The sequence below is a fragment of the Protomyctophum bolini genome (assembly GCF_963924005.1).
Source record: "Protomyctophum bolini genome assembly, chromosome: 9".
NCBI lineage: Eukaryota > Metazoa > Chordata > Actinopteri > Myctophiformes > Myctophidae > Protomyctophum > Protomyctophum bolini.
The window spans coordinates 29,149,644-29,438,001 of NC_137870.1; the positions used below are offsets into that span (position 1 = coordinate 29,149,644).

Below are 288,358 nucleotides of genomic sequence, written 5' to 3' on the forward strand. Positions count from 1 at the left end.
AATATACTGTACATGAACTCTTGCAAAAAGCAAACTGATACTCACGTTTGGTGCATTTCTTGGTTTTTAGTGAGAGAGTCCATCCCTTACAGCACTTATCTCCACAAACATTAGGACTGCAGGAGAGGAGAGACAGACACAGACAGACAGACTGAAACATTTTTTGCACAATAGAAATCTTTACAGACCTGAGTTCGAACTGGGCTTGGTTGAATTTAATTTAATTGTTTGTGTTTACTAGTCTACAGAATGATACACAGATCAACCGTAACTTTCCCATTAAATGTGGCACATCTAATGTGTAATGTGTTTGTGAGTATAATATACTCACATACACACAAGTGCACTTGTGTGTATTTGTTTGTGTGTATTTAATTGTAGAGTTGTTCCGATACCGATACTGGTATCGGTGGTATCAGGTACGGTCGACCCTAAACCATCGCGCCCCTCGATTTCTTCCGCCGACCGCAGTGCAGCGGTTGGGGTATTCTTTATTTTGTTTTAGGCATAGTTCTACTGGGGTTAAGGTTAGGAATAAGGCTAGGTTTAACCATTTAAGCATAATTTACTTAGGTTACTTTAGGAATACCAGGGCGTGCAGTTCCGCCAGCTGTACGCCCGGTGCGAGTTGGTAAAGGGGCGAGTTGTTTGTGCTTCCGTTTGCCGATGGTTCATGTTTCATGATAAATGCTTTTTATGTGATGTATTCCCATGCTTTTTTGTTCTTGCTTAATGTAAATCGCTCTGGATTAAGAGCGTCTGCTAAATGCCTAAATTGTAAATTGTAAATTGATGGGTTCTCTGGGAAAAAGAGTCAATTAGCACACCAATATTATGAGGCCTGTAAGCCCTGCCTCCCCCTTCCACCTGACAGCCCAATGCGACCTTCACAGCTCAGTGTGCCAGGAAGCATGTGTGTGTGTGTGTGTGTGTGTGTGTGTGTGTGTGTGTGTGTGTGTGTGTGTGTGTGTGTGTGTGTGTGTGTGTGTGTGTGCGCGCGCGTGAAAGAGAGAGGTAAACCATGTTTAAATGTGTCTACATTTCCTTCAGTCTTTTTCTCACTTGAAGCTTTGGTGCATATTGAACAAAGAAGGCTCCTCCCCTGGCCGACATTGTCACGCCCATTACACAGTAAAATTTATCCATCCGGATTTTCACAGGTCCTTTTCAGTGTTGCCATGTTTGCTTATTATAAGTGCTTTTGGGCTTGTTTTTTAAATGGCTTCTAAATATTTTCAAACTAAATCTGACAGCACTGGTCCATTTGTATCATTCAGAATTGAGAGTGCACAAATGTAACCATATGGACTCTAATGGATCCATATGGATGGATATGTCAAGCAGCTCTGATTGCTCAACTTGTTTTATCGGCTGTGCTGTTTTGACTTTTTTCTTTCTCCTGTTTGTTTGGAAAAACACTATACAAATAGAATTACATTTGGTGATGCGGTCACCAAATGTAATACATTTGTACACTCAGAGTTAAATGAACACTGAGTCTGGACTTACAGCGTGGCCATCTGTGTTTCACTGTCTATCTCCATACTTCCTTTAATCCATTCATTTTTCATTTTTGATCCACATTCAATATAGAGATATTCTTGATACATAAATGAAGATAAATGCACAGTGCCGGAGTTTATACCTGTCTTGTTGTACCACAATCTCTTACACAACCCCCCTCTCTCCCTCTCTCACACAGACATACGGTACTCTCGCTTTGTGATTTATTCATTAGTCACAGCGTGCTGACTGTATTGTGGCATCAGGAGGCCCCTATATGAACAAGCACACACGCACACATGCACGCACGCATGCATGCACAGTCTCAGCTACATAATCTGTGCATGCGTGTGCGTGTGCATGTGTGTGTGTGTGTGTGTGTGTGTGTGTGTGTGTGTGTGTGTGTGTGTGTGTGCGCGTGCGCGCATGCCGTCTAAGCATGTGTGGAGATGTGCCTGTCTAAACATTGTATTAGCTGATGGTTTAGGGTTATAGCTGTACTGCTGACCATAACCATCACCACTGAATCATAAAGTGTATATGATTTGATCATGCATGGTACACCATTATCAGACCTAAATTAATCCTTCAACTTCTTGTTTATTATGGCCAAATTCTGATAACATCCCTCAGCAGCTGATCAGAAGGAGAGGGTGTGTTCGATATCGCCTACAGAGGAAATCAAATCGGTCAAGCCTTCCAACTATTGTTTTTACAAATCTGTGCTTGTTGAACAACAAAGTGGACATGATTACTACTGTAACGAATTATGTGAGTCATCTTTGTTATTCTTTATGGAAAGCTGGCTGACTCTCTCTTTGAAGTCCCTGGATTCACTCTTGTGCAAACAGTCTCCGGTGCCAAACGCACTCAGTGCAGAAATTCTCAGCATGAAGTCTCAAGAATCCTGAGACTTCAAAATCTGACTTGTCAGAGAATTTGGGTGCATTTTACTGTTTGTTGTATAGATGCCTTAACAGACGACGTCACACTGATAAGCAACAGCATGCACGCACATAAAGGCAAATTTGAGCAAGAATCATGCAGCACTAGTTGGCTGTCCAATTAATTTTAGTTACTCTTATGTTTTTGCTACAAGAGAGAGACTTTAAGAGAGGTTTTAAGTCAAGCACTTTGATGTTGTCTGTTTAAAGCCACAGTAGTTGGCTCCAGGAGCCACATTTTGAATGTAGTAATGTTCAGCAACGTAACAGACTAAAGACAATAAATATTTTCATGGAAAACATTTGAATCAGGTGAGAATCTCTGTTCCTGAGAAGCTCACCAGCCTGGATAAGAGACTTTCAACAACCCAAAACAGTATTTAATTGTTTCGGTGAGAAGGAAAGTACTTTAGTTTATTTTTTACTAATGTCAGACATTGCAGTTGAATTTTTTTGTTGATGTGAAGCGGTGTTCGGTGCAGGGTGTTAGAAAGAAGTCGCTAACGCACTGGACCAGGGCTAGGGTCCAGTGCGTTAGCAAGACAAATGTGATTATCTGGAAAGATTAATGATCCTGTAGTGAGCATCTGTGGCGCATTGGACAGCTGAGGCTTGTTGATATGTTGAAAGTATACTGTACATGACTATATAAATTATAATGTGTCTTGTCTTCCCAGACATATCAGTAAGTGTTCATATTTGAAGTTTAACAGGCTCCATTTAAAATAATCTTAGAATTGTATGAGATTATCCTGTAGTGTGTGATGCTACCTCATTTCCAAAACGTTTCAGATTTGAAAACTCCTGCAGTCTGAGCCCAGATTAAGCTATACCTGATCAGAATTTGATTTGACGAATTGAGTAGACCTACACTCGGAAATGATGCTAATTAGAATAAGTTATTGTGCCTGTCTAAGACAAATCTCTTCTCACTTTATATTTGATCTATTATTTATTTTTTCACAACTGTCATTCTATTCTTTTTTTCTTTTTCTGGTTCTGCTTGTCAGTGAAAATAAAACAAATAAAACTTCTTGAATCTTGAATTTACAAACTACGCCTAGTCATCTTGGTTAGACCACCACAATGGTCTCTGGAGTGTCTGGAGAGCCCAGCCAAGCCATAGGCACCATCAATTAGTCTCCATTTTCCATGGTGGTGGCTGAGTACTTTACCCCTGCGCAACCTGGACGACCCTTTAGGCATGAACTTTACCAAACCATCCCCAGCAACCACATTTTTTCTGTGTTTGACAGAAGTGAGGTCGCTCATGGTGAGAGTGAGTCTTTTTTTAATCACCCATGGCAAATAAAGTCAAAGAGAGTATGTTAAATAGGAGAAGATACCCTTCATCTTAACTTCTTGAAAAGCTTTTAATTTAAGTTTGAAAACTGATCATTATATATTTAGAAAATAAAACCACTATTGTGCAGCTGTGTGGTTTCTATGAGAGACTTTCATTCAGTCAAAACGTCAACCACTTGCGCACACACACACACACACACACACACACACACACACACACACACACACACACACACACACACACACACACACACACACCGCCTACGTGATCAAGATCGCCTTGAACTTCCACAAAGAATGAATGAACCCATTTATTGATCCTTCTGCTTTGTCTGCCTCATGAATCAAGATGTACTTTCAAACTTTTTTAAAACAAAATTCGTTAAAGTACTTTTTCAACCAAAAATATAACCTCATGAGCACACAAGCTTAAACTCTCACTGAGGACATTTTACCGTTTCCAAGTGACTGAGATCACTCAAGAAAAATAAAGTTATAAATGCTCTGTCTGTCTGTGTCTTTGAATTTGTCGACTTTCAGTAGCCTATTTGAAAAAAGAAAAGGCCCTTCGTCCAATTATTTAACCACAGCCAACACACACACACACACACACACACACACACACACATTCCCTCTGTTTGTCTCTTCACACTACCGTGCAGTCTTGGGCAAACACTCCTCTCTTCCAACTCCGCATTCCCGATGTCTCCTTCATAGTTCATATCATTCTTTCTTAATCTCCTGTCCTCTCTCTCTACCCTCGCTGGCTTTAATTTTTAACCTCTCGTAGATCATCATTCCATTCCTACATCATCCTTTCTAGCTGAGCCCCAAGCAGTCAGACCGGCAAATAGACCAAACCTAGGCGATAGAGAACTGTCTGTTGGAAAGGATGATCCACTGATCTGAGAGAAGGAAATTCAACACAAACAGCCTCTCCCTCTGTTTACATGCATGCACGCACGAACAAATAATTCTCTCTCTCTCATAGATATAGGTGTGAAATGTGTCTAGTTTCTAATCTATCCATTCCAGAGATCAGTAGACCGCGACCTTGTAGGACACGTCTGTGTAGTGTGTACGTCTGTGTCCGTCTGTCTGTCTGTCTGTCTGTCTTGATATTGAATTCATCAATATCTTGATTGATATTTATTTAGCTGTTTAGACAAGATGCAGTCGAGTCAACACCACATGAACGGATTGCACGCACACACACGCACCGACGCATGCATGCATGCACGCACACACCTACACACACACACACACACACACACACATGGGCTACAACGCTTAGAATTTCACACATTCCAGAGGAGACTATACAAGCACACCTGACAGTTTCATGAATGCTGTTGTACTAAAGACGAAGGCTTCGGGGTCAAAACCTTAACCTCAACTTACAAAAAACGAAATAAGGGTTACACAAACAGGCTAAAGCTGAGTGTCTTTACTTTAGGCATAACAATGATTAAACTATTTAAAGCGGCTATGGCATACTTCACAGATTACAAATAAACACTGGCTGGGTTCACTTCATGCAGAACCTCAACGTTATTGTCACAAGCAAGGTTTACACACCATGTAGAAACGAGTGGGTTAAATTATTTGTGCAAGCTTCCTACTGCAGAAATCTCTCTCCTTCACTTCTTCTGTCTTCTTACTCTGCCTCTCTCTCTCTCTCTCTCTGAAAAGTGAGAACTAGCAAGGAAGTGTCCTCATTCTCTGTCATCTTCTCGCGATACAGATTGGGGTGTAATTATATGCATCACGATACATGGTTGACGATACGATACATGGACGATACTGGTTCATTAATGGCGATGTGATTCAATGATTTAAAATCGATACAGTAACTATTTTGCTAAGAAGTTATATCTGTGTGAAACGTGTGGATAGTGTAGGATTTTTATTTATTATTGTGGCTATAAATAAGTAAACACACAGTGATTCTCTATGACAAATACAGGGACATTGTATTTGAACACATGGACAAACTCGCAACTTGACATGAACACAGAGAATAGGGCCTACACACATTTATCGATAGACCAAGTGTAGCAATGTTTTGTATTGAGTTGTGCTTGAAATGTGCTTTTATTCTCCAATCTGTTAATAAATACTTCAATCAATCAAACGATATTGAATGGAAAAGTATAATTGAACCCCACTTTCTGTTCTTCTTACAATTGCTAAATACAACACACAAGTTACTATAGTATCAATACAATTGATTATTTGCATTGAAAAAACTATTCGATTGCCTTTTTACATATTGATATGGTTCGATAGTTGAAATTAAAGTCGATTTTTCGTTTCAGTTTATACTGTATCGTTACACCTACAGATGATATTATAGGCTGGCTTTGCAGCATCTCCCTCTCCATCTATCTCGCATACACACACACGACACAGAGCATCTCCCTCTAGTCTCCATAAAACGTGCGTCTCTATGTGTCATACACACATACACACGCGCGCACGCACTGTCGCGACTCTCGCGCGCAAGCAACACACACACACACACACACACACACACACACACACACACACACACACACACACAGACAAACAAACGACAAGCACCCCCATCAACATCAATCAACTCACCCGTTCAGTCGAGGCATGACATTGACCGTGTGTGTTCTCACTGTTCTGTCTTGTTTTGTGAGAGCCGGTTTGACCGTGGCATGATACATCCCCGTCTCGTGGGTCCCTGCGGTCCGACCACGGAGGTACAGCTGTCTATGTTGTCCTCTGTGATGCTGTGTCGGTGGCCGCACGAAAGTCCCACCGGTTGCAGAAAACGCAACGCACGTCGCCCAAACGCAGAAGAAGACGATATTCAACCGATGAAGGAGCATATTTGTAAATGTTCCTCAGCAAAAATAAATAAATAAAAATAGGCTGATAATTTAATTAACAGCTGCTGTAGTAGTAGTAGTAGTAGTTGAGGAGGTACGTTTCAAAAAAATTAAACAATTATGCTAACTCACCGGTCAAACATTGGGACCATGTGTGAAATGTTACAAAGCTTCTTCACTCTTGACATAAGTCTCTCGACTGGACTGCAGCATAATTGCCACTTTGTTGTGGAGTTCAGTCTGCAGGTTGAAGTGATAAAGTTGGCTCGCCGCTCTAGGCTCAGGGGGAGACCATGGAGGGGACTCCCAATGGGACTGGAGCTCGGTGACGTCAGGGCCCGGCGGCCAATAGAAGACCGCGAAACTCTGTATGGAGCTGGGCATGGCTTCATTCCAAAACCTTTACACTTACACCGCACGTGAAGCCCTCGCCTCGCAGACTTCACGTGAAGTCAGTGAGTCAGCCACTCAGACTCAGTATTAAAGGGAGCGGATTGGAATTGGACCCATAGTCCCACATGCGCGCTCAGCGCTCTAGTAACTACTAGCTCCAGCATGTGACTTAGTAGACAATGGTAACTTTTGCCATAAGTAAATTTGTTTTATAGTAGGCAGAGTAATCTAGTAAGAGAGTAATGACACTCCCGTTGACTGGAATGGTATAGTTCCAGCCATAGGAGCAATGTTTGGAACTATCAGGCCTACCCGCTTAAGATCAAAGCGTGTCACCACTCTCTTACTAGATTACTCTGATAGTAGGCAGAACTATGAGTTATGTAGCCTAACATCAGCTACATTATTCAGTAAGTATGTTGTGAACTGTATACTAAACACAATGTTAGTAGGCTATTATTTACTAAACATGTTTGTTTTGTCATGTTAAGGAGGGCTTTGGAGGTTAAAACTGTTCTTTCATTATTGTGGTGTGTGGTGTGCATGTACTATGTAGGCCGATCCTGAGTAGTTTGAGGTAAGGGGCCGGGCGGGGTGGAGTGGGTCACAGATGTGGAGACTGGAGACCCTGCCCCACCAGGTGGTCCTGTATGTAGATGTAGGCTACTCAACATCCCAGACCCAGAGTACAGACCACCAGCCATGATTTAATGTCTTGATGACCTTTTCAATGTAGGCCAAAATCAGCTCCTCAGAGCATTTGGCTCATGTAAAATGCAACTCAATATTTTGTTTTATTCTTTATTTTAGCGTTGGGATATTGGCATGCTGATGGTTGTTGACCTCTGCTAACTGGTTGTTAGTACATGCCCAAAGCACTCGCCCTGGGTCACCGCCTGGTCCAGCTGCCTTTTTTGCATTGACACTGCAGCAGTGCCCTTCTGACCTCATTAGTGTCTACTCTACTGCAAGTTTCTGCTGCTAGAGTCTAGAGTAGCCCAATAAATTGATACCATAATCTACTTTCCTTTCATAGTAATGCCAAATAAATTGACTAAGACCACATTCACCACAACTGAACCCCCCCCCCCCCCCCGTGAAATGTCAGGAAGGGCTGTGTCTTGCATATATTAAATAAAGGCAAAAGGTACCATATGTGCTGCTAACACACAGTTAGCCAAATAGCTAACGTTCGACTCTGCATTATGGATCTATTTGGTGATCTACCAGAACCGACCCAAAGCGCCTGTAAGTAACACGAATGACACAATAAACATTTAATTGAACGTATAGCTATATTGCTCCAAAGTAGCCATTTATTTTAAATTGTCATTATGAATATGTTGTCAGAATTTCAAGGTGCATGCATTTTTGACGGACCTCATCACCAACGCCCCACGGGATGAACCCGCACACATAATTAACGTCACCCTGTTGTTAAATTAAATATAAATACGAACAGATACGGTACCAACGATAATCTGGTTCCGTGGTGTGTGTGCGTGTGCGTGCGTGTGCAGGTGCTGTTCCCCCAGCAGCGTCCAAGTCTGCAGAAGAAAAAGAAGACAATAATTTAAAAAGAAAAAGAGCAGATTTGGATCATGGACCATCAGAGGACAGGGGAGCGGAGGAAATCAAGAAAGTTTGTAGAGAAGGTTTTCAACAGTTCCACAACAATGTTTGTTTGTTTCCTTCCTTCATGTCAGAATCAAAACATACCGTAGTAAGACATAACATAGTAACACATAAGACCCAAAAACATTCATTGAGGAAGACTTACATAATGTATAATTGGCATTTGCCACAACAGTCCATGTGTTTCATGGATACCACCACATATCACAAGTTACAACTCACAAGCATAAATAAATAATTGCCTAAACATTGTCTTATTTACTAGGCTATATATAGCATAATATACAATAGGTCTACTGGTGATTAGTTAATTGAAAGTAAGATGTATAGTATGAAAAGAATACTAAGAGATGATACCAGATCTATCTGTTAGGCTATGGTATGCTGACACTTACTGATCTCTCTGTCTCCATCTCTCTCTCTCTCGCCCCAGGTCTTCCTGTGTTAAAAGGCTATGTTGCGTCAAGGCGAGGTGAGAGAGAAGAGATGCAGGATGCTCATGTCCTGATGCCAGACATGACCAGCTGTCTGACCACCGACCTGTCTGCTCTGCCATCCCAAGTGTAAGCTCTCATTACTACAATCGTGATTTAAAGTGATCCATAATGTTTATTAATGTAGTTAGTCAGCCACTTCTGACTCAGTAAGACTTTATATTAAGGTCGGGTCTATAGCCTACGTCATTATAACCACAATTATAATGCACTTATAAGGCATGCTGGTCATAATGCATTATAAACTCAGTGGAACAGCACATTATAACTACCAGGTAACACTTTACTTAAAGGTCAGATCTATATAATGCACTATAATTACATTTATAATGCATTCATAACGCTTCATAACAATTGTTATAAATGTTAATAATTATGCGTAACAACTTACAGCAACGACACTGTTCCACTGAGCTTATAATGCATTATGAATCACTTATCGTCATAATATAACATTGTATTAAGTTCTCATACACAGGGCTCCAGCATGTGACTTAATAGGTCGCAATATGATACTTAATTACTTAAGGTGCTACTTAAAATGTAACTAGGTCGCACCGATGCGACTTGCAGGAAGGACGAGTGGAAGGAGAGAAAAAAAAACATCCTCAAGGTTACGTGGGCTGGTTGGCTGCTCCACGGAAGCCCAGCCCATACCCAAGTATAACTGACATGGGACGTGTGGAGACTGGTGTGAAGACGTGAGTTTTGTCCCTTACCCTGCGTGAGCCGCGCGACAGTATGGGTTTAATGGTGGAAACCACTACATAAATACATGGCGCCCGATGTAGGGGCATGATAAGGTCATGTATACAAAGAAAGAAATGGTGCTATACCTCATTTGTGGTGGCGCTACCAACTGAAAAGGTAGGTGGCACCAGTGTTACCTGTGAAAAAGTTAGCCTGGAGCCAGTGGTCATACATTTACAACGCCTTATAAGCACATTATATGCATAATTGCCATTGTAATGCATTATAGACTCGACCTTTAAAGTGTTACCAAACCCTTTATTCTCAGTAAAACGGACCTGGGTTACAACTGTATTTGGACTGCTGTTTTCTATTTCTTCGCCAAAATAGCCGATCTACAAGCTCACCGTGTTGTGAGATTGTAGATTGGCTATTTTTTACTGAAACTGGAATAAACAAAAGATTACAACACAGCTGAATAGTTTTCCTTGCTGTTGTGACATTTGCTGCTTGATTAAAGCATTACATTTTCTGCCTGATAGTTACAATTAACCAAGTTAAGCAAATCCCTGATATCGTCTTGTTGGATTGTGCACAGAAACGATGACGTCCCAATTTAATAATAATATGCTTAACGTTCAAGACAAATAAGTTAGTCCTAGATAGGTTTATAATTTTGGGGATAATGTGTGAGGTTCCCTTCAGATTAAATGGAGAAATTCAGATTTGATGAAACCACCCTTTTACACCTTCAGGTCTTGCATGTCATACTTTGCTGTGTTTGATGGCCATGGAGGTGCACGGTCATCTTGTTTCGCTGCTGAACATCTGCACCACACACTGGCCAAGAAGTTCCCCAGAATCCCCACTGGTTTGTTACCTTTAAGAAATACAGCATATTGTCACTTGTTTGTCTGGGATTACTTCTTAAACAACATTATTAGACATGTTTGTTTCGGGAACCATTTTCCTAGCAGGGACAAATAATTTGTTTTACCTTGAATTTTAGGTGAGACAGAGAATCTGGACAAACTGATAAAGAAGTGTCTCCTGGATACTTTCCGACAAACAGATGAAGACTTTCTGAAAAAGGCATCTAGCCAGTAAGATCATTGCCAGTAAAACATTGTTTTCCAGAGTTTATAACAGGAGTTACACAGTAGAATCCTTGCTATTCATTTTACTCAGTGTATAAATATTTAAATTAGTATTTTACTGGCTCTAGTTAGCAAACTTTATTAGTTTACATTTAACAAGATATGCTAGGTAAAAGTGGGTGCCAGTGGCTTCCAGTCTCTCATGGCTGACTGTGTTTCCTCTTCTGATAGAAAGCCGGCGTGGAAGGATGGTACGACTGCTACCTGTCTGTTTGCTGTGGATGACATGGTGTATGTGGCCAACCTGGGGGACAGCAGGGTAGGGGCTGGCTCACTCTCACACCACTGGGAAGAGAGTAAAGACATGTCATTGATCATTCCTCTGTGAAAGCAGAATGTATAAATTATCAAGTTTCATGAATGAAATTGACTCCGTTGAACTGAAAAGATTATTAGATTCTTCCACCAAACTATAATTCATGAAAGGTAGTGATGGCTAACCGTGACGTCATGTTGTAGTTCGGTGGTCACCCCACCACCGAAAATCCAGACTATGAATGAGCCTTTAAGGCCTTCAAACTGCAGTTTTGGTGATAAGGTCACCACCGAAAACGACATCAGCTCACCGCAATACATCTGTGTGTTTTTTCTAACCACCGTTTCAGTGGTCTCCTTATCACCTAAAACTGGAGTATGTATGAATAGGCCTTAAGGCGACCGACTGGGCAGGGACCAGGGCCTCCCCCGATTCCCCTGCCCGGGAAAACAAAACAGCAGCAATATATTATATACTGTATATTCATTTTCCATACTTTTCCAGACCTGGAAAAGTATGAAATGAAATACCATACTTTCCATACTTGTGTATATTTTTATTTTTTTTGTATTACTTTTTTTGCCTCCTTAACGATTAATCATAATGAATCGATAAAGCCTAATGGTTACGGGTTAATAGCATTTCTCCAAATGGCCATCACTAAAGAAATGTGCTATATAAATACAGATGATTATTAAAGGTAGTTTAAGTGATTTTCTTTGGTTAAATTAAGTGTTAAAATGCTCTATATTGTGATAGTATTCATTGCTATAGTTTGTTCAGTAACAGGAGTCTCCATGTCTCTGCATTTTGCAGAGACAAAATGCAAATGCATTTTCAGAAACTGAAACTGAAATTGGGATACCAATTTTATACAATCAGGATGGAGTCAGGATACAGATTAAACTTTATATTTTTTTATAGAGGGACAGACAGTAGGCTGACAGGAAATGGGGGAGAGAGTGGGGGAGTGACATGCAGTAAAGGCCGTCGGGAGTCGAACCCGCGGCACACTGCCAGACTCTGACTACCGGCCAAGGTCCCTGGACCGCTGAGCCACTTTTACCGACGGACCGGGTGTTGTAGCCAAAACACTCTAAAGGCGATCGACAACAACGGGAGGTATGATTAAATCTACCGCGACTAGTGACTGGACCGTGGTGGGCCGTCTATCACATGATCTTTGTTTAGAATTGGACGGAATGATTTAGATCAAGAGTTATTAACGTTTTAAGATTTTCGGTCTCGTCGGCTATACATGGGGGGAACATCTTCGATGATGTCCTACTGTTGCGCAACATCAAATGTTGCACAACAGGCGACAAAAACTCTGTAGCAATGAAACAGAAAACTTTGTTTTAACCAAAAAATATCACTTACACTACCTTTTAATATGGCGTTGTTTAGTGTCACTCCTCAAAATGTGCACGTATGTTGGTTTCTGTGGTGATCATGGTGATTTTCATTTCCTCCTCTCCAGGCTGTGTTGTGTCGTATTGAGCTTGTAGGAGCAGAAGGAGAGAGGAGGTCAGTGACTATGGCCCTCAGACTCAGTAAGGAACACAATCCAACCATATATGAAGAACGCATGAGGATCCAGAGAGCTGGAGGAACAGTCAGGTGACATCACTGCAACTGGCCTACAAGAATAACAAATTATTTTTGCATGGTTTGACATTAGGGCTGTCAACCACAATCATTTACTGCTGGTCACTGGGAGCTGCAGTCTGCTAATGTTGGATACTGGAAGCTGCCCAGTACAACCACAGTCTGCTACTGGTGGTCAAAGGGAGCCAATACTTTGGAGTGGCTTGCTTACAGGGCCCCCACTAAATAACATGAACTAAATAATATGAATACAAAGGTAGTTTAATCTGTTTCAATTACATATGTATTTGTAAAAGTAGTGCTCAGTCAGTTAATCACAGTGAAGAATCACATGACTTGATTAATGGCTGACTACTGTCCAAAATAACCAGTGTATTGTCCATGTGTGCTGTGTAGAGATGGCAGGGTATTGGGCGTTCTTGAGGTGTCTCGTTCCATAGGAGATGGTCAGTACAAACGCTGTGGTGTAATATCAACTCCTGACATTAGAAGATGTCAACTCACGACCAACGACAGGTACTACTTTAATAACTACTATTATTGCTGCTACTGTTAACACTAACTAATGCTCACAGTGCGTCATGAGCTTGTAGATCGGGAATAAGAGATATTGTGTACTAGACAGGGAAAAAAGCAGTCCAAGTACAGTTGCAAGTCAGTCACTAAGAATAGAGTGTTTTAAGTGGTTAATGCTACTATTCCTAAGTGATAAGAATTATACTATACTGTAGTTACCTCATAAGAAATGGTAGTGGACCACCTGGCTACTTTGCATAACAGTAGGTTATGTGTCAGCTGTTGTAATAGCGTATGTAGTAGATGAGTTGTTGGTAGGCTACTTAGGAAAGGTGGGCTACTTAGAAAAACAATAGACAGCAATTAAAGGCATTTCACAGTCACACTCCATCAGATGCGCAACCCAACTGTTGGTCTAGCGAGGGCAGTGGAGTGAAAGATAAAACTTGTTTCACAATCCATAGTCAGGACAGCCTAATCTTATCAGCGTCCGTCTTTGTTTTTTCACCATCACAGGTTAATAGACTATATGCATTCTATTATCCTACCTTTCTTTCGTCAGTTCTGCACACATAAACCTAACAAAAAAAAATGAATGAAACATCAAACCAAAAGGAATATTTCATAGGCTAATGCTGAGTGTGTCTGTGCGCATCCGTGTGAACGCAGTGCACATGACGTCAAAAATAGCTTCCCCCCAGTTTAAAAAAATCTCCACTACACCACTGGGTCTCACCCCTCTCTTTCTCTCTCCTTGTCTGTAGGTTTATAATCTTGGCATGTGATGGCCTGTTTAAAGTGTTCTCTGCCGACGAGGCTGTGAAATATGTCCTCGGTGTCCTCCAGGTAGAGAGCGAGAGTGTGTGTGTGTGTGTGTGTGTGTGTGTGTGTGCGCGTGTGTGCGCGTGTCGGCACTAATCAGTCTCTCTTTTAAGGAGGAGCCTGTTGAGAAGAGGGAGGGGCTAACAGAGGAGGCAGCCAGATATGAAGCTGCTAGTCAACGTTTGGCCAGCGAGGCAGTGAGGCGGGGCTGTGCCGACAACGTCACTGTGATCCTGGTTTCTATTGGCTTCTAAACACACCACACACTCACATATTTCCAAACTGCAGACAATACGTGCCAACAGGCGCCAATAAAGCACCTAGTCCAGGCATCGCTTCTGGGTTTTTAAACAGCTGGAAGAGACGCATGGACTAGGCGTTTCTTGACACTTGAGTGTGCTTACACCCATACTGATGACTTTCCATGGACACTGACCGTCTCAGACTTCTCCACCACAAATTTACAAATAATTATTAAAAATAACTTTTAAATGACAAATCTGCAGTGCCTGCACTTATTAAACACAAAACATTCAAAAAACGAATTATTTTTGCATGGTTTGACATTAGGGCTGTCAACCACAATCATTTACTGCTGGTAACTGGGAGCTGGAGAAGTACAGTGCAGTCTGCTAATGTTGGATACTGGAAGCTGCCCAGTACAACCACAGGTTTTTAGACAGTTGGTGGATGGAAATGAAGCTCCACCCACGTCATGCGTGCGTGCGCACGTTTTTCCCCCAGAAAATTTGGCCTCATATCATACCTGTTAATGTATCCAACTTTGAAACTGATAGTTTGGTCGGTTGAGTACCGGCCAAAAATATTAGGACATAAGTCCTGGTGCAGACTCACTCAGCCAAGAGTCTTAAACAGTTTGCACTCACAAAATAAATGTGCGTTTTTTAATTTTATTTAATGCAGCAGCAGACTGACACACATTTTGGCTCCTCGGGGCTTTTTAAATTTATTTTCTTTCAAAACGCAAACATTTCTTCTGAGTTTCGACCGTATCGTAAGACAAGAAACAGGATAGGCAAGATATGCCATGCAAACAAATGCCATGCAAATAAATATTTTAAACAAAAAGATTCCTAACTTAACTATTGAAATAATGCCACCTACTGTATACTCTTATTTATCTGGATGAACAAAACAGTAGAAATATACAAAGTGTGTGTGGTGTGTGAGAGAGAGAGATAACTTGATATATTGTCAATTACTGCATGAGAGGGGAGTTGGCTGCTTTATCAGACAATTTGAGGGTCCAATGGAGTTAAGAGTTTGAAATTAAAATAGTTTGTATAGGAAGGGGGTGTGTCTGATATAATTAATATAAAATATCTAAATCTTGAATCAAGCAACTTAAAAACTGCCTGGGCTGGGGTGAAACACAAAAGCCTGGTTAGATCATGCTAAAGTGACCCCAAGTGAAATATCCATCAAATCCTTGGCTGGGGTCCCACAGGGTTCTATGCTGGATCTGCATAGTAGTTAAGTGACACAAATGTTAGGCAAATTTTGTGTGCGTTTACATAGAGGTGTAGTAGCCTATTTTGCAGTTACAAAAGAAAATAAGTGAGTGATTGAGTAAAATATTGGAATATTGGTGCGCATTGTTATGCGATAAAACCTGTAACTTCACTAGCCCTGAAAACATGACTCTCGTATTCATACGAGAGTCATGCAGTAACTGCACCCTGTTTTTTGCGATCGCTACATTTACACGACATCCGTATATATAAACATTCGGATTACAAATATAAAGTACTCACTTTTTATCCCACGGGTGTTAGTTAGTTGCTGCTCCAGCGATTAGATTTGCTGCATCCCGCGTTGTTTAATAAAAAGCATTTTTATCCGAGCTGTTATTTTGCCATTGGCTTTCAACTACGCGCCCCTAACGGTCGGGAGGAGGGTGGCACTCGGTGTGTTCGATATAGGTACGCTGACCGCCCTGCCAATACAGACTAATAGGCGAGTGCGCTCCCAGTGTGCAACTGTGGATTTCCCAAACGAACTCCGTTTGAAAAAAGTAGCCGGGGCGCTCGGATAAAAATGCTTTTTATTAAACAACGCGGGATGCAGCAGTGCTAATTTCGGCCGCAGCAACTAACTAACACCCGTGGGATAAAAAGTGAGTACTTTATATTTGCAATCCGAATGTTTATATATACGGATTTCGTGTAAATGTAGCGATCGCAAAAAACAGGGTGCAGTTACTGCATGACTACAATTTACAATTTAGGCATTTAGCAGACTCTCTTAATCCAGAGCGACTTACATTAAGCAAGAACAAAAAGCATGGGGAATACATCACATAAAAAATGTTATCATGAAACATGCGTAAGCTAAGGAAGTAACAGTGGAATATCTATAATGAAATAAGCTATACATCTATACTACTATGATATACATTATGTACTATGACGTGCTATGACTACATACAATGCACTTATGCTGTTTACATAACATGCTATAAGTCTGTATCAAATGCTATCTAAGTCTACAGAATTGCTATCTAAGGGGGTGGGGTAAGTGCTATGGGCCATGATGGAGTCTGAAAAGGTGGGTTTTCAAACTACGGCGGAAGATTGGGAGTGATGCTGCAGTTCTGACTGCAATGGGAAGTGCATTCCACAGTTTTGGAGCCAGAAGGGAGAAGAGTTTGGGACGTGTGGAGCGTTGTCCCGGCGTTTTTAGTGAGGGTACTTCCAGCTTCCCTGCGTTGGCTGATCTGAGTGAGCGGGAGGGTTTGTAGGGTTCGATCATACTTGCAAGATATGGGGGAGCCATACCTTTGGTTGCTTTGAATGCCAGCATCAGAGTTTTGTATTCTGTGCGGGCAGCGACCGGGAGCCAGTGGAGGGAGCGGAGCAGGGGGGAGACATGTGAGAATTTTGGCTGGTTGAAGACCAAGCGAGCTGCGGCATTTTGGATCATGACTGTCATGATAATCATCATGGCAGTCATGTTTTCAGGGCTATAACTTCACAAGCTAATATAGTAGGCTGGGCTGGCTGGATAAAATATTAATCAAGTTCGGAAGAAGAATACGTGGTAGTTGGCTGCATGTATTTCCAGCACAAAATAGTGAGGAAGCATGATGCAGGTGTATTCCTATGCTTCTAAAAGCACAATGAAACATTAACATATTGTAGTCTAGACAACAACAAAGACTAGAAAGTACTAGTAAAAAATAAAGACAAAATAGTTTGAAAAGAACATCAATCATCGCCCGGTTCGATTGCCAGCAGGAGATGGGGGAACAAGCAGCATACAAACTCTTTCTTTATTAGCTAAGCCCAAGTTAAGTAAAATAAAGGCTGAGACTGATATTAATTATTTTTGACACGTCAGGGGGGTGCACCGTTCCTGGAGATACTGCAATACCAGGTCGATGCGTGGAGTGGACGGAGCAAGCCCCTATTCCATCTCCCAGTTCCAAAAATCAATTTAATATATGGTCCCCGGGTAGGGGACGTATCAGATATTAAACTGATAAGAACAGATACTACACTTGATCTTAGCCAAAAGGCCGAGAAGCGATGCCCATGTGCCTCCCGAGAAAGTGAAGCCATTCTCGGCGATACCAGGCAGCGTCATGTTTCGGACACAAAAATAGAAATAGAACCACAAACAAAGTAAAATTAAAACCCTATGCAATGAAGTGCATAACGTAGACGCACGTTATTCGATCACCCGCATAATTTAAACACCGATATGATATTAGCATAGCATAGGATATTAGTCATTACTTACTTCCTGGACAAGCTGACGATGACGCATTTTGCCATGGACCAATCCAAAATGGGTAAGAGCTGTTACATTAAAACCCCGTTCAAATCGACGAGCATGCATTGTACGAGCTATAACCTTCTAAAGTTCATCAAGAATGTGTAATTAACCAAATAAGATTGTTGTTAATTGAAATGGCAAATCAAATCGGTAGGTATAAAGCGTTTCAAAATGTTTAACTAGCCACAAGTCACGGCCGTGGCTAAGAGAGTTCTGGCGCTCTCCAGTGGACAAACAAAATAACTGCGGAGCAGTAATTTGAAGTAGCCTACGCTGGATCAGGCTATTAATGCAAAACTATTTAAATGCACAAAAGCGTTAAACTATATAAAACATTGCAGTTAAAACACAGAAATAGTAGGCTATTATTTAAAAATAAATTACATACCGTATATCAAAATAGAATAAGCTACAGACAGCTTACATTCCAGGCCAGGGTTTTAAAAGAATAAATGGAATATATAAAACTATAACGCATGAGGTAATACAAAGAAATATGGATTTGTTTACCAAAAAATCATCCTGCACATGATTGGTTGGTTCAGATAACTTTGTATTTTTAGTTTGATAAATGTATGGTTGAAGAATGGTGGCTGAATATTTTCAATGTAACAATAACATGAAAACATTTTCTGAACCATGGATAAAACAGGGCATATATAATTGGGTTCACGGTTGAGTTGAAGTAACCCAGCCAGACAAACACTTCAAATAGAGCAGCAGGTGTGTTGAAACCTGTGTAGGCATCAATTATAGAATTCAAAAAGAAAGGCATCCAACAAAAGATGAACACTCCAACAACAATAGCCAGTGTTTTGGCTGCCTTGTGCTCAGACCGTCTAATCAGTCCCTTTCCACTGTTTGGATTCAAGTTGTTAATGTCATTAATCTTTCTCGCATGCTCTTTAGCCACAACAAATATTTTAGTGTACAAGCCCACCATTACAGCACAAGGCAAGATAAAAGCTATGATTGTGTCAAGGCTTCCCCAAAGGATATTAAAAAGAAGGTTACAGCTCCCAAGGCAATAGATGGATTTCAGGTAATTCTCTAAACCTATTACATTAGCACCTGAATACATGAGACCATAAGAATAGATTGCAGCTAATGCCCAGCTGGCAAATACCATAAGCCAAGCCACAGACATGGTGATGTTCCTGGAATAATGCAGAGGGTTACATATTGCCTCATGTCTATCCACAGCGATACAGATCAGGTGGAAGATAGAGACAGAAGTGAGGAAAAAGTCAAAGCTAGAGTGAAGCAGGCAAAATGTGTCTCCGTAGAACCAGCAGCCCTGAACCACTCGGATGGTGCTGAAGGGCATGACAGTGACACCCAGAAGAAGATCTGCTAAGGCCAGTGATAGAATCAAGATATTTGTGGGGCTGTGCAACTGCTTGAAATGAGCAATAGACACGATGACCACCAAGTTCCCCAAAATGGTTACTAGCATGCCCAATATAAATACCAAATATAAGACAACTTGGGCCCCCACGCTGAATTGGGCCCTGACACATGAGACATTAGAGTATGGGTAACAGAGCTGCTCCTGAGAAAGACCATCACTCATTGTAAAGGCTGACATACATACAATTTACAATTTAGGCATTTAGCATGCTCTCATCCAGAGTGAAAGTGACTTATAAAGTGCAACATCAAAGTGGCATGAACCCTAGTCAACAACGTAGGGTAAATGGTCAAATATACTGTAGGCATATAGCAAAGAGTAAGGTAACTAAATTAGCATATGAAACTAAATATACATCAACTAGCATCTGTCAAACAAATAACGTTCTTAGCATTTGCGGTCAAGCAAAAAATTGTATGTCAACAAGATGTTAACAAGTAACCAACATACAACTGCATACAAAATACAAAATACAAAATAAATAATTAAAAATGTATAGGCATTCAGCAGATGATCAGAGCAACTTACAAGTGTGAGAGCAGAGTAATGGCATGAACCCTAATAAACAAATGACAGAGTAAATGGTCACGCAAAGAAAGAGATGAGAGTCATGTGCAGAGCTAAGAAAGCTACAAAAGAAGTGTGAGAGACTTGGAGATCTCTGACTAATCATAGAAGATGGGGAGATATATACCCCCTGCATCTCTCTTCATCCACTAGGGCCTAGCTAGGCCATCCAATCACAAGTCTCACACTGACACTGTACACGTACAAACAGGCTCATCAGAGACATTTTATTTACGGTATGCTTTAGCTCTTGTGACATGTCTACTACATGTATTGTTTGTTCGTAGAACAGCCTTATAATTGCACTTGGTTGCAACAAGGTGACCATTATGAGTTGGGGGAAAAAAATATGATAATCACCATCAATAATAATCATAATAATAATTTAAATATAGCAGCATGGCAACAAGTTTCCACTCATGAGGTGATTGGAATGTTTAGGGGTTTTGGGATATATTGCTTAGAAAGTTAGAATATACTTCTTGCTGAATTCTTCTTGTAGAACATTTGTAGAAAAAATATAACAAAATAACGTTAACTTCCATGTTAAATAGGATATGTTTTCCTGAATGTAAATACAAATTATAATATGGAAATGGTCTGAAGTGATGTATGATTTGAACATCCATGAACATTTGACATTTAAGGCCTAATATTTCTACAATTGCTACAAATAGCTAAACCCGTGGCTATATTTGAGAAGTTCAATACTTTACATTATATGCAAAAAAAAGAAGATGAGACCAAGGCACCCTTGTAGAATCTCTAGAGTGCCTTTGTCTCATCTTTTTGAGCAGTGCCTCCGGGCCGGCCCCTGGGCGTGTTCCTGGGGTTCTGGATGTTCCGGGGACCCTCACACGGTAACTCTGTCATTTTTTCCAAATATAATCAAAGTAGGCCTACAGTACAGAGCACAGTACACTACAATACAGTGCACAGTAACAGTGCAGTAACAATACATGTATAGTTGCACCGCTCAGTTCACACAGGTGTGATTTTTTTGCATCAATTCTGTCACCCAGTTGTACCAAATATCACCTACCAAATATTTCTATTCTGGCCAAACAGATGTGCTCCTTCCTCTCCTCTCTCTTTTTTTCTACTTGACATTATATACTGTACTTGGCATTACCTCAGACCGTTTTCCAAAGTTTTAGGCTATTTATTTACATTTTTGGGGAAACAAATTTCCAGGGCACAAATCAAATCAATCAATTTGGTTCGTTTATCAGTTTTCTATGTTTCTTTAACTGTTCTATCACTAAACTAAAAATGTAATCTGCAGAAATACCATTTCATCATAATCATTCATTCTGAGAACACTGAAGGGTGAGTAATTTGTTCCATCTGTCCTGACTCCTTTGGTGTCTTGGAAAGTAGGCCTAATGAAGTCCCTGGTTTATAATAGTGACAAGGGAGTGAGATTGCTAATGAATTCCCAGTTCCTGGAGGTGTGAACACTGAACAGTCAGTCTTGGGCCAAAATTGGCAACCAGAATAACCTGTTCTGGGTGAAACGCCTCCCTATGCACTGGCCCTATACCCAGAACGCTAGCATAGGGGGACCATACCAAAACAACAATCTCAAACACCTTTAATTGATGTTTGTATTACATCAGGTCATTTATGACAAACAGCAAACCGATTTAATATGATCATTCAAACGTAAATGTATGAAGTTGAAAATCTAACAATAAGGTAAAGGAGGGTTTGTCTGGACTGGATAAGACGAATCTGCCAAATTACCAGCAGTAACCAATTGTCAGGCATTGGTGCAGTAGCACACTGATGAACATAGACTGACTTATTTGTGAGACACTAAACATTTTGTGAGCTTGTAGAATGTAGATTCGCTATTTACGTTTAATAAATTTGGTGGGGAAAAGGGCAGAGCTTACAGTAATGTGGTGAGTATACCCCAAATATCACATGTTATTACCATTTATTACATGGCTTGGTTGAATGCTTGATTCTGATTGGTCAATCGCTGAATTCAGCGGTGAGTTATGTCTTGATAATGACCGCTCTATAACAGACCGCTGCCTAATCAAATCCTCTGAGCACCAGGTGCGCGGCTGCACCCCACTTGATTTACTGCTGTTTCCAACATGACATCAATGTAACCACACACATATATGGGTCTTGGGTGTACAGGGTTTGATGAGGTCAGTTCAAATGTAAAAACCGCACCAGTTAATATGACTCAGAAACTGGGGTTCAACATAACTGGAGTGGGGCGGAGGAGTGAAAAGGAGACGCCTGCGGTCTCCAATGCTATAGCAGAGGAGTAGCACACCTACAGACATGATGGCTGTGGTACAGTAATGAATGAACCCCATTTCAAACGGTGCATCTTACAACACGTGTCATAGCCTACTGAAAATAGTTGATTACTTGATTCAATAACAGCCGTACCCAATTAAAGCCAACTGCATTGCAAGGTTCCCCTCAGGCTCAGAATCATCTCAATGCTGCAGTACCACAGCTGCATTTGTACTAACATGTCATAATATTAAAACCGATATCAGCAGGATAATGGGGCAAACAGGCCTGCTCAAACTCATCTCCAAAAACAGAAGAAAACATTTTAAGTAGATTACCCCCATTCCCCAAATCCTTTATGCGAAGCAGCAAACCAAACCAATTCAAATGCAGGAGAATGATTCAAGTGTGTTGACCAATGGTCTCTGTGAAAGCAGTATCTGGGTGTCGGTAGCGCTCTAGAAGCTGATTAACAAAACAATGAACTGATGTCTGATCAACCTTAAACACTGGTGTGACAGTCACACCAGTGTTTAAGGTGCAGTCACACTGTGACTGCATTTGCATCCATCCATTGGCGTTGGTGGTGAGTGGTGACTCTCTCTCTCACTCTCAATATATCCTTGGAAGAGGCAAGAGGGACTCCAGTGTTTGTGAACTCTTCATAGTTCACATTTTATACTACATTTTTAGGTTCAAACTAAGTTCATTCATGATTGGTGTGTGGTCAACAAGCACAGCTGTAACCAAAACAGGTAGGCCTACATTTGTGTTTATTTTAACCACTCATCGTATTGCAAAGTAAAGTAGTCTAGAGGTCTGACTGCACTGGAAAACCAAAGCTAGCAAACGTTTTCATGCTTTGCCGATTTGAAGATAACTTTACCATTAACTGCTGTAAATAATGTACTTTAATTATAGTTCCACATGAAGGACATTCTGCTGACCATGTTATTTTTAGGACACCAGGGGACAGCAAAGATCCCAGGTAACCACCTTCTTCTTAACCAAGCTGTGCATGCTGTAGGTACTGTATATGTGCATGTGATGTGACCCATGTTTATCATGTTATATTCAGGTTTTACTTTGACTGGTGGTTTTGCATTTGTACATACTGTGTGAGTGGTAGGCCTACATATTCTTCTCCGTCATTTTGGTACTGTGCTGAATTGTACATTTTATTGCAGTCTTTTGTGGCCGAAGAAGCGCAGAAGACAGATTGTTTACATTCCCAAACAAACTCCTATGGAACGATTCAACTTAAAGAATCTGAGCATTAGCCAGCTGTGTGAGCAGAGGTCATGCGAGATGAAGATGATTAACATGCTGAAAGAACAGCAGAAGTCTTTTGAGCCAAGGAGACATGTACCCAATCATGGTGAGTTTAGAGCAAAATTAACACACAATCTGGGAAGGACTGAGTGAGAGTCGCCCCCATGATTCCAGACTTTGCAGAGAAGAACTGCTATCCAGAAGAGCCATCGCCTGCCCTGGAGAGACGGAACTCCGAACTACCTCTGCTCTCCCTTGTTAAAGTACAGCTAATACAACAGCAATGCAAGCTCATGGGGGGGGGGGGGGGGGGGGAATGAATGATGTGATCTCAGAACCTTGGCTGTCATCTGTCCATCATTATTAGGCTGTTTACGTCATTGTTAACCTATATCGTATGATCTATAATTCTATATACTGCAGGTATAAACCACAATATATGACACAGCCTCATTAGCCTGTAGCCTATAGTTCTAACAGCTTTGGTCCATATAGTTACCTGTGGCAACCCAGAGTTTGACCAGATGGGCCATGCAAAACGTTATGGTGTACAAATGACCAGGGAAGACCAAGAGTCCTTAAAGTTGCTCAGCATTGTAAAGAAGATGTCCGAACTTGAAGCAGGTTAGTAGTGGCACTGACATCGGTCTTCTGTCAATGGTGTGTGAAAGAATATGTCCTCAATTACTGTATGTCATGCACGTTGTTTCCTGTATCCAATTTCCAGGGAAAACTGTGTTGGACTTCCCTGTGTTTGGAGTGTTGGACAACACATTCTTCACAGGGACAATTGATACGCTGCATTTTGACAAGCAGAAGAAACTGGTGCTCAGCCAAGTAAAGAGATTAAATAAAGATGTTGAGCTTTTTACTGCAGATTCTGGAGAGCATCAATTTCAGGTAACTATGTCTTTGCAATTAATGCACTCTTGTATTTTAACTAATTATTGCTGATTAAGTATACATTGCAAACAATAACAAACCATCTTTACTTATACAGACAGCTATGCATAAGCTCCTTTTTGACTGTATGGTGAGTGGAGGTGTGAAGAGAGAGCAGTTTCTTCAGCATCTCCAACTGCAGCCTCAGCAGAGTCTTGGGACAGAGATCCGTGCTCTATTACAGCCTCAGCAGAGTCTTGGGACAGAGATCCCTGGTCTATTACAGTCTTGTAGTACCTTTGGAGAACTCCTGGATCATGTACTAAGCACCATGGTCTTCTCAAAGATCAGACGGGCTGACAAGTTGCAGGTCATCTATGTTGTTGAGGCCTGCGATGGGACAATGCGTGTCCAGTTTAAGGAGACTCAGCTGAGAGCAGAGCTGGCAGGACACCTGGCCTATTGGAAGGGCCAGAGAGAAGCCCATGGTGTGGACATTGAGGATGCATGGAAATGTGATAGCTGTCGCTACAGAGATGACTGTGAGTGGAAGAACAATGACTTAGTGGAGGCAAGGATGGACGGAAGGCTGCAATTAGGCAGTCACACGGTACAACGTCTCATTTCGGGGAGTCCACCCATGATGGATTCCACAGCATATATTTGCACCATTTTTCAGTAATTGGAGAGATTTGAGGTTTTTTTCTGTGATCCCATTGGATGTGTGTTTGACTGTACCCTGTACTGATTAAGTTTCTGTTTGACTGTACCCTGTACTGATTACATTTCTGCCAATAAAGCATTCAATCAATCAATCAATCAATCAAGGACGCAAGTAATGGTCAAGAAGCATTGGCATTCTTTATGTCACATTTAATGATTTCACCATTTTCCAAATCTACACTTTTTATAGAGACCTCACATGTTATAGACCAGGGATACTCAAATAGATTTACCTGTGGGCCACATTACAAAAGGGGCCAGGGGCCAGTAGATAAAATTACGACATTAATGATACTTGATAACTTCTCTCTTTCAATTGCTTTATTTTCGCAAAATGTATCAAAGTACAATGTGCATGCACACAATATGTAAATAAATAAATGTGTTACATTTTCTTGCATAAACACAAAGAGCTGTTTCCATAACTGCACAAATTATTGCACATAACATGAGTAGCTGTTATAATAACATAATAACATAACAGTAGCTCTTTGCCTGCCTGCCTGCCTGCCTGTCTGTCTGTCTGACCATGAGTAGTTATTTGTCTGTCTGTCAATGAGTAGCTGTCTGCCTGCCTGTCTATGAGTAGCTGTCTGTCTGTCTGTCTGTCTGCCTGCCTGCCTGTCCAATTGTCCATGAGTAGCTGTCTGTCTGCCTGTCTGAGTAGCTGTCTGCCTGCCTGCCTAATTGTCCATGAGTAGCTGTCTGTCTGCCTGTCTATGAGTAGCTGTCTGTCTGCCTGCCTGCCTAATTGTCCATGAGTAGCTGTCTGTCTGCCTGTCTATGAGTAGCTGTCTGCCTTCCTGCCTGTCCAATTGTCCATGAGTAGCTGTCTGTCTGTCTATGAGTAGCTGTCTGCCTGCCTGCCCAATTGTCTATGAGTAGCTGTCTGTCTGTCTATGAGTAGCTGTCTGTCTGCCTTCCTGCCTGTCCAATTGTCCATGAGTAGCTGTCTGTCTGTCTATGAGTAGCTGTCTGCCTGTCCAATTGTCCATGAGTAGCTGTCTGCCTGCCTGTCCAATTCTCCATGAGTAGCTGTCTGTCTGCCTGTCTATGAGTAGCTGTCTGACTGCCTGCCTGTCCAATTCTCCATGAGTAGCTGTCTGTCTCTCTGCCTGTCTATGAGTAGCTGTCTGCCTGCCTGCCAGCCAGCAAGTTGGTTAACAGAAAATAAATTGTTATGGCTGAGTAAAATAAAATACAATAAACACAATTTGCCTGGAAATAGATTACCCAGCTATGACCTTTTTCATGAAAAAAAAGAGTAGTGATATGGCTGACTGAGTAAAATAAAACAATCTACCTGAAAATAGATAGCTATAAGTGAAGAGCAATTTCCGCAATTACCATTTCCGCAATTTCCATTTCCGCAATTTCCGCAATTTCCATTTCCGCAATTTCCTCAATTTCCATTTCCGCAATTTCCGCAATTTCCATTTCCACCATTTCCACCATTTCCGCAATTTCCGCAATTTCCATTTCCGCAATTTCCATTTCCACCATTTCCGCAATTACAATTTCCGCAATTTCCATTTCCATTTCCAACTATTAATGGCAGCTGGGTTTCATCATTCAAATAAAATAGAATTCTGTCCGTTTAGCTATAAAATTATGTCAGGGAATAGGGATACACAGTATATGTCTTTCATTTGCATTGCATCCCCCCCCAAGCTTTTATTTTCGTTCGAGTAATAGTACAACTCTAATAGTATTACTTATAATAATGTAATTAAAGATAACTTCATTCAGATTTATTTATTTTTATTTCATTTTCCAGATTTTCTTTTCTTCTTTTTTTTAGATTTTCATTGGTGGGCCAGTCATAATGGTCCCGCGGGCCTGATGTGGCCCGCGGGCCTGAGGTTGAGTATCACTGTTATAGACCCCCGCCCAGTGGTGGAAAAAGTACTCAAATGTTGTACTCAAGTAAAAGTACTGTAATATAGATGTACTCCGTTACAAGTCCTGTATTAAAAATGTACTCAAGTAAAAGTACAAACGTATCTGCATCAAGATGTATACTTAAAGTACTAAAATTACTCATATTGCAGAATGTCCCATTTCACAATTTCAAAATGTGTAGGCTACAAAATCTTTTGAAAATAGCCGATTTTCAAATGGTCGAAATGTATATAGGGTTGAAGTGGTTAATGTATGTTTTCTAATCAAAATTAAAATCTCCAAAGTAACTAGTAACTAAAGTTTTCAAATAATTGTAGTGGAGTAAAAGTAAACATTTTCACTCTGAGATGTAGTGGAGTAGAAGTACGAGTATTGAAAATTGGAAATAGTCAGTGCAAATACATTAAAAGTGTACTTAAGTAAATGTACTTCGTTACTTTCCACCACTGGCCCACACCCTCCCCTAATTGAGCGCAGAGTAGAATACCGGTAGATGCATCTATGTACTACTGTATACTGTAAATTGTATTCAAATTACATTGCGTCTGAGTATAAATTTCATATATATAAAAATGCATTTGACAGCAATATACTCTTGATCCAAATAGTCACTCACAACAGTTTGTTTGTCCATGACACAAAGCTTGTCAGTTACTCCTTTTTTACTTTTCCAAAATGAGCTACGGTGGATTCAAGTACTTCATTCTAACACAAAGTAATAAGAAACTACTTTATGTACACAAATATCTCAAACAGGAAAGGGGGGGGGGGGGGGGGGAGTAACCCTGCTGGTTGTGTTAATTCCTGAGAAAGCTCCCATCCATTTCCCTATCGGCAAAAGCAAATTGCCTCCATTAACTGCATCGAGTTAGCAGAGTCTTGTTTGCATGGTGATAAACTATAGCCTACAATAATGTTAATTACAATAAAACACTGTGAGAACTCATGAAATAGGATGATATTTATTTTCTTTATACAAGTTGAATTCCTGTCAAGGTTAATTTTATGTACTCGGAACTGTAATATATAAACTTCCCTAGTAGTATGGAAAATCAATCCCTTTCTCACTGAGATTTGAACGCAACCATCAGAGGCTAATGTGAATTACTTCCCCTCCCTGCTGTATCCTATCAAATATAATGCAAAGTTGACTAACAGTCAGGAAACTTGGCGGTTGCTGAGGTTCATAAATACAAAGGTCTGATAACAAAATTGTAGGTGAATAGTTTTCATTTAGATAGTGTCAGATTGGCTGGATGGTGAGGGAAAAGGACAGGGACAATATTTGATCATTTTCAATATAAAAGCCTGAATGGACATTCATGTGGTTAACAACCAATCTCCACGAGAAAACATGAACCTGTGTAGGTACACACACCAAGTTATTGAGTTCAAGAGGTAGAGACCAACATGGTGAATCCTTTTTTTATATACATATTCACACAGTAGTGTTCTGCTAATCAAAGAAATGACGAGAACAAAGTAAATACTTCTAGTTTAGGTATCACCCACAACTCTGTTGTCCACACAAGTGATACAACATACAATTAACATAACTGTTGTACATTGTGAATCATTAGTTTGCGTTTGCTGCTCTACAGAACCTACTCACAGCATTGAAATCAACAAATATTTACATTTATATGCAAGTCTTGAAAATAACAAACTTTACAACCCTAGAAATTTGCATGGCGATAAACCTTACCAGCAGTATTGAGGAAGGTTTTTTGTGTTCTGTAGATTTGCTTAAAATGTCCCCCCTTTTAATCATATATGCACACACACATATGAAACTTCGAATTGCGAGAATGCATGCCATAGAATAATCTAAAAATGGAATAGAAAATAAGTCTAAACTCTAAATATATTAAATAATTTACTTCAAATCTTTTTTGGAAGGAGTGTGGAAGTAGGGTGGGTATTCATGAAGAGAGTATGGCAGATGATGCAAAACATAGTTTGTAGAAGTAGATTGGCTATTTTCGACAAGCGACACCATCTTGCAACAGTATAAATTAGGCTTCAATTATTAAAAATCATAAATCATATACACAAGAACAGATGCTTCAATAACATGTTACTTGCTTCCTGTAATACAGTGAGGACCCCATCATTAAATGCAATCCATGAATGAACATTTGATTTGACACAATCAAGACCACATATACAAATTATATTGCTGGCATGTTTGCTATTAGTCCAAATAGGAATGGCCAGATTAGACATGCAATAACTATTTTCTTTCCGTGAGACTACAGTAAATTATGGGCTGCTTCTCATGCTATGTCAACTGACATCAGAATACCCTGATGAACTGTCTGCTCCAATTCCCAATATTTTACATTTCTAACTTCTTACATTTGTTAGTATTAAAAAGATATTCAAATCTTAATATTTTTTTAGATTCCAAAACCACTCTTAAGTGACAATATGTTCTTGAAAGAGAACACATGGTACAGTGAAAAACCACTAATAATCTGATTGAGGTGACAGTATGTTTCTCATACTGTAACTGTTTAGCAATACATCACATAACATATAAATTAACAGCAGTTCATTGGTCACATATACCTCAGCCGTATTGTTAGTAAGGAAACTCCTTCCTTTATAAATAAAGAACTATGTAGACCTATGGAAATGAGATGAACTGCATTTTGTTGTTGGGGAAAGAGGTCAAATGACTTCAAATTTTAACCACATGAACCCTAGCATCCCTATTCTAGGGCAAACACTTACCAAAAATAGCAGATCTACAAGCTCACATTTCACAACGCATCGCAAAGCATGGTAAGCTTGTAGATTGGCCATTTTGGGCAAAGAGATGTTGATGTGAAAACTGTGCAGACCTAGTATAGAGCCCAGGGGGACTCTGGTCAACTAGGTATAGGGTTTAAGTGGTTAAGACTGAAAGACACATTTATGATGTAACACTGTATGGGGAATGTCTGTTTCATTCTTAAAATGTATACCGGTAGCTTTTGACAGGCAAGTACAAAACAAAACAAAATACACAATAAAAGACTAACTTCCAGGTAGATAACTGTGCTGTGGCTAAGTGGATTCAGTGTAAAAATCTTCAAGTCTGATCAATGTTATGTTTCATTGTTCTCATTTCAAACAGAAATAAAACTAGACTATACATATATAAAATATTTCCTGCTACACCCCCCCAAACAACTTATGTTGGCGTTTTATGGGGTAGTAAATTTGCTTAAAGGTATTAAGTTAAAACTGCAATTACTGGGCCAGCAAATGATCTAAACAACAAAAGACAAAACGTTGTTGCAAACACTTGTGGGGCCTTGTGTATAAAACTTGCATAGATTTACCACTGACAATCTAATAATCTATGCAAGCATAAGGGTGTAAAACTTGCACTGCATTATACTCATAAGCGTATGCACGTTTACATGTGGCCCCTAATCCAGTGTTTCTGAACCAGTTGTTCAGGACAAAAAGTGGACTGTAAGATGTTGACAGGGACAGGGTCACAGACAAAAAACACCTTTAATAGAGAAAAAATAAATATATCATATATTGGGTCCTGACTCCTGACTTCATGGTCAACATAAAATTGTGTACTAGTGCAAAACCAGTTGAGAACCACTGCTCTAATCTTTGGCTAGAAAACATTTATTCATCATAGCAAAATTGTTGGCCTAATTTTTAAGCACGCCAAAATTGAGGCGTACTGTACGTGTAAAGATTTCAAATAAGTTGTTCCTGCACCCGAATGAATGTATTGAATTTAGTGTAGGCACGTGAAAACAAGTAAAAAAATATTCTACACATTGTTTAGCTTCGGGTTCGCATTTTAAGTTTGTATGAAGTTAAAACATGTTAGAACAGGGCGTCCTTTAAAAAAATCTATGTGTTCTGTTGAGACGAACTGGCAACTAATGTCCTCAACAAGAGTAAAAATGAAACCTAGCAGTAGAAAGGGGCTTCCCTGGCCAGGTGGCCTACCAAGGGCTATGGAAGCCATGGATTGGACCAGAGGAAGCTGCTGGGGAAAATAGTTTCTACAATATCCGTATGGAGCAACATTTGCATTAGTTCTCACTTCCCTCCCTTATGGCCATAAGTGAAATTTGGAGGTGTGCTCTAAAGAGGCCCCTCAACATGTGATTTCAATTTGGGGTTGATTGGATATTGGGTTCTTGCATTTTAATTGCCCCTCTCACACGCCCCCCCCCCATCACTCTTAAGTGAAGTTACCTTAGGTAGAGGTCCCTAAATATAGGATTCAAAATTGGGTACATTGAGCAACGTGTTAATGATTTTTGGCATTTTTGTAACAGGCCCTTCCCACAAACTTTGGAAGGCAAATATAGCCAATTGGAATGGCATAGAAAAACTCTGGTCATCATATGACCCCAGAGATAATGTGTAGCAATTTGTGTGAATTTTGGACAAAATTGAGTAGCAAAAAGTGCGTTTTGAAGAAAATGCAGAATAGCAGAATATCTGGTTAGGCGATATGGGCCGGTGCATCATGAATCCAGGCTGAACAACCTGGTTCAAGAGTTAATGAACAAAATGTAAAGCGGGCTGGTATAGCACCACCATGAGAAAAGTTGGAGTGGATGTAGTTCCTTAATCTGTGTCTGTATGCACAAAGGTTTGGTGCCGATCGTTCCATCTGTTTCCAAGATTATCCTCGAATACACAGACGGACACACAGAAACAGGGTCTGAAACATAATCTCCGGGCCCCAGCCTTGGACTTGGCTGAGCCAATAGAGTACATTGTAAAGGCTTGAATATGAAATCTAAATAGATTGTCTGAATATAAAGTAAACTTTGATTAGCGAACATTTGACTGACTATTATAGTCAACATTTATGCGGCTGGTTGAATTCAGTGTGGTCTAATCTTGTAGGGCAGTAAACATTGATTCCAATTAAAGATACCAGTCTAAAAAGACATTTTTTCTTCCGGACAACCGCATAAAAAAAATAAAACTCTTTGTTACAATAGCTATCGAATCCCTGTCCATGCCTCATAGCGTTCTCTCCTTCTAGATTTAACGATTTAAGCTCCCAGGTGGCTTATCAACCTGGAAGTGGTAATTATCGTATTTATTTACATATAAACATTCTGATTTGGTCTATAAAGCATTGCTTTTATACACTTGCATACAAAACCGTCTAATATCCAACAATCAGTGGTTTATACTTTTTCTTTTATATTTTTCATCTTCACTATGAATGTACACACACAGGTAGGACACTGTCCTACTCTCCAGTGAAATGCTACGCAGTTTTGGGGGAAAAAGGGAATAACAGAACTGTACCCATTTCCGACCTCCTTTCTGAGAGGGGGGCTGTGCACTGGATGGGCGCAAGCCCCTATGAACAGAATTAAGATTACAAAGTTATGTTCATTCAAACTTTGCGTGCAAATTAAAACAAAAAAGGAACCGTGCATGCGGTGCGAGAGAGTTGGTACACGCTCCTTTCCGGATGAGGGGTTGGAAACTAGGTTCATTCTGTCAGGTGCCTTCTTGTTCCCGGGTTCAGCAGCTTTGTCAGTTGCAGTAGCAGTGAGAAGACATTTGCAACAGTAGCTATTCCCACACCAGTGGAGATGGGGGCATTTCAGATGGCTGGGCCACTGTGGAACTATACAGAGACAAAAATATACAATGTTTATTTCAACCACTCATCGACTCGCAAACTAGGTTTTTCAATTTTCACTCATGTAAAACATTCTGAACCTTCCTTCCATCCAAATTAGAATTTCATATTAAAATACAATATGATATTTTTTCGATACAACTACAGAATAATACATCTTCAACTGTCATTTACAGCATATGAATAGAAGTACATTATGGAGAAATGGTGTTATAGTTTGTAATTCAATATCCAAATTTGTTGATTAGTTTTGTCTAGACTTTTTTGCAAAAATTATTAAGACTAGTCTGTAACCCAGGGGTATTCAACTAGATTAGGTCGTGGGCCACAACTGTAGAATGATTGTGTGTGGAGGGCCGCACGGTGTACGTGCGAAGTGTGTGATTTTTTTTGGATCACAAAGATTTATGTAGGCTAATACATTTGTGCACAGTATGAGCACAGGGTGATATATGTCTATACAAGCATATGCTATACCTTAGAATAGACCTATTGGACAGAACGAGCGTCAACGAGCAAAAAGAGATCATGTGTACCAATCTTTGTGAGATTTAGATAAAATCTGTAGGTGGAAGAGCAAAACGTTAGTTTTGAAGAAAATTCGAAATGGTGGAAAATCTTTCCTGGCCTATGTGGCATGACCCAAGGAATCCAGAGAAGAATTTAATGTAATTAACAGCGTTAAGTTTGTTAAATTGAAAAAAGGGCGTCGTTGACCTCCATAAGGTAATGGTCAATGTCCATGTGGAAATTCAGAGCCATTGGTGCAGCCAGCGAGGAGACAGACAGTGTTTCTTACAGACATTCATACAGACAGACCCTTAATTATATGTTAGATTATCCAAGATCACACCGTGCTCATTTCACACCAAAACTGCCCCCGGGCCCTTCATGGACAAAGCACTTTTAATAGAGGAACACTATGTTACTTTCTTGAACTTCATCAAAAGTGTGAAATGTTTACCTTGGCCTCTACATTCTAACTTCTCCATGAAGTCACAATCAAATAATAGATAACACAATATTCCCCTGTTAAAACACCCAGAAAGCCCGTTTTTGATCCCGTTCCACTGGTTGAGAATGACTATGCTAAAAGCAAACAGAGCATTCCTCTTACCTAATAAAGCTTTTGAAAGCAGCTGATTGTGGGTTAATACAGAGAGGTACTCTGTTCCCTTTCTGCTGCTCCAAGATGAACTGATGGATGATGTCTGTGGAGAACAGAAAAAGGCATCAGCTACATTAATGTATAGTTATGATTACATTCAGCACCATGTCTCTGGCCAAGGGTAAAGCCACCAACCTGCCACTCCCCAGCACCATGTGATCACAAGAGCTACAGTATAGACACTGTTTTACATGAACATAGCATACCAGACGTCTGCATAAATCTTAGGTGGGTCATTTATCAGCCACCCAAATCCACCCATTCAGTAGAATATACACCAGCATTATGTTATAAAGACCAGCTGCTTTGATTCTAAAGGAATAGCAGCAGCTGGTAAATGGTGCATTTATATAGCACTTTTATCCAAAGCGCTTTACATAGATTGTGCATTACATTCACCCATTCACACGCCGATGGGGTGGAGGAAACCACACAAGGCACCAACCTGTACAGTACATCAGGAGCAATTAGGGGTTCAGCATCTTGCTCAAGGACACTTCGACACTAACTCTGGGGGAGCCTGGAATCAAAGTGGGAACCTTGCAGTTCCCATCTGGCTGTTCTACCAGACAATCTACCTGTGTAGGCCACCTTTGTCGTCATGGCTCACTTGCAAATGAGATGTAACTCACAATGTGATCTCAGGGTTAAGTAGGGGACATAATCCAACTCACCCTTGACCTGCCGCACAGAGCTGAGATTCTTCTCAAAGCCATCGTCAAACTTGGGATTGGTGACAGGCTCAAAGTCGCTGGTGTAAACACGACCAGAGGAGGTTGTGAAGCAGCACTTGCACATGCAGGTGTGGTATCGCAGTCGGCCCTCATCCAGGTAAGGATGAGCCAGGGCGTCCTTTGCTGAAATCCTCTTCGACTGAAGACCAGAACAGAGATGTCAGACTTCCTAAAACAGTGATTCTCAAACATTTTCTCGTCAAGGACACTTAAATTGATATGAATAGTAATCATTGCTATGGATGGAGTGGTTGCTCAGTAGCAGGGATCTCCCTGTGACTCCAGCAGCACTAGTAAACTGAAAATGCATTTTCAGCTCAGGATACCAATTTCATAAATCAGGAGAGAGAACTCCTGCAGGAAAAACAAATGACACACACAAATGAGCAGACACATTTGAAACTGGAACACTATGAAGATCAAAGCTGACAAATTGGTACTCTCTCCCGATTGGCTGAAATTGGTAACCCACCTGAAAATGTATGTTCTGTTTGACAGCTACTGAACAAACACTCTATAGCAGTGGTTCCAGGTGATCCCCAGCTAAATGATGATACATAAATGTACAGTATATAAAGATTTAAAGTCAAAGTGAATTAACCATACTCACAGGGTCAAACACCAGCATCCTGCAGAGAAGGTGCACAGCTTCATGTGTGGCTTGGCTTGACAGAGTATACAGAACAGGAAGGGATGGCTGAAAGAATTCAACAGGTCATGATGTGATACAAGTATGCAAGCATCATCTGTTAAGAGGAATACAGTCACATTCTTTGTCCTAACTGAATGTCTTAATATGAACGGTGTTCAGAAGGAGAAAGCTTCTCTGCCTAACCAAACATCAGCGTTCTCCCTTCTAGGTAGAGATGGCCAGCATATTATGTACCTGTCAAAATACTTCCTTAATGTCAACGAAGTCCATGGTCACAACACCAGAGGGAGTACCACAAACCACGTTCAACCCCGATTCGGCTCCAACAAATGGTTAAATTAATTTGGCTCCTATGCCACTAAAATGTGGAATGCCCTACCAACAGCCATTAAGAAATGTGAATCCCTAGACTCAAAACCGCTCTTGAAACGTTATGTTTTCATTGTTTAATTAAAGACATGAGGGTTTCCATCGGACAGTGTGTCATAGGTGACACGTTTTGATGACATCATTGCAAAAACATCCGTCGCACCGGCATGATGATTTCCTGATGATTTCCTTTTTTGCATAGAAGTGTATATCTACATCTTTAAATGATTCTGATTAATTGAAAATAGAGGACCCTGATGTAAACAAGTCTTAGTGCTTTTGCTGGTGTTATCATCAGTAGCAGACTTTGTATTGACCTATACTGTCGTTGAACTTTCTGTACCCATTCTACAAACTGTTAATAACATTTCAAATCAATCAATTAGCAATGCATCATGTAGCCATCGTTTACCTGTTTATGAGGTCCCCTGAGGATGTGCGCACGTGCGCCTTCACATGCGGTCCTCATAGCTTCCAGAGAAGGAGTCCCCAAAAGGTCGGTGATCAAATCCAGCTAAGATAAATGCGTAACATTAGAATTTGTTTCATTGCATTCTCAGAATAGATAATCATTCCTAACTGGTTCGAACTTAATAGTTTCAATGTACTGCAGAATAAAAAACTAACTTTCTTAATCTAGGAAAAAACCTCTCCAGCAGAGCTTGAGATTAAATGTCAAGGACCCCCAGAATTATCTCTATTGGGCCACGGACCCCCATCTCAAAATATGTAGTTCCAGGGACCGCCAGAAGCAAATATTTTAGTTCAAAATGTTTGCTGTGAATTATATATTCAATGATTTGCACCACATTTTAATGATTTTTCAAAAATAGCAGACCTACAAGCTCGTAGCGCGCCACTCGGTGGCACGCTATGAGCTTGTAGATCTGCTATTTTCAATAGCTAAATTATAACAAAATATTTAAAACACCAAAAGGGGTTAAACCATTAGATCCTCCAACAGATCCAGGAATGATACTTTTTTTTAATTACCTTGTACAGCAGGAGCAATATCATAGCTTTGAATATAGAGTTGTGATTTTACGACCCACTGCAATGATATAATTGGCATGTAATATTTATCCACATGCGTATAATATAGTTATTACACACAAGTGACAAGAGGGCAAATAAAGTATTGCGGAATTTCAAATAATAATGTGAACATCTTCAATCTCACTGAAGCTTTTTGTCATCTTAGGAACCGACTACTGTCTATGTTACTGTCCATCTTAAGAACCTTGGAACCTGTTATATCTGTGGATGGTCTACACTACACTCTACTACAGTAAACAGTTCAATAGCTGGCAGATGATTGCAAAAACCTGTGTGGTTGTTTTGCTAGAAACCATTAATAACATTGTCAGCATACATCATATATTAATTGCATATTGTGAGTTAGGGTACACACAGGCAACAACAAAAAGCTACACCAAATGCAATTTCTTCTTTTAGAGTTCAGTATGTTTTGATTTAGATGCCCAAACCTCATCCTTATTGCAGGTATGAAAGTCCAAAAACATTATAACAGCACTCGCCGAATGGCACAAATCTAACCAGTATTGGAAATGCCTGATTGGGTATCGCAAGCGTGCAAGTTAACACTGATCTGATACCATGTAATCTCTCAAGGCAGATTCAGAGCTCTGCAGCTGAATCTGTCGGCAACTCATATTACACAGAGTTGTTATTAGGAATGAAAACAAAGGAACATCACCGGAAGAGGAGAGCTGAAGGAGAGTGAAGGGGCTGAAATCTGTTTAATTTTTTTTATAAAAATGTAATTGCCAAAATGACAAGCAGCATCAACACCTACTAGCCAGTGTCAGCACCACCTGGGGAGGCCAGCCAACTAACCATCACACAGGCCGATGTAGGTAGAGTCTTAAAGTGGGTGAACAGCTGTAATGAAGACCCGGTTTTGAATGACAAAAGACAATGGGAAGTGGTGCTAGCCCATGCGTCTGTATAGGTGGTTGTGTGTGTTCAGGTCAGTTACCTGCTGAATGGGACTTTGGGCTTGGAAGAGGATGCGTCGTCCCAGCAGCTCAGCGAAAATGCAACCCACCGACCAGATGTCAATGGCATTGGAATAGTGGCGACTCCCCATGAGGATCTCTGGGGCACGGTAGTACTGGGTCACCACCTCCTGAGTCATGTGGCGTGACTCGTCCGTCTCCTCCACCCGCGCAAGACCAAAGTCACAGATCTGGAGGACAATAGTTCACAGACTGTGACAACTGAAGGGAGCTGTTCTAGCATAGCTTTCATTCAGACTAAACTAAATCTCTTTCATTTTGCACGTTGTGAAAACAGGCATTCCTGGCATTGCATAAATGCAGAATGTTGAATAAATAGTGATGTTTCTACTGCAATCTTGATATTGGTAATTTGTGATGCAGATACCTTTTATGATCTAGTAGGTTATTTGCTTCAACGCATAAGATAGAAAAATGTTCCGTTTAGGTTTTGGCAACATTTGAAAAGAATATAATATATTGTGGAATATAGTTATATAGCTGAAGCTGTCTAGATTCTAGAATCTTAAAATTGCATTAATAATTAATATGTTGCCGTCATTTTACAATAATCACAGCTGTGCAATGTCAAAACGCACCTTCAGCACACAATTGCTGTTAACAAGGAGGTTTCCAGGTTTGATGTCTCGATGTAGAATGCCTGCTGAGTGAAGGTATTTAAGTCCTGCAGGGAACAGCAAACCATCGGCAACGAATTAAAAGAGACCAGGAATAAAAATACACACACACACACACACGCACGCACACGTGCGTGCGAAGACCCACCAGAGATACCAGTGTCTCACAATTTATGTTGACCTGGATCAACTCCTTAAAGGCATAGTTCAGCGTTTAAAATGTGGGTTTGGTATTGCATAACCCAAGGTTCTTGTCACATAGTTGTAATGTCTACAGTTTCTCAGAAATGTCCACTGGAAAAGCTTGATAGTATTTTGCAGCAATGTTAATGGAAAACAAATGTGATCAGCTGGTTAGATAGACTTGCTATCAAATACTCGGGTATCATACTCGGGTACCTCCATTTACACCTAACAAAATGAAGTTCTCTAATCTAAGCTATCATTTTCCAAATATTAAATATTAAATCACAAAGGCACAGGAGTATATTTCATTTCAATGTAGGAATAAATTAGGTAGTAAATGTTTGATGAACACCAAATAATTTCATTAATGAGAGCTACTGTACAGGGCAGGCAAACTTACCTCGGAGGATCTGATAAAGAAAGACTTTGACATGGTCAGAGCTTAGAGGCTGTGGTGATACAATGATCTTATGGAGGTCACTTTGCATCAATTCAGTCACCACATAGCTGTAAAATGGATAGTTAAGGCAACAATAAAGCAAAGGGTTTACTAAAAGAAGCTATTGAAGGGACTAAAGGGCCTGTGCCACAACTATCACTATCACATGGGCTTCATCTAACTTTTAATAGCCGCCACAATTCATGTTAAACCATGTCTTTTTGTATTGTATATTGTATATTTAAATAGTCTTGAGAAAAAAAGCTGCCATTTGTCCCAAAGTGACTGCAAAAAAAAGCAATTTGTTTCAAAAAAGCTTTATACCCTGTATACATGTATACGGTAATGATGCATTGTGACATAGCTGTTTACAAAGTGCTGTGCCCCCTCCAACTGTATATACTTTCTAGAGAATCACGGTCATACAGAAGTCACAGCACATGAACAAAGACAGATGTAATTGGGCTGCTTAATACTGGCCAAATGCAATAGTGAAGGATACATCTCTTCAAAGTAGTCAATGTGTGGAGGCTGCAGGATGTCCAGAGCAGATAATACCTGTGGACAGAGAACAAGGCCAAGTTAAACCCCTACGGAACAAGGAGTCAGTGTGTGCATGCGTTTGTGCCCATGTATTGCAGTAGGACGAAGATAAAACCATTTTACTGTTAAATCAAATCTGACCATGTGTCCCAATCCTTCACTTGTCTTAAAGGTTTATGCAGCATGTATTCTTTATTTTATATACGTTATGTACTGTATTATGTTCTTCTGTGTGAAGCGAGCCTTTACAATGAGATTTAACAAAATTGGAAAGGTTCCAAAAAACGTCCTGGGGATCTGGACAGGACAAAATACACAGGGAAATAAATGTCATGCCAAATGTTGACATATTTCTGGGTTGGAGAAGTGTTGAATTCTGATGGGTTTGCTGTGACACCATGTTTTAAAACTATGTTCAGAATCTATGTTTCATTGTCCAGCTTCCTGTTTCCATTCAACTCTAGAATATAATAATAATAGAATCGCAATTTACTCTCGTCTTCACTGTGGGAATAACCCGTCTGAAATCACATCTCTGCATCTTAGCTCAAGCTTAGCTTGAATATGTACTTTGCTCAGCCAATCAAATCATCACTATGGGGTGATCAGCCAATCCCAAGCCAATGTTTGTGTCTCAAAAATAAACAGGGAAACAAGTGCATCTGAATTAAGGAACGATTAAATGACAAAGAAGACATTTTACAGGAGAAGGAAATAATCTAGGCGTCTGTGCAGGACAATGTCAGGTGCTACTCACATTATCATGTTTGAAGAAGCAGAGCATCTTCAACTCTCTGAACACCCTCTTACAGGAAACAAGGTTTTGGAAGACATTGGGCATCTTTTTGAGGGCAACACGCTTTCCATCTCTGGGGTCTGTAACTGACCTGTGTGAGAGGAGAGATAGGAAGACAAAGTTAAGTCAGTCCTCATTAATCCAGTGGCAGTGGTGGTGTGTAAATGTCTAATACGGTACTTAAACAGGATTTTGTTTTTGCATTGTCCATGTTTTTCATAACGTGTTGCATATTAGTCATACGATGAAGTATTTGGCTTCAGTGGTTAAATGTCATGGCCTGAATGATGGCACAGGTAATGACAGACAATTAGCACAATTAATGCAAATAATCTCCACCACCGTTCACCCGGCAATTCTTTGCATGCACAACATTCGCACATTCCCACTAGGCCGAGGAAGAAATGCCACTTGAAAATGTTCACATCAGCTTCATGGTGACGCTATAACTGGCCCATTTGTGTTTTTACCTACAGTATAACTGCACCAATCTGTGTAAAACTTTGTATGCATACTCCCTAGAGGCCAAGGAAGAACCTTTGTCAGATTGTGGTGAAACTGTGTGCATGCATTCCTCTAGGCTGAGGAAGAAATGCCGTTTCCCAAAACGCTCCTATCCTGGTGGATAGGTTTCTCGTTTAGCAATAAAACATTTTCTTTTTCCTTCCATTTGTCAGTCTGTTTCTTCTATGTGAAGTGTAAACCCCCCCCCCCCCCCCCCCACACACACACACACACACTTTACTATTATTATTTTTACACTGTACAAACATGGAGTCCAAAAACAAGCTATATTCAACTAAGAATGGAACATCACAGCAACACACTTTTTTTTCCTCCCCGGTGAAAGAGACTCTTTCACTCTCACTTTCTTTTGAGATATTTGGTGTTAACATAGTCACAGAACAAAATATTCTGAGTCTTGAAAGATTAGTAAAAGTGCTGGCAGTGTGTGCAGACTGTTTTAGACTGTTTAGAGAAACTCTGGCAGTTATGGGGGAATTACCCACATTTTAACCATGAGGCTCTGCTCTGCAGCTTGTGAGGGGTTAAGGTCCCAGCAGTAGCAGCTGACCTCAACAAGGCCTGAACATGTTGGTTCTGGGACACCATAATTTACTTTTATATATTGGTCTAATAATAATTCAACCCAGCATTTGTTATGAGGTGTCCACTATAACCTAAACCAACCCCCCTTTTACTTGAATATCTCATATAAACTATCTTTGTACAGGAGGTGAGGTGATTATCAAGTACCACATAGAGGAATGGATACATGTATGGTAAAAGAATAAGAAAGTGCTGTGATAGTTAAGTTTATTTAACTTTTATCTGGTTTGGCTAGTAAAGGAGTTACTTCAGTAGCAATAATGATAATAGCAACATAAACATACTAGAAATATTTTTCGAGCATATAAAAACGAAGTGTAAACAACGTGCTTTAATAAAAATAACAATTATTTGGGCCAGTGACAAACCGATACTGTGGCCTAGATAAAGAGACAGAGACTGACAGAAGAAAGGTAGACTTAACAGTGAGGAGAGAGAGTGTGTGTGTGTGTGTGTGTGTGTGTGTGTGTGTTAAAGAAAGGCTTAGTAGGACATGGCCAGGAGGATTGCTATTTAAGCTACTCTGATCAGCAGCACATTGAGCACAGTAGTGGTGTATGAGCACTGCTGTTGCTGTCACAAGCATACAGCTTTACAGAACCATTATTACACACACATCTTTCTCTTGACATTTGTGTAATACAAATTGTGTAACTTTTAATTCTTTATATTCTTCCAAGGCACACAGAAATCTTTTTTCACGATTTTGAAAAACATTTTTAAATAGTTCAAATAGCCTATCTACAAGCTCACAATGTGTCAATGTAGATCGGCTATTTGAACTATTTGAATGTTTTTCATGGACGTTTAGGGATAAGGCACCCTTGTTCTCAGCCTTCAGATGATTATTACACGTTACTATCCGAGTCCACAGTTCGTCCAGACCATCTGAAAGTAATAAAAATAGCCAATCTACAATTGACGCGCCGCAACGTGTTATGAACTTGCCTATTGTTTTTTTTCACTAGTTTTATATTTTGTTAACGATAAGAAAGACATACAAGGTTTCCACCCGATAGTGACAAGTTGATGAACCGTGACCTCAAGGGCCCCTCAATAAGGCACAGATGTCCGCTGTCAGAGTTAGGGCTGTTATCAATTCAGACTGGTAAAAAGCCTAAACCTTTCTCACCTCCAAAACCCTGGGGCATGCTGGGTAGTCTACTGTGCTTGGCCAGATGATGGCCAAGCATATAAAGCATATATAAATGGCCAAGGATATAAAATGAGCTATATGGTGATATGAGATTGTCATATCGCCCAGCCCTAGTCAGAGTGCAGCAACATCCTGTGGAATGCATGGTGGGTGTATTTAAACACCGGAAGCCCTGGAAGATGCTAGCCAGGATATGCCAGCTTGGACAACAAATTATTTCACTTTCACAAAACATTTCCCAATGTCGGAATAAAGTAATGACTGATCAAATCAAACGTTTTAATATTCTCGCAAGGCTGATCTTTCAGCATGCTGCATGTTCAACCAACAACGAATCCCTTTATTATTTCCCCATTACATTTTTCAGGTTTTAGTCCCACCCAACCCCAAACCCATAAATCAATGCTATTGAACACACTTAAAATCTGTGTTTCGAAAAATATTGAACCAATAAAAAGTATTAAAAAGTGTTCTGACCTCTACCCGAGGTGGGGGTTGGCGATAGGGCCTTTCTGTGTGGAGTTTGCATGTTCTCCCCGTGTCCCCTAGGGTAGATACCCTCACAAAAACATGCCGTAATCCTGGTCTCTAAAACTACCTCCCCCTGGCCAGCCGGGGCGCCTGATGGAGGGGAAAGGAACTGGTCGGAAATAACGTGTCCCTTCCACGCGCTACGTCCGGCCGGGGAAATTCCCCTCTGTCAGGTGAAAAGAAGCAGCTTGGACTCCTCATGCATAGAAGGAGGCATGAGGTCAGTCCGCTGCCCCCCCAGGTTGGCAGAGGAAGTGTAGCGCCCAGGATTACATTAGATAATTGGCAAAAAAAAAGTGTTCTGACGAAACCAGCTAACTCCATTGGATCTTCAAACTGTGTGCATCCAACTCCTAACCTGACTCCGCCAGATGGGGCAGCAGAGAGTACACTGGGTTCCCCCCTCCTGCTCCCATCTGGGAACTCTCAGGCAGACTCGTCCGGCCACCAAATGGCCTGGCCAATCAGCGGCAGCTAGAGGCGGGATCAAGGCAGGACTGTGTATGCCTTTTAAAAAGTGACACCTTATGCCAAAGAAGGCTCTGCTAAAACTTGACTGTATGCTGCTGCCTGTGCCAAACAAAATAAAAATAACTTAACGGACATGGTGATCTTTGTGCCTTATTGGGACTCCAGGTGTTCACTCTTTAAATGAAATGAAAAGGGAGATATTTCCTTTCACATCAAGTAAGAGCATTCTGTCCTACTCCTCTCTGCTTCAGCCCTCCCTGCACGATCCTCAGTAAACCTTCCAAATAGGATCAGGGAAGACAACCAGATGGCAGCAGCCTAACAACCTGGGATATTCTAGGATCCCAACACGTGCACCTATGACTAATGCTGAAACAAAGGCTCATGAACAACTAATTAATCACAGTAGTAAACGACAGCCATTTCAAAGATACAAAACATCCACCCATAATGTACACAAACAAACACACGCACAAGGTACGCTTTAAAGAGATCTAGCCTAACTGTAGATCAAATAAAAGCAAAAGTAGTTGGAAACTATGTTAAGTAAAAAATAAAAATAAAATCATCTTTACTTTTAAGTTGTTTGAACTAATTGTGGAAATTGTGTAGTGTTCTCAACTTCTCTAGGCCCAATAAATCAGTTATTAATAAGGAGTTTTTCCTGAATCACAGTTACTGTAGAAAAGTAACAGAAACTTATATTGCAATGTTACACAACTTACCCTAACTCCCATTTAAACAGTTTATATGAAATGACTGGTGAATTCATATTTGTAATTTATTAATTATGTACAATTGTAGGCTAAATAAGATCTTAAGGGCTACATAAGCTAGAACAGTCTTAGACTACCGTTTGTCATTGTCATCTTTTTTTTTAATTGTAAATACAGGTTTGCACATCATTCTAGTGATATAGATGGAAGTGCTCTTTACCTCAACGCTTTTTATTCATTATTCATAGACATTATTAAGATTATATCACAGTTTAAACCAACTACAAGCCTTCTGAATCCTATTAAGGTTTGTGTCCACATCTGTGTTAAATATTAAACAGCTGATGAGAAACTATTATTGAAACAAGTGCTGCTCTCATTTCCCTGAGCATGCTGTTCTATTTGAATCATAATGTAGTCCTACAGTAGGGTCATTAATGATTTAGGCATGTCTTTTACATTTCATGTTAAGTTTGACCCATGGTAATTCTTATGGAAATATCCTGACCTGAACTCCTGTGGAAAACGTTTACATTGTTGTGAAGGGTAATCTACAAACAATTAGGCTATAAATATATTCTCACTAATATTTTAACAAATATGTTACATAAAGTGATTTAAAAATGTGGAAGGGTTTCAATGTGGTAGTTTAAAATATTCTCCCTTTTTTCACGATGGTGAAAGAATGGTGAAGAATGGTGCATTTATATAGCGCCTTTATCCAAGGCGCTTAACATAGATTGTGCATTACATGTGCATTACATTCACCCAGTCACACATTCATACACCGATGGCGGCGGAAACCATGCAAGGCACCAACCAGCATATCAGGAGCAATTAGGGGTTCAGTGCCTTGCTCAAGGACACTTCGACACTAACTCTGGGGGAGCCCAGGTTCGAACTGGCAACCTTGCAGTTTCCATCCAGCCACTCTACCCCTGAGCCGCTATATGTGTACTATTGTTTAATGTCTTCCTCTGCTTATTCTCACAAAGAGAATGCATATATATATATATATATATATATATATATATATATATATATATATATATATATATGACAAAATAAAGAAATCTGATGTTTAATATAAGTGACTTACAGTGAGAAGAGGGACTTTAGCATTTGTGTTACCAAGACACACTTCCACAGGAAACGGAACAACTGTTACGACTAGTCTACTGCAGGTGTTGAACTTTGTGTACTTTTGGTTTTGAGCTAAAAGTGACAGTGACACCACCAGCACCTTGTCACTCTCCTCGGTCTGATCCACAGGGTGCACAAGCAGAAATAATAATGTAGGCCACTTACCAGACAACCCCAAAAGCTCCATAGCCAATGGGTCTGTCAGACTCGATATCCAGCTGTGGTTGAGTTAAGTGATGAGAGTGTTGCTGCTGCTGCTGCTGTTGTTGCTGTTGATGATGATGGTGGTGATGGTGGTGGTGGCCTTTGACAGCAGCGGCTTGAAGCTGGGCAGGTGCTGCAGCTGCCGTGGGTCCGGGGGCTTGTCCGGGAGCAGGAGAAGGGAAGTAGGGTTGCTGCTGACTTGGGTTCAGCATCACCGCAGCAGCAGCCGCCGCAGCGGCGGCCGTGGAAGTGTGCTGCTGCTGAACGGGATGGACGGCAGCGGCAGAGCCAGGGTGCTGCTGCAGGTGGTGCTGGCCTGTGTGGTGGTGGTGGTGCATGTGTGGGGGTGGGAGATGTGGCAGCTGGTGGTGGTGGTGGTGAGGATGGTGGGCAGCGACCGCCGAGGAGCCACCGTTGTAAGCAGCCATCATCTTTGCTGTGTTTGTGGCAGTCGTTCCACAAAGAGCCATTCACTCAACGGGGATGAATAGAATGGACGAGGACGAGGCAGAGAGAGGATGGGGAAGTGTGCCTTTAAAGAAACCACTTCCAAAAGTGAAGATGAATGGCCAGAGGGAAACCGTTGGCCAAGATGGTTTGCAGTATCTCGATTCATCAAAATTTAAAAAGAGATGTAAAATGGATTTGCTTAAAATTAAAAAGATCAAACTTATCAGTAATTTCAAATCTTTGCCAGACACAAAACCTCTCTCATCTACCACCTTATCATTAAGCCTCCAAGGGTTTGACCCACTTCCTGCAAATTAATTTCCCAGCTTGCACACCATTAGGCTTCTGCAGCCCTGGCTGCTAACGGAAGGCATGTCGTGATCATTTAGGGGGAACACTATGCAAGTCTGACTTCGACTACATAGGCCTTACAGTGTGTGCACCTGTCAAATAATATGAAAAGCAAAACATGCAGATAGTAAACAACCCTCACCCCCCTCAACGCCACCCTATATTTCCCTCATGTTCAAAGTGGCATCTCCCTCTCCCTCCCCCCTACGACTAAAAAACAAATATTCACTTTCCCTTATCTAAACAATGTCACATGGGAAACAGTGCCTTCATCTTTCAAATTCAGACAAGTTTGCCATGAGGTCTTGTCCAGCACCGAAGCTGTGTCCGCTGTCGGTCAGCTTTATGTTGTGCTGCAAAAGGGAGATTACAGATGTTATACATAGGCCTGTATATCCTAAACAGTGGCAATGTCCCAAGAAGACCGTGGTTCCTGACCAGATAAATCAGAGGTGTAGCCTGGCCTAGGCTAAACCACCACAACGTAGCTTATGCACTCCAGGCCTCGCCATCCACTTGAAGTCAGAGTGCCAGACTGCAGCCGGCCGAGAGGACACAAATCCACATCATTTTGGACAAAACGACGAAGCCTTTGGCTTTTAATCCAACGCGAAAACAAATCCTCCTTCCAGGCAGTCAACTCATTTTCTTCTCATCGGTTCCCGCATGTCCAACGCTGGTTAGACACAGAGTCCACTTGCGCTGCCCAAGACATACATCCACAAGAACGGAATGATATATTTATTTACACAATAATTAATGTGATTGGTTTATTTATGTAGCCTACTCTCTCGCCGGATGGTGCTGCCAGGACCGCGGAAGAAGCCAGCAGGGTACCCAATCGGACAACTCGTGATGGAAGCCTGTATCTCCGAATCCTCTTTGTGTAATGCTCCGAGGACCCGACAGCTCGGACTGGCAGCCACAGGGGTCTAATTTCGGTTTAGGCCCCTAAACGTTTAGGAACTGTCGCCGTTGAGGTGACCATAAAAAACTACAGGTCGCAAATGCAACTGATTGAAGCAGTTGATCCAACATGGTGAACAAAACCCCAGCAGCTACTCCTCGACCATGGGATTACATGAAGGAGGCCATCGAACCAATCACATAGCCGCTTCAGTACAGCGTCACCTCAAATGTCGTGTGATTGGCTCTGCATAGAGCCTCTCGCGAGCAGTGCTTTGATTGGTTAGTATCAACAGTCCACTGTAGAGATTCTCTGTTATGTTATGTTGTATAAACATAATAATAGTATACAACTTAGTCTAGGCTGGCAGATGGACACCCACCACAAAACGAGTTTGATGTATGCGTTTACAAATACACAGACTATATTGTGTATTAATTCATATACTATTACAAATTAATCTAAAACTCATTAGATCAGCTAAATCATCGGTTGCCAGACAACAACCTAGCCAATCACAGCGCGGTTGTTTATCTGACCTATGCTACACTCGTGACTCAACTCAACCTATCACAAAGTTTATTAATCACGCTTATTACATGACTCAAACACATTTTCCCCCAGTTGTCATTGGACATTTAAATTCAGAAAGTATTGTGAGAGTCCATTCATGTTCATCAGGTAGCCTACGCACCATGGCTTGGCCACTACCCAAAAGAGGAATTAACTGAGGCTTTCAATCTTTTTCTTTTTTGTTATAAACAGCGAACACGTGCTGTTTTGACAAGGCTAAAACTGAATATTACATTTTCATTTGAATTATGGGTGCACTTACTGCACTATGTATGCTTCCATAATATATTATAATGTATTATGTACATTTAGTTATTACATGGGCAGACGCCGACGGTTTGAAGTCCAGACTGACTTGTACAGTCAACTGCCATGTCATTACACATACAGTATCTGTAGGGGGCACGCATAAGTACAGATCTTAGGTACAGATACGTTATCAGCATAGCAACAAAACAGAAGCAGGGCAGGCATTTCAGGGAGGCCACGAAGGCCATGGCTGTGGTTGCCCCTCAGTACGGCCTTGTGCCCCTCAAAAAATAGCATGCCCTGAGGCCACAGTGGCCTTAATGTCCCAGCTGACTGTAATACTTGCTGTACTGTAATTGTATCGATACATTGTGCTATGCCTATTTTCCTGTTTTTCAGGGGCGCTATACAGCTTGTCCCCACAAAAATGTCCACAACACAAACATTAACAATGAAGGGAAAATGTACATCATCTTTAACTTGTTTATACTAGAGTGAGTTTGGAAAAAGGTGTACCCCCTTCTTGTTTATTCAGTACACTGGGTGGGTTGTCGTAAAAAAATCTGGTGTGCTGCGCCATGGGTGTGGTGACTGAGTGCCCGCACTGACTGACCCTACTCAGAAGTTGGGGTTGTTCAGTATATGAGTGTGTCAGGTGTCTCGAGCACTCAGCTAGCATTTAGTACATCACCATCATTTACCTTGGCCCTTGTTTTTCCTTGTTAAAACGACCATTTAGAACTGGTCGTTCGTAAATAAACCACACTCGGTGCGTTGTGACGTGACCGCCCAGCACACTAAAAAAAACAATTCCTGCTGCGAATATCCGAACGCACCCTAGTCTCCATTGTACAGCATCTTGTAACATTGCTTCAAAAGGTGCTTTATAAATAATATGTACTTACTTACTTTCTCCTCTCTCTCTTTCTTGTCAATATGTAGACACTCACCAGTGTCTCTTTCTTGTCATGTAGAGTCAGACGTAAACCAATCCAGTGACTTTGATTGGTGCAGGGCTGAGCATGGATCAGATTGTAAATACTGCATCCTTAACCCATAAATTAAATTAATTATTTCAATGGACTTGTTTGATGGCCTTTCTGCCCTGGCATTTGGTCTTTGTGCCCTCAAAAAATGGACACCAAAGGCCAAGTGGTCTTGCTCCTAAAATGACTAAATTCCAGGCCTTCCCAGGAGAAAATAATCTGATGCAAGTTTATTTATTCAACAAGGTAAAAACATTGAGCTTCATACAATGTTCATCGGGTATGGATATAACCAAAAAAGCATATTCCCAAGTGAAAACAATTATCCAAATAATTAAGAACCAATGAGGAGAAAGGGTGTATGTGTGTGTGTGTGTGTGTGTGTGTGCACGCATGCATGTGCACGTGTGTGCACGTGTGTTGTTAGGATCAGTGCAGTGTCCGCATTCTCCACCATGTGTCAGGGTTCAGAACTCAAATGGCCGTTTGGACTACAGTCAGTGAGTTCATGTTGTGCACATCGGGGAAGGATGACGACGACCGAGCAGTCCAACGACCTCCAAATGGAGGTATTAAGTGAATTTGAACTTGAAGACATAGACAAGCATCCACTTTTTTGGAAGGAAATTCTGTGAGTGGTGTTGCCAGCACTGTTGCAGCAGCAGATAGCTTCTGTCTGGATGCTGAATCCAACACCAAGTTCTCAGTCTGGGTTTCATTCTTCGAGATTTAATGAGAACATTCATGATCTGCTGGAACAAGTTCTCAGTGGAATCAGCTGGAGAAAGGTTCTGCAGCTGTCTCAGGATAAACAGGGAAACTCCTTTGTCAAAGATCTGTGTTGTGTGCAGGTGAACACGTCAGAGGAAGCCTACAGGGTAATGAAAGTCGGCTAGAGGAACCAGAGTATCTCTGCCACCAGACTCAACCATATGTCCAGCAGGAGCCACAGCATCTTCACCATTTACATCCTCAGGATAGATGATGTTTCAGTGTACATTCGTCTAGTTTGGTCTCAGAAAAACAAAATGTTTGCCTTGCCGTTAAGGAATAAAGATTTATTAGATTTATTAGATTGCATAAAAGTTGAGGCCATCACCACACTATAATATGAACACAGCATTGAGATGTGTGTGGCTTTATCTACAAACTGTACACATGGAAACTTTGGGGCAAAACATTGGAGAGGGAGGCCACATCTTGTTCATGTGGAGCTAATATCCAAACAGTCTGTAGGCTTACATTAGAATTGAACACACTCACTATGGCAGGTTGCTTCAAGCAACTTGAAGCAAGTACCCCTCCCTCGATGCAGTCTACAGATGGGCCAGGGTCATCAGGTACGATACAGGTCATCAGGGTCAACCATTGAGCTAAGGATCGACTTGGAAACCATAATATCACTAGCAGGTGGAGTGGAAGACTCCGCCAACTTTGGCTCCCTGGCCAACCAAGTTGTTGTATTCAACAACAGCCTTTTCTGTCTGTAGAACTCTGATCTCCACCCCTTTCTGCTTCACAAAATCCAGGGTGGAGGAAGGCACCTGGGACAAGGGGAGGACAGCGATGGTAAGAGGTGGTGGAAGTTTGTTAAAATAACAAACACACCAATGAGGGCAGGCCTTGACAGTGATACGGAGTACAGAGATAAAATATAACGTATGAGTTATTTTTGGTGAGTTACACCATCGTGCAACAAAGTAAAGTAATAAATTAGGCATAAGTGCAAAGTCAAAACTTACAGTATAAGATAAGTAAACCAAACAAACACCTGAATTCCACAATTCTTCATGACTACCCCAATGGATACTGATAAGGGCTGGGTTCCCCAAACACATATGGTGTAAGACTTGTAGTGCTGCACATGCTCAGATGCCCTCTAGGCCGCACACAGAAGCCTGTGAACATAGACATTTCGTGCATAGATGTGCCACGCAATGGTAGGCCTCAGGTCTACCATTCTTAAATGTAATTATATATATAAATATATATATATATATATATATACACACACACACACACACACACACACACACACGCACACACAATTACATACAGTATACATAAATATATTATATTTTTAATATTTTTAAGAGTAAAGAGAGCCTACTGTCAGCTGTCCAGCAGTCCAAATATTATTAAATTAAATTTCAGAATGGTAGAACTGATGCCTACAATACCAGGCCTGAGGCTTGAGGCCTACCATTGTGTGGCACAACTATGCACGAAATGTCTATGTTCACAGACTTCTGTGTGCGGCCTAGAGGGCATCTGAACATGTGCAGCACTACAAGTCCTACACCATATGAGTTTGGGAAACCCAGGCATTTGTCATTAACCAATTTGGGGTCAATTCTTTCCGCAATGTCCCGCCCCATATTTGAATACTGGGCCCCGAATCTGGTTGGCTCGCCATCGTTTTAGCCGTGAAGTCCTTCCACAATTGAGAGGGATCAGACTTAATCTGCCTGGGACAATATGCATTGCAAAGGCAGATGAAAGCTGGTTACGCAGGGCTAGGTCGATTTGGGCATGTCAAAATATTTTCTAATTTTATTTTTTTAAATAACAGATCTACTAATGCACATGTCATGAGCTTGTAGATTAGCTATTTTCGCTGTGCAACACCATCATAAAACAAAATATAAAATAGGGTTTAAAAGTGGTTAATAAGGCTGCTGGAACCAGCACCTTAATTCTCGAATTAAGCAGCCCCCGTAACTTGTTCTATCGTACGGTCATGGAAAGCCTGGTCAGATTTGGCATCACAGTTTGGTTAGGTAATCTCTCAACTGAGGTCCAAATTGTTCAGATTGGTGCAAACCGCAGGGAAGATCATAGGGGTAAGACAACTCCCCTCTCTGCAGTCTATTTATGAGCAGGCTACATTAAAACAGGCCCAAAACATTGTCAGTGATGTTACCCATGTTTTAAATGGAGAGTTTGTACTTCTGCCCTCTGGGAGAAGGCACAAAGAACAGAAGTGGAAGTACATCAGGTTTTTTTTTTATTGTTTGTACCAGCGTCAACTAAAATGCTGAACAAGGCTCTGAAGCAGCAGTGACTGTAAGAGGTTAGAATATTCACACTATGTGTGCACTTGTGTCGCCCTCTGTTATGCATTTTGTTTGTCACTGATGTTTTGTGTGTGGCTGTAGCAGGGGTGAAAGCCCAAGACAAATTTCCCTTGTGGACAATAACGTTTACCTTGACCATGGTCCTTTAAATGTTTAAATATTCCACGTTGCTATAGGCCTACCTGTAGAGCTTCACTCATGCCTCTGCCGATGACTAATAGATGGATGCCCTTCCTCAGAACCTCCTCTAGATCAGCTGGTTGTACTCCTGGGTGATGCTGCAGCAGAAGAGTTAACATATCGAAACAACACAATGAATTAATTTACACATTGTCACCGTTCTCTAAATAAAATACATTTTATGTTACCAAATGTTCTGGCTATCACACTATTGAAATAATGGACATTCATTTTGGATCACAGCTCTCCAGAAATGTCTTGTTTCCCTGACGTCGTTTTAACAGCGGGCGAGCATCAGGCGACACATTGCCTAATCACCCGATATTGGGCGAAAAGATGAATATTTTCATCTTTTCTGCCCACTTTTCGATTATCGGCCGTTCGCCTGCTATCGGTGGTAGTCGCCGGGTCCCATAACCAAATAATGCACTTCCAGAAAATTCATCTGGCTGTCGCCTGCTGTTAAAACGTACTGTTAGATCACATGATGTTGTTCCCTGGGGAGGTGTATAAAAAAGGTTCTGCTCTTACAAATCCAACCCAAGTTGTGCAGAAAGAACACATTTGTTGTTGTTGATTTGACAAAATACATAGATTTTTCCACCTGTCTTTGTGATATATCAAAATCTAAAACAAATCTCTATAAAGCTGTATTAAATTAACAATTAGAATTTGCACAAAGATTATGTCACACTTTGCTCAGTGCGAGGTACTGTAGTATGGGCCCAAAAAGGCATTAGATTCAAGACTCAAAAATGTTCAAAATTACAAGATAGCATGGCTGAATAGGTTGGCCATCCTGGTCTACAGCCCTACATCGACTGATCCCCAGTGGCAGGTCCCCCTTCTTATATATAGGCTAGGCCCCCCCACTGGACCATACCAACCCTAATTGATTCCACAATTATAACAGCCCCATGTCCAGAGACAATACTTTAACACTTGTATAATTCACATTTAAATCATTACACATTATCCACAATTCACATAACCCACATATTTATAATCAGAGTTCTCTCTCTCTATATATATACACACAAAACACACAAAACACTGATGGCATGTCCCCTACCCAAACCCACAGTTGGTAGGTGCAGCTCCGTACAATGGAGCCACCAATCAGTAATCAAGCAAGCACCACACAATATACAGAAGTCAAAATAACAAATATCACTCTGCAACACAAATAATACCTCAAACTTTAACCCCGTGTTGAATTCAGTCTCAGTGGCAGGCTGAACACAACTGCCACAGATTATATGGACATAGAATTTAATCCAAAAAAGTGTAAAGTCAAAGGACTCGATAAAGAAGACCCAGTCTTGCCACTCACATTAGTCCCGGTCTCTCTCCAGTCCCAAGCACTGCTGCCTCCAGGCCACACCTTACAGTCCTTGTAGGTGGAGGAACATCCCTTCACCTTCATGTGACCCCAGGAGAGAGACGTGATCTCTGGTGAGGACATGGTGTACACTTACTGCTGGAAGGGAAGGATATGGAGCAGAAAAGTACATATTTTACGCTTAACAAACACTTTCATAATTTCAATGATTTTCCCATAATCTTATACAGTAGCTATACTATATTGGTCTCTCAAGACAAACGTTCAAAGGAATGGGAAATGACTGTATCCTACGTTTATTATTCTACAAGCATGGGTAACCAGAGTGAATCACTTCATAGATAAGGAATTTATTTTGACATTTGGTGCTGTAACACAAATATGTTTAACAACCCATCACACAACTGACAAGGAAATGTTCATACAGGCCTGACATTAGTGCAACATTGTGTTTTTTCATCCTCTTTGCCATGACCAAATCAGCCAAAAGTAACTTTATCAATGATAAAGCAGAGGAAATCAAAAACAATCCTCGGGAGCTCTGGAAGCTACTAAACAACCAACTAGGCTGTGGTCAGAAACTTAAAACCAGGTTTACTAACATAAACATCAAATCAAATAACACCCTCATCACTGACAAGGTTGATGTAGCCAATCACTTGAACATCTTCTTTACAAACATTGCAACAATGCTGGTTAACAAACTGCCCTCCCACTCTGGGCGTTTTGGTGTAGAGCACATCAAAGGCTTCTACAAAAACCTAGGTGTTTGTAAAGATGATTTTAAAATGACAATGGTAACAACTGAGGAGGTACTTAAGAAACTGAGTGCCCTCCAACCCCACAAGGCCACTGGCCATGACAATATTCCCTCCAAATTTCTCAGAGACTCAGCCATTTCCATAGCTCCAGTCATCACCCACATAGTTAACCTCTCCATCAAACAAGGACAGGTCCCCAGAGATTTTAAACTGGCCAAAGTAACCCCCCTGTACAAAAAAGGGAGCAAATTAGAACCCGGCAACTACCGCCCCATTTCTATTCTAAGCTCCATCTCGAAAGTGATGGAAAAAATAGTCTATGAACAGGTTGAAAAGTATCTTGCCACTAATAAATTGTTGTACGAGTTCCAATCTGGTTTCAGAACATCCCACTCCACTGACACATGCCTTCTCTATTTGAGCGACCACATCAAACACGAGGTGGATGCTGGAAAATACTGCGGCATGGTCATGCTGGACCTCCAAAAGGCTTTTGACACCGTGAACCACTCCATACTGGTTAACAAGCTTAAAGCTATTGGTTTTGATAGCACATCAGTGAGCTGGATGCAATCCTACCTGGAGGGGAGAGAACAGATGGTGGAAGTGAACGGAACACTGTCCCCCCCCCTCCCAGTGAGCTGTGGCGTCCCACAAGGAAGCATACTAGGGCCTTTACTGTTCCTAATATATGTAAACGACATGACTTCAGCTTGTGACTGCAACTTGTTCCTGTTCGCAGACGACTCAGCACTGCTGGTCTCGGACAGGAACAAACTGCAGGTTGAAAAGACCCTCAGCTCTGAACTCGGTAGAATCTGCACCTGGCTCGCTGATAACAAACTATCCTTACACCTGGGAAAAACTGAATCCATTCTCTTCGGATCAAATAGTAATCTCAAAAAGGCAGATGGCTTCTTGGTTAGAGTTGGTGATGATATTATCACACGGAAGGATCAAATTACCTACCTAGGTTCCATCCTGGAGGCCAATCTTTCCGGTGATAAGATGGCCACCAACGTAATCAAAAAAGTCAATCAAAGAACAAGATTCCTCTACAGGATCTCCTCACTGGTCGACAAAAACACCTTGAAGACCTTAACAGGAGCCCTTGTACAAGGTTTCTTTGACTATGCATCCACCTCCTGGTACCACAGCACCTCAAAGGCCCTTAAAACAAGGCTCCAGACCTCCCAAAACAAACTGGTCAGGCTCCTACTTGGCCTCACCCCCCGAACCCACCTCACCCCTGCCCACTTTGACAGGCTGGGATGGCTTAGGGTCGACGACAGAGTACAGCATCTTGCAATGGGTCTGGTCCACAAGATTAGATACACCACCAAGATACCCATGTACCTGTCTAAATACTTCCTTAATGTAAACGAAGTCCACACCCACAACACCAGAGGGAGTGCAACAAACCATGTACAACCCAGATTCGGCACAAACAAGGGACTAAATTATTTTCGCTCCTATGCGACCAAAATGTGGAACGCCCTACCAACAGTCATTAAGACATGTGAATCCCTTGGCTCCTTCAAAACTGCTCTCAAAGGGCACCTACGGATGGCTGCAATTCGAAACTGGCCTCTGTAAAAGCTGAATTTGTATCTGGATTGTACTATGTTTTTGTATGGACGTGGTGTTGGGTGCCTGCACATATGCACACATGGCATCAACGCATGGTGTTGTGTGCAGGCGCCCTACACTCTGTCTTTGTACTATGGATTGTACTATGTTTTTGTATGGACGTGGTGTTGGGTGCCTGCACATATGCACACATGGCATCAACGCATGGTGTTGTGTGCAGGCGCCCTACACTCTGTCTTTCGTTTTCTTTTCTTTTATCCCCCTGTTCCCCTCACTGTATATATACTTTTTTTTTTCCCTTTTCGCTTCCTATATGATGAATTCCTGTTCTGTTCTTTAACTACATAGAAGTGTCTATTTGTTTGTCTCTAAATGTTTTGATGAATTGAACAATGTGGACCCTGTTGTAAACAAGTGTAAGGCTTAATTGGGTCGTCCACTCACAGTTAACAGTCTTTGTATTGAGTTTGTGCTTGAAATGTACTGTAATTCTGCAAACTGTTAATAAAGATTTCAATCAATCAATCAATCTTTACTTGAATTATACTTTTTCCTTAGCTCTGCTATTTTCAGCATGCGACTCATAAAACAAAGTAGGCCTATAAAGTAGACATTACATTTACATACGTAGAAGAGCATGCATGCAGATTTACTGCAATGCCTTTGATTAAAGATGTCAGCCTTTACCTGTTACTTTTTGTTGTAGAATGATGAATTTTAACGTTTGTATTGGTGAATTTTGATTCATTGGTTGATTTTATTTGGTGACATAAAAACAGAGCACCAAAGCATAAGCACCGACATATAAGTTGAGGCATTTCTGATACTTCCGTGACTGTGGAGAGCGAAGGTCCGTTTCTCAGTGGATTTACCATCTATGAAGGTTGTAGAAAACATGGTAATACATCAAATACATAAAAATAGTCATAATGAATCATAGTCTTCTACCTGATGACGACTCACTGAATCTTCATCTTGAAAAGGACAAACTACCTTACATATATTGCCAGCTCCATTACGACCTGTTAGAGCAGGGGTTCCCAAACTTTTTTGGCCCAGGTACCCCTTGGGGAGGGGAGACATTTTTCATGTATCCACTCATCCTCGCAACACTGATAAGCATATTTACAACCTTACATTTAGATGCCATTGGAACTATTTGTATTCAAACTTTTCAATCAAAGTCACAACACATTTTCACAACATTTATTTAAGATGCTATCTTAGAATATACGTAGACCTATTTGACAGTGCAGAAACAGCCATAAGCTGGTCACAATCACTCAGCCTCTGCAGTACTCTAATTGAAAGTGAATGCATGGAGTCTGTTTCATTTCTATCCAAAAGCCCTTGAATGATAGAATATGAGTAAGGATTACTGTGATTGTGGTAAGCTCACATATCACACATGCCATAATACACTGGCAAAAAAATGTGATTTTGCAGACCTGACAATGTTGAAAAATTGACCTTTCAGAGCTGATAATTGTTTAAATCATTTATGGATTCCTCAGCCCCATAAGTAATAGAAAACAACCTCTACACATCACTGGAGGGCAGAGGCCAAACCATTGAAAAGTTAATTTGTGTCATAGCTGGTGGTACTGTAGCCATTTTGGGCTCTGCCAAATTTTGCTCACATTTTTGCGGAACGGACCTTCGCTCTCCACGGTCACGGAAGTATAAGAAATGCCCCAACTAATACAGTCATTGTATCACCGAGAATGAAAACAAAACACAATATTTATTATTTCCATTGTGGTCCAAGCTTCAACAAAAAAAACACAGCATAACAAACGGCAACACATCAGACATACAGTATATATACATAGGAAACTACAGTATACGCTAATGATGGGCAGTCAAAGCAATTTTACACATTTAACCTATAAATGTGCAGTCAACGCATTTAACCTACCGGTATTTTAAATAAAGTGATAGCCTATGTATGTACCTACACTATAGTATATAAAGTTTACATACCATTGTACTATTGTTCGATTATAACACAGTTTTTGATATATAGAAGAGGTCTCTCTCTCTAATCCTACTGTAAATCAAATTAGTCAAATCATATACAAGCATAGTATAGAATGATGATTAGCAGAAATGGAAATTATATTTTAAAATATATTTACGTGAATGGAAATGAAATGACACATAGTTAGGCAAGATGGACAATATATTGCATATCATTTAAACTGTATATGACAGGCAACACTGAAAGATCTATAATGGTACTACAGCTACAAGAGGAAGAGCTGTGCAACAGACAAATATGGAGGCATAGTTATGCTTATGGCATAAACTCTAGTACTCTAATGATCACAGTATGCACTAGCAGCCAGCACTAACAATGGCAATGATAGTAGAATTTATTTGGTGAACAGCATCAATGGTGAATTACCAGTGTAGTACTAAACTCCTGACATTCTGCATGTATGCTGGATTGGTATTGTATTTGTAGTTAAAGTCTAGCCGCAATTTGCAACCCATTGTACAAAAATCTAGAGTTGCAGTTGCAGATTGCGGCTAGTTAAAGTCATGGATCCCCTGGCAGATGTTGTAGACCTACTTATTTTCCTAAACTGTAGACGTCCTGACCTACACCCTAAAAATGTTTGTCTTAAAACATAAATTGGTCAAATAGGCCTCTGTGTGCCATTAAATCGGCAAAGAGATTTAAGCCATTCATACTGCCAAATGTTGTGTTATTCATAGCTGAATTTGGCTAGCTAGTTAGCTGGGAGATATTGTAGCTACTGAAGCTACACTGTGGCTAAACGAGATTTCTATGGAAAACTGTTTCTATTATAGGTCAACCGTCAAGCTAAAATATACGAAAAGGTAATGGGATATATGATCATGTTGTTAGTTTAATTGCCTATAGGGAGATTATGGGAGAATTAATAAAAGATATGGCCGCTTACCCCCTTGCTTAAGTTGCTGTCAACAGAGGTAAACAGAAGCCACAGTCCAAACGGAAAAGAAATCCCCGTTCATTTTCATCATAGTTTTCAGAAAGTATTTATTTAAAGACGTTAACGCCCGCGGACAAAGCCAACTCTTGTCGTGACAAATCATGACAACAAACACAATGTTTGGTCACACAAATAACAGTTAAGTTCGCATATCTTTTCAAGAAGACATTAACATTATTTTTTACAAACTAGGGGGGTGCACCGTTCCTGGAGATACTGCAATACCAAGTCGATGCGTGGAGTGGACGGAGCAATTAAGCCCCTATTCCATCTCCCAGTTCCAAAAATCAATGTAATATATGGTCCCCGGGTAGGGGACGTATCAGATATTAAACTGATAAGAACAGATACTACACTTGATCTTAGCCAAAAGGCCGAGAAGCGATGCCGATTTGCCTCTTGAGAAAGTGAAGGCACGTTCATGGTTTCTTTTGGACACAAAATAACTTATTTTTAATAAACAAATACGTCAAAAATAACGTCGACTAGTCTGTAGCTATTTTTATCTTTATCTTTATTTTATCTAAAGGCTGATTCATGGTTCTTCGTTGTACTACGGCGTCGCACAACAAGAACAATTGATCTACAAGCTCACAACGTGTCGCGTCGATCACGCGTTATGAGCTTGTAGATCGGGTGTTATCAGGGCGTTATGCTTAGGCAGGCTGGCATATCAGCGCATCCTGATGACGCGTGTTCACCGTCAACCAATACAAATGTGGCAGAACTATATTATCAAAATCTCTTTTTACATCGATGAAGATAATTTGTACTTGTACAAACATCTGATTCAAAACATAGATTTCTGATGCACTCTAGTGGACAACCAAAACAACTGCATCGTTACAGGTTCCCTGAATCTACACTTTTCTTAATGTCCTCATGCATGCAGTACAGTTTTTGAATTGAACTGTACCCATTCTACAAACTGTGAATAAAAACACCATGGATTATATTTCTTGAATTATTTCCTTTGTGGTCACAAATTGTTGTAAACAAGTTGTAACAACAGGTCAAGTAAAACAGACACATTCTTCAAAGTCCAGTCCCATAACCATTAAGGTTGAGGTTATATTCACAAAGCATACTAGTGCATTTTACTAATATATGTAAACGACATGACTTCAGCTTGTGACTGCAACTTGTTCCTGTTCGCAGACGACTCAGCACTGCTGGTCTCGGACAGGAACAAACTGCAGGTTGAAAAGACCCTCAGCTCTGAACTCGGTAGAATCTGCACCTGGCTCGCTGATAACAAACTATCCTTACACCTGGGAAAAACTGAATCCATTCTCTTCGGATCAAATAGTAATCTCAAAAAGGCAGATGGCTTCTTGGTTAGAGTTGGTGATGATATTATCACACGGAAGGATCAAATTACCTACCTAGGTTCCATCCTGGAGGCCAATCTTTCCGGTGATAAGATGGCCACCAACGTAATCAAAAAAGTCAATCAAAGAACAAGATTCCTCTACAGGATCTCCTCACTGGTCGACAAAAACACCTTGAAGACCTTAACAGGAGCCCTTGTACAAGGTTTCTTTGACTATGCATCCACCTCCTGGTACCACAGCACCTCAAAGGCCCTTAAAACAAGGCTCCAGACCTCCCAAAACAAACTGGTCAGGCTCCTACTTGGCCTCACCCCCCGAAGGGATTAGTTACTATTTACCAGACCCTATGCTACTGTGTGTGCTCTTATCATCGTACATCATGTCGATATGACGTAAATTCTCCATTCATTTCCAATAGGAATTAAAAAAAAGTTTGTGAACATACATTAAAAGCTGGATATAGCGCCCCTCAAAAAATAATGGAGCTGAGAACTTCTCCTTTGGTCCACCCATTCCTGGGAGCTGAGAGAATGGTCCAGTGAAAAAAAAAGAAAAAGCCCATTGTGGGTGTATGGGATTTTTCTCTTTCACTCTATCACTAAACGTGGGTGAAAACACCTGCCTGTAGAAAATGAACTGCGATGTGGGCAGGGAAACAAACCGGTCCTGACCCACCTCAGACATCAGCAACATTATGAAAATTACAAAAATATAATTGTCCTGGTGAATATCACCCATGTTTAGTGTTCTAGGGTTAAGAAGGTGACAAAAATAAAGACTTGAAAGGCACAGATTCAATCACCATAACATCCATGTGTCCTGTTAACGTGCTCTTGTTCGAGTCTCAAACCATCTCTGCTTGACAATAACAGCACAGTAGCAGCATTAAAAGTAGGGGTTTCAGAGAATAATCAAATATTCGACAAAACCACTAATTCAACACTGTACAAAGTCGAGTATTTCCTGATATTATTTGAATTGCAATTAGTTTAAATACTGGCAATATATCTACAGCAGATATGCAGCTGTGAACTCTGGTGTTGGGTAGTTATCCTAATCAATGAATTGTTGATTGTTAAAATAATTTCAGACTGTATGTGCCGAGGCTAAGGTCCTTCACTCAACGCCGGAGGGGCGTTAAAACAGCAGCACTCATGCATGAAAGATGAAAAGGGAGAAAATACATGACTACGTTTGCAATACAGCATTTTAATGAGAAATGCCAAGAATTGCTTGTTTTTACTAGAGAAAAAGGTGGCGATCCGAGCACTGAAAAATGTTTAAAAATAAGGAGGGTGGATAAAACTCAAGGTACTTTATTTAGAAATGTAAAAAAGCTTTTTTACATTCTAAATAATGTACCTTGATTTTTCTAACAAATGGTTTTTATCCATCCATCCACCGCATTTTTGAGTGCTCGGATCACCATCTTTTCTCTAGTATTCCAGTCCCACTGATCTTTGAAGCACCAGTCTACTCAAATTGCCAAATTTTATCCATCGAGCACCTGGTTGATTCGGTGTGTGAAATTGCTTGTTTTTACTGGATGAAAAAAATAATCCGATCACCCACATATTCGGCTATTTGAATACTTTTTGGTATTAAGTAAAATACGAAAACTCACAACTGTGTGAAGTGAGGGGCGCTCTTATCATCGTACATCATCATAATTTGTTCAGTAAATTCTCCATTCATTGTCAATGGAAATTGACAATTTGTGTAGGACAGAAATACAGATTTTCTCGTCCACATATGACGTAAATTCGCCATTCATTGTCAATGGGAATTTAATGTTTGTGTAAGACGAAAATCTACACTAATAACGGAATATAGGACAGAACAGTATTATACATGATTTCTGAAAGCCCTAATTAGAAGAGATTCACAGTTTGTCAATGAACCTCTCCAACAGGGAAATTAGTCTCTGCCTGGAATCCTGACTGTCTGCATCCAGTTCTCCTCCGGTATCATCAAGCTTTTCTTTTGGGAAGGCCTCTTTCTGGTTGATGACCTCGAGACGCTCTCTCTCCAGAAGAGCTCGGTCTCTCTCCATTAAAGCCCGGTCTCTCTCTAGAACGGCTCGGTCTCGCTCCAGAGCAGCACGGCACCTTTCTACAGCAGCCCTGTGTTTGTCCAGTGAGGCCCTCTCTCGTTCTATAGCTTCCATCTGCTGTCTGAGCAGCTCTCTCTCTCTCTTCAAGACCAACCTATCTCGGTCTAACTGCAAATGCTCTCTCTCCAGTAACTGTCTCTCTCGCTCCAGCTCCACTATCCATCTGTCCGGTTCTTCGACCTCCATCGTCATGTCTCTCTCCGTGTTCACTGGTGTCCGATCATCGAGCTGAACAGAAGGGTTCTTTTGACCGGTTCCATCATTGTCACATTCTATGGTTGCATAGAGTACAGTACCTACGTTAACTGAACTATTGGATACTTCAGTGGTGTAGCGCAAAGTAGGAGGTTTAGAGCATATATCCACAGTCTCTCCACCCTCCTGCTTTAAGGCTTGTAGTAGTTCGACTGCAGCCTCATCCTCCTGCTTAAAGGATCGTACAAGTTCCACTGCAGCTGCATCAAGTTGTACTGCAGCTGCATCAAGTTCTACTGAACCATCTGCTGTTTGTCCAGAGAGGGCCCCTTTATCTAACCCTGGGATAATCCTGCTGGATCCAACAATTCCACCTGTATTCGATTCCTGTAGCTCATCATGGGCAAATAGGGAGGGGTTGAGGACACAGGCAGAACTGACCAGGTGACCGGTCATGGCCTTGTCCATGAGATGGAACCAGCGCCATGAGTTAGCTTTGCTCTCTGTCCCGGACAGAGGGTTCTTCAGTTCCTGAAAAGAACACAGTAGAGGTTAAGATCATGTTTTATTTAGTTCCTACAGTTAATAGATACTATTATATATATTGCAAATGAAGCTTTTACAGCAGCTTTTAATCATTTTATAAGAGGTATAGGATTTATAAATGTTAATAATATAGATTGAGAATGAGATGTTACTGAATAACTTAATGTGTTTATATTATTTAGAATTTACAGAGTAATTTTCATTACAGTAACCCCTAGAATACCACCAAGACTAAACATCACAGGCCCGGGCAGCTGGGCTGCTAATCTAACCCGACAGTGTGTTGCACCACACGGGTTCGAATCCCAATCCAGACTGTCTCTCTCACCATTTCCTGTCAGTCTACTGTACACTAGAAAAAGAATCTCACAGAAATCTTACCCTGTACTTATCTTTAATATTTTCCCATTTCTTCTTCAGCTGTAAGGGTGTCACCTTCCCCTGGAGTCCCATCTCCTGTCTGATTGCGCTGAAGATTAATAGTCTGTTTAGTTTAGTGCCTTTAAGTGTCTCGGTCTCACATGATCTTTCATGTGGTTGCATAGCTCTTCTCCAATAACTTTGTCCCAAACAATTTTTGCAACTCAGGGAAACATGCCAAGAATAATGCCAATATCATACGCCTATTATTGCTTTGGACATGCTGTCCATGGAAGTGTAACTTCCATCAATGACACATTTTGTAGATACTACAGTTTAATCCATAGTAAAGTAAAGCATCATGTACAGTATCCATAGTAATACTTTAATTAATAAACAATAACATACTAGAATGTGGGCTATGTGGCATTAGTGCATACTAAATAAAGATAAAGATTGCTACGTGCACAGTGTTACATAGTAACTAGGTATTGCGTATGTAGTACACTAAAGTATAGTAGCTAGCTGTATTTACGTAGTAGTACATACTAAACTAGAACTGCACTGTCGAGTGTCTACTTGCGCAACTTAGTAACAAGTGTCATTCACATTTCACCTCCATGCACGTAGAGCAGAGTTCCGCTTCCCGGTGAAGAGGCCATTGTTGGTCGCACGCAGCTTGATCAGGAGTGTGATGTCTTTATCTGTCACTAGAAGAACAATAACATGATATCGATGTTAGTGGGGTGACTGTAGCTTTGTATTAATGAAGAATGCCGCATTAATTTCATTTGACAGAAACAGATAGCCACCCACGTTTGTAATGTGCCATCTTTATCTTTTCACCTTTCCAACCTAGAACCTAGTTAGTACCATACTCTAAGGTTAGTGCAGTACCTAAGGCTAATGGTACAACGAAAGTGGTGTCCTATTGCATTTTGTTCCATCAGGCAGCCAATCACTGCGCGTCCCCTAGCGGAACAAGGAAGTGACCTCGAGCCGGAGCCGGTCCAATGACATCGATCAGAGATTTCAGTCCATGTAGTGTCGCGCCTCGCGGGAGTGACTTTATACCGCTTTGCGAGGAATAAACGGCACCAAATGGGTTCTTCCTTTACAAGGACACGCTGTTGACACGTACGATATCGGTCCGTTGCTGCCCGATCACCGACATGTCCGGAGAGAGCAGCTGTCAGGTAGGAAACATCCCTCAATGCAAACGCCGCATTGAGCGCTGCAGACGGTGGGCGCCATGTTGGCCTGTAGATAGCGCTCATTGGCTTATCGGTGCGACTGCCCCACCCACTCTACGTTGCAAGTGGACAATATTAGACGAACTGTCAAAACGTGGGAATGGCATGAAGCTTTATTAGTGCTTTATTAAATTAACTGGCCAGTGGTCAACTTGTCGATAGAGGATCTTTGAAAATGTTTTCTATGCAAGTTTAGATCAACTTGCATGGTCCAGCCAAATGTATTTCTAGCCATTATTTAGCAGAGATTGTCATTTGCCACTGACAACTTGGATCAAGAAAGAGTCAAAATAGACTATCAAAGATGTAGTCTATGTGACCGATTCTGATATTTGCGTAGGCTATCATAGACAGTGAAAGTCAGACTTGATAAAATATAAAGTCTAATGCAGTGGACAATAGTGTGGTCGATGTTGACAACTTCACAATAGAAAATCACATCTTCCTATCACGTCTTCCTAGTCATGACGTTGCTGTCAACAACCTGATTTTCTTGAATGTGAACTGCAGGAAACGTTCGTGTCATTGTCTAGTGCTCCTCTCTCGTGAGTCTGAGGCACATAGATAATTCCGGGGAAGTGACATTTTACTTTGGCTTCACAGTGTGCAGGCAACTTTGGAAAATGAACCCACTGCACAGTAAACTTGAATATCTTAGTTGCAGTTGAATTGCCATTCATGTGGACAAGTAGGGGTTTTCATTCAATTGATTGTGAACAGAACCGGGACCACCACCCTGAATCAACCTGTTGGGTTGGGTGGGGATATGGCATAAGATTAGTGCTTTTGGTAACACCTACTATGCATTCCATGTCTATAATGCATTATAAACATCTTATAACACGTTTGGATTATAAAAGTACACTTTCCCTGGCTTCTTGAGATAACTGATAACTGCTGTCTACTACATTGATGCAACATCTTAGGTCAGTGTGTCATTGAGTAAACTTTACTCAACTAGTCTCTCAAGACAGACTGTTGTCTTGCGTCAAAGAGGGTGCTGTCATTCCTTTTGTTTTACAATTTGCCAATGAGTTCCCAGATTGATCAACTAGTGGTCATGATTACGTGTGGTCCATGTCTGTCTGTCTGTCTGTCTGTGTGTCTCTCTCTCTTTCTCTCTAGTCTCTTCTTGGCTATTAGTGGAGTCTCATGTCATTTTCTGTCTAGAACCTCGCCCTGTACATCACAATGATCTAATCCTCTTTTGTAGTTGTTAAGCTTTCAGTACTTTTCGAATTGAAGCATAATCCTCCTCAAAGGACCAGTGATAATGAGGATATTGTCTTTAATTCCTCTGGCCTCAAATACCAAGTTACTGAGTTTCTACCAAATAAAATCTTTTTCCTACATTAGGCCTACTGAATGCATGAGCAAGGACCACCTGCAAGTTCAGGTTTATCGCCTTGACAGTTATAAAGTCGACGTCTCTGGTTCCAGTGGTTAACGTTTCACTATCACTACTACCCAACATGACCTTGATTTGAGATGTGATATGTTGTTTCGTTCATCAGAAGTTCCAACATTCCCCCAGCCTCACACCAGTAAGAAAGAACCTCCCATGGTGCCCCTCCCTTATAACGGACTCAGCACACTTATCTTTTTGAGCCAGAGATTTCTTGGAGGGTGGAGCTTCTGAAGGGGGATGCATGGTTTAAAAAGACTACTGTACAATTCCCTTATCTATGAGCTATATGACCTCACCAAGACGTAGCAGTCATTCAGAGCCACTGTGACACACACAATAGCCCACACAGTGCAGACAGAGTGTGCAAGGATACGGTAGTAGACAACTATGGAAGTAGGAATGTACATTAGGGTAAGATCATTAGTGCATTATTGTTTAGCCTCATGTAAACTGGTTAAGTGGTAAAAGATAGGCCTAGATATGAATGTGCTGGATTGGAGGGTGGATGGGTCAACAAACAAGGAAACTCCTGTTATTGAAGAATTCTAAATTAATGACTTTTCTCCCCCAACAGGATGACAACGGCAAAGTTATCAGAGTCATTCGGATTGGAACACGCAAGAGTCAGGTATGGCCAATCAAATTATGTTTTTAATTAACTGTTAACCACTTGAGCCCCAGCATCAGAACATTTTCAGCAAAGATATTTGGTGTGTAGAGGGAAAAAAGGGCACACCAAAATGACCAAATACAGTTGCAACTTACTTATTTACTCAGAATAGAAGGCTTAAATGTTTAATGCTGATGATCTGAAGCACTCTTCATCCGTTTCTTTACATACAGCACAAGAGGTTGAGATAGTAGTCCTGCTGCTTCTCAGACAAATGGTGTCTGTCTAGGTCTAGTGGTTAGAGCTGATTATGGACTGGTTATCAAACATGCAATGACTATGAAAATATTAAATCAAATGTACTTAAGTTAATGTGCTACTTAAGGATAACATGAAATTACATAGTATAACAGGGAAGGATTATGTTATTTTGCTCCAGTTGGCTCGCATCCAGACAGACTCTGTTGCTGCCAAGTTGAAAGAACTGTACCCAGATGTCCAATTGGAAATAGGTGAGATGATGTGTACCAGCTTTTCTTTCTCTGGGGATATTAGGGGTACAGCACTTAATCAAACAAATCAATGTAATCGTTAATTGATAATGTAAATACAATAATAATTTATTCCTATTTAGGCATGTCATTATAGGTGTTGATACATAAAAAAGAAAATCCAAAATAGTGATTGGTAAATTACAGTAGTTACTGTTAGTTACTGTTATGCATATACATGTTAACAATTAAATCCTTTATTTCAGTTGGCATGACAACAACAGGAGATAGAATCCTTGACACAGCTTTATCGAAGGTGAGCTTTATTCATGTTACATGGTGTATCTAATTCATGTTTTATAGGTTAGATTTCTTTTTTTAAACGACGGGAGCAGGATTAGATCCCAAGGCGCTGGGATAACGCCAAGGAGCAAATGTCGTATTGCATGGGTTTTGGAGTTATTTAAAGCGGGGATCGCTCATTTCGGAAAATAAATAGGCCTAATACTGTACATTAAAGAGGTTATTCCAATCACATGTGCGTGTGTGCTCGACTGCACGTGACGTAGCGCTCCACTAATTAAAAAATCCACAGTACACTACTGGGGAAAGTAACTGACTGCTATCTACCTGGGGTGCAAGATTCTAGTCATCATAATACTGTAATGCAGAAATTCTGTTTTTGATTACAGATTGGAGAGAAGAGTTTGTTCACCAAAGAGCTGGAGAATGCTCTAGAGAAGAATGAGTAAGTGGGTTCATTATATCTTCTTCCCAAAAGGACTTTCAAACTAGGAAGGGTATGGCCTGGTCAGCCTGCAATGACATGCATAAGATCTGGTCATCCCAGCTTAGTAAGATGTTAAAAGTAAAAATATTTAGGACGACCGTTGAGCCGATTCTATGGCTCCGAGACATGGACACTTTAAAAGAAACTAGAGAAACCGTTGGACACTTACACCCGCCTTCTAATGAGAGCGCAAAATCTGTCTTGGAAGAGCCACCCATCGACTAATCTAATGTACGGCAACCGTCCCGTGTTTCTTCACTAGTCCGATCCAGAAGAACACAGTTTGCCGGCCACTGCTACAGAGCTGACAATGAGGTTCTTCTCTGGAGTCCTGCCTCAAAGTAGAACTTTGTGTATAGGTTATTTCTCTCAGTATCTTTCTCCTTGTCCGTTTAGCATCAAACAAAAGTGCACATTTCCGCCTTGATGTTGCGCTAGCTCCCGTGTCAAGTTCTTCAGAGTCTGTGACCCTTTGAACATCTCATGACCTTCTTTTGGTAGCTGACCCACTAGTTGTGACCCACACAGTACTCCTCTTTGTCCCACAGAGTGGATCTGGTTGTGCACTCTTTGAAAGACCTGCCCACCACACTTCCTCCAGGATTCACCATTGGGGCAGTGCTGAAGTAAGCCCCCCACACACACACACACACACACACACACACACACACACACACACACACACACACACACACACACACACACACAAGCATCTCTATTTAAGACAGTACAATGACATAGTATAGTAGATATATTCAGTTTGATTTTAAGGGAATGTGTACTAACTCAACACGGGGTAACTGCTCTAATGGAAATTGTATGTGTCACCTACATCACTGCTTCCAGACGAGAAAACCCCCATGATGCCGTAGTCCTACACCCACAGAATGCAGGCAAAACCCTCGACACGCTCCCCCAAAACAGGTATGGGATGAGAGAGAGACTGTATATTTTTGTAAATGTTACAACAACAGTATGGCAGCCCCCTATACTAGTAACCCCCTTCACATTCAGTACATCCTGTGATCTTTTGTGGCCAGATGTAATTTCCTGGAGTCTAGTAGGATTATAGTAAAAAAAAAAAACACAAACTATACAATTGTGTAAAAAAATTAATACATATTTAACCCCGTTCAAATGCAACCGCCCCCCCCTGTCAAAAATAGCTAAAATCGCTAAAACGAAAGAATCTGTAAGGTAAAAAACCTGTGAAGGAAGTCAGAAAAGGCCCGGAAGTAGGAAGAGTTATTTCCAAAATAACGGAAGGGGCCAATCAGAGGCGCATGCCTTCAAGATTCCGCTTGACTGCCAATGAATCACCTATATTTCTTTAATATCTATTGTGCATAGAGCCTATTGCTCAGATCAGAGTGTGGATGGCTGATGTTCCTGATATTTGTGCTAATGTGCTTGCAGTGTGATAGGTACCAGTTCATTACGACGTGCTGCTCAGTTGAAGAGAAGGTTTCCCCACTTGGACTTCAAAGATATTGTATCCTTTTTTGTGTCAATAACAAAATGAACATTTCAATACAGATGTTGACAGACAATTATTGAGGTAATACACATGACCTCGTCTAGGACGGTGGCCACAACTGTCATGGAGAGTTTTTGTTTTGCCTTAACTTGCCTCTTAAGCGTGGGAACCTGAACACCCGTCTGAAGAAACTGGATGAAAAGGAGGACTATGCTGCCATCGTCCTGGCTGCTGCTGGGCTCAAGAGGATGGGCTGGGAGGACCGGATTAGCCAGGTACCCTCTAGAAAACCCTTGTTAGACTTTACTATTGAAGTATACCTAGAAGTTCTCATATCAGTCTTGTCTCTCTAGTCCTATGTTGAGGTCTTCTTATATATTGCACAGGTGCTTCAACAAAAGTTCTAAAAATGTTTATTTTCACTGGTAGATCCTGGAACCTGAAGACTGCATGTATGCTGTGGGACAGGTGTGTATAACTGAGGACTCTGTCCCTTATACTCATCAAGCGATTATAAGGGTATTGTGTGACAGAAGCAAAGGACAATCCGCATTTGCATTGCAATATTTAATCAACATCAATTTCTATGTGTGTGTGTGTGTGTGTGTGTGTGTATTCAGGGAGCTCTGGCGATAGAGGTTCGAGCCGTAGACACAGACATCCTGGAGATGGTTTCTGTCCTCCATCACAGAGACACTGTGCTGCGCTGCATCGCAGAGAGAGCATTCTTAAGATCACTGGTAAAACAAACACACACACACCCTTTCACACCTTTCACACGTTTCACCTGTTAGAAAAGATAGTGACAATAATGAAGGCAGTCAAGGTGATTAAAGCTGCACTCTGTAACTTTCCTCTTCTACCCTGGATTTGAACCCGGTTTCCTGCGCGAGTCCAGATTCCTGCCTGCTTGCTCAGGGGATAAATGTAATCTTGACCATCAGGTCAAAATTCGTGTCAGATCCTGTCTAGTTGAGACACAATCTAAACGAAATAGAAGAGCCGAGGGACAATATACAACATTTATACAACAAATGTTGTATTAACATACTCCATACAGATTTCATTAATTAAAAAAAGTTACGTTGTGCCGCTTTAAATTTGAGCCTTTAGAGTTTAGGTTTCATATGATTGTTGTTATTGCTGAAATTATGGTATTGCCAGTCTCAAGTGGTTGAGATGGTACAGTATTTGATTTATTAGTGTGTATGTAAACAGTGTGACTCATGTTTTAGGAGGGAGGCTGCAGTGTTCCAGTTGCTGTAAACACTGAAGTTAAAGACTCACAGGTGAGTTTTAATTATATAAATAATAATAACACAGTTCAAGGATAAAGTGTGGGTTAAGAACACATCTACATTACCTGTGAACCTGTAAGGGGTGCATTTTAATTCCTAAATGTTATACAGTATGTGCCGTGTCAAATTCCTAGTACCTCCAGTTGTAATTGTACTGTGAGTGAATGCTGCAGGTGTAAGAGTGTTTTAATTCCACTGTGAATGACCGTTGCAGGTGTGATGGTGTTATTTGTGTGTGATTTGTGTAGCTTTACCTGACGGGGGCGGTATACAGCCTGGATGGTTCAGACAGCCTGAAGGACACGATGCAGACCAGTGTAATGGACTGTGATAAGGTGACTAGTGATAAGTGTAGTGTTCAATGTACTAACTAGTGTAATAGACTGTGATAAGTGTAGTGTTCAATGTACTAGTGTAATAGACTGTGATATGGCACCTGCACCCCCAACATCCGTACCCATGTTAAAAACCTTGGCATAATTATCGACAGCTCATTTTATTTTGAGCACCTCTTATCTTAGTGTCTTATTATATCCATATGTACCACCTTGATATTGATGTTCTGATTTTATTTGATTGTATTACTGTTGCTATATGTTTTTTGACTTGTACAGCACTTTGGTCGATGACAGTCGTTTTTAAATGTGGGTTTCAATGCACTAGTGTAATGGACTGTGACCAAAAAAAACACACAATTATGAAAAATAACAATGCACAATAATAATAATAATTCCAATTAAAAATCTTATCTGGTCCTACCCCTATTTTTTTAAATCATTTCTGCATAATGAGTATTAGTATTTATATTACCGTTTAAGTACATTTTTATGCCATGTACTTTTACTCAAGTACATTTTGAATTCCAGACTTTCACTTGTAATGGAGTATTTCTACATTGCACTATTGATTATTTTACTTAAGTTAAATAAAAGGGAGTACTTTCTCCAGCCCTTACTGAATGTCATGTGTCCTGTATGCTAGCCCTTACTGAATGTCATGTGTCCTGTGTGCTAGCCCTTACTGAATGTCATGTGTCCTGTGTGCTAGCCCTTACTGAATGTCATGTGTCCTATGTGTGTGCTAGCCCTTACTGAATGTCATGTGTCCTGTGTGCTAGCCCTTACTGAATGTCATGTGTCCTGTGTGCTAGCCCTTACTGAATGTCATGTGTCCTGTGTGCTAGCCCTTACTGAATGTCATGTGTCCTGTGTGCTAGCCCTTACTGAATGTCATGTGTCCTGTGTGTGTGCTAGCCCTTACTGAATGTCATGTGTCCTGTGTGCTAGCCCTTACTGAATGTCATGTGTCCTGTGTGCTAGCCCTTACTGAATGTCATGTGTCCTATGTGTGTGCTAGCCCTTACTGAATGTCATGTGTCCTGTGTGCTAGCCCTTACTGAATGTCATGTGTCCTGTGTGCTAGCCCTTACTGAATGTCATGTGTCCTGTGTGCTAGCCCTTACTGAATGTCATGTGTCCTGTGTGCTAGCCCTTACTGAATGTCATGTGTCCTGTGTGTGTGCTAGCCCTTACTGAATGTCATGTGTCCTGTGTGCTAGCCCTTACTGAATGTCATGTGTCCTGTGTGCTAGCCCTTACTGAATGTCATGTGTCCTGTGTGTGTGCTAGCCCTCGGAGGATGCAGACGAGCTGGTCCAGCACGTGGGCATCACCGCCTTAAAGGTGTCCAATCCAGCACAGGACAGCGCAGAAAGGCTGGGCATAGACCTGGCTAATCTACTGCTGAGCAAAGGAGCCAAGGAGATCCTGACCGTGGCCAGGCAGCTGAATGATGCCAGATAATGTCTGTATGAGGAGTGTGTGGGTGGGTGGGGGGCGGTATTGAAAAGGATTCCAAGTATTACATACAGAGAGTCATGTTCGGCACTTATATATATAATATTATTCATTCTTTATTATGACTTATTAGGCAGAATGGCCCGGGAGTTTGTGTGACTATCCTGTAACAGAAAATGTGCAGGTTCAGTACCTGCTGCAGCCATATATCTTATCCAAGTGTCCTTTAGCAAGGCATTCTGCCCCCAGCTTTTCCGTAACCACCGTTATTAAAGCTACAATCTGTACGTTTTTATGTACGTTTTCTCTCTCGACGGAGATGGGTCATTGCACAGCTGCCTGAACTACAATAAAGATGGCACTGTCTGCTTCAAATAACTCTATTGACATTGTCAACCATTAGCGTTGAAATCTATCAATAAAGGTAGACCACTTCCAGCCACTACAGATGTGCTATACAGATACTACAGATATTGATACTGTATGGTTACAGATTGGCTAAATAACATTGTACTCACTAATAATTTGTGGATTGTAGCATTTTTTCAACAATAATTTCAAGATTACAGTAAATTCAAGGCAATCCTGGTATACATCTTCAGGATAAAGGTGCCAACTAAACCCCCAGAGTTTCCTTGAGCATAAAAATGGAAATTCACAACCAGCTTCAATACTAGAGAAGCACTAACCGCAAACACTCTGCAAAATGCCATTGGAATTTACTGAGGTCTTTTACCAAAGATATGATTTCTGGATCCCAGTTGATTCCACTATGATGAAAATCCACTTAATTTGCTTGTACATAGATATATTATAGGCAAGTTATAAGAAAAAAGGTTCTGTGTTTGGTCCAAAAAATCAGTCCTCCAGTCATTGGGGTGGCCTCCTGTCTCTAACATCAGATTATTTTGAATTTCCTATTCCTATATATAATGTACTAGTAGCTACCTCTTACCAACAATAATTATATCCATTACATCAATTTTACTTGACTTGGCCTATAGTGCCTTTTGTACTCCCAAAATGTTCCTTGGTACACATAACAATCTTTACTGTTGATTATTGGACAGTAGAGATTGAAGCTTGGGGTATAGCAGTAGAGGCCATTTATTAAGCAATTTAACAGTTATGTGATAAACATTTACACGTTTCTTGGTGAGAACTAGATACAACCTGCATTCAAGCCATATTACTGTTTTAGACTAGCCAACAGTTTGACGTTAACCTTAATTTTCTGCAGTTGTGGTTTAGTCAACACAGTGCACATAGGTCTGGCGATGTTTATATATGTGTAGTTTTTTAATACCTCCATTTCCACTACTGAAAGTAAACTGGAGTGAACAGAATAACTTCCTAAACTGGATTCTACAATTGAATTCTTAAAAATTCAGTAGAACAGCAGTTGAACAGAAGCTTATTCAAAGTCAGTAGCTGTTTGACCTCTTTGCTGTATCTTGTTGGTATCGCTTTCGAAATGTGACATCCGTATGAAGTTAATATCTTTAATTAATCAAGTAAACACAATTGTAACTGTCATATTTTCCTTAAAGGTTGGTCATGTCTGTGTTTCTTAACTGGAATAATCTCTGCTTTCTGTGCACTCTCTATCACAGCTATTATATATGTTACTGTTCAGTTTAATGAGACAGTTTTTGTATTTCATTATAGCCTATATGTATGTTTTGGTCACCGCCAGGCTAAAGGCATGGGGAGAGAATACGGTATGTTTTTCACCCCATCCCTCCGTCCATCTGTCCTGTCTGTGTGTGTACACTGTACAGCTAATCTGCCAATCTGTGCGCACACACTCCCTGGATGCCAATTCTGAACATCTGCAAAGTTTGCAGGATTGGTCCGTTTTGAACAAAACACTGCGATTTCCATGAAATTTTGCATGCACATTCCCACTAGTCTGAGGAGGGGGCTAATGTGTAAAAACATTTTCATGTGATCAATACGGAGCTGTTTGATTTTTCATATTCCATCCTGATTGGCTAAGATTGTCATCTAATCTTTGCACAACTGGTCTATTTAGAACAAAATGCCGCAAATCATGAACTCAGCCTTTTGTTTTGCAACTTTAATTTACTTGAATATAAATTATTTTTTCTCAGTACTCAAATTGCCAACAATCAGCTAAAATGAAAAATGTTCATATGCAATCGCAAAGCATCTTGGCTTTTTTATTTTGTGAAATATGTCAAATAAAACATATTATGAAATGTCAATGCTATGTGATACTTTGTACTTTGCGTTGCCCTACTTAAAATTGTCTTTTATTCAGGAGATTGTGGTTTCACAACCGTTTGTGTTAAGGTTAAATAAGTGCATAGATAATCTTTTTTTTGTCCCTAATCCAAACAACTTGCATTATACATAAACATTGTAAAACTGCCCAGATATCATGCAATACCATTGCTGTCAGGCAGAAACCTTGAGTCCATATTTCACATTTCGTTTTCCCCCCCAAAAAATCACACCCGTGTGAAGTGAGGGGCGCTCTTATTGTACATGTATCATCCATTCATTGTCAATGGGAATTTAATCTTTGTGTAGGACAGAAATAGCCGATTTCCTCGTCTACATATGATGTAAATTCTCCATTGTCAATGGCATTTAATGTTTGTGTTAGGACAAATATCTACCTGCCACTGTGCCACATCCTCTGAACTACAGTCTCCTGAAGTAGCAAAATATTACTTTGGTCAATGGTCATTGAGGTGTGTTTAAATCAAATAACCTATGATGCAGTATTATACAAAAGCAGAAGGATTCCTTTTATTGTAATTAAAAAGGTGGATAGTATTGGTAGCATAGTTCCAAATAATACATTAAAATAACCTGCCTTAACCGATTTATGTTATTGCTGCAGTATCCACACAATACTGTAATTTGATATTGTAGCATCAATAGACTCTCTCTCTCTCTCACACACACACACACACACACACACACACACACACAAACAAACACACAATGTGGAACTATCACAGCCTTTTCTTTTACAAAATTATGGAAAAACAAAATACAAATAGGTATTCATGAAACAACCCAACCCTTCTTAAATTACAAAGAAAATGTTGCATTTGCAAGAAAACGTTATGAGGAAATGTCATTAAATTAAGTGCTGTACACATGTGGTAATAATAAATGAGAATAAATTAGGAATACTTAAACTTCTTTATATCGGTACATTGCATGGCTTCCTCCTTTGAACGTCATTAGCGGTATAGTTACATAATGGCTGTTTCCTGTCATAATGCCAACATGTCTGTGCTTGGCTTTGTCTCCACTTGTGCATTGTTGCATCCTTGTGTCAGAGGTCGTTTTGAAATCATTGACATTTTGTCTCGTAACCCAGGAAAAACAGAACAAATTAATACATATTTTAACAACAGATTTTTCCACAGTTCAATCCCTGTAGACAAAACATGGCAACCCTTATTTGAAATGTTGCATAAGCACAAGGGAACATAATACAATGGATTATGAATTACACATTCTAACCCATTAGCAACAAGCCAGACAATACCTTTCTGCTTCATAATTTTACTATGGCTATCAAAGGCCCGAGGTTGACCAAAATCAATTACAAACATTGTCATTGAGGTGGTCTCCTTTCACAGTGACCAGGGTTTGTCCTTTGGATAAAAACAAAAGCAGTTCGTAAAGGTACGGTGTTCAGTACAAACAGGGAGATAGATGAGACAACAGTTCAAAACAAGTTGTCCATCAGTAGTTTGGTGTCTCAAAATGTTTACACATTTTTGAAAGATTTTCTCTTAAAAAAAAAGAAAATTCAAATTTTTACAAAATAGCAAATCTATAAGCTTACAAGTTTGTGAAAGACACATGCTATTTCCTTTAAACAGATTGAACCATGACATAATCGAATAGTCAAATTCATCCTCCCTGTTCCTCTGGAACCCATGCTGCTGGTTTTCAGAGACACGTACGTCACACTGGGACAGTGATTGCATCCACCTGGCATGCTAGCTCTAACTAATCCCTGATTAAGACAAGACAGCTAGGACAACAGGTGAATGCACAGACTTGAAAGCCAACAGTACTTTAGGAATTGGGACCAAGGTTGGAAGTTATACCCTGCGTGAAATCAGTTAGAATCAATGCATGACACTTCTCTGTGACATTGTCAGGAAATTGATTTACTCCAATAGGCTACACTGCTGATGATACAGGCCTGTATATGGTGGTTTAATTAAACAGTGGTTCTCAATTTAAACCCATGTGGTTTTTGGGGTGTCCCCAGATGACAGTGAAGTGACAATTTAAGCTTGAAGGGCCTTTAAGAGTGAAGACCTTTTTAATACCTAGTAAGAAAAGTAAGTAAGAAAAGAAAAAGACTATTACTGCATCAAAACTTTAAAAACTGGTCAAACATTGGCCAAATTGTCATAAGAAATACGCAAAAAATTGTGAAAGTAGCCAATCTACAAGCATTGTCAAGCAATATATCTGTGGAAGCAATATTTATCTGTGGAACCGAGTCAAACTGTAATGCCTCAACTCCTACAACAACAAAGTGCTTGTCAGGGTGGGGGGTCCCCAGTTCAAATATTATAATTTTGGGGGGTCGCAGCCTGAAAAGGTTGAGAACCACTGGTTTAATATAGTGTATAAGATATTATTCAAAATATAGTAGTATGGACTCATAAAACAACAATAAGCTACATGCTTATGATAAGCAAGTGTTAAAAACAAAAACAAAACAAAAACAAACATTTTAAATAATTTAGATTTACAATTGATGGAGTTTGTATAAATATGTATTTTGCTACTAATTAGGCAGTCATGAAATCAGATGACATCACTTTTTAGTTCCAAGAGGCACTAACAATAATACTGTTACTGGTCACAGACTCACAGCACAATGCTGCAAATATGAGCTAAATACAGTCAACACCTGAGAGGCAGTGCAGAATTCCTTGCATGCGGTTAAAGGGGACAATTATTATTTTTCATGAAATAAAGTTATCAATAAATAGATATCAATTGGACAACCCCCCCCCCCCCCCACCACCCCCTTTAAAATAATATTTACAGCTACCTACTCCATTTGACCCCTTAAATAAGATATGTAGCAAACATGACCACATGTCACCGTTGGACAAGATTCAAAGCATACGTGTATGATTGTCAGTTGTGCATTTTGTGCTATTTTGTTGTTGGGACTCTTTGATATCGACCTACTTACATGGACGTACAAGTCAACATGTGGACCACGTTATTAAACATTATATTGAACATTGTTCCTAGAATTGGGAAGCTCGTGATAAGGACTTTAAAATGACAATGGATATTATTTTTCAACATCCACTACACAGAACAGAGATTCTCAAACAGTCCAAACGTTCCAACAGGGGTTGTGACTAGCCGCAATTTGCAACTCTAGATTTTTTTTACAATTGGTTGAATCTAGAGTTGCAATAACCTCCATCGACTTCCTATGCATGTTTTTTGGTTTGTGACCTCCTGGTCTTAAATTACGTTAAACTCACCAACATTGCAGCTGTAGTCCAAGCTTGAATTATCCTCTTTCGATCTGGTGTCCCTTGTTTATCATAAAAGTCCCCATAAAAAAAGTTATGAGCTACTTTCTGTCCAAAATATTCCACAACTATTATTCCGAGCCGCCATCTTGGATTTTTTCAACGTGCCATAAAACAAGACGTGAGGGGGAGCGCTTGTTTAATAGAATCTTACCTGCGCAGGTAAGACACCCAAAGAAGAGGCCGACACCCTAGGGAGGGAGGGACACTATTAAACAAGCGCTCCCCCTCACAACTCTAGATTCAACCAATTGTAAAAAAATCTAGAGTTGCAAATTGCGGCTAGGTTGTGACATGCATCTCTAATGTAAAAAAATCCTGTCAGTTTGTATTGAATTAGAACATTTCACATTTTCATTTAGCCTAAGATTTAGACTCTCGTAGATGTATTTTATTATGTGTGGTAATATGATGATGTTAAAACTGCCATGACGTTGCCCTGCTGTAGTGAGATTTAAGCCCGATTTATGCTTCAGCAACAAAGTATCATGCAGCATGTCGCTACACAAAAGTAACGTAATTTCAATGACACTGTGTCGCTGACCCATAAAACAAGCTTAATACCTGTATTAATATATCGTTGCTGTCCGGCAGAGACCAGCTAACTCCATTTTTCAGGTTTTAGATTTTCTTTTTCATACATTAGTGCTATTGAACAACCTTTATGTGTGTTGGTTAAAAAATATATAATCAATATATAATCAATGAAAAGTATTAAAATGCGCTTCTGCCAAAACCTCCTAACTCCACTTGAGCTGGATATATATATATATATATATATATATATATATATATATATATATATATATATATATATATATATAATTTTTTTAATCTTTTAATTTCCTGAAAATTGTACATTTTGGGGTTAGGTGGTTTCTGCCCGACAGCAGAGAACATACAACACAGGCTCAATCCATATCATCACTCATCATGATATCCAATATGAAGTGGATTAACTAAACTATTGTTAGTTATATGCTCATGCTCAACACTTCTGATATATGCAGAGAAAAATATATGATGAGTCCATTCACTGACTGAGGATAAGTTCAAGCAGAAAGCTATTTTAATTTGTATCAATGCTAAGCTTGGCAGCTTAGCAGTAAGTACTGTATGTGTGGTTATAAGGTGATGCACCCAGAGAGAGGCACTGCGTTCCAATCCACTAAGTACTCGTCCCCAGCCCTGGTCCCTCATACTGTATGGGAACAAATGTTACACGAGTAGCCACTTGGTGAAACGGTACAGTGAGGCGGTGCATGGGTCTGTTTCGTTGTAATGGAACACCCTCAGAGGAGGAATGTTGCCATTTTTAAAGTCACGGAAATCAAATCACAATGCATTATGGGCAATTTAGGCGCTTAAAGTTTACAGTTTTGCAGACCCGTTCCCTTGGAGGGGGTCCATGGAAACTTCACTTGAGTTATTGGCAGAATGGAACGGCACTTAAGATGATGACAGCTCAACATCAGGTTTCGAAAGGGATTCCCTCAAGAGGAAGTGGTTAGAGGAAGTGAATATATAGCAGATTGGAACGTGTGTTTGGGTGTGGGGGTGGAGGGGGGGACCGGCACCAGGCCAAACCACCAGCCACTGCAGTCTGTGGAAGTGTGTTGTGGAAGGAGAAAGGCAGAGGGGAGTTGTCATTCATCTAGCAGGGTCTCCCTCCAGTTGAAACTGTGGTTGGGTCCATGCGTAAGGGGGAGGATGGGTGGGTCCACCAGCTGCCACACCCCTGTGTCCCCCTGCTCCTCACAGCAACAGAAGCCCAGATATGGGATCTATGGATGGAAATTAAGGTTACGTAAATTGAAGATAAGAAAATCGTGTCCGTGAAGTGAGGGGCGCTCTTATCATCATACTTCATACGTCCTCACTTTTGTCTTTAATGTTTGTGTTTACACACTTTTGTCTTTAATGTTTGTGTTTACACACTTTTGTCAGTTGTCACCAACCCCACCTAAGGTATGGGCACTGATGACGTGGAGGAGAGAACACGCCCCCAGTGCCCATAGCGTCCCCGGCGGGAATCAAACCCGGAACCTTCTAGCTGTGAGGCGACAGCGGCAGCACTACCCAGAAAAAACAGTATGATTCAATTTGGAAAAAGTGATTAATCACAAATTACATGCTGTTTTTAGACATTTGAACTAGAATGAATCATTGATCTTTTCCTAGGTGGGTTGAGCAAGAAAGTATAAACCAAAATAAGCCAGTCCTATTACTAAAGGTAACCGATGCCCTGAGAGAAAAACATTGGATGTGAGGCTGTGAGCATATAATTCCACCAAGTTGGCCAATTTGTGACAAGTGGGATTTTGGTCACAAAATGTTGTCACAGAATTAAGCCACTGACAAGAGATGCAGGCAGAGTGTAGGTTCAGGAAAGACTAGAATGGTTTATTGTACAGACATATTTGAGAGGTAGAGGTTGTTAAAGTATGACCTTTCGGACAACTTGGATGAAGTCCTTAGCATTCTGTGGGCTGCGACCTTGCAGCTGCCGCGTGCACGCTTCCAGGGAGGAGGCATGGGCTACGAGCAAAACGTTGTTTCCTGTGGAACGAGCGTGCGCGCGCACACACACACACACACACACACACACACACACACACACACACACACACACACACACACACACACACACACACACACACACACACACACACACACACACACACACACACACACACACACACACACTTAATATATTATAATAACAAAACATTCCCCTTAACCTCAACTAAACCATAATCCTAATTTATATCCTACACCCTGGTGCTAAAAATAGCCTAAACCTTTGAAAGTTGAGGACAGGATTTTCCTCACTTTACTATCCACATTCTGTCACACATAGAAGGATAAGGAAACATATGAAAGAGCATTTATAAACGCACACACACACACACACACACACACACACACACACACACACACACACACACACACACACACACACACACACACACACACACACACATTTTCAGTAACAGGAGTAGTGTGTGTCTGTTTGTGTCAAAGATTGTACATACCTGTGTTTTTACAGTCAGACATGATGTCTTTGGTCACTTGGTAGCTGCGACTGATGTAGCTCTCATAGCACTCTGACACAGTGAGTTTACTGACTGGGATGAGAGGTCTATGGAGGAAACCAACAGTCATTTGCCATAGCAGTGGTTCTCAAACATTTGCATGTCAAGGTTATGTATTTATGGATATTGTCTAATACAGTGATTCACAAAGTGGGGTCCGGGGACCCCTAGGGGTCCTTGAGAGAGTTCCAGGGGGTCCCCAGCTAAATGATAATTAGGAACCAAATGGACCCTTCAGAATCACTTCTAGAACCGTAAAGATCTTCTCTTATGGGAGTCACTGGCATATCTCTTCAAATGGGGGTCCACGGGCTGATAAATGACGATTTAGGGGTCCTTGACATAAAAAAGTTTGAGTGGTCCAATAGACGACTATTGCTCAGTGGTAAAAGTATGAAGACAGTTGTTTGCTATAGGAATGTGTTGCATAGATGCTGCTCAATAGGATGCTGCTTTTTTAATATAAACTCTTTAATCCAGGAGCAACAAAAAAGTTTCTAGATGTGATTGTTTTAGAAATATTGGGTGCCCAGAATAAGATGTTGGCATGGGATCCTGACTTCCAGTCACCTGTATGTTGTGTCCACACTGAAGTGAGCTGTGACCAGATCCGTAGGAGAGATCCATGCAGGCAAAGAGTTGCCAGACACCCATTTGGTCCATTCAAAGAGGCCTGGTTCCACGCGCACCTTCATCTTTCCTTCCTGCTGCAGTCCTACAGTAGATAGGAGCACAGCAGCGCTAGATAGACTTTAAGACAACCTGTAAATCGCTGCCTAATAATAAATGCTTACGTAATCTATTTTATATTGTGGCAACCCAGGGGAGAATAGGCAAGATTCACAATAAAATAAGAGGCTCAGAGTCAGATTCAACATAAACTTAAATCGTCTTTTATTAAATTGTTAGGGAAAGGGGAAAACAGGGCAAAATGTCAGAGGCTTGGGCTTCTATTCACAGTCCTGTGGGCAGAGCAGAGAGAGAGCTAGTGACTACTTTATTCAGGTGGGGGAGAGTGCTGTATGCTCTCCCTTGTGGAGTCGGCTTGTGAGATATCCCTCATACCAGCCAGAACAGAGTGATTCCTGCTTCCTCACTCCTCCATTAGTCCAAACTGACTCAACACAGTCACCAGACAGCTTGGGTGGGCGTCGGCTATTTAAAAGCTTCTGGTGATTGCCTTACTGGCTGCAGGTGCGTCCATGTCCAGGCTCCCATTGACTGCAATACCTGTACAGGGTGATATACTCCCTCTATCACCTCCCCCAGCCTCCTTCTGTGGGGAATAGGCCTGGCTGTTTCCCCTGGTTTGCCACAATATATAGTCGCTGTCTGGCAGAAACCAGATAACCTTTTTTCATAAAATAATGCTATTGAACACCCTTCGGTCTGTGTTTGTGTTAAAAGAATATTGAACCAATGAGAAGTATTAAAAAGGGCTTCTGACAAAACCAGATAACTTCATTGGACCCTAAAACTATCTTATAAAGCAGCTGCCTCCAGGCAGAATGCCAACTTTGATGAGGCAGTATTCCTTTGTTTTAAAATTATAACGTTTTCTTCATTTCCTGTGAAAAATTAACATTTTGGACTGTTTCCTACCCAACAGCAGAGATATACTTGATGAAAAGAACGAATATATGTTTCTTTATTTGAAGATGAGCTCACCTTTGAGGATGTTCTGAGCGGTCTGAACACATCGCAATGAGGGAGAGCAATAAACAAAGTCTATTACTGTGTTACTCTCCAACAGAGCTTCACCTAGACCATACACACACACACACACACACACACACACACACACACACACACACACACACACACACACACACACACACACACACACACACACACACACACACACACACACACACACACACACACACACACACACACACACACACACACACACACACACACACACACACACACACCATAAATCATTGGTTCTCAAAGTGGGGTCCAGGGAGCCCCAGGGTTCTTTGAAGGCAAAGCTAAATTAGATGCTATGGTATCAATATCAATCAATATGAATCTTGGGATTTTGTTTTTATAATTTGGAATAATTTTGAACATATTGGGGTCCCTGGCGCAGAATAGATTGTGTATTTTCCCTGTGACTACAGGTGAACCGTGACAATTTGACCTGTCCACCATCGGGATAGACAACCAGCAGTATTATATTGGGATCACTCTTCTACATGCAGTCATGTGTTTGGTTGTGTAGACTAGAGCTAACATACCTACTAGTCGAGCCTGAGTGGAGCCAAACACAGTGATGGGAGAGTCCATGTCGTAATCTTGCCCTCCTCCCCACAGGGGCAAACTGGGAGGCATATTCAAGTTTGTACGCACGTATTTACCTGGGAAAGACAGCAGACACTCATCAAGACGCCTCCTCCTTTTACCATATTTTGTGTATGTGCAAACAACTCACAAACAACTAAACTTACTAATGTGGCAGTGGCATATATGTCTGGGGTCCGAGTACAAGAGTAGTTGTGGGACCCCATACTCATAATAATTATTTGGGGTAAAGGGGGTATGGGGAGGTTCTCACCTTTACTGTCAGAGCACAGTGACTGCCAGTGTTTACCAAACACCACGTCCATCCTCTCGCCATGCCGACAGACAAACAGCGTCCGCTTGGGCTGCCGGGAATGGCCACTGCTGATTCGCAGGACCTGGTGTCAATCAAAAGACGTTGGTAGTGGAGAGGCAGAGCGCTTCATCAGAACAAAGGGTTTCATGCAGTATTTCTTTGCCAAGTTCTCCTTTCTATTCCTGATAGAACAGACGGTCCTGTTTGAACTGTGTCACTCTGACCTGCATAGGATGGCAGATGAGACTGAGACCCGGTGTGTCCCCAGGACTCGTGTTGTCTAGGCGACGGCTGTCCAGCAGTCCGTCAAACATTCCTCTGTCCTTCCCTGCCTTGTCTGAGGGCCCACAGCTGAAGAATGAATGAGATCTGTGGGAGCAGAGTTCATGTGTTCATATGTTCACTACAGAGAAAGGGTCATCAATGTGTCCGTACACAGACAAATGTGTTTATGGCAAAGACGTTGTGTTGATCGTGGCAAATGTTAGATTTTCGCTTTTCTTATTTTGATCATGAGACCCAATTACTGAATGCCAAGTCGATCGTTCAAATGCTCCACAGTTCCTCTGGCTTGGCCGGGCACTCCAAAAACAAACAAAACCCTTTTCACGACAGCCACATTGAAATAAATAGTTGTGCAATGTCACTTTCTTCACAGGTATTACCAATGATACGGTTGGGTTCCATTCACATTAAGTCAGGGCGCTGCCGTATATTGTCTGGAAGGCTCTGCAACAGTACTACATTAAAGGGAAACGAGTGTGTTCCTTTGTGTTCCTTCGCTTGCATTAACAACAACCTCCTGGTGAAAAGGAGGTCCAACAGCTGTCAAGTCAAACAGCTGTTGACTTGACATGTGTAACAGAGGAGACACATGGTCGTCTACACCCTCCTCCTACATGACCAAACTGTAGGGACTAGCAGTGACATACTTGAGTAGCCTATTGGGGAAAATGACAATATTAAGAACGGGGGGGGGGTTGGATCAGTTGCCCTGCTGGGACAAAATGTTCATATCTTCTAATCTCGCTTTAACCACTTGAATATTGGCCAAAAATAGCAGATCTACAAGCTCACAAATGCATTGTGAGCTTGTAGATTGACAACTTTTGGCAAAGAAAATGTGGCGTCGACATAAAAAAGTAACTCAAGTCCAGTTAAGACTACAGGGGGTTTTAAGTGGTTAACTCTGTCCTCTAGCTGGTCTGCTGCTCCGCTCACCCATGGAACACCCAGGTGTCGCACTCATCTGATCGGCTGACGTAGTTCTCAGGCAGCAGGCCAGACAGTCCTGTGGCCAGGGAGGTCCCATACACCCACCCCTCACTGGCTCCACCCTGGTCCACTGGGGACGTGAAGACAAAATCCCCAGGGACCAGCTCCAACTCATCCTCATTCTGGGGGGCATAGGGGTACATCACCCTCAGGCTCTGTGAAAGGAGAGATGTTTTCTTGTGAAATATGTTTGTCTGCATAAAATGATCTTGTTGTTGCTGTGAGAATTGACATGGGGAACAGAGCACGTATCATGGAACAGTATAAAATGAGCGCCCGCTGGCCAAGTGGTCCAGGTGCATGCCACATATAGGCTTTGGCCTATATCGTTCATGACGACCTTTGCTGCATGTCTCTCCCCTTCTCTCTCTCCCTCTTTCCTGTTTCTCTTCACTTGATACTATCAATAAAAGCCTAAAACAAATCTTTAAAAAAAAAGAGTTAAGTAAATTACTGTGTAATTTTTATATCTGTTGTAGCGTATGTGCTTGGAAACAAAACTAGCCACTGTCAACACATTGACAGTGGCTAGTATATTCTCTCTTCTCTCTCATATTGTGCATCATAGTATGTCAGGGATATTAAATATTAATTGAAAAAGCACACCAGTGTGAAGTGAGGGGCGCTCTTATCATCGTACATCATCATGATTCATGACGTAACATGTCGATTTGCGCGTCCACATATGACGTAAATACTCCATTCATTGTCAATGGGAATTTAATGTTTGTGTAAGACGAAGATCTACACTAATAGCTGAATATAGGAGGGGCTAGCGCCCCTCAAAAAAGCAATCAGCATCAGTACACCAATGTTGCCAATAGAGGGCAATATGACCCCATACATAAACTGTTATTTCACTAAGAAGACAAGACACTTCCTAGACAAGTTCTATCTACTGTATCTCCTAGACTGGTGATTTACAGGTTCCTAACCTGGCATTGCCAAACTGATCACTTGGGTTCAGTCATATTTGCCAGGCTAGTCAGTGGGTTCCTACCTCGTGGTTAGCGAATCGGATGTCCCGTGAGAAGAGGACGGCCAGCCAATCACAGCCCAGCTTTACTTCAATGCCCTTGGCCAGCTTCTCCAGGGAAGACAGGTGATTGGTCGGGAAGTGATAGGCTAGGGTCACATGGAGTTGTTTCTTATGAGGCTCCACATGGACTTCTGAAAGAGACAGTGATTGTGTTTACCTGCACTGTCAGTGATGTAAATAGGTTTTCAATGTAATGAGTCCCGGGATGCAGGGATGCTCTTTTAGATGAGATTTTATGAGTTCATTGTTTTATCCCACCTCCCTGTGCAGCTCCCTCACCCATTGTTTTATCTCACCTGCTTTCCTCGCAGCTTCTGCAGCGAAGTCTGTCGCAAACTGCTTGAGAACGTCAGCCACCTGCTCCTCCACAAAGAGACCGATGAAGTTGGAGGAGGTGTAGAGCTCCAGGGGCAGTGGACTGGGGAAGCGACCTCTCCACTGGGCTACGCTGACCTGCAGAGCTTCACACAGAGCCTCCACCTTCTGGTCCGCACACTGTGGAGGAGGAAGTGATGGATGGGGGTTATCGTCACACTCAGGGACACCGGGGATTCAACTAGAGATCATTTTCCACCCATGGGTATTCCACTTCCATGTATTTTCTTTCTGTTGTTGAGATGGACAGTAAAGGGGGAGACAACTTTTAACAGGTTTTGGCTCATGGTCACTATATCTCTGGGTACATACGTATGAACCAAATTGAACCAACACACCACATGACGCACAGCAACTTAAACAATACAGCATTGTATCCGGTTATACGGTTTGTCTCAATAATTACAAAATACAAAAGAGTAGTGACTGCCCACTCTCCCAGGATTCACATTATTCACAGGACGTGCTTGGCACACAATATGGAGCAATGCCATAGTCCATTGGTTGTCATTCGATGATAATCACCAGGATGTCAGCACATTATGAATATATGACACAAGGGCAAGCTAGAGAGTGAGATAAAGAACACGTGTACTGTATGATATCTGCAACTAGGCGTCATGGAAGCCATTCCTGTATGTACTGTACCCCCACAATTGGCTGCAGGAAGGGAGCACAAATGTCGTTTGACGCGATAACCCATTCAGTCCACCACAGCTTGCCTACTTGGATGGTTCGCACGTTGATGTGCAAAGCCATAACGACTGCTCGCGTGGGCACTCGTGCACCTGGTGGCTCACTCGGGTGCACCTGACGAGCCTCAAGGGCCTGCTGTTGGCGCGCTTGCCTTGTTTTAAAGTGATTTTGTGCATGAGTGAACCAAAATGAGCTTTCCTGTCCGAGTGTCCGTATATGCTTTCCTAGGAACAACTACTTAGCGCCAGGGAACTCACCATAAAGAACTGACAGAGGGTGATGTGAGGAAAGATATTGTGGGCCTTGTTCTTGCCACAGGTCACCCGGCTCTGCTGCCAGAAGTGGGAGAGCTGGTTCTGCAGAGGTCCGCTGGGTCTCAGGTAGAGGACGTACTCCCTGGGCAACGGGTCGTCCAGGAACGGATCGTCAACGTGGGAGAACAGCCTGGGGGGTTTAGGCATTACATTTCATACACAATCTTGTCTCTATCTCTCTCCTCTTTTATTTAACCCATTCTGACCTGAGATCAGATTCTAAAAATGTCTTCTACATCCTGACAGTTTTCTGAAATTTGGGTGTCAGTTAAATATTTAAGTTGAAAGTGGGAAGTAGAGATGGGAACTGCAAAAACTCTTGAGCAATGATTACTATTGAATATAGAGCTTTAACCTTTTAACTATCAATTACACCCCCTTTAAGGTAAATGTAAACATATAATTTGCATTGATGAAGTCTGTATAAACAAGTAAGCTGCTAACTCCGAACAATAATAGGCCTAGCCTCAGACGCCCTGTCATTGCCTGAGACGGGGGGATGGGAGCACTCATTTAGTTTAACGTGATAATATATTCCGGGCAGCTCACTTTGTACTCTTTGTACTCTCTTCAGAGTTAAACACTGAGTATTTTACTGTGTAGAAGAGGCCAGTGCAATACATTACAATGACACTTGTTTGGTGCATAATATGTGTATATTACACCTTACCAGTCACACGCTGCTTGGACACTGCGGCCTCCTGTGGATACTAATGCTTTCAATCTGTAGAACACACAGAGAAGACATTTGTTATTAATCATTTGTATACATATCATTTAAAATGGAGCTATTTCATACGACTATGAATAGCAAAGAGAAGTTAGTTCACTTTTAGACTGTCAGCGAGTGCATCAGTTTGTCTCAAGTCTCACTTCTCCCTCCTAAACAAGCCAAGAAGCAGACACACAGTTTATCTCACATCTACTCTGTCAAATAAAAGAAAGCTTGCTCTGACTCAACACATTTGTTGGGGTTGTGACTCACTAGAAAGAGTTTCAAACAGTGAAGCAGCCATGACTCAGTCTCTCTAATCCGTAGATTTCATGTCCTATACCACGATTTGAACCTGTATGGGAGACTAAACTTCTACTGTCCTTCCGAGACACAGCATACATACTTGGACTGGGGAGATATTGCATTGATGACTTTCAAGCAGTACTCAGTTTCTCAATGTAAGAATGGGGAGACCACCAGCAACAACATGCAGATATATTCGTTATATTGTATTACTGTAACATACTCTACCAGACCTCAATGTTTTTGGCTGGGGACCCCCGGAAATGCTTTGGCCCCCTCCCCACCCCCAATACAAACTGACTGCAAAAATAACGTTAATATTAGAGAAAATATATCATAAACGAATACTGAAACCAGATATAATCATTAAGGAAAGTTTATGCATATGTGTACAGTACTATGTAAACTTATTTTCCAGCCATTCAGTTTTTTTTTTTAATAATTTGGGGACCCCTCAAAAATAATTTGGCGATCCCCCTAGGGGTCGCGACCCACGGGTTGAGAACCCATGCTCTAGTCTCTACCATACAGATGGGTTCGGTTCAAATAAAGTTTTATTTATTAAAATAAGTATAACGTTGCAGCCTTTAAACAGCATGTGGGTGAGTGGGTCCAAGAGAAAGCCAGAAGATGCAAGCGATACAGAAATGTATCACAGCCAATCACAGGGTTGTCTGAGTTCAAGATTCCGAATGGAACATCTTAATGACTAAATCAAATATTCTGAAATCAACAATATGGATGAAAGGTCCTTTTTGGTCAGACGTTGAAGAGGAGTAAATGGTAAAACAAACCACATTTATAGTTTATACAGACCATTTATATTCTTCTGAACACTCAAAGCACTTTACAGTATGACTCACATTCACCCACATACTGTACACAGCAACGGCGGTTGTCACTGGTTCAGTGTCTTGCTCAAGGATACTTTCACGGACGCGATGTGTCCTACCGTATTAAGACCTGAGGTAGATTCTAAAAATGCCTTCTAAATTTTTCTGAAAAACGTACGTTGCTATATCAGTGGTGCTCAAACCTTTTCATGTCAAGGACCCCCAAAATGATATGTATTTGGCTGCCGAATCCCATCTGAAAATGTTTTGCTTAAAAAAAATACATATATTCAAAAATGTGCACATATTTTCATGATTTTCAACAATAGCAGATCTACAAGCTTTTATAGCATGGCACTTCATGAGCTGGTAGATCTGCAATTTTTGAATAGCCAAGGTATAAAATAATGCATTTTAGCTAAAATTAAAAAAAACTTTTACTGTTTAACTTTAAACGGCCCACCCCCACACATATGAGCAGAGAAGATTCTGACAGATCAGCTGGTGTCTCAAACATCTGCCCACAGCAAAGCAAATCCTGGGTATGATTCCCAGTTCAGGATCTCTATTGCATGTCCTTCCTCATGGACTGACTTTCCTGTAATGTCTTCCGTATGTTTTCTAATTGAAGCACAAATTACTTTATATACTTTATTGTTTGTTTGTCATTTAAGAAAATGCTCTGATGTCAACCACTAGAGAAGCAGTCCAGATGATTACCAAACATAAGCCAACAGTCCTCAATGAACAATGAATCCTGAGTCAAAGGAAACATCAGTTTGTAATAAAGGCCTCTAGGGTGGAGTGGAGGAAGATAACACTGCGTAGGAAGAGATGGAAACCAACTCCCTGAACAAGAGCAGTAACTGAATTAAAGTATGAATAAATCACCAGGGGATTACTCTAACTTTACCATTACAGACTGAAAGATGGTACAGCATTTAGCTAAAGCTTCTTTGCTGTTTTCAAAAATTTCAAAATATACAAAAGATATATTTGTGAAAATGCATTTTCAATGATGAGACAGACAGACAGACAGACAGGCAGACATCTCAGAATCTCATTAGCAGCTGCGTGTTCAGGGGAGAAGAACCTATAATATGCCAATTCCTCCTTCGGGAAGCAGACCTCTGAGGCGTGTTGCTGCTGGAAGCTGCCTTCAGCTTGTGAAGCAGACCTCTGAGGCGTGTTGCTGCTGGAAGCTGCCTTCAGCTTGTGAAGTCAGCGTGCAGTCAAGCTGGTCTTCTACCAACTTCAACTTGATCTTGACAGCATATATTTTGATTTAGTTTCAGTCAGTCTTTTACGGAGCCCTGGAGTGGCCATGGTGAGAAACATATAATGGGAGTTGATGAAACTTGACGGCACTTGAAGCGCATGTCTGTATGTGTAGCCACTTTGTATTCGAATGTCAGAGAGAGGGAAAGAGAAAAAAAGTGAAGCAGAAGTGACAGATGGCAAAAAGAGTTTGAGTGATTCTGCCTTGAACCATTTCCTCATAGTCCCTCTCTACCCCTGGGCGGCGGTAGAGTGGGGTAGAGTGGCTGGATGGAAACCGCAAGATTGCCAGCTCGAACCCGGGCTCCCCCAGAGTCAGTGTCGAAGTGTCCTTGAGCAAGACTCTGAACCCCTAATTGCTCCAGATGTGCTGGTTGGTGCCTTGCATGGTTTCCGCCACCATTGGTGTGTGAATGGGTGAATGTACAGTAATGCACAGTCTATGTAAAGCGCCTTGGATGAAGGCGCTATATAAATGCACCATTTACCATTTTACACACACACACACACACACACACACACACACACACACACACACACACACACACACACACACACACACACACACACAAACACACACACAGAGCACAGCACCCTGCCAGCAAAGCAAATAATGGGGTTTTACCGTCCATATTTTATCACCTGGGAGACCCAGGGGCTATGACTCACCAATATCTGACTGAAACCCCATCAAACTTTCACAATCATGAGAGGATATGGAAAAGAGAAGTGGGTCATATGACAGGGTCATCAACCACAGGCAGACATGGAAACGTTGAGAATTACTTTAATCTGAAGCACACTTCTGCAATGACTATGCATATATGTTGTAGATATAATAATTAAACACAGCACCTTTTAGAACAAAGCTGGGTACTATATCAATTGAACTGAAACTATACTATGGTTAATCTAAAGTCCTGGAACAATATAGTTTATTATCCAGCAGGGACTGGTTATCCTCTTAAATTACATTTGGAATTATTAAATTGTATTATTATTTATAATAACACTTTCTAAAAAAAAATGTCTAATTGTTTTTGGTAGGCTATTTCTTTGTATTATTTACTATTATTTATGATTAATTATTAATAATTATTATTAGTATGGTTGTACTAGTTATATTATTGTGAATCTGTCTACAAATAAATCAATACATGAATACTGTAATTGTGAGGAGTCAAACCATTAGTTCTTTGAGAAATCCAAGTCACAACAAATAACTCAAAATGCAGGACCACAGATCCTGCAAATGTGAGTCACGCAATTGCATTCTAACATAGTCCACGTGGTGTCAACCACATACTGTACGTTCTTCCATAAAGTAATTGAAAGCCTGCTCAGCTTCTCTCCACATACAGAGGTATATAACTATATATATGTACATGGGGGAGGATTGGTTGCTTACAGGTTGTTGGTTGTTTATCTCTGCCTAGGGGCCGCACCGCCACTCTCTACACAAACACTTTGATAGGTTGTATCACAGACAAGACTACGTCAAGACAGAGCTAATCTCACAAAACCTCTGGACTGATCAGTGGTAAACTTGATACAGCAGATTGGCAGAATGCACACTGCCAGTAAGCCACAGAAGTACAGCTACAAGTTTTCTCCACATTATGTTTAGACTTTTTAAAATATATTGAATTTTATTATAGTAGTCAAAGTATTATGTAGCCTACTTATGCTTGCTTCTTTTACTGCACTCTTTGAGTTGCCTATAATGACAGGTACTGTACCAGTTAAAAGTGGGTGAATGACTGCTGGTCTCAGGGTTGCATACTGATCAAAATTAAAACAATGTCCACTCACGTTCAATTGTTTGTTATTATTATATATTTTGTTTGTTCTCATGAAGGTCTCCACAGAACAATATACTGTGTGGATCTGTTCATCTCAACAGCATTTTATCAAAGAGTCAGACAGGTGAGACTGAGATCGGTACAGTAGTGAAAGAGTACGGCACTCGGAAATAGTTCGGGTTTGTAATGGACAGTAATGGTGAGCAGGCGAGGCCCCCGGCCAGGCTGACCACAGAAGAGGCAGAGGCTTTTTCAGGTTTTTAATAGGTGTGTTTGGTACACACGATGTGTGTGGTTTGCTCTTGGACGCACACAGTTCCGAGGGTGGAGAGAGATGGTATTCTGGAGGGTGGTGGACAAGAAGCTGGTGTGGTGATCTAGCATGCATGAATGAATGAGTGCAGCTAGTCCTACTTGTAGCCTCCCACACCTGTGTGCAGCCAGCCAGCCACTCAGCCTTGATTGTTTGATTGGCAGTGAGTCTCCATGGGCCTTTTGACAAGTAGTCTCTCTTCAAAAGTGATTGACCTAAACATTTTATCATTTGTGTTTTGGTGTACATTTTAAATTAAAATCTACTGGGGGTCGACGAAACAAAATGTTTTGAGATGGGGGTCTGTGGCCAAATACTGTACATATTATCTTGGGGGTCCTTGACATGAGAAAGTTTTAGAATCACTGATATTATATAGCAGCATAGGGTTTTCAGAAAGCTGTTTAGAAGACATTTGTCGAATCGACCTCAATTGCAGGTCTTAATGAGTTAAAGCAAAATTGCTTTGGTGTACACCGTGGACATGAGTGCCAGTTAAGAAACAATACGTTGGAATCTTTAGGGCCGATTCATACTCCTATTGTACCGCTGTTTCGGTGCTGTAGTGGCCTAATGATTTCGGCTCGTCATAAATTTTCAGTAGCACCGAAGAGCCGACTTTAGGACGGTACCCCCCCCCCCCCGAACCTCAAATGACATCACATCGTAAGCTCTACAGAGCCGAACCGACTTTTATTCGGCTCTAATATAGGAGTATGAATCGGCCCTTATAGAGCGTCGCAGTCCCGCCCCCTACCATGGCCCAGGAAATGATTCTCCGTTCATTTTCCTCATAGACATTTCAGAAAGTATTTATTTAAAGACGTTTACGCTGCGGACAAAGCCAACTCTTGTCGTGACAAATCATGACAACAAACTTAAATAAAATTTTCGGGCCAAACAAAGAATTAGAAAGTAGAAAAAAACGGCAGGTTACAACACTTTTTTTGTTGTTTTTCTTCTTTGTAATTATTTGTTTGGTCCAAAATATTGTGTGTGCTGTCGACTCGAGTTGGGTTCGTACGACGCTTAAAAGCTCTTTAAATAAATACTTTATGAAATGCCTATGGGAAAAATGCATTGGGATTAATTTCCTGGGCCACTCGTTCTGAAAGGGGGAGGGACTGCGACGCTCTATAGTACGCATGCGGAAAAGTGCCATTGGCTTCATCTTGACAGTGCTTAGAAGTGACACGTTTTCAGATGGATAAGTACATAACCCAGCATTTGTGGGAACTAACACATTGAGACATAAAACAAACAAATTGGTACACACACACTAAAGCATTTCTATGTGAGTCAGTACAATGACACAGTTTAGTAGATATGTCCAGTGGCTGTTTTTAAGGCAACGTGCTGTAACTCACTGGTTCTCAGTACAGGGTTCCACCCAGACAAACAATCACACAATTTACAAGAGCGACTTACAAGCATGAGATTTGAATTGGCCGAGTAAGCATGAACTCTAGTCAACAAACAACATGGTAAATAGTCAGTAGTAGAGTGCAGAGAGAAGAGAACAATGTAGTTCCTAAAAGAAACTAGGATACCAGGTAAACAATGAGCCCACCGACCATCTGTCTAAACAAGCTGCTATCTAAATAACATTTTTTACAATTGTGTCCAAGAGAAAAACAAATCTAACAAAACATGAGAACAACCAAGATCTGCATAGTAAACATAGAATCTATAAAAACACACACGCAGGCAGGCAGGCACGCACGCAGGCAGGACACACACACACACACACACACACACACACACACACACACACACACACACACACACACACACACACAGACACACACAGACACACACACACACACACACACACACACACACACACACACACACACACACACACACACACACACACACACACACTCGTCATCCTCACTAAAGTGTGTCTGGTTGCCACTCCCTCAGTCCCTCTCATGACATTACTGCTGCACAGCTGTTGCTCTCCCCGTGCTCCCAGCAGACAGGGCAGTGAGTATGTGGGCTCAGCTCTGTTCCGACAGCCTGTACAGTAACAAAAGCCTTTGTGTTCATATGTCCAGGTTTATGTTGCTTACATTAACTTTTGGCAAAAATTGTGGAAATTTTAAATCATTAGTGTTAAGTGGTCCTCATGAATTTACAGTAGCACTCGTGCGCGGGTGTCGCTTGCCTAAACTAACTGATCGACAAGCTAACAACCCATTTTATTTTTAGCATGTAGATGTGTTCTTTTTGGCAAGCGACACCGTGGTACTACAGAGGATAAATAGCAGTGCCTTGCAGGAGTATATATTCCTAACATGTGTTTTGGCGTGGGAGGAAAGCCAGTGACCACAGAGAGAGAACTCATGCTGAGCCACCCTAAGTCACATAAGTAGCTCGTTCTCATTCAACTCAAAGTTATTATAGTTAACAGAAACTATCGAAATAACAATCACAACAAACTCCATTTTCAAAATCCAAAAATATTATAACCTTGATTCAACTGAAGGTGAAAAGAACAAAACAAAAATGTTTTTCCACATACAAAATGTTTCTGTGTATAGTTCACAACTTATGGAAACTGTCTGCAAACTCCAGCATGCGGACTCTGTTCATTTGCTCTAATTTTACCTGCTCCTGGACATGTTGATTGAATGTGCATGCAATTTGTTTTTCTTTAGTTTTAGTTCACAACCTGCAATAACATATTAAAAATGTATTTTCATCACTCAAACGATTTACATCTCCAATATAGGCAAATTACCACACTCTGTCTGTAGTACTGTTTCCTTTGTGGAACACAACGTACGTACACACTGTTTCTGGTCCATTTTTACAATCTTGTGTTCATTGAATGCTCATGAATTTGCAGGGTGCTCTCTGATAATCTCCCTAATAATGTCTTTATTACACCTTAAGTATATAATGCACAGTACACAGCTGTTTCTATGCTCACACACCATTTATCTGTAAATATGTTTTTTTTTTTTGTGTGGAAAAAGCAAAGAAACCCTTTGGGTGTACAGCTGTAGCCAAGCTGTAAATAAGCTAAGAGACCTTTTGTTGTACTGCTTGTCGCACGCACGCACGCACGCACACACACACACACACACACACACACACACACACACACACACACACACACACACACACACACACACACACACACACACACACACACACACACACACACACACACACAAATAGAGAAAATAGCTCAGCTACAAAAGCGCTTCAGACAAAATCTCTTAACTCCATTGGACCCTTAAACGGTTTGCTAAAACTATAGCTGTTTTAGCAGACAGGTTGAGGGTCCAGCTACCTCCACCACCTCTCCCCCTCTCATGCAAGTAATTGAAAATATATAAAGTCACAACACGTTACATTGATGACTCTGAGGCAGTATTGCCTTCAAAATATAAGGATTTCTATCTCTCCGAAATGTGTGAAAGACATTTTTAGGTATTTGTACTTTACTTATAGTATATCCAATTTTCAATACATCTCAGAGGCAAATATTGTACTTTTACAATCACAAACAAATCACTCAGCTCCATATATGGGCACAAAGGGGGGACACACGGACACACACACAGACAGACAGACAGACATGATCTGCTAGGTCTCATAGTAAGTGCTCACTGCATTCACAATCACTGCGTTCGCAACAAAACTTCACTTCAACCCTATACATTTTGGCCGTTTCGAAATAGCCGATCTACAATCTTCTACAATCTATACGATCTTTAGATCTGTTATTTTCAAAAGATTTTATACATTTGAAAACTTGAAATGACACGTTCTGCACCAAAGATGCAATGAGTAGGCCTACTTTAACTTTTGATACTTTATGTACATTTTAATGACAATACGTCTGTACTTTTACACAAGTACATTTCCAATTCCGGACTTTTACTTGTAACAGAGCATTTCTGGCAGTATTGATTACTTAAGTAAAAAATGTGAGTACTTTATCCTTTACTGCTGGTGAGAACCTCTCGCCCACGGTGGAGATGTGAAAGTGAGTCTTCCAACCATTACAAAGGTCCTGTTTGAAACAACTGACTGCTCAACACACCGGGACAGGAAGAGAAACAGACAAGGCACTAAGCACTACTCAAGCCCCCACACATACGTACACATACTACACACACACACACACGTACACACGTTTGCGCACACGCACGCATGCACGCACGCATGCACACACACACACACACACACACACACACACACACACACACACACACACACACACACACACACAGTCAAACACATGCACACAGCTATATACTGTACTTTGTACTGTATACTTATACACAGTACAGTCACAATGGATTGGAAACACATAAAATATACATTTAAAAAAATACACACTTTCACAAATATCTTACGTATATTTTGTCGACTCAAAATATTATATCGTTATAGTTTCAAACATGACATATGGGCTATAATATGTGTTTGGTGTATGGGAGGAACCAACCACTCCCTGCATTGTTGAGCAACATATGAGACAAGCTGCACCACCAACTGTTACTGGACTGACGCCTGTCCACTTCCACACAACCAGCTGGATCCTCATGCACTGTTGGCACACAACATGCACGTTCACACAACACACACACACACACACACACAACACACACACACACACACACACACACACACACACACACACACACACACACACACAGTCACACACAGGCGCGCGCGCATGAGCACACACACACCACCTACTCCCAGCCAGCTTCTTCTCATTCTCCGCGCAGACCCCTGGCTGACTTTCAGATCTGTGATTGGTTCATTGCTGAGTGAGTGGTGTATTTCTCATCTGTGATGGGTTCATTGCTGAGTGAGTGGTGTATTTCTCATCTGTGATTGGTTCATTGCTGAGTGAGTGGTGTATTTCTCATCTGGAATTGGTTCATTGCTGAGTGAGTGGTGTATTTCTCATCTGTGATTGGTTCATTGCTGAGTGAGTAGTGTATTTCTCATCTGTGATTGGTTCATTGCTGAGTGAGTGGTGTAATTCAGATCTGTGATGGGTTCATTGCTGAGTGAGTGGTGTATTTCTCATCTGTGATTGGTTCATTGCTGAGTGAGTAGTGTAATTCAGATCTGTGATTGGTTCGTTGCTGAGTGAGTGGTGTATTTCTCATCTGTGATTGGTTCATTGCTGAGTGAGTAGTGTATTTCTCATCTGTGATTGGTTCATTGCTGAGTGAGTGGTGTAATTCAGATCTGTGATTGGTTCGTTGCTGAGTGAGTGGTGAGTGAGTGGTGTATTTCTCAACAATGTTATCAATATGTGTCTCTCACCTTGTTGTTACATGCTCTGGTGAAGACTAGTATACATCAGTGATGTAAATGGGTTTTCAATGCAATGGGTCCCGGGACCCAGGGGTGGTGTTTCAGATGGACCCCAGGGACATTTTATGAGTCCTACTTCAACAACGTTGTACAGTACAGTACAGTACAGTACAGTACAGTACAGTACAGTACAGTACAGTACAGTACAGTACAGTACAGTACAGTATTGCATCCCAGGACCCCCGGAGGGTGACATGATTGCGTCCTTTCTCAATTTAGTGAGTCTAAGGATGTAGGATGCAGGCTATTTGCATCACTGATACAGTAATGTCCTACAGTATATGTCTTATAATCATTGTTGCATTTTCTTCTTGTCTACAAAATAATGTTAACATTGGCCCGGGCCGCCGGTCCTTTGCTGCGTGTCACTCCCCTTCTATCTCCTCAAATAAATATTACAAAAAATATATAAAATAATAATGCTGAAGTTGTCTGGTCACAACTAGAAATCAACAAACCGAGTCACACACTCAATTCCAAGTGCTTGTGGGGTAAAATCAGTTCAAATATGATTATTTTGGGAGGTCACAGCCTGAAATGGTTGAGAACCACTGAGTACTCCAAGTCCCTATTTCACGCACGCAATAACCCAACCGGGAATGGCGGGGTTACTGCCCGCTCTTCCAGCCTCAAGCTCCATTATCACACTTCCTGTTTACAAAGTGACACTCTCAAACACACATAAACATTAAGAGAAGCCGGCACAACAATGCAGTCAATACAAGGCAGTGGGGAGCAAATGTGACAGTTGTACATGTGTGAAAGCAGTGGCGTGCACAGATAGACACTAGTGGGTGCTAGAGCACCCCCTGCCCTTTTCCCTCTGGACAAATGTGCCCTTTTGAAAAAAGAAAAAAAAAAGTTTGTACAGTATATGTGGACCATGGTGACATTGATCAATTCTATATAAAAAGCTTCTAATATATTATTTTGGCCCAAAAATCTATAAATCTCACACTATTAAGGCAACCGGCCGGTTCCACACGCTGCACAAGGTGCCCTTTTTTTCACTAGAGTACCTGCCCCTCTAAATGTCTGTGCATGCCACTGTGTGAAAGGAGACAAGCACACACATGCACGAACACACACATAAACGCAGACACATCTAAGCTCCATCGTGTACGATGATGATGCACACACGCACAGCACGCATGCACGCACACACACACAAAAATCCAAAGATCTATGATGTCCTCTCATGGTCTGCTTCCTTCCTGTCTGCTCGGTCTAATGAGTGTTATCTCCAGTTTATAGGGTTAAACTGACACAGTTTTTTCAGTGTGGCTCCTTTGTCACATGGCATCTCTTGAGTGACCTTTCATTTCTCTCTCTACAGTGTTACATTTGTACTGACCGTACAATGTGATCAATCAATCAGTAATGATTCATACATTTGTACCGTGCAATGTGATCAATCAGTGATCAATACCGTACAATGTGATCAATCAATCAGTAATACCATGAAAATAAGAGGTGCAGCAGTTAATCAATAATGAAAAAGAATCGATCATTTAATAAAATAATGTATTAATTAAATCAATCCCTATTTTAGGTATGTCATTATGGCTAAAAGATCTTTAAAATAATTCCAACGTGAGTTTGTAGATTTCACAATATTTAAGTATAAAAATAACTAAATTATAGATGGTCTCGGATTTCCCTGATGTCATAGTAAATGCGAGCAATTAAGCCCATATATGGAGATCCCTGACCCTTAGATCTCCATATATGGATATATGTCAGAACCTGTTCTATATGTGTTCCATATGTTGATCCTTCCCCATCCATCCTTCCTCTTCGATGTCTCCCTTTTGACTTATACCTGTCCATTCAAACTCTAGACGGGCCTGCCCCAAAGTTATTAGTGCAGCCGCACCCGGCAGCCGGCGAAAACTCAACAGGCCCGGCCCTACCAGGGCCCTCATCAAACCCTGTACACTCAAGAGAATGTCCCTGCTACCACCATTACATCTCCATATGGTGAGCTGACCTGTTCTGACATTCCATATGTTGATCTGACCTCATCAAACCCTGTACACTCAATACTTTATTAGGATGCAGCATGTTAAGACAAATTAATCCAATGAATTTGTCTTAACATGCTGCATCCTAATAAAGTATTGGCACTCTGGCTATTGGCGTGTGCTTCCACTTTCTGGTTTTTTCAAGATTCCCTCTGCAGTTCTCTCCCGTGGGCCTTTGGTGGACGTTAGCATCTTTGTGCACAGATCTGACCCCCCCATGCCAAAGCGCCAGCGCTCTCCCAGCAGTCTGCCATCAACGTGGCGGATACGTGCCCATTAGGACTTGAGCAGAATGTAATGGATAGCACCACAGCTAATTCACCGAATTTGGTCGCACAACACTGTCATCATACAGTGCTCAGCTCACAACACGGCACACGCAGATACCACGTGTTGTGAGCACTGTAGATCTCTCCACGCCGTCGTATGAATTACGCATAACAGTTCATTCCGTGGTTGAGCGTCCAGTGACTGCAGCCGTCCTAGTTCTATTGACGGAACTGTGTGTTTGTTCTAAGGGCCTTTGTTGCAGTACTGAGCCAGCATTGTGTTGCCTGCAGAGCGACGGGGGGCACACACTTCCTCCTGCTGCTCAATAATAGAACTGATAATCTTTTTCCTGTTTCACTGTACATTGTTGTACAGTCTCAAAGCCTGCCAGCAGCACTGGCACAGGTACACGCACGCATGCACGCACACACTTATACGCCTCTCCAAAATCTCAGTCAGAGTACTGGGAATCACTGGCAGTGCAGATTATTTGCTTAAAACCCTATTATTAGTTGACTGGAATCCCAAGGGCTCTCTCCATACTGGGCCTGTTTTCGCTCTACATTAAATATCTTTACTGGAAATAGACAAACGATTCGCTATTTTTGGAGAATGTTCCTCCCAGAATATAGGGATGCTTCGGTGAAAACCAAGCCAGTATTTTTATGTACTAGTTACTCAATGTAAGAAAGGTCCACCAGGGGTCTGTAACTCTGAGAGTATGCAAATGCAAGCACTGAGGGCTTTACATCGCAGATGGGGGGGGGAGTACACCGCACAAACCTACATGCAGTGGTTCAATAATGGTCTTTTTCTTTTCTTTATTTTTGTTTAGGTATTAAAAAGGTCTTTAAATTGTCACTTCACTGTCATCAAAAATGGGGTCCTTTAAGTTAGAAAGGTTGACAACCACCGATTTAGTGTGGTGGGAAGATACTTTACTACTTTATATGCACCTCTGCATTGATGTTTATTTTAACTGCTGAACCATATAATATAAAATGTGCACACAGTCTGTACCGATTAAAATTTTCAGTGTTAATGTAACTTGAGAGTGTACAAATGGAACCAGATGGACCCATTTTACTGAATAATGTGTGTGCACTTTCCCATCAACCACCTCCCACAATGCCACATTGTCTTATGAAGCGTATGATATACAAAAGTGAGAGTATGTGAATACCCAGCCTTTCAAAATGTCAGTACTGGCAAATAGCATCCATACAACTTACATAACTTTACTACACTAAATAATGTAAACTTAGACCATTATTTCAATGTCACTGTATTATTTGGATAATCCATACATATCCCTGTTAAATGTTAATTTAACTCAGAAGTGTGTACAAAACTGTTGGCCCAACAATAACAACATATGAAATTTCTCTAAACAAACTTGCTTTGTTCTCAGTACACAGAGATTGTCTGGGACTCAGAGCCTCTTAGGCCCAACTTTCTTCCCATGCTCATTAGTGCTAATTGATATGTGGACAGTAGATAGTCCAGCTGGCCAAACTAACAGGATGAAAACCAGGCCCTTATTTGTTAACAGTACAAAGATACAATCAAAGAAAATAGATGAACAATGTGCACACATTCAGGCACGCACGCACACACGCAGTCATGGAATCATGCACACACGCATATGTGCATTCACACACACACACACACACACACACACACACACACACACACACACACACACACACACACACACACACACACACACACACACACACACAGCAGGGGTTAGCAACTTATTACGTAAATGTTTTGCTGTCATATTCGACCATAGTCCTAATATTGCCTATCGTATGAAACCCCTCTGGCATCCTCACATTTTGTTTTAAAATGCTAATTTTGGTCATGGGTGGTATGGTTGACTTGGTACTGTAGCATATAGGGGATGAAATGTTATTTTAAAAGACATAAAAACACATCTTGCAGGAAAAGAGACAATGAGATGACATTAATTTATGACATTAATACTGAGGATTTCACTGTGCACTGAACAGCAACCGGGGAGCAGTTAGGGGTTCAGGGTGTTGCTCAAAGACACTGAGTTGCTCGGATCGAACTGTGCAACTGGCAACCTCACAACTGTCTCTGTATTTGTATGTGTTAGGCTACCTTGTTAAGTGAAGTTTCAAATAATATTTGAAACTTTAATGGACTTAGGAACTGTATCTTATATACAGTATGTTTAGCACTACTATGTACTTGACCTCACTGTATCTTATATACAGTATGTTTAGTTAGCACTACCATGTACTTGACCTCACTGTATCTTATATACAGTATGTTTAGCACTACTATGTACTTGACCTCACTGTATCTTATATACAGTATGTTTAGCACTACTATGTACTTGACCTCACTGTATCTTATATACAGTATGTTTAGCACTACTATGTACTTGACCTCACTGTATCTTATATACAGTATGTTTAGCACTACTATGTACTTGACCTCACTGTATCTTATATACAGTATGTTTAGCACTACTATGTACTTGACCTCACTGTATCTTATATACAGTATGTTTAGCACTACTATGTACTTGACCTCACTGTATCTTATATACAGTATGTTTAGCACTACTATGTACTTGACCTCACTGTATCTTATATACAGTATGTTTAGCACTACTATGTACTTGACCTCACTGTATCTTATATACAGTATGTTTAGCACTACTATGTACTTGACCTCACTGTATCTTATATACAGTATGTTTAGCACTACTATGTACTTGACCTCACTGTATCTTATATACAGTATGTTTAGCACTACTATGTACTTGACCTCACTGTATCTTATATACAGTATGTTTAGCACTACTATGTACTTGACCTCACTGTATCTTATATACAGTATGTTTAGCACTACTATGTACTTGACCTCACTGTATCTTATATACAGTATGTTTAGCACTACTATGTACTTGACCTCACTGTATCTTATATACAGTATGTTTAGCACTACTATGTACTTGACCTCACTGTATCTTATATACAGTATGTTTAGCACTACTATGTACTTGACCTCACTGTATCTTATATACAGTATGTTTAGCACTACTATGTACTTGACCTCACTGTATCTTATATACAGTATGTTTAGCACTACTATGTACTTGACCTCACTGTATCTTATATACAGTATGTTTAGCACTACTATGTACTTGCCAAACCAGGGTCAAAACATACTGAGAACACGGCCTGTCATTACAGAACAGCAGCAGTGCTTCTAAAGCACTCCTGGCCCACTGCCTACCCTGCTGCGCCACACAGGCCTGGCAGGACAGATCGCATCATGACATTTATTTCAGAGCTACACACTCACACAAGTTCAATTATTGAGTATGTTCTTGGCTGATACTTTCTTTCTCTTTAAACTGAAAAACATATTATATATATATATTACATAACATTGAGTTGAAGAAGTAGGAACACATGAAATATGTATCAGACTGACTAGCTAATGACCATGATTTATGTTAAATATGCATATGTCATGTCTAATTATGTCATGATTCCATTGGACTAATGTCTCACAAAGAGTGCAGTGCAGTCAGCTCTACAACAGCCATCAATTAAACATTACCTCATCACATTTCAACTCATCTGAGTGACACTCTAAAGCTGGAGACAAGATGCAGACGAGAGGCTGATTCAAGATAGAGGTTTGTGTGTGAGAATGACATGCATGCGTGCGTGCGTGTGTGTGCGTGCGTGCGTGCGTGCGTGCGTGCGTGCGTGCGTGCGTGCGCGTGCACACTGGGCTTTTGTGGCCAGCCTAAACCTTGTTCTGGCAAAGGTACTGCAGGCACAGATGGCTCTACCATCAATGTATTCACACACACACACACACACACACAAACACGCACGTGCACGCACACACCCACACACACACACACACACACACACACACACACACACACACACACACACACACACACACACACTACGGTATACAGAATACAGTGTAGGGACATGAAGTTAACGCATGAATAAACATACACACGTCAATATATTAATAAATAAACATAGGCTCTGCCTCAGACACAGGGTGGTGTTGTGAATATATGAATGAATGAACTTAGGCTCAGAGGTTGTAACGTGAAAGAATGAACATCTAATGTTATTAGATAGACGCTCCACACGTCCCAAACTCTTCTCCCTTCTGGCTCCAAAACTATGGAATGCACTTCCCAATTACAATCAGAACTGCAACCTCACTCCCAATCTTCCGCCGTAGTCTGAAAACCCACCTTTTCAGACTCCATCATGGCCCGTAGCACTTCCCCTAGCCCCTTAGATAGCACTTTATGTAGATTTAGATTATATACAGATTTATAGCATAGCATGTTACGTAGATAGCAGTATAATTGCATTTGTATGTAGCCAAAGCACATTATGTATAGTAGTTTATACATGTATAGTTTCATTATATAGATATTCCACTGTTACGTTCTTAGCTGACGCATGTTTCTTGATAACTAAAGTTATGTATGTGATGTATGCCATGCTTTTTGTCATTGCTCAATGTAAATCGCTCTGGATTAAGAGCTAAATGCCTAAATTGTAATTGTAAATGCACCAAGTCTCTGTGTGTGTGTACGTCTGTAATCAAGACAAGAGGCGATCAAGAAATACATGTAATCATCCATGCTGGCACAAACATGATATTAAAGGTGCTCGTTATCAATAAAAATGAACGAGCTCCATCCCTAAACACGAAGAGACATCGTCCTTGCAGGTTATTTCTGCCACATTGTGTCTGTGTAGAACTGTTGTAATCATCTCACACATTACTGCTAAAGTCCAGTGCCGTACAGCCTGTCCTGAAGCTCAGGGGAGAACTGGATCCATGCCCAACGATCAGCCAGCCGGGCCGGGTCAATGACACACTCCTCCCATTGTACGACCAACCAACGCCTGTGTTATAAACTGCACTACGTCCAATAGAGGGCGTGCACATGCATAAAGAGAGTGGCAAATCGAGTGGCAAAGTGAGTTTGTTTAATGCAATCAGATTTCTGTTTGGATGTATGCGCTGTCAAGGCCAGAAAGTCGTTTCTGCCACCCAGACGACCCAGTAGGCTTTCGCACATAACTTCCGGTTATGATGATGATGTCGTGCACATACACTCTATACTGAGAAGAAAAAGAAGAAAAAAAAACCGAAAAAAAAACAATATATATATATATATATATATTCTTTTTTTATTATTTTCTTTTTCTATTATTTTTTGTTTTCTACACAAATGAGTCATCTCCGAGTCGCAGCTGAAGTCCAGTGAGCCTTCATCTGATAGTGATCTGATAGTGCTGTCCGTTTCCCTGCTTCCTCTCAGAGCTTCAAGTGAACGATGATATGATCACTGGCTGCATGGGAAGTGCACCAGTGACCAAGCAGCATAGCTATATCCAGCCAACCCCTCCTCTCCTATTTCACAGAAGGACACTAATGACATTTGTATATGACCTTCCTTGTTAGAGATGGACTACTCCCCTGCAAAGCCATGGCTCACGCTGACAGGGCATTGAGGAAAAACACCCAGGTACTTCACGGCTAACTGTGACTTGTTAGAGAGCCTCAAGAAGAAACGTGAATTCCAATGGGGAGGTAAAATATTAGCCAAAAGCTGTCCAGAAAGCTCAGCAGCTTCATTCTCTGCACACAAAGCTAACACCTCAAGAAAGTCTCAATAATTCATGGCAGTTACAAACTCCACAAATCCACAGCACTTCAGACTTGTCATAGCTAGGAATGGGATTAGAGATGGGAATCATCAATTCATTCATTCATTGATACGTTTTAATAACTTTATCAATCGATAAAGATACAGGGCTAGGCATGTGCGTTCCTTGGCCACGTGCGCGTACAGACAACATTACATTCACAGAAAACCACCCAATGATAGAATCACAGAGTTTTCAATTAATTACGATGAATTGTTAATTGTTAAGTTTAACTGATTAATTTCTTAACAGTGATTAAACGATTAACATCCCCAAATAGGATATACTGTACTGTATACCACCCGCTTTGAATGATATTGATGAATTGATGATTGACAGTAGGTTACATATCAAGACAATGCAATCGAGCCAGTAGACTCTGCTGGAGCCTACTGGCTGCGATTAGGAAACACGGAAGTGAAATTACTGCCACCGAAGCAAAAAAAACGTTATGTTACTTGGCCGATTAAGACTGATATGAGGAGGAGAACATTTACATTGCTTGTTATTTTTTTCATTTTTATTTAACTAAATTACTTATTATCATTGTCTAAATCTGAAATTTTCTTACAAAAATGCCTAATAAAAACAGTATTAAAAAAAAAGACTGATATGAGGTTAGGGGACTTACGTGGCCAATTAAGACTGAGGTTAGGGTTAGGGTTAGCGTTAGGGTTAGATTTAGGGTTAGTAATAGTCGTGACGCGTTTCCTAGTAGGCTGCGATTATTATGAAGGTGTCATTATTATGTCACCTTCAAACAGGTGTTATAATATATATTTGGTTTGCCCTGTAGCCCCGATATGTTCCCTCAGTCCCTATGCTCATTCTGTAGCTCTGAGATGAGGTCACGTACAACCCCCCTCCCACTGTGGTTCAGAAACGGTGCATGGTTTCCCACCAGGAACGCTTATTACCATTTTCTGCACATTGTATCTAAAAAGTGAATGTCCGCTAATGCGCTAAACTCATTTAAATTTAGGAACGGCCAAAAAAATCCAAGGCACAAGTTGAAACAAACATTAAAATCGCCTGTTTAGTCAGCCGCTTCCATGTTTTTCAAGGAAGTTGAAAAGTATTAGCGCCTCCCCTGGTTGAATGTGGAATTAGATTTTCCAACTGACCAGTTCAGTCGGCATGCACACACACAACTTCCTTGAAAATCATGGAAGCGGCTGACTAAACAAGCGATTTAAACGCTCGTTTGAACTTGTGACTTGGATTTTCTTCGTTGTTCCTAAGTTTAAATTAGTTTAGCCTGTTAGTGGACCTTCACTTTTTGGATACAATGTGCAAAAAAGGGTAAGAAGCGTTCCTGGTGGAAACCATGCGCCATTTCTGAACCGCAGTGGGGGGGGGGTTGTACGTGACCTCATCTTGGAGCTACAGAATGAGCATAGGGACTGAGGGAACGTATCGGAGCTAGGTTGCCCTGTAACCTATTCTGTTGTTCAACAGGTACTGATTCACACGTGTCATCTTGTTCTCGAAGCTTGTTGCTTGATTACAGAAAAGTACTTATCACTCACTCCTCAGTCCTCACTCCCTAATAGAGATATGTTTAATACCTCAACTAAGGTTTACTTCACAAAAATTGGGAACAGTCAACTAGATATTTTCAGTACAGCATCAATCATGAGTTCAGTCTGATTTCAGCCACAATAAAGCTACGTTTGGGTGAGTGTTGAACCACAACATGTATTCTAGTGGCACAGAGGAAACGGCTGATAGTTTCTGCCATAGAAAGCCAACTACTGTTCAGACTTAACAATGATGTCAGATAACGCCTCGTACTAATGAAACAGCCACAGTTAACACATAATTGGAGATAATGGAGGGCTGTGAATGACTCTTTCCTCTTTCTTTAGTTCTTTCTTTCTGTGTCTGTCTTTTATTCATTCATATGCAGTTCAAACAATAGCCTGAATAAAACTAAGTATATGTTAAAATATCGTCATAATAGAGCGGGGTAGTTGCACCCACAGAGTGATACTTAAGACCAGTAAGCAGTGCAGAACCGAAAAAGTGATATACTTCTCCAGTACAGCGGTGCATGACCGAGAGAGTGATATGTGCAGGATGGACTGTAGTAGACATTGAATACTTTTCCCCCTCCTGTATAAACATTGGGACATCGAATTTAATAAACACTGATGTCCGGTGTCCAAAATGTCCAATACATCTGTGCGACTGACGGATTGGTCGGGCTCTAATATGAGGAGATGTCTGTATGAACAATATAGAGACAGAATAATTGAGGTAAAAAAGAAACAACACAATCATATTATTGATGCAGGGCATTATGTGTATGGCCATTGGCCAACATGGTGCCATGCATTTCAAATGATTACTGATAATGAATGGGTAATAGATTATCACCCAGGCAAACCGGGGAACATAGGTACGCTCCCTTTGTCATTGCTTAAGGTAAACGAACCATTTTCACAACCATCGGTATATTGCATATAGAGGAAGGAATGTCTAAAGTTATAAGTTCGTACTTTGACAGAAATACAAAATGAAGTCGCTGTTAACCACTATTTTGTAGTTAAGAGACAATTGCTGAAGTGCCTTTAGAATGTGCCATGCAAATTAAACAGCAATCTAAAGTGATTTTGCTTTTCATTGCATTTTTTTTTATTACATTGTACTGTATATGCTCCAGGTTTATTACCACCAAAGAAATGACATTTTGAGCCGGTTAGCTCAAAATGGATTGAACTAATAGCCAAAACAATGGATTGTGTGGAGTCTTGGATAAGAATAATCCAGAACCAGGCCACCTGAAAGTGGGTCAGGATATTTAATGAGTCAATTCTTTAGAGATAGAGAGAAAGAGAGTAGGTCAGAGAAATAGACATTGAGAACACACAGAGAGAGAGGGCTGTGGGCCAGTGGGGGTATTTCATGGGTTGTTGTCTGAAGAGCTTGCGGTCCCTCTAAGGAACTGTGTGCTAACGGAGGGCTAGCCCGGGGCGGGGGTGTATCTTTACCCTGCTGTGTCCATTCAGCGAAACTACAGCAGACTTCCTCTGAGGGAACCACACGTACGCACACGCACGCACGCACGCATGCACGCACGCACGCACGCACGCACACACACACACACACACACACACACACACACACACACACACACACACACACACACACACACACACACACACACACACACGTCTACCAACATCAAAGTTTCAACAACTGATGGCTAAAGCTAAAGATTGTCAGCTGCTATTTTGACATGACCTTACAACAGCACAGAACCACAAAAAGGCCACTGGATGGCACTCAGACGACATGCCAAAGAACACTGTTTCCCATCTGTTGTCTACAGCAGTTCTCAAACCTTTTAGTGCCAAGTGCCTAAAGTAAATTATCAAAATTGATATGTATTTGGCTGCGGATCCCCATCTGAAAATGCTTTGTGCCAGGGACCCCGACCAGAAGAGAAGTTTTCAAAAGTGGTTAAAGTGATTGCTGGGGACCCCCAAGGACCCCTGAGGGGCCCGCCACCCCGGGCCTTACTTTTAGAACAGCAGTGGTACAGAACTGCTGTCAAGGACCCTCAAATTAATTTGTATTTTGCCAAGGACCCCTATATGAAAATATGCTGTGCCCAGCACTATACAAAACAAAATTCACGGTGCATAGTGAGTTTGTATCAGCTATTTTCAAAAATGTAATTGATTTTCAAGCTATCTCATTTTGCTGGGGAGTGGGGACCCCTGGAACCACCTCCAAGTCCCCTGACGGTCGTCAGACCCCACTTTGTGAACCCTGGTCGACTGGTGTACAGTCCAGGCCTACAGTGAGGCGTCTGTCACACACCAACAGTTGTGAACTCACTGTGCTGACCAGAGTCACACACAAGACAGTACCCCATTCAGTGTGACTGGCGCTGATTACTGTGACAACACACTCACACTCACACACACACGGAGAGAGAGAGGGAGGGAGAGAGAGGGGGGGGGGGGGGCGGGGCGAGTGTAGATAGATATTGGAGAGAGAGAGAGAGAGAGAGCGAGAGAGAGAGAGAGAGAGTTATGAAACTCATGCTCCCTCCTGACTCCAATTTTCCGATTCATCACCCGTTACAGCAGTAGTATGATGAAGCTCGATCATATCTATCTCTTCTTTCTCAAGTTTTGACAAGTCCAGACATTTGTGCGACAAACTGAGATACTGTCACCAACATTCTACGGTTAAACTCTAATAGGCTAATGCTCGTAAAAATATAGATTGTAACGTTCCACATTCACAATGACCCGTAAACTGTTATCTGCATCCGCAGGCAGCTAACGTAAAGCGTCAACGGGAAAAGGAATGCGTGCATGGATATTCTGCAAGAGCAAGACCATAGCCACTGAACAGAAGTCTTGTTTCGAATGAACAAATTATAACAGAAAACATTTTGATGTGAAGATTAACGGGGGTGGGGCCTATACAAATGTAAATAATAAATAACATTTCCAAGGTGCAAATATAGGCTAAATTTGCCCATACAATTTGGTTAATGCCTATTCATTTTTTAAACACAAATATTAAACATGTCTATTGTCGGTATGCACGAGAGAGGTGTTCTCATTATATGTGACTGTGCATTTAAGATTTAACCCGTTAAAATGATGACAGTTATTTATTAGATTTATTTAGCTCGATCATACTGCTACAGTAGTCATTATACTTAACTGACCTGAGCCTGCATGGCTTTATCTGATGGACACGGGTTCCTGAACTGTGTAAAATTGTTGGAATAACCCAATTCAAAATCCCCAATGTGATGTCCTGTCGTTGGGGTCTGTACTTACGCCCTTGCTCTGGGGAAGCCCATTGATAAGAGGACGTCCAAATTGGATCCACATTTCACAGTTCCCGGTCGGTTCTGCCTCAGTCTCCTCGGGATGATCTTACTGTAGAGGTCCTCCTTTGCTGCCATGATTCACGGTTCCATTGATTTACAGAACAATTCATAGATGAGAGGAGATAACTGTACAGTAGTAGGCTACTGTATTAATATATAGCCTACAGGAGACTCAAAAACACACAGCGCAGCGCGACGCAGCTGTGTGAGCGCTGCTAGTTTCCCCGCCCCCGAAAGATTATGCTCAGTATTTTTGTGTTCGTGACGTGTACGCACCATTGAGACTGAGGACCACTGACTGAGGACAACGTGATAACAATTAAATTATATTGCAATTTTAAGAAAGAGAGAGAGAGAGAGAAAGAGATAAACACCAATTAAGGGGCTATTTTATGGTCAATTTTACGTTTAGAATTAGAGCCAAGGTCACATATAAATACGTGTAATACTTCACAGCAATACAGTAGAGTAGCCAATGGACATTTTCAGATGGTCTGGTCCGCACAAGTATATAAACCTGCATGTTTGAGTGCGTATTTATTTTGCATATTATTGTCTCCACCAGGCTGTCCATCTGTTTGACGTCTGTTACCAATACCAGCTAATCTCCGGCACGTTAACCTGGTTTGTGCCAAATTTGATGCTAACGTTGAACCTCTGCCACACATTTTCCAGAACAGCCTGTAGCGCCACCAGGAGTCCGACTTTTGAAAACACATTTTTTTAATACTTCTCCAGATTCTATCCAAACATCCCTCAAATCGTTACACACTATCTCTATAGTCATGTGTTCAAGATGGATCTGTCCGATATTTCATATTCCATCCTAATTGGCTAACATTGGCTTTCAAAGTTTGCAGGATTGGCCAGTTTTGAACAAAAAGCCTCAAATCATGAACTCAGCGTGCAATTTACGTGAAATCTTTCACAGACTTTCCTACTAGGCTGTATCCCACCCTTTTCATATTGGCCTGTTATAGCACCACCAACAAGTGGATTTTTGCAAGACAGATTTTTGGAACAAAATGCCTCAAATCCAATTGCCATCCAAGGCTTAAGAAGAAATGTCACCCTTTTCACATTGGCCTATTATTGCACCACCAGGAGGCCACAACCTGACTTGCCCTGGTGGAGACCTGTGCCCCGAGGGACACTTTATCTAGTTAATGCATGCATCTGGAAGTATGAGATTATGGTCGGGACAGTGTTTCATTGTAAAAGATGAAATGATGCCATGACAAAACACATAAAAAATGACACTGTACAGTACAGTATTTTATATAGAAATCACATTAAATCTACAAAAATTACATTCCACATTCAACCCTTACACATGATGTATTGTGGAATGATGTCTCTGTGTTGATTCAAATTAATGTTATGTCATACATTATAATTATAAACATACTGTTCACATCATCTGTCACCATAGATCTATATTATAGATTATAAACATACTGTTCACATCATCTGTCACCATAGATCTCTGGCACATTGATTCAACTGTGATGATGAGGTGAAGTGCTGGCAGTTGGATTATATGGAACAATCATACAGAACACATAGCCTGCCTCTTGGAAAGCTTGTCTCATCGCCACCTAGTGGATAAAGTATTAGAATCACAATCAGAAAGAGTTCATTGGCAGACCAGGCAGATTATGGTCATACTGTAGCCTACATACAGTACAAGGATACAGTACAAGGAATTAAACTACAAATCGAATCTGATGCTAGTGAGTTCTATGAACAATGATTCTATTATAAGGGAATATATAAGTGCCCTGCTGCTAATGTGGATGGTGTCTTTAAAGTAGCCAATCAGAAGCAGAATATAGACAACCACATCAAACAGGTTAAATATACAGCAGGGTTTGAGTAATCCCACAATGGTTGGTTATCCATCCTACCAGGAAGTTTGACACAGGTGGAAGGCAGACACCGCCAGGTGAATGTAATGAACTTCCTGGTACGAATGGAAAACAGTCCTGGAAGTCTGAGCCTGGATTATAGTTAAGTAACTCAGCACTGTCACACAAACAGTATAACACTAACCTGACTCCGTAGTATAACACAGCACAATGTTCCAGTATCAGTTACATTTTTAAACTGATTTGAGAACTATTTGTTCAGAGCTGACATGGCAACAATATTTTCAGAGTCTAAACTATATTTACAAATACATGTGACACATATATTGTTCAGATAGCTAATGTAGAGTCTTGGCTTTCTAGATTATAGTTTTGGAAGAGAATATGTCAGAGCTGGCCCAGACAGCTGGTGTAGCTGTCTGGGTATCTAGACTTCTAATGCCGCCTGACAGCGTGTTGCGGGTTCAACTCCCGATCCTGACGACCTTTGCTCCCCATTTCCTGTCATTCTACTATCTCTATAAATAAAGGCAGAAAAGCCCCCAAAAATATCTTAAGAATCTCAATGTCAGAGCTAACAGGAACCCTGGGCAGCTCCCTGTTGCTGGTCAATGTGATGGTTAATTTCTACACAGTCATACGATAGACTATTGTTGGTTTATTGGTTAAAGAGATCCAATTATTATACCCAGTTGATCATATTATTATCTGAATCATTAATGTTAAATAAGAGCCAATTATTTAAAGGCATAATGTGATTAAATACAAATTTATTATACATTTTTAATATATCAGGATATTGATTCATCCATGTTTAACCTTTAATCTGTATGACTAAATTATGACAATTACACAAATACACCCACCATATGTCCGATTGTCCGTAACTATGTATTCCCAATACAGCACCAAACGCTCCACAGATTTGAGCATGTTGATAAGACACCTAAAAATTGACGCTCAGGAGATGGAAAGTAAGTAAGGAAAACGGAAGTATCAGAAGGGAGGTCAAGAGGCCCCCCTGCATCATGAGTTCAATATTTTCTATATGTTGTATGTGTGTACTATGCTTTGTCCTGTAGGTTACCTCTCTGACTAAAATGACCATCACATAACCCAGAGGAAAAGCAGAAGTACAGAGGCGAACATACAGAAAATCGTCATCTGGAATCCACCGTTTTGACTTTATGTTAACTGTATAAAATGGGCAGGGAAAGCATTTGACCAGTGCGCAGACTTCACAAACTGACACTTGGTGATTGTACTTAATCTGCAAGGGATAGAATTCTGACGCCCATGAGATCTCATGTAATTCATTTCATATTCATTCTATTATTCAATCTGTAATACTGACGAGTAAGACGCGCAAACGCGGGAAGCGAACGCAGCTCGTACATACCGTATTTGGGTTTTGGACGTATAGCTGCTTTGGGGACTCCTTATATGGTTATGGCTGAGTCATGGTGACGTAACAGCGGGACAGACACTTGCATCAATCACAAACAAATCACTCAGCTCCATATATGGGCACAAAAGCGGGACAGACAGACAGACACACAGACAGACAGACAGACAGACATGATCTGCTAGGTCTCATAGTAAGTGCTCACTGCGTTCGCAATTAAATGATGTTAAATCCTTAATACCTTTGTCCGTTCTTAAACTTCACCAACTTAAAGGACGCGCAGAGATAGCGTGCTCCATGAGGGTTTTTCTAAAGTATCTCACTGCACTATTTGTATGTTGTTATCAAGAGCCTATCTCCATCACTATGAATCAGGCTACCAGTGGCTTTCTTACCAGTTTAGTTTGGTCCAGACACAATCCCACGACTGCTCCTCCACTGCCTGGTAGCTTCACAGCCGAGCCGAACTGCAGAAAGGAGGGAAAAATAGCCTTTGAAAATTGGAACAAGAACTTTTGAATATATTTTTGATATATTTTGCACTCTCCCCCAGGTGAACCCCAGGTTCAGAGGGAGAGCAGCGGCGCACTGCCCAGGATTACAGCTTAAGCAATGAAACATATTAACTATAAATATAATTTCTGTATGTGATTAATGTGTGCTGTTGGAAGTACCAAAGCAGTACTGTCTCTCAGTACCTGCATGGCCAATTGTACCATCTTGAGGTTCCCAGGACCTAGGCATTCGTCTGTGTAGACAGACCTGTAGAAACAATCAAACACAAACAGTACATTTGTCTGTTAGCGAAACCACTTAAACACTAGGTACCAGTAAGACGCCCTGAGGGCGAGAAGCGACCTTGTGTGCACGCATCCGCCTGGGTGACGTCAGACTGCGAGCAAGCGCTGGTTCCATCAACATATGGAATGAATTCTGTACTGGCCATATATGGAGCGTGACTTGAGTGTACAGGGTTTGATGAGGTCAGATAAACAAGAGTTTCTGGCCAGCTCCATATATATGCAGATATAGGTGATGATCCAGTCTTATCCATGTATGGTTATCCAGGGTTAGATGAGGTCAGTGTTGTGATCTTCTGCTGGGGCAAACATCCGCTTGGGTGACGGCAGACTGCTCAGCGAGTGCTGTCGCTTTGGCATGGGATCAACTTTGACCAAAAAAATGAACAAGAAACAGGTATGGTCAGGGTTAATGGCCATATAGAGAGTAGAGGGTTTGATGATGTCAGATTGACATATGCGTGATCATATTATCGAGACGTGATGTCACGATGCGTGACCATTGACTGACTGAAGAGGAGAGCTGCATGAGCCTGGAGAACCACCATGTACTATGTACGTATTGGCGAATGATAATGAAGAGAGGCTGAGTATGGAGAAATACCTGACTGTTGCGTCTGCATCGCAATGCTCGCTCAATATACTGTATTTTCACTGTATTTTCGACCACAATTGATTGCTTACCTCCGCAGTTCAAAGTTCTGGTTCATCAGCTGGGCTAGCTTGCTCCAGTCTCTGGCCTGCAGAGCTGCCCTGTAAAGCCAGGACACCAAAGAAACAACAGGAGATGATTCATTCCGCTTTGTATTTTTGTTATGCAGCAATGTGTGGCAGCCAGGCCTATCTTTCTGTTTCTTTCTTTAAAAAAAATAACGAGAACAGATGGGCAGATCTTCGCTAAACATGGTCGGAATGATAAGACCCTGACTATAAAGAGCCTAAAGAAATTATTGACTTTCAGGTTTACAAGTTAGCTAAGCCCCGCCCTCTCCCACTTAGACACTCCCACTTGGACACTTTCTAGCCAGGCGCATTCATTCCAATGTAAATATCATGGATTTTACACATTAAATACTGGTTAATTTTTGGAACCAGACCTTCAAAATCTCTTCAAATCCATCAACATGAAGGCCTGCCATATGCACTGGAAAAATATGTGCGTGACATTTCTATTTTAAAACAATGTTTTATCAAACATTGTTTTAAAATAGAAATGTCCACCAATAGTTTTTCTATATTATAGAGTTTTTCTATATTATAGAAAAACTATTGGTAGAGTTTTCTCTAACCCATGTTATGCTTAGCTGTGAATGTGATTGGACCATTGCAGTTTGGGGAGGGGCTTAGCTATAGGTCAATTGAGAGGCAGAACTAGACATGTTTATTGCAGGATTTGCAGCCCCAGGTTTGTTTAATTCAGAAAATGTCAGAAAGCTAAAAGGGAGACATAGGAGTGGCACAGGCAAGAAGCAATATGGCAACAGACCCCCCCCCCCCCATCTGGATATGTTGTTGGTATTAACCACTTGAATGTACACTACTTGTGTGTAGTTACATTTTGTGTATATATAGCGTAGAACTGATCCAAAAAGCTCTGAACCAACCTGGCGTTATCGGTGAGCTCAGCAAATGACTTCATGGCTTCAACCACCAGAGGCTCCCCTGACCAAGAGAGGTTAAGATACAAGCAGTTCATTCATAATGCCAGTATCCCTAATTGTACTGTTTTTGTCATGAATAAAAAAAAGTTAAAAACAATTGATAACAAAAAAGATACAAGCAGTTAAACAGACAGAAATAAATTGCACAACAGCTGTATGCCTTAAGTAGTTTGGGGTTCAGTGCTTTGCTCAAGGGCATTTGAGCCTTGATATGGCTCACTGCAGATGTAACATTAGCCACTCTTGTGTTCTCGTCTTAGCTGAAATGCACATAGTAAAATCCTATGTTCATAATTCATTTGAAACTCCAAAATCAGACTTTTGCACACCTACAACAGGCAAAATATAAATTTCTCATTAAATATGCCTTTAAATAATCCACGGTGTCTCAATTTGTGTCCTGCAAGGCTGCAACCCACTTTTGGGTCACAGAGTATTTTGGCAGTGTCCTGCTAGCAGGAAACTGAAACAAGGCCAATGTGTCTGTGAACCAGGTGAACAGATGAAGTGTACCACTGAGCCAGCGCTGCCGGACATTGCTGTGAATGCGTCCAGAATCACTGGGGTCACTCAGGTACGCTAACCAGAATGGAGGAAGACTCATCATGTCCATCTCTACGTACTCCCCTGAGGATATTTGTGGAACACACAAAGAAGAAAAAAAAACTCATCATTTCACAGGTTTAAGAATATTCATGTTATTTCAGATTTCTGAAACAGGATGGGAGATATGTGAAAGGAGGGCGATGATGTGCTGAGACAAGGTGTGATGTGTGAAGGAGAATGTTTGCAGGTTGGTGGACTGTTCAGCCGTACAACAGCAGTATTACCATAGCCCCTTTCATCCATTAGCTGCTTGCTGAAATCCATGTAGACCAAACCTTCATACACCTGTAAAGAGCAGAGCAGTAATGACTTTCTGTCATCAGAACAGTGAAAATCAGAGACAAGATCATAGATAGTATAAAAGTAGATAGTAGATCACTATCTATACTATACAGTATATGTGTGTGTGACTGTGTGTGTGTGACTGACTGTGTGTGTGTGTGAGTCAGGCCTAGGCCTGACTCACACCTTCACAACAGATTGATGTATAGCTGATGCATGAGACTTGTTTACTGATGCAAGCTCGCAATGCATTTCCAATAAGAGTCACATGGTTTGACACAACATTTTTGTTGTATGAGGGGGAGGGGGCAGTCGAAACACAGCCGAAAGTCGTACAACAAAAATGTTGTGTCAAACCATGTGACTTCCATTGGAAATGCATTGGGGCGGCCATGACACTTACCCTTTGTTTACATCTATCTAGCATGCATCAATGTTGTATGCTAGATCGAAAGGTGTGAGTGAAGCCCTATGGTTGCTGACCTGCACAACTCGGTCCTGTAGGCCCGCTGTGATGAACAGCTCATCTGTCTCCACGTTAAGAATGAAGTTGGCTCTGGTCGGTTTAGGGAGGTCCTGAGGTAGAAGAATGTCAACATAAATGACAATAACAGATGAATGTTATTGGTTTAGATTTTGTTGTCGACTTGTCGTTCTAGAAGAATAATAATAAAACTTTATTTGTATAGCACCTTTCATGACATGAAATGCAGCTTAAAGTGCTTTACAGAACAATGGAGAATAAAAGAAAAGCAAGGCAACGACATTAAAAAACAAGCAGTAATGCAATAGAATACAGTGAGGACATGAATAACAGAAATAAATAAAAGATCAATTAAAAGCAATGTTGTAGAGGTGGGTCTTGAGCTGAGCTTTAAAAATGTCTACAGAGGCTGCCTGACGAAGGTACAGTGGGAGCTTGTTCCATGCCGACGGCCCGTAGAAGCAAAAAGCTGCTTCCCCGTATTTTTTAGTTGCCATTTTTTGAGGCAAAGCGAGCAGGCCAGCAGTGGAAGACCTTAGGGGGGCGGTTTGGGACATATTTAGGCAGGCAGTCATGTAGGTAGGAAGGTGCGAGACCATTGAGAGCTTTATAGACAAGTAAAATAATTTTAAAATCAATCCTAAAAACAACCGGAAGCCAGTGCAGTGATGCCAAAACTGGAGTAATATGTTCTCTCATCTTAGTTCTAGTTAAAACTCTGGCTGCTGACAGTTGTAATCTGTCAGTTGTTTTCTTAGGCAGTCCTGAAAAAAGTGCATTGCAGTAATCAAGCCGAGAAAAAACAAAGGCGTGGATTAGCGTTTTTGCATCGTCCAAGGACAAATAGGATCTGATTCGTGCAATATTTCTAAGGTGAAAAAAGGCAATCTTGGTAACATGATTAATGTGTGAATTAAAATTCAATTCAGAATCAATAATAACCCCCAGGTTCTTTACTGTACTGTTACTTTCTACAGTCAGGTTACCAAGTCTGCTTATTATTGTTCTCACTCATCCAACATTTGATGCTAGACAGACAGGTCAACAGCGGGTCTAAAGCACAGGGATCATCTGGAGCCACAGAAAGATATAATTGGGTATCATCAGCATAGAAATGAAAATTGACTCCGTGATTGGTAATGAGGCCAATGGCAGTATTTACAAGGAGAAAAGCAGAGGGCCAAGAATCGAGCCCTGCGGAATACCAGAACTGATGTCGTGTTTGTCTGAGTCAAACTCGGCTAGATTGACAAAGTAACTTCTGTTTGATAGGTAGGAGGAAAACCAGGACAGGGCCGTACCAGACAGGCCTATCCAGTGCTCCAGACGCTGTATTAAAATTGAATGATCAATCGTGTCAAATGCAGCCGTTAGATCTAGAAGTAAGAGAACGGATACATGTTTCTTGTCAGCAGACACCCTAAGATCATTCATTACTTTTACAAGTGCTGTTTCTGTGCTGTGACCTTTCCTAAAGCCAGATTGGAATTTGTTGTGCACATTATTGTTCTGTAGAAACACATCCAATTGATGAAAGATGCATTTTTCTAAAACCTTGCCCAGAAAGGGTAGATTTGAAATGGGTCGATAGTTACCCAAAACAGAGGGATCAAGATTGCTCCAGAGACAAGAACACACATGCATAAATAAAACTTGGGGAAATAGTCTAACATCCTTACACTGTCTGTGATGTTGTAGAATTTCATAAGACACTTCAGGGTAGCTGACACGATGGCACTGGAAATTAAGATTAAAATAGTCTTTAATACTGTATGTAGCTTCAAAAACCCAATTTATCTTAGTTGATCTATGCAAGTAACAAAGTCAACAGGATTCTTTACCTGCTTCCAGCAAGGCCCTGCAGCAAAACAGAGACAGGGACAATTGATGATTAGAGAAAAGCTCTTGTAACAATGACCAGCAAAAACTGTGGTTTATTTATATTTACAAAAGCCTCTTTCATACAATTACTGAATCTTTAATTTATTCATTGGGCTATAATCTGTGTTGACTAAGCTCGATCTTCTCAGATCCTCACCACTTGTCTAGGAATGTTGGTGTCGTACTTGAGCGTGAAGTTCTGCTTCGTCAAAGTAATACTGAGACACAGGAAATTGTATTTTACTTAGATGATCAATAGACAATGAGAAATATCAAACTCCTGGACAGTTATTAGTTAGAGCCAAGTGTCACCTGTCCTACCCTTGTTTGAAGCAAAACTGATAAAACTTTTTACAGGTAGCCTGAAGCAATCTCAGACCTCCCAGGTACCTGAAATAGATTGACATTGATTTATAATACATTAAGACATTATTGAGATAGACTTGGTTTCTGTCAGGCATCACTCTCTTCTCACCAGCACTATGACACCAATTACTGCACGTTTGTCACTGTTCCACCACACAAAAAGCATCCCATTCCTTATGGTTAAGATGTGAATTTAAAGTAAAGGAGTGAAGGGACAGAACCACATCCACTATGCTGCGTACAGTACATTGTGTACACACCCTTCCTTGCGGCTGATGAAGAACAGATCTTGCAGGCTTCCAAACTCTGTGGGGTCGTTGAGTGGGTGAGGCAGTAGAACCTGGAACACATACATACATCCATTATGTTTACAGAACATAATATCTCATAATCTCTCTCTTTCTTTACGTTATCTCTCATAATGTTTGTCACTGGCCCTGTACACATAAGGACCAAATGTCCTCACCAGAATAGAAACACAAGTAAGTCCTCCTAGTTGGAGTACATTTTCTACAATAATTAGTATTCCCGTTCTGCCGTGCAATGAAGATGAAGTTACAGTAAAGTTATGACTGGATGCACACGCAGATCCGACACACCAAAGATCCGACATGTGGGAACAGCGGTCGAACATGCGCTGCTCCATGCTTGCGGTTAGGGTTTGAGGTAGGTTGTCGGTCTAATGACACTCGGACCAATAGTATGTCGTAACTAAAGCCTGTACCCGTTATGACAGCTAAGATGAATGAATGCAAGTCAATTAAAGGTTCTTGATATAGTGTCAGTGTGTGTGTGTGTGTGTGTGTGTGTGTGTGTGTGTGTGTTACCAGAGTTTGGCTCTCCACCAGGGTAACTTCAGCCCAGAAGTTGCAGATGGACATAGCGATGGTTTTTCCATTGAATCCATCAGAGGGGTTTCCCATGAGTCCCACCCTGTGAAGAACCCAGGGACCATATCAGCCTTGACATGTTGAAAACACATTGATAATATAGTACAGTATGTGTGTGGGTGGGCTGGATATTTAAACAGATTGCACCAATTTCCAAAGGTGCAGTGGAGGCTATACAGTAGAATACCATGCTGTATGAATATTATGAATATGTTGTGTGGATGACTGGATGTGTTACCTGGCGTATGATCGACATACGATTGGATTAGCAGGATTGTTCTGCTGCTTGGTAGAGTAATGAGTGAGCCATTTGGTGTAGTCTGAGAGACCCTGCCATGGCAACACAAAACAACCAGAAATTAATAGTCAAATAACTGGTAACACACTGTCTGTCTATCTGTCTGTCCGTCCGTCTGCTTAAGTGCACTTGAGCAAGACACCGTCTCCATAATAGGCTACTGTAGACAGGGGACAGAAGGATGGAAAATGTAATTTCCGTTCTGATCAATACAAATAAAATCCTGAATAATCTACTACACACTACACGGCGAGCGCGTCCTAACATTTGTAGATTTATGATTTTGCAAATAATTGTCCAATTCCAACTCCACTATATAGACCGATTAGTATTTCCCTTTCATTCCATTGCTTACAAACGGGAAACGTAATGTTTCTGACATTTGAAAGCATTGAAACATAAATGGCAAAGCCAGGTGTAGAAATGTCATGCTATTTAGTATAACTCTTAAGTAAAGGTACTGACCACTTGTCCAATGAGTTGGAAACCTGTAGGTAACTTCATTCCAAACACCTCCAGCTGCCTCTCATTTATAAGCCATTCCTGGAGAGTCAGGAAACACAGGAAGTCAATTATTATTAGTATTTCTTTATGAATATTGTCGGTATTACTGTGAGGTGAAGTGGAGTACATGTTACATGCTCACAGGTCATATGACCTCACATGGGGCGTGGAAAGTGTATTGAATGTGGAAAATGTTCCGTTTACAAACCCAGAATCGTCCAAAGCTCCTGTGTTTGGCTAGTGGCTGCAGAGCCAGGAACTCAGAGATGTATGGTAACGTGCTGCTACGGAAACAGTAGAACACCACACTGGCCAATCGGGATGCCGTCACGCCCTCCTTGGGCTTCTCCAAGAAGCGCGTTATCCTGATACAGAAACCATAGAAAAAGTACTGTGACTACAATGCAAAGTGGAATTTACACAACATCACCTATGATCCAACTCCTGTGTGGCTCTGAGTTTTTCTATATCAAAGTATATTGAAAAAGATTTGATAATTAATTGTATTTTGTTCATTAGCTTTAAAGCAATCTACAGTTTTTTCCTTAATTTACTTTTGTTTGTTTAACTTTTGTTTGTTTTTACTGTAACCTGATTATTTAAATACTGGCCAACTGATCAGACACAGGTGTGATAAGTTAATTGATCAGACCTGTGCATTAATTGTTCGCACCTGTGTGTGTTGGGGCAGACCTCCACAATCCCCCTGGAGCTGCTCTTCTCTCCTTCCTCAAGCTCATAGTATATGGCCACTTCTCCAGGCTGCAGAGCACAGCCACACACCATACAGTGTTCATTTTATTCTGAGAGTGTACACATAAGGGTCTAATTGAAAACTCTCAAATGGATAATCCTTTTGGACTTTGCCTCTATCGATACAGCAAATGGAAATCAATAATGTAAATGTATTTCCACGATCCAAAACATCCTGTAATTTGTTGATTAGAATCTCATGAGATTAAATTGATCAAATTGCAAGTTTCAACATTATTCTAATAGCACAAACATGTCACACAAATTTGCCATTGCAACATGTTGTGTGTCCCCCCCCCCTCTCTCTCTACTACCGTCCGTTGTCTTTGAAGTAGAGACCTGCGGATGGAGAATTTAGCCGCGGTTAACCGCAGTTTAGGGTGGATTTGGCTCATTAAAATGTATTATAAATTAATATTGGATAAACCACGGGTTAAAAAAATGCGGGAAATAAATTAATAGCATCTATCTATAGGCTTTGAAAACGCACAAAATCTCGCAATGTGCAACACCCGCGGTCGGATAACGGGTGGATTATAAATATGCACACACAGATTCAGGTGACAAAAAAGCTCATCCGCAGGTCTCTACTATGAATCTCTGAATGGTTCAGGGCCAAATTATGTTCCTGATCTTGTACATAATCATGAACCATCCAGATCTCTCAGACCATCTGGGAAAGGTCTGCTTTCTGTCCCTAAAACAAAAAATAAACGTGGGGAAGCAGCATTTAGTTTTTATGCACCTGGAACAAACTCTGAAGGTCTGCTTCCAGTCTTATTCTAATTTCTTTCTCTTCTGCACTGTAACTGTATCTGTTATGTTTTACTTATTTTGTTTCATGTACCCTAATGTCATTGTATAATTGTGTTTCCTTTGCTTGATGTTCTGTGTAAAGCAGACTGAATTGCTTAGTTTTTGATATACTGTACGTATAAAACTGTCTTGCCTTGACTTTCTCTCTCTCTCTCACACACACACACACACACACACACACACACACACACACACACACACACACACACACACACACACACACACACACACACACACACACACACACACACACACACACACACACTCACACATCTATCTGTCTGTCTGTCTGTGACTCTGTAGAGGACATGCAGAATCCCTCGTGTTTGGGATGTACTTGTCCTGTACTGCATAATGTGTACAAGTTTGACAAAATAAAAATACACAAAACCAACAAATTGAGAATTCTACCTTTGACCTGAAGAAGCGTATGACTTGAGCGATGTCAAAGTTGTGGTCTGCACAAAGCATGTCTCCTGCAATCTGCTCACCAACACAATACAACACAACACACTGCCATAACACAATACAATAACATAACACTAGCACAACAAACAACACCTTCATAAACATAACATTACATAACATCACAACACCATCACAATATCACAACACTAAACGTTAAACGACAGTTTAGAATTTTGTTTAAAAGTGAAAGTGGTTAAGTGTGTCTGTGGGTTTTATAGATATTGAACAAAATAAAAGAGCTTGTGACAAAATAATAACTACATTGGATCCACCGGAACACAGGTTCTTTTTTCCATTTCCTGAAAAGTAACAATTTTGGGACAAAACGGAAGGTTTCCGCCCGACAGCAATGTAAAAACACAACACCATCATACTGTATAGTAGACCAGTGGTTCTCAAACCTTTTTAGCTAAGGTCACCCCCTATATAATGTTTTTCATCCACGGCACCCCTGAATTATTATTGTTACTTTATGCCATATTACGGTAGGTAAATAATAGAGAGAGAGAGAGAGAGAGAGAGAGACAGAGAGTGACACAGAGAACCTCAGAGGCATAGAGACAGCAGACCGTACCACCATGATGTCATCCTGCAGCTTGCGGCTGCGGATGGCCAGCTCCAGGTCAGCCACGCCCCCCAGGCGGTCGTCCAGCGTGGTGCTGCCGTCGTTCACCACGTTCTCCACTGGGAAGTCGTTGGCTGTCGCCCAGCGCTCATAGTGCTTGTACCTGCAACCATAAAACCACACCATCTAACCCATTCTGACCCGAGGTCAGATTCTAAAAATGTCTTCTACATCCTGACAGTTTTCATTCTGACCCGAGATCAGATTCTAAAAATATAATATAATATAATATAATATATAATAATAAATATGTCAGTCGCTCTTCGATTTTTCAAAAATAGCAGACCTACAAGCTCGTAGCGCGCCGCTCGTAGCGCGCCACTCGGTGGCACGCTATGAAGATCTTGTAGATCTGCTATTTTTAAATAGCTAAAGCATAACATGATGCTAACACCAAAAGGGGTTTCCGCGCAAAATGGGTTAAGACACTGTTTCTCTGTGTCAGGTCCGAGAACCACCAAGGGTCCAATGGACCCTTACGGGTCTGTAATTCTGAGAGTTAATGCAAATACAATGTAGATTGGTTTTCCTTTCCTGTATGGTATAGTAGAGTAATTTTGTCAATATTTTTGTCTGAAATTTCTTTATAAATTTTCAAGGGGGTCCGCACATTTTTTTATTTATATGGATTAGGCCACGGACCCCCATTTGATACAAATGTGTATCTCTGGGACCCTAATCTACACTGAAAATTAAATCAAATTGTACAAATGGAACCAAAATGGTTTATACACTTTTACAGACCAAAGGCTGAGGTGCCTTTGAGCAAGACACAACACACCGGCAAGATGCTGCCTGATCCTGTGGTTGGGGTCAAACCCCCACGTGGAGGGGAGCAGAGAACAGAAAATATGCAAAGGAAGGCTCTTCCACCATCAGCTGAATATCGCGTATCTATTCTCCACATTTAAAAAAATTATGTTTTTTGATCAATGCCCTACTTCACCATACAAGAGTGTCAACCAAAAGTAGTGAAAATTGCAAGCTCACAATGTGAGCTTGTAGATCGGCAATTTTCACTATTTCTGAAAGGTTTTGTTCCATTTCCTGGTTTTGGACATGAGATTTACACCCAACAGCGATGAGATTGTTTATGAATACTTATAATATTAGATTAATGAGCAGTTCTACTCACTTGTCTGCATTCGTGACCAGATAGACATCAGTGAACAGCTGACGCCTGGAGAGAAATGTGAGATGCGTACAGTATTTATGTATTTGTTAGGATCCCCATTAGCTGTGGCCTAAAGCACAGCTAGTCTTCCTGGGGTCCACATATAAAAACAATGCATAAAACACATTTGAAAAAGAAAACAAGAAAATACATTTTACATTATTTATATAGTCCATATATACTAAATAATTTCATGAAGACAAATACAAATGCATTAAACAATCTAGTGAATGAAATCCACATAGTGAGAAAAGTTGACACTGCTTGACATCCTATAAATATATTCCCAGGTATTTGTATCAATTTGGTCATTAGCAAGTGGCAAGGAATTCCATGTTTTCCTTGCTCTGTACTCTACTGTGCTCAGACTTCAAGACATTAGTGTTCACCTTTATACAAATAAGTGAAAACCGGCCTTGTGTTGCCTGTCTGGTGGCATAATCTGCACATGACTCTAAATTGTGTTTCAGCTGACTGTACCCAAATGATTGAGTTTTGGATTGTAAAACCTTCCATGTTGAAAGTAGCAGTGCAGCAGTCATTTTGTCTTCAACTTTTAGCCTTTCTAAATGGAAGTGCATAGTGTTGAACTGTTGATGTTAGGTCTATATTGGAATTCAGTAGAATTCAACCTTTGCAACAGGACAGATTAGAATGGGGCAAAAATCCCACCAAAATGTAATATGATAGAAATGAAGCACCTTTCGAAGAAATGAAAATAAATGGCTTAGTAGTACAACAATCTGTACTCGCCACTTGAACGTACGTATTGACAGTTTCCCACCAAAAGTCCAGTATTTTCTTTCCTCCTACCCCAGGCAGGAGGGCCTTAGGGACCCCGGTCAGGTGGCCGTACAGGCCTGTGTCATCGTTCTGTGAGATGAGAGTGGTGTGAGTGACTTCACCAAGTTCACCATACTTTTATTTGCATTTTACAGTATGCAGAATGGGTATTACATGTAGGCCTAATTAAAACAAATAATCAATAATGGTAGGCTATTGTGTGGCCACTGGAATTGAGGGACCACTATATCCATGTGTGTCAGCGTATCTATGAATGTCAGAATAAAATAAATCTATGATTTATTGATCCAAGGTTAAGGGACACTAGCTCCTCAGAGATCCACATACAAGTTTGAATGTTTGTTTCAAATTACTTTTGATAGGGGATATAGGCTAACCATGGCAAAGTAATTATGGTTAGGTTATGCTTTACAATGACCCTATTCTAAATATACATTGTAAACCCGCCTTCTCCTTCCCGTTTCAACTGCGCGCTTCTAAACTTGTAATTCAGTATAAATTGCATCTCAGTTTATGCACAAAATTGTAGTCTACTTCATTGAGCCTGCCCTGATCACCTGAAGTTAGCAGCCTGCAGCTACACACATATACGTGCGCGCGCGCACGCACGCACGCACGCACACACACACACACACACACACACACACACACACACACACACACAAAGAAAGTACTATATAATGTGAGCTTTGCACCCAACCTATAAACCTAGCTACCTACGGACGGTACCTCTCTGCCTCCACCACCGGAGAAACTTACCTTTATTTGGGTTTCCAAAACGGTGCCGTGGCCGGCCACCACTAATATACAGATCATTGACAGCGCCTGAGAGTTGGTTAGTGTGTGACGTGAGTATTTGTATCTTCTGACTGTAGTACACGAAAAACGGAATGAAAATGCTTCAATCTCGCCTCGAGTGACGTCAAGAAAGCCAATGCCCCCTTTTCTTAAAGGAACAGTGTCACCTGATAATGGATGATGTTATTATAATAATAATGTAACGCTGTCATCATGACCCAGGCTGTTTCGCTCATTTTTTATTGTTATTAATTGTATAAAGACATACATACTGGTTGGTTACATACAATGCAATGCTTAGAAACTACCTACTCAATCAATTGGTTGGTTAGGTTATAGTTAGTTACATTGTTGCAATGCAATTGTACATAGTCTCCGGTGAGTTTAATGGAAAGAAATACAAAGCAAAATTGTTAACCATTGATGAATTGTTTTATATCATCTGCTCAATCTGACGAAAAGTCAGAGAAACAAATATTTTGGAGACTTCAGCATGAGAGTGCGTTTGTTAATAATAAAAAAAATACAGAATTGAAAAGTTTAAGAAAAATATAAACAAATAAAATACAAATGACACTGACATGACATGTTTTCAATTCATTATGTTAAGAGCTTATGAAATGTTGATGGAACAATCATAACATGTTTGTTGAAGGAGGCATTCAGAAAGGGCTTCTCAAGTTTGACATTGCCTCAATCTTTTTTCAACAGAACAGTCTTCATAAAAAGATCTAACAGTATTTGAATACTTGCAAATATTTCAGAGCAAAGTAGCTGAATGAGAAGAGAATATAAATTTGCTGAACTTACTAGTCAATGAATATTCAAAGACCTGCGCTTTATCATGCACAATCGATTACATAGGTAACCTGCTGTACCAAATCAGTCCGATGTCACTGAGTTATGAAAAGAGATTTTCAGCTTCTGAAAGACCAACATTAGTTCTAACCTCAAAATAATCACACAAATTGGGCAACTCAAATATCGACCGTTACCAAAATGGCCTCAAAGTGTAACAATTATAATCTGTCTGGAATTGGCGTTTAACCACGACACAACAGTGTTAAAGTTTCACAGTATACGACTCCCTCTGTGTTACTGGCTGCCAAAATATTCATGTTCAACATGCTATCCATTTTCTTCTGAATGAATTCTAGCGATTGTCTTTATAAGGCAGGCATACAAGCCTATCCACAAGTCTCCAACCTATGTGAACGGGGCAACAATATTTACAAATCCTAAAATCCTCCTTTTGATTGTAACCCAATAAAAGCCAACAACAGACCAAAAGAATCAAGATGTTATATTCACATTTAACTCAACATGAGTATGAGTGACATCTGACTGATTTGAAGAGAGCAGGTCACATTCAAGTACTATTTTGGCTTGCCGTTATCTTCGGTGTGGTCATCACTTGACTTCTTCTCACTGAGGGTCTGTGGTGGACGAGCCCACGATGCCATGTTGTCTCAGCAGGTTCCTCAGGATCTGGTTCTTAGAATTCCAGTCTTCCACCTGAGCAACAATTTACAATTTAGGCATTTAGCAGCGGCACTGTTCACTGTACTGGCAATATATTTGTTCATAAAGGCCCTTTTCCAGTTGACAAAAAACCCACGTACACACACTAACATCTGGCTTTTTTACTTCATTGGGAAATGTTACACTCAAGCATTCATTTTAGGGACAAATTATTCTGCAGTAGACACCGATATTTATTGTCTCCACCTCTGATCGGCAGTTATGAAACATGTAGACTTGCTAACTTTCAAACAAAGAGCGCCGTCTTCTTAAATAAGTGTGGACTAGGCATACACACAAAGGTGACGTGGATGTTTTGTACACACCTATTTAGCAGAAGAACGTAGAAAACGCTTGTTCTAAACATCTTACTCTACCTCCTGCCTCAGTAATTGGTTGTCAATCCTGAGACGATCCAGGGTGCTGATGTCCTCTCCCAGTTTCAGGTTGCTTTGCCGTAGTTCCTTGATGTAGTCGCATGCCTTGGACAGGATCCCTCCTTTACTCTGGAACCAGACACAAGATGAGGCATGTTAAGTTTTACATTTTGTAAAATTCAAGAGCCTTTATGTGCCTTTAGTCTCTGCGGTCTACGGAGTGAAATAATACACTCTGATACATTACATGGTACATGTGACATCCTACTAACATTCAATTTAACATACTATCTTTGTAGAATGTATCACATTCATATTCATGTATTTGACCAAGAAAAAGGGGTTGCAGTCGCTTTAACTCACACTCACTTGGCCCGTCTTGGTGTAGTCCACGTTACAATCTGGAATGACCTTGGAGAGCTGCACAATCCAGTTGTTGATCTTGTCTCTGCGCCGGCGCTCAACTTCAGAAGAAATCACAAATTCTGTTATCTGGTGGATTCTTGACCTCTAAAATTCACAGGTCTGGTAGTATTTCCTGATAGCATATCAGAGCATGTCTGAACTATGAACACACACCTTCGTTATGTTGGGCTCTCCTTTTCTCATCTCTTGAAGCCCGAGGAGTGTCCTGTTTTCTACAAACCAATCAGTACAACATATTTACATAACATCTTTTTTAGATATCACAGACTCTAGTGTGACTTCAGAGTGACTTATAAAGTACAAGGTTGGAGTAAGAGCAAGAGACTTCTAGTCAACCAATAATAATAATATTATAATAATGCAATATACGCAATGTGCCATTACGCTATGTACGGCTGCGTGCGTGGTGCGATGGTCCTCTGATTGGCTCCTGTTAAAACGTCCTGTGGTGACATCATCACATATACCTGCCCTGTGGGAAAAAGGACTGTTAAATGTGCCTGTACAAGAATTCAATATATATATAATACTCACATTATTGCTTAGCAAAGTGACCATGTCATAGTCCTGTTCTAGCAGTACTTTTCAATGTAAATCCCCCCCCACCCCCCACACACACACACACACACGCACACACACACACAGGCACACATAGGATGACAATGGAAACAAACTCCAGGGCGTTTTAGTGTTATCCTTTTAGCCTAAACATTTTACTGTACCTCCATGCTGTTTACATTTCTGACTAATAAAGTATTCAATCAATCAATCAATCAATCTCACTCTCTCTCTCTCTCACACACACACACACACACACACCTGTTGGAGCGCTCTGTCCCAGCAGCGTATCAGAGGCTTGTACGGTGGTAACCATGGTAGCGGTTGTGGCGTCTGCGATGGTGGCAGGGTAGTATGTGTACTGTGTCTCTGAGGCGTCTCCCTCTATTAAACCCTCTGACTGGGAGAACACAGCCTGAAATATAACACACAACAATTCAACTGCGTGTGTGTGTGTGTGTGTGTGTGTGTGTGTGTGTGTGTGTGTGTGTGTGTGTGTGTGTGTGTGTGTGTGTATACCGGGTGTAGTGTCAACAGAGAGCCTGTGTGTAGATGTGTGACTGTATGTGTCTGTACAAAGACCATGCACGACTCCAACTCCAACTTTCTTACCAGATGCACATCTGGAAAATATACTTACTTACAATAAATCTCTGTAAGAAAATACCGGCACCCATGGAACTGTTCTTTAAGGCACTTTTATTTATATCTATAAAATACACAAATTGGCATGGTATACTGCAGAGAAGACAGCATTTGTATTTGTGTCTGTAGTGTATCTGTAGAGAGACACTGCTCGTATATGTAGTGTGTGTATGTAAAGGCAGTGTGTGTCTGTAGAGACTAGAGACAGAGTGTATCTTATGTAAACACGTAATACAATGGGGCTGGGCCCTATCATACAACCAGTGCAACATGGTGCCACTGCCAACTTAAACACAGCTCAAGTGTCATAGCTAGCTTTTTTTAGAGTTATATTGGAGAGAGAGACTAACCGGGGCCCAAACCACACTTCAAGACCAACGTTCAGGGCCATGGCCGCACAAGTGCATTGGGTAATTAAAAAATATACAATGTGGGCACTGTGCGTGAAATTGACAAACTAACATTATTGTGGAGCACTATTGCGCTGCTTTGCGCTGAATGCAAGATAATGCCCAGTGTGTCTGTCTGTGTCTGTCAGTTAAACCCTGTTCATGAATAGAATAGTTTTATTAACCATGTGAACTAGGAAGTTGACTTGGTATTTAGGTTACATGTAGGCTCAGTACACCAGTTAACAGCAAATTGACAGCTAAATTATACATGCATGCTACATAAAAGCAAAACACATCATTGTTGTTATAAAGTTAGAACTGGTTGAGTGTGTCATTTAGCCAGTATTTCGTGTATATTAATGATGGGGATATAAATATGAAAATGGTGTGACTATGTTAATGTGGTGAACTGTGAAATGGAGTTAAGAAAGAGTTTGGATTGTCACCTGTGTGACAGACTGTGCAGCAGCAGGAAACCCGGTGACCAGGCTGACTGCACCTCCTGCATCGGTTTGAGCCTCCAGCTGACCGTCTGACACCTGGATCACTCTGTAGGTCACCTGTCACATTTCACAATTTATTATATTTATTCAGCCTTTATTCAGAATCATTTACAAAATGCAAGATCAGAATAAGCAGCATTAAGGATGGAAATCACACCTACCATCGGTCTAAATAACAGAACAACATAGCATCTCTCAACAAGTAAACAGTAGTACAGTATTATTTATAACAGTGAATTTTGATGAACCAAACTGCCTGAGGAAAGGTTTACACTAACCAGGAAAAAAATCAACATGATTATAACATTTTTCTTTTAAATGTGTGGGTCAATGAATCAGAAGAGGTTAAGTGTTTGGTTAAGGTTTAGGGTTAGAGAAGGAGGTGGCTCAACTGGCTCTGGCCTGGTGTGGAGAACACATTCCTGGGATGGGTTAGGTCTGTGATGTGATGACGTTCTTAGAGGGCAAAGAAATGCCAGGAGATATATATATAAACCTTTGCTCTAGCTTTTCTGTGGACAATGCTGTTATTCACTGAATAATTTGATCTCACTGCATTAGAATTTTGAGGGTGGGGACAGTGCAAATCCAAATAATCTAAAAGCCAAGGAGGAGCTACATTATCATGGTGAGTGTTGTTCATTCATGCCAGAACAGGCCAGCTCCATATATGGAAATCTAATCTAGGGGTGATCTGGATTTGGGCCCCATCCGGGCTTTTGTGCTGTTCTGGACAGCGATCCGACGGACTTGACACCGGCACTGCACTCCCTCAGGTGGTGTGGAACACGTGTGTCAAATTTGATGTGGATTACAGACGTACGTACATAGAGAGTAGAGACTTGGTGCATTTATAGATAGATGAGTATTCAACAATGTATTCTAAAATTCTGTAAGTACCAGTGTAATCATTGTCCTAGGAAAAGAACACAAGACTGTTTTGATAATAATGACATGAACACACAGCTCAGCAGTATCATATTGTAATCACATATTCTCTGTGATTGTATTCTAGTTTATGATTGGTTGGACCTCCCCTGGTTCACTCTGTTAGATCCGGTCCCTGGTTGTTCCCTCCTGACATGACCTTGTTTCTGAATAGAAAATTAGCATTAGAAGCTACTGTAAGGAAAACACCTTTTCCCTAAATCCTACCTGCCCACCAGCTCCTTCTGTCTTGAAGAGATATTTGATAGGTTGGTCAGAGAAGGTGGTGGCAGACTGTATGGTGGCAATAGCAGCTGGAGCTTCTGCTGTGGCCACCGACCCTGAGAAAACAGATATGGATTTAGTCAAATTATTACTAGGTTATGCGTTACACCATGTTTTCAATTATATAATAGCAAAACCATCCTAATTTTCAAAGCTAAAACTCAAAAAACGTTCAGTTTCACCAACCTTCCTCATTGGTAGTAATGGTCCCATCTGGGTCCGGGCTCTTCTGCTGACTGCATACAGAGATATAGTGGTGGATTATGATTAGCATTGATAATTATGCTGTTTCATTCATGGTTTGATTATTCAATTGAATACTTTATTAACAGTTTGTAAATAGTACAGTGGACTATACCCTAATAATGATGCTAAAAGGATAACACAAAAAGCCCTATAAGGCAGTCCTGTGTATTCAATTCATCAAGAGATTTTAAAGACATGCAATGGCAATTATGGCATTCTTTTCGCTCCTATGCCACCAAAATGTGGAACACCTTACCAACAGTCATGAAGACTCCCTTGACTCCTTCAAATCCGCTCTCAAAGGGCACCTACTGCAATTCAAAACTGGCCCCCGTAAAATCTGAATCCCCTCCATCCACCCACCCCTTTTCCCCCCTCACTGTATGTTTCCTTTTTACCACCTTTATGATGAAGTCCCGTTCTGTTCTTTGGCTTTATAGAAGTGTATATTTGTATGTCTCTAAATGATTTGATGAATTGAACAAGGTGGACCCTCTTGTTAACAAGAGTAATGCTTTATTGGGTCGTCCACTCACAGTTAACAGTCTTTGTATTGAGTTGTGCTTGAATTGTAATTCTGCAAACTGTTAATAAATATTTCAATCAATCAAGAAATGGTATGCATTCCACCCCAAAATAATACAGTTCCTAACCTCTTCATTTCCACCAACAGTCTTTAGATGAGGAGACCGCCTTCACTCACTCACTCTGGAGCCCAGACTATAGGAGAAAGTTCACAAGTTTGAAAAGAGAAACACGATCGAGTGAACAAACGTTTGCAACCAGCGCAAGAATACGACTTTATGTAGTCAATGCGTGCACTCCACAAGCTACTAGTTGAGTTGAACCGTGCTTGTTCCATTGTAATGCACGGTAAATGCTACAGTGCTACTGGATCCATTCCTACACAATGCTACTCGGCCCCAGCGGTTTTATGCAGATGTTCGACCAGACCACAAAGCACTTTTCCTTAGCCGTGGTTTATGAGGCTTATGGAGTATGTATTTGCCCCAGCTGGCGGATATGATGTAATGCGACATTTAATAAGTTATATTTATCTTACAAGGTTGGATTGTTAATATGCTATCATCTGGACAAAGATGTACTTACGACGCAGTGGAGTGGTCCCTCCCCCGGTATTTGTCAACAGAGTTGGATGGGTCACCGTCTGATCTGCGCAAGCGCGACAGTGTTACGTTGAAATGAGTGTCCTATGGAACTCTGTCGCCACAGAGACGTTGCAGATTTGCATTTCGACCTCTATGATTTCGACCAAAGACTGGCAAAGAGTTATGAATCTGATTTCAACTCACATGGATCATGGATGGTCCTGGACATATGGTTTCAGTCTTTCAGACGTGTGTGGTCATTTCTTGGAGTTTAGTGACTCAGTGCTGTGCATGAATTAAAAAAAGAAAAAAGCTATTCTCGCCAATCGCCATGAAGTTACATACCGGTATGCATGCTACTACTCCAAACGTCCAATGTAAAACAGTGTGGTCCCGAAATCACATATCAAATCACTGATAACTTTGACATTTTTCTGGTTTTATCCTAGCAGATTTTGTATTGACCTGTACCCTTGAACTGCATTGCACACATTGTACAATCGGTTAATAATGTTTTTCAATCAATCAATCAATCAATCAATCAATCAATCAATCAATCAATCAATCAATCAATCAATCAATCAACCAATAACCTATAGGCCTAACCCTAACGCCTAATATAAGTGTCGGTGTCGATCTGATCGAGGTAAAGGAATCAAAGCTCCATCCAGCGTCAGTTTATTACTCACCAAAGATGATAGTCACCTTTTTAGAGGGAAAGGAATAATCTGATGAAAAATAGAGTCTGCAACACTGGTATGAAACTCAAGAATATCCTATAAGGGATCGAAACGTTGAATCTAATAAACCAGTGGAGCTGAGTTTCATACCAGTGTTGCAGACTCTATTTTTCATCTTGTACTGCCTTTTTGTCTAGCACCTGGGCTAGAGTGGAGGTGCATGCTCTATTTCCTTTGAAAGGAAGAATCTGACCCTGAGACTATGCGTCTGTCGGTTGGTATTACCTTTACTGGGGAAACGACCCTAGTCAAAAAGTCCTATAGGATCTTCGAAATGTCCAATAGGATCCTACAGGATTTTGAAATCCAATTGGATTTTCCAAAGTGCCAATAGGATTATTGGGTTATATCCAACTTTGGAAAGTCCAACAGGATTTTTCAATAGGATTCCATTGAAACTGCTGAAACTCCAGTAGGATTTTTTGAAGTTCCATTTGAACCTAGAGCCATGCAGTCCAAAGTTCCAACAGAACCCTATAGGATTATATTGGAACTTCAGAAACTCCAGTAGGATTGTCTGAAGTTCCATTTGAACCTGTTCTGTTTCAACAGAACCCTATAGGATTATTTTCCAACAGCCAAAGCCTTTAAACAAAATCATTCAAGTCAAGTGTCAATTAGGAATCTTATAGGAAGTCTATTGGAAATATAAGTGTGTTTGCTTATAAAAAAAATCATCCCCATTAAAACAAATGTAGCATTTTTTCAAATGTAGAACAAATACAACAGAGTTTAAATGGACAGGTATCAGTCAACAGGCCCGTCTGTAGTTTGAATGGACAGGTATCAGTCAACGGGCCCGTCTACGTCTAGAGTTTAAATGGACAGGTATCAGTCAACAGGCCCGTCTAGAGTTTAAATGGACAGGTATCAGTCAACAGGCCCGTCTATAGTTTAAATGGACAGGTATCAGTCAACAGGCCCGTCTAGAGTTTAAATGGACAGGTATCAGTCAACAGGCCCGTCTAGAGTTTAAATGGACAGGTATCAGATAAAAGGGAGACATCGAAGAGGAAGGACGGAGGAGGAACGATCAACATAATGTCAGAACAAGTTCTGACATATATCCTATAGTCCCTATACTAATATTGATCTCCATAGCAGGTCGCATTTACTATAATAATCCCTGATTTACTATCATCCCTGATGATGTCATAATGATGTCACGAGACGGGCACAATGTGGGTTTTCCCCATGTATGGGGATTTTGGGTGACGTACGATTCTATAGTTAACCTTCGATAATCACATAATAATAATATAATTGCGACCTTCAATTAGGCCTATATTGTGTGTGTGTGTGTGTGTGTGTGTGTGTGTGTGTGTGTGTGTGTGTGTGTGTGTGTGTGTGTGTGTATATATAATATTGGTTATTGTTACAATGGGAGCGATAAATACACACACACACACACAGGCGCTGGTGTTACTATGGAATTTATGGGAGACGGGGGTGATACGCGCGCACACGCGCGCATACACGCACCTAATAACTCTATGAGGCGAGTGCGCTCCGGTGCGGTATTTCCGAACGCGCCCTCAAGAAAGGAGGAAGTACTGGCAGCTCAGTTTAGTCTGCTAGTAAAAATAAAATACACACTCGGATGCATAAAGTATCTAATTCCTGTATGGATCGGAACAAAATAGCGTTCTAAACATTAGTTGAATTGAGGTATGTTTTTTTTATATTACAATGAGTTTAAACGATGTGTTATCAAATGAAGAGATGATACAAACTAAGTGCACATAAATGACAAATGTTTTTCTGGGCTGGCTACATATTTTCGTTGCTAGGGGCTCCTAAAAGTCGCTAGGGACGCAAAAAAGTCGCTAGGGGCGGCGCGCGCTACGCGCGCGCATATCCCACCCCTGGCGACTTTTAGCTACTTTTCGAGGAGCCACTAGCTACTTCCGTCACTGGAGAGTTCATCATCATGTACCCCTGAATGCAGCCCGCAGATCGGGGCGGGGCTTCTCCTAGGAGGAGTGGGCGGGGTTATGGAGGAGGAGTGGGTGGGGTTTTGAGAGGAGTGGGTGGGGTTACACATTTTAAGAGTGACTGTAAAGCATTATAAAATGATTGCAATGTCTTACAACTATGATATTTAACATAGATAGAAACTGTCATTACACAATGTTTTGTGTTATGAGTGCGTATAGAACTGTGTTATATGCATTTCATGATGCATTTATACTTGGCCTTATACTGATTTATAACACATTGTTGTCGTGGATGGCTAGATGGCAACCACAAGGTTCCCAGTTCAAACCCGGGCTAGAGTTAGTGTCGAAGTGTCCTTGAGCAAGACACTGAAACGTTAGTGCCTTGCAGTTTAATTCCTCATGTGTAAATGGGTGAATGTAATGCACAATCTATGTAAAGAGCCTTGGATAAAGGCGTTCTATAATTGTACATCCAGCCAATGTGTTATAAATCATTATAAGGCCAAGTATAAATGCATATAACACAGTTCTATACGCACTCATAACACAAACCATTGTGTAATGACAGTTTCTATCTATGTTAAATATCATAGTTGTAAGACATTGCAATCATTTTATAATGCTTTATAGTCACTCTTAAAATGCATTAAAATCCATTATACAGTGAGTACATAAGTCACTATAAGAGGTAATTTGTTGTTCATATTTTATTTGTATTGCACTTGTCACTCACAGGGACTCTCAGAGTGCTATAAATTAAATCATATTGAAGATTAGAATTAGAAGGTACTCATCAAGGATCCAGTCATCCCAAAAAAGGTGCCAAGATGTCTGAGGTCCCTTGTATTCATAACACAACACAATAAAAAAATGTACAGTCGCATTAAAAACATTAGTGTACATAGTGTATACAGACAGACTAAAGTGTTTCATTTGTCATAGTAAACAGACACTGGCACTGGTACAGTAACTCACCTTGATATACAGCTGCTCTACAATAGGCACAGCTTGTGTGTGTGTGTGTGTGTGTGTGTGTGTGTGTGTGTGTGTGTGTGTGTGTGTGTGTGTGTGTGTGCGTGCGTGTGCGCGCGCGTGCGTGTTTATCTCAATACGCAACATATTGTGAGTGGGCAATAATCTGGTTGCCAGACTATAGCAATTGTACAACTTTATTATTATTATTATTAGTAGTAGTAGTAGTATTAGTATTATTATTATTGGACTATTGATGTCATCTGTATGGAATTTTCCATTATTACGTTATATCATGCTGATTCCCTTATTATAAGACATTGTAGGCCTACCATGAAACAAGCTTTTTATATCAGGATTTAGATTAGATAGATTTAGATTTATTTAGATAAAGGCACTATATAAATGCACCATTTACCATTTAGGCCTATAAAGAATTTCGGTATTGTTATATTATATTAAACTATAAACATTCATTATTACTAAGAATTTTAATCAGTAGTAGCCTATGATTTTTTGATTAGCGATTTTTACTATGTCTTAAATAAAATATAGGCTAATTTATACATAATTATTTTTAGTTTAATTTCGGTATTTAACTTATAAACATTGATAATGTAATAAGTATTGTACCCTTCACTCAAGGGGCTGGGTGTAACCATAGGGGGTGACCCCACCCACTCCTCTCAAAACCCCACCCACTCCTCCTCCATAACCCCGCCCACTCCTCCTAGGAGAAGCCCCGCCCCGATCTGCGGGCTGCAATCAGGGGCTTCTCGGAGAGTTGGCAACACTGTGGGTGGGTCTGGTATATAAGGGAGGCTGGAAATGTTGAGGGGATAATTGCTCAGCTGGCTTGAGACCACACATCGCAACGGACGGGCGTTCTCAACGTTATTTTGTGTTGTAAGTTCGCCGTTTGAACGATTTCGAGGACAAAACTCGGCCACAAACACACTTGGACCACTTTTATCCGTGTCTTTTACTGTCTTAATCGTCTGTCTTTTTTTTAAACGTCGAGTTTTTACGTGGAAAGTTAGTGTTTGTAGTGTGTTCCTGCTTGTAGCAAAAATGGCATCAAACACGAGCATGAAACGAGAGGACAAGCAGCAGGGGAAGAACGTTCAGGTTGTCGTCAGATGCAGGTATTTTACTTTCATTACTATGCTAACGCTTGTGTTTATTGTAATTGTTTACCCCACTGATTTCTGTTGGTTGGTTGGTTGTGGGTGGGCGCGTTTTGTGCGGTGCCCCTGTAGACCAGTGGTGGTACTTGCATGTTCTTGAAGCAATGTAGAATTAATATTGCAAGTAAAAGGCAGAAATGCAGGAGTAAAAGTACAAACTTGTATTAAAGTACCCAAAGTAGAAGGCTGTCGAAATGCCTCAAAATTGTACTTGAGTAAATGTAATTGGTTAGTCTTTACACCACTGGCGCAAACGCCTCGTCTACATGCAGCTTTTGTTGGTCAAGCAATCCCCAAATATGCTTACAAAATAGCGTTGAGCTTGTAGGTTGGATATTTTCGAAAATGTATGAAAATCTTGACATGCGAGGGACTGATGAGTGTTTAAGCTGCTAAACTACACCTAGCTCTGGTCCATAGCTCCATATGCCGTTACATTTGCAACGGACCCGAGCTAAGCTACACTAAACCACGGAAAGCCCTACTGTCGGATGTATTTCATATGGTTCAGACTCTATAAAATCTCCGATAGCCTTGGTCCAGGGCAATTTGTACTTGCACTTCCACTGTTGTGGTTTGTTTGAGTCCATGGTTGAACTTGTGATTATTACGCCCTCCGGCTGGCCCTGGACGCGACCTTTTAAAATGTCTAATTTGTACTTTTCTGAATCTCAACATCGTATCCAAATTAAACCAAATTCTTTATTTTACTTAAACATCTGATCTTTTTTTGTCAGCCGCGCCGAATCTAACTTTCACATCGGGAACGAGCCCTACGTGTAAATTTCAGCACAGGCTTCGCAAAAACAAAGCAGATTAACGGTTGTCTCAAACTTCTTCTTTTTCTTTTTTTCACCCCAGTGTTTTAACGGGACGGCTCACAATGCGCCGCGATGTATTGTGAGCTTGTAGATTTGATATTTTCAAGAAATGGCCTTAATGTTAGTTTTGTAATCCAAATCCACAAAATGAATAGTAACTACAGCTGTGACTGTCAAATGAGGTAGAGTAAAAGTACAATGTTTGGATCATTGAGATGTATTGGTAATGCTCAAGCAAAGTACAAGTACAGTACTTAAGTAAATGTGTATGTTGTGCCACTAACTTGAGTCACTTATCCTTGTGTTTTCAGGCCCTTCAGTGCAGCAGAGAGCAAGGGCACCCACAATGTAGTCAACTGTGAGCCCAGCAGAAGGGAGGTGATTGTCAAGTCTGGTGGGGTCAATGACAGGGCAACAGCCAGAAAGGCCTACACCTTTGATATGGTGAGCAGGCTTTAAAAAATACATGCACAACTGATTCCACATTTCAAATGTTTGTTCCATTACAACGTTTCCCCTCAATCGTCTCTTAGGTCTTTGGTCCCGCAGCAAAACAGATCGACGTCTACCGGAGCGTAGTGTGCCCGATTCTTGACGAGGTCATCATGGGCTACAATTGCACAGTCTTTGCGTAAGCAAGCATTTGCACTAAACTTGTGTTGTAGCCACTTTAGGATGTGTAGTGGTGCAGCAGTAACCAACAGTTGCTGTCGCCTGCCTAGTCTAGGGTTATGGGATTGGGATTATTACTCCCTCCGGCTGGCCCATGGACGCGACTGTTTAAAATGTCCACTTTTTACCCTTTTCTGACCATCGTATCCAAATTAAACTAAATTCTTTATTTTAGTATTTAATTTAACTAGTTAAATAATTAGTATTTAACTAACTGTTCAAAATGGCACAGTACATGATCCGTGGCTGATGTATATTTGTTGTGATTGGTCAGCTATGGACAGACTGGGACCGGCAAAACCTTCACCATGGAAGGCGAACGAAGCCCAGATCTGCAGGTCACTTGGGAGGAGGTAAGTTTTTCAACTTTTTCACACAACCAAAGTACTGCAGGGCATTGTTCGGGCAGTTACAAGCTGCATTATGAAGTGAACATGGTGATTAAAAAAAATATTCCTTTTGGACTGAGGTTTTGTCTGCTTTCAGTTTTCCATTGATGGATACTAAATCAGTCACACAAATGCATGTGCACAGTGCAATCATGTTCATTTGGGTGCAGTTAAGTTAATATCTGCCAAATGGGCAAAACTCATCGTACTGGTGTTCCACAACCTTGTGTTTGATTTCAGGATCCACTGGCTGGGATAATCCCCAGGACGCTGCATCAGATCTTCGAAAAGCTGTCGGAGAGTGGCTCAGAGTTCTCTGTCAAAGTGTCCCTCCTGGAGATCTATAACGAGGAGCTGTTTGACCTGCTGAGTCCTGGAGATGATGTTGGCGAAAAGCTCAACCTCTTCGATGACCCAGGCAAAAAGGTAACGGTCTCTGAAGTACTGTTTTACTGTGGCTATAGAGTGCTAAAGCTGGGTAGTTTGTGTGAAATTCTAGAAGTTCTCCGATCAGGTTTTTCCCCACGATCGACCATCGTGCGTAAGGGGACAATCGGATATTTCCAAAATTATTAAAGGGTCAACATCCTTGCAGCCATGTGCATGCTGTCAGTAAACGATGGGTGATTATTATTATTTTTGTAAGTGACTAATTAGCTGTGTATTTGTCAGCGTGGCGTGGTCGTTAAAGGTCTGGAGGAGATCACAGTCCACAATAAGAATGAAGTTTATTCCATCCTTGAGAGAGGCTCTGCCAAGAGGAAGACTGCTGCCACACTCATGAATGCCTATTCCAGGTATTCAACAGAAAAAATAAATATATATACATTTATGATATACACACTAGTATTAGCAAGCCTCTTCAATTACCTTGTTTGTATTCATGGTAACATTTCTTTTCAAGTCGATCCCACTCGGTGTTCTCAATCACCATTATCATGAAGGAGATCACCCTGGAAGGAGAAGAGTTGGTGAAGATTGGAAAGCTTAACCTGGTAAACTAACACTACTAAAAGTTGTAAAAATGTATAAATGCCTTGTTGGCTCAGTGAGACCTGCTGAGCTCCAGTGGACCACAACTCAACCTGTCCCCATGTCTTTAGGTTGATCTTGCGGGCAGTGAAAACATCGGCCGCTCGGGGGCACAGGACAAACGTGCCCGTGAAGCAGGCAACATAAACCAGTCTCTGCTGACGCTCGGCAGAGTGATCACGGCCTTGGTGGAGAAGAGACCTCACGTCCCTTATAGGTAAACTGTGGTTGTGTTGTACGGCAGTGGTTCTTTAGGTGCGCAGCAAAAACAAACAAAACGTTGTACGTTAAGTAAAGCTTGTGGGGAGACTTCTCCCTTCTGCCCATGACTGATGATTCTGTGATCTCGTGAGACCAGCCGTTGAACGTTAAATGGCTCTGTCTTGCGAGAGTCTATTATTTCATTTTTTTTTATATTTGAATATTCCTTCAAATATGGAATATTCGTTTGCAGCACTAGTAAATGGTACTACCAAGGTAATCTCCTGACATGATCTTAATGTTCTACAGGGAGTCGAAGTTGACGAGGATCCTTCAAGACTCTCTTGGGGGACGGACCAAGACGTCGATCATCGCCACGGTGTCTCCATCTTCCTGCAACTTGGAGGTGTGTTCATCAGAATTTATTTTTGTACACTATTTCCCGATTTGTGTGATTTGGTCAAAAATTATATAGCAAGTGGCGACGCATGTCTGACAAACTCATTGTCCGGCGCGACGGGTGATTTCAGTATGTCAGACCTGTGGTGTGTCGGATCTGTGTGTGCGTCCCAATATAAGATTTACAGTTAATTTAGCCCATTTAGACTTGATACTGATTGTATAAACTCCTAAAACCTGACCTAAATATTCAAATAATGTGCTTACATGTATAGCAAACTAATGAGACACAGAGGTAGCTACTGGATTGAAAGGTTGATGCCTTTCAAAAGTTTCAATCCTTTTATGGATTAGACTATGTTGACGTTGGTGCTGTGTTGTCTGTGCTGTGTAGGAGACATTGAGCACCTTGGAGTACGCCAGCAGAGCCAAGAACATCATGAATAAGCCAGAGATTAACCAGAAGATGACCAAGTCAACGCTCATAAAGGTACATGGAGAAACGAGTCACGTTAGGAATTTTGCCTTGGGACAACAGTTTTTTTTTTTTTCAACCAAGGTTCATGTTTTTTTTATTAGAGCAAGTAAAAGCGGAGTCTTCATTTCTTTTTTGAGAGATTAATTTATTTACTAGACCTCATAAATTTACATCTGGTCACAAGATCACAGGTTCTAGTGATCTACTGAATGTGAAGGGCGACGTGTCAAACTGACATTGAGCTTATTTGACACACCGTATCATCCCCCCCCCCCCCCCCCCCCCCCAGTACTCTACCTTCACATTCAGTAGATCCTGTGATCTTTTGTGGGCAGATGTAATTTCCTGGAGTCTAGTAGGACTGGTAAAAAAGAATCGCTATAATTTGTAAAATGTTCAAATGCCCCCGCCCCCTGTAAAAAATTGCTAAAATCGCTAAAACGAAAGAAGCAAATGAACAAATTAACACTCATCTTTTACTTTCTCTAATAAGAACCTAAAACATGACCCTTGGTTGAAAAAAACAAAGTTGTTACCCTGCCGTGATGTAACTCCAAATGTGGACAAGAAAAATGCTCCAATGATTCAAAATATGCTCAACGGCTCTCAAAATCACACTTTTAGTAAATCAACAAACACAAAGTTGATTCAGACAACATGGTAAAAAACAGGAAGTTAACATTTTTATGAAAATGTTTTGATGTTCCAGATCCAGTCGGTTTTAATAAAAAAGTCAAAATCAACAGTTATACATTTTCTTTTGGTGATATATAATTGTCTGCATAAACTTGTTTGGTATGTACTAAAAGAGTGACTTTGAGAGCTGTTTCAGCATGCAATGTAAGTCAATGAGGAGCAAATTTTAAATTATCAACTTCTAATCACTGGAGCAATTTTGACCACATTGGAGTTTCATCATGGCTAGGTAACTACACAACCCAAACTTCTACCAAAGTTGTCTTACCTTTAAAACTATACACTGTAGTAGACTGTACAGATTCACCATCTGTTTTTGACAAACGCACAAAGCTGAATATCAGTCATCTTATATGTGGACTCCATTCTTGCCCCCACTCAAGGAATACACCGAGGAAATTGAGCGCTTGAAGCGTGACCTGACTGCCGCTCGAGACAAGAATGGGGTGTACTTGTCCACTGAGAACTACAGGTATGGCACTGGGGGAATACAACATTGGATGCCTATCCAAACGTGTGAAAAATATTTAATGCGACTTCTGCCCTTTTCACCATTCCTGATGACTTTGTAGCTCAATTTACACCCCCGCCCCCCATTTCATATTTTTACTCCTTGTGTTACAGCCACATGACAGAGCAGATCACCTCCCAGGACGGGACTATAGCTGTATATTTGGAAAAGATCTCTGCTGCAGAGGAGGAGCTGAAGAAGGTATGTTACAGTTTTGCACCACAAGTTGATTAACTAGGAATCTTAACGCAACATATTACTTGCCCAACTACTGTAATCAGCTGGCATTTGTAAGTGCATATTCAAACTTTTATACACACCAGACTTGAATTCAGTTTGTCTCATCTCCAAGTCAATAATTTGATGACTGGGTCAATGTGAGTCTAATCTCCAACCCCATACCATCAAATTATTTGCTTGCAGTGAAAACAAAACAATGAATACAAGGCTTTTTAACATGTGTATTTATTTGGACAGAATCTATATTGATCTACTCCTGTCTCTTCTCATTTAATTGCCCAGACCATGAACGTTCTCCTTGTGTCAATGCTATAGCCACTCATTGGGTCCATTTCCTCTCCCCAGGTGATGGAGCTCTTCACCGACAGCCAGAGCCAACTGGAGCAGCGCACTGTCCAGCTGGAAGAGCGAGACCACAGGTTCATTACAACTATTTACTACACATGTGCACCACCTTAGTTCAAAAAGAAGCTGACCAGAGTGGTGGTGGGAGGGATGCAGTACTTGAAAGTAATAAGTGTCCTGGTTTTCTGTTTACAGGCTAGATGAGAACACAAAGGCCCTCGAGGAAACCGCACAACACCTAACAGAGGAGCAGTTCATCTGCTCTGACCTAACCTTCACCCAGGAGAAGCTGTATAGCACTGCTGACCAGGTGAGGATTAAAACAAAATAATATATTGTTGCTGTTGGGCAGAACCCCATGGGTTGTCGGGTTAATTGCACCCTGCCCTGTGAGGAAGCTGAACTAGTCTCATCACTACCTTAATCTGATGGGTTGTCTTATCTCCAGCTGCTGAATACAGCCCACATCAGCACCAGCCATGTGTCTGTTCTCCATGACAAGCTGGACAGGAAGAACAAGGTGCTATTCAATTCTTTGCTTTCACACGTTCTGTTACTTCATATCGTTGCTGTAGGACCAAACATTTATTCTATATTTTGTAAAATAATGGCTATACACAAGTGACAAAATTAGCCAGTATCATATATTAGCGGTGGCCTGGATAATTAAGATTTCGCTGGGTTTTATAAATCAAATAAAAGTAAACAAGCTTGTGATTAAGAACTACATTGGTAAATGCGCTTATTTTGTCCATTTCCTGAACACACAAGGTGACTGACGATATATACATGTTCTGTGGATGGAACGTCAAGCATGCATTTAAGTCAAGAAAGTGTAACTGATTTCATTGGGTTGCTAAGGTAAGGCAGTCCAGTAACGGTCTCCTTTTTAAACTCCAGGTGGACCAACAGAACACTACTGTCCACCAGAGTTTCAGCCAGAGGATGGACCATGTGCTCAGTGACATGGAGGGCAGTGTCTGCCAGCAGGCCTCCAAGCACCGCAGCACGCTGGCCAGCTACACCTCTTCCATGGGTGAGTTTCAAGCGGTGGAATAATGTTTTACTTCTGCAATATTTTAGCAATGCTCCCTCTGTTAAAAGTATAGCCGAAAACAATGTACTTGAGTAAAGGTATTGGCATCCATGTGTACTAAAAGTACTCATTGTGCAGAATATCCAAGGCCTGTGATTTCTTCACTTGGTTAGCACTATGTAGATGGCAGGAACACATAATTGTACATGCTGTAATTTAGGAAGCTGCTATTGTGCATGGGGGCTGCTTCCCCCACTGACTCACAAATCGCACTTTAGGACCTGGCCAGTCATGAGGTTTTATTTAGCTTTAACCCATCATCCCTCCATAGACGCAGTGCTGTCGTTCAACGAGGAGGCGATGCGTACCGCTGTGGCCACCATGGAGTCCTTCATGGGAGGAGTCACACAGCTGGTGGCCCAGGGTGTGGCTGGTTTCCAGGACAAAGTCCACCAGCAGGAGGCGCTGTGCCTGCAGAACAGAGAAGGCCTGCTGGAGCTGCAGGTGAGGACCTTAATCGTCGCCATTAATCACCATTTTGACAGAAGGCAGCTCATAAACACGTCGTGAATCGTGATGCGTTTGTGACCATGTAGATGGTCTAGTGTAATTTCTTGGAAGTTGGTCTTCATATCTGCTGTGTGTATTAGGAGGAGTTCAAGCAGGACCTTCAGGAGGCTCTTGCCGGCTCCCTTCTTCCCAGTGTGGCAGCCATCAGAATGCTGAATGAGGCCATGAGGAAGACCGTGGAAGACCACAGAGCCCAGGCTGACAAGGTCCGTATGATGCCATTACATTTACCAATGTGTCAGTGGTTCTTAAACTTCATGTCAAGCACCCCCAAATTGAAGAATGTATTTTGCTATGGACTTTTTTTGTCTTTTAGGGACCACCATACAGGATTGGTCTTAACAATTCTGATGCCCAGGATGTGTCCACATTTTATCAAATAAAACCGTGGGGTGTGTGGCGATGTCTTAAGGTCTTTTTTTTAATCAATAAAATGGGAACACTAAAATATATATTTTTTTAGGGGGTAAACTGCAGCCGCTTGCTCCCGACCTGAGCGCACAATTTACTTTATGGAATCTACGCTGCCTCTGTGCAGATTGATTCAAACGCTTATGACTAGACTAATTTCTGACTGCATCATGCACCACCTCACAATGTTAACGAGTCTAAAGAGTTCACTTACTGGCGCATTGTAGTAATGGAATGGATTTAGCTTCATGTATTCTTTTTGCCTAAAGGGAAGGCAGCCGTTATCCCAATAAAATATTATCTGCTTGGCACTGTAGCGCCTTTATTCTAAAAGATTCGGCAGCACCATAATAGTTACATTAAAGTAGTGGATTTTGAGAACATTCAATTGGTAGATCGCATTTTAATTGGCCATACAACAGCTAAATCATTTGGCTGACTGTAGAACCCCACTCCTCTGGGTCCCCAAACCCTACTTTGAGAACCACTGAGCTATTATATTTACTAAATGCAGTGATTACTGCACTCACTTGATGTCTGGCTTTACTCCCTGTCATCCAATCAGGTGGAGGCAATGAAGGAGGTCAATATGTTTCTGACCAGTCATGTTCAGGCACTGGCTGAGCTGAGGACATCCTCCCTGGATGCTCTCTGTTCATTGGAGGCCGAACATGACAGTCTGTCTCAACGGATCCAACAAGAGTCAGAAACCCAACAGCAGGTATGCCACACACATTTTCTAATGCCCCCTTTTTTTTAACCTAACTCATTTTCTATGAATGCCTTTTTGAGCCTTTTTACTCTAAAGGCGCCTAACACCGGTCTACAGCCAAGTTAAATCGGGCATTACTCAAACCCCAACCCCTAAACTTAACCTCTACATAACTCCAAACTGAATATTTTCCTAATTGTAAGCCTAACCGATATGCAAGTTATGGGACTAGTTATCAGGAAAGAATTGGTATCTATTTGTAAATGAAGCCCTTGTTCTGCTACCAACAGGAGATGGATCAAATGATCCACTGTCTCCAAAGCCAGCTCAGCCTGATGGCTATTAACAACAAGACCCGCTTTGGGGGTCTGGCTACAGCCAGCAGAGCTCTACAGGCACCTGTGCTAAGCATGAAGGAAGCAATTTCAACGTGAGTATACCACTACCTTCACTCCAACCATACAATCGCACTACACAGGGTTTCCACGGTCATGAAATTCCTGGAAATATATTGAAATGAGCAACCTTTTCCCCCTTTTTTTTTTTTCAAAAGATGTACAAAATGATTATTCAACAAATGATAATCACAACTTTTCATCTATTACAGCAATTTCATCTAGTTTAAATATTTCCATAAATTAATTAAAAAAAAACTCAAGGCAGATCTAAAAGCTCACATTTGTGACGTTTGTGAGCCTGTTGATGGCCATTTTCACTCTTTGGTCCCGGGAAGACTTCTTGAGTCTTGTCTTGAGCTGTAAATGTTTGGCAACCACTGGATGCCATGCTTATTATCAATCCAAACGCAATCGACCCTCTCTGTCCAGATGTTGCAGTGAAGCGGAGAAGAGCGTAGCGGTCCAGGCAGACGACCTGTCCTCCACCGTCTCCTCCCTGGCCAACGCTATCCGCTGCACTGCCCAGGTGTCTGACGAGGCCCTGGAGGAGAGTACCGGCTACTGCTCGCTCCTGCACCGCTCCCTCACTGGTAGGACTTTTGACTGGTGTGCTCATCGTAACCATTTATAGTTTTTATACCTCAGTCCGATAAAAAAATTAACTCCTAAATCCTACATATGCTTTCTGGAAATAACTAAATGTATGTTTCTATATATCTGCCGGGTGGAAACCTCATGTCCTGTTATAGATTCAGAAAAGTAGCTGACATACAAGTTCAAACAGTTTTTGATGCTTTGCTTGTGTGATGCTGTAGTATGATCAAGTAGGGCAGTATGTGAACAATTTAGAATACTAAATTCAGTGGGAATTAAGTTGCCAATTTCATCTTGAAAGGGGAGAGACTTATCAGTTTCAATTTAATGGCGTTTATTTTCCCTAGAGTTATCTGATTGGATAAAATTCATATCCTGACCTAAACATACATTTTCTCTTTAAAGTGCCAGAGATAGACTCACTATAGCAATGAATAGAGCTATAGGCTATATGACACATAACAAAAAGACGGAATGGCTTTACTTTACTTCATTCTAGTGTTTGTTCACTTCTGTCGTGCCTGTGCACCCCAACAGGTCTCGGAGAACGCAACGGCAATCACTGCTCCAGAGCTCAGGAGAGGGTCCAAAACCAAGCCCAAGAACAGATGGCCCTCCTTGGGCAGAACTCTGCTGCCAATCTGGCACTCCAAGAGGTAAAATGACAAAGCAGATGAGACATGTGGTTTGGCCCTGCGACACGTCGTCTGTAACCTGTAATGATCTCTTGATCACAGGTTGACATGCAAGTGGGGGGGGATGATATAACAGACCATTTTTAATATCGGTCGATACAGAGTACCCTTCCTGTACCAGTGTATAAACTAATCTAGGACAGTGGGTCTCAAGGTGGGGTTTCCAAATGGACCCTTGCAGGTCTAACCCTGAGTGTACAAGGCAAATGGACCCTTACCATTTCACTCACTGACTTCTGGGTCCTTGAAGTTAGGTTTGATAACCACTGATCTAGGGGGGGGAATGGTCTCCTGCCCTTTGAATTCTCAAAGCTTACTGCGCTTTCAGAAATTCCATAAAATCAAAACTTCAATTTCTTCAACTGGTTCTGGTTGCCTATATGTAGACTGACGCCTTAACATTTGTATGGTTTCTTTCAGCGTGTGGAGAGCCATTCCAACACATTGCTCCCAGACACCAGGGCCCAGCTGACGGGGCAGCAGGAGAAGGTGACCCAGACGGTGCGTTCACTCCAGACACGGGTCTCCCAGGACCAGGCTGTGTTTGACCAGCAGCACGCTGACCTCCAGAGCCACGTGGAGAGCGCCCAAGAGCTGCTCCACCACTTCCACCAGGAGCTGCGACAGGACGTCCCTACTGGTAAGAACCAACAAAGACATGTTGACAAGCCCACATTGCAGGTTTGACTACAGTATTCATATTATTAGTACATTGCTATGTTTCAAATTGGCAAATGTACATGCTTGCAGCACAAAGTGATGCACAGTAAGCTTGTACTGTATCTGCTTTTTTTCTTTTCTTTTAATGGCAAAAAAATTACACTGATGCTTTCCCTGTTTTTAATGGGGCAAAAATACATTTCACAAAACGTGATGGCCCTTTACTGACGGATCCCCCAAAACCTCTGTGGTCCTCCAGGTATGACTCCTCAGCGAAGGGAGTTTGAGTACCCCAGGGAGCTTGTCAAGTCTCGCAGGCGCTCTGAGCTACTGGAGAGCCTGCATCTCCAACAGGAGGAACTGCAGGCCACCATTGAACTGCAGGCCGCGACTGACGCACTGGAGGTAGAACGAGAGCTGGAGGCTGAACAACACAGAGTAGAGCAGGTAAACGCTTCAACCCATTAAGACCTGAGGCCAACTGACTGCCCTACAAAGCCAAAATGCAGTAACATCCTCTTTGGACACGCAGGCTAATTTGACCTACCTGGCAGTCACTGCACTCTGGCTATGTAGGGCAGAACAGTTTTCTTTAAAATGTATGTTATGTCAGTGGTTGTGTTTTTGGCTAAGGACCCCATCTCAAAATCATCATCCAGTGTCTCTGAGCTCTAGATCGCCCATTACTTCCTACAATTGGCAGTTAACGGGTTTTTCATTTGTCATTTTGGTCATCTACCACGATAGTTTTCAGTAACTTCAAATTCCATGTTGGCCATCTTGGACTCACAAACATCTACTGTTGACTGATGGGGGGAGGGGGCTAAGTTTCAGAGAAACTTAGTGTTTTATTGTGTGCATATATATGAACTTCTGAAATGGAATAGTCCTTGGCTTCTAGGTAGCATTCTAATGATCGAATGTGGTGTCTAGGATTTGCTTGAAGTCTCGGCGGAATCGTTCGAGAACGATGAGAACTTGGTCTGCAGCAACGACAACCGTGGACCCTTCTTCAAGGTGGGTAGTACCAACCGTTAAGATTATTCTGTGCAGTGGTTGTCGAACATTTTAATCTCAACCTGAGACCCTCTTGGGTCCAGGCCATGGACCCTTCCTGATTTCAAATGGACCATGAGGGCATATTCATACTACAGTTTTAGGTGATGCGGTGAGCTGAAACGGTGGTGGGTAAAAGCAGGCGTGTTTGGATGAGTGGTGAAGCACTTGCCACCACAGCTTTGTTCTAGTATTTGGTGGTCACCTTATCAGCTAAAACTGTAGTCTGAATATACCTTAGGGGCTCTATTTTCGTCACCGCTAAACCCCTTATCTCTACATTTCTTTGCCCTTTTTTTTTTTTACTATTTTGCAAAACATTTTTCAATGCTCAACTAGCCAATCTACATTGTGAGCTTGTAGGGCCATTTTAACTATTCAAATTTGTTTTGCAAAATGGTAAAAGGCAAAGGTTTATGGATAAGGGGTTTAGCGGTGACAAATGGAGCCCCAAGTCTCTAACTGAGTGTACAAATGGAACCAAATCTTGTACACGTTTTGTGGGGGTCCTTGAAATTGAAGTTTGAGAAACTACCATCAAAAGTTGTCTTTAGAGGTTGTGGGTATTTGTAAATGTTATCCTGATTAACCTCAGGATGACTGCATTCAATGCTGAATTTATAGCTTCATTTCAGTAATCTCCCCCTTTTCCTTTCAGGCATCCCAGCAACGGAAGAAGAAGAGAGTCCCTGCTAAGACTGAAACGCTAACTCCGAGGTCCAAATTGCCGCTACGTCATCAGAATTAAAGCATTTGGCTTTTTCCATTTTTCATGTTCCGTGTTAACTGTTTTAATGCATTATTTTAATTTCTAGCATTTTAGTGTTTTTTGTTTGATTCAAATAATAAAACGTTTTCATACATCCTTTTTGTAGCTTATTTGAGCTCAAATCACAATCAAACCAAATTCTCAGCCACTAGCCCACTACTGTTGATCCGTTGGTCTTTACCAAACTCTTGTTCACAAATCATACCTTGCACAGATCCTGCTCAGAAAATTCCATTGTCATGGATAAGTTTTATATTTCAAAATGTGAAACTTTCATGTATCTAGTTCTAGATTCATTGCACAATTCTCATTGGTCGGGCCAGTTTACTGGTCAGTCGAGCACAATACCATTGTAGTTTTGCCACTGGGCAGGTGGCAAGTGCTGCTTGATCATACTAGGTGCCAAAAGTCATTCAACAAGCTCAAAATGTGTCACAACACTGAGCTTGTAGATCTTCCCCTTAAGTACATTCTGCTCACTTTAGCTATATGCTTTGAATCTGCAAGTTTGGGAGCTTTCCACCTGATGTGCAGAAACGGGTAATTCACTGTTTGCATGTGCTTGAACTTTCTTTTTTCCTGTATAGTTGAGGTGCTTTGGGGTAGTTTTTATATATATTTCACTTTAAGATCTCTTTGAAATTGGTCACAAGTCCATACCTACACTGCATCACATTAAATGTCCAATCTACAAGATCCCATGGGAGCTTGTAAATCGGCTATTTTCGAATGACCAATGTACTATATTGGGCTTGTTCATAGGCCTGGCTGCGTACGAGCGAGGCCTGATGCTGCCCCCATGTGGCGACAATGGTTTCATGTACCCAAAAGAGACTGAAAACAAAGCCCCAACCATTTAATTTGGTTTTAAAAGCTTTATATGAAAGGCTATACAAACGTATCAAGCTTGCTACCCTTACTAACACATTTGCCTTACACTCTGTGGGACGAACCATGACGACATGGATAAAAATAGATGGGATAAATTAAATGTATAGGGAATTGCATTAAGCCTAAAGTTGTGATTCTAAAAAGAAATGTGATTACATTTAATGATGCATAATAGGCTAGACTGTACATGCAAACTGCAGAACTCATAATTAAATGTTTGCACTTTTATTGTATTGCTGTGACAGCTAGTATGAAGCTCAATGGAGTGGAAATAAAGCTTAAATTATTATAGGAACCTTTTATTGGGCAGTTCACACACCACCATATAATCTATTTAGGACAAGGTTATCAAATCAGAAACTAAGTGCACACCAGCCATTTTGGAAAGAACTCCTACTCCTACTTCCAGGCCCCTTCCCTACTTCCTTCATAGGTGTTACGGAGTGATTAAGGCTTGATCTGTTTCTTTGGTCTATAGACCTAGTGTTTCTCAAACATTTTAATTTCAAGGAACCCCATGAATCTGAATGTGTACATATGGAACCAAATGGACCCTTATCTTTATGGATCCATTTGGTTCCATCTGTACACTCTCAGAGTTACACACCGGTATGGGGCCATTTGCAACCCACTGGGTGTAAGCACACTTGGGCTTCCATGCGTGGAATGCGTCTCTTCCTGGTTTTTAGAAAGCTGGTGGTTGGAAATTCAGCTCTACCTAAGCGGCAGAATGCCGCGTCGGCCAGATTCCCGGAAACACTTGCTCCCGCGGCAAATGGAAGCTGTGTGCAAGCTTCATTTTCCATCCACCAGCTGTCTAAAAACCAGGAAGAGTGTGCCTGCGCTGACTCGAGGACACTAGTGCAGCAGTGTGTTTCCAGTGAGCCAACACATACAATAGAGCGCCGTGGTACGTCCCCATTTCATGACGACTTATATTAGGGGAAATAGCCAATAATGCACAAAATAACACCTGGACCTCTTTGGTGGGGACATAACTACAAATAAAGGTAAGAAAGCCTTCTAGCATGGAATTCTCCTTTAACACATTGGATCCGTATGAGGAGTATACCTGTCCTATAAATGAACACCGAGACACCGAGCAGACAGCAGGATGAAGATGGTACTGTGGCTGAGTGTGACCTCAGTGTGTAGCATCATATACTCTTGTTTCCTAACACTTGTTTTGTGATTTATTTGATGCCTTGGAAAAAATTCAGACTCTTTAAGGAAGTGTGTAATATAGTATAGTTAGTCTAACTGGGTCATGGTTTACCTTGTTTGAGTAGATTGTCCAATTACTAATCACTGTGGGTGGGCAGTGTTGCCAACTTAGCGGATTTGTCGTCATATTTAGCTTCTTTCCAGACCCCCCTAGCGACTGAATTAGTGAAAAGCTTCTGGCGAGAAATCTAGCTTTTTTCCCCTGGTGAATTGGGGACAAATCGTGTTGACAGGCGCCAGATATGCGCCAGAGATAAAATCATTTTTTTTTTCTCAGCCTCAAATCCGCTAAATTGGCAAAACTAAAAGTGGTCGGCGCGTCTGGTCTGGCTCACAGGTCACAGCAGGCTCAGTGGCTTCCTCGGCTCGGTTATGTGCACACTGCACAGACGTCTACCAGTGCTTCCTCCTTTCTTGCTCTGCCTAGGCGAGTCCAACTGTCGTGATTCAAGCAAGACGTAAACTGCCTCTTTGTTTGTTATTGGTTGACACCTCTATGGTTGACACTACGTCACGGTTTCATGTTAAGATCTACAAGCTAACAACTCGTCGCGTCGCAACCTTAGAGGTCGCAACGCGGAGTGAGCTTGTAGATCTGTTCGTTTTTGAGCGCGAGCTTTGAACTTTCCAGAAGGGGAAATAATAAAAACTGCGTCACGTCTTGGACTGATGATGGACTCTCACTTTCAGCAGTTTATTCAGGTTTTTTTTAGGTGAGTGTTTAACTGTTTATTAAATGGCAAAGAACTCAGTTTTTTATGTCACTGGGGAAACTTTATTTAGGTAATTTGCTATTTGTTTGCATACTTATACTTGTCCCATAACACATGGAACCGCAGCGGAGGGGCTATTTTGTACCGTGTTTTGGTGTGGTTGCTTTGAAGACGGTGGAAATGGCTGTTTATGGATATTGAATATTTTTAATATAAGCCTTCCATTTGGGGAAAACACAGGCTCTTTAACTATCTTCGGGTGCAGTTGCCCAACTATATCAGGGCAGGCCCATTATTAATTTACAACTGTCATGTCAACCCTGGCGTCGCGACACATGTGACCTTAATTGTAGTTCGGCTTTTCAATATAGGGCATAATTATATCAATTATTATCAAATATTGAAAATACCCTATTGACAAGCTTACAACGGTCGCATAGTGACGTGACTTGTTTAGGACGGTTGGTGTAGTATATTTTGATTTATTAGTCCACTAATTTAGCTTTGTTTTAGCTGAAAACTAGTGCAGAATGAACGTTGGGACCTTTATGCTGATACATTTAAAGGTCCAATGTGTTGTATTTTTCAACAATTTTATGAAATTTACTTGAATCTGTAGAACTTGTTTGATTTATAGATTGATACAGGAGAAGATGACCGAAGCATTAAAGAACATTTGAGAGTCATGAAATCGGACCGTCCAGACCTAGAGCTCCTCAAGAAAGGTTGACACGAATCAAAATTTGTCCAACCACAGCACAGAAGAGACGCTCGAGCTCAGACTATCCAAAATAGTAAGTACAATAATGTGTCAATTGTCTCCTTATTTAATTGCATGAGTTATGACTATATTTTATACATGTTTCTTCTACTTTGCCTTTCTAAAGCTCGCTTGGGATCTGAGAGATATCGCCAACATTGATGTGGACCGACAAATCCTCAATAAGCTCGCTGCGATGGCAGAAAAAAGGTAATTGCCAGAATCTAATTTGGTTAGATTTTCAAGTAACAAAAACGGACTGATGGCAGTAGCACCCTGAATCACTCACTCCCTCACTATTTGTTCTCGTGATTTTAAAGGATTATGAAAATAACATTATTATAATAAATTATTGTATTTTCTTTTTTTAAGGCCTCCAATCGGAAGCAGCAATTCTGCTCTTGCCTGCACTATTCAAGGAGAAACCAGAGTTGCTGTTTGAAGTTGAGGTGAGCCATGAACCGTTCACTAGTGTGAGAAGCACTATGTAATTGAAGCACATTTTATTATTGCATTAGTTTTTATATTATCATATGGTTGTTTCTGTTTTTGACACAGTGGCTCTGCAGGAGACTAGACAGAGAATGTCTGATGGTTAATGGTATTCCCTCTCCCCAAGGCCAAGCTCAGACCAGCACTGACATGTCGACACCAAAGATGATGCTGAAAGGCTGCAGGGAGGGTCACCACATCATGCTGTCGATGGATGACCAGGTAATCACAGAGGAGAGTGTGGACATCTCAATGGCACTGGGACTCCTACTGTGCATATATTTTGTGTTGTTCTGAAATTGAAGGATGCAGGCAAACTTCCTGTCACAGTAAAAAGAGTGTACAACTCCATCTATGAGTAGCATGTATGTAGGAGTCAGTGTTCTCTCTCTCTCTCTGTCTGGATGGCCACTTGAAGAGAGTCAGCTAAAAAGCAAGGACTTTGCCCCTGGACTGGGCCTCTCATAGAAAAAATCCTATTGGACTTTTTTTATACGATTATAATCCTATAAGAAAATATCCAATAGGATTTGTTCCAAAATCTTATAGGATTTTTTAATTGGATTTCCAATAGGAATCGGATCGGAATCCTATTGGACTTTTTGACTAGGGGACAACCGCCGCCCTCAGCTAGTACCTTATAGATGCTTGCCATTAAAGCCTTGAAAAATAGCCTAATTTGAGAGAATTGCGAATTGGCCTATAAAAGTGACGACATATGTGGTCACTTTTATAGGCCTACCATATAGGCTACAAATTGGTGTACAGCGAGTGACTGACGATGTCAGCTCGAAAGGAAAAGGAACGGGGATAGTTTTGTATTTGTATTATTTATCTAGAAAATAAAGTTGAACAACTGAAGCGTTTCAAAACATTACAACGTAGGCCTACAAGAGTTCTGGCGCTCTCTAGCGCACAACCAAAATAACTGCATGTACACTGTGCACTGCAACTAGCCTACAGCAGGTTCGTTAAAATAAGATATTTTCAATAGAAAATCTTTGAAGAGGTAATGAAGTAATTACAATTCCACTGAGCCAGTTCAGCGGTGGCCATTAGTGGCACACAGAGTAGGACAACCGCAGGCAATTCAGAACCATTGACAGCGCTGTTTATTGTGTCCAAAGGGTGCATGGACAGGTGCATGTCCAAAAGGTATAGGTACTGAAATAGAGCGGGAATGGACAGACAGACAGACAGACTTATTGTTATGATTATGAGGATGTGCATGTCACTGGGCGGCTGTGGCTCAGGAGGTAGAGCATTGATTGATTGATTGATTGAAATATTTATTATGCAGAATTACAGTAAATTTCAAGCACAAACTCAGTACAAAGACTGTTATCTGTGAGTGGACGACCCAATTAAGCATTACACTTGTTTACAACAGGGTCCACCTTGTTCAATTCATCAAGACATTTAGAGACGTACAAATAGACACTTCTATATAGTTAAAGAACAGAACAGGAATTCATCATACAGGAAGCAAAAAGGGAAAAGAAACATATACAGTGAGGGGAAAGGGGTGGGAGGGGATTCAGATTTTACGGGGGCCAGTTTCGAATTGCAACCGTATGTAGGTGCCCTTTGAGAGCGGTTTTGAAGGAGTCAAGGGATTCACATGTCTTAATGACTGTTGGTAGGGCGTTCCACATTTTGGTGGCATAGGAGCGAAAATAATTTAGTCCCTTGTTTGTGCCGAATCTGGGTTGTACATGGTTTGTGTTTACATTAAGAAAGTATTTAGACAGGTACATGGGTATCTTTGTACTCTGTCGTCGACCCTAAGCCATCCCAGCCTGTCAAAGTGGGCAGGGGTGAGGTGGGTTCGCCCATTGATCCCTGGGTCGGCGGTTTGAACCCGGGCTCCTCCTGTCCACATGTCAAAGTGTCCTTGGGAAAGACACTGAACCCTACATTGCCTCCAATGAGTTGGTCCGTGTGAGCTTGCCACCATTGGTGTGTGAATGTGGGAAGTGAGGACGCTGGCATCAACTGTTCGCCGCTTCACCTCCCGATGTATGAATGAATGAACCATTGTAAAGCGCTTTGAGCACTTGGAAAAGTGCTATAAAAATGCATTATGATGCCAAACATGAGATGACACCATAGCCGATCAGGTATTTATTAGAAGCTTTAATGATACAATCATGATCAGAGAACGAGTATTGTATACTTGCAACTGCACATAGGCCTACAGTATAGGATAATATAAAGGGGGTCCCTACATCCAAGACAAAAAAAGCATTGCTTACTTAACTTCTTAAGTTATGACCACATCTGGACATTATTAGGTGTAGGCTACTTACTTATACATGTTGACTCGATCCTTCTGAGCCATGTATGTGTTCTGGCTACCCAGAGAGAAACACATTCTATCTTGTTCTGTGACCATGGCTTTTACCTTACTCTCTTACGTCAATACATGCTATATATAAAGTAGGCCTATATATACACAATGGATATAAAGTAGGCCTATACAAAATCTTATTATCAAACTCTGCCTGCAATGTTTCTTCTGCATAGCTGTATATAAAGCATGAGACAACAAAGCACCTTGAGAGAGATGAGTGATAAAACACTGAACAGTACTCATATTTCATTCCCCAGTAGGGTTGATCTGAAAAGATCTGAGAAGGAAGCTATATGTCAGTGCAATTGCTTTTGAAATGAACTCATATAGCCTGTAGCACTCAACCTCTGTATGGATAAAAATCCATTATAATTCTGTTGGTCAAACTCCAGTAAAGTTGAATGTCTAACCTTGTATATCTTGTATTGTGTAATCAATCTTTGTTACAATAAAAGCTATCAAAGTGAAAGGCAATGAAAGTCACTGTAATTAGTACAGTATAATATGTTACAGAATACGTATACATTAATAGTAGACTATATGCTGTATATTATTTTCATTTTGAATAGAAAACTCAAAGTCTAGCAGCAGCAGTGGTAATGTGTATAGGATCTGTGATCAGCAGTTGGAAATCCCAGGTCACTTAGAAAACAGTCCGAAATTAAGGATTTCTTCAACAAGGGTTCTATCCTTTCAAGTGAAGCTGTTTCAAGATAGAAGTTTATATATTGCGGTTATGAACAGCAGTCATATCTTCAGCAGTTATAGCTTCAGGAACAGTGAGGATCTTCCACAACAAAAGGAACACCCCGGCCCAGAGCAAGTTTGGAGCTTCATGCAACAGCAACCCTGTAGTAGAAATGCAGGGCTTGACACGTTCTGAGGATAAAGAAGTCTGTTAGTATTTACTCTTTACAGAAAATAAATAAGTGAGGTGACACTGTCACTCAACTGAAGGGTTACCACTAATAAGTCTGACCCAATATAGTGTAAGTGGTCCTCCACAAAATACAAAATACAATATAAGCATGATTCAATTCCATGAAATGTTATTTTTTATACTAATCCATTTCAGTAGAGAGATATATTTTCTAAAAAACATTTAATTCAAAGAAATTGAGAGGAGGAATTGATTTACTCAGTATTGAAAAATAGTCATGGAATATAGACAATTGAAAGTATTTAACCAAGCTTCAAGTTCTCAGCCCATTTATTCATTGCACATTTACTTTCAATTAATGCTACATTTTATTTTGGCCCAAATAAGTCATTATCATCCATTCTGATATTCCAAATCGATGCACAATTGTCACCTTGAAGGTGCAGTAAGTGATATGCTTTTGTTGAAATATTAGTGTTTAAAAGCACTACATTTTGAATTTGATAGCAGAGAGTGTTTGGTCAGTAACAGAGCTGCAGTGCATCACAATCATTCAGATAAAAAAAAAAAAAAAAAATTCAAATAATTCAGACCCCTCAGCCCTCATGCTGTTTCCCAGGCTCCGTTCACTTCACACTATATCATGCCAAAATGTGTGCATGCCATAGTAGAGAATGCATGAGATACAGACTTAACAAGAGTTCCATCAGGATATGTTGTGTGTTCTGGGGCCCTCCGGTATATAGTGCTGTTCTCATCTGATCCCACATTCTGAGGTGACCTGGCTCTGCTTCTTTTTAGATATCAGTTATGTCCGGACATATATCTGGTAGGGGTGCAACGGTTTTCAACCGAAAACCGAACCGTTCGGTTCCACATACACGGTTCAATGCGCTCTAATGAACCGCGCTATTTCGGTTTGCATTAATTCATTTATTACAGCTGCGAAGAATGTATTTATCGGTCACACACTGGCCTACTTAGAAGTCTAGCACTCTATCGGTCACACACCGTCCTACTAAGAAGTCTAGCACTCTTTCGGTCACAGAAGTGTAGCACTCTGTCGGCCCACCCCCTACACACACACACACACACACACACAGAGAGAGAGACGGCATGATGAGGAGAATCCAGCACTCGTCTTTAAACGTCGTTCTTGGAATAATTATTGATCGTCATACACAGAGACACACACAGCGGAGTAACCTCGCGCCAACAGGCTTCTAAGCACGGTCGTTGTAAGTTTGTTCAGATCTGATTCTGCATCTGCACTCGCTGTTTGAGTGCTAATTAAGAGGGAGAGTGAGAGCATAAACAACCCGCAGCAGGACATTCATTCCGTCAGAAAAGTACCAACAAAATACTCCCATGTCCAATCCATGACTGTAGATAGAAGCCCTTCTTCTAATAATATAAGCATAATATCCTTAAATCCTCATGTAGACTTATTGTAAACTTTTGTAGGCTATTTTTCTGAGACACGACGCATTCACTGTGAATGACTCCCCTCCCAGGAGGCACTCTCCTCTCTTTCCTGCATGTGCTTAATGCCCCGTGTGAGCGCATAGGTGCATTTATTTCCCCTTGAAAATAATGATAAGGCACATTAAAATAGCAATATAAGGTATTTTTCCCCCTTTAGGCAGAAATGCCTAATAAAATAATATATGCTAAAAAAAGAGAAGAAAAGAAAATGCTATAAATAAACTTTTTTGAGTGGTGCAAGCCACTGCCTGGCTGGCTGGCTGGGTATGAGCATGAAAACAGCGTGGTTGTTTTTCACCACCTGTGCACAACCTAACACACACGCACATTATTAACTGTATATATGATGATTTCGTGTGTGCCAGTACAGTGACACTAGTACAGTACAGTACAGTACAGTAGAGGGTACAGTAGGGCGCGTTCCTGGGGATCACTTCACAAGGGGGTATTTTTTTTTACTGTACCGAAACCGAACCGAAACCGTGGCCCCCATACCGAGGTTCGAACCGAACCGTGGTCTAACTGAACCGTTGCACCCCTAATATCTGGTATTCTTTCTTGTGGTCACCGTACTCTGACTTATGGTGCGTTCAAATCCACATTGTAAGAAAGGTGATGGGTCGCACACACCAAGACTGCATTTTAGTTTTTATTCTTTATAACATCGAATGACAGACGTTTCGGCTATCCAGCCTTCATCAGTGTGGAGAGTTTGTGAATGTCAGTCTCTTTGACAGCGGTGAAAGTGTGCAGGTGCACATAATAAACGTTGATCACTTCACATCACGTGATTACAGACTGGAAAAGATAGACATGTAATAAAGGCTCTGTCAACAATGCCATATATTTGACAAATACATCTCATTATATATATATATATATATATATATATATATAAGAGACTGACATTCACAAACTCTCCACACTAATGATGAAGGCTGGATAGCCGAAACGTCTGTCATTCGATGTTATAAAGAATAAAAACTAAAATGCAGTCTTTTCTTGGTGTATGCGTACATAAATCTGGCCACAATCTGGATGCTGCAAGAAATGCCAATAATTTGCCACATCCCCTGTTGAACAGCTTACAATTATCTGCTGGCACACAGGCACATGGTGAAGAAACATGAAAGAAAACAAATCATGAAGTGATGTGTTGCTGATACTCATGTCTCATAACACTGTGGTCAGATGCCACTGTTCAAGCTATAGAAACATCTACATGTGATTTTTTTTAAATTGGGCTGAAGTGATTAATTTAACAAAGCACACTAACCTTTCCCTTTGTAGGTAATTGTGATGCTCCTGTTCCTTCTCATGCCCTTTCGCGTCAGTGTGCAGTTGTAGCTCTTGGTTTGGTTTTGATACTGCACAGCATGATCCGGGATATAGTGTTGACATTTGTCCATGGTCCTTTTGGCCAACAAGGTGCCGTTGTCTGTCTTGAATTCACAGTCGAAGTTAGGAACATCTTTGCAGGGTGGATAAATGCATTCCAACCTTAAATAACCAAAATATTGGTTAATAATTCAACGGTACAATATAATGTTGTACATGATATATTAAACTGTTATACTATACTACTACTACTATGACTACTAACTAATACTACTTAGTAGTAGTAGTAGTAGTAGTAGTAGTAGCAGCAGCAGCATATAGCATCATAAATAGAGTAGCAGTAAAGGAAACCTGAGGCTTTTGTTGGTGGTGGTACAGGCCGTAAATATGCCAAAGTCCCCTTTCTTCTTCGAAGAGCAACCCCCTGAAAATAAATTGCACACTATTTTGTAATCCATATTCACAATTTACACAGGATACTTTATTAGTATTAGTATTAGTATTAGAGTTAGTGTTAGTGTTAGTGTTAGTATTAGTGCACACTACAGAAACAAGAAAGAGGCTCCTGGCCTAATGGCTCCGCAAGGCTTGTTTACTTAGTTTATTATGAAACTCAAACTCCCACTGTAATTAATAATATGAAAATACTAACCTAATCAAATATCTAATCTTAAATGACCAGAGATTATACCCAAAAGAATATAATAACAAAGAAACAAAGAAACAGTAGCAACATGAGTAAAAGTCAGGAACAACAAGCATGTCCCTGCTGCATGCAGGCAGTGTAATCCAATCCAGTCAGTGAGCAGATCTGATTAAGGTTGATTCAGCTTGGTTGATGAGTTTGTTTATGGAAGCAGCAGCTCAGAGAAAGCTGCTCTACTTCAAAGACACAAAATACTGGACTCTACCAAACATACCTGACCCCAACAATCCACTGTCCCTAAGCTCATCAGTGAAACATTATATACATGATTCCGACATATTATTGTTGTTGGGCAGAAACCTTGTATCTCAATATATAGCTTTATTATTATTACTATTAATAATAATAATAATTGATGCCCTACTTCGAATTTTCAAAACTCAAGTAAATAGCCAATCTACAAGCTCACAGTCACAATGCATCATAGCAAAGTACTTACATTGGATTGAATAATACTACATTTGAAAAGTAATGATTTTTGGTTTCCACCCAACAGTACTTCAAGTCTTCAAGAGCTGTGTTATAAATTACCTTAACTTGTCTTACCCATGAGCACCCAAAGAAGAGCAGCCGATATGTACATACTTCAGAATACTTCTGCACATGTGTGTGATCTTCACACAGGAAAGAGACAAAGGAAAAATAAATGTTTGGCCACAAGTCATTTGAGAATAATCCTGTTGAAATGTAGTGAATCTCTTTTAAGCCTCATAGTGACATTCTGTGGTTAGTATGGCTATGAGATCACTTTGATGCCCATTAGGTACAGGGAGGGATAATGTTCCATGCACAGCCCATTGCATGCAGTGTTGAAACCCTTCTTGTTTTCAGAAAATATGAATCAAGTTGATACAATGTTGCAGGAGATGACAAAGAGGACTCTTATATGTGAAGACAGCAGTGGACATTATAGGGAGAGAAAGTTTGTTGTTACTTCCAGTTATCATGGTCTCCAATAGCAATTTGTGAACAGTGCTTTTGTTAAACCAGAGGAAACAGTAGTACTTTTGTCCTTTTGTTTCCTGTGTGAAACTACACCAAATGAGTTCAAATTCATACAGGAGTCTACGGTCAATCACCAAGACTTGTAGGACTATATTTGTTTATTTGAATGTAATCATTGGCATGATCTCTGTGTTTGGTCACTTTATTTGAGTACTACTTTTAGCAGAAGACATAATACAACAAATATACAAATATACTGTTTTTATGTAAATTGAAAGACGACTCCACTGCAATTGATGCTTGGATATCAACTGAGTTTTCCCTTCCATATATGCTTTGATTACTTAGATTTCTTACAGGGTCAGCTCTAGATTACCACAGGTGGTCTAGGCTTGTTTGTTGTGATTTAGGATGCCAATGGAGTGTCGTATATTGTCCTGTGGATCTGTACCTTATTTTCCTAATGCAGAATGAACAACACACGAGCTCCGATTCCCAGGCCAAGTCCTTCTTTATTCAATCAAGGCATCTCCCATAGTTACATCAGGTTACAAGCATAGCAAAGTCATCTTTTCCATCTCATAGTAGCACAATCAGGCCAGGGTGACCGTCCCGGCTCCTCCATTTTTCCAACTAACCAGCCTCAGAGCCCACCATTCCTTCCCCAATGCATCCCTTTTATCCATCCCTCCCTCATGCAGTCTGGTCTCACCTTTTGTCCCTGTGTGTGTGTGTGTGTGTGTGTGTGTGTGTGTGTGTGTGTGTGTGTGTGTGTGTGTGTGTGTGTGTGTGTGTGTGTGTGTGTGTGTAAACAGCTAATCAAAAACCCCCAACTGGGACAGTTCCTGTAGTAGTCAACAGGAAGCCTAAAACCCCAGGTGGTATATTTGAAGACCCTAAAGATAATATCAGATAAAAGATCACGCAAGAATTCTCTTGAGAAAGAGTGGAGCCACAAGGCTTCCTGCCTGTGGACAATTGATATGCAAATAGTTAAGACACTGGTGGGTGGGTGATGACTCACTTTGGTGAGACAAATGGCCATGCAGAAGTTAAGATAATGTATCATTATGACTACACAAGTAAATATGAATATGCTATATGATTCAAATACACCACAGGAGTCGCCCAGATGACTTGATTAGACTGTTGAGACTGAGGGTGTGGTCATGAGATGAGCTAATGTGGAACACTGTGAAGGAAGGTGTAATGTGATGACGGCACCTTTGATCAGAGTTGTGTGTGTGCGTGCGTGCACGTGTTGCGTGTGTGTGTGTGTGTGTGTGTGTGTGTGTCACAGGGAACTGAGGGAAGCGTTATTCAAACGGACAAATCCCAATGACTCTCCCTCCAATTATATTCAACAATCACAGGTCACAGAGGCATAAAGCAAATAAGTTACATCATAACCTACATGAGAAGATTTTAATGTAACACACACACACACACACACACACACACACACACACACACACACACACACACACACACACACACACACACACACACACACACACACACACACACACACACACACACACACACACGCTTAAATGTCTCCCCAACATGCATACATAGTACCAACAAAAAGTGCAAAGCTCTAGAGGTGTTACCTCAGTCGACCTCTGTCTGAATGTGCTATGGAACGGGATACAGTAACGAATAATAAAATAATAAAAACATTTAAAACAAAATAGTTCACAGAGAAAACATCATGCCATCATACAGTAGCGTAGCCTACCAATAGTGCTCAGCGATAGCTTCTAACAACATAAAGGATTAGAACAGAAGACGATGCTGGCTGCAATCCACAGGTCTCATGCAAGATTTTTAAATGAACATAATGAATTTGAATGCCTCACCAGATCAGCTCTTTTTTCCTTCTTTGTATATTTTTGTTTGTTTTTTAGTTTTTAGTTTCGCCTCCAGACAAGCTCAGAAGAGAAATCAAGGAATCACTGCTATGAACTGGGCAGGGCGCAGGGAGAGAAGCCGCTGTGCTGGAAAGCGATGAGCTGAAATAGAGGGAGGGGGGCTTTAAAGTGCTACTGTACAGTGTGTGTGTGTGTGTGTGTGTGTGTGTGTGTGTGCGTGTGTGTGTGTGTGTGTGTGTGTGTGTGTGTGTGTGTGTGTGTGTGTGTGTGTGTGTGTGTGTGCTTGCGTGCGTGCGTGCGTGCTTGCGTGCGTGCGTGCGTGCGTGCATGCGACGTGCGTGCGTGTGTGTGTCTGTGCATGTGACAGAGAGAGAGAGAGGTAATCAAATTTTGGCTTTTCCACTGTATACAGGAACAAATCCTGTAGTGAATTGTTCCACTCCTGTGAGCAACATGAGTGGAACATTATGGAACGGTCCATTGGGCTCCATTTGTACCCTCTCATTTGCATGAAATAATATGCCCATGAAAGGGAAGTCTGGAGCTCTTTGCTGGAACTGTTGCCCCCGAGACCCGGCTCCGGATAAGCGGTAGAAGATGGATGGAAGTATTATCCATACAGCAAATGTGTTTTGCCATCAGCCACACACACACACGGATGCACGCATGCTTGCACGCGTGCACGCACGCACACACAATTGTGTTATTAACCAGGGTCTGGTTTCTCCAGCTCTTAAATAAACAGAAAATACACCATGCCATAGATTGTCTTAATATAGGACCCTCAGAATTAACAAAGAAGATTTTACTGTGTAGCCAAATGATTATTTCAGAGGCTTTTGAAAGGATTACAAAAGAATAATAACAATTATATTACTTTTTTGTTGTCAGTTGCAGTCTATTTTCCTCATTTAGCTACTCTTCATCACTATCTGGAATTTTGAACATCTACAGTAGTTTGTTCTTTTGATATTATGGACCTCTTGCTCTTATAATGGGGCCATAATCAGTTTTTTTTATGCATGCACATATTATAATCATATTTCAAAATGTTCCGTAAACTGAGCCTGTAGTTTCACCACACCTCTGTTATGATGGTGTGTTTATGCAACGGATTTAAATGATGTATCCAATTCCTTAATTGGGAAACCAAATATCTCTGTCCTCATCTAACGCCGATGAAGACGTGTATTCCCCATTAGCAGCTAATTAGTTATATTTGTAATGTAGACTGCGAACGGTTTTATCATGGGATATTGGTGAAGCCGGGCGTAATGGAGTGCAGATTCAGATGAAGATATTTATGAACAGCTGTAGCTTACTACCTCGTAAAGACAGACTCCGGCCTGTCTTAAGGGCTTTCAATGGTTTAAAGCTTAGACCAACCACAGGGAGTAAAGTTATTAATCATCTTTAATAGACCAAATCGTCATGACATCACCACAATTTATTTCCGGGTAGATAATGGCAACAGCTAGGCACAGCGTCACATTGGAGCAGTATTATTCATTACCCTATATATTTCTAGAAGAACAGGACACTTTTGATATTGTTACTGACGGTCACTGATTATTAGATTAGAAATACCCTATTTTGTTCTGGAGAACTGAACACTAACACTAAATACAGAGGCAGATTTGTGAAAGTCACAAGTGGGCATTTATTCAATCTTTCACACACAGTTCAGTTGGTTTAACGGTTGAGCATCAAACAAAATCATAATCAACATCTATGGGGTAAAAGTCTTCTCAAACGGGGTTATAGTCAATTTCTCTCCTTTTCCTTTCTGTCAGGTTTCAGGTGAGTATTTATTTCCCTTACAGGAGGTAGGTGAGTATTGTAGTGGCAGAAATTGGAACCTGAAACCTGACAAAAGAGCATAGGTCACCTATAAGCAGGACATGGTGCTCCCACAATATGGCTGTCAAGTAACAGTCCACTCGCGGTAAGGTGTTTACAAGATCATCAGAGCACCAACCAGAACAAAGGGTGCATGGAAGTAAAAGAGAGGACATACAGTATATAGAACATCATGTAGCAGCAAGAACACTAATCATTCCAGTAATCAGCCCCGCATGAATAAGACTAGAAGACAGTTTGGTAGAAAAAAGAAGAAAGAGGAAGATTAGGATCAGCTAATCAAGGGGGGACAGGCAAACAGGAAGACCGAAACGTGGCTCAATAAAATTGCTCTGAACTAGCAAGTGGCAGTGTGCGGATGTCCCTTCTTTCACATTACTCTCTGTCATCATCGCACCTGCTCCAAATTGCCTGCCGGGTGTGCGGAAGTCTTCTCTCTACAGGTTGCCTATGGAAACATACTATTAGTATCTCATTACGATATGTAAGTGAGGGGAATGTGTGGGGATGTCTCTTACCGCCTTTCAGCACCCTTCCCTTGCGGAGAGGGTGCAGAGCCAGAGCGTCAGCCAACAAACAGCGCAGCTTCGGCAAAATCAAGTTGGTTGAGTATAGGTATAGGAGGTAGTGGCAAAGCGGCCCTCGATGACGTGGCCGAGGCCGGCGAGTGGTCTTCTGTGCTGCGCACTGTCCTCTGTCTCTGCAGCTCCACTGTCTCCCCTTGGGGTGATGCCTATAGTGACACCCCACAATATTCTGGACACTTTATTTTACTGTATATTGTGCAGATAGCCATTGACATTCATCCTGGAAATACCTCTCTACGTTTAAACATTCTGATCTGGTCTGAAATGTAGAGGGAACAGTTAACCTTAACCTCATGTCAGTGCTTCAACCACAAACACCCTTGTATCTAGGAGAGTGCAGGGAAGGCTTGAATCCTGCTGGGATGCAACATCTCCGTCCGGCTTCTCTTTAACCCTACCAGCAGAAGCGTCATGCAGTATTTATACACTTCTTGTAAATGTCACTCCACACCAAATAAGGTATCACAGGTAGCTGTTAAATCAAGCCCAATTTACACATTCCATCCTGATCATATATTTTCTCAGCCAAATAAGATGTTACAGTTAACTCCGAAATTTGAATGCTCAGTCTTCACCAACAAGTCACTTGCAGGAAAAAAACCTAAATGTGTCACATCCTGTCTCATGCTGCCACAGGATGAAGAAAGTGTTTTAGCACGAGCACATAAATCCTATCAGGGCACTAAATGGATATTTCAGCAGAGAATCTCCTTTGATGATGCTTGTCTCCCCCAGAGTGACAGGATGTGGCACGGACCACCCCATGAACATTCACTCTGTCACCACATTGAAACCCCAGTGAATTGTTCATGTTACCAATTTACCATGTACTGTATAGGCATACAGTATATATGCAACGCTCTCTCACACACACACACACACACACACACACACACACACGCACACACACACACACACACACACACACACACACACACACACACACACACACACACGCACGTACGCTGCACGCACGCACGCACACACACACACACACACACACACACACACACACACACACACACACACACAGTGTTTAACCTGTTGACAATGAATGACCAATGAACAATGATCACAATTGTAATTTTACACAGTTTTGCTCAAATTTGATGTAAAAGTAGAGAATAATAATAAGTATATTCATAAAATATTCAATTGAAAGTGCTTTACATGAGCAAAAGTAAAGACATAAAAGAGATTTTAAAACATAAAATACAGATTTGACTTATTGTTACAGTCCCCCTTATTATATTTGTATAAAGCGTTACAGGAACAAATCCTGAAAGCCCGAATAAAATTGCCTAGTTGGGGCCCACCTAGGGTCCAGGTAGAACCCACTTAAAGCCCACACAGGCAACCCAGGTGCCCGCTGACATTTTCATATGGGTCCCATATCCCACCTGGCTCCCACATAGGCAGCCTCTAGTCTAAACCATATGGGACCCACATCGGTGTGCTGGCTGGGTTGGTTGCATGCCAAATGGCTATACAACCATAAATCACCTTAAAGTGGAGGGTGAGACTTATACCTCTGCGACTGCTCTGCTAACAATGAAAGAGTCTCTCCTGTTCAGCCCATGCAGCCTCACAACAGGACTGCATAACAGTTTCTAAAGGCACAGTAACACCAGTATAAACATAATGTCTTTTTGTAACACACCTTTTAAAGTTTGTTTGAACGTGCATATCCACGGATATCCCAAGCCGTGCATATCCACGCCAAGATGCGTCACACACACACGCACACACGCACGCACCCACGCACACACACACACACACACACACACACACACACACACACACACACACACACACACACACACACACACACACACACACACACACACACAAACCCAAACAAACAAACATGTTTAAATTACTCCTAAACATTTTGCCAAACATCACACACTTTCCTATCCTCCTGGTGGAGACCTCTTTTTCTAGTTAATTTCTGCATCTGGTGTTTTGTATGTCTGGTAGGCTATACAGGCATGTCGCGCGTAACTGTAGAACGCAGAGCATTCTCTGTTCAATTGATGATTTATTGGAAACACCCAAGTTGAGCTCTTCTATGATTAAAGCGCCAAACGGAAAGATAAGGAGGGACTTGGAAGCAAAAGGAATGCCCATAGGCCATAGCAGATGTACCCATCATAGGGATGGATGCAGTGGAATAGGAGTCCTAATTGGCGGAGACCAATATTGGAAAATGGTCACAGGAAAAATGGAGAGACTGAATGAAGGACTATAGTTGCACTGGAAAGTGTATTTGGATGGCTGGTGCAAGGAGAAGTCACCACGCTAAATATCATAACTGAAGTTGTGGACATTGAAGTGATGCACATCAGCGTCGGAGAGGAACAGGCACTGTCAGTGTCAGATCAGTTACGCAACTTTTGGGAAATCGAATCCCTTGGAATCCACATGAAAGAAATGCATTGTGAGAAGGAAGACATGGCAGTGTATCAGTGCATGCCTATTTCCCACTATAGGCTGAGGAAGAAATGCCACTTTACAGTTTTCAAATCAGCCTCATGGTGGCGCTACAACAGGCCAAGTTGCGTCTCACACACACACACACACACACACACACACACACACACACACACACAGACACAAACGAACATACGAAAATACTCCTAAACATTTTGCCAAACATCACACACTCTCCTATCCTCCTGAGACCTGTGCCCAGAAGGGCACTTTTTCTAGTTAATTTCTGCATCTCTTAGGGCCCATTTAACCATATAATGCATTTGGATGGCAAAAATGGCAGATCTGTATATGGCTTTTTACAGTAGTGCACAGTAGTGCACGAAGAGCCATGGCTCTTTAGGCCCCGACTCGCTACTCTGCAGTCTTCAGCCAAGAGGGCTCCAGTACCATAAATCATCATGACCATCAAGTGGCCAGGAGACCTTATGATGTGAATGAGAGCAACAGACTACTGTACCAGGAGAGGGCGCCCCAGGATGTAATTGGAAACTACAGCCTAGACTAGAGGTTCGACCATCGAGGACACGACTATATATATATATATATATATATATATATATATATAAATGTTTAAAAATGTATGTACATAAATGTATGTATAGAAATGCTGAGCAGGCCCAGCTGACCCTGATCGTGGAGCAAGATGCCAAGCGGAAAATACCTGAAAGAGGGTTCATTATTGTGGCATATTTGCAGGAGCTTCCTGAGGCTAGGAACAGTGAACAGTGACATATGCATGTTGGTCTATGGGAAAGACATAGATCAAATTCTTCTTGGTTTTTGAGAATGGAGGTTATAGTGCTGATGTTTTGACAGCATATTTTGATTCAGTTTTAGTCATAGTCTTTTGAATAAAATTCCATTTAGTTGTAGTCGTATTTTAGTCATCTGAAATGTTTTACAAATAGAAAAATAAATAATGTGGACCCCTTCTAGGGCCTCAATCTCAACTATAGGAATTTTGAGCATAAGGGTAGAGAGTAAAGACACCACAGATGCTCTGATTTGGAGTTAATTGAGGGGTGCTAGCCCATGCCCAGCTTTGTGTGTGTGTGTGTGTGTGTGTGTGTGTGTGTGTGTGTGTGTGTGTGTGTGTGTGTGTGTGTGTGTGTGTGTACCCCATAGCGATGATTTGATTGACTGAGCAATGTACATATTGAGCATAAAAATCACACCTGTGTGAAGTGAGGGGCGATAATATATTAAAGTCTAACTCATGTTGATTAGGTGATGTAATGGTGATGTAAAACAAACAGTGCCAACACAAACAGTAAACACCATTTAACAATAAAGAGACAATATGACGTAATGAGGCACATTATGATGTAAAACTTCCCTTCATTGTCAATGGCGTTTACAAAACAACTAAAGACAAACATTAAACCTGTGTATAGGAGGGTCTGGCGCCCCTCAAAAAGTGAGGACAGAAAAGTGAGGAAGCCAATTGTGATTATACGGAATGACAGAAATGTGAGGATAAAGAATTAGGACAGAAAAGTGAGGACACCAATATAGGGTATAGTTTGCCCACCAATTTTGGAGCTCTGGCTCATGGACTAAAAACCAAAAAGAACTGAACCGGTTCCCATTGGGAACCAACCGGTGGAAAAGGGGTCACTGTCTTGCAGGATGTCTTATTTCACAATCGTAAAAATCATCCTGCTCTGCCATCGCTTTTTAATGGTGACTGAAATGTCTTCATTGCCAGTTCTATACACACACTGATGTTGCTTTAGATTGTACAATAGCACTATTATTTATTATGGGAGTGAATTTATTTGGTATTTCTCCAAATATCCACCTCCTATGAGGTTTTCAAGATATTTGGTTATTTGGTTTCAGTTCCTTAATATTGTTGCAGACCAATGTAGTAAGCCAAGTAAGGTAAAGAAACTGCTATACAGTATGTGTGCACACTGCACAGTATAGCACACATTGTGGTGTTCAGGTGCTGTGGGCATGCATTCACTCATATGCTGTTTGATATACCGGTAGTAGACTTCTTGTATGTTCACAAGTTCATATATTGTCTCACACACACACACACACACACACACACACACACACACACACACACACACACACACACACACACACACACACACACACACACACACACAGAGAAATTATACGACACTATAGATTGCTGAAAAGAATGAGACATTTGCAAAGATGAAAATATGGGTAAAATGCAAAGAAAGTGTATTTTTTGACTTGGTGACACGTGTTCTGTATCTGTGAATCATTTATTGACAGTCTACTCTATACAACCTACTGCAGCACTTTAAGAAAACGAACGTATTTCACATCACATGGTCAAAATATAAAGGCTTCAGAATCATTATACAAAAATGAGCCGGGCCATTACATTTTGTGTTTCCAGCAGAGCAGGGCTCTCATTCTATGGACAAAAATGACCAAATTTATAGAAAAAACACAAATTAAAAGTACAGCATGACATCACAGCTTCTCTCATCCTCTCATATTTTGGGTGACTGGCTCCTGACTAACTGCACATGCACACAGACCGCTGCTGCAGCAGACAGAACTACAGGGGCAAAACATCACCTCTGTCCTTGGTTTTCGGCCTGGCGGAGATAATGAACATCCTTTTTTAAAAGGAGTCGCCCTGACAACCATTATAGCCAATCACAACGCGACCAACAACCCCAACTGGCTATGGGATGTAGAGTCTACCTTCGCTTCGCCGAAACATACACAAACATGGCGACAACAGAGACAGAGAAGATGCTGCCCTCTCTTCGGTGTACAATATGTGTGTTATTTCTCTGCGCTTTCAGAATAAGTTCCTCCACAAGTCTTCATCGGAATCCGCATTACGTGCTGCCGCAGGACAGAGGATTTGTTACGATAAACGCTGCAGAGGATTCATCAGCCGGAGGAGGGGGATGGCTGCGCCGTGCCGCACATAGTGCCAGGGACAGCGGGGAGGGTTCGGACGCTGACCCGCTGCATCGGAGTCGCCGGAGTGCTGCAGAACCGTCCATGCCCAAGGTGTATGGGCAGGTAATAATGCACAACGACTTTCGGCATTATGGCCGTTTTCAAAGCCATATTTGTTTAAAAAAAATCTCACCTACATTCCCATGTCAGGTTGTGCTGTAATGGCAGTAGGTCGGTTTGCAGGGAAATAAAATCATGTGTCGTTATCTCACACCTCACCCTGAAGGTGAGGGACAAATGGCTCCATTTAGTTAGCTATTGTCATCAGGGGATAGGCAGTGACCTTTCAAGTTGAATTGTTGATCAAAATCTTCTAGTGGCTGTTTCAGAGATGTGTTAATGTATTGTGCACATTTCGCCACAATTTCGCCATACAGTCGTGTACGGTATAGCTGTTCATATGACGTCATTGCCAAGCTCTTGTAAACAAACCAATTCTGTTCAGTACTTCAGTTCAAATAAATTTAGTGTGTTTTATTGTCACGAAAGTGGAGAACCATGGTGGCAAAGTATCCATGTATATCACCAGATTTAAGATGTTGCATTTGTTCTTGATTTGGAGATTATAGTCCACAATGAAAGTATCTCCCACCTTCAATAACAATCCTGATTCCTGCTTGACCTTTTTGCATTGAGAAAAACGGAACCGGCATGAAGGCTGTTTAATTTAGGCAAACACAATGCGCATCAGGCGCCAGTGCCACAGTCAGTGAATCACCTCTATTCACTAGATAAGATAAACATGAGGTACCGTTGTTACAGGAGCAGAAATAATGCACTTTTTCTTTTTAATCAAAATGATAATTAATAAACTTCAGGATGATATTCATCACAGGAATATTATATTTGACAATCTGAGATGTCATGTACATAGCACCTATCCAAAGTCAAACTATGGTTTTCGTCTGTATTTGAAATGTGTTTTGTCAGGCATGATTGTTGTGGGCTTTTCCGTGTGTGTGTGTGTGTGTGTGTGTGTGTGTGTGTGTGTGTGTGTGTGTGTGTGTGTGTGTGTGTGTGTGTGTGTGTGTGACAATATATGAACTTGTGAACATACAAGAAGTCTACTACCGGTATATCAAACGGCATATGAGTGAATGCATGCCCACAGCACCTGAACACCACAATGTGTGCTATACGGTGCAGTGTGCACACATACTGTATAGCAGTTTCTTTACCTTACTTGGCTTACTACATTGGTCTGCAACAATATTAAGGAACTGAAACCAAATATTGTTGTGGGCTTTTCCGGTTATATGTGGTTCTACTTTCGTGTGTGTGTGTCACCCACTCCTACAAACCAGCATGCCTTGGTTAGCAGAGGAAAGAGAAAGTGGCAAACTTGAAAGGCCAAGGGTAAAAAAAATGCTGAAAGACAGAAGAGCCAAAAAAGACCTGAGAGTAAATGGGGAAACACAATGTCAGAGGAGTGCTCTACTCTGAGATGTACTGAACAGGAAACTGTCTAACTAAACTGGCTGTTAATGACTTGTCTTAAACCCTATATATTTAGTTGACTAGTCTGCCCAGGAGTCTTTATTGGCCCCTCCTTTTTTCCTCTCTGTGACAAAGTGTCTTTAACACAAATACCGGTATCTGAATTACAACACATCACCTTGTGACATGTTGTGAGATTCTGTATTTGCTATTTTTGCCTTAATGTTTGCCCCAGGTTGACACTAGGGGTTTATGTGGGGAAGCCAGGTGAGAGAAAATTTGATGAAAAGCTGCTCTCAGCGATGTATTGCATGCATCGGGAGGCTGGTATTTAATATAAACTCTTAACACCAACATGAAAGCTATGTTTCAAGGATCTCTACTCTACAGAAAACAATCTATTTCCACATACTAAAAATATTTGTATTATCCTCAAAGAGTACAAGAGACGAATCCTAACAAAATCTTATTTCAGGTCTTATTTCAGTACATAATGGATGCAGAGTACCACATTGTGAGCAAGGCAGTACATGACAACATTTAAGACATTAAATATCAGCATCTTATATATATGGGAGAAGTGGTACCCATACTCAGAAGACACACCCCAAGGCAGAAAACCAAAGCCACGAACAGCTACGTCGCTACTGCAACGCCCACAACACCATCTTACACACCAGACTCACGCACACTCACTTCTCACACACACTCACACGGGCAGTGACGTCACACACTTACCCTTCGCAGTCTCTTCGCAGTGTGTGTAAGCGATCTCCTCTTTACACGGCCCACGCCAACCCCAACACAGACCACCAGCCAAATAGACTTTGCATTGTCACTAACACTGGCTCCCTTCCACACTCACGCCGGCAATGCATTTGTTTAATACACACATTAAAGTACCCACACCCCCCAGGCAACAGTCTACGCTGTTGCCCAAACACGTCCAGAAACAAGGACTTTAACCACGCTACTTACATACACTGCAACTCGCTTACAATTCGCAAACCTGGCAACCTGGCAACAGGCCCGCCCCCACACTAGCTTGACAATGTCATCTCACGCAGCACAGAATCTGATCTCGCGCAGGACATTGATGAGAGAAAGAAGGAAGGGGAGAAATTATACGATCGCTATTTTGCTTATTCCATCTAAATCTCTTTGTTTACAAAATAAATGACTCGACGATTCCCTTAGTTACATCAACATTGTTCTTTGTCATTAATTGGATTGGGCCGAAATATCCCCATTACACCGAGCACTTTGCCTATTTTCGCCAGACAGCCAACTGCCCAGTACACACTACACATGTATACATACGCCTGCACGCACACGCACGCCTGACGTGCACACACACACACACACACCAACATGCGACTCATTAAATAACTCTATTTCTCCGCACGCGCGCACACAACATTATTCACGTGAAATGCGTCACGCCAATATTGAGATAGGCTACCAATATGTGGGTATAGCCTACAGGGAATTACCGACGGAGTGTATATATACACACACACACACACACACACACACACACACACACACACACACACACACAGTCCCGGCTCCCCAAGAAATAGATTAGAATTTATAGATGCGCGATTACATAACAGCTGTGTGTCATTATAGCCACACACGTCTCTAACTTGCGGTCACAGTCGCGATACTTTTCAGTTGTGTGGTACTTTTATATTGATTTAACTGTAATAGAAAGTTCCCAAACTTCCCATCTCCCAGTCACGGAGCTGCAAAAAAAAGCAACTGGTCGTTTCTGACCAGTGTTGCCAAATAAGCGATTAGTAAGTAATGTAATTTAATTTATCAGCGATTTTGGGATTATTTTTGTAGATTGAAAAAATATTGGGCCTCCTTTGCTCTTGCCATGACAATGTTTGAGAACCACTGCTCTAAAACAATATTAGACAAAGTTTGAGCCACAAACACATTGCTCTCTCTCTCTCTCTCTCTCTCTCTTCTCCTTTTGTATAAATTAAATAGGCCTATTCATGATTCTGCTTATAGAGAAGTAGCCTATGTTAGTTTGTTTTATGGACTTGAGAGCTACTTTCAAAACGACCAGCATACCCACCAAATAAAACTATCATCCCATTGCTGAAAATAGTGACAAAATGTAATTGAGGGGCCTTTCATATAGGCTACATATAAGACAAACGCACATGGAATGGGAAATAGAGGGGGGAAAATGCAAATCGTAGGCTTTTATTTTTGTTGGTATTTGACTTTGCTACTGATGATTGTAAGCAACAACAAGTATTGCATTGTGTGTTTGAGCTGACAGGCCCTTTTTGATGTCAATCACTCAAGTCATCTCAGGTCATCTAAAGCGGAAGATGCAAAAATCGTTTTTTATATTAAAATTATATATATTTTTACTGCCATGTCATGTGCTCTACCTGCAAAGCCTTTGTAGATCGTGATCTACCATTTGGGCACCACTTAACGTCAGATCAGGGGTTTTTGTCGGCCAGCGCCAACAATGCTCCCCGAAAGCATAATCGCAGCAAATACCGGGCAGTGTGTATGAGCCTTAACATGTTGACTACACTACACTACACATAATAACTAATAACCCGTTTTCAGCTTAAAGCAATTATATTTCATTGAAGCAACTCCTTAGCATTGTTTTCATACCATGGATGTGATAAGAAAATGTATCAAACATAAGGGAAATATTAAATAGTATCGGGTGTACCAGTTTGGCCTTTTCTTTTTTTTCAATGGGGCAATACATTGATTAAACAAACGTTTGATTGATTGAGTTGTACAATGTTATACAACCCTAAACTACTTTTAGAATACACTACACAATACAATACAATTTCAGAACATATAATATTGGCCAATATGTCAAATATGTAAATATTACATATCGCATTGAATGGAAGCGGACCATTTGTAACACATGTTACAAATGACCCGCTTTTGCAAGTTTTCTTTGCAGTTGCTTACAGACCAGAATGAACGTGAATTCCGTCTAAACACGATGCAAACTAATGAAGAACATAAGCATGAACACATCCATGTGGATTTTTATTCACCAACACCAAAGACAAAAATTGTAGCACACACAGGGCTGTATTTTGCGTTGTCTTAAGTACCAGGTCTTATTCCCTAACTTGAGTAAACTAAAGACCTGGAGGCGTGATCAATACTCTTTGGCCACTCAGAATAGCCAAATGGCATTGATCACGCCTCCAGGTCTTTAGTTTACTCAAGTTAGGGAATAAGACCTGGTACTTAAGACACGCAAAATACAGGCCATATACTCCAGGTGTAAAATTATACGCATTTTGAAGGTAAACACTTCAAACTTCCTGGCCACGTAGAGTACGTTGCTGTACACATACTGACGCGATGGCGTCATGGTGGCGTTGACCAATCAAGATATAACGTCCATGTTACAACCGTGAAGCGTTACAACCTTGGCGGCTCTCCCCTACATTTGTTACTAACATTAGGTTGTGGCGAAGTAGAAACGTGGCCAGCAGATACTGTGTTTTGGACAAACAGGCTAGGTATTGGTGTTGATTTGGGTCAACTGGACAAACAGCGTGGTGTTGTTTTGTGTCTGTGTTTGTGTTGGAGCCTCAGTGTGGCCGTACAGGTCATGTGCAACCTCTTCCACAGAGAGATGGAGACACTAAATCTCAGCTGGACAAACATGTTTGCATGCATGCATCGCTGCCTTGCATGCTGTGTGCTACTGTTGAGTCTGTCACTTACTTTGACTGATTTATGGCATTGTCTTTCTGTTAAAATCCAACTATGTTAATTTAAGAACTCTGGGCATATAGGTCATTGTTTATTCACTGTGCACACGTGTAGCCTATTGTATGTCAGACTGTATGTCTGTCCCACAGTCACAATCCTTTAGTAATTAGGCTGTGGAAATATTCAGGACAAAACAATGGTACATTTCCAATAACCCATCCGTTACTACATGTGGAGTCAACTCCCGCCATTTATTTCTTCCCATAGTGCGTGGCGAAGTAGCTCTGGGATGAGTGCGCGCGAAGCGCGCACAAAATTCTAGTTTAGTATATGAATATTGTCAGATTAATTTGAGGTCATATTAATTACATATACCTAGCAGTGTATATTTCTGAACATGATCAGAATACAAATAGACAGAGATAATCTCTTGAAGAACCACATTTCTGATTCATTGTCTCTAAAAACAGGAGGGATCGTTTATTACTCATGTACAATATCACACAATCATATTAATGATGACTAACATAATAAGAATAGAAATCAAGTAAAAACAATCCCACTAATATTTAAACTTTTCCAAGAATTAAATCCCAACTATGGTCTTTACTCTTTACTTGGATAATGTATTACAAAATCATAATATTCAAAACATCCTCAGTTTGGGGGAAAAGCAATACAAATTCAATACAAGTAGATTCAACTAGTTAAATTGCATATCATCAAACTTTGTATCGATCTGGTACTGGTCTAGATTTAGTCTGGCCTTAAGACGGTACACGACTCCCCTGCGGTTAGACATGTCTATTCTCTATCCTGTCTGATGACACCACAGCCCAAACCGAGCAAATAGGACAAATAGCCCTAAGACAGACTTGAACAGTGTCATGTTTCATGCAGTGACAAGCCACCGCCAGGCACAGCTGATGTTGCTAAGTGCTTTGCTTGTTGAGCAGTAATGATTGGCTGGCGGGTTCTCAAGTGGACAGACAGTGATGGTGTTTGTTTGTCCTGTGTGTTGTCTCTGGATAGTCGGGCAGCCAAGTTAGTTCTGTGACCACAACATAACATGTTTATACCACATCAAACGCTATCTATCTGAACCCTACAGCTCACTGATTCCTACAACACCAGACTCTAACATTGCAGCTTTTTTCTTTTATACTCCATATATTTGTATTTATTCTGTGTCTCTTTTCTGATATATGACACATTTCTTAACGGGGATAAATAAGGCCTTACCATTGTGGTAAATACACTATGCTGTATGCAGGATCATTGGTAGTTGGTACAGACAGTGTGTGGCTGTGTGCATGCCTGCATGGCCAACAGTAATGTAATGTGTATGTTATATGTCTTTAGTTTGAGATAGTCAGCTACTACCAGCAATTACACTCGTGCACTGGAAATATTCAATCTGCGTTGTGCTGCAACGCATTGTGAGCTTGTAGATCTGCTATTTCTGACGTGCGACACGCTACACAACGAAGCATAACTCAGGCTTTAGTCAGTGTCCCTGGAGATTGGAGAAGACCGTCAGCATTGAAAATGTAAATGAGAAGGCTAGGCTTAATAAGCCAGTTTTTATGCATTATAGACCATGGTTTTCTCCTTGAAGAATATTGCTAGCACCTAGAGAAATATTATATAAGTTATGGGCACAGTGGTGCAGTCTAGACTCACAGCAAGGTCCCGCGTTCGCACCCATAGGGGGCGCTGTGGGCGCTGTGTGCATGTTCTCTCCTCTGCGTTATCAGTGTGTGTGAGCTATCTTCAAAGTTTCCACATAATATGCTAGACATGATTGTAAATCTGAGCTTCTCATAGTTTAATGGATCATAACCAGCACAGGGGGAAAACATACTGAGGCTGAGAACCATTTGGATTTTATGATTCGGACAAATTCATCATATCACTGCCTCAGTGACTGGACAAATGTGTCTGATAAGTGTACGTAAAAAAATAAGTAGTGAGTGACAGTTAATCTTTAGTTTTAGTGATGTAGGATCCATTCCGTTGGATGCAAGGCTCCTTACAACAATAGGACTGTCAGTCACTGTCAGGAGAACAACTCGGAACAAAACCCTGTGTAAACCTGTAAATAAATATGATATGTCATGTCTCAACTCTCTAAAAGCAACTCTGTAAAACCAGGAAATGACAACTCATTAAAGTTGTAGTCGATAATTATGCAATACACACAAAGTTGTTGACAAAGTGTTTACAAAGTGTTTACATTACATAATTCATGCATTTATTTTACAGCATGTTTACATTATATAATTCATTATATTACAACTCAGATTTATACAGAGTACTCTGTCTTCTTTCCCAAGCTTGACAAATACAATCTGCCACAACAAAAGTCCTTTTGGCAAAACAGATCTCCATTTTTACATAGTCATTTCAATCTATAAAATCCCCACAGATATAAGACATCTTATTAACCAAAATATCCTTTAAGGCGTCATATTTAGAGACTTTACTCTCCAGGTCACATGTAGGCCTATTATTTATTAGTTTTATAGCTATATATTTCCATGTGAGATTTAAAAAGGAAAGTAGCATAGCCTTACTGCAGGGCAGAATCATAGCAGCAGTAAGGCTATGGACCAGAGATAGTGCTCATCTACCTTCAGAAGAACTATAAAGACTCGTTTCCCAGAAGACCACACGTTACCAAGCAGCACTCCATCTTATCTCACTGCAGCAAAGGAGTAGCTTGACATAACTGCCAAGATGAGGAACTTGGCTGTTGCTGACGGAACACACTAGCTCAATTGTGTTGTCCGTCTTCTGCCAAAAATACACAGGCTGGAAGCACAGCACGGTCCAGAGTGTTAATGCCAGTCCGAGAGCGCTCGTCTGAGAGGGGACTCCAGTTCTGCAGAGATGACATCATGGTTGTGGGACCAACTCAGCTGCTGACCTTCTCTAAGCCACAGTGTTTTAACCCCTTCATGATGATGATGATGGTTGTTGTTGAATAGGAGTGGTGTGAAGGTGCAATGTTCCTCTCCCTCTAAGGTACAACTATTAGGGTTAGAAAAGGGAGAGAAACCTTTGCCACTTTCTGCCCGGCATCGTTATTTTGTGCATGTTGTTACTCGTTATGCTTCCATCACATCGCAATCGCAACGCGCTGTGAGCGTGTAGGTCGGATATTTTCACATTGTACCTTGAAGTATATAGTATATAGGGGTCATCGGGGTGAAAAACTGCATGCACAATGTAGGCTAAACATTGCAAAGAGTCCATAATCTCACATCATGACATGCTATCCACTCACTCACACAGGGCTTGAGTGCAAACCCAAAGCAGGACACACACATGCAGGGATGATTGATGATGAAATAGGAAAGAAACTTTTAAGTATCGGAAATAGGTTGTTCCCATTTCTCTAACTCTCATTTCCTTTAACCCATTTAATCATCACAAGTGTGATTTAATGAATTAAGCTATTGCAGTGGTTGTAGTGGATTATTCTTGAATTGTGTAAGGAAGTTTAAAGAACTTAACAACAATGGGACATCATTCATGTATCCTCCTCTGCCTCTACTTTGAACTGTCTGGCATCCTGCTCTGTTGATTGACGTTCATGATTGAGAAAGAAAGCTCCATGAGCTAACATTCTGGGAAATGTGACTTCTTCTCCACCAACCTGTAAGTCCTTCCCAGAGGAACTATTAAATGAAACGTGTCACTTTAATTCCCCAAATGTGATTTGTTGGCTATAATTCATTCAGAACGATTGTAAATGTTTTGCCTGACATATATTCCTGGATATCAGCTAGACAAAGGCAACCAAGCATGGATTTTATCTGCTCTCAAGCTTCTGAGGGGATGCACCAACAATGAGCATCAGGTCGTTGGTGTCATGAAAATATTTGTTGAGTTTGAAGCTGCGCCTCTACTGTGGTTAGGAAGTTGCATCAAAGATCACTTACGTTTTGCCCAACATGGAGATTACATGACTTCTTCAGTTATTGTCCGATGCCCTAAGTCAGTACATATAGTGTCCTTATAATTTATTCATTCATTCACTCATTCAGGCCTTCATTTATGTACCAACCCATGGGGACACATTGAGCGATAAATTGTCTTTTACCATGCCACTAAGGCTAAGCTAACAGTTAATGATCAAGACAAGAAAAGGGAAATTAAAAACATTTGTAATCAAGACAGCACAGCTGTCTTGATTGTGGATTCATTCAATGTAATGAGGGCTAAAGAAGCTAAGTAGTTGGTTGAGTAGCCAGCACCCTTATTCTTCAGTATTGTGTGCAAACAGAATGATGTATCAGCTGTACACATTATGACTTTAGTTTGTATTCTTCATGGTCTACTTCTTACTATATCCAGTGTGTTGTTATGTCCTGTCGCACAGTTTTGCAGACCTTGCAACACTAGGAGTTCACTGCTTGTACCTGTATGAGTAGTAGAGTACTGCCAAATACATTATATTGGTTCCTGTTTCTTGACTCTTGACATGGCCTCACTTTACCAGAATTTGCTGCAGCCCTGCAAATCGTTTATCTTAGTGGTTGTCTTGTCAGTGCAGTGGGTCCCAGACTGAGCTGCTGGCAGCCGCCAGGCGTGCACACTGTGGCCAACAGAGCCTAAAAGGACAGATTTCCATCTGGGTCTGTTCAGCGTCATGTGCTTTAGAGTTTTGTGGACCAAAGCTGACATTCACAATTGTTCAGGTTTTCGCTAATCTTCCCATAATGATGACACAAATCACAACACGGCTCCGTGTTTCTTGAGAATAAACACGTTAAATCTCTGAGCTTGTAAAGCTGTTTTCACTATCTTTGACAATTTAGAAAATTAATTATTTTAAATGTTTTTTTGAGAATATTCAAACGTTTTCTAAACTGCTCTTCTATAACGACATGCTCAAAATAGGGATGCCAGTTTGAAAGTGGTTAAAGAGACGGCGAGAAGAGAAGGGGTGCAGACAGTGATGTAGCCCTGGCTGGTCCAGTGCGTACAGCGAGTCTCTCACTGACGCCCTGCCGGACTCCCATCCACTGCTCACTAGCAGCTTTTCCCACTGCGTGCGAGGGTTTACAATTCCCCCAAAAATAAACAAAACGACATAACTACACACTGACACAAAGCCTGCTAGACCTTGGAAAAAGTCTATTCTCGAAGCTGGGAAGCGTCTCAGGTCACCAGCTTCCATCTAAAATGCACTATTTTAGTCATTAAATAAAATGAATCCAACCAGATCGGCGCAGGCAGAACCCAGAAAGGCCATAGTAGAAGAAATAACTCTGTCCGGTACGTTGCTGTATTAAAATGGCACAAAGTGTATTTTAGAGAGAAGCTGGGGACCTGAGGGTTAGGGTTAGATAGACTTTACCAAGGTCTAGCATGCTTTGTGTCGGTGTGTAGTTAAATCGTTTTGTTTATTTTCGGGGGAATTGTAAACCCTCGCACGCAGTGGGAAAAGCTGCTAGTGAGCAGTGGATGGGAGTCCGGCAGGGCGTCAGTGAGAGACTCTGTAAGCACTGGACCAGGGCTAACAGTGATGGTGCATAAAGCACATTCTGCAATCTGCATGTTGTTTCCCCTTCCTGTCTCCCTACAATGTCCTACCTAAAGAAGTGACTAAAGTGACTAAAATCTCTCTCCAAAATGAGACAGAGATTATTTGGGTGGATTATTTTCCTTTACACTAATGAGACATATTGTCATTGGAGAATATGAGTATATATGCTTTATATTGAACTGCCGTTGAAATGGAGAATGCTGTTTTGTTTTAACCCTAACAATTGGATTTTACTATGAAGGCAGCACTCAGGAGAACAATAGTCATTTAAACAATTTCTTTTGTCAAAGTATCATCATTCATTATTTGGTATCTTACAGATTATTTTATGCAAGCCAAATTGTTTAGTGGATACTTTATTATTTGCAAAGTGCTTAAATTATAAATCAATAGGAGACCATTTAAAAAAACATCACTTTATGTGTAAAAAAATATTTTATTAAAGGGCCACTTCACCCCTGACACAACCTGATCTTATTTTAATGATGTTTAGGGCACTAGAAACACTTTCCCTGGGTTTTTCTGTGTGCAATCTCTGTTTTCAGATATCCTGGTTAGTTCTTCATGTTATGTACGTCACAAACACGGTGGCCCCTCCCCTCCGGACTACAACAGTCTAACCTCGCGTCACCCTAGAGTATGCGCGTCACCTACACGCGGCTACACCTACACCTGAAGACAGCCCCGAGGGGTGTCCCTAGTCTCTACTCCGTTCCACCTACAACCCCAGCCACCCCCACCGCTGCATTCCTCACTCCGATTGTTTGTATTACTTTACTTTACTATTATCATGGCGTTTGCAGTGCAGAGTGATATATTGATCCACGGACTCCATGGACAATATTTATTTGAACCGGAATACACAGAAGAGCAACCCCAGCACTGATGAAACGAGCATTCAGCATGCAGGGGGCCTGGCCCTGGATATCTTTTACTTGATCAAGTAAGTATTTATGTAGCCCTGAAACATGACTGTCATACGAGCGAGCGTCATGTGAACCATAGTATTTCTGCAAAGTGTAAACATTATGTAAACTTGCATAATCTAGCAATCGATTGCTTTAATGTGAGAGATGTATAAAGTTAGGGTAGTAGCTAGGCTATGTATGTGTATTTCAGACTGTTCAGAATGTCGTAGTACTAGATTTGTTTCATATCAAGATTCCAGTTCATAGACGCAGCCATGTTCTATCATATCGTTACGTCCCGAAAATAGAAGGTCTACAAGCTCACAGCGCATCGCGGATTTGACACTTTGTGAGCTTGTAGGTCTGTTATTTTCGGTGCACCAACGTCATGCATGCAACAAAGTATAAATCAGGCTTCACGTCGGATAGATGATGGCCATATATTGTTGATTGTTCTCTCATTTACAGGAGTCATGAGGACAGACAATACGGATGTCGTTTTCAGCCTTCAAAACGTGAGAGGAACTGCTGAAGAGTTGTGTTCACCTATAAAGAAGAACAATCCCTTTTCCAAGCCTTCATGTCATCATTTCAAAACTAAAACCGCTATAATGAAGTTATCTAATAAAATGTTTACATGATGTACACCTGCTTGCTGCTCATTGACTATATGTAAACAATGAAAAAAAGGTTGCACCCCAAATCCCATATAGTGTTCATTTGAACGATTTCATTTTGCTGGGGATTGCTTACTATACAGTTGAACTATGTAGGCTACAGTATGCCTAAAACATAATGTTACCATATCCACTAATTAAAAGCATGATGACACAATGTTACAATGAAACATGTTCTCTGAAATTATTGGTAGTCGCACATGAATATGAAACGTAAATTTTGTTTTATTATAAAATGCATTATATCTCCCTTCAATGTCAATCACAGACTTTCTTCATGGTGTGGGAATGAGGAAACAATTCTGAGGAAAAACACGTTTGTTTTAGTGATACTATGGTAATTTATATATATTTAGTTTGCTTTGCCATAAAAAGCTACATGACAATTTTCAACCGTAAGCATGATGCGTCTGCAGCGGCTCTGTCTAATTCCTGAAGAGTGAATACTTTCTTCCAAAACCAATCCAACCGTTTACTGGTTCAAGAAAAAGTAGAAGCAGACTTCACGTTGTACAAGAAAGGGCTTCATGTCATGTTTTTCAGTCATCCACTCCAAAAAAGCTAGTCAACAACGTCAGGTTTGTTATTATTCTTGCAAAAAGTTCTGCAAGCTGTGAAGGTTGCCAGTTATTTGACTTTGTGAGAGAAATAAGCAACCATGTCCATGCAAAGTGCAAACAAGCCCAAAAACAAATTATGCACATATACTTTTGGTTATTTATATTATGCACATATTATAGGCACATTTAAGCCGGCTATTTAAAAAAAACCTTGAGTGGATAAAGTGCAAATGTGGAATATCTTTGAAACATTTGAACACATATCTAATACAGGGCTCCATGGCACAAATTACGTGGAAAAATACAAATTGATTTGGGGGTCCTTGGCATGTTCATGGAGAACCACTGGTGTAAAAAACATTTGGAAGAAAGCCCAAATATCAACTACATTTTAGAAACAAGCCCAAAAAAAGAAACCAGTGAATAACCAATATTTACAAGCAACACAAATAAGCCCAAAGTTGCTTATAATAAGCAGACATGGCAACACTGGGTCACTTCCATGTGTATTTGTTGTTTTTAGAAAATGGGAGGATAAAGTCACACCTACACGCAGCCTCCCCCTGAGGAACAGCACAGCGAAGCATTATGGGCATTGTAGGAATTCAGCAATCCAGTCAACCCCTAGTCAAATACACAGACTTCATTATTTTTCTGGTCAAAGGGTGCAAATTTCAAATTGTGCTACTGTTATCTATTACAAATACCATTAACATTAAAATAAGATCAGGTTGTGTCAGGGGTGAAGTGGCCCTTTAAGAAACAACCGAAAAGTGAAAGCTACAGTAATGGTACGTTTGTTGTAACCTGACCTTTCACCGTTGAGCATTATTTATGTTGTCCATAATGTGAGGGTGAGAGGTGTTAGTTGGTAAAGATCTAAAACTGACGCACAAGTCTTAACTGTTTTGTGACCACGACCAGATATACTTCCTTTAATCATCAAAGCAGAGAACACAGAACAGTCAAGAGGAAGGTTAACTTACAATGACACCAAAGATGCAGATGTAGTCGTCTTGCGGTTAGAATTTCATCACATTGTCTTGCTGTCATAAAAGATAGCTGGCATATATTTATCCTGAAACTGTGAAAGCAGAAGTTGGGTTAATGTGGAAGAGGGATGCATTTTCTCTGACAGATTGTTTGTTCTTAGTTTGTGCCTCTAAACATGTTTAGAAAAGCTTCTTTAATCAAAAAGAAACTAAAGAAAGTTCCTTTTCAAATATTTTCATTAAGTCTGCATATACACACACCCTGACAGCCCTCAGCCAGGTTGTGATTACACGGTACCAAAGTTTTTAAACCATTGTTCTTTAGTAAACAGTCAATTAGATACAGTATTTGGTTTTGTGGTTTGATTAAATATGAATTTCTTGTATTTTGTCTGTTATTCATTTTTTACCTCAGTGAAGCCAAAGGCAAATTTGTGTGCTAACAATATTCTATTCTATAGCAGGGGTGGGCAAATTTGACTATATTTCCACACTCACTCCAGAGGCCCACATTGCGTATACTGGACAAAAATAGCCAATCTACAAGCTTGTGGATCTGCTGTTTTTGCTATATTTGAATTTAAATCCTGAATAATTTGTCGTTACTTATGTTAACTTTCTGAAATTAAATACAAATACATTAGACATAAAAAATACAATAACATTTAAATACTACCGGTAAGCTACTAATATACTGTAGACGTGGGTCATTTTTGGAATTGTTACTGCTGCCTGAAATCCATCCATCGATTTTCCGAAAAACGCGGCCGGTGTGCAACCACCTTTAGTGCATGTTGCAGCCTAGATTTTGACCAAACTTTTGACTTTTGTGACTGGTTCCTCCCTTTTCCTGTTTGTATTACTTTCCAGTTTGACTGGACTTTCAAGTCTTGTCAGCCAATAGAATATGGAATCTCTTGAATGATCTTTGGAAAAGGGTTGAATAGATGCATGAGTACTTTTTATTTCCCTAACAAATAGACCAGAGCTCAGAGATGTTCTGTGGATAAAGCAGGGCTTGACAGTGACACTAACGGTTGCCCGATTGCCCGGGCAAGTAAAACAAATGGTCGGGCAGGTGAAGGTTGCTAGTTGCTACCGGGTTGCCCAATCGGGCAAGTGTGCATTTTGAGTGGGGAATCCTGTCTTAGTTTGCTATAAACACAACACGAGATATATCTGTCTTGAACGAGGTCATTGCGCTCCGGTCATTGCGCTTCTATTTCTCCCTGTCTCTCTCCCAAGAACAACTATGAAGAGTGCTACCTCTGTTATTATTCCTGTGACTTAAACAAAAACATAGTTTTCAACTGGGAAAGGAAACGTTTCAAGCATGAAAGTAGAAAGTAAAAAATAAGTTAAAATGAACAGTAATGCAAAATGTACGATATATTTTATGTAGTGGCCATGAGCTGAGGGCAAGTAGAACATGACCATGGCAAGTAGCCTCTGAGACCTTTAGTGTCAACCCCTGTAAAGGAATACAATTTATAATTTAGGCAGACACTTAATCCAGAGCGATTTACAACAATGAAGAACAACACAAGGTAATACCGTACATCAAATGCATAGAAATTGTCATCTAGGATCATAAGTAGGCTAAGAACCTATCATCCGTCTAACAGTAGAATATCCATACATTGAAACTATAAACACTATAGAATACTATAGAATGCCAGATCAATAATGACATTTCAGATTACAGCGGAAGATTGGGAGTGAGTCTGCAGTTCTAATTGCAATGGGGAGTTCATTCCATATTTTGGGAGCCAGAAGGGAAAAAAGTCTGGGACATGTGGAGCGTTGTCCCGGCTGTTTTAGTAAAGGTTCTGCCAGCTTTCCTGTGTTAGCTGATCTGAGCGAATGCTGCATGATTCCTGCTCATAGTGAATCTCAATTGACATCACGATTCTCACATGATTCTACTCTTTTTTTTTCTTCTTTTTTTTCATGAAAATATTTATTGTCTTTAGTTGCTGAACATTACTACACAATGTGGCACCTGGAGCCAATTACTGTGGCTTTAAACGGACAACATCAGAGTGCTAGACTTCTTGCTCCCTTGGAGCAAAAACTTTGGACAGCCAGCCAACTATAGTGCTGAACGATTCTTGCTCAATTTTTTAAATTATATCGCATAGGTGTCTGAATCTAGATTTCAATCTTTTTCCGAGGAATTGTGCAGCACTAAGACATACAACTGTTTTTTATTTCAGAGATGTAATGTTCTGGTTTGATTTTGAAGACAAACCAGATGATCTATAATAGTTTTATCAAACTGTATTTGATCCTATCTGTATGTTTGTAAAGTTCTTGGAATTTATACGATTGGATTAATCATATTTTACAAATGTATTCATCTTCATCCTTTATTTGTTTTGTAATAACACCTACATCTTTATGGTTGATGTAATGTATGTTCCAGGCCAACCTGAACGACTCTCACAACCAGATGGTGGTGCACTGGGCGGGCGAGAAGAGCAACGTCATCGTGGCCCTAGCCCGGGACAGCGTTGGAGCCACGGGACCCAGAACTAGCTCGGTGAGTACTTGTTTACAGTACACGCCCCCAAAAAACCATCAAGATACAACTGTATAATACCAGAAGCTTGCACGCCTGCGGCGCGCTCACGTCTAACGCCACGTGGCGTCTCTGAGGCAGTGCGATCTGAGTGAGACAAACAAATCGAAACCATACACATTCTGAAAGGAAGGCAGACAGCGATTTATCTTTGGCCACCGTGCTGGGCAGGTTGTGTTGTTGTTCCATGTTGTTGTTTCTCCGTGAATGCACAAAGCTGTGCTCAATGCACACATTTTGTTTTGCATTGTGCCCAATACGCACCCAAAAATGTGGTTGTGGAATTTAGAGAATTGTATAATGTTTCCTCCTCTGCGTCATCAGTGCCCATACCCGAGGCGGGGTTGGCGAAAGGGCCTTTCTGTGTGGAATTTGCATGTTCTCCCCGTGTCCCCTAGGGTAGGTACCCTCACAAAAAACATGCAGTAATCCTGGTCACTAAACTGCCTCCCCCTGGCCAGCCGGGGTGCCTGATGGAGGGGAAAGGAACTGGTTGGAATAACGTGTTCCTTCCACGCGCTACGTCCAACCAGGAAAACTCCCCCCTGTCAGGTGTAAAGGAGCAACTTGGACACTCAGGCATGAAGGAAGCATGAGTTCAAGTCCGTTGCTCTCCCCATGTCCCTCATATATGGGGACTAGGTTGGCGGAGGGTGTGTAGAGCCCAGGATCACATTAGATAATTAACACGGGGTGAAAAATGGGTTACAAAATCGTGGGATAAAATTAAAAATAAATAAATAATAATAATAATAGATTGCACCTGTGGTAATGCTTGGGGAATCAAACAGTTTGTCTTGGGTGTGTTCGTATTGAAGACAAATGTAAGTGGTCAATGGACAATGGACATGCCCGCACACCCATGTCCCAGTCCTAGAGTCTCAATGTAAACATTTTGTCTTTTTAAGACACACACGAAAACAGTGCAATGAGCCAAAATGGTTTCATTCTTTGACTGATGATGGTCTCGGATACTGAAACTGTGAGTACAAAACAAAGAAATTCCCAAATGCAAACATGCGTGGATCGTGGATTGCACGTGGATTGCATGCACATGTACACAGAAACGCACCATATTCACAAAGGCACAGATGCATAAACATATACACCAGGGGTATTCAACTTGATTAGGTCGGGGGCCACAACCTTTTTTGGATTCTACAAATGCATTTTGTGTTCAAACACAAAGATTTATGTAGGCTAATACATTTGTGCACAGTATGAGCACAGGGTGATATATGTCTAATACTCTATACAAGTATATGCTATACCTTAGAATAGACCTATTTGACAGAACGAGCGTCAACGAGCACTAGCTGAAAATACAAACACACACACACACACACACACACACACACACACACACACACTACACACACGTATTGCAAGACTGTCTGCCGTTTCCTGTCTGTGAGCCAAATCTCGCCATACCTCCGAGACAATAATGATACCTGCTGCTGTTTAGATCCTCAAATAAAATGATATACTGTGCACACAAACAAGTGATTAGAAAACAACCTGTGATATGTCTTCTTTTATATTCCTGAACCGATTATATGACAAAGGTCTCAATTGTTCAGAAATACTGTTTGTTATGAGCTGGTCCAGCCGGCTCCATTCCCTGTCATGTATTCATTGAATTTCCGGTGCGAGATTTGGCTCCCATGAAAGTGTCATGGCGCAGCCCAGTCACGTGACCATGACCTTTCCTTCTCTAAGCTTCCTTGTGCTGACAGCTGAAGCATGAACTGTGTGAAAGGTCAATGTGTTTAAGGTTTATTCGAAATTAATTAATAACCTAAATGTTTTAACGAGACACACTATACGCTGTGATGGCACTCGAGATCAGTTTGCAGAGTGTCTGGAATGGAAGTCTAAAACCTTTACAAGGGGCTCTTTGTCAGAGCTGATACACTCTGCTCCTCAGGGATCTAGGCTTTTTATTTTGGCCTTTTAATCAGGAGCTAGAATCGAGGAGAATCAGCTTCAGACCTCAGAGCCAAGGTGAATGCAATTAACTCTCCTCTCCTCAGGTATATGTATCGGATGACTATGGGAGAAGCTTCGCATTGGTCTCCGACAAGTTCCAGTTGAAGGGGTCCAAGGCAGATAGCAAGCAGATCATCTCCCAGTTCTACCACAGCCCTGCTGACAACAAAAGGGTAAGGTATTACTGATGATTTTACTGTGATCATAACCTATCAGGATGCTACATGGAGGTTTCCTGTCAGATGTGTTCCAGTCAGAGCAGTGGTTCTTCAGTAGACAGGCTGACAGCTAGTGATGGCCTACTACTTGCGGATCTGCAAAACACAGCGAAAAAAAAAGTGTGCAACCAAGTATAATGCCATGGTTTTCTTTTAATGATAATCAACTGCAATTTGATTCTAAATGTTTGCCACAAAGATGTCCGCGATCGAATACAACACATTTTGTGTGTTGGTGTGTGTAGATATTTGTGTCTGTTGGAACCTGTGAGACATGGTGAGTCAAAATGTCCTGTAGGTACTACCCATGATCCTCCACTCAGCTAGTGTGCTCTGGCAGACAGCCCATACTGTGGGCATTTCAATGTCCATTTTTTTGTGTGCATTACATTTAGTTTAAAATTTAGATACAGTACAGGCCATACACACTACCACACATAGCTCAGGCAGTGAGTAAAAACACTTTGTCAAGACATTTTTTTAGAGAAATGTTTTGCTGGTGCTGAAAGACATGTAAGTTTCTTTTCTGAAGTCGGGATGCTTCAAAACCCACATGAACCATAACCAGTGAATTCATGTAGTCGGACTAAACTCTTTTGCATTGGCATGTGCCTCATGTGTCTGAAAGTGTTTATCGCAAACAAATGATTGTTCACATTCAGGTAATATTAATTTGTTTTGCTACAATCATGTGTGCATTTTAGTCATTGAGAATGTAACCATGATATGAAGTTATGAACATGAAATTGTGAAACGGCCTAATTTATCTTTTCATCTCTCACTCTGTATTATGAGGGTTGTGTGAACCTGCAGGGAGTCACAAGGCTATGAAAGCAGTGAAGCAGAACATGAAAGGATGAACAGAGACTAGAACTGTACAATTGCATAATCAGACTTCCTAATTTGTCTGAGTACTGAAGTGTACGCATGCTGTTATATGCTCCTCTGATCTTTTATTCATTTCCTTTTATTCTCAGCTCAGAATTTGGTGAATAAATTTAAATAAATGGAGAGATGCACTGAAGCATAGCTAGATTTAAATGATTAAATAAATAACAATCAGAAAGGTTCTAATGTTTGCTTTCTTGTGGTCTTCAGTACCTGTTTGCAGACACCACCAACAGTTATCTGTGGAACACCTTTGACTTCTGTAAGAATGTCTCTGGTTTCTCACTGCCCTTCAAGCCTACAGACCTCCTGCTCCACAGTACGAAACCCAACCTGGTTCTGGGCTATGACAGCTCCCATCCTAACAAACAAGTAAGTCTACAACATCATAAAATCATCACACGCACGCACGCACGCCTAAATTTAACAAAAATATATGGCCAATTTCCCCTATACGGCCCCTGAGAGCCAAAGGCCCCTGGGCCACGGCCCCAATGGCTAATTTGGCCCTGACACACGCACAGGTCTCACGCACACAAATACATAATACATTATTACTGTATTATGTATGTACGCTAATACCATGACTCATGCTCTTTATCTCCCCAAACCTTTCTCTCCTCCCTGTCTGTTCCCTGCGGTGGTCCATAGCTGTGGAAATCGGATGACTTTGGAGAGACGTGGGTTATGATCCAAGAGCATGTGAAGGCGTACTTCTGGTAAGACCCTATCACAACAAAGTGGCCTTCTGTTCTGTTCAGTTCTCTTTGATTGGGTTTAGTTTTATTCAATTCAGTTCGATTCTACCATGTTGTGCATTGTTTTTAATCTGTTCTCTTTGATTCAGTTCTGTTCGGTTTCATTCAATTCTTTGTTTAGTTGAGTTCAGTGCAATAGAGCAGCGTTTCGCCCGAAACCCAAACTAGCTATTTTCACTAGTTCTTAAAAAATGTTTTCTAAATTTATGTAATTTCTTAGATTTTTAGACTTTTTCTTTAAATCATATACTGGCTAATACTGTAAGATGGCAAGCTAGCTGCTGAAAATATTAAATCCAAAATAAAATCTCACAATAGGCAATAGAGTCTTAGTCAAAAAGCAATTTGCACAAATTATTCAAGCACTTTAGCACGACTTTCATTCTTACAGTTTATTTTTTAAGTCATCGTTGTGAAGCAAAGGACTGTGGCAATGTACCAATTTCCCTTTCTTTCTTTCTCACTCTCTTTCTCGGTCTAGTTCTGACATAACCAAACTAATGTCCTCTTCGTGTGTGTTCGTGCATGTGTGAGGGAGAGACAGAGCATGTTAGCGGCGCTGTTGTTTCCACAATTATGACTTCTGGCATGCAATGGATAGCTGAGATGGGCACCATTTTGTCATGTCTGTCAATTCTTGGTTTTTATTTAACCTAACATAGTGACTATCTGCTGGGTCAGATAAACTAAAGTAATCAACACTGTATTGTCAGTGTAGTTTTTCTGTGTAGCTGTGTCATGGCCACAGCAGCTTTGCCGTAATAATCTGTTATTTTTCTATTATTTGTTCAATACCTCACTTATTGGAGAGCCAGGGGCGTTACTAGCGCTACACAGACAATGCGACTGCGTTGGGGCCCAGAGGCAAGGAGGGCACACGTGCCGTCTGTAATATAACATTTTAAATACATACAGAGATGCAATGACAGTTGAGGTGCTGTCGGGGCACTCACTGATCAGCCTGCGTCAGGGGCCAGGGCCCACTGGCATCTAGTTACGCGTCTGTGGAGAGCGCCGCCTGGCGTGAGAATGGGTCCCCAAGCCAGGCTCAGTGAGGATACATGAAGTGTAGCCTTCATCTCTCCTTTGTGGAGGATGTTTGATTACAATACACATGTTTTCCTTTTTATAGAGGGTATACGCGTGACTCTGTGACATCATCATCAAACCCGAAGTTATGCAGGAACGCCTACTGAGTGGCAAAAAACTACTTTATGGCCTTGATATCCCATAAATCCAAACAGAAAAATCCTATCTAATTGCATTAAACGGGTATATAAATGTATACAATATAAACACGGATGGCTTCAATGTAAGTGATTGTGATCATGATTATACATTTTTATATTTTTTATTTTAATATTTGTGAAAAATATAGAGGCAGGAGACACTGTCTATTATTGTCTACAACAGTGTTTTGCAGATCGCATGGATGTCTCACTGCCCTGGGAGACATGTCATGACACACTACTGATGGCAACAACAAATACACCCACGCACAACACACCCACACACTTCACTTACAGTAGTTAGTACTGTAGCTATTGTATAGAAGCTAAGTGAGCTAACTGAGCCACAAGCCTTGGCAGGTTGAGGTAGAATCTGAAACATATGACTGTCTATGACAGTATTAATACGGATCATAGAACCCCAGCAGACGACATACAGACCTGCTGTCTGCCACATACAGACCTGCTGTCTGCCACATACAGACCTGCTGTCTGCCACATCCTGCTGTCTGCCACAGACAGACAGACCTGCTGTCTGCCATATACAGACCTGCTGTCTGCCACATCCTGCTGTCTGCCACAGACAGACAGACCTGCTGTCTGCCACATACAGACCGGCTGTCTGCCACATACAGACCTGCTGTCTGCCACATCCTGCTGTCTGCCACAGACAGACAGACCTGCTGTCTGCCACAGACAGAGAGACCTGCTGTCTGCCACATACAGACCTGCTGTCTGCCACAGACAGACAGACCTGCTGTCTGCCACAGACAGAGAGACCTGCTGCCTGTCCCACCCAGCCAGCCAGCCACACACACACACACAACTCCGTAAGGGAGTGGTTGCACCACTCAGAAAGCTGTCGGTGTGCAGCAGCTCCAGCTGACTCTAAACACACCGCGCCAATCCTTTTTATCTGCCGCCTGGTTCTTCTTTGTCGATCATTCATTTATTCCCTTGTGTATATTGATTGAGCCATTGTTTGCATTTGCCTGTGTATGCAGTGTACTGTTGTTTGCAGTGGCTTTGTTGTGATGGGGATGCTAACGCCGTTGAGCAGCAGATAAGTCTAAACCTGCTGTGGATGAGGCAGGCTTAGCTTTGATTCACTGTCGGTGGTGAGATGACATTGACTCTGTGTTGTAATTATTTTTAAGCCACTAAACCCTGATTTGATAGGCTCAGGTGGTAGGGGTGCGCAAACAAACCCATTCACTCACATATCGCGATTTCAACAGATGAATAAAGACGCTAGAGTGCCCAGCAGATTTGTCCAAAAAAATATTTTTAAGAAAAAAACACTTCAATTCAGAATTCCCAAAGATGTCCCCAGACGTCTTGGGCACCACAGGGGGTGGTTATAAACACGTCTGGAGACGTCCTTGGACACACAATGTGTCTTTTAAATAACATTTTTCGTAGTTATTTATTTGATACTGTATAGTAAGTTGACAGGAAATGGGGGGAGAGAGGTGGGTACACGCAGCAAATGTGGTTGGGATCGGGAGTCGAACCCGCGACACTGTCAGGCTGGATTAGCAGCCTAGCTGCCTGGACGGCCGGCCGGGGCCAAAAATCTACAAATATAATGTGAGAGAATTTATTTCTGTGGTCCAAAATATATTTTGAAAGATATCCAGACATCCAGTGTGTTGAATACAATTTAAACAATTTAATGTAGTGTACATGAGGAATGGGTTGGAAGGTGGAGGAGGGGGGAGTCGGAGGTCCCAAAGCTCTTCTTTCTTTCTCTTAAACCCAGACAGTATACATCAGTTGAACATTGGCCTTTTAAAGAATGTCACAGCCGCAGACACTGCAGGCTCTGTTTCACTCCGCAGACAGAATAAAAAAAAGAATCTCTGATTTGGAAGTCAGTGTCTCCTCCATTCATTACAGATGAAGCTTTAAGGTCATGCTTTTTTTTTAACATGATCACAGAGTCACTGTACTGTACTTTCATAGCTAGAAAGTCATAAATGTGTCGTTCCAAATGAAATGTGTAGGAAATGGATTGTGATGACAGGATGATGTTTGATATGGATCTAAACATTTGCTTGGGGTTAATTGTTAAGGATTGTAGCTATGGAAGCTTGACTCATCTGCAGCTGTCAATCAGCTGCTTAACCACTTAAGCCCTATTCAGAAATGTTCAAAATTAGCCGATCTACAACCTCACAATGTGTCACATCAACAATGGGTCATAAGGGCAGGAATGTAATGGAGGCTGCCGTTCCCCTTCAGTTTGGCCTTGCAGCCACAGTGGCCTTCATGCCCTGGCCGCACTGCACCACCAGCTCATTTCACAGTTTTCTCCTCTTTACGGTCAATATAATATATAAAATATTTTAGACACTAGTAATAATAATAATAAAATTAACTTTATTTATATAGCACCTTTCATGCCAGAAATGCATCGCAAAGTACTTTACAAGGCAGAGAACAAACAAGATACAAAAAAAGAAGAAAAAAACATATATATATAATATATATACACACACACACACACACACACACACACACACACACACACACACATACATCAGTAAACAAAGAGAATAACGTTGAGGCAATTAACAATTGCCTGGTGTGCATATAGACATTTCTGGGGGGACTAAAGCGACATTTTGAGTGTCTCACAATGTTCTTATATTTTAGCATTCATACAGTACTGTCCACAACATGCCAACAGCCTCGCCAGAATAATTTAAATTTAAGAAATGAAGGTGGTCACACATATCATCTACAATTGAGTCAATCAAATTAGTTATACTGTGTTTTCATATTCTAATGAATACCTGCCTTCATATTGAAACTGAAATAGTTTGTCAGGATTCCAGTCAGACATGGATAACAGTTTAGGACATATTAAAATAATAAATATTTCCTTCCCTTACTCAGTGGTCCTCCAAGTGAGGTCCAGGGACCCTCAGTGTTCAAGGAGGGTGTTCTAAATTGACCCTTACCAGGTCGGTGACTTTGAGAGCTATGCTGTTCTAGAACCACTGCTCTAACTATAACTTCCATTCCTCTTTTTGTTATCATCCTCTATCTCTCATCCATCCATGGTTTCTAGGGGTGTGGAGCCCTATGACCCTCCCACCACGGTGTTGGTCCAGAGGCAGGAACCTCAGGGCGTCTCCTCCGTTCTCAGCAGCACAGACTTCTTCCAGACGGAGCAGAACAGGAAAGTCATCCTGGAGCGAGTAGACAGCTTCCAGCTCCGTGACAAGTACATGTTCGCCACCAGCAGCCGGGTAAGAGCAGCTGGCAGGAACTCAGTCAAATGTTTTTTTGTTAAAGTGAATGCTATTGGTCGATTTTATACTCATGCAATAGTAATGTCAAGCAAATGTTGTGGAAATAGCCATTACAAGCTCACAACGTATCGCAACGCAATGCTTAATGAGTAATGACATGAGTAAAATAGGGTTGAAAAGTAACAGTTGAGCAGACAAGGTGTCTGCTCAACAGCAAGCATATAGATCAATACATGGCATGGAATAGATTCACACAGTAGGCTTATCTCAATACTATATTGACCTTTAGCCAACAGTTGATATTTACAGGACATAATGATGATCATTGTGTGGATGTAGTACATAACTACTATGGTACAGAATAATCAATCTGAGCGTGCTCTACTGTCAGTAGATTAAGAGAAGGACAGACGGATGCAGACTCTCAGCAAACAGTCTATAGAAACAGTCCGTACTCACAAGGTCCTTAATCTTTGAATTGTTTGATTGTTTAATAAATGCTGCAGTCTCTGACAAACAGACGTGTTTTGGCTACTCAGGCCTGAGAAGACGTTTGTGTCTTGCTCAATATCAGCATAATAATAGTTAATAATAATAACATCAATCATTAATCAATAATAGTTTAGGCCAGCGGCCTAAATGTAAACGGATATGTTTTGGGAAGCATGTTTAAGGCTGCTATAGCACCTGAAAAAGGACTAGAGGAATTGTTCTACTCCAACTTCCTACTAGTAAAATAAAAATAAAAATAAAATTTACCTAGTAAAATCTTAACCGGTTACTTTGGTTCCATTCATAGATTTTTGTACAATCTCTGAGTTAACACTGTAACACTATTGATTTGAACACATTTGATGCTAAGGACGGTTATACTTATCCTATTAAATAATTACACGAGGTGCGGAGGACGAGTATACTCCTAATATCGATTTCCTCGCTATTTTTCATTTTTTGAATCGCTCCGGTGGCTAGGTCCTCGTCTGTACTGCGTCTGCGCGGCCCTTTGCATGCTCTTTTCTCTGAAATTACGGCGCTGTACGTGGTTTTGATCAGATCGACGATGTTCGGAGGTCATTTCTGATTATCCGATGATTGCGATTGGAACATTGGTGTTTTCTGGAGCAGTCTGGATAGTCCTCACCTTAGCTCACTAGCATTGGCGCAATTACTGTTAGCATCCAAGATGCCACAAACCGTACGCACGCCATTGCTTCTCATCACATGGCACACAAGCGCCATGTGATAACACTCATTGTGTTAATTAATGTGTACTGTAGTCACAGTTTGAATGGCGAACTCTAACTAAAAAAGAAACATAATTTTCAGTTGGTATTTCTGGTGTGATCCAAGTGTATAAATTATTGTCACAGGAAGAAATGTTCAGCACACGTGTTCTGAGGTCAAACTATGCCAAGTGCCACAAGTTCATACAAGTTCAGGGGACAATCTGGACTGCTTTCCTGTGGACTGAAAGAGTAGCCAAAAACTCAGTTTCAGCTGTCCCAAATAGAATGTTTGTTTTGACAGTACTTATTCATAGACAAGCATTCACAGCTGTATGTTTGGATGTCTGTATGTTTGGATTTAAAAGCATGTCTGTTTATATAGTGCAAGGAAGAGAGACAGAGAGAGGGGAGGTGGGTGGGGGGAGATGGTAGAGAGAGCTGTGATGACATTCAGGTCACCAGGACCGCATAAGTAGGTCTTTGAATTCTGTTGGTGTGCATATGTGATGATTGAACAGGGTCTGAGATGTAAATCTGTGTGTGTTTAGTGGATGTATGGACAGATAGTCAGTGAAACAGATGGCGATTCCGCTGTGGATGTCAAATGTCTTCCCTTGGCTCAGAAGCGGTGTCACAGATACTGTAGACATGCTGCCCTCCGCCCTGCATGGCATGCTGGCTTTGGCGTGGGCTGACAAGCTGTAGCACTCTGCGTTGTTTTCATTTGATGGTTAAGCTAAACATCAACAAGCACATCCGGCCCTACTTGCACAATATGTTACACTGAAATCATGTCATACTTTTCTTTTTTTTATGTTTTGTTACAAGATTGGGAAAAGTGGTTGCAATGGGTAATATGTTTAGTGTTAAATGTGGCATAGGGCTGAATGATATTTGATCACATTTACATTACTATCTTTTGACTTTTTGTGACAGTATAATATTGTAATATTAGGGGAAATAATGCATTTGTTCCATATCTCCGCCTGACTCGGAAATATGTATTATTATTATTTTTTAAATGCTTCAGGTTGGTTACACTCACACTGTGTATGAATTGGAAGAATTATAAATTGAGAAGTATTAATACAAATATAAATATTAGTGGTGGACATAGATACATTTTTTAAATCTAGATTCATCTCACTGTTAATCTAGATCAATCTAGATTAAAATGGCTCATTTGAACTCTGCCAAAGGCATTCAAAATATGTGTGCACTACCTAAATAATGCCCAGTAGTAAGTCCTTGATAACGGGTTTCTCAGGCCAGGTGGCCCATTAGACCAGGAGCCCTAATTATGGATACCGTATCGTATTACCAAATAGTAGCCCGGGCTGTTAATATGCTAAATCGATTCGGAGCCTGGGCGTTTATAAGGAACCAGGCCGTTATTTGCATTAGGCCGTTATTTATTTTTTCACCGGCCTGCACCGGGCCATTATTTGGTTATAGTTCCTAAACATTCAAAGTGGTATATTCTGTGAAATGTTTGTCATTTTGTGAATCTACAAGCTCCAGTGTACATTTCCACGCTGTTGTGAGGTGGTGAGGCCATGATGAGTGCCGCGCAGAAATTGAGGTCTGCAAACTCAACACGCTGTATATATAATTAATGAGGCTGACTAAGTTTGCAAATAACGGCCCATAGGCGGTTATACGGACGAGGGCGAGTTGCAGACCCAGCTCCCAGACCCAACTTTGAGAATAGATTAACGGCGATATTTTTTTTATCGCGCGATAAGAGTCTCGCATTAACGTGAGAATGAATTCTGTACTGGCCATATATGGAGCGTGTTCAGTGTACAGGGTTTGATTTCAGATTAAACATATGGAATGTCAGAACAGGTCAGCTCCATATATGGAGATCTAAGGGTTTGATGAGGAATTCATTCTGCATTGGCCATAAGCCTATCACAAAGCGTGACGGACTGACTGATGGGAGATGCAGGTTTTCATAGTAAATTGTGACCTACAGTCGCAATTAACTGCTTTTATAGTACTTCAATAAGATACAAAATAATGGTAAATAAAAGCTGTCAGTGTAGAAATGTGCATTGGAAAGGGACAAGACATGTCATAGGAAACGTTTATAGAACACTGTACTCAGTCCGTTCATGAATGCACACACACACACACACACACACACACACACACACAGAGCCAGGCTGGAGCTTTCTACTGTCAGAGCTTTGGGTATGTTTGGTTCATATTTGTAGTGATTGACTAATCTGTGAACTCTTCCACACACCCCCACACACACCACATGACAACATGAATGCTGCTATGTTGCGTCTGCCAAGTTTGGGGGACAAAAGTTCACATTAACACTTGCATAATACAAATCAGTAGATATATTGTAGACAAAGAATCACACATGAAAGGGAACCGCCTGCTGAGTAATAACAGTATTATTTGTGGAATGACATAATACATGATATGGGGGCGTTCATGTTTTCATAATTAGAAGTATAAAGGCTGATTAAAACACATTATAAACAATTGAAACACATTAATTGTATTACTTTGATAGCACGCATTGCCCTGAGGATTTGCTTGACATAACAAAAGTACAAAGGGAATAGTTTCATAGTAGTCTCCCCTTTCCACCAAAAAGTTCAAGGAACAGTATAGCAGCAGGATAGGGCGCGGCAATTAACTGATAATATATCGAAACCAATATTTAGAACCAATATCCAGATTTACCACTTATAAGTTATAACCATACATAGTTGACTAGAGACCCCCGAGTAATAAAAAGCAGACCGATACATGTGTCAGACCAAGATACGTGAGTGGGACTCGTGTGTGTGGGAGGGTGGCGATAAAAGCAAGGCCAGGGACAAGGAGATGATATACAGTACTATAGCAGATATAACTGGTTATAAAACACATAAGACTAGTGCTAAGGCTGAAACAAGTTGAAAGTTTATTTCCATTTTACAGCCATAGATTCTTTGCCAAGAATGTGTGTGTGTGTGTGTGTGTGTGTGTGTGTGTGTGTGTGTGTGTGTGTGTGTGTGTGGGGGGGGGGGGGGGGGGGGTGTTGGGAAAGTTTGTAACAACATCAAGGACTCCTCGTATCAAAGAGAGGCGAGCTTCGGAAGCCTATGTTTACATGGCGTTCCCAGAAGACTTCCTTCTGCTAAATATTTTAAACTGCACTGAAACTGAACTTCTCCAGTAAATCCTGTTCTAGCAGGGTTAGGGTAGAATGGCTGTAGCATCCAGACAGGGCTGATGGCATGAGATGCACTACACCCCAAACAACACAGCAGGCTTTCACACAGTGACTCAGCATACCCTGTATCTGGCACATGGACCAGCTCTTAGAGGAAGTAAAAATGCCCCTGAATGAATAACGGTTGATGAATCTCTCAGATGGACATGTTCTCATAAATATAAACGTGTAGATAGGTCATACTGTAAGTGTCCTGATTCATATCCATCTACTTTGCTGGAGAACCTGTTGATACTTATTGCTATGGCGACCATAATCCATCCTTAAATCTAACAAACACATCATGGAGGCTATGTGGATTGATTGCTTCTTGTTCTGTGTTTTCACTTTATTGTTCCCTCTTCCATTTGAAAAACGTTTGAATTTACATTTTGAAAACAGTAACATTTATAACGTTTTTGAGCAAGGCATTACAAAAAAATAATAATACATTGGCTGATGATTGGTTGATCAGCCCATAGCGATGGTCTAATACTCATACTCTCCATCTCCCTCCCACTCTCTCTTTCTCTCCCTCTGTCTTGCTCCAACTGTCATTAGTCTGTCTGTCTGTCTGTCTGTCTGTCTGTCTGTCTGTCTGTCTGTCTGTCTGTCTGTCTGTCTCTCTCTCTCTCTCTCTCTCTCTCTCCATTTGTTGTGTTGTGATGCAGCTACTTAGCTGTCCCAGCACGGCAGACAGTCTTAGAGAACACTGTACATAAATCAATAGGCTGAATAGCCACGCTTGAATGGCTCCACCAGGGACTACGACACACACGCCACGCACACATATGCACACACGCACACATACACTCACATTTGTGTGAGACTGCAGTGCACACACTAGAAGCTTGCGTCACTCATTCAAACAGCTTTGTTCATCTCGCCCTGGCCTCCTGTTGGAAGCTGTCCCATGGTAGTCTGGTCTGGTCTCTCTCCCCTCTCCTCCCTCCCTCTCTCCCTCTCTCTCTCTCTCTCTCTCTCTCTCTCTAGCAGAGTATTCTATCATGTTTTCTCCTTTTCAGTAGAAAAGGAGTAACATGGGACATCTGGGACATCACCTGATGACATTTTCATTCTGAAGAAGTTTCTTTTAAATATAAAAGTGTAGATAGGTCACAAGTGTCCTGTTTCATATCCACCTACTTTGCTGGATAACCTGTTGATACTTATTGCTATGGCGACCATAATCCATCCTCAAATCTAACAAACACATCATTTAGGCTATGTGGAGTGTCTGTGTCTCTCTCTCTACAGAGTATTCTTTTGCTGATGACATTTGTGGTCCTATTAAGTTTGATTTCAAATATATCTATCTAAGTATATGTCATGAAAAGATTACACAAAGATAGGCACATCATTCTATTATTATTAAGTTTGATTTAAAATCTTGTAAATATATCTTATCTAAGTATCCGTCATGAATAAGACAAGTAAGACGCGTGCATGTGGGAAGCGAATGCAGCTTGTAAATTGCAATAACAACAATTAGAATAAATTAAGTCCTTTTTAGTTTTCAATTAATTGTGTGTGTGTGTGTGTGTGTGTGTGTGTGTGTGTGTGTGTGTGTGTGTGTGTGATACAGCTGCGCCCTCTGGTAGCGGGCGGGTGGTGTCACAGCGTGACAGACAGTTCTGCCCAGGTTACATAGTAATTGCTCACTGGAGTTCGCAATTACACAAAGATAGGCTCATCATCCTATTAAGTTTGATTTCAAATCTTGTAAATATATTTAAGTATCTGTCATGAATAAGATCACACAAAGATAGGCACATCATCCTTGCATTTATTATTTTCTGGCAGAGCTGCCAAGACGTTTACCAGATGCGACATCGACATAGAACTATCTCTATCTCGAATTCTTTGTCAATCTCTCTGAGCTGAATATGGGCCTTTCTCTGCCCCACTTCTCTCCCATTGTTTATATTGTGCAACGATTATGAAATTATGACCGATATCTTCGATTATTTGCAGGGTTATATCTTCTATATTGCAGTATTGATACTTTTACTTAAGTAAAACATTTGAGTACTTTCTCCACCACTGGTGATCTCAAATGACCACACACATAATCAACTATATGAAGCAATAAGGCAAAATCTGTCTCCATGTCCTCTAACCCGTGCCATGACTTCTCATTGAAACCTTGCGTCAGCAGTTGTTTTTCCGCAACATTCAACATGATGCTATTATTAGACTGAAGTCTAAATCAACTTTTTTTTCCTTTTTTTTTTTTTTTTTTTAGAAGCTGTTTGGGAGTCATGAAACTTCAACTGTGCACCTCTGGGTCTCCTACAACCGCCAGCCAATGAGAGCAGCCCAGTTTATGACCAGACATCCAATCACAGTGAGTCTACTTCACATTCAATGGATTTTCTCACCCCTGCAAAGATGATTTTATTTTCTTTATGTATTAAAACAGGGGTTCTCAACCCGTGGGTCGCGACGAATTTGCAACTGAATGGCTGGAAAATGGAAATGAAGAGTTTACATATAGTACACACTACTACTGCTAACCAAATAAAGGCTGAAAAGCCCAAGGACAAATCTTAAAAATAATAATAAAAAAAAAAGACATGGAGGGCTGGGCGTTACATAATTTATAGCTGAGTCACTTCCTCAAACACATTTCTGACCAGCTGTTGTCAATGTAACATTACGTTTTGTCTGATCATCATTTGCCTTTTTTTGTTTCCCCCACCAACTCTGTTTTGTGGTTTTTAGGAGTTCTACATAGCTGATGCCTCTGAGGAGCAGGTGTTTGTGTGTGTGAACCACGTCAACAACGTCACCCACCTGTACATATCAGACACCCAGGGCTTGTCCTTCTCTCTGACCCTGGAGAACGTGCTTTATTACAGCCCAGAGGGCTCTGGGAGCAACACGCTTATTAGGTAACACACACACTGTACACACACACACACACACACACACACACACACACACACACACACACACACACACACACGCACATACACACGCACACTCAGAATTACAGAATTATCTGTAATCTTGATAGGATCTTATTACACTGTAAACTGTTCATATTGTCTGATATTATATACCGGTATATATTTTTTGCATGATCAGACCTGTCTTATATGCTCCCATCACGTAAACAGTTACTGCACAGATCAGTGTTGTCAGTGCGTGACTGTGCTTAGGTCAGGATGCCCTGAGTCCTCCCTATAGTAGCAACACAGCCAGCCAGTGAGTCAGAGGTGTGATCTGATCTGGCTGGCTCCAGGCAGCACTGCAGTAAACCTTCATCACATCAGCAGCATGAAGCCAGTGTTGATTTTGACAGCCACATTTAGATTTTGTTTTTAGTCTTGTTCTGATCCATCCCTAACAGCGTGGAAGTACAAAGTGCACATCACCGCAAACTCCCATAAACATATCCAGAACACAACTCAATAGATGTAAACATATCCAGAACACAACTCAATAGATGTAAACATATCCAGAACACAACTCAATAGATGTAAACATATCCAGAACACAACTCAATAGATGTAAACATATCCAGAACACAACTCAATAGATGTAAACATATCCAGAACACAACTCAATAGATATAGTAGAATTATGTGTGGAGCTGCTCGTTGGTGGAGAGCTACTAAGAAGGAGAGGGTGCATTAAAGATTTATAATTGGACACAATTAGAATCACCATGAATAAATTATACAAATGAAAAGCCCTTATATATGAAATATTGGTTTGATTTGATTGGGCACTATAGCAGTGACAAAATGAGCACCTTTATATGCACACATGATCCAATAACTGGGAATAAACCGGTTATGACAATAATTTGATTTTGCAACGAAATAAATAAGTACATCCATCTTCCTTAGCGATTGTTCTAGATTTTCAGCATTGCGTCACATGATCAGGTCTGTCATTATTGAAGTAGACATGAAAATAGTTTCCTCTTAAGTCCAAAAAGGATCTTGTCCATCAGAATGATGGACAAGTTGTTCTCTATTTAGTTATGTTCACACACATGAACAGACATTAAAAAGGAACAGAATCAGATAAACTGTATTACGGTAATACGTTAGTATACAGTACTATACAGTATGTATACATAGTACTGTATGTGGCTCCAAGGGCTAGTTCACCTTTAACCATCTCGCAGGTGGAAATGTTTGACTGCATGTTTGTAACAGACATTTGTAAAGTACACTTGAAGTCTTTATTTAAAATAGACACAAGAATGAAACAGTTCAGAGCAAGTGTGGGTGTCATTCTTATCATCTTATCTCAGTCAGAACTATGAGGTCCATGCAAAGATTGTACTTTGATTCACAGTGACAGAGTTTCAAGACAGTTTCAAGACATTTTTTTAAACTGAGCTCAGGTCAAAATGCATTAAGTGCAACTGCCAACAATGTACATGTACAGTACTTGAAGTTGAGTGCACATATCATGGACATGGAGTGGACTATAACTTATATGCAGACATTAGATGCAGAGTTGCATACAGGTACTACTGGTTCACGTGCTTTGAATACAGACAGTCAGAGCTCTTAATTATGATGCGTCAGTTGCTGAACAGAAAATGGGAAGTGAAGTTTCATTGAATCGTCCAAACAAACTCTTCATTGTCATGAGCTGTGTGTTTAGAATGCCTGGCCTTACCTACAGTATTAATAAGAGGATAGGACATCAATGAATCCCACCCACTAGTCTACTCCTACAGTATGTCCACTTTAATAAGAGGATAGGACATCAATGAATCCCACCCACTAGTCTACTCCTACAGTATGTCCACTGTAATAAGAGGATAGGACATCAATGAATCCCACCCACTAGTCTACTCCTACAGTATGTCCACTTTAATAAGAGGATAGGACACCCACTAGTCTACTCCTACAGTATGTCCACTTTAATAAGAGGATAGGACATCAATGAATCCCACCCACTAGTCTACTCCTACAGTATGTCCACTTTAATAAGAGGATAGGACATCAATTAATCCCACCCACTAGTCTACTCCTACAGTATGTTCTCTTCCTTCGCTTACTACTGTTACTCATCCTCTCCTCTCACTACCCATTCTCTTCTTCCTCCTACTCATCCTCTCCTCATCATGTGAGCAGAGGGACCAGTTATTCCCCCAGTGATAATGAGACCTGGTGTCTTACTCAGTGTTTTTTTTTCCACACGTGCACACACCTCGTGATGACACACCAGGTGCCAACCTGACTGATGTGTCAGCCCATCTCTGTCTATCGCTCTCTCCAAGATACCATACAACTCTTTAACTGCAAGCAGTCAAATAGACATGATAGGGATGATGCTATGATTGGCATAAGTAAGAAAACCGACACAAGAAATAAAATGCATGTATAATTTCCCAGGTGCATTAGGGGTTTGTATCCGTCATTTTGGATCCATGAAGACCTCTCCTGTGGTGAATATGATGTCACTGCAATTGAGATAGTACAAATATAAATTTCCATTGAGAGGACATGATTAAAATGCTTTGATCCTTAATTCCTACAATATCAATGGTGAAAGAAACTTGTATCCAGTGTAGTGTTAGCTCAACTCTGCCCCAATTTAGGGTGATGGTGATCCATGGTGCAAATTAAGCAGGACTGCCGTAAAATGGAACCGTCTTAAGACGATGATTGTGACTGTGATTGCTAAATTGCTAATAACACGTGGAGGAGAATGGAGGGATGATAAGCGACTACTAACATACACATCACTTCTATTTTAAAAGAGGAGCTTTGACTGGTGTCTGTGTGTCATCTGTCTGGGTGTTCTGCTCCAGGTACTTTGCCAATGAGCCCTTTGCTGACTTTCATCGTGTGGAGGGTCTGCGGGGGGTCTTCATCGCCACGCTCATCAATGGCTCGGCCAGTGAGGACAACATGCGCTCTGTCATCACCTTTGACAAGGGAGGAACATGGGAGCTGCTTCAACCTCCAACGGCTGACAGCCTGGGAGGAACCCTGGACTGTCAGGTTAGATGACTGACTGACTGACTGACTGCTTCATTGACTGACTGACTGACTGACTGACTGACTGCTTGCTTCATTGACTGACTGACTGACTGCTTGCTTCATTGACTGACTGACTGACTGCTTCATTGACTGACTGACTGACTGCTTCATTGACTGACTGACTGACTGACTGCTTCATTGACTGACTGACTGACTGACTGCTTTTCACAGCAGGATTCGGCTTCTGTGAAAGCTAATTATTGTCAAAAATGTAATTTCCATGATAGCACAGACCTGCAGATGACAGGAAAGCCTTCAGGTAGTCAGATTATCTGTACAGTAATTACATGTAATTTACAGGTAATAAGATTCCAATTTCCTATTTCACGTGTGTTTATGTTGTGTTGCCCCTTTTGTTACTGAAGTACCACCTCAGAACATTTTTGACTGATGTTAAAATACAGGAGCGTATACCTGCCCCTTTTGTTCCATTCCTAAGCCAATAATGCTGCTGCTATGACTAAACTCTTGTCTAATCACTAATCAGCACAACTGATGATATTTCTAATGTGATTTAATCCGTTATCAAATCTTCTATTAACGGCTAGGTGTGCTGCCATGCACCCCCTCTGTGTACCACCAGAGGGGGGCTCAAGTGTACCAGTGGTTGGGAACCTCTGTCTTATATGATAAAGATTTACCTTGCATTATTATTATTATAGTATTAGAGGATTTCTTTTAAATCAGGGTTGCGAAAACCCAATGTGTTTTGGTTTTGAGACAAAGTTGGACCTGTGGTTTGCAGAGATGGAGTGTGTGTGTGTGTGTGTGTGTGTGTGTGTGTGTGTGTGTGTGTGTGTGTGTGTGTGTGTGTGCGTGCGCGCGCAAAATTAAAGCACTGCACAAAGCCAAAAGTCCTGCTAAAAGCATAGAAAACCTGAGTCCAACACCAAATTAATGTAATCTGTCTCAGCCGTGGTGCGCGCTGTGATGTTGTGTGCTCACTCATCCACGTAGCTCTGTCTAGTTGAAACTATAAATCTGTGATGTTGTGTGCTCACTCATCCACGTAGCCTGTCTAGTTGAAACTATAAATCTCTTTAGTAGGCTAGATGTATGTAAGAGTTGTTGGTCATGTATCTGTTACTATTCCTTCAGTGAGGTAACATATAGGTCTTTATATTTCCCATCTCCTCACTAGAAACGCCAACATCTTCTATAAACACAAAAAACAGCGCATCGCGGTTTGAACCACACACACACACACACACACACACACACACACACTAGCAGTATGAATTGGCCCTTACTGTAGGCGCATGCACGCGTGCACACACACACACACACACACACACACACACACACACACACACACACACACACACACACACACACACACACACACACAGTCACAGTCACACAGGTGTCTGCTTTGCAGTAGCCTACTTTACCTGGGTTAGCTTGCGTGTTGTAATTGAAAGTTGACCCACTAACTAGTGGGTTGTGGCTGCAATGCTATCCCATTGGCAGAGAGGTCGGCTAGAGGCTAATAGTGTCTGGTTGCCTAACTTGCTGGCTGCAATACTATCCCATTGGCTGAGAGGTCTGACTACGGCAGCCAATGAAAAGTTGCCACTACAATCATAAGTTGCCACTACCCAGATGCCCAAAACTCACTGAAAAAACTAAATTATCAATGTCATAACAATACCTCCTGTATTCAAACAAGCTTTGTTGTGATTTTTGCTGGGTGCGACACAGCATCACATTCCGTTTAACATTATTCTCTTTGATATGACAAATCATATACATATGTTTACTACTGTGGAGTGCAGAGCAATATTTTAGTGAGCAGACATGTGAACAGAGATGCGAGATATCAGATCCATGGACGAGTAAATATTTCTGTCCTCGTTACTCCTAGACTGCAATCGGACATTACACTTTACCAGAAGCTAATTTAATTTCAAATTCTAGAGCTTTTTCTTTTTAATAGCATCTTATTTTGGATAGTAGGTTAGATCATATTGCCTTATTGGCATAGGAAAAATCAGTTTGTGATCACCCCTTCAGTCGGTGATGTACGATTCTATCTCCTATTGGAACAAGCCTACTGTAGTGTGGATGCTAGCTCTGACTATTACAGCTGTCTGTTTGAAGCTTGTCCCCGTCTGTTGATCTCTTCACGGTTGGCAGCGAGCATTGATTTGCTGACTCCTTGCTGTGTTGGAGAAGGACTGCAGAGTGCAGAGTCACTCTCCTATCTGCCATTACAAGCTACAAAGCTACATCTCTTGCATCTCACCACTACACTCACACCTCTACTCCCAGAGACACAGATCTCCTTGCATTGAAATAAGTCGCTTGTGTGTGCACATGACGCACGTGCATGTTGGCTAGATAACTTGTGAACAGATGGGTAGATTTTCATGAAATGTGGTGGGAATAGTGAGTATTCTTCCAACTTTTGGGTCAGAAACATCAAGGGTCAGGCTTCTTTTTTGTTCGCCAATATGATCCAGCGCATTGCTCCCGCCAGCACCCGCCCCTCTATACCAGAATTCACGGTAGTCTAGGACCTGGCTAAGATATGTATGCACTTCATTTAGGAGAGAAAATCTCAACTGTTCTTGGCTAATATGACCCCCGCGAACAACTTGGGAACTGTGAAAAATTCTCTATCCGGGGCGAAATACCCGGAAATGACCACGCTCTTTTTTTAAATGACCGCTAGTTTAAACCAGGGGGGCAGTCAGACAGATATTTTGTGAAGCCACTAAGGAAATGAAAGTTCATATAATGGCCTGTTGTGGCGCTGTCATTGGGCTCAAAAAAACCCATAGCCCCATAGAAGTCCATGTATTTGGGCCCAACTTCACCTAGACTGTATTACCTTAATAAACATGGTCATGAATACTTTTTGCTTCCAGTCACTAGTTTAAAGTCTCATTTCATGCTCTAGGTGTGTGGAAAACACATTTTTCATCTTGTCTTGTCTTGTCTCTTCCAGCTCACTAAGGGATGTTCTCTTCACCTGTCCCAGCGATGGAGTCAGCTATTGAACATTCAGCTCAGAAGGATGTCCATTCTGTCCAAAGAGTCGGCCCCTGGACTCATCATGGCTACTGGTCAGTAACAAAAACCCATGGAAAAACCCACCTGCTTGTTTTGATTCTCATTTTCATTCCTAACAAGGCCAAATCATTGTACATTAATGTCCATTTCACAGCAGGATTCGGCTTCTGTGAAAGCTAATTATTGTCAAAAATGTAATTTCCATGATAGCACAGACCTGCAGATGACAGGAAAGCCTTCAGGTAGTCAGATTATCTGTACAGTAATTACATGTAATTTACAGGTAATAAGATTCCAATTTCCTATTTCACGTGTGTTTATGTTGTGTTGCCCCTTTTGTTACTGAAGTACCACCTCAGAACATTTTTGACTGATGTTAAAATACAGGAGCGTATACCTGCCCCTTTTGTTCCATTCCTAAGCCAATAATGCTGCTGCTATGACTAAACTCTTGTCTAATCACTAATCAGCACAACTGATGATATTTCTAATGTGATTTAATCCGTTATCAAATCTTCTATTAACGGCTAGGTGTGCTGCCATGCACCCCCTCTGTGTACCACCAGAGGGGGGCTCAAGTGTACCAGTGGTTGGGAACCTCTGTCTTATATGATAAAGATTTACCTTGCATTATTATTATTATAGTATTAGAGGATTTCTTTTAAATCAGGGTTGCGAAAACCCAATGTGTTTTGGTTTTGAGACAAAGTTGGACCTGTGGTTTGCAGAGATGGAGTGTGTGTGTGTGTGTGTGTGTGTGTGTGTGTGTGTGTGTGTGTGTGTGTGTGTGTGTGTGTGCGTGCGCGCGCAAAATTAAAGCACTGCACAAAGCCAAAAGTCCTGCTAAAAGCATAGAAAACCTGAGTCCAACACCAAATTAATGTAATCTGTCTCAGCCGTGGTGCGCGCTGTGATGTTGTGTGCTCACTCATCCACGTAGCTCTGTCTAGTTGAAACTATAAATCTGTGATGTTGTGTGCTCACTCATCCACGTAGCCTGTCTAGTTGAAACTATAAATCTCTTTAGTAGGCTAGATGTATGTAAGAGTTGTTGGTCATGTATCTGTTACTATTCCTTCAGTGAGGTAACATATAGGTCTTTATATTTCCCATCTCCTCACTAGAAACGCCAACATCTTCTATAAACACAAAAAACAGCGCATCGCGGTTTGAACCACACACACACACACACACACACACACACACACACACACTAGCAGTATGAATTGGCCCTTACTGTAGGCGCATGCACGCGTGCACACACACACACACACACACACACACACACACACACACACACACACACACACACACACACACACACACACACACACACACACAGTCACAGTCACACAGGTGTCTGCTTTGCAGTAGCCTACTTTACCTGGGTTAGCTTGCGTGTTGTAATTGAAAGTTGACCCACTAACTAGTGGGTTGTGGCTGCAATGCTATCCCATTGGCAGAGAGGTCGGCTAGAGGCTAATAGTGTCTGGTTGCCTAACTTGCTGGCTGCAATACTATCCCATTGGCTGAGAGGTCTGACTACGGCAGCCAATGAAAAGTTGCCACTACAATCATAAGTTGCCACTACCCAGATGCCCAAAACTCACTGAAAAAACTAATTATAATTATCAATGTCATAACAATACCTCCTGTATTCAAACAAGCTTTGTTGTGATTTTTGCTGGGTGCGACACAGCATCACATTCCGTTTAACATTATTCTCTTTGATATGACAAATCATATACATATGTTTACTACTGTGGAGTGCAGAGCAATATTTTAGTGAGCAGACATGTGAACAGAGATGCGAGATATCAGATCCATGGACGAGTAAATATTTCTGTCCTCGTTACTCCTAGACTGCAATCGGACATTACACTTTACCAGAAGCTAATTTAATTTCAAATTCTAGAGCTTTTTCTTTTTAATAGCATCTTATTTTGGATAGTAGGTTAGATCATATTGCCTTATTGGCATAGGAAAAATCAGTTTGTGATCACCCCTTCAGTCGGTGATGTACGATTCTATCTCCTATTGGAACAAGCCTACTGTAGTGTGGATGCTAGCTCTGACTATTACAGCTGTCTGTTTGAAGCTTGTCCCCGTCTGTTGATCTCTTCACGGTTGGCAGCGAGCATTGATTTGCTGACTCCTTGCTGTGTTGGAGAAGGACTGCAGAGTGCAGAGTCACTCTCCTATCTGCCATTACAAGCTACAAAGCTACATCTCTTGCATCTCACCACTACACTCACACCTCTACTCCCAGAGACACAGATCTCCTTGCATTGAAATAAGTCGCTTGTGTGTGCACATGACGCACGTGCATGTTGGCTAGATAACTTGTGAACAGATGGGTAGATTTTCATGAAATGTGGTGGGAATAGTGAGTATTCTTCCAACTTTTGGGTCAGAAACATCAAGGGTCAGGCTTCTTTTTTGTTCGCCAATATGATCCAGCGCATTGCTCCCGCCAGCACCCGCCCCTCTATACCAGAATTCACGGTAGTCTAGGACCTGGCTAAGATATGTATGCACTTCATTTAGGAGAGAAAATCTCAACTGTTCTTGGCTAATATGACCCCCGCGAACAACTTGGGAACTGTGAAAAATTCTCTATCCGGGGCGAAATACCCGGAAATGACCACGCTCTTTTTTTAAATGACCGCTAGTTTAAACCAGGGGGGCAGTCAGACAGATATTTTGTGAAGCCACTAAGGAAATGAAAGTTCATATAATGGCCTGTTGTGGCGCTGTCATTGGGCTCAAAAAAACCCATAGCCCCATAGAAGTCCATGTATTTGGGCCCAACTTCACCTAGACTGTATTACCTTAATAAACATGGTCATGAATACTTTTTGCTTCCAGTCACTAGTTTAAAGTCTCATTTCATGCTCTAGGTGTGTGGAAAACACATTTTTCATTTCATGTCATCTTTAAATGTAGTGTCAATGTAAGCCACATTGTGAAGAAAGCCCATCAATCATTGTTCTTTCTGCAACAACTTCTATCAAAACCAGGAATGTGGGACTCTTTTAGAACTGTGATAGAGAGAGTTCTGGCATTCTTTATCACAATTTACAATTTACAATTTAGGCATTTAGCAGACGCTCTTAATCCAGAGCGACTTACATTAAGCAAGAACAAAAGCATGGGAATACATCACATAAAAACATTCATCATGAAACATGCGTAAGCTAAGAAAGTAACAGTGGAATATCTATATAATGAAACTTATACGTATAAACTATACATATATACTACTATGCTATACATATGTACTATGGCGTGCTATGACTATATACAATGCAATTCTAGTGCTGTCTACATAACATGCTATAAGTTTTAAATGCTATCTAAGTCTACAGAAGTGCTATCTAGGGTAGAGTAAGTGCTATGGGCCATGATGGAGTCTGAAAAGGTGGGTTTTCAGACCACGGCGGAAGATTGGGAGTGATGCTGCAGTTCTGACTGCCATGGGAAGTGCATTCCACAGTTTTGGAGCCAGAAGGGAGAAGAGTTTGGGACGTGTCACAGTGTGACGTATCACAGTGTGGTATGGAAACTTCTCAGCTGATGATAGGAAGGAGCTTAATAATAGGGAATGGGTTACAAAAATACCAACTACTTGTTTCAGTAACAACACATTACCCTGATTCCTGATGCAGTGATGCACTTAATTCCGCATCATCAGTTCAGATCATTAACTGAAGTTAAATGTACCTTCATTTAAAAAAATCTATTTGTTCTGCCTAGTATACTTAGGCCTATTGTTTGTTTTGTCAACCCTCGCACCAAGACAAATTACATTTAATGTTTTCAATCATTTAAATGATTGGATCTTGCAAGCAGAGTTTGTACCTCTAATTTAATTTAAAGTTGTATTGATTTGTTTTAAAATCTGAGAATTAGAAAAATGTGTTTATTTTCTTATACAGATCCTTCGCCTGTTTTATTTCTTGGGTCACAAGAATACACTTTAGCTCCTAAGGCTCTAAGACTTTCTGTTGGTTTTCAAACCGCTTATCTACAGTAGTCTAAGGCCTACAGTACGATGATCAATCTTTGTGTATTGCATACCAAAAGCAAAAGTAGGTCACTGTGACCCTGAAACCAGAATTTCAATCGCACTGCGTTGTCCTGGGGGGACTATGGATCGCCCTGCAGTTTAATATTGCTGAACTAGGAGCACGTTATTCCAGGCACAAAGAACACCGCGACCAAGGAACAGCAGGGTGACAATCACCTGATGAAGGCCACTGTTACAGCACAGTGACTGTGCCACAGTCCTTCACCAGAGTGACAGTTGCCCCGATAAAGGCTGTGTGTTTTTTAACCTTTTGTCACGTGTTAATCGTCACAATAAAGCCATTTTTATCCTCAAGAATGCCATATCACAAACTTTTTTGTGCATCAACTGAGCCTTTATGCCAAATAACAACTTTAATTCGATTTTACCCAAAATGACGCGCTCCTCTCTCTGAATTCTAAGTTTATTCCAGGGTTGTATACTTTGTTGTAAGTCATTGTGGATAAAAGCTTCAGATAAAAACACAACCAGAAGCTCAAATAAGATTCTTATGAGATAATGGGCAAAGATAGAAAGTGAGATATGGTCTGGAGATTAAAAAAATATTTGCCGCTTTTTACTATGAAAAACCTTTTAAAATAGTTCAAATAGGCGATCTACAAGCTCACAACGTGTCGATGTAGATCGGCTAGTTTAACAATTTTAAAATGTTTTTCAAAATGGTAAAAATGGCGAATAAGTTTAGGGAAAAGGGCTAAAGGGTGGCGCAAGATAGGGCCCTTGGAGCCCTATTTTCGTCACTGCCTGAAGTTTGAAAATGTTTTTCAAACTAGTAAAAAGGCAAAGAAGTTAAGGGATAAGGGGTATAGGCAGTGATGAAAATAGAGCCATTGGAGTCTGGGCCAAGTAACAGTCACATTGTCATGAAAATCAATGTGAGAGCAAGAGAAGATGTTTATTCCTCCACTCAAGCTGGCAGCAGCCGACGGCATCAAATTAGCTAAATGTTGTCTTTGGAAAGATGTTTTATTCAGTTGTTTTGCTGTGTGCTGATGTTAAATGAGAAAATGATTAGCTGCCTTTTTAAACAGACAATGTCTAATTCATATTAGAAGCATCATTAAACCTGCTTCATAGAACGCCAATAAACACTGCTCTCTCATTGTAGCCTCCATTCATTTCATTCAGTCACCTTGAAATGATTTTTGCTTGACTGGCGCTGTGGTATGCCATTCTTTTCAAAGTTAAAGATGTTACATTACTCGTTTAGATCCGAATAACAATCGCTACAGTCAGGTATGCTTTGTACTACTACAACACAACACAAAAAAGTATAAACTAAATCTGTGTTATTGTGTGATTTCATAATCTTCAGGTCTAATCAGCTGACTGTGTTGTCCTTACAGGGTCAGTTGGCAGGAACCTGGCCAATAAGCCCAACGTGTACGTATCAAGCAGTGCCGGGGCACGGTGGAGAGAGGTCAGTGTCACTCTCTAAGATTTACACTTTGCTTCATGGATTCCTGTTTACAGCACAGTGCTATTTCCACATGAAAAACACAATTCAATCATTTTTCATGGTTTCAGGTTTTAAATTGGTGTAAAAACATCACTGGATACAGAAAACTATTTTGTCCTCCAGTCAGACAGACATTAGACACAAATGTTCTGTGAGTGGTGCAAGAATCTAAAGAACAACATTTATATGTTTTATTTTAGAAAGATATTAGGGAGAAATCCACCTCTATACATTGTTCATACCCTATGCATGTTTATACAGCATTGTAATACCTTGACCTCTGCCAGAGTTTATTTTCATGCCAAGTTAATCCTGCACCATTTTACAACTTGGGATTTAAATCATATTTGAGTGTCTACAGGTAGGAAGGAACCCTACACCCCAATGCAACCAGAAAAATATGCTAAGATAGGGCTCTTAGGCCTTGTTAGTTGTGAAAAGCAGAAAAAGTTCTCCTCGGAGCACAGGTCTCTGTACCTATACCAGATCACTTACAGGTTATTGTGGGCTGGAAGCCAATCTTAGCCAATCAGGATGAAATCTGAAAAATCTGAAAGACCCGTTCCGTTTGATGGACGGACGGACGGATGGATGGAAGGAGGGACAGGGTTCCAAACCTAGTCTCGGCCAAGCCTTTTGGCCTGGCGGAGACGATAAGGGAATACTTATTTGATACCATGTTTTTACCAAGCCATTTCATTCATATGGAATCTATGATTCTCAGCTAGGCCTAATATCTCTACACCTCAAAGCATCAGGAATGACAAATATTGTTATTGTATTCTATAGGCCCATACGGCCTAAATGCAGTAATGCTGTAGAATACACAACAATCTGTGTGCCATTCTTAATGAATAATCATGAAAATTGAGTCAGTCAGAATCGCCACACACGGCTCAAAAAAAATATGAAATTGAGAATAACCTGCTAATTGATAAGTATTCATTAAGAATAAGTACTTAGTACTTACCATAGAAAGCTTATAGAACAATATTTTGTCATTCCAGCTGTTTTGAGGCATAGAGAAAATGGGATCTGCTCATAATCTTGATGGCACATTGGTCCGACAATGTGGCTTAACGTGCGGTCAGGGTTAGGGACAAGCTTGCGTCAGTGGCACATATCATAATGTTCTCAGTTACAGGTTCCTATCACACACCATCCATTTTTAGCTACAGTATGTCTGGGTCTTGAGTGGATGTTGTCCATTCACATTAAAAAAAAACTCTCCTAATGCATCCACTCGTATGTTTTAGTTATTTTAATTTCCATCTTCATCCACTTCAAAAACAGCTAATGGATGGTGGATGCTAACTTTTGGAATTTTGGTTCCTGCACTATATTGTTACTGTGAAGTGAAAATATAATCTGAGAAATGCTTCAAACTGACTGAACTGTACTGTGTGGAACTGATGATGCTCCCTTGCTGTTACTGTACCTAGTCCTTGGCCGGACCTCATTTCTACACATGGGGAGACCATGGTGGCATCCTGATGGCCATTGTTCAGGGAGGTTCAACCAGACATCTCAAGTAAGTCCTCTTGACTCCCTTCGCTGAATCATAGCCTCTTTCCTACAGTTTAGTTATCATTGTCATCATTTGGTGTTTTAAGCATTATGTAATGCTTTAGCTATTGAAAAATTGCAGATCTACAAGCTCATAGGCACATACGAGCTTGTACGTAGGTCTGCTATTTTTTTTTTAATCGTGAAAATGTGGCACAAATCTTTGAATATATATTCTTTCCGAGCGAACGTGTCAGGCCTAAATGAGTTAAGGCAAATCAGTTACAATTCCTCTTCCTTGTTCTTATACCTTATTTATTGTCTTCTTATTCCTTCCCAGCGTAGGAGGCCAGCAACCCTTACATCTAGTTGGTTAATAAAATAAATATAAATAATATGTATAAAATAAGATTACAAACAAAAATATAAATTTGTAGTGTTATCACTACATTCATTTCATTATGAATTAATTATGTCTGTTGATTTTGTAAATGAATTGGAGTCAGTCCGTGACGGCCACTTCGCAATGTTCGGCACGGCAACTCGCTCACTTTAGCTCGCTCAGTGGTGTCTCATGTGGCTGAAGTTGGCTTGAGACGGCGGGCCTCCGTCACCGTCTAGTCCATAGAATTATATATTTAAGTCTAGTCCGCAGTTTTTGTACGTGAGAGGCACTTATGCGTTGGCCACAGAAGCGGGGCTTAAACCACGCACACCAGGGGAGATGTGGTCAGGGAATTGAAAAACATTTCTACAGCAGAATGTCTGTCTGTGTCAGGTTCAGCACCAACGAGGGGGAGACATGGACAAACTTCCAGTTCTCTGAACGGGACGTGTACATCTATCAGCTGCTGACGGAGCCCGGAGAGAAGAGCACGGTCTTCACCATCTTTGGTTCATACGCTGACCAGAGACACAGCTGGCTCATACTGCAGGTCAACGCCTCTGATGTACTGGGTGTGTATTACACATCTCTCCTCTCCTCTCTTCTGATTTTGACAGCAAATTTTGATGTAGTTTTAGTCATAGTCTATTGAATATTTTTCATTGTCGACTAAAATGTATTTCGGCCTGATTGGTTGCATGCTGAAAATAGTGTTGCGTTTTAAGCTTGTAGATCAGCTATTTTCAGATCGCAACCAAACGTATAACATAGTTTACAAAATTGTCAATTTATTTAGTCTTAGTTTTAGTCCCCATAGCTTAGTTTACATTTAGTTTGTATTTAGTTTTCGTCAGTGAAAAAAGGTAGTCGACGAACATCATAAGTCATAGTTCCAGTCAACAAAATCATCACCCCTCTCCTCTCCGCTCCTTCATGAGTCTGTCTGTCTTTGCCAGGTGTGCCCTGTTTGGAGGCTGACTACAAGCGCTGGTCTCCATCTGATGAGCATGGCAGTGATTGTCTTCTGGGCAGAGAGATGGTGTTTAAGAGGCGGACTCCCCATGCCACCTGCTTCAACGGAGAAGACTTCGACCGACCCATAACGGTGTCTAACTGCTCGTGCACACGCCAGGACTATGAATGGTACAGCAGCAGATTTTATTTTTTTTATATTAGTTTTTGGCTTTTCTGCCTTTATTGATAGTATCAAGTGAAGATATAGGGGAGAGAGAGAAGAGGAGAGACATACAGCAAAGGTCGTCATGAACGGGATTCAAACGCACGACACGCTGTCAGGCCAAAGCCTATATATGTGGCATGCGCCTGGACCACTAGGCCAGCTGGCGCCCCCCAGCAGCAGCTTATACACAAGCCATGTCCACGTTTATTTGGATGTCACATTACACTCACGCACGCACACAGTCACACACACACACACACACACACACACACACACATACACACACGCGCGCAACACACCTTTGATGTGTAATCAGACAACACAAATAGATTTTAAAATAGGCAAATTTTCATACAAGTATGTGTAGTAGAATAGTTTTACAGTAGGTACATCTTTTTGTAATTATATATATTTAAAAAAGCCTCTGACTTTCAGTTCTTAATTATACAAGTCGTTTGACTTGCATACATTATGGTGCATATGTTCATAAATGTCCTCTTGATCCCCCCCCCCCCCCCTTTCTTCTCTCAGTGACTATGGCTTCAAGCTGAGTGAAGATCTGTCCCTGCAGGTGTGCACACCTGACCCCGAGTTCTCAGGGAACCTCTACGCACCTCCGGTGCCATGTCCTGTGGGCACCACGTACAGACGCAGCAAGGGGTGAGCTGCTGTGTGTGTGTGTGTGTGTGTGTGTGCGTGTGCGTGCGTGCGTGCGTGCGTGCGTGCGTGCGTGCGTGTGTGCGTGCGTGCGTGTGTGTGAGACTGTGCGTGCATAATGTCAATATCTAAAAACGGATCTGGCTTGGACCTGACCGGACATGATACTCTTATAACAAAGCTGTGCGACTCGATGTGTCAAACACATTCAGTAGGTCCACATTAGCAAAAAAAGCAAAACAATGGCCAGCCTGGTGACAGGCGGTGGTCTGACCTTGTTCAACAGTCTGATGGTAGCCGTGTGGAAGCTGTTCAGAAACCGGTTGGTCTTGCCATTGATACGACGGTAGGCCGGCTCTTTGCCTGGTCGTGATGGTTTACAGGGTGTGAACAGATTGGGGCTGGGTTGGTGCATGTCTTTGATATAGTGCTCTTTGACTACAAATACCAACAGACCCAAATCCTAAAAGAAATTAAATAGCATGAGAGAGACAGGATTCAACCATTCCAGCACCACCAAATTATGCATAAAGAAGAGCACATCGGTATCACTTACAATTCACGCAATATTTGGAGGTCTTAACATTCATGTAAATCACAAGTATTGTTTTATTCCCAATCTACTCAGTGATGCTGTAAAGCAACCATTGCTCTGATTTGTGTATTTGCTTGGTCTAAAACACCTGGACAATGGAGTTGTTTGATTGGAGGAGGGTCTAATGTGAGTCTGAAGCTGAATGTGCTTCAAGTGTATTGCCTTCTGACAACACAAGAAGTCCACTGTGATGTTCGGGACTTTCCAAGGATACGAGATATGGGCAGTATCTACTTTGTGATTATATAATGTGCATGGCAAGCAGCTTAATTTGTGTTTCTGTAAAGCACCGGAAATAATAGGTAACTTTGATCCCTACCCAAACCCCTGCTGCCACTGAGCCTGTTATAGTTGCAGTAGCTCTTGCTGATCTCAGCATCGACTGAGTACTGTTGCAGTTTACTCCCCAGCCCTGAGTCTGCTCCTACTGAGCCCTGTTACAGTTCCCTTGTTTGGTGTTTACAGCTACAGGAAGGTCCCTGGAGACAGCTGCAGTGGTGGAGACGTGGAGACCAGACTGGAGGGAGAGATGCTTCCTTGTCCTGTTGGAGGTAAGACTCATTTGTTCTCTTCTTTTCAATTGCAGTTGTACTTTTGCCTAGTTTGGAACGTTGAACGAATGTCTGTATACTGTACCTTAGGGGGTGGAAATATCAAGGTAACTGACGATTTGATTCCGATTCAGAGCGCTAAGATTCGAAGATTCAAAACCACACTCAAAACCCACCTTTTAATCCCAACCCTCTTTTTGTTTAACTTTTCTTTTAGTTTTTAACCGTTTTAACTAGTTTTTTCCTAATAAAGTTGTTTTTATTCTTTTGTCCTGTAAAGCGACTTTGAGTACCTAGAAAAGCACTAAATAAATAGTACGTATGTATCGATTACCGATGCATCTCCAATCAAATACATGATTTATTTCCCCCTCACTTAGGTCGCATTCTCACCAGAGAGCTTTGCTGCGATTAAAACGAATCCTGCTGCGCATTTTCAGAAAGTGCGCTTCGTTTGGCAGGTGTGAAGGCTCTTTCGAATCCTAATGCGCAACAAAGAACCGCATTTTACTCCGAGCAAAAACGGGGGTTTCGCTTCGCTTCCAATCGCGCTTGACTACGATTCGGTGCAGGTGTGAATGCAATCCGCAGCAAATACAGGAAATGAAGCAAACATACGTCAGGCGGGTGAGGAGCTGAACACAGTTGGAGACGGAGAAGGCATATTTTACGCAGCGCAAAGATGTCCCGTTACCGTGGATAGACGTGGTCGAATGAGGAGAGTGGAGACTGAAGCCCTGATCGAAATGAGGACGAGTACATTAATCAATTGCTTAAGAAAACACAAACACTGCAGTGCAGTGTAATAGTATTATAGCCTACAGAATATTCTGTCTGTGCGTGCCGTAAACATGGAGTGCTGTCACTGCGTGGGGACTAGTGGGGAGTAGGAACTTTCATCTCGATAAACTTGTAAACATTTTGCGCTGCTGTCTGTTATATCAGTGCGCTCAGCGCTGTGCCTCCATGCCCAAAAGAACAGTGCGTGCGTGGCTGCGTGCTTATAGTGAGAGAGCGAGAGAGGGGGGGGCAGTCCCAGACCGTCGGCACGACACATAATGCACGTTATGAGTATAATTATCACCATAGATTTATCATTTCACTGTGTAGGCTAGTTTATGAATGTAACACATTGATAAAGGTCCCCCCTGCTGCGTTTCCAATTGCTGCGGATCATGACAGTGTGAAGGCAAACCGTAGCCAATTAAATATGCAAGAATCCCATTTCTCCTCCCATACGCATTCGAGTCTACCGAAGTATTAGGTGAGAATGCGACCTTAGTCACTGTGTGACTAATAAGAAAAGTGCTTTCTAATGATCCATAATGACAACAGCTTAATTTACTTCCATTATCTTTTGTTACACTATAAACAAACAAAAACATTAAGCAGCTTTCTTTAAAAAAAATATTTATGATTTATGAAATCAAATTAATTTTCCACCCCTACGTATATTGAAATTACACTAGTATGTATAGCTGTACTTCTTTGTCCGTGTGAGAACACAACAGTATGTGTTTCCTGTGCTGTGTCAGAGAGCAATGAGTTCATCTTGTACGCGGTGAGGAACTCCATCCATCGCTATGACCTGGCCACCGGCAGCGATCAGGTGCTACCATTGGCTGGCCTCCGCGAGGCCGTGGCGCTCGACTTCGACTACGAGAGGAACTGTCTCTACTGGGCCGACATATCACTGGACACCATACAGGTTGGTCCACACAGTGGAACCCAGGATATTAATCAATTTTGACCTGAGATCAGATTCTAAAAATGTCTAATACATCCTGACAGAAAAAGCTATGTTTCTATGTCAGTCGTTCTTCGATTTTTCAAAAATAACAGACCTACAAGCTCGTAGCATGGAACCAAGTAGAGCCCTGCATGGGAGTGATTTATTGATCCCGTTCCCGCCCACTCCCGTTGAATTTCAGACCAATCCCGCCCGCGCCCGCAATGGTTTTTGAGTGGTGCAACCACTCCAAGGAACAGCAATGTCCGTCCTAAACTATGTGACGACTATGTAACTATGAGTACCAGTAGGGGCAAAAGTGCCGCTGTTGTGCCAGAAACAGAAATAGAGAGATACAGTAGTGCTGCACTGTTGCCTGCTAATGAGAGAGAGAGAGAGAGAGGGGAGTTGCACCACTCGGTTCACATGGGTGTGATTCTTTTTTTAACAGCACACGGTGACCGCCTGTCCACCTCTCCCGCCCGCAACAAAAAAAGAAGTCCCATTTCGTCCCGCAATTGTATCGTTTCGTCCCGCTAAACTAGCAATATTTCCATTGGGATCGGAAAAATACATTTACCCAAACAGTGGCTGAGATTGAGCAGGCGTGCATGAGAGAGGAGTTATATGTGTGTGAGGAGCTGATCACAGTCACAGATCGAGGGAAATTGTTATATTAGGCCTATTAATAGCAAACACCAAAAGGGTCCTTTTCCGTACTGAATGGGTTAATGTGCATGAGCTGTTTGGACATCCATGATGTGTTGTCTCTGCACAGCGTCTCTGTCTGAACGGCAGCACGGGACAGGAGGTGGTGGTGAGGAAAGACCTGCAGAACGTGGAGGCGCTGACCTTTGACCCCATCAGCAGGCTGCTTTACTGGGTCGACGCTGGAGCCAAGAAGATAGAGGTACAGCATGGAGCTGTGTGTGTGTGTGTACACACAACTGGTTCAACAAATTAGTGATCACTTCTGTCCTTGTTATAGGAATTAGTGGCTCACTCATTGGGTGTCAAAATGTGTGGTTGAGGCTGTCTTATGTGTCTTCAGGTTTCGAACCCTGACGGAGACCTGCGTCACACTCTGCTCAACTCCTCTGTACTGGAACATCCCCGAGCCCTGGTCCTACTGCCTGGAGAGAGGTAACACACACACACACACACACACACGCACACACACGCGCACACACAACTTTTAATGCATTCAGAAAAATGCTGATTCTGAAAGCATATTCTTTTTGTCTTTCTTAGTTTCCTTTGTACATTTCTTTGCTATTCTTATTGTCCACTTTTCTAGTATTTTAAGCTTTATTAGTCACCCTTCAAGTAACATCGAGTGTGATAAAGGCTAAAAGGCAATAAGCAGAACCAGGAGAAAATAGATTTCTCCTTGTGTTTTCAGTTATTTATTTCATGATTTTGTTGAAAGCTTTATTCTGATTGGTCAATCGTAGCATTCTGCAGTCTCTTATTTCTCATTAACAGGCCACTTCTCTGCCTCCATTTATGTTGCTATGGAATGTGAAGCTTGTTAGCTAACACAATTATTTCTTAATCAATATTCTGTGTCAACATATTGATTTTGTTTGTAAGCAGCTGTGTAAAAAGCAGCACGATATACAGTGAGGTGGTCATTATTGAAAAATAAAATTTGACAGGGCGAAGCATAGCACCACACTGTACATTATCATTATCTAACACCTTGGTTGAATCTCTTAGACTGTTAGAAAGTATGCATTTTTAACACCATCACAGGATACTGTACAGAAGACATGTACACTAAACTCCTCTGTACAGAGGACAGTACTCACTGTTCTGACTGATCTTCAAACCAGAACAGCCACACTGAATGCAAATGTATTGGACGACTGGCTGCTTCGGGGGGCAAAAATAACAGATCTATCAGCTATTTTCTGTCTACGACACCATCATACGATACAATTGAAATCTGGCTTCATACAGCACATACTTACCAGATATCAGGGTATTCCTATACGAGTACATGTCTCTGTCTCTGTCCTCTGTAGTCTTATGTTCTGGACAGACTGGGGGGACCGTGCGGCTGGCGTGTACCGCAGCTACATGGACGGCTCCAACATCTCCTGCATTGTGTCTGAGGGCGTGCGCTGGCCCAATGGCATCACAGCTGATGACCACTGGCTGTACTGGACAGAGGCTTACAGCGACCGCATCGAGAGGGCCGACTTCACCGGGGGGGAGAGGAGCGTGCTCATGGAGGGGTTGCCTCACCCATATGCCATCGCCGTGTTCAAGGTGGGACCAGCCTCATGCACTGAACTAACATACTGAACTGCACAGAGACTAGAGACTGTATAGATACTGTATTAGACACTCAATACAAACAATTAAATAGAAACTATATTGAGACTTAGAGATTGTATTGAGAGTGAGACTATACAAACTGGAAGGAAACTGTAGGGATAATGCAGTATATAAATATACTTACTATAAATATACCATTGACTGCTATTGGAGACTGTACTTCAGCAGTGTATGGAGAGTGATGCTGTATTATTTAGACCGTATGTTAACAAAATGCATTTGGAATCAAACAACATCCCATTTTATTTTTCTGTCTGCAGAATGACTTGTACTGGGATGACTGGTCGAGAATGGGGATCTTCAAAGCTCCCAAAATTGGCTCACAGAACAATGAGTTGATTGTTGGCAGACTGACCGGAGTGATGGACCTAAAGATCTTCTATAAGGGAAAAACCAGAGGTGAGAGACCGGAGTGTGCATGCCTTTTCCGACACACCAAAGGTCCGAAGCGCGGGGACATGCGATGTGATGCGAAAATGCGATGGTCCGACATGCACTGCTCCCGTGCTTGCGGTTATGGTTAGGTTAGGGATTGAGGTTTCGGATCAATAGTATGTCGGAACTAAAGCCTGTACCCGAGAGACCAATGACAACAAAGACAGACAAGGAGAGGAAACAAGGCTGGGTAGAAACATTAAGCACTCGATCTTGGTGGGAGATAATACAACTGCTTTGACTATAGCCCCTTAAATACCCTACATCTAAAATACCATTCTATGATTCTACTACTTATTTTCCTACTAAAACTACTTTTACTGCAGTGTTTGGATGACTATGCAGTCTTCTCAATTATTCCATTAACAGGTTTATTTATTTAATTCTTTATTTATTTGACAGGGACAAAGCTCATTAATCAACATGTCAGTTTTCATCTCAATGTAAATGGGCCAGAGTTAGCCAAAGCTAAATTTCATCTCTAGTCCCTGGGCAGGCTCTTAAAAAATTAATGATAAAAGAAAGACAGAGTGTAGTGTGCCAGCACACAACACCATGCGTTGATGCCATGTGTGCATGTGCATATGTGCAAGCACCCAACACTATGTCCATACAAAAACACAATGCAATACAGATAAAAGAAAGACAGTGTATAGTGTGCCAGCACACAACACCATGCGTTGATGCCATGTGTGCATATGTGCAAGCACCCAACACTGTATCCATACAAAAACACAATACAATACAGTACAATACAGGTTCAGTCCATCCGACGTGCCCACACGTCATAAGCAATCCAACCGACGGATTCAAAGGACGTGTGTACACGTCCTAGCGCATCTTCAATGATATCAAACGAGAGAAGAATATTCTGAATTTGTTCCTTTTTGAAATTTTGAGTGGGACTCCAAGGCCACCATACGCTTCGCTTTTCGTTCATGCGCGGTCCGGTCTGGTCTGTTTACCGCTGCAGAAAGAATGCCTCGTCTCTCCTAATCTAGGGCACTCTCCATGGTTTTGTTCTGATGGATATACTAAGCTCTTCATTTCTGACTTCTCAACTGCCTCTCGTTCAAAATATGAACGCGATGGATTATTTAGCGATATTTTGGAAACGAGAGCAAGGTAGCAAGCAAAAGAATATCTCTGTTTTCTTTCCGGAACAGAAGGGGGGGGGCTTTACAGAGTAAAAGCGGCCATGTCTTCCCGGCGCTGATTGTGTTAATTAAAGTTTATCTATAGAATATTCATTAAGAAAATAATTAATTGCCACAGCTTCTGTGTTTTTACTGGCTGTACCATTGCAATAGTCCTATTTTACATTGTACTTTTGAGTTTGTGCTGTTCATTATGCATTTTTTGTTAAGATGGCTTGAGAGTCAAATTAAAGTCAAGTGAATTCAGTTGAAGCAAATGTAAGTGACTTCTCTCCTCCAGGTCACAATGCCTGTGTGGACCAGCCCTGCAGTCTGCTCTGTCTGCCCCAGCCAGGCCATCGACACACCTGTGTCTGTCCAGACGGAACGCCCACCATCACCATGCCTAATGGAGAGCTGCAGTGTCAGTGTCCCACTGGATACCAGCGACACAATAACACCTGCACCAAGACCGGTGAGAGTCTCTCTCTCTCTCATTGTCACATAATGCTAATAAACTAAATACACATAGGACGTAGAGCTTCCTTCCTTTCATCCCAACACTCCCCGCTGATAGTTGCCACTCCAGCCCGTAGGAGTATGTGCAATGACAATTATCACCCTCCCCACCCGGCTTCCCTACCCCGAACACGGGCCAATTGTGTTCGTGTAGACACCTTACCTCTAATTCTAATCCTAAAATAGCTCCTTGTTGAATTGAGGACGAATGTGGAATATGGAAATGTCCTCTTTGAAGATTCCATATCTTAATGTCCTCAAAAGGAGAGCAGTACAAGAAAACATGAATGTCCAGCCATGTAATGTTTCACTGCCTGAACAAAGTCTGACCTCTAGGTTGTGGGAGGTAATGTTAATGTTTGATGGCAGCACAATTGATGGACTAAAGCCTTAATGGACTAAAGGGATGGATATAATTAAATTAGCCCACCACAAGAACACTGGCTTTTATTGCATCTTATATCAACATTTTATTATCAGTCTGTCAGTGTTTCCTACATGGTTCTCCAAATAAAGGCATGTAATTTTCGTTCGTATGATCTGGCTGTCATTACTTAGACGTGCACATTGTTGGGGATATGTTCCTGAGACACTCCAGTGTCACATCCACAGTGATGGCTTAGAATTCCAAAGCTGGAGATTTTGTAGCACTGGGGTTTGGAGCGTGCCAGATTGCTGGCCTCAAACTAGAGGCTTCAGTGTTGTTGTGGTTCCATGGACAGTTTTGAAGAAAAGTTGGCTGAGGAGAATAGGAGGTTCAAAGGACAGTCTTTGTACTCTATATTCCATCATGTTAACTTAAACGATCTCCGTCTGTCTCTGTCCAATTAGAGCATAGCTGTTTGCCTAACCAGTATCGCTGCTCCAATGGTCGCTGTATCAGTAGCATCTGGAAGTGTGACAGCGACAACGACTGTGGAGACATGAGCGACGAACAGGAATGCCGTAAGTAAAAAACAAAACAATTTCAACATTAGATGATCATGATATGATTTTCTGACGAAGACCCGAAGGGGTCGAAACGTTGTATCTCTTCCTTAAATAAACTATTTTTTGGAGCTCAAGACCGGTGTGCGAACTTCATCTCCTCTCATCTGTGCATATTTTTGTTCAGCACCTGTAGAATTTTTGAGATGTGCCAACATGTGCCTATCTCTAATGATTTATATTACTTTAATAGAACATTACATATCACACATCTACTGTTGTCTCCTCCCAGCTATTCTCACTGTGTTAACACCTAGCATCCATATTCTGGGGGGAGCACTCTGTGAGCTTGTAGATCAGCTTTTTACTTTATTTGTTTATTTGGACGGCACATTGAATGCAACGTAATTACACCGTAAATACACCGGATTTAGTAAAGATTCTAGTTTACATCCGCAGTTCTCACACAAAACAAAAACAAAACAGGCAGACAGTGAAGCACATTACACTAGAAAACAAAGCATAAAAACATACATACAAGAACAATGTACAAAGATATAAAGTGCAGTGTTGTATAGGGCATAAAGTAACTTGTGCATAAAGTGCAGCATTGCTTTCAAGTAATACATGATACTGTGTGTGTGTGTGTGTGTGTGTGTGTGTGTGTGTGTGTGTGTGTGTGTGTGTGTGTGTGTGTGTGTGTGTGTGTGTGTGTGTGTGTGTGTGTGTGTGTGTGTGTGTGTGTGTGTGTGTGTGTGTGTGTGTGTGTGTGTGTGTGTGTGTGTGCAGCCACCACATCGTGTGACCCGTCCATTCAGTTCCGCTGTGTGTCATCTGGTTCGTGCATCCCTCTGGCCTTCAAATGTGATCACGAGGATGACTGTGGTGATGACAGTGATGAAGGACACTGTGGTAAGTCTTGACAGCAGACTGCTGTGATTACACAGTAGCCTAAATGCCTGCAATCACACAGCCATCAACATACAGTAGTCCAGACAGATCTGCAAGCTCAAAACGCGTTGTGAGACTGTAGATCGGCTGTGTTCTACAAAGAGTTATGGTTTAGAGAGGGGGACTTTGATCCACTAAGTATAGGATCAAGTGGTTAAAATACTGGTTCCTGACATCATGGCTGTTGCAAATTGTGAGGCCCAGTTTGGAATCCTGTTTAGACCCACTGGTTTCCAGTACATTAGTACAACATGTGGACCAGACAGTGGCCTTGTGACCAGACAGTGGCCTTGTGGTTAGAGTGTCTGCTCTGAAACTGGGAGTTCGGGGTTCGATCCCCGGCCGGGTCATACCAAAGACTGTAAAAATGGGACCCAATCTACTAATCAAATGATTCCCGAGCGCGGCACGGCTGCAGCTCACCGCTCCTTGGCTGCGGCTCACTGCTCCACAAGATGGGTCAAATGCAGAGAACAAATTTCACTGCGGTAATGCGTGTGACAAATCGTATGCCTTTGACTTTTGATGTTGTACTGGGTTCCAGTATATCCTTGTCCTTTTGTGTCAACGCTGACTGTGCTGCGTTTGTCTGTGTCAGAGTCTCACCAATGTGGCCCAGAGGAGTTCCTGTGTGAGCGTGGCGTGTGCATACGGGAGTCCTGGCGCTGTGATGGAGACAATGATTGCAGGGATTGGTCAGACGAAGCCAACTGTACAGGTGATAAACAGGAGTGTATATGAATATCTATTCAAAAAATTCAAAAAATAATAATGCCCTGACCTACCTGCTAATAAATACACTCCCCATCCTTAGTTGGCCAGCATACCTGTGAGTCCAGTAGCTTCCAGTGCCACACTGGCCACTGTATCCCCCAACGCTGGGTGTGTGATGGAGACGATGACTGTCAGGACGGTTCTGATGAAGACCCCAGACAATGTGGTAAGTTCACACGTTGAATGTGAGCCCAACTTCAGTCAAAAAGAAGAACAGTACAACAAAACTAGCCGGGTGCACGGCTCCAATAGTACATAGAAGGAGGATAATGCCAGCACTCACATTATGTCTTTCAACAGGCACTATACTTTTTAATTTAAGGAATGCAACAGGGCACACCAGAACACAAGTACTGGCATCATTATCAGTGAGCAGAAATCAATAATATGCAGACTTGGCAACCTGACTGTAGAAAGTACTACCTGTGAGTGGGGAGTGTTGGCTGATGAATGAATATCAACATCCTAATACATCCTGATACTGGGGGGTCAAATTATGACAGGCAATTCCTGCTCGCTGTAACTAAACAAATGGCAACTAAAAAACACGGCGAAGCAGCTTTCTGCTTCTACGGTCCGACGGCGTGGAACAAACTTCCACTGTACCTTCGACAGGCAACCTCTGTAGAATTCTTTTAAGCGCAGCTCAAGACCTACTTCTACACTATTATTATTATTTTAATGGTTTATGCCTTGCTTTTTCCCTCCATTGCTCTGTAAAGCAATTTGAGCTGCATTTCATGTCATGAAAGGTGCTATACAAATGTATTATTATTATTATTTTAAAGACACTCGTTCATACACGCACGCACTCACTCACTCACTCACTCATTCACTCACTCATTCACTCAAACAGGCAGAGAGAATAGGAAGGGCAATAACCTGCTTTTAAAAGATGACAGTTGTGTCTCCTGTACACAATACACTGGTGCATTGAAGTTGATCAGGTGAAAGTGACACATTATCATTAATATTATGATGCCCTGGTTGACCTATAGTGTTCATCTTACATTAAACATGTGTTGGTGAACCTATACCACTCAAAGTAATACCATTGTAATCACCATCTCCCACGTGGAAAATGTGTCCCATAATTGACTGTAACACTGCATTGTTGTTTGTTGCAGTTGGGGAGCGTTGCATGGGATTTCTCTGCCCCAACGGGACTTGTCTGCCGACCACCGCCCACTGCAACAGCATACAGGACTGCCCAGGGGGCGCTGATGAGCAGAATTGTGGTAATTGTTGAGGTCATCTGGATGTCCTGTTGTCGCATAGGGAAATCAGCATTAGAGATCATGATAATGAATGGTGAAAAAACATGGAGTACACACATACTGTATAAGCGTATGTTCAAAACGCACTTATATTACCTGGAACTTGTTTGCAATGCATGCAGTGTAGAAGACTCGAGAAGAGAATGTGTCTGTCTGTCTGTCTGTCTTAACACTTTTGAGATTTCCAAACCTGCGCATCATGTTTTTGGACAAGAATTTCTTGTCAAATAAAGGTGTGTTCACTGTGTTGTCCTCTAGATCCACTGTGCACACGCTACATGGAGTTTGTGTGTAAGAACCGTGCTCAGTGCTTGTTCCAGTCTCTGGTGTGCGATGGGACCAAGCACTGTGAGGATGGCTCCGATGAGGACCCCTCCTTCGCCGGCTGTGGTGAGCAGTCACACATTACATCACACAGAATGAACACGTTAACAATTCAGTTGCAAATATAGAGCATTATACCTGTACTGAGTAGCTCTCACAGCCAGAGGTTATTAACTTTAACCTTAACCCAATTCCAATTCTAAGTCAAACCTAAAACCTAAAACCTAATGTAAAGGTGTAATCATTATTTAATTACAAACGCACACACGCATGAAAACAATTTCTGCATATTTCTTGTAAAACGTGGACATGCTGTCTGTGTTCTCAGCCACGCCCTCAGAGTTTGGTAAAGTGTGTGATGCGTACACATTCCAATGTGCAAACGGCGTGTGTGTGAGTCTGGAGTGGAAGTGCGATGGCATGGACGACTGTGGCGACTACTCTGACGAAGCCAACTGTGGTAAGACCCTCCCACATCCTGGTCAAATGATTGCTTATGCAAAATGATACCCCTGTTTGTGTCCGATCCATTTGTCAAAGTGGCATGATAGATTGTCACCGTGTGTGTTTGTGTGTGCATGCTTTCCAGCCTCTCCCACTGAGGTTCCAGGTTGTTCCAGGTATTTCCAGTTTGAATGCAGAAATGGCCGTTGTGTTCCAACATGGTGGAAATGTGATGGAGAGAACGACTGTGGCGACTGGTCTGATGAAGCACAGTGCACAGGTAAACACACACACACACACACACACACTGACACGTGTGACATCTTGTGAGCTTGTAAAGTACCGGTAGCTATTTTCACTATTATTGTAATTTTTTGAGAATTCTTTGAATTTTTGCAATGCATTCATATTATTAACCCATTGATTTCCGGGAAAGCATCAGTCATTTTAGATTATATATATACTTATACATACACACACACATACTGTAGATATAGGTGAGACACAACGAGTATCCTTTGTGGGTTAAAATGAAAATGTACTTTTAGTTTTTTTACTCCAGTACTTTTTAACTTTAACGAATTTGTCAAGATAAACTTTCGCTTGTAGTCGAGTAATATTTGACTTGAAGTACTGGTGTTGAGCACTTTGTCCAGCGCTGGTCTTCCTCCATTCTGAAGCCGTGTTGTGACTCTTCCAGGAGGCGTCACCCCTCACACGGTGACCCCAGGCCCCTCCACCTGCGCTGCCAACCGCTTCCACTGTGGCTCTGGGGCCTGCATCATCAACACATGGGTGTGTGACGGCTACGCTGACTGCCCTGATGGCAGTGATGAACTGGGCTGTCCTACTGGTACGTTTCCTTCTCTTCTGTTCAGCTCAGTTCAAACTCAACAGTACAGTCACTTTACGCCAGTGCACAATTAACTACAAACATTTTTAATTGGGACCATGATGCAGTGTTGATTAGTTGATATATGCGGTAAAATGTATTGGGTGTCCCTCAAATTACATAATTAGTCGGGAACGATACAGATTGGGAATGCATCCCCCCCCATCTGTCTGTCTGTATGCCCATAAGGGTTGGGCATAATTTTGCGTATTTCTTGTAAGATACAGATGTGGTGAGGTCTGTAATTGATTTGTTATTTTATTTCCTTCCTCATCTATGACAGCGCACAATGGATCAGTGACCGTGGCCCCCGCACCCACCCACGCTGTGCCTCCACCTCCCTCCCCGGGTCACTGCGCCAGGGGACAGTTCTCATGCCGGCGCCCCCCACTCTGCATACCTGAGTGGCAGCGCTGTGACGGACACGCACACTGTCAGGATGGATCTGATGAGAGACACTGCCGTGAGTAGCACACACACACACACACACACAATCAGGATGGGTCTGACTGCTGAGAGTAACACACAAACACATGCTTTTAAACCTTTTCAAGTGTCAAATACAAAATGTAGAGAGGAAGAAATGTTTTTCTTCAGCTATTTAGACCTTTGCCTTCCTCCTGGCCCTCGTCACCGTGCACTCCAAATATTCTGAAACAAAAGAGCAGCCATGCATGTTTTATCTTGTTATGGTTCAGTTTGTCCTTGAAGCAGCTACAGTATAACCAGGATTTCTGCCCTGTGCTCTTGGCAGAACTACTATACCACTGACATCAGTGTTATTGTACTTCTCCCCATGATATCATGTACATACTGTAAAGCATAAACATCACCACCTAGAATATTGTCTCGACTCCTATTTTGCCTCATCAATTGCTGATGGATCCAGAATACCACGACACTGGGGATGAATTTAACTAGAGTTATTATAAATGTAGGTGGAATAAATCCGCCATTATTCATTTGTTGTTCAAAGCATGATCCTCTACAAAACAAATGACAAGCAACTCTAAAAGTTTGCTGCATTTAAAGGACAACTTTGTCAACAAAGGTTCATGTTTTAGGTTGTTATTAGAGAAAGTGTTTTTTTTTTTCCCATTTGCTGCTTTCTTTCATTTTAACGATTTTACCTATTTTTGACAGGGGGCCGGGGACATACATTCTGGATAAATATGCCTTTTTTATAAAACTTTACGGAGATTTCTTTATTACTGTAGTCCTACCTAAACTGTTGTTCTGTTGGCTGCAGCGACCCGCGGTCCACTGGCGTGTGTGAACGGGACGCGCTGTGCGGACGGAGAGGCATGTGTGTTAAACAGCGAGCGCTGCGATGGCTTCTTGGACTGTTCTGACCACAGCGACGAGGACAACTGCACCTGTAAGTCATTTTAAACCTGTGTGTGACATGTTGCGACTAAGGAGAGCTTGATTGATTCATTGAATTAGACCAGTGGTTTTCATATCAAGGCTCAATATTGTTGCAGATGTTTAACAATAATTTAACTCTTGAGAGTGTACCAGAGTGACCCATAAGGGTCCATTTGGTTTCATTTTATACTCTCAATAGTTCAAGATTTATAAGGGTCTATTTGGTAACCAACTCTCCATCATTTAGCTGGGGACCACCTGGAACCCCTCAAGGACCACTGGTGGTCCCCGGGCCACTGGTTGAAAACCACTGACTTAGACAGAAATGCAAACAGCATGGGTACAGTCATAGATTTGGGGTAAAATAATTAAATTGTTTCCATTGTTTGTGGTCCTTCATGGTAATAATAATAATAAATTGTGCAGTGGGTCTTTACTTTGTTTCTGAATAAAACAATTTGAGAATCACTGATCTTCACAGTTCACAGCACATGAGTGTTAGTAGTGTACATGGTATTGAAGCTCTGTTTTGAGAGCAGTGCAATACTGCCACCTGTTGGCTGCTATTGTGTTTGTCAGGTTGGTTTGTTCTGCAGAAATAAATAGCTGTAGCTCTAAATATGGACCAGGTTGCCCCAGAACTCATGTACGGTAGTGCTGTTGTTGAACTGTGGTGAACTACCCTCCTCTTGCTCATGGCATTAGCTTCTTGTACAAATAATGGGGCTATTTCTGAAGCCTGATTTATATTATGTTGCGTGCCAGTGTCCACGTCAAAAATAGCTGATCTACAAGCCTCTACTGCTGCTATTACAGGTGCGCAATGAAGTAAATCGCTGTGTTTACCCCCTCTCTCTCTCTCTCTCTCTCACACACACACACACACACACACACACACACACACACACACACACACACACACACACACACACACACACACACACACTCAAACTCACACTCAACATACGCAGCGGACAACCTGGCTTATAAGGTGCAGAACCTACAGTGGAAGGCAGACTTCTCTGGTACTGTCACCCTGACCTGGTCACGACCCAAGAACCTTCCACTGGACTCCTGCTACTTCCTCATCTACTACAGGTAGGTCGGCAGGCAGCGCATCCCGTCAACCTGTCCGTGATGTATACAGTATGTGCATGATGTGTGCTTGTGGTAGCAGAGACGTACAGCATGCTAACTGTAACTGTGTTCCAGGCTGGTGGGCTCCACGCAGTGGACCAGCATGGACACACACAGCAACAAGAGCAGCTACACCCTCACTGTCCTGCGACCAGACACCACCTACCAGGTGAAGGTTCTCACCCAGTGCCTCAGCAAGATCCATAAGACCAACGAAGTTCTGACTGTCAGGACACCAGAGGGACGTAAGTATAGCTGTTAAACACATCTTTGTAATAGTGCTGTAACGTACTATTTTTGTTAATACTGTAGCTAGTACTAACACAGTATTACTACTATTACTGCTGACATTACTGTTACTCATACTGTGTGTGTGTGTGTGTGTGTGTGTGTGTGTGTGTGTGTGTGTGTGTGTGTGTGTGTGTGTGTGTGTGTGTGTGTGTGTGTGTGTGTGTGCAGTACCAGACCCTCCGAGGAACCTGCAGTTGTCATGTGACAGTGGGAAGGAGGGGGCAGTGGAGGTTTCCTGGAGTGCGCCTGATAAATCTCACGGCCTCGTCAGAGAGTACATAGTAAGATCAACACAAACACGCAGTAGGGATGGGAAGATATACCATGTTCACAGCATACTTAATTATACGCACATTACTTTTGGGCCAAGCACCCATTGTCTAACATTTACAAAGGCAGCGCCTGCCCTCCAACTGCATTGTGAAGGCAACTTTATTAACTAATTTACTGCTGGAGTAAGTAAATAAATAATTCACAATTGTAAGAGTTTTTCCTTACAGTCACAGAATATTTATCTCCAGCACGACCAAGCGTTGCTAAACACAACAAAAATAATAAAATCATCGCGGTTCTCTAGTTATTGGCCGTTGGATAGAGCATGTCTCACCAAAATTGCAGTTCTTACATGATGTGAATAATAAAAAATGTCTATGGGATTTTGAACAGGGAAAACACAATGTGATCCAGGGCATGTTGGCTTGATGTCAGGACTTGAGTACTCCATTGTATAGCCATAGCCAAGAATACAAATGTATTGTGTGTGTGTGTGTGTGTGTGTGTGTGTGTGTGTGTGTGTCAGGTGGAGTACAGTGAGCGTGGTGGGGTTGAATGGACGTCACAAAGAAGTACCAGCTTCAACACTGAGATCAACAACCTGCAACCCAACACAATGTATCTATTCAGAGTAAGTACACACACACACACACACACACACAGCACTTGTCGCTTCATGTGGCTGCTAAGTCTATGGACTTTTGATGTTCGCTAACATGCTTTAAGCAGTGATGTCATATGGCAGCCACAGTGGGTGCCCGTCACTTTACATTTTAGATTTTTATAAATTAAACAATGGAATGCGAATTTATAAATGGCTTGTTTTTCTCTGCTGTACTGAAAATGTATTGAATCTTGACCCAAAACCACAATTTGTATGAAACATTACACCGACAGCACACACATACACACACAACACGCATAAAGGAAACCCTGGTTAGAATACAAAGGCTGGTTTGTACTTCACAATATGACAAAAAGTAGATCTGACAGCTCACAACAGTTCACATTGATACGTGTTGTGAGCCTATTTTCACCAGATCACAGACCTGAAAACACCTCATTCTTAGTGCCGTCATATTAAAGTCAACTCCAACGGTCTCTCAGATTTGTGACTGAAATATCCCTCTTCATCTCATACAGTTCTCGCTCTTCTGTTCTGATACTTTCTGTGAATTATTTTCTTTGTGACAGTGATCCAACCTGATCCCTGTAGGCATCATGGTTGACAATCCGACCTATCACTGTGATCTGTAATTAAGTATCTGTAATTAAGTATCACATGTACAATGTGTTAACTGCATGGTATGGTAACAATGTGTGTGATCGGTTAATTGACAGGTTGCTGCTGTGACCAGTCGCGGTGAGGGCAACTGGACTGAAGTTAAATCCATCACTCCCAAGAAAGGTGAGAGGCACCAGTGTGTGTACATCACCCATTATTTATTTAGTGAACGTTGAATATCTCTGACCTACCTTCTCTCTCTCTCTCTGTTTTCTCCAGCTCTCCCTCCCCCGTCCGTCATTGTGGACAGTGTCACCAATGACTCCATGAGCCTCTCCTTCAGCTTCAACTCCCAGTATGAGGTCAGACACTGATCCTGAGTCTGTTGGTCCGTTCATCCACACTCATCCATTCATTAATTCATAACTCTATGCTGGGCTAAGTGCACTATTTAATGTTCCTGTTCTACCCTGGATTTCAACCTGAGTCTCAGTACCAAAGTATTGCATTTTTTACCATTGTGCTAATAGAGCCTCCCTACTGTACTTGCTCTGGGGACAATTGGAATTTTGACCTTCAGGTCACAAATCGTGTCAAACCAGAAACGGGATTGTGTACAACTGTCTGTTGGTTCAGGTGAAGCAGTATGTGGTGGTTTTGTCCTGGCTTTTCGACACCCACGCCAAGGAGAGCCGGAACTACACCGTCAGAGACAAGATCCTTAAAGGTGAGCTTTAATGTGGAACAGAAGGACATTGTAACATGCAGGAAGGACAGTTTAACATGCAGGAAGGAGAAATTGATGACATGACATGATATATGATGTGACGTGTGCACCTATAGCTTCCAGTCTAACAGCTGGGACAGACTATGAGGTGGCGGTGTGGGCCCACACCAGTGTGGGCGACAGTCCCACTGCCCTGTCCGTGGAGCAGACCTTGGGAACCCAGCCTGAACGCCCCCTCCTGAAAGCCCGAGCTGTCAACCAGACCATCGTCGACTGCAGCTGGACCACAAAGGGCATCCCCGCACAGGTAATCCCCCCCCCCCCACACCACATACTACAACCATACTGTCACAAGGCTATAGTAAAGATTTGTTGACAAGAACATTTATTTTGGCTTTCACTGGAGGCTACTTAAGTCAAAATTAACATAATTTCTAACCAGAAATAAAGATATCATGACAGGACTTCCTGCTCATGAGCAAGGAAGCTTTGAGAAGGAAAGGACATGGTCACGTGACTGGGCTGCGCCATGACGGATGCTGTCATGGGAGCAAACCTACACCCGGAAGTTTGGCAGAATGCATTGGAGTCGATGAGAGCTCAGTGACCAGCTCATGAACAAACACTATTTCTGGATGACTGAGACCTTCTGTAAAGTAATCGCTTCTGGAAAACAACAGAAGACATGTAACACATTATTGTCTGCTGTGTGTGTGTGTGTGTGCGTGTGTGTGTGTGTGCGCGCGCGCAGGTGTATGGTGTGTTTTATGCCACCTCTTTCCTGGACCTGTACCGCAGTCCCCACCGTATCAACAGCAGCAGCCTGAGTGTCATGGTGACGGTGGAGAGCGATGAGCAGTATCTCTTCCTGGTAACCCTCCTTTCATTCACAATAAACGACACTCAATTCAATTTTCAATTCAAAAGGCTTTATTGTCATGAGAAAACATACGTTTACATTGCCAAAGCACAATACAATCAAAACAAAAATTATGTACATTTGAGTCAGAAGGCAGAATCAATTTCTATGTACCAAGATCACTGATGCAGATATGGTAGTTTTTTGTCATTAGTCATGTTTTCAAAATATCCGTGGGTGATTGTAATCTGTGCGAAGCATGTGTCTCTGATGTCTTGGTACAATGGACAGATGGTTAGGAAGTGTAGCTCGGTTTTCACTTCATTGTGTATGCAGTGGGTGCATAGTCTGTCTTCTCTCGGGATACAGGTCTGTCTATGACACTCACTGCCTTCATGTCCACACAAATCCTGTTGGCACTGTGTGGGTGAACATGTTTCCAGTACATGTGCTGCATTAAGGCACTGTTGCCATGTTTACCTAAATTCAATGACTGGGCTAATCATGTGTATATCTTTTGGTTGGCCTTTCCTTCTACAGTGTACTCCTTGTGTTCCGCGCATGCGCACTGCCGTTCACTTCCTTGTTTAATGGCTCGTAACGTAACTCTAAATCTAGCTCTAGCTCTCCGTGGTTTTGACCAAAAGCTCAATGTTCTGTCTTCATTCCTTACTTCAGGAAGCATCTCGTTTGGAATGTAAAATCTGCCATATCTGCTGGCACTCCCCCCGGCCAAAGTTGTGTTTTAACTGTAAAATCCACTCCAGTGAGCCATGGCAGTTGTTCTTTTCTGTTCTGAGGCCTTTTCAGCTGCAATGACAAAAATAAATCACAGAAAATCCACTGAATGTTCTGTTTTTTGGGGGTGCCATTTAGGTCAGAACTAAAAAGAAAAGACAATAGAAATGTGATGTCATGAAAGGAAAGGAAATAAAACGGGAAAGGAATAAAACAGATCATGAAGTTTAAATATAACAAAACAAAATATAATACTGATTTGCCCCCTGGCAAGTAGCCAAATAGCCTGTATCCTATTGATATGATGTGTGTGTGTGTGTGTGTGTGTAGGTGCGTGCCATCTCACCGTATCTGGGTCCTCCATCTGACTATGCCGTGGTGAAGATGATTCCCAATGAGAGGCTGCCGCCCCGAAACCTCCACCGTGTTCATGTGGATAAAACTCAGGCCTTGTTGAAATGGCAACCGCCTTATGACGCCCCAACCTCTGATCTGGTAACAGCTCTCACACATGAGATCAGACCCATTTTATCCCTACGTTTTTATGTTTTATATCCATTCCATCCGGGAAAGCACCTGTCTCATTTTAGATTTGATCTATGTACTCGTTGCTGTCTAGAGGAAACCCCCTTTTTTTCCGATGCTATTGAACACCCTTTACGTCTGTGTGTTGGCTAAATAAATATTGAACCAATGGAAATTGGAAAGTATTAAAAAGCGTTTTGGCGACAACCTTCTAACTCCATTGGATCCTCAAACTATCTGCCAAACCAGCTAACTCCACCCGTTTAGCCATCTCTTTTCCATAAATCAGTGTTATTGAACACACTTGTGTTCTGTGTGTTGGTTAAAATATTGAACCAATGAAAAGTATTAAAAAGCACCTCAACAAAATCCTCCTAATTCCACTCGAGCTGGATGTTTTTTCATTTCCAGAAAAAATTACATTTTGGAGTCGGGTGGTTTCTTCCAGGCAGCAGAGATATAGCATTTTTAGAATGGGCCTCAGGTTTAAATGGGTTACGCATGGGATAGGATATAGATTGATAATAATTAGAAGAAGAAACTCGGCAGAGGTCAATTCAATTTAGCCTCTGCATCTTTTTTCCGATACTTACTTGAAACAATATAAACAGTGAATGACTGCGCAGAGTAGTATAAATGGAACAAAGTTGTCTGTGTGTGTGTGTGTGTGTGTGTGTGTGTGTGTGTGTCTGTACACCTGTCTCTGTCTCCCCATAGCTCTGCATTATAAATCACATTCATAGGAAACCTTTTAAGATGTTTTATATTGGATGAAAAGGGAGAGGAAATATAGAGACATCATATTATTTATTGATTGATTGATTGATCATATATGTCATAGTCTGGCCACAATGTTTCAACATGTGCACAATCACAGGAGATCACATATTTCACCCGTACAATAACCTGGGCCATGCTGGGTGGTGCACCCTAATTCAAAGAATGTGTGCTCAAAAAAACACACTGAACGTTTTGTTTTGTATTTTCAGACATATGCCATCCATGTGAGGGATGTGATCCGCAAGTCTGAGCTGGACTACAAGCTGAGCACCCCAAACAACACGGTGGAGTATCTGCTGAAAGGCCTGGAGCCTGGAGGTCTGTACAGCGTCTCCGTCCGCCTGCGCAACATGAGCAAGGACGCCAGCTTCACCCTGAGTACAGGTGAGACCACCCTGAAGATGGAAGGTCCATTCAGCTTCTCTAATGTGAAACATCATCATTGGCATATAAATGTGTGTGGTGAAACATCGGTGGCGTAACCGAAGTTCTTCCGCTCTCTCCCCAGTCCCACTGCCTGCTCCTGAAGCTCTGAAGATCTTGACAGAGAAAGACCACGTGTTCCTGTTCTGGAAGAGTCTGGCCGTCAAAGATAAAGGCTTCAATGAGAGCCGGGTGAGAGAGTAGCTACTGAACAACAACCATAGGGGACCGCCGACCGGACAATGGCCACCTGTAGGCCTCTTTAGCCACTGGTTCACAAAGTGGGATCTGGGAACCCCCAAGGTGGTGCTTCAAAACGCCACTGAGCAACTTCCATTGAAATGAATAGCGGGGGGGGGGGGGGGGGGGGGGAACGCTGTCGTTCTGGTCCTCCCTCTATCCTTTATAACTCTATGCGCCCAGGATTACAGCTTAGGCATTGGCACTGGGTGAAAAATGGCTTTACAAAATCGTGGGTTAAAAAATGTAGAAAGAAAATGTAAAGGAAAAAGTCTTTCTATGAAAACGTGCATTTCCCGTCAGTTAGTCACCCCATGCCTCCATATACTGTATGGTCATGCCTCGTGACATCACGTAACAATACATGCCATCATCAGGGATCTCCATATATGGGCATATATGTAATCGCGACGTAGACAACATTGCCAGGGGCCCTTCCCTATATGGGAATGTCAAGGAAAAAAGGTGGCATTCCCAGCCGATGCCCGCCCCTAATACAATACTTGTTATGCTCATATATGGAGATCCCTGATGTCATCAATATGGGAATGTCAATATATGACCATATTGTGACAGTCTCATGATAACCAGTGTGGTTGCCGCAACACAACTCACACTTGCAAATGAACCAAGTTGGTACAACACATGGATCTCCATACGTGGAGCTGACTATCATCACCTGGATCTCCATATATGAAGATCACGACACTGACCTCATCAGACAAACCCTGGTTAGCCATACATGGTTTGAAATACTAGATCTGCATATATGGAGCCAGCAACTCTACATCTGACCTCACTGACACCAGATTAATAGTTTAACTCCTGCTTCTCAACTGTGCTGTATTAAGAAGCTCTGTTGTTTCAGCGTGACCTCGCTCTCAGGGCGTCTTACTGGTATTATAATATGATGTTCATTTTCATTACATTTACAGTGACATTCTCTTCAACAGCTTACATGTAAACTGCCAGTCTAGACATTTCTTTCATTCATCCGTGATTAACGTGTGTGTGTGTGTGTGTGTGTGTGTGTGTGTGTGTGTGTGTGTGTGTGCAGGGCTATGAGGTGCACGTCCACGACAGTGTGACCAACCAGTCGTCGTTCCTCGGCAACACCACAGAGACTTACTTCCGCATCAACAGCCTTCTGGTGGGACACAATTACACGTTCTCTGTGCAGGCCCGCTGCCTGCTGAATGGACAGCTCTGTGGAGAGCCCGCCCTCCTGCTGTACGACCAGCTGGGAACAGGTAATGGCACTGGAGCTTTTCCTGGCTTGGCCAGATGAGTCTGGCCGAGCCAGGGAACTAGAGCCACTCTATCCACTATATTGAGTCATTAAGATCTGGAAAGCATCTGTGTCACCTTAGCTTTTAGACCACTTTAACCATTATTTTAAACTTTAGCCATTGAAAAATAGCAGATATACAAGCTGCAAGCTTGTTTTTTAATCGTGAAAACGTGAGCAAATATTTGAATATATATTCTTTCACAACAAACGTTTTGAACTCATATCTGTGCTTCTGGGGGGGCCCTGGAACAACATATTGTAAGATGGGGTCCTAGTTTGATATAGAAACACAGGTTTTTCTGAAAACTGTCATGATTTAGAAGATTTAGAAGACATTTGTAGAATCTGATCTCGGGTCTCAATGGGCAAAGAAACATAAGACCTACAAGCTCACAAGACGTGATGTTGCAGCGCTTTGTGAGCTTGTAGATTGGCTGTTCAGCGAAGAGATTTAACTCCGGTCAGTGAAGTATATAGCCTTTAACCGCTTGAACCCCAGTCAATCATATTCTGGGGGGAACATTCGCCAAAAATAGCAGATCTATTTCTCGTGACGAGATTTGACCGAAAAAGAAAAGCGGTCCAAGTACAGTTACAACTCAGGACTCAAGACTAGAGGGTTTAAGTGGTTAACTCTTCTTGTTCCAGGGGCCAGTGATGCATCCCGCAGTGAAGGCCAGTCAGGGGACATGGCAGCTGTGGTGGTTCCTGTTCTGTTCCTCCTGTTGCTGGGTGTGTGCGGTGGCATGGGGGCACTCTACATACGACACAGACGCCTACAGAACAACTTCACTGCCTTCGCCAACTCCCACTACAACTCCCGCCTGGGCTCTGCTATTTTCTCCTCTGGAGATGAGCTGGGTGAGACATCAGTTTCAGAAACATTGACATTTCCACTGACTTACTAGCTTTGTAGTATGTATAATTCTAAACCATCGAGAGATGAGACATTGTAATCTACATGTGTAGCACGGTCAAATTGGCACTCTCAATTGGAATCTTTATGTACAGTATATAATCATAACCTATTTTATTTATTTTGACCAGTATGACAAGTTGACAACCAGTATATTACATAATGTATAGTTTGATCATGCAAAGAGTGGTTCTCAAAGTGGGGTCCCGGGACCCCCAGGGGTCCTTGAGGTAGTTCCAGGGAGTACCCAGCTAAATTATTGGTAGTTAGGAGGTGCCAAATGGACCCTTAGAGCTCTGTAACTCTGAAAGTGTGCAAATGGAACAAAATGGACCCTTACAGGTTTATTTGGTTCCATTTGCCATTTACTCTGAGTGAGCACACAGAGGATTTTACAGTGTAGATTAAGGTCCCAGAGATTTAAAATAAAATGTGTGAAATGTGGCACTGGCGTCTTTGTGCTAATGTACCGTACGTAGATCAGACTGGGGATCCTTGAAATTTAAAAAGATTTGAGAACCACAGCCTTACAACATGCGACGACACCTAAAACCTTTTTATTTTAATTGAATCCCTTTGTGATCTTTATCTCCAGATAATGATGATGAAGACGCGCCTATGATCAGTGGCTTTTCAGACGATGTTCCCATGGTGATTGCATAACGAGACCCCCCCCCCCCCTCTCTACTGACGACACGGTAGGACGAGGGACACGACCACTGTTTGTCCCAACTGTCCCAACTCTGAAGAAAGGAAACCAACAAGAGCAGCAGGGGGAGAAAAACTAACGAAAGAGATATTTTTCAAATATACAATGCACTTTTTTGGATGCGCAATAACTTATTTTTTTATGATATAATATATATGTGGTGAAAAAGGACTGGGGCAAAATAGCTAAAATGAGGCAGACGCTGAAGCCAAACTGTGAAGGATATGAGTTTGTGGAGATTGCCAGGAATAGAAAGACTGTTTGTAATGCAAACTCACTGTTCATAGTAGTTGAGTAGTTCATAGTTTGTTGCTTAAAGCCAAAATTAGCATCCAGCAACTGGAACATAGAATGCAAAAAAAATAGAAAATAAAGACACACACATTAAATGGTACACATATAGATGTATAATGTACTATACACCATAGGTACGTTAGAAGATATTGGACCAATACATGGTAAATACATTGCTATAGTACACACTGTTTGCAAGACTTAGGGAAATGTTGCAACATTGTTTACAAACTGTAGTAGAATATGAATTTATTTGTCTGTTCAAATGATCCCACTGTCTATGAGCTGTAATCACAGTGACGGTCGAGAAACCCACCCACAATTAGAATTGGATCGTTGACACCATGAAGTGTCTCCATGTTTGTAAACCACCAGTGCGGAGCTACATATATATATCATCCATGTGTACCATGCTAACACTTATAAACTCTCTGTAGGAATGTTCAAGTTGATGGAAGAAAACTCCTCATATCATTTCTATCGATATGCGGGACAGCTGGTTATGTAAATATTGGATTCGATCGTATCCTGGTACTTGTAATGCTACACGATGTCTTTCTGTGTGTTTTGGCTTTTCGTTGGTCGGGACCACCGAACACTATTGTCCAACCCTGCTTCACCATAGTTGTAGTTCTGGAGTGTTTAAGGAAGTGTGTATGGGCTTCTCAGGGAACTGTGTGTAACTGGCCACTGTCACCAGAGATTAGACCAGTGTTTCCTAGCCTGGTTTCACACTGGGACCCACGTTTGTTTTTGCACTGACTTTGAAGTCAGACACCATTGTATGAAATATTCTCTGCTGAAGTCATTCTTTTTTTTTTCACCCTGTCAGAAGATGACCATGACCCCCTGATGGGTCCTAGCCTACACGTTAAGAAACACTGGCTTAGACATGAGTTACTCTTGTATTGGTGCACAGCCTCTGCACAGATCCTGGGGCAGCTTTACATGTGGTGGCTCATAAACGGGAGCATTTGAATGGCATTAACTCATTTATATTTAGCTTTGTGGGCTTACTGATAGCGAAGATTAGCTCCCAAAGATGGTGAGCAGTGTAAATGAGAAGATATTTCTCCAATATATTTGACAGCAGTACGATTCAATAGGATGAAGAATATAAACTTTGATCCCCACCCCTCACAGTTTGTACCCCCTTACTATTACTGTACATGATGGTAAATGTGCCAAGATTAAGAGACGTTTTGGAAAGAAAAGGATCTTTTCTTCTGATCTTTCCACCTCTCATCCCCACTGTGTTGTCCACCAGCTGAAATATGTATATTTTGTCTTTTATTTGGGGCCGTTTGACTCAATGAGGCAATCTGCTTTGCATTGAAATCTATTTTTTTGTCTTGTTTGTAAAGATGTATTCATGATTGTATTTTATACGAATGATTTTAGGGCATTGTCTGATGCAACGTGAACATTGGTGTCAATAGTACCCTCCCTCACACGCACATACTGTATGCGTCACGTGCACACACATACACAAATTTTGCACCAGCAGCTTTGTAAAGCACCCATTCATCCTCAGCATGGTACTCAGATACTGTGTTTAATGGTATATGCAGACTAGCTTATACATTTAGAACTAAGCTGGTATCCAGTCACATTCTCTAACCAAGAATGACAGGAGAAACCAGCATATTATCACTGTTTCTGATCCCTTTATAAACCCTGGAAATCTGAAGTTGTACACCAACAGAAGCAAGCGTTGTAAAAATGATATTCAACATTTTAAACATACTGTATTCAAACAGGTATCTGTTCAATGGGGAGCCTGGTGACTCAGACCATGTTCCTTGTTAGTGGGAGGACCCAGGTTTGAATCTGACTCCCGTCGTTTCTTGCATGTCTGTCCTCCCTCTGCTCCTGCCTCTTTCTACAGTCTGAAAAGAAAGCAGAAATACAGTAAATATCCCCCTGAAATAATTTGCATCTGTAGTTTGCAGTGTGTAACTTTATTATGCTTAATGGTTGGCGTACATTTTCAAATGTGGTGTGAGAGAACAGAACAGCGGGAAAGATTAGGGCCACTTCCACTCTTATTAAATATGAGTCCATATTTTGAGTTGAATCTCGTCTAGATTTCCATTCTCCTGCTACTTCATCGGTACTTCAGACCTGTTCAGGAGATACTCAGCTGTGCCACATGGTAAACCGTGCAGTCCTATTCTGTTTCCGAGGGCCTTAAACCAGTGCATCAATGCTGTTGTACTCTGTGTACACTGTGTACATTCTGTGTTGTACTTTCTTTCTGTTACAGGTGTTTGTTTTGCCACATATTGCCTTATTAGAACACATTTGGTTTGTATGTACTGTAACTTGTGTAAGATAAAAACAAGTGCATGTATACACACATGCTTTTTGGATCTATGTAAACGGAAGGCTTTGGAAACTGAGAGGTACTGAGAGGAATCATGGACAGTAGAATTTGTTTTTTTTAACTGTCATTTTAACTGTTGGAGCAGGCACATATACTGTATGTAAGCCAGCCACTTACTGTCCTTGTCGCCAGTTTTTATACGTGTATAACGCATGATTATCAGTTATTACGTGACCATTTCTTTGCCCCTGTCGTCCAAAATGTCAACTCTTTACTTTCTGTAAAATATGCTTCAAAATGTTCTTTTGCACAGAAAATTATAATGACATGATGACCATATCTGAAGGAGTTGATATCTTGCTTGCTTTTACTGGAGGGCTGAGAGGAAGTGAGATGTTATGAGGTGTTTTAAAAACCACTTGTACTGAAATAAACTTGCTGAAAACGTTTGACCATCTTCCCTTCAAGTGTGTTTTTCCACTCTTTTGTGTAATTTTTCCATGTAAATGGTGCATTTATATAGTGCCTTTTTATGGCGCTTTACATAGATTGTGCATTACATTCACCCACACACTGATGGCGGAGGAAAGTCAGGAAACCATGCCAATATTGATGACGTCAGGGATCTCCATATATGTGCTTAATATCCATCCCTGATGTCACGTGATGTCAGATATTGTCAAAGGCAGATCTCGAGAAGAATGGCACGTTCTAGTCAACTTTCATTCAATACTGAAAAGGCTGGATCATTCCACAACTGTGAGAAGCTCATTTTAGGTTGCACATGTACAGGACAGCCCTCTTCAGCAGCCTTTATTCAGACAACTGGCCTACAGCGCTTTAAATATCCCTGTGATTTATGAGACCAACAGGGCAGGCCCCTGTAGAAGCCATGATGAACGAACAGCAGGGCCCCAGCCTCTCTAAAAACCCAAGTAATTATCGGAGAGCAGTGAATCTCTGCAATCTAATAGTGCTCTCAGTGTTCTTTTCAAGCTTTTAAACTAATTTGTGATTGATCGCTAATTATCGGTGACAGGGCCTCTAGAGACAGCTGTACACTTTCCTCCTCAAACATCCACCCTCGTCCTTTAAACAATTCAAGGCAGCGATAACTTTCACAAACAGTCGACTATGCTCGTTGTTTGGACTAAGTCAATAGTCCTCAAGACGTTTGAATAATCATTGTGCCCTTTTTTCCCAATAAAGGATGCTGCTGCACAACAATAAAGCACCGGAAACCCAATATTATGCTGCATGGGGGAATGATCAAATCATGAAAAGCAAAGTGCTGTTTGGAAAGTCTCAAACTTTAGGTTGGTTAGAGTCTCTGCATATAAATGCTTAATTTCAACCAGTAGCATAGGCTAATTAAATAGCTGCATGGATGTATAGAGAGCCTGCCTGTGAAAGAGATGGTTCCAGATTTGATTCCCAATCTCAGCAATGTGTTGAGGTGTCCCTGAGCAAGACATTTAACCCCTAATTTACCCTATATTATAGGAATGAGTTCTAAACAGTTTTTTTATTGTCTCCACCAGGCCGAAGGCATGGGGAGAGAATGTTTTGCACTCTGTCTGTGTGTGTGTGAGTCCATGTGAGTGTGTCTGTCCGTCCGTCTGTTAACAGCTAATCTCCGGCACCGTTAACCTGGTCGATGCCAAATTTGGCACATACACATGCCAACAATCAACCTCTGCCCCAGATTTTCCAGAACGGCCTGTTATAGGGCCACCTGGAGGCCGACTTTTGAAAAAAGGAGAAATGGCACCCTTTTCACATTGGCCTATTATAGCGCCACCAGGAGGCCACAACCTGACCTGCCCTGGTGGAGACCTGTGCCCCGAAGGGCACTCCATCTAGTTATTAATTAATTGCATGGATTCTCTATTTTCTAAATAAAACTTTCAATAGTAATCCACAACATTAAATTGGCATTAGCCTTAATATTGGCATTAAAAAACATTGGCATTTTACCGGTAATACATTTATTTTTCTTATGTCAAAATATTGTCTCTGGTAGTGGTCTTCACTGGTCTAGTAGTGGAAGAAGAGCTTAGATTTATGACCCTCACCCGTGCCAAGCCCATAATAATGACAGCACTGGGTCTCTACTGAGCTCGTCCATTGATGTCCTGTTGTCCACTATCTAGGATATGAATCACTGATTCGTCCCTCTTAGAAAAGCATTTAACAACGACACTCGTCAATGACAGTGTATTTGTTTTCAGGCTAGGATCAATTCGGTCTGGGTTTTTTTACTGCCCCCGTCCTGGAAATCTATTTCCTCGATGTGTCTGTCTGCAGTCTGCACGATGCGGACTATAAAAGCGAAGTTTAGTTCAACACAGCCTTCACTTGACCGTGAATGCAGCTTGCCGGACTCTACACAGTATTGGACAGTGTGTGCGTGTGTGTGTGTGTGTGTGTGTGTGTGTGTGTGTGTGTGTGCGCGCGCGTCCGTGCATGTGCGCACGCGTCTGTCCCATATAGACCAGAGGGACGCTCTTGCTGTGATTGGCTGCTTAGAGTACACAAATATTGTCCAAATGGCCAGGCCTATCATTGAGCAATGAGCAGAGCCTGTGGAGATAGAGTTAACTCTTATTAGACAAGAAAGGACCACTTTAAGTCAGTCGACCTCCTCAAACATGTTATTTTTGTAAACCATCATCACACCTTTACTTGTTGTTATAACATTGATTGGACAATGTTTTCTCATTTGACAACCAATAATGTATAGCCAATCACAGAAGAAATCCTTTCAAACGATGGGAACATGGATGGAAGTGGAACTCAACCTCAACTCATGGAAGCATGCACTCTACAGGTACGTAGCCCATTAGCTCTGTTCTAATGTCTGGTTTTAGTCTGTTGTTCAATTTTTTTTAAGTTAGATTAAGTGTTATGACTTTGAACCGTGACTTTTGAGTTTTGATATTGTGATAATTTATATGGGGCAATTGGTTTAACCTTTCCCTTTCTTTTTTTATAGTCTGACTCATTGGCAGAGAAAAATACGGTGTAGCACGTTGGCACGTTGCGCAGTAGTATTTAAAAACAGAGAGAGGGAGAGAGATTCTTAATTTATTTATTGCAACTCTGACTGGTGGTGAAGGCGAGTGGACCATGCAGTCACAGTAGGCCTGGCAATAGTCTTTTCCAGAGTAGCGCTGGACCGCTGGTCCGCTGCACTTTTCCTATTTTCTACGGCAGTCTGTGGATATACACATGAAATGGGCCATAGGAGGGCAGTAGGGCTCCACAGAACAGTCATTAACCCAAATCATCGCAGCTGTTCTGTCCCAGAGCTCCTATCCTACATGACTGCATGTATTTGGCAGACATATCCCCGGGATGGTATCGGTCGTTACTTGTATATTTACCCTGTTGTGTCTAAAATGTCTTTGAAGTGCAGCTGAGTGAATATGATTTTCATTTTTTATTTTTTACTGTAGAATTAATAGAGACATAATTGTATAGGCCCATACATCCCCACAGGTCCACCACCGTCCGTACATTCATAGCGAGCCTGTGTTGTGAAGAGCTTTGATCATCATCAGTGGACACTGGACAGTGGTCAACAGACAATCAGTTATTATATGCATGCGTGGTAATTAATTCAATTTGTTTGTGATATGAGCTACTGCTGGTTGGAATTAAACGTTCTCTATCTATGGCATTTGTTAATTGTTAAATATATTATTTGGCTATTGTGACGTCAAAGAAAATTAAGGTGATTACTGATTACAGGCACATTTTGTTTCCACTTTCCAGTGATACACTCAGAGTCGGTGTGATATAGCTGCTGTATAGTAGCTTAGCCCAAGTCGATGCAAGGATAGCAATTATTTTGAAAATATTCTTACAAAATAAATTAATTGCAATGTCAATAGATGGAAGTGTGACAAAGGGACTTCAATTTTAGCCTTTAAGTAGTAGACAAATAGTCTGGATAATGATTATGTAATTGCTTGGAATCTTTCCTGATTTCAGCATGGATTATTGATGCCTGGATCCATGTAGGCTATAGGCTCCCAAAGCTTATTTTATTGTCCTTGGCCAGTGGTCTTAAAGAAACACTCACCTCATCTAAAGACAATACAATGTTAGCCTACATGACACCAGGGGTCATCAATATCATAGATATGTACGTACAGTACATGGACAGAAAGGTCCTAGCCTTGTCTGTGGAAAATGTTAGATTTTCTTTTGTAGTTACACACCAATGACACCATTATAATGTTCTTATTTTATTTACTGAATTACCCAATTACTGAATATGAAAGTCTACAGGTTTTCTTCAGAATTTATATGATGTTGATTTATTATGACACATTAGTCCACTAGTACTAGTGGTTGTCACACATTTTATTTACAAGGACCGCCATAATAATAATAAAACTTTATTTGTATAGCACCTTTCATGACATGAAATGCAGCTCAAAGTGCTTTACAGAACAATGGAGAATAAAAGAAAAGCAGGGCAACGACATTCAAAAACAAGCAGTAATGCAATACAGTGAGGACATGAATAATAAAACAATAAAAGATCAATTAAAAGCAATGTTGTAGAAGTGGGTCTTGAGCTGAGCTTTAAAAATGTCTACAGAGGCTGCCTGACGAAGGTACAGTGGGAGCTTGTTCCATGCCGACGGCCCGTAGAAGCAAAAAGCTGCTTCCCCGTATTTTTTAGTTGCCATTTTTTTGGCAAAGCGAGCAGGCCAGCAGTGGAAGACCTTAGGGGGCGGTTTGGGACATATTTAGGCAAGCAGTCATGTAGGTAGGAAGGTGCGAGACCATTGAGAGCTTTATAGACTAAAGTAAAATAATTTTAAAATCAATCCTAAAAACAACCGGAAGCCAGTGCAGTGATGCCAAAACTGGAGTAATATGTTCTCTCATCTTAGTTCTAGTTAAAACTCTGGCTGCTGCATTTTGGACAAGTTGTAATCTGTCAGTTGTTTTCTTAGGCAGTCCTGAAAAAAGTGCATTGCAGTAATCAAGCCGAGAAAAAACAAAGGCGTGGATTAGCGTTTTTGCATCGTCCAAGGACAAATAGGCTCTGATTCGTGCAATATTTCTAAGGTGAAAAAAGGCAATCTTGGTAACATGATTAATGTGTGAATTAAAATTCAATTCAGAATCAATAATAACCCCCAGCCATAAGTCTGAGAGTGTTCAAGAGTCTGTAACTCTCAGAGTTGCAGACCTGTTATGGTCATTCATGTGTTTCTGGTAACCATAGGTCGCAGTTATGAAAACCTTAATTTTATTATTGTCCGGAATGTCCGCTCATTTTGCATGTCTGTCGCAAAAATAGATATTTGATAATGTCCATCACAAGCCAGCATGCAGATGACACTTGCATGACAATCAAAGACTAGTATTTTGTATGGTCTTAGGTAAATAACAGCAGGTCTTTCAGATGACATCAAATAAAAGACATTAACATATATACATATTATATACTGTACCACTTTTGGGAGGATACCCGTAACTATTTAGTTTTTGTTTTTTTCAACCAAGGTTCATGTTTTAGGTTGTTATTAGTGCTTTCTTTCGTTTTAACAATATTTTTGATTGGGGCATTTGAACAAGTGGCTACTGGCTAAATATGTATTCTTTTACAAAATGTTACAGCGATTTCTTTATTATTATTTACTATAGTCCTACTAAACCCGAGGAAATTACATCTGGCCACAGTAGTTGTTTTCTGTGTATCTGAACGAACTAGGGGCTCAATATGTCAGTTTGTCACCTCTGGTCTAGTAGGACTAAAGAAATCGCTGTAACATTTTGTAAAATCTCTGCCTGTGTTATAGAGCATGGCAGTCCCGCGGACGCCCCCTTTCATGACGACCACAGGCCTTGAAATTAATTCCCCATGCATTTTTTGTCACGATCCGAGTTGGCCTTGTCCGAGGCATATCTTTAAATAAATATATTTTTTAAAGTCTATGGGAAAATGCATGGGAAATTCTTTCCCGGGCCTGTCGTCGTCATGAAAAGACTGAATTAGGCCCAGTAAAACAGCACTCCTGCTGGTCACAGACCAGATCCAGCCAGTCTTTGTGATCTGCCACTGTTATTATCTTCAAAAAAGAAATTTGTTTTAAGGCGACAAACCACTTACATTTTCATTCCGACCTATTGAAACAGTTCCTATATGTTTGTCTTTGTCTAATTTCTCACATAACCCCCGTTCCTCCACCCCCTGATTCATCCCTTCACCTCATCCTTGACACAGATTCTACCTTTCATTCTCTCATGTGCCAACCTAGATTCATTCCTCTATTCTCAACCCTTGTTCAGGCCTATCCTCAATGCTGTTTCCAATATACCAATGTAATAATGTTTCATATAGTGGTGCTGGTGTGGACTTTTGGCCGAACTTCCCTTTAAAATAAACATACAGTAATTATATGTGTGGGATCTTCTATCTGGGTCAGGATCTCTCACATGGTTCTAAAGAAACAGTTCAAACATGTCTTCCTGTGTACTTGGGTGTTTTGGGTTTATTAACTGAGAGAAGGAGAAAATAAACATCTGCCCTGAGGAGTCATTACTGTGTTCGACCCCGATGCATGCAGCTTGACATGCGTTTGGGATTGGCCTGGAGGAACAATGGCCCCTCACACATGTGTGTTTATGCAGGGGCAGGTAGATGGACGCTGTAGGCCCACGACGCGTTTTGATTAACAGAGCATCGTTGTGTTCGTCTGACCTCCTTTCGTGGTCGTCCCAGACGGACTACGGCCAGGCGGCTGTCTTCTGTCTGTAGTCTGTGTGTGGCATGCGGCGGGCTGTATGAGCTGGAGTTAATGACAGTGCTTTGTTCAGCGGCTAGGGCTCTGTCAAGGGAGACCCCAGCTGGACAATAGGCAGGGTTAAAGGTCATTGGAGGACCCAGAGTGAGAGGGCTAATGAGGACCTGGCCAGCAACATGGGCTGTTCTAAACGTTGTCCGTTTCCTCCTGAAAGAGGTTATTTTGGAAATTGTTACGTTTTCCACAGCACCTGCATGATTCATTAGAAATTATTTAATCTAGGGCAGTACAACACAATCATTCTGGTATGGATGTGCACACCGGAATAGCCATCAACTAGCTTGACCTGGCAGTAGGTTCCAGGACTAGTACTAATGTGTCCCTGGGCTGTGTCTGTTTGGATCCATTTAATTTTCTAACGTTTCTTTTCTATTTTTTTTGCTCGCATTTGCTCAGGGCTTATCCAGCCATGGCATTGACCTCTGCCCTTCATTTTGACCTACTGCTTCCCATGACCTCTTACCCTCTAAGGTCAACTTGCAGCCGTCTGACCCCCACCCCCACCCGCCTCCACCTGTCTGTCAACCCCCCTCCACTTCAGATCGGTAGATTATTTTCTGCTCTACATGTCTGGCTAGATTTCTCCTGCTCACAGAGCTCAAGGTTTAAGCAGTGTTTTCTTTCCTCGGATTGCAGTTTCCTACATGTAATGGAATAGTTTTGGAATTCAACTTAAATGAAATGTGTGGCTGCTTGGTGTGTTTTAATCAAGCCTTGAATGAGTTGGAAGTTCAAGGCTGTGTGTGCTTAGCTTGTCTTAGAGGTCTATCGGGAACTGTATCTTTGTGAACTGACTGTCCTCATTCCATAGCCTGGTTTCAATACATACTGTACTAATAGTATGCTGGGAATCTGGGTCAGCATGCGTTGTCTAGAGATAGAAACACACGTGCACGCCTGCCCGCACGCACGCACGCACGGCACGCACACCAGTAGGGAGACCTATCGGAATAGACAGTAACTGCTGCCTTTCATGAATAAATAAGTACAAATGTATGTGTTGTGTGAAGATGGAAGGCACTGATGTTAGCCTAAATTGTGTGTGTGTGTGTGTGTGTGTGTGTGTGTGTGTGTGTGTGTGTGTGTGTGTGTGTGTGTGTGTGTGTGTGTGTGTGTGTGTAAATGTTTGGACCCCTGGCTTACAGTTCCTGTGTCTGTGTCTCGCTTTCTCCATTTCAACAGACCATTGTCATTCCTTGTACTTTTCTATCTGGATCCTCCTCATCTGGATTAAACATTACGATGTCATTTGCAGTGCAGACAGCATGCTGACCTCGTCTCAGGGATATACTGTAGATTGTAAACGTTGCTGCAGGGGAGTTTTCTACAGTCTAAAGCAGTGCAACCTAATCGATTGGACTCGTGTGTCTCAGAATTTGGAAAAACTCAAAATCTCAACATTGTCTGTCTGTCTGTCTTGTGTGCATGTCTGTCAGACTGTGCAGTGTGTGAAGGGTTTGGTTATTAGTTCAAAGTGTTCTATAGTACAGAGTGGACTTTGGTCGAAGGAGCATTCCTGATTCCTGCTCAACTGAGAGGCTCAGGGAGAAGAGAGAGAGAGGGAGAGGGAGGGAGGGAAGCCAGGAACAAGAGAGGAAGTAAATGCTCAAAGCATGTCTCTCACATTGTGAGCATGCCCAGTAGAGTTAACCTCGTCACAGCCTCAAAATGTAATGCAAGAGAGAAGCAAGATCTGACACTTTAGTTGCTGCTTTGTCTGCCTATGTCTCTGTCTGTCTGTCTGTCTGTCTGTCTGTCTGTCTGTCTGTCTGTCTGTCTGTCTGTCTGTCTGTCTGTCTGTCTGTCTGTCTGTCTGTCTGTCTGTCTGTCTCACTCTCTGCCTATCACTATGCTTCTCCGTCTCTCTGACTCTCACTGACTCTCACTCTGCCTACTCCTCTATCTCTGCCCCCTCCCTTTGTCCCATCCCCCCCCCCCCCCCCCCTCTCTCTCTCTCTCTGTGTCACGCTTCCCTCACGACAACAGACTGTCTCCATGTTAGTTTTTGCTGTCAGCAGCGTGGACAGATATTGCAGTGGAGTGGGCAGCGAACAACAGATTCAACCGGCTTTAAATTAGTAGAGGGGAAGAGAAGACCACAAACCTTGATTTCAATGTCTCTCTTACTCTTCCTCCGCCGCCTTTAGCTGAAGAAACAGCGGAGGCACTAAACTTCAAACGCTGGTCCAGGGCCAGTGGTGGTGTGAAACCTGAGAGGAGGGGTGCTGAGATGAGACTTGGGAGATGGACGGCAGATCTGCGCTGCATTCAGGTCAGTGTCAGGGGGCTTCCACTGGGACAACAGTAAAATACTGGTCACTCTTTTACTGTAACTTGCTGCACTGCACCGAGTTGTACTGTTTATCACCTGTGTCAGGTCACACCGGGCGTAAGGGGATATGCTAATGAGAAAGAGAGAGAGAGAGACGAATTAACTGACTGACGACCTGACTGACAGAAAAAAAAGTCCAGTTGCTTGTCATTGCTGCCTGCAACACACAGAACCGTTTCCTGGATGGGTTGATGTTTGCATACACGTGTCCGCCTGTCCGGTGACTGTTCTCTTCACGTTTGAGTGCTCGGTTCTTTGAGCCACGTGGTTATGATGAGGGAGACATCTCTAAAAGAGTACTTACGCCGGGAGAACTGTCTCCCTTATGCTGGGTCAGGCGCTCCATTGTGGTGAAGCTCAGAGGAGGTAGAGCATTACAACACAGCTGTTTTGCGATTTAATGTTTTGAAAAAGCCTACGAAGCATTTTTGTTTTTTATTTTCTCGTGCGTAGCTTTAAATTAAAAACAGAACTTCTTTGTCCACCTAGTGCATTACATGATTGTCAAGAACAAGGAAAATATTTTATAGAAAATATTATTGGACTGGACAATAGTAAATTAGTTGTGTATTTTTTGCAAATCATAATTTGTCTCACAATACTGTTGAATTGGGATTTTCTTTGCTGTGATTTATCCTGATTTAGATTTCTGTCCCATTCCAGTGTATTCAGTTAGGTAGAAATGCACACAGTTAACCTTATCTATAACTGGATATAGGTGATTGTCATGTAAACACCTCAGTCTAATCATTTTAGTGTCAGACATAAGAAAGATATAACCCAGTTCCAGCTGCTAGACTTCTGCTCGTTTCATATGTACTAATGTAAACACCAAGTGTCCAAAAGTTTAGGAAGTTAACATAGCTACTGCTGCCTATTTGTTTAGAGTAGACAAATGACAATGTCATATTACTGGAAGGCGTTTGATTGATTGATTGATTGATTGATTGATTGATTGATTGATTGAACATTTTAATTGTTTTTAGAATTGGTACAGTTCAAAGAAAGTACAGGTCAATACAAAATCTGCTAACCAGAAAAGCACTAAAGACTTGTTTACATCAGGGTCCGCTCTTTCGAAATGAGCGGGGCAACATTTTTAGTGCGACTGTATTGTTGTTGTGGATGGTACAATGCCATGTTGGTGTTGACTTTTTATTATTACTTAGATAAGTGACATCTGTTTTCTCCTGTCCTAGTTACTTTCTAGCATATACAGTAGTTGTTTTCATGGCACTCGTAATTTCTTGACCGCTTGACCCTGTTTTGGATCACTAGGGTTCATGCCGCTTACTCGGACGTTAATAAATAAATAATTGTTAAGGCAGTATGTCACCAGTCCCCCCCCCACACACACACGCGCACACACACACACACACACACACACACACACACACACACACACACACACACACACACACACACACACACACACACACACATACACATACGCGCGCACACACACACACACACACACGCACGCACGCACGCACGCACGCACGATTACTGGTATAGCACACTGCTGTAGGTCTGCTTTCTAAACAAGGATACAAACGACACAGTCGAGGTACGAGGTGCAATAATAACTATAAAATGTGCCCAGGTCTCCACCAGGCCAGGTCAGGTTGTGGCCTCCTGCCATTTGTTCTTACGCCTTTGATGGCAATTGGATGATTTGAGGCATTTTGTTCCAAAAATGTGTTTTGCAAAAATCCACCAGCTGGTGGAGCTATAATAGGCCAATGTGAAAAGGGTGGGATATATTCCTCAGCCTAGTAGGAAAGTGTGTGAAAGATTTCACGTAAATTGCACGCTGAGTTCATGATTTGAGGCTTTTTGTTCAAAACTGGCCAATCCTGCAAACTTTGAATAGCCAATGTTAGCCAATTAGGATGGAATATGAAATATCGGACAGATATATCTTGAACACATGACTATAGAGATACTGTGTAACGATTTGCGGGATCTTTTGGACAACATCTGGAGGAGTAATATAAAAATTCCATTCTGGAAAATGTGGGGCAGAGGTTCATCGTTGGCATCTAGGTAGTGTGTGTGCAATGTTTGGCATCGGCCGGGTTAACAGTGTCGTAAGACGCCCTGAGGGCGAGAAGCGACCTCGCTCTAAAGGGCGAGGTCGCGCTGAAACCACAGAGCTTCTTAATATGGCACAATTGGGAAGCAGGAGTTAAACTATTAATCTGGTGTCAGTGAGGTCAGATGTAGTATTGCTGGCGGCTCCATATATGCAGATCTAGTGTGTCAAACCATGTATGGCTATCCAGGGTTTGATGAGGTCAGTGTCGTGATCTTCAAATATGGAGATCCAGGTGATGATAGTCAGCTCCACATACAGTATGGACATCCAGTCATCCATGTGTACCAACTTGGTTCATCTGCAAGTGTGACAAGCGTCGCGGCAACCACACTGGTTATCATGAGACTGTCACAATATGGCCATATATTGACATTCTCATATATTTCTCCTGTTTTTCATTGACAAACAAATGCACAATGAAAAACAGGTATGGCCAGGGTTCATGGCCATACACTGTATAGCATGTCTTGAGTGTAGAGGGTTTGATGATGTCAGATTGACATCGTCGTGATCTTCATATATGGAGACAACCATAATTCCATATAAGGAGTGTGTTACGAGGCATGATGTCACGAGGCGTGATGGACTGCGTGAGTGACGGAGCGACGGACAGGTTTTCATAGTAATCTGTGACCTACGTACAGTCGCAATAAAGAATAATAGTATTAATATGAATATAATTTTTCAAATTCCAGTGTATGTATGTAAGCATAGACAGGTAGTAGAGATTATTATTATTATTTCTGGCCCCCACAGTGTTAACAATAGATGTCTCAGACAGCTCACCTGGCTCATACTGTCTTGAGTGCCACGCCCATTAGCTTCCCAGCATGCTTTGCTGCAAACACAACTCCTAGGGCACTTCCTTTTTGACATGTTTTCTATTTGTGGTCTGATGAAATCGGGCACATGCAGTTACCTTTAGGAGAGAGACGGGACATTAGAGCACACAAGAGAGAGACAGAGGGAGAGAGAGAGAGAGACAGAGAGAGAGAGAGAGAGAGAGAGAGAGAGAGAGAGAGGGGAGAGAGAGAGAGTCTTGTGTGCAGGAACATTGATCTCCTATCCTATAGCAGTGGTTTTCAACCAGTGGTCCAGGGACCACCAGTGGTTCTTGAGGGGGTTCCAGGTGGTTCCCAGCAAAATGATGGAGAGTTGGTAACCAAGTGGACCCTTATTAGCTCTTTAACTCTTGAGAGTATAACATGAAACCAAACGTGCCCGAAGAATTTGAGAATGTAGAAGAATTTGTATTTTGATCAACGTTTGCCTGTTATCTCTCATACCAGCATCAATACAGCATGGAATTGTCAATTGTGTATCTTATCCAACGACAACAACATATTCTAAGTCTTAGGTCTGAGAGGCTAAGGTCGCATTCTCACCTCTAAGTTGCATCATTCTTACATTTTTAATTTGCTGCGTTTGCGTTCACACTGCGCTGTATAACCGCAGCAAGGAACTTTATCAAAATGTTCAATTCATGAACTACACTGTGAAATATATGGTGTTAAAATTATACTTCTAATAATTGTTATGATGTAAAGTGAGGGTATGTGGATGCAGTTTGTTGTCGGGGAGACAGGGAATGGACGTCTGACGTGTGTGTGTATGTGTGTACGTGTGTGTGTGCGTGTGTGAGTGTGTGCGTGCGCATGCACTGTTTCTTTTGGGCACATTGCGGAGGCACAGAGGAGACGGGAGTGCAAAATGAATTATCCAACGTTTGTCCTCATTCGACCACATCTATCCACAGTAACGTGACATCTTTGTGCTGCGTAAAATATGCCCTCTCCGTCTCCATCTGTGTTTACTCCTCATACTCCTCACATTTCATTTCCTTTATTTGATGCGATTGCATTGCAAGTCATGAGAATGAGCCTTTACGAATGAGCCTTTACACCTAGCAGCAGTATTCGTTTTAATCGCAGTAAAGCATTCTGGTGTGAATGCGACCTAAATCACAAAAAATCTTTCTTTGGAAATAAATATTTTTACATTTAAAAACTGTGTACGGGCACGGTGGCACAGTTGGTAGTGCTGTTGCCTCACAGCTAGAAGGTCCTGGGTTCCATTCCTGCTCGGGACGCTGTGGGTGCTGGCGGCGTGTTTCCTCCTCCGCGTCATCAGTGCCCATACCCGAGGCGGGGTTGGCGAAAGGGCCTTTCTGTGTGGAGTTTGCATGTTCTCCCCGTGTCCCCTAGGGTAGGTACCCTCACAAAAAACATGCAGTAATCTCTAAACTGCCTCCCCCTGGCCAGCCGGGGCACCTGATGGAGGGGAAAGGAACTGGTTGGAATAACATGTTCCTTCCACGCACTACATCCAACCAGGGAAACTCCCCCCTGTCAGGTGTAAAGGAGCAACTTGGACACTCAGGCATGAAGGAAGCATGAGTTCAAGTCCATTGCTCTCCCCATGTCCCCCATATATGGGGACTAGGTTGGCGGAGGGTGTGTAGAGCCCAGGATCACATTAGATAATCTCTCCCCTCTCTTCCTCTCTGATATCTCTACTTTTGACAATACAGGGCATCACTAACTGGCCTTAGACATCTAACATTCCTTTATGTTCTGACCTCATGAGTCACAGCAAAACCACATACCGGCAAATCAGAATATGACACTGCTTTTACACAATGGGCTCCATTTAGTCGCCACCGTTACCCACGACGCGGCCCGCAAATCAGCCACTGCCCGAACATTACGAGTATAGGAGCTTGCTCTGTCCCTTAATGGTATTATGGTCCAGCGTCACCCGCTATCTATTTTGCAGACACCGGTATTTGCGCCTAGAGGTGTGGTCATGCATGGGCGTGTTGGCACCTAAATAGCTATTTTGGTCGATCGCTGTGCCCAGACACAAGCACATCTCACACATATGTATTGGTCTTGTCCCCAGCTACAGTGATTCTGGTCACTTGTGTTTGTCACACTGTCAGACGTGCTAGAAATTGCACTACAACCCTGTCCATTGATAGCTATATTCGGCCCACCGTCAAACCCCTTACAGTACACGAATCAGAAGTTAGAGATTATTGCTTTTGCAACACTGTTAGCTAGAAGAAGAATATTACTATCTTGGAAGTCGCCAAATCCACCCTCTCACTCAATCTGGCTCAACGATGTGATGTACTTCTTAAGCTTAGAAAAAAAATAATTCTCTCTCAGAGGAACCTCCGAAGGCTTCACTAAGGCATGGAGACCCTTTATAGAATACTTCAATATTTGTACCTCCCTGGATTAGACTGCTCGGTGTGACCCAAATATAGCGGACTGTGGATTTCAGAATTGCCTCTCTCACAAGTGTGCAATACTCTGACTGTGACCCATGATGTGACCTGTGTTTTTGTTTTTATTTTAATTTTTATTTGATTTACTTTTGTCCTGTTTGTCCTTGTTTCGTTGGGGGGGGTGTACGTTGTTTCTTTATGTTTGTGTTTCTGTGATGCTTTGTGATGTTTTTAAAACAAAAAGAAAAAAATGGGTGACTATGTGCAAAGATTTTCTTGTCAGATGTTCTTAATAAAAAACTATAATATATAAAAATAAAATAAAAATGCTATTTTTGTCACACACATTTGGGAAGTCGATAGTGGAGTTTAAAAGCACCTGTAAACCGTATGCCAAATTAGTCTGGTATAGAGCGGCCACGCCGCACGCCGGCAATGGAGATGTCAGTCATCTCTCCTTATTCTCCTATTGCATCTCTTTGTAATTTTCCTATAATCAGCAGAAGTGAGTGCCTGCTGTGCCCTGTCACTTCCTTGTGTCCATTTTGTTTATATAATTGTCTAGTCAAAAAAAGAAAATTTTGACTTGTTGTGCCAGCCATTGTGCATGATTCCATTTGCTCGTTCAGTTTCATCACAGTGCAGCAATTGTGGTTTAATCTGACATTTAATTTTCGCTTGATACCGTTTCGTAGAGACGGCCTACATGCACGATCTATATACCAAATGAAAGTGCCAATTCCGTAGATGACATAGCACAATGTTAAACTGTCAAAATTATCGCGTTAGCGGTGTTAATTAATTAAAGTGTAATGCTTGAGTGTCGTCCACTCACAGTTAACAATTGTATTGAGTTGTACTTGAAATGTACTGTAATTCTGTAAAACTGTTAATAAATCAATCAATCAAAAAAACATGCTCAGGAACGTCCAGCATAGCAAATCTGTCACTGTGATGATTGAACAACTCCACAGATAGCTTGTGTATTGTACAGTAGTTGGGTTGCCACGTGGTTTGATTCTGTAACTCTGTTGCGTTACTTTGTCTGCCTAGCAAAGCCCCTTTGCATCGTCATTCATTTGGCTACACACAGTCACACACACACACACACACACACACACACACACACACACACACACGCACATGCACATGCACACTCACACTCACACATGCACATGCACATGCACACACACGCACACACACACACACACACACACACACACACACACACACACACACACACACACACACACGTCTCCTCCAGTCTTCCTCCTCCCTCCTCCGCATGCAGATCGCACAAGCACGCTGCAAGAATCACTCACAGCATGTTTTATAGTACCGTCGGGTCCGTCGCAACTTGTGGACAGTTTGAAAATGCGGGTCCTACGTGCATAGTCAAACCTCTGCACAGACCAGCAAATTAATATATTTTGCCTGATGAAGAGTAAAGACCTACGTAGCAGTCAAAAGGTTGCGGCCAACAAGTGCGGATGTTCCTTCCTTCTCCCAGACCAGCAACTTACCATGGTTAAATATCTGTTCAATAGACATTAGAAAAGTGTGTAGGCAAGAGCATGCAGGGTACATTGCATTAAATAGTACTCAGACCTCCATAGAGAGAACCCACACACTCACAAATTGCCTTTTCACTGAGGTATTTTGATGTTTTAAAACACCATTATGGGCCTGGACCGTGGCTGAGCAGTCCAGGCACCTAGGCCGGTCATCCAGCCTGACGGCGTGCCGCGGGTTCGAGTCCCGAGTCTGTCGGCCTTTGCCGCGTGTCTTTCCCCGTCTCTCTCCTTTTTCCTGTCACATTACTGTAGCCTATCAAATAAAGGCAAAAAAGCCATAAAAATATCGTAAACCCCCCCCAAAAAAACATCATTATGACCATGTAGAAATGAAGAGGAAAGTGTTTTAAAAAACATTGTAGTCACTCTGACTGTGTGTGAATATTTCTCTGAATCTGGGTTTTCCCTCTAGGTTTTAGTCTAGGTTTTATAATCCCTTTGTTGTTTTATTTTTCTCACATGTCCCCGGAATGGGTGGATCAAAGGAGAAGTTCCCAGCTCAATTTTCTTTTCTTTTTTTTAGGAATATTAAAAAAATAATACCCACGTTTTTCACAGATTTTGCCCCCCCCCTCCCCCCACAAGTACCTCAAGTTGCCATGTACAAGAAATATTTGTTACATTGGGTAAGATATACCCGAGTACAGTGATGGTGTGGCAAAAAGGGATGTTTAGTGTTCTAGGGTTAACACAGAATAAAATTTGTTTAAAATATATATATTTTTAAAGATGTTAGAAGATCTTTAAAAACTTGATTTATTAATTAATTATTTTTATATTGCATTTATATGCATGTATTCTCCAGAACGAGATTACATGTTTTCACTACCAGGTCAAAGACAGACTATAAACAGCCATTACAAACAGAACAAGATGTTGATGTAGGCTACAGTATTTATGAGAACGCTCACATGCTCCAAAGGAACTGAGAATGCAACAGATGGATAATTTATAGCTGAATTGTATAAAGATCACATCCTTTTAGAAACATTAACAGTTGCACTGTACGTGTTATTGTGTAGGTAAAAGATGTGTGGTTGTACTAACAGTACTGTGAATGTATTCCCGTTAGGTTAAAGTAGTGTGCACCGTACAGTGTAAGTGTACCTGTCACAATCAGCCTTGACCCCCAAGTAAGTGATGGTGGTAAATGGTGCATTTATATTATGTCTTTACTGGACATGCTTTAGAATGTGCATTACATTCAGCCAGACGGTGGAGGAAACCGTCCCAATCCTTTGAATCACTTTAACCATCATTTATACTTTGGCTATTCAAAAATAGCAGATATACAAGCTTGTAGATCTTTTAGAGAAATCTTTAAAATGTGTGCAAATCTTTGAATATATATATATATATACACACACACACACACACACACACACACACACACACACACACACACACACACACACACACACACTGTATATATATATATATATATATATATATATATATATACACTGTATATGGGCAGAAAAATAAATGTTAGAAAATAGCAGATCTACAAGCTCACAATGTGCCAGAATGCAACGCAAAAATGGAAGAAGCTCACCCACATGATGCAACACATGAGCTTGTAGATCATTGGCTATTTTCAACCGCCTATGACACCATCCTACAGCAAAGTATAAAATAGGCCTTACAGGTTAAAAGTTAACCTTTAGTCTAAAGGCTCCTTCATAGTCTGGATTTTTGGTGGTGGGGTGACCACCGGAGCTGAAATAACGTTGATCGGTGGTGAGTAAAAACAGAGAGAAGGGCTGGGGCGGTGGTGGTGGTTTGCTCTTCACTGCGGCTCGTGACGTCATGTTGTAGTTCGGTGGTCACCTAACCAGACTATGAATGAGCCTTAAGAACGCTTCTTCCCACCGATATTTGCTGCTCTTCCATCACACATGACTCCGTGTCATGTGGCTGGACGTGGTGCTATGGCTCTGTAGGAATATTCCCACAGAGGTGTTTCTCTGTGGAAGCCACCGGGGCTTCCCTCCATCTCATATTTATTATTTGAATGTGGGGGGCTGATTTGTGGGTGGGTTCCCATGCTGGGTCTCATCGAGGTCTGCTCTTCCCTCTGTGCCCTGTGTCAGACCCTGTGATCCGTCAAGCAGTGGGCGGCCATGTTTTCTGAAAGAGCCGTGAACTTGTTACCTCCCTCGCCTCCCCGCCTAAATGTCAAACACATTCTTCTTGCTCCGCTCTCCCTCCACAGGAATGCTGTCATATTGAAATAATTGGGCTGTATTCATCGCTGCTAGATCATTAACAGTGCTTTTCAATAGAGATATGAAGCCTGATGTCTCTCTCTCCTTTTCAAACTGCCCTTGGAGGTCATGACGGGGTCACTGTAAATGGGGCTTCCATCCTCTATTGCCATGGTGATCGAACAATGGCAACGATGCTGTGTGTAGTCATCCAACGTCTCTCTCTCTCTCTCTCTCTCTCTCTCTCTCTCTCTCTCTCTCTCTCTCCTGTTGTCCTGGAACCTACTCCACTGGCGTACATTGAACATGGCAGCTTCAAGGGTCTTTTCATTCCCCCCAGTAGAGTTCAATGACTTCTCCGTCTCGCTGTTGAGTTATTCCAAACTTAATTAGGCCGGTGGGAAACGTATGGTTTTCCTGGACGACGATGATGATGATGATGATGATGATAATGATGACGACGATGGGGAGGGAGGAGGCATCCTCTGTGTCGCCTGTAGAGGGTAGAGACATGTAAGGAGTGTTGGGTCAGTGTGTCATTGTGTAGAGGGTAGAGACATGTAAGGAGTGTTGGGTCAGTGTGTCATTATGTAGAGGGTTGAGTCATGAGGAGTGTTGGGTCAGTGTGTCATTGTGTAGAGGGTAGAGACATGTAAGGAGTGTTGGGTCAGTGTGTCATTATGTAGATGGTTGAGACATGAGGAGTGTTGGGTCAGTGTGTCATTATGTAGAGGGGTGAGACATGAGGAGTGTTGGGTCAGTGTGTCATTATGTAGATGTTTGAGACATGAGGAGTGTTGGGTAAGTGTGTCATTATGTAGAGGGTTGAGACATGAGGAGTGTTGGGTCAGTGTGTCATTATGTAGATGTTTGAGACATGAGGAGTGTTGGGTAAGTGTGTCATTATGTAGAGGGTTGAGACATGAGGAGTGTTGGGTCAGTGTGTCATTATGTAGATGTTTGAGACATGAGGAGTGTTGGGTCAGTGTGTCATTATGTAGAGGGGTGAGACATGAGGAGTGTTGGGTCAGTGTGTCATTATGTAGAGGGTTGAGACATGAGGAGTGTTGGGTCAGTGTGTCATTATGTAGAGGGTTGAGACATGAGGAGTGTTGGGTCAGTGTGTCATTATGTAGAGGGTTGAGACATGAGGAGTGTTGGGTCAGTGTGTCATTATGTAGATGTTTGAGACATGAGGAGTGTTGGGTCAGTGTGTCATTATGTAGATGTTTGAGACATAAGGAGTGTTGGGTCAGTGTGTCATTATGTAGATGTTTGAGACATAAGGAGTGTTGGGTCAGTGTGTCATTGTGTAGAGGGTAGAGACATGTAAGGAGTGTTGGGTCAGTGTGTCATGTAGAGGGTTGAGACATGAGGAGTGTTGGGTCAGTGTGTCATTATGTAGAGGGTTGAGACATGAGGAGTGTTGGGTCCAGTTTGTCATTCTCTTCAGCGGTGGAAAGTAACTAAGTACTGGTGGAAAGTACTGTACTAAAGTAAAATTTTGAGGTACTTTAACTTTAATGGAGTATTTCCAATTTTCAGTAATTTACTTCTACTCACTCCCCTACATCTCAGAGCAACATATTGTACTTTTACTCCACTATAATTATATGTAGATTTTGATTATTATTACAAAATACACTAACCAGTAACCACTTCAGCCCTATATATATTTCGGCCATTTGAAATAGCAGATCTACAAGCTCACAATGCGTCACGATGCATCGCATTGTGAGCTTGTAGATTGGCTCCTCATTGACATTCTGCACAATGAGTACTTTTACTTTTGGTACTTTAATTACATTTTGATACCAATACTTTTGTACTTTTACTCAAGTAAATTTTGAATTCCAGACTAGTACTTCTCCATTACAGTCTTGATACTTTTACTTAAGTAAAAAATGTGAGTACTTTTTCCACCACTAATTCTCGGTTGACGGTTGTGTTGAGATGTCTGAGACAGACAGACAGACAGACAGACAGACTGTCTGGACACACATGGCTTATTGACGCCTCAGGAAAATGAGAATCCCACTGACATTATTGCCAAGGACTAGGTTTCATACAGACAACGTTGTTGTTTGACATCCAATACTGTGACATCCCGACTGCAGCAGATAACAGTAGAGAGCCAGCCAAGAGACCTGAATAATACAGAAACGCAGGACTCGCATTGAAAAGCATGATATTCAACATTCACGCATGTAATCTTCCCATAGGCAGCATCGCTGTGCCTCTGACTGCATGCGCTCAGGATTATCCCGTTATATAAGGCTGCGTGTCTGTGGGTTTCTGCAGATCGTCACACACCATGTTGTGTGGGTAAAGTCCATACATGTGTTTGGTTTATGCTGTCAGGACAGGACTCTGCAGACGCAGGTCTGTCTGCCTGACACCAGAAACAGGACAACAGGACCCGAGGGGTGGAAGGGTTCAGGTAGCTGTTGACACGTCACACACACACACACACACACACACACACACACACACACACACACACACACACACACACACACACACACACACACACACACACACACACAGTCATTGAGGTCAGCATTGGTGCATCATTTCTACCTGAGGCTTTTCTGTGTGATGCACATGGAAAGTGGGATGAGTGTGTTTCAGTGAGGGATTTTAAGATGAGTGTGTTTCAGTGAGGGATTTTAAGATGAGTGTGTTTCAGTGAGGGATTTTAAGATGAGTGTGTTTCAGTGAGGGATTTTAAGATGAGTGTGTTTCAGTGAGGGATTTTAAGATGAGTGTGTTTCAGTGAGAGATTTTAAGATGAGTGTGTTTCAGTGAGGGATTTTAAGATGAGTGTGTTTCAGTGAGGGATTTTAAGATGAGTGGGTTTCAGTGAGGGATTTTAAGATGAGTGGGTTTCAGTGAGGGATTTTAAGGTGAGGTTTTTGGAATGCAGACTGTAGAATCCTTCCGTATAATAATAATCTATGTACTGTTGTAAATTCTAAATATTATGATTGGAAATTGTAGGAAACTGAGCATGTTCATTTGCATTTTCTTTCTAAATGACAATGACACAGAATGTACTGAAGCATGATGTCATGGCTTGAAACATCCTTGTTGTACTCGTTTTATGTAGATTATATTAGTCACTTGTATATTCTGCTGTTGATGGTGTGTTTTGTAAATTTATTTTTGTTTCAGTAAAATTACCTACTTCGCACTTCTGCGTGCTTCAACGGCAAATGCTAGCTATCAAATGCTACGATAGCTCACACATCGTATGGACTGGTCTAGTTTATTGCAAACTTAATGCAATTGCATTAAGTTTGTCGGGTAACAGCAAGCCCCTTCAGAGGGAAATTGCTTGGTTGAATGTTTTATCAACTGTTATCTGAATATGCACTTAGACAAGACCTGCGCGGAGCGCGAGAGGCATTATTCACTATTGTTTACTGGCTACTGGCAGTCAGGAAGGAATGAAACAGAACTCATAATATATCTAATAACTCACAATATAATATGACACACATGGTAAATGTGCATTTATATATAGCCCTTTATCCCAAACCCTTTACAGTCAGTGTGCATTACATTCACACACATTCACACACCATTGGTGGATCTACAGTACATAGGAAACCATGGAAGGCACCAACTTGCTCACTGGCAGTTTCAAACTTTCAAAAACAGCCAACATGTCATGACATAAAGTATTCAATCAGTCAGTCAGTCAGTCAGTCAATCTATCACTTATCAAGGACATAGAATGTAGTGAAATATGATCTATTACTGTATGAGATGTTGTTTTCCTCTGTGCAGTGTAGAGCTTTCATAAAGCGCTGTGTACTATAGCCTCAGGGGAGCGCTGTCCCACTGCTGCACACCACACACATATACAGGCCCCCCTTTGTAACAGTCTCTTCTCTGTCTGTCTGTCTGTCTGTCTGTCTGTCTGTCTGTCTGTCTGTCTGTCTGTCTGTCTGTCTGTCTGTCTGTCTGTCTGTCTGTCTCTCTCTCTCTCTCTCTCTCCCTCTCTCTCTCTCGCTCTCTCTCTCTCTCGCTCTCTCTCTCCCTCCCTCCCTCCCTCCCTCCCTCCCTCCCTCCCTCCCTCCCTCCAGGCAGCCCTTCCTCTCGGTGGTGGGGCTGTGAGACGCAGGTTGTTGGGCTCACAGGTCTCCTCATTACTGGCTGTGTCTGAGCCGGCAGAGATTTATAGAGATGATAAAAGCCGTCTGGAGGGCAGTAATGGCAATGGGCCCTGGTGGCTGATGGGAAGGAGAGAGTGAGAGAGGCATGTGGCGTCTGGATGGAGTGGGTTGTGCTGCCTGGTGTTTGATTAGTGACCAGTGTTGTGTGACTAACGCATTACAAAGTATGTAGGGTAAGATTTCAGGGTAAGCCAATCAGACAAAGTTGGGCGGGTCTATGCCGTATGAGGAAAACACACACAAACACTTGCAAACACACAAACACGGCAGCACGCCCACCACCACCACACACACAAGGGCAAATACAGATCGCACCGACAGCTTTTCAGACTCACGGAGTGCAGCAGCGAGCACGTGCACACACACACACACACACACACACACACACACACACACACACACACGCGCGACAGAGGACCCCACTGTCGGACGTGCATTTACACATTGACTGCCAGGTATTCATTCATTAATTCTTCCGCCACTGTCACAGTCTTTTCAGTGCAGACCCTTATTTTGAAGGCCAACATGTCCCGCGATTTGAAATCAACTTTTGTCTGTTTAGGCCCTACACCATTTTAGATGAATCAATTCTTATTTTTACTCTCAAAATAGAAGAGGAGAAGTTGCTCAACAAAAAACACAAAATCTACTTCACATAAAAAATAATCCCAAAGTCGCTTATAATAAATAGATTTGGCAACACAGTGCTTCTTTTCGTCTTATTTCTATAGACCTGGTTGCTTGTTTCAACAGATCTGGCAACACTTCTGGCTTCTAGCTAGTCTAGTGGCTCAATGTTATGCTAGGCTTTGCTGTGTTTCTTCTGTGTCCATAGCATTCTTCCTGAGACTGGATTATAACTTTCTGCTCATTTTCAGTCGCTTTCTGAATGCGACGCAAAAATGCATGTGCCACGCAGCATGCTGTCGGGCAATTGCTGGACCAATGTTAACTGACTGTGGAGATCTATTCCAATGGAGAAATGAATGGCGTAGCTGGGAGATGAAGGTATGGGGTGCGGGAAGAGAGAAACACGGACACTATATCATGATCATTTAAATAAGACTTTAAACTTTTGAAAACAAAGTGTTTATGAAAATGTTTACTAACGTAATTAAATCAAGTGTAAAGTCAAATTATTTTGAAGCCTGCAGGAGGTAAAGTAATGAGATCTTCTGGGCCATAATGGGAACTGCACCCTTAGGAAATTCAGGAAGTGGCCTTCAAATCCATCTGAGATTACTTGTCGCCTGACCTAGTGGCATGCCACATCTTCTTTTATTAAGTATCTTTGACATCGCGACACGCGTTAGCTTGTTGGATCTGTTCTTTTTTAACACTTGCAAGTCTCGCAAAACACTATGTCATAGTCGTACTACAGAGTGTAATTTGTGATGTGCTACATTGAGGTTGAGTAGTGTTGTTCTTGATGTTGTTTTCAACTGTCCGCGATAGAACTAGGTTTCAATCTCCAATCCATCCCTACTCACATGTCGCTTTGTTCTGCATTTTGAGCTTTTGACAAAGTACTGTACAGTATAGTGCTTAAGTGGTTAAAGCATTCTCTTGCACCTCACGTTTGTAGATGGCAGGTGTTTTGTTTACTTACACTTGACTTGAGAATACATTCTTCATCTTGTTTTACCTCCTAATCTATTCTTCTTGCCGAGTCAGCTTCCACTCTCTCTCTTTCTCCTGCTCCTTTATCCCCTCCTCATCCATCCATCCTCTCAGCTCCCTTCCAGCTGCTCCCTGTATCCGCCTATATCTAAATACCACAATGCCCTAAAGCACTGTTTAATGTCATTTATTTGTGCGTGTATTTTTTTGTTGTATTACTGATGACAAAGTCAACAGTATATGTATTTCTATAACATAAGCAAGAAGCACGCTAGCAGACGATACACTATAGTCCTTTCTTTCAATCATTGTATTGTCTCTGGGGAGAGAGTATGTTTTTTCCTCCATATTTTGTCCAAAAATCCCCAAAATGTCCGATATTTCATATTCCATTCTGATTGGCTAACATTAGCTTTCAAAATTTGCAGGATTGGCCTGTTTTGAACAAAAAGCCTCAAATAAAGAACGCAGGATTGGCCCGTTTTAAACAAAAAGACTCAAATCATGAAGCAGCGTGCAATTTACGTGAAAAAACTAGGCTGAGGAATATATCCCACCCTTTTCACATTGGCCTGTTATAGCGCCACCAACAGGTGCATTTTGGAAAAACATTTTTTTGGAACAAAATACCTCAAATCATCCAATTGCCATCCAAGGCAAAAAACATGCAGTTATTCTGGTCTCTAAACTACCTCCCCCAGCCCAGGGTCACATTAGATAATTGACACAGGGGTGAAAAATGGGTTACAAAATCGTGGGATAAAAATGATAAGCAAAAAAAAGACTAGCATGTCGACTAGCATGTCAAAGTTTGCATGGGCTTTCATAGACCAGCGCTTTTCAAGCCGCTGCTAAAAAAAGGGTTGGATAAAGTGTTTCTTCAGTGAAGACCTAGAATAAATAAAGAGGATAGTGCACGGAGGCGCGGCCTAGGCTCCTGCGGGAGGTTTGCACATGCTCAGTGTAAACAGGAACTGCGATGATGGAGTGTTCCAGCAGAGGTGCTAGATAGAATGCTCATAACTTGTGATGTAAATAATGAGATCCAGAACAGTTGAGAATTAAACAGCAGTCACCCTTCCCTTTTCAAATGTTTTATATCATCCACAGCACTTGAATGAACAGTATCCATGTTCCTTTGACACACTAAAGAACATGGAAAATCCACAAAAGAAAATATACAAAAACAACATTTAGTAAATGTACTGTCCTTTATCTTTCAGTTTGTTATACACAAAATTTTTCCCACAGTTATGAAATTGATATACTTTTTAAAATAAAAACAAAATCAACTTTGTACTATTCTCTTTTTGTGATATCCTTTTTATTATTTCAGTTCAGTGTCAGCAACTCTCATGCACCTCTAGCACCTCTGTTGGAACACTCCATCATCGCAGTTCCTGTTTACACTGAGCAAACCTCCCGCAGGAGCCTAGGCCGCGCCTCCGTGCACTATCCTCTTTATTTGTCCTAGGTGAAGACGTGCTGGTTTTTGCCATGTCATAGGAAAGCAGAGTAGTGTCACAATTTGTGTTTCACTTAAGAAGAGGGCTGCCATGATTGCATTGCAATCGGCTCAGTGTGTGTGTGTGTGTGTGTGTGTGCTCGCTCTGTGTGTTTTGGATACAACCACCACCTCGAGATTCCATTCCAAATCGCCGTGGCTGCGGCGTGAGATTTTAGAATGTATTAATTCAATGTAATAATAACGACGCACGCATATGTCTATTTTCGAAACCTATTTTTTAAGTTGAAGGGTTTAATATATATAAAGCTCGGGTCCTCGCGGGTCCGCAGCTTTGAAATGGAACCGACCCGTTCCCCGGGGTAAGTCAATATTTTGCGCCCGAACCGGCTCGGTTCTCGGTTCGGACCTCGGGTGTTCGGTTCCGGGTGGACCCATGCTGCCCTCTAACGCACACACACACACACACACACCACCACCAAACTACATAATATCAATGGTCAGGTCTTGACACCCCTCTGTCAGCTGGCCTACAGTATAATAATAATATCTCAAACTTATATAGCGCTTTTCTGAGTACGCAAAGACGCTTATTATGCCCCGTAGGCAGTCAAAGAAGGGTTTTCTCAGGTCAAAACCGAGCAGGACTTCCTGCTTTTATTTTTACTTTAGTAAAGTAAGACAAATCAGCTCTCAAAAAGATATTGTTGGACGTTTTATGTGCCAGGGCTGTAGGGGCGGCAGTGGCTCAGGGGTAGAGTGGTCGGTAGAATGACTGGATGGAAATTCCGTGACGGTGCCCAGTTTGATCCCAGAGAGCTCCCCCAGAGTGTCGAAGTGTCCTTGAGCAAGACACTGAATGCCTAAATTGCACCTGATGTGCAGGTTGGTGCCTTGCATGGCCATTGCATAAATGTGTGTGAATGGGTGAATGTAATGCACAATCCATGTAAAACTCTTTGGATAAAAGCACTATATAAATGCATTTACCATTTATTTGTAACATCCAATGTGTCAGACTGACGCTGGTAGAGTGATGTCTGTGTGTAACTTCAAGACAGAATTTTGTCCCTGGCCAGTGTGGAAAAAACAGCTGAAAACGGATTTCCAGAATCTCTCTCTTTCTCTCGCTCTCTCCATTTTCTGGACCATTCATATGATAATGGGGGTCAGGGGATGAGGGGGTTCTCACGTTCAATGTGAAGCTTGGCTCTTTGTGTCACCTCACCACAAGCTGCTGCAACAGTCCGGGGGACAGAGGTGAAATTGAAATCACTTCAAATTCCCCAGTGAGTCTGGCCGCAGGCTGGCCTGGGCCGGACTGTGCTAGACCAGGCTTGTGGTATTTAGGGATGTCACAGTCTGTCAGTGAAGGCCATATGGAGAAATTAGTATCAATTGGATGGACAGGCGTTTATCCAGATTATTGTTTAAGTTAAGAAAGCAAGCTAGTCACACCAGGGTTTGAGGTGTCCTATATAGCTTCAAATAAGTTAAATAACCAATACATGGGTGTGGAGCCTGCATGGCTCTTAACCCATTTAGGCCTGACGTCGAAATAAAAAAAAGATGTCTTCAAAATCCTGACAGTTTTCTGTCAGGACAAAAATGATATGTAATCGGCCACCGACCCCCATCTGAAAATATGTTATTCCAGGAACCCCTCAGAAGCAAAGATTTGAGTTTAAAACGTTGGCTCTGAAAGAATATATATTCAAAGATTTGTGCCACATTTTCACGATTTTTCTAAAATAGCAGACCTACAAGCTTGAGCTTGTAGATCTGCTATTTTATATTTTTAGATGGCTAAATTATAACGTTTAAAACACCAAAAGGGGTTCCCGCCCAAAATGGGTTAAGTCAAATAGTGTAGACTATTTTCGTAAGCGTTACTAAATATTATACCTCAATAATGGTAGAAGCTGGTACAGTTCGTTGTATCACAAAGTAGAAAAATGCTTTTCTTTGAGATCCACTTGAACCACCACTTCTGTCCTTGACCCTGAGACCATCTGCTCTTTGTGTTCCATTTCTTTCTACCAGTCTCAGACTCTCAGTCAATACTTCAACAAAGCAGACTGTTCTGTCGTTGGAATTTTATCATTCAGTTCCACAAGTCAAGTCAGATGGCCGCATATCTACTAGAGCTGTGTTCTGTTCAAGGTTTCTTCCCATTAAAGAGGAGGTTTTTCTTGACGCTGTCACAAAGTGCTTGCTCGTGGAATTAATTGTGTAAATGAATGGACATGGTCTTGACCTGGTCTCTATGTCTCTATGATAACCGTTGTTGTGATTTGGCGTTTAGCAAATCATTTTTAATTTATGTAGTGGCTTAAGCAATATTTATTTGACTTGACCATAAAAGATTTTGAAATGAGCCACTTGTTTCGAGGTAAATTGTTGGGCTGAACCTCAGGGTGTGTGTGTGTGTGTGTGTGTGTGTCCATTCATCTGACTGTGGGCGGCTAATCTAGTGTACCGTTGGACCGATACTCCGATAGGCATGACCCCCCCCCCCTCTTTTCATACCAGCCTGTAATAGTGCTGTGCCGCCAGGAGGCAGATTTTTGCCAAACATATCTTTTTGAGTGGTACTAGTCACTCCTATGCGGAACTGTGTGTGTGTGTGTGTGTGTGTGTGTGTGTGTGTGTGTGTGTGTGTGTGTGTGTGTGTGTGTGTGTGTGTGTGTGTGTGTGTGTGTGTGTGTGTGTGTGTGTGTGTGTGTGTGTGTGTGTGTGTGTGTGTGTGTGTGTGTGTGTGTGTATGTGTGTGTATGTATGTATGTATGTGTACATACATGTACATGTATGTATGTGTACGTAGCTGCAACACCTAAAGTGGCCAGTAGAGCGTGGCACACACACACACACACACACACACACACACACACACAGAGGCCAGGGAGGAGTACAGTACAGTACATAGCACCACTCCCACTTCAGATGGGTCTGATTTTTATATTACTTCAACTGATTTTGTCCAAATATCACTACAATCAGTACACATGCTCTCTATAGTCATGTGATTAATACGGATCTGTCCATTGTTTCATATTCCATCCTGATTGGCTTCCATATATTTCGCATGAGTGTCCCGTTTTAACAAAATGCCTCAAATCATGAATGCAGCATCCGATTGCCGTGAAACATTGCTGGCCCACAATAAGCTTCCTGCACTGGCGGAGACCTGTGCTCCGAGCAACACATTTTTCCGTTTTTTCATTGTTTTATTATGGCCTTGCATGCAGCACATTGCCAAGCATTCATTGTTGGCACAGCTTTTGAAAAACTGTGAAAAGACGAGGAACTCAGTCCACTGATTAGGGATTAGTTCCTTGCTTTCAGAGCATTAGGGCCGTTTACTTCTGACTTGGGAGTAACTTCTAAAGTTACACTCAGTTCTTGCCAACAGGACTCTGTAAACACGGTTAACCATTTTGCCGCGGCCCCAGCAATCATGGGTAATTTTCATGAACCGTGTCATATTGTTTGTTATTCTTGTCGCCCATGCCTGACACAGATAAATTACATGTGAGGTTTTCTCAGCGCAGGTAATTGTATGCGTGGGTTAAGCAAACTAAGAGACTATCATGAATAGAGTCCTGTCTCGATGTAACCTTATAGTAATGTATTTTACTCACATGATAAGCCCACATGACACACGCACAAACACACACACTCACGCAGGCACGCACGCACACATTATCGATTAAAGGATAATGTGTACATAAATGTGCATCTCAGCTGACTACAACTTTAACTGAGGTTAAAGATGTACAGCTTTTTAATTGGGGTGTAACGATACACATACTGTATTTGCGGATCCAATTTAGTTGCTATGACAAATTGATTCCTCTCTTGCTGTGTTATCCTCTCTGCTGTTGTATCTTACTGATTCACCTGCCAGTGAGGAGCCCCCACCAGAAGGTCACACTCCTCCCGTCTCCCACCCAACACTCCCTGCTGACAACCAGTGAATATTATCACCCTCCCTGCCCGCTTCCCTCCCCTCCCTAGATGCCTGACAAAGCCGGATGCACCGTGGTGGATTTGAGCCCACGTTAACCAAGTTGCATTTAATTTGAAATATTTACTTTTTACTTTGGTCATTAAAGTACATTTTGAGTCTGATACCTTTCTACTTTTACAGTGCATGTACAGTACAAATTCAAGTTCAATTTATTGCATAGGTGTTGCCGTGGAATAACATCCCGACATGAATTCCATTTCTGTAGCTGTCTTTGTTTGAACTGCTGTACAGTGGAGCAGGAATGTGGAAGCAATTATTGGCAGCAGCCTGCAGCTTTGGCTCCTGTTTGGGAAAAAAACAAACTTGGGATATTGTTCAATATAATTAAAATCCCCAGTATCCCCAGTATGGTTGTGGTCGTGGTGCTATGGTGGGCGAGTTTGGGCCAGTAAAGCCCCAGACCCCATGTTTGCACATTGTCTGAGCCGGCTGTATGGGTTGGCAGTATGGTTGGTGAGTGTATGTGGAGCTTTGCTGAAAGCATGTGACAGGGCCTGATATGGGGAGAGAGAGATGTACGTATTTCTTCTCTTCCTCCTGGCTGTTACTCCTTAAAACACCATGAGTGATGTTTGTTTTTTAATTGGGTATGAGTGTTGAAGCTGCGATATAGCTCTCTTCTCCCGTCTCCTCTGACCTTTGCCCTTCAATATTTCTCTCACAATACTTTTTTCTTTCAACAAGATGCTTACAAGACTGTATATATATTTTTTTACAGTTGAAGGCAGATGCTTTTAGTCAAGACTCAAGATGTCAAGGAGAGGCAGTTCTTGTATCATCTGTACCAGAATACACGTTTAAATTGTTGTTGTACGGAATATGAATTAATTTGTCTTGTATGATAGATGAACATAGCTGATGATGACAAAGCTAGCTGAAAGGATGATTTTCGTCCAGGAGAGAAAGTGATGAAGAGATTTGTTCAGACAGTAACTGGAAAGAGGAGGTCAGGAGAGTAACATAAAATGCTGCAGTGAAAGAGAGGGAGATAAGCATGTGCGAGTATTATATTTCCGCAGGGTTAGAAATGAGAGTGTGTTTCAACACAGACTATTGCCCTGCATGACAGCTAATTATTCTGGTGGAGAAGTCTGGGCGGCCTTCAGTACCCAACCAGACACCTCCACCTCTCTCAGGGGGCCATCTTTTCACAGTTGTCCCACATAAGTGAGAGGAATGTGGGCCAGGCATGCTGTGCTGCGAGGGGGCCTTTGGATCTCAGCTCTCCGTCCTCATTCTGTTACTGGGTGGAAGGATATAGAATACAGACAATACACATTAAAAGTAGAATAGCGAATATAATGTTTATTGTTCATACAAGGAAATCCTATCCTTTGTATCACCATGAGACAATTTTAAAACGGACACAAATACATTATGAAACCCCAACAGACTGCAGAAGGACGAATCATGAACCCAGATGTGTATTTTTAAGTATTGGAAAGTTAGTTAAACTTTATTTGCGTAACACAGTTATACTGTTCATACTTCTTGAACAGTATGAACTCAAAGAAAGAAGAAGAAACGCAAAGTGCTTCACAGGAAAGGAAAACAGCAGAATCTAAATCCTTTTTGATGTTTTTATCAAATATTTGAGTTTGATCACTGACAAGCTGCAGAAGAGGTGCTGTGACCGTGTACGTATGAAGAGTGAACTACGTTCTACTTAGAGTCTTCGTCTATTTTTGACGAATGTTGCCCGCAAAATAGGCATGCTGGGGTTCAACTGGTTAATTAGGGCTCTATAGGCCAGCAGCATGTTAAAATGAATTTTACTGCATCAATGAAAATTGCATGTAGTATTTGTAACGCCATGCATTGTCAATTTCATTGTGAAAGTTTCAATGCTAGTTCATACAACACCATTGCTTGTTTTACCCAAATAATTGCAAAGATATTGTTTTTCTTGAGGCTTAGGCAACATTGCGGAAATAATAATAATTTCTTTATTAGCTTCTGCCCTATTTTTTGATCATTTGGAACACTTATTGTAAAACGTATTGGAATTGGTTCATTCGGACGTTTCGCTTCTGTCTGGACAGCAAGCGGTAAATTAAATCATCATTCTTTTTGTTTTTTTTAGCTTAATACAGGCTTTATTCTTTTATCTGTCTGAATATATCATTCCAGTGGTCTCTGAGGGTGAACATTTTGATAACTTATAATAACATTAATAACAAAATGGCATAGTATGAATTCCCAGCTTGCCCCTGTGGATGCCAAAAAGAACGTGGAATTGAATGTAAACCCCTTTTGAGGCAGACAGATGTTCTTACACTCTGGTGCTGCCATGAATACACACACACATCTCAGTTTCCTCTGACAGATGGTCAAGCAGCCAACGAGTCACTGTCAGCCGGCCTCATACTGAAGGAAATGTATCAACTACTGTAGGTTTGGAAATAACATTTTGTTTCCCATTTTATATACTGTATCCAGATTTGTCTCCAAATATATATTTTGTTCAAGACATTTCTTGTGCCTACAGTGTATATGTAGACATTATAGAGGGAAAATTCTCTGGACTGCCAGCCAGTCACTAAATGAATAAGTCAGTCAGACAGGCAGTAGTGCACTGCAGACATACATACAGACAGACAGACAGGTGTTAGAACTCATAAATTATCCATCCAGTACAAGTGAAGGCTTCAGACGTGTTCTCTCCTCTTCCTGGACTATATTCTCTCTCACCAACTCATTAGTGGAGGAGGACAATGTTTCAGAGGAGAAATGTGTTGTACTGTACATGTGAGAATGATACGAGAATGTCTAAAGGCCTCGACAGAGTCCGTTTTGCCTTGCGTATGGATGAGAGAAAACGCACACAAAACACGCAACGTCATTTAGTCCTTGCATGAGTTACGTCGCTATTGTAGGCTTGTGTCGGTCTACAATGTGCAATCAACTATTCATCCACTAGATGGCAGCTATGACAGATTAGATTGTACAAACACAAGTGCCACTTTATATTTGTTATGAGTTGAGATGTATATAACTGTATATAGTGAGTTTTACACTATATCATGATCATCATAATTGAAGTATATACCACCGGCTGTGCTGGCCAATCTACAAGCTCACACTGCGACGCCTTGCACGCTTGAAACTTGTTTAGTCTAATTGAATTGACCCAGTTTTGCGTCTTTAGCTAGTGATGTAATCAATTAATCATTTGGCACCAGCTGTGTAAAATTCCATTCTTGTAATGGCTTTCATGTACTCTTTAGGCTACATATTAATATGTTGCGTTCACACGGGGCAGATTAAACAATGCAGTCTACCATTCATTGTCAAAGGAAGCCATGCGACATGGAGTTCATTACTAGTGGATGATCATCTGCAACGGAGATGCCAAATTGTCACCAAATGGAAGCATAGGATTAGGAGACGATAAATTATACACAACTACAGTATCAGAGCTTGTACACTACACACTCTGTACTTCCACAGAGTTCTCGTCTGAACACCGCGGCCGCAAATTCCGTTCGGGCCTGATAATCACCAGGGCTGGACTGGGTCAAAAATTCATCCCTGGTCCACATTTGGTCCAAAGAAATATTAAAGCAAGGGGGATGGCCCATTCATTGGCGGCCCACTGGACATCACAGACGAAAAAGGGGTACTTTTCTCTGCTTGCGTCGAGGTCTGCTGCTTGCGTTGTGTTGGATTAGGGGTCGTTCCCAGACTGTTGGCCGATTGCAAGGGAGGGGATGGAAGGGGAGAAATGTCTCTCACCCTCCGTTGCTTAGCGCTTTCTGTGTTGATTACGTTCGACTCTGTAAAGCACTTTACTTGGCATCAGATTTTTTTTAACAATGCAAACATATAGACAAATAAAGAATTGTTCATTTCTGGTATTTTTTGTTATTTGTTATTTGTTTTTCTGGTATATCGTGAGTTATTGACCTTATACACACCACTGCCATCTTGCCAGCAAGGTGCTAACTAGGTGCAACAGCCCATTCATCCAAACAGAAAAGTTTAATACAATTAGAATCTAATTGTATTAAACAACGTCAAACTAACCAACACTGCAGCTGTACAAAAAGCTTGAATTATCCTCTTTCAAGTTTTTGTTTCATAAAAATCCACCGTAGTAGACATGTTATGAGCTACTTCCTGTCAAGACATTCTGTGCAGGTCATTTTTCCCCCCCAAGTGTCAGAGTTTAGGAGTGCTCGTTGAATACCACTCAACAGCCCTGCATACCACCTGTTTTGAATTTGCACATAATGCAGGAGGCAGCAGGAGGTTGTCTACAGTGGATTTTTATGAAACAAACACTTTGCAGATAGAAAGAGGATAATTCAAGATTTCGCACAGCTGCAATGTTGGTGAGTTTGACGTTGTTTAATACAATCAGATAGGACTTTTCTGTTTGGACGAATGGGCCGTCAATTGCATCTAGTTAGCACCTTGCTGGCAAGATGGCCGTGATCTGTGTAGCAGTGGCTCAGAGCCTCTGCCTGATCAGAGCATCAAAAGCATCAAAAGTCTAACCTCTCCCCTGGTCCAGAGGGATATCCCTTTGGTCTAGTGGTTAAGATGTTGGACTTTCACGCTGGAGGCCCGAGTTCGAATGCGTCGAATCCGGCGTTATATCTGCATATGATCAATATGAGTTATATTTATTGCCTGGATGTGTCATGTATGGGTAGTTGGGTACTTTAGGCAATGGTTCCCAAACGTTTTAGCCTGTGACCCAAAAGAGAGATTAAGGGCTCTATTTTCGTTCATGCTAAACCCCTTATCCCTAAACTACTTAGCCTTTTTTTACTATTTTGAAAAACTTTTTAAAATAGTTACATCGACACGTTGTGAGCTTGTAGATTGGCTATTTTTTTGTTTTTTTCTTCTTTTCTACGATTTTGTAACCCATTTTTCACCACCAAGTCGCTCCTTCACACCTGACAGGGGGGAGTTTCCCTGGTTGGACGTAGCGCGTTGAAGGAACACGTTATTCCAACCAGTTCCTTTCCCCTCCATCAGACACCCCGGCTGGCCAGGGGGAGGCAGTTTAGAGACCAGGATTAGAAAAATGTATTTCAAAATGGTAAAAAAAAAACTAGTGGAAATAGCAGATCTAAAAGCTCACAACGCGTCACTTCGCGTCGCGTTTTAGTTGGCCGAGTTCAATGTTGAGGTTCACAGAGTTCATACTCCTGAGTCCATTCACTTCACTGGCTTCTGTGGAAAACTTCCTCTGTCCTTCGCCTGGCTGTCTTGAACAGACTTCCTCCTGGCTTCCTCTCTCTCTACTGGGCTGTTAAAAAACATCACTCTGTGACCCTGGTGCCCTCCTTCTATATGTAACCCTAGCGGGGCTACGGTGGCAGAGTGACAGCTATAGGGCTGTGAGTTATGACCCCCGGGCGGTGGTAAGCCTGGAACGGGCCCAGGGAGGGAAGCTGTGTGTTGTTCGACTACAGAACGTGGCTGTGTGTGTGTGTGTGTGTGTGTGTGTGTGTGTGTGTGTGTGTGTGTGTGTGTGTGTGTGTGTGTGTGTGTGTGTGTGTGTGTGTGTGTGTGTGTGTGTGTGTGTGTGTGTGTGTGTGTGTGTGTGTGTGTGTGTGTGTGTGTGTGTGTGTGTGTGTGTGTGTGTGTGTGTGTGTGTGTGTGTGTGTGTGTGTGTGTGCGCGTGTGTGCGTGCGTGCGCGGGCGCATGTGTGTTCTGCCACCTGTAGGAGGACAAAATGTCCTAGATAGACAGATGAGAAAATCTCTTTGTGGGATGTTTTGCAACTTCTGACGTCTGTGTAAAGGTTAGAATTGCATTCAGTCGAGGTTAACGGTTAGTGAAAGAATGCAGAAAGTTCATCAGTGGAATATCCTGAGTGTGTGTGTGTGTGTGTGTGTGTGTGTGTGTGTGTGTGTGTGTGTGTGTGCGTATGCGACTGCGTGCATGCAGGTGCACACACGACATGACTGCATTGTGGTGTCTAATGCAGTGGTTCTTAAAGTGGTCCCAGTTCAATTAGTTAATATGGCATAAACGTCTGTGCAATCATTTAAACCTTTATAATGTCACATACCTGCCAACTCAATATATAACCCACAATATACTATTATATACTCCATAAGTGTGTCAAAAGTGCCGCTAGCATCGGAAATCTAAAGTTAAAGAGGCCGCATGGATACGGTAACCGGAGAACTCGCCGATTTCCCGACTCGCCGCGGTTTAGTGCATTTTAGTTTTACTTCACCTTTAATTCAATTGAATTTAACTGAGAGAGATAGGATAGTTGTTTAGAATTTACAATAGATGAAGTAGGAATGCTAAAGTTTAAACACCAAAGTACCAGAACAATGTAATTCATTAGTAAACAATATCCTGAAATATCATTGGTATTCACATTATCTATAGCTACCATTTAATTGCACTAAATAATTTGATCACTTTGGAAATGAACTAACATCTGTAGGTTTGACATACTGTACTACACTGATGAAGACAGCATAGCGATGAAGACGATGAAGCTTGTTTCTCTCCACTTTTCGTTGCGGCGAGTTAGTGAACCGGCGACTTCTCCGGTATTCGTATATACCGCCATGTCACGGTTGCATCCTAGATACAACTTTGTGTTTTTGTTTTTTGGAAAATTATAATTATAATTTAATTATAATTTTTCAACAGTACCTTGCAAGACTAATTATTAATACTAAACTGCAGAATTAACTATACCGTAGGTAATTGAAAATGTCCGGATATGTCACTCCTCCATTTAGTTGGATTATTTCCCCAACTACATGAAACCAAGTTAATTCAATAACAGTAAACACACACGTTTGAATTACTCATGTACCGTTGGAGCTCTGCGGTAGGTAGAAATATTATATAAGCCCTATGACATGTTCAAAATATAGACATGAACATAGTCAGTCAGGATTGCAATGTATTATTCAGAATGCCCCTCTTCAAAGTCGACGCAGTGAGGGGAAGACAGTGAAGTACTTGTCTGTCTGCCGTCTCCCCTCTGCTCTGTTAACATTAGGGTAACCCATTCAAGTGGTAAATTAAAGACAAAGACACATACATTTGGAAACATATTTTTTGTCAAATCAATATAATCTTCAGTTCATTTTGTACTATTTTAAAAGTAGGCTAACTACTGTATAGATGGTATAGATGTATTATGGGCTTCTATGGGCTGGCCTGCAGTACACGGTTCTAATGGAGCAGAATTGATGGTGCTGTCTCAATTGTGGGTGTAATTTTGTAGGTGCCCGTGTGTCTATACAAGGTATATGAAATATTAGGTAAAGACACCGGCGTCATTTTCACTATCATGCAATTCCAGAAGGCAGATTGGTCACCATGGGAGCCAAACTATACCCAGAAGTTGGGTGGAATGCATTGAAGTCATTGAGAGCCTGGTGACCAGCTCATGAACAAACAAACACTATTTCTGAATGACTGAGACCTTTGTAAAGTAATCGCTTCTGGAAAATAACAGAAGACATATAACACATCATTGTCTGCTGTGTTGCTTTTCGATGTGTACACAACGTAATATTATATTGTATCTAAAGAGCACAAAATACCTTTCTGAGCACACCAAGCATCGCGAGACTGTCCACCGTTTCCTGCCAAATCTCGCGATACATCCAAGACAGAAACGATACCTGCCGCTGTTTAGATCCTCAAATAAAATGATGTACTGTGCACATCGAAAAGCAAGTGATTAGAAAACAACCTGTTTTCTTATATTCCTGAACCCATTATATGACAAAGCTCGCAATTGTTCCTTGTCTCTATACAGGATACATGATTTTTCATGATTGGACAATACAATATACAGTGACATCACAATAATAATGTATATATCCTGCCCTCTTCTGATTGGACAATAATAGAGATAGGCAACCACACTCGCAATTCCCCAGGATTGCATCTTTCTAGCTATTATTATTATTTGTCATCATGTCTGTGGACTGGGTATGCTGCACAATTAATCACTTTTTGGGATAAATTAAGTTCATTCAGTTAACTCACAAATAGAATCAACCAATATTTTATTGTAGAATGTGAATAAAAGTGTGGATATATTTTATGTTGTCGTTCGAGCTCTGCTAGATCTTTCTCCATGCTCAACACAATTAGATAACCATCATTAACCATTAAAATCAGAGGTTATTAAAAAACTAATAGCAAAGCCCATTGGTGGCAGACTTAGGTGAGCTTAAATACCCCACCCAATTGGCTAGCTGATTGCCACGTCAGCTTATGACATATACTGTATGGGACTTGCAGAACACTGTATATAAAAATGCTGTTCAAATTGCTTTACATTCAAGTTAAAAACACGGGTAAAAACAGAGTAATAAGTTCAAAACATCTAGTCAATTGTAAGAAACTGTGAAATTAGAAGGGAGGGGGAAGGTTTTAGAAGTGGATTTGTATCTGCTTCTTAAAGCCATCAACTGAGGTTGCATGTCTGATATGCAGGGGGAGTTCCAAGTCCTCAGTGCATAATGGCAGCTTCGCCGTGTCTCTTGCCATTTTGATGATAGCTCCGTCAGCAGTCCACTAGAGTCCAGCACCAAGTGACCTGAGGGGGCGGCCTGGGACATACTTGTGCAGGCAATCCGTCAAATAGGAAGGTGCTAGACCATTCAAGACTTTAATTACAAGTAATAACTTTAAAATATAAATCCTAAACTAAACTTCACAGGGATCCAGTGCACGGATGCAAGTGCGTGGGTAATGTAGTTGAAGCCACTCAGTGGATTTCTTAGGCAAGCCTGTTGCAGTAATCCAAGTCTAAAGAGAGGAAGGGTGTGACTCTTTTAATGTTCAACTTGCAGGCGACGCATCATTTATCATAAAATGGCTTAGAATAAAAAGTACTCATTATTTTTCAACAATGAATGAACAATACATGTATACAAAGTACTGTACAAACACAGGATTTAGCAAGAGGTGCTAATTTTCAGCTGTAGTCCCCATCATAAAAACAGGTGTCATTGCTGTTCATCTCTCATGTCATCAGTCTGCTCTCCACTGACTGTGTTCATGAGTACAGGTAGAGCTGCTGTTATTGGCTGGTCCAGCTTCATGAGTACAGGTAGAGCTGCTGTTATTGGCTGGTCCAGCTTCATGAGTACAGGTAGAGCTGCTGTTATTGGCTGGTCCAGCTTCATGAGTACAGGTAGAGCTGCTGTTATTGGCTGGTCCAGCTTCATGAGTACAGGTAGAGCTGCTGTTATTGGCTGGTCCAGCTTCATGAGTACAGGTAGAGCTGCTGTTATTGGCTGGTCCAGCTTCATGAGTACAGGTAGAGCTGCTGTTATTGGCTGGTCCAGCTTCATGAGTACAGGTAGAGCTGCTGTTATTGGCTGGTCCAGCTTCATGAGTACAGGTAGAGCTGCTGTTATTGGCTGGTCCAGCTTCATGAGTACAGGTAGAGCTGCTGTTATTGGCTGGTCCAGCTTCATGAGTACAGGTAGAGCTGCTGTTATTGGCTGGTCCAGCTTCATGAGTACAGGTAGAGGTGCTGTTATTGGCTGGTCCAGCTTCATGAGTACAGGTAGAGCTGCTGTTATTGGCTGGTCCAGCTTCATGAGTACAGGTAGAGGTGCTGTTATTGGCTGGTCCAGCTTCATGAGTACAGGTAGAGGTGCTGCGTCAGTCGTCCGCAGAGGTGGAGCTTAATTTCCATCCACCAGCTGTCTAAAAACCCGGAAAAAGAAGCTGCGCACAGCTTCTTCTGTCCGCGGCTGTCGGCCGTTTTGGTGTGGAAACAGTGTAGAGCTGCTATTTTTGGCTGGTCCAGCTGCACCAGGTTATTGTAGAATAGATGAGATTAAGCACATAAGCCTTATTTTATTTTATTTTTTAAGTTAACCCCCCTCAGTTTATGTATTTATTTATTATATTAATCACATTTCTTTGTATTTTATATCTGATATACAAGCTTACAAGCTTTACAAGCTTGTAGATGATGAAAGTTTTGCCATGGTTAAAGTGCTTAAAACTCTCAAGATATCACCAAATTCAATAAAATGTTATTGTGAAAATTAATGAATGATACAAAATACATGCAGCCTGAGTGTGTAATGTGTACATGTGTTAATACGTATCTACTGGATCCACTTGTGTTTTCATTCACCAGCAGGCAATTTAACACAATACTGAACATGCAGTCCTGCATACATGAAAACACGCTGTTTCCACAAATAGACGCACACTACTTCCATGTGTGTGTGTGTGTGTGTGTGTGTGTGTGTGTGTGTGTGTGTGTGTGTGTGTGTGTGTGTGTGTGTGTGTGTGTGTGTGTGTGTGTGTGTGTGTGTGTGTGTGTGTGTGTGTGTGTGTGTGTGTGTGTGTGTGTGTGTGTGTGTGTCGGGGGTGCTCAGAAAGTCCTTCTGATGCTGCAACTGTGTTGCAAAGCAGGAAGCAGGGGGGCTGAAACATCACCTTAAACAGCCAGCAGAGTCTAGCTCGCACTCTGCTCTCAGGACGTAGACTGGACGTGGCAGACAGCTACCAGAAGACAAGAAAAACACTGAAGTCGACCGGGTGAATGAACACTGAACATTAATTCTCACTCTGCACTATGCGGCG

General features: G+C 41.5%; 12 protein-coding genes and 1 long non-coding RNA gene across 21 annotated transcripts; 5 read left to right on the forward strand and 8 right to left on the reverse strand.

Moving 5' to 3' along the window:
- Window positions 1-8,157: 8,157 nt before the first annotated feature.
- ilkap (integrin-linked kinase-associated serine/threonine phosphatase) lies at window positions 8,158-14,630 on the forward strand. 2 transcript variants are annotated; one of them, XM_080771514.1, is made up of 10 exons: window positions 8,158-8,254; window positions 8,527-8,661; window positions 9,075-9,204; window positions 10,581-10,696; window positions 10,835-10,928; window positions 11,154-11,241; window positions 12,719-12,858; window positions 13,243-13,362; window positions 14,127-14,208; window positions 14,298-14,630. In XM_080771514.1, the coding sequence occupies exons 1-10, from the start codon at window positions 8,212-8,214 to the stop codon at window positions 14,436-14,438; spliced, it is 1,089 nt and encodes a 362-aa protein (XP_080627640.1). In that variant the 5' UTR covers window positions 8,158-8,211; the 3' UTR covers window positions 14,439-14,630. The 2 variants fall into 2 exon arrangements, with proteins under 2 accessions (XP_080627640.1, XP_080627641.1); XM_080771515.1 differs by lacking the exon at window positions 14,127-14,208.
- Window positions 14,631-18,541: 3,911 nt separating this feature from the next.
- LOC308321812 (trace amine-associated receptor 13c-like) lies at window positions 18,542-19,438 on the reverse strand (the record flags this gene model as incomplete). Its single annotated transcript, XM_080772903.1, has 1 exon — window positions 18,542-19,438. One exon carries the CDS (start codon window positions 19,436-19,438, stop codon window positions 18,542-18,544), a length of 897 nt encoding a protein of 298 aa, XP_080629029.1.
- Window positions 19,439-23,467: 4,029 nt separating this feature from the next.
- exo5 (exonuclease 5) lies at window positions 23,468-25,058 on the forward strand (the record flags this gene model as incomplete). The annotated part of the gene is made up of 4 exons (XM_080772904.1): window positions 23,468-23,600; window positions 23,990-24,118; window positions 24,222-24,394; window positions 24,495-25,058. 4 exons carry the CDS (start codon window positions 23,468-23,470, stop codon window positions 25,056-25,058), a joined length of 999 nt encoding a protein of 332 aa, XP_080629030.1.
- A 3,849-nt stretch (window positions 25,059-28,907) lies between these two features.
- Window positions 28,908-47,358, reverse strand: nlk2 (nemo-like kinase, type 2). Its single transcript, XM_080772726.1, has 11 exons — window positions 45,475-47,358; window positions 40,144-40,273; window positions 39,346-39,401; window positions 38,805-38,911; window positions 38,180-38,265; window positions 37,562-37,771; window positions 35,975-36,076; window positions 35,152-35,238; window positions 34,482-34,680; window positions 33,757-33,850; window positions 28,908-32,624 (listed from the first exon to the last, which is right to left on the reverse strand). Exons 1-11 carry the CDS (start codon window positions 45,981-45,983, stop codon window positions 32,570-32,572), a joined length of 1,635 nt encoding a protein of 544 aa, XP_080628852.1. The 5' UTR covers window positions 45,984-47,358; the 3' UTR covers window positions 28,908-32,569.
- A 1,876-nt stretch (window positions 47,359-49,234) lies between these two features.
- On the reverse strand, window positions 49,235-59,386 carry aamdc (adipogenesis associated, Mth938 domain containing). 2 transcript variants are annotated; one of them, XM_080771464.1, is made up of 4 exons: window positions 58,910-59,386; window positions 53,620-53,763; window positions 52,289-52,384; window positions 49,235-50,573 (listed from the first exon to the last, which is right to left on the reverse strand). In XM_080771464.1, the coding sequence occupies exons 2-4, from the start codon at window positions 53,749-53,751 to the stop codon at window positions 50,433-50,435; spliced, it is 369 nt and encodes a 122-aa protein (XP_080627590.1). In that variant the 5' UTR covers window positions 53,752-53,763; window positions 58,910-59,386; the 3' UTR covers window positions 49,235-50,432. The 2 variants fall into 2 exon arrangements, with proteins under 2 accessions (XP_080627590.1, XP_080627589.1); XM_080771463.1 differs by having other exon boundaries at window positions 53,620-53,766.
- A 1,270-nt stretch (window positions 59,387-60,656) lies between these two features.
- LOC308321666 (uncharacterized protein) lies at window positions 60,657-64,535 on the reverse strand. 4 transcript variants are annotated; one of them, XM_080772719.1, is made up of 5 exons: window positions 64,406-64,535; window positions 64,118-64,218; window positions 63,530-63,617; window positions 61,447-63,133; window positions 60,657-61,385 (listed from the first exon to the last, which is right to left on the reverse strand). In XM_080772719.1, exons 2-4 carry the CDS (start codon window positions 64,168-64,170, stop codon window positions 62,177-62,179), a joined length of 1,098 nt encoding a protein of 365 aa, XP_080628845.1. In that variant the 5' UTR covers window positions 64,171-64,218; window positions 64,406-64,535; the 3' UTR covers window positions 60,657-61,385; window positions 61,447-62,176. The 4 variants fall into 4 exon arrangements, with proteins under 4 accessions (XP_080628845.1, XP_080628842.1, XP_080628843.1 ...); XM_080772716.1 differs by having other exon boundaries at window positions 64,125-64,218; window positions 64,325-64,445; XM_080772717.1 differs by having other exon boundaries at window positions 64,325-64,445.
- A 6-nt stretch (window positions 64,536-64,541) lies between these two features.
- LOC308321667 (porphobilinogen deaminase-like) lies at window positions 64,542-74,859 on the forward strand. 2 transcript variants are annotated; one of them, XM_080772721.1, is made up of 14 exons: window positions 64,542-64,704; window positions 66,744-66,797; window positions 67,219-67,291; window positions 67,537-67,586; window positions 67,963-68,018; window positions 68,609-68,686; window positions 68,907-68,984; window positions 69,477-69,552; window positions 69,699-69,812; window positions 69,967-70,005; window positions 70,158-70,277; window positions 70,773-70,826; window positions 71,084-71,170; window positions 72,464-74,859. In XM_080772721.1, the coding sequence occupies exons 1-14, from the start codon at window positions 64,681-64,683 to the stop codon at window positions 72,635-72,637; spliced, it is 1,077 nt and encodes a 358-aa protein (XP_080628847.1). In that variant the 5' UTR covers window positions 64,542-64,680; the 3' UTR covers window positions 72,638-74,859. The 2 variants fall into 2 exon arrangements, with proteins under 2 accessions (XP_080628847.1, XP_080628846.1); XM_080772720.1 differs by lacking the exon at window positions 64,542-64,704 and adding an exon at window positions 66,460-66,580.
- A 4,195-nt stretch (window positions 74,860-79,054) lies between these two features.
- On the reverse strand, window positions 79,055-111,286 carry LOC308321158 (ubiquitin-associated and SH3 domain-containing protein B-like). Its single transcript, XM_080771992.1, has 14 exons — window positions 111,046-111,286; window positions 88,268-88,321; window positions 87,541-87,727; window positions 86,509-86,707; window positions 86,174-86,343; window positions 85,120-85,328; window positions 84,123-84,267; window positions 83,857-83,980; window positions 83,540-83,659; window positions 82,965-83,057; window positions 81,867-82,011; window positions 81,237-81,343; window positions 80,651-80,760; window positions 79,055-79,985 (listed from the first exon to the last, which is right to left on the reverse strand). Exons 1-14 carry the CDS (start codon window positions 111,171-111,173, stop codon window positions 79,848-79,850), a joined length of 1,929 nt encoding a protein of 642 aa, XP_080628118.1. The 5' UTR covers window positions 111,174-111,286; the 3' UTR covers window positions 79,055-79,847.
- Window positions 111,287-112,418: 1,132 nt separating this feature from the next.
- Window positions 112,419-127,674, reverse strand: gkup (glucuronokinase with putative uridyl pyrophosphorylase). Its single transcript, XM_080771909.1, has 23 exons — window positions 127,543-127,674; window positions 126,746-126,852; window positions 125,941-125,985; window positions 124,755-124,908; window positions 124,124-124,195; window positions 122,817-122,905; window positions 122,352-122,508; window positions 122,105-122,182; window positions 121,580-121,671; window positions 121,279-121,384; window positions 120,712-120,791; window positions 120,407-120,475; window positions 120,243-120,303; window positions 120,046-120,062; window positions 119,884-119,941; window positions 118,204-118,296; window positions 117,663-117,723; window positions 117,346-117,459; window positions 116,776-116,833; window positions 115,856-115,924; window positions 115,070-115,133; window positions 114,767-114,838; window positions 112,419-112,696 (listed from the first exon to the last, which is right to left on the reverse strand). The coding sequence occupies exons 1-23, from the start codon at window positions 127,597-127,599 to the stop codon at window positions 112,598-112,600; spliced, it is 1,872 nt and encodes a 623-aa protein (XP_080628035.1). The 5' UTR covers window positions 127,600-127,674; the 3' UTR covers window positions 112,419-112,597.
- Window positions 127,675-127,789: 115 nt separating this feature from the next.
- Window positions 127,790-134,645, reverse strand: usf1 (upstream transcription factor 1). 3 transcript variants are annotated; one of them, XM_080771659.1, is made up of 11 exons: window positions 134,572-134,645; window positions 134,115-134,181; window positions 133,402-133,451; window positions 133,159-133,271; window positions 131,947-132,060; window positions 130,725-130,878; window positions 130,290-130,377; window positions 130,059-130,117; window positions 129,849-129,943; window positions 129,480-129,608; window positions 127,790-129,096 (listed from the first exon to the last, which is right to left on the reverse strand). In XM_080771659.1, the coding sequence occupies exons 2-11, from the start codon at window positions 134,120-134,122 to the stop codon at window positions 129,007-129,009; spliced, it is 900 nt and encodes a 299-aa protein (XP_080627785.1). In that variant the 5' UTR covers window positions 134,123-134,181; window positions 134,572-134,645; the 3' UTR covers window positions 127,790-129,006. The 3 variants fall into 3 exon arrangements, with proteins under 3 accessions (XP_080627785.1, XP_080627783.1, XP_080627784.1); XM_080771657.1 differs by having other exon boundaries at window positions 129,843-129,943; XM_080771658.1 differs by lacking the exon at window positions 134,572-134,645 and adding an exon at window positions 134,525-134,547 and having other exon boundaries at window positions 129,843-129,943.
- Window positions 134,646-139,033: 4,388 nt separating this feature from the next.
- LOC308321059 (kinesin-like protein KIF11) lies at window positions 139,034-152,191 on the forward strand. The gene is made up of 26 exons (XM_080771847.1): window positions 139,034-139,367; window positions 140,542-140,674; window positions 140,764-140,861; window positions 141,177-141,255; window positions 141,532-141,717; window positions 141,964-142,088; window positions 142,196-142,286; window positions 142,395-142,540; window positions 142,834-142,930; window positions 143,318-143,413; window positions 144,481-144,569; window positions 144,722-144,809; window positions 145,194-145,267; window positions 145,389-145,503; window positions 145,642-145,713; window positions 146,094-146,229; window positions 146,561-146,733; window positions 146,880-147,005; window positions 147,776-147,931; window positions 148,213-148,352; window positions 148,750-148,910; window positions 149,452-149,570; window positions 150,030-150,249; window positions 150,529-150,716; window positions 151,203-151,286; window positions 151,984-152,191. The coding sequence occupies exons 1-26, from the start codon at window positions 139,294-139,296 to the stop codon at window positions 152,071-152,073; spliced, it is 3,156 nt and encodes a 1,051-aa protein (XP_080627973.1). The 5' UTR covers window positions 139,034-139,293; the 3' UTR covers window positions 152,074-152,191.
- A 10,072-nt stretch (window positions 152,192-162,263) lies between these two features.
- On the reverse strand, window positions 162,264-165,838 carry LOC308320725. The gene is made up of 4 exons (XR_013964552.1): window positions 165,744-165,838; window positions 163,483-163,550; window positions 162,582-162,654; window positions 162,264-162,392 (listed from the first exon to the last, which is right to left on the reverse strand). It is a non-coding gene; the product is annotated as an uncharacterized lncRNA (long non-coding RNA).
- A 7,592-nt stretch (window positions 165,839-173,430) lies between these two features.
- Window positions 173,431-248,674, forward strand: sorl1 (sortilin-related receptor, L(DLR class) A repeats containing). The gene is made up of 48 exons (XM_080771410.1): window positions 173,431-173,725; window positions 189,954-190,070; window positions 192,143-192,271; window positions 193,415-193,576; window positions 193,856-193,923; window positions 198,268-198,448; window positions 205,143-205,244; window positions 205,622-205,791; window positions 208,683-208,875; window positions 211,865-211,982; window positions 217,366-217,439; window positions 218,921-219,009; window positions 219,763-219,941; window positions 220,326-220,512; window positions 221,081-221,209; window positions 222,267-222,352; window positions 223,888-224,060; window positions 224,860-224,991; window positions 225,133-225,224; window positions 226,109-226,355; window positions 226,685-226,823; window positions 228,297-228,470; window positions 229,346-229,459; window positions 230,231-230,353; window positions 230,991-231,110; window positions 231,207-231,332; window positions 232,294-232,404; window positions 232,702-232,833; window positions 233,096-233,227; window positions 233,357-233,491; window positions 233,912-234,064; window positions 234,387-234,566; window positions 235,353-235,481; window positions 236,443-236,569; window positions 236,684-236,853; window positions 237,068-237,180; window positions 237,699-237,803; window positions 238,514-238,580; window positions 238,677-238,759; window positions 239,034-239,124; window positions 239,241-239,431; window positions 239,876-239,995; window positions 241,052-241,216; window positions 242,236-242,410; window positions 242,535-242,641; window positions 243,747-243,939; window positions 244,629-244,841; window positions 245,492-248,674. The coding sequence occupies exons 1-48, from the start codon at window positions 173,447-173,449 to the stop codon at window positions 245,557-245,559; spliced, it is 6,663 nt and encodes a 2,220-aa protein (XP_080627536.1). The 5' UTR covers window positions 173,431-173,446; the 3' UTR covers window positions 245,560-248,674.
- The last annotated feature ends 39,684 nt before the right edge of the window (window positions 248,675-288,358 follow it).

Coding starts and splice junctions, on each gene's coding strand:
- ilkap (XM_080771514.1), top strand. CDS start 8,212: ATGGATCTATTTGGTGATCTACCAGAACCGACCCAAAGCGCCT. Junction 8,255..8,526: donor AGAACCGACCCAAAGCGCCT/GTAAGTAACACG, acceptor GTGCGTGTGCAG/GTGCTGTTCCCCCAGCAGCG. Junction 8,662..9,074: donor CAAGAAAGTTTGTAGAGAAG/GTTTTCAACAGT, acceptor CTCTCGCCCCAG/GTCTTCCTGTGTTAAAAGGC.
- sorl1 (XM_080771410.1), top strand. CDS start 173,447: ATGCTGCCCTCTCTTCGGTGTACAATATGTGTGTTATTTCTCTGCGCT. Junction 192,272..193,414: donor GCCCTGCTGACAACAAAAGG/GTAAGGTATTAC, acceptor TGTGGTCTTCAG/TACCTGTTTGCAGACACCAC. Junction 224,061..224,859: donor TATCACTGGACACCATACAG/GTTGGTCCACAC, acceptor GTCTCTGCACAG/CGTCTCTGTCTGAACGGCAG.
- nlk2 (XM_080772726.1), bottom strand. CDS start 45,983: ATGGCTCTTTGTGGAACGACTGCCACAAACACAGCAAAGATGATGGCT. Junction 40,274..45,474: donor GGAGCTTTTGGGGTTGTCTG/GTAAGTGGCCTA, acceptor CCTCTCACACAG/GTCAGTTACAGACCCCAGAG. Junction 38,266..38,804: donor TCTTTATCAGATCCTCCGAG/GTAAGTTTGCCT, acceptor TGTTCCCTGCAG/GACTTAAATACCTTCACTCA.
- LOC308321158 (XM_080771992.1), bottom strand. CDS start 111,173: ATGGCAGCAAAGGAGGACCTCTACAGTAAGATCATCCCGAGGAGACTG. Junction 88,322..111,045: donor GGCTTCCCCAGAGCAAGGGC/GTAAGTACAGAC, acceptor TGTGTTCTACAG/ATTGAAAGCATTAGTATCCA. Junction 83,058..83,539: donor CACTCAGGCTCGACTAGTAG/GTATGTTAGCTC, acceptor TGTATGGTCTAG/GTGAAGCTCTGTTGGAGAGT.
- LOC308321667 (XM_080772721.1), top strand. CDS start 64,681: ATGTCCGGAGAGAGCAGCTGTCAG. Junction 66,798..67,218: donor TTGGAACACGCAAGAGTCAG/GTATGGCCAATC, acceptor ATTTTGCTCCAG/TTGGCTCGCATCCAGACAGA. Junction 68,687..68,906: donor ACCATTGGGGCAGTGCTGAA/GTAAGCCCCCCA, acceptor CACTGCTTCCAG/ACGAGAAAACCCCCATGATG.
- usf1 (XM_080771657.1), bottom strand. Junction 129,944..130,058: donor GAGAGCCCAACATAACGAAG/GTGTGTGTTCAT, acceptor TTTCTTCTGAAG/TTGAGCGCCGGCGCAGAGAC. Junction 129,097..129,479: donor ACCAATTACTGAGGCAGGAG/GTAGAGTAAGAT, acceptor ATTGTTGCTCAG/GTGGAAGACTGGAATTCTAA.
- LOC308321666 (XM_080772716.1), bottom strand. Junction 63,618..64,124: donor TCTGCTCTACGTGCATGGAG/GTGAAATGTGAA, acceptor ATTAATCTTCAG/CGCAATCAGACAGGAGATGG. Junction 63,134..63,529: donor ATATTAAAGATAAGTACAGG/GTAAGATTTCTG, acceptor TGTTCTTTTCAG/GAACTGAAGAACCCTCTGTC.
- LOC308321059 (XM_080771847.1), top strand. CDS start 139,294: ATGGCATCAAACACGAGCATGAAACGAGAGGACAAGCAGCAGGGGAAG. Junction 141,256..141,531: donor TGCAGGTCACTTGGGAGGAG/GTAAGTTTTTCA, acceptor GTTTGATTTCAG/GATCCACTGGCTGGGATAAT. Junction 143,414..144,480: donor CCAAGTCAACGCTCATAAAG/GTACATGGAGAA, acceptor CCCCCACTCAAG/GAATACACCGAGGAAATTGA.
- gkup (XM_080771909.1), bottom strand. CDS start 127,599: ATGATCTGTATATTAGTGGTGGCCGGCCACGGCACCGTTTTGGAAACC. Junction 124,196..124,754: donor TGCAGGATGACATCATGGTG/GTACGGTCTGCT, acceptor GTTGGTGAGCAG/ATTGCAGGAGACATGCTTTG. Junction 121,672..122,104: donor TCCAACTCATTGGACAAGTG/GTCAGTACCTTT, acceptor TTGCCATGGCAG/GGTCTCTCAGACTACACCAA.
- aamdc (XM_080771464.1), bottom strand. CDS start 53,751: ATGTCCTCACCAGAGATCACGTCTCTCTCCTGGGGTCACATGAAGGTG. Junction 52,385..53,619: donor GGAGAGAGACCGGGACTAAT/GTGAGTGGCAAG, acceptor CTTCTGCTGCAG/CATCACCCAGGAGTACAACC. Junction 50,574..52,288: donor GCATGAGTGAAGCTCTACAG/GTAGGCCTATAG, acceptor CCCTTGTCCCAG/GTGCCTTCCTCCACCCTGGA.